This window comes from Oenanthe melanoleuca, chromosome 2 (genome assembly GCF_029582105.1).
Source record: "Oenanthe melanoleuca isolate GR-GAL-2019-014 chromosome 2, OMel1.0, whole genome shotgun sequence".
Classification (NCBI taxonomy): domain Eukaryota; kingdom Metazoa; phylum Chordata; class Aves; order Passeriformes; family Muscicapidae; genus Oenanthe; species Oenanthe melanoleuca.
In genome coordinates this window covers 80,082,021-80,342,348 of record NC_079335.1, presented here as the reverse complement: position 1 = coordinate 80,342,348, position 260,328 = coordinate 80,082,021, and the positions used below count along the sequence as shown (strand labels likewise).

Below are 260,328 nucleotides of genomic sequence, written 5' to 3'. Positions count from 1 at the left end.
GCTGATTTAAGACATGCAGCTTAACAAGATGTTTCCTCTCACTAGGTCTCTGGAAATGCTTGGACTTCTCTTGCCATCTGCAAAATGCTTTTCAAACATTGTTTACTTGATCTTAACCTTCTCCTGGGAGACCAGTGGGAAATTAGTGCATTCTTTTTCAAGGTATAGAAATTGAAACAAACATGGTTAAGCCTCATCATTTAGGAATTCATTCCCAGTGGATGCAATCTCTTCAGCAATTCTGTCTTCAGAAGTGATGGCTGAAGGGAGCAATTGGAGAGGACGAAATTTGTAGCAATTGAAGAATGGGGAAATTAGAAAGTTTCTAGATGAAGGGATCTTTAATGATGAACAGAGATTAACAAAGAAAAGTATGTGAATTGGAATCGTGCTGAGGAGTGGGAAGTCCTGTAAAATGTTTGATAGTTAAACTGAAATGCAAAGGCTTGGTGGGGCAGTGAGGGGTGAAGTGGTGCCTCAGGGGAGCCTGCGTGCTCTGAAGGAAATGAAGGCTGAGTTGCACAGCCTGCCTTGGGCTATGGCACCAACCCTCCCTTGTCTCTTGTCTTCCTGTCTTCTGCCTATGAAATGGACCTAATACTTAGGCAGATTTCCTCAGGTAGGAAAGCAGGAGGGCGTTATGACAGAAGTGAGAAATGCAGCTGCACCTCTTTGCCTCTGGTTAGCCAAACACTGACCCACCACCACCCACCATTGTCACTGCCAGGGTGGATATACCCAGTACACATTTTAGCACTGTCAATTTTCTTGTTTTGCCCTGGACAAAAACATTGGCAGGCAATAAAAAGACCTGCAGGTTGAAAAACCTTGATAGTGTATCTGTGGAACTCATGCTTACCCTGCCATGCAACATCATCAGAACAGCAGTGGTTTTCTTGTTGGCTGTTACTTGTTGCCCATAAGGCAACATCTAATAACTTGATTCGCAGTGCCTGGTCTATCCTGCGGCCACCTCAAAGCTTTAGCCTGAGAAGGTTGGTAAACTGGTCCATGATGTGCAATTAAAACTCCTGCAGATCAGGAACTTTGCCAGTGAGACAATGAATTTAGGCACTCAAATATATTTATCTGCCCTTTTAAATATCATCAGAACAGTGAGAACTTTTGATTTAAAAAAAAAAAAAAAAAAGGTAAAAAAGTAAAAAAGCAAATTTTTCGAAAATTATCCTGCATTTCATTCAGTGTGAATTAGTGAATATGTCAGACTTGAAAAGTATTGTTTTTCAGAAATGGCATTAATTGCAATAAATCTTCTTTCAAACTGTGTCATTAGGGACACAGCAGAAGCAAGACATTATATTAGGAATTATTCCTATTGCCTAACCCTGTGGACGCTCAACATGAAGATCCATTTTACTGCACTGTAGCCATTTGAAAAGGATGTTAAAGTGGAAAGTAAGATGATTTGAACCAACAAGAACATCCAACAAAATGAATTTGCATTGAAAAATGTTGTCTTGTCAAAGCTGAAATGATTTGTGGGTATACATTGGTTGTGATGAAATTCTTGATGGTCTCTGAAAACTACAGCATTACCTTCCTACTGCTGACCGGGGCACGAACAGAAACAAATTTTGGAATTTTTTAAGTCTTGCAATAGATGCCTCAACACAATTTTGTTCTGCTGCATAAAAATTGTTTTAAACCTAATGCAGCTTGATAACACATTTCCAAATGGTGGGAGGAAATTCATGTCTTGAGGCTGGCTACAAATTATACTCGTGTCTTCTTAAGAGCCCATTTATGTATCTATAAAGGTGCAGAATTGCTGTTGTATAAGTGAGACTTGGAACATGGGGAGCATAATCTCAAGCAGAGCTTGCATATACACCCACAGCATAAGTATTGGGCACTGTTTGCTTTTATAGATGTGGCTTTCTGTGCCGAGAGTCCTATAAAGATGACCGACATAGGTGTCATCAAGGAGCAGCTAATAAAATATGAACAGTTGAAATAAACAGACCCTGCACCAATCTTTGTATCATCATTTTATGTATCAAAATCCCTGTCCTTCTGCAAAGTCCATGAAACTAGCCAATTCCAGATACTGTTTATTGTATAGATATAATGCATATGTATATTTTTGGTGGGAATGCTGCCTTTCAGGCTCATGCTGTCTTTAGCATCCAGAAAAGTCTTTTAAACTTCCAAATTCCAGACCTCACCAAGGGGAAAAGTAGCTGACAGGAAAGCAGGTTGCATCACTTACAGGAGGCAATTACAGAGAACAGCTGGAAAAAGAAAAATGCAAAACAGTCACACTGAAGGAGACAAAATGGAAAGGCTGTGAAGCAGGGTCAAGAGGAAAGCACAGGACAAAAAAAAGGTGCCAGTGATTTCCAGTGCTCAGGAGAGAAGCCTGAGCTCTGCTCCTGTGTCTGATCTATTCACATATCTCAGCTGTGTAAGGCTGCTGGACAACAGTGTCTGCTGCTGGCATTTTTCTCTCTCTACTGCAAATTAGTTCAGGCAGCTGAGTGAGGAAAAGTTACAGGATTTTTATTTTTTTCCCCCAACTTGGTAATTTCAGTTTTGTGTCCGTTAATTTTCTGGTTTGCTCTTTGAATTGTTCTTATCATGAGACAAACATTGTGTCAGGGTAAAGCAAGTGCCTGGCTGGACCTGTGCTTGTTCCAGCTGTGACTTAGACCAGCTTAAGCTGTCATGGAAATACAACCAGGATGTTTCCTAAGCCCAAAGTGCAATCTGCCAGCTTGATTCAGTGGTAGTTACTTTAGAGCTATTGCTAACTCTACACTGGGAATCTCTTCAAGGTCAAAGCTTGGTATTTTGCAGAGACCACCAAACAGGCATCCCAGACATAATAGTAATTACCATGCCTAAGCTTACTTAAACTCGCAATTGATTTTGCAGAGGCCTCATCCCCTATTACATATGCCTTGAGCTATTCAATCTCTATTTTCAATATTCTTTTTATTTTGAAGGGAGGCAGTACCTCAGTCATTTGTCATATTGAAAACAAGAATTTTTGTATAGCGCTCTGGTGGCAGCGGTGCTGGGTTTAATAATTTGCATGTCTAGTTTTGGTCAGCACTTTGGGCACCTGGCTACGTGTGATGGTGATTCTGAGCTGATGTGCACAGCCCTGGTGCCAATCCAGGATTCCAGCAGAAGAGATGGGCAATGCCCTCAATAGCTGAGCCCAAGGCACTTTGACTTTTCCCCATCGGGGACTCTCCCTGGAGTGCTGGGAAGAGCTGGAGCTGGAGAAGGTGCTGGTGGTGGCATCATATGCCACTGTATCATTCCTGTGTGATGGGGCAGAACACTGACAGATCTGTGATGTCTGATGCATGCACAGATCTGGGAGGAGTACGACTGCTCAGCATGACTGTTCATAGCCATTCTTTGCAGAGTTTGGGAGACTTAAGGGACCTGGCAGGGCCTCTGATTCCAGGAAGGAGAAGATGGGGGAAGGTGGGGTGTGTGCATGTGTGTTTGTGTGTTACATATTACCTGAAGGCTGAACAAAAGGCAATCAATACACTTTTTTAGTTAGGTGATTTCTACATTTTCAGACAGTTTTTCTCTATGCACTGCTGGGTGGAGTAATATAAGAAAATCCTGAGTTATTCTCTGTAGTGGTGCTTTCTGCTGCTCTCCTTTCTATTTACCTCCATGAGGTTCTTTAGTCTCTAAAGTTAATGAGAGACAAAAGGAGCTTATCTTCCCAGCCTCAAGTGAAGGAAAGGGGGAGCTTATTTATTCCTCACTTTTGTTGGAGAGAGGGGAGAACTTCTTCCTATGTTAATTCTCTGAAGATAATTTGTTTGGTATCAAGCCACAAACTTGGTAAGGTGTCACTGACACTGTGGGACAACCTCCTGAATTTGTAACTACACAGCTTTATAATAGCATGGTGTGTAGGTGTGGGTTTTCTTGAAATCAATACTTGATTGACTGCAGCCAGGTTACACACAGAGCACACTTTATTTGGGCTCCCTTTTCAGAGACATGCACATGAAAATGTATGTGCTAATGTACAGGTAAGTTATCCTGCTCTGTAAGGGCTGTAAGACAGAGATTTGCTTGAATTGGATAAGTTATGAATGCTTATGAATTCCCAGGGGTATCCATTTCCTTTGGACTGGCACAGTTAAACTTACTGCATGTTCTCTGACTGACCATTTGCATCTGCCAGCAGACAGGGAAGAGAGTGCTTTGACACAGTAGTACTGCAGTGGGACTGAGATGAATGCTCACCTATGTGGGGGGCTGGTAGGAGAAGTGGTCAGGATGAAGTGACATGGATACGCACCAGAGTAAAGCATAAATTAACTGAACAATTGGTAGAAGTAATGGATATATCCTGCAGAGATGAAGGGTGAAAAATTACACAGGGCTGAGGGGTGGGATGCTATCACAAAGTGGCTCTGTTCCAATGACTGGTTTTCACACGCATTTTAGGCACACAGTTTGAACACAAAATGGCTCCCACCACTCCCCTTTTCTGTTTGTTACACTGTTTACTGACTGGTGTAAACATAAGTGGTTACAAAAAATGCAGTGCTAATCCTTTAGCAGCGCCCAGAAAAAAAAGCATTTCAGGTCCCTGCAAACCTTCCATCATAAAATCTTACAGCAAGTTCCCAAGAGCAATATGATAAAGCTCAGAACAGCTGGGCCTTTTTGCCATCTCACATTGCAGGTAGAAGGTTGAGATGCTGAGAGATGTTAAGTACCTGGTTTAAACTGCAGAGGCTTGAGCAGAACACAGAGCAGTAACTCCCAACTCCGACTTAGCTCAGCAAAATGAGAACCCTCCTTTGCTGACTTAATGGCTTGAAAGAGAAAACAAGAAAAGAAAGCTGCTTTGACCAAATTTTAATCTTAGTTTTAAATTAAAGTGAGTAGATAATGGGAACATAAAGAAACTATTAATGAGTGTGTGTATGAAGGGGAAGCAGCAAAAGAAGGTAGGTGGGAAGTAGGAAAAGGTGGTGGGATTAAACTGATGAGATGATTTTCTGCTAGCTGTGACAATTAACTACCCAACAAAAGCATAAAGGAAGCACATAATGATGTGACTGGAATAGATAACACATGGGCTATTTCTAATCCTGCTGCCCTAAGAAATGAGAGTAACAAAAACTCAGCAGTGCAGATTTACAGAATTGACAAGCTGGTGGGGACTTGTTGCCTCCCAAGGCATCTAATACCACTTGCTCCTTAGGGAATTCCACCAGACAGGTCTGGGTTGCAGCACCAGTCAGGGCATCGCTGCCTCACTGGTCTCTACACACTTTGTCACATGGCCAGGATGCACTCTCAGAAAAAGGCCCAGGCACTGACCTGGCTGGAGAAGTACTTCACCAGATTGAACTAATGAGAAGATCCAGACTGGCTAACCAACCATTAAGAGAAATGAGTAGGGTTTTTCCTGCCTTTGAGGAAGAATCCTTGCCTGTCGCTTTCAATTAGCCAAATTATAGCTGTCGTTGTGTTCTGCAGCTCATTAAATACCAGGAGTCTGCTTCAAATAGTATGGGCAAATCAAAGAGACAGTTTTGATAAGATTCCTTCTTCTAACCAGAAAAAATGACTTCTATAATGACACTTCACTGAACCAAGCCTTTGTTTCATCCAACCTCATTTTTCCCCTGCATTACACCTTTCTACTGATATCTAAGGACTTTAGTGGTGCTGTTTCCTGGGAAGAAAGAAAAAATAAAGTAAGATCAATAGATGGACAGGCCTGCTGACCTCTCTCTCTAGCAGCCAGGATGTTTGAGTACTGCATAGCAGCTATCATCAGGCTTTAGCTCAAATACAGTGTATCACAAAAACACCTTTCCACCTTTTCATATTTTGTCATATTTTTCTTGCTTTGCCGTTTCTCTAAAGGAAACACAAATTCACACCTACTTAGATTGTAAACAATTAACTGTAAAGCATATGTTTATGTACAAAAAGTACAGGAATCATCTGTAAATAAAAGACTTCTCTGTTTGAATTCTGTATTAAAGTCTTACTCCAGCCATAACAACTCTTAGTAATGGATAAATTTTCACTACTCTTCCTCTTCTTAAATATTTTATTACAGAAAGCCTTTGGGATCTTAATCAAGGGTGTGGATCCCATTGTACTCAGCACAAATCCAGAACAAAAAGACAGAGAGCTCACAAAATACAATAAGGCCAGATGGAGTGGACAATAAATGGGCAAATATATGGAACCAATGAAGTCACATTGATCTGTGTGCAATGCCCTGGTCTCAGCACCCTGGTGGTTTAGCCCTTTTCTTTTCTTTTATCAGCATCATAGAAAAGCAGGGTTCTTTAAGGTCACTAGTGAAACCAGTTAATAAAAGTCCCGAGCACGCCTTCAGTAAACTCCATTAAAGCAGGAAAAGTGGTGTCAGAGAAAACCTGGTGGTGTTCATTTCCTTAGCTGTTCAGAAAGTGGAGACAGTGCAGAGTCATAGGAAGATCACCTCAAGGGGCTGCCTATTTTGGTGGGGATGGTGTTACTCAGAGCATGGGCACAGAAAAAGGCAGAAAGAATGGAAAAAGGAGCCCAGAATCAAATTCAGGGAGGAATGTCAAGTGGGAGCAGTTGGAGACAAGGAAGATGGACACCATATGGCAATAATATTGCAGGGGATGGAAATAAAATGCTGTATTGTTTAGTAGAGGGCAAAGAGCACAGAGGAGAGAGGTCAGGTGGGGCAGACATTGGATAGAAGCTCAACCCTTCCAGTACATTTGAATCAAAAGCAAAGAAAGGCACATAAGAAGATGTGTGCAAGGACACTAATCACAGATGCTTCTACATTGCATAAGATCCTGGGAGCAATATAGCTATGTCTATGTGGGACGCTCTCGCCCCTGCATCTCTGTTATTAAATACAAACATACTGTTTACTCTCTTTTTCCCTTAGAAATACCAAAGCACCCTGGGGAAATACAGTTAAGCTTTTATAAAATCACCAGCAGGCTGCTTGGTAATTTTATTCCCATCTAAGTCCTGCTATGTGGTTAAAGCTGGGCCACGTGCTTCCTGTTAAAGCAGAACACTGTGTCCCACCTTGAAAGACACACCACATCCAAGTCTCCACAAACTAATAGGTCTGAAAGTGCAGTAAATCTGAGACCTACATGACAGTGGGCCACTTGTTTTATCAGTCTTGCAAATGTGCAAATAAGATACATACTTGTCAATAAAATACGTTTCAATTTGATTTTCTCCAGTCAAGAAAACTAAGACACACAGAAAAAAAAATGTATTTTTGGCGCCTGAATGTCTATCGGTTCATTTTCAAAATCTGCTTTTATTTATCCTCTGGTTTTCATTGATCTCTGGCTATACACATGCCAGCTGAGAGAACTTGCTACTAACAGACAGTTTTTCTTCCCTCTGCCAGAAGTGATCTGGTTTCCTCTATGAACCATGCTTGGGAGTCTTCAGTCAAGTTGAAATATATCTCAATTCAGTGGATTATAACCAAATTAAATACAGCTTTGCTCCAAAAGATTTATTCTTTTTTAGGGTCTTCAAAATGAATTTTCATTCCTTTTCTCTCTAAAACACACAGGTTTATGGACAGCATGTGTCATTGTCTGAAATCCAACACATTTTTTACTGCACCTTATTATGAATCCCTTCTCTCATCTTTCTCAGTTGAGCATCTCTCCGCCTGCCTGCTCTTTCCTTCGTCTCCTGTTACCAGATCCAAACCTTCTTCCATCACCCTGCTGGCATGATCATCTTCATGTGCCCAGATCTACACTCCCCAGCGTGGGACAGAACCACTCTGAAGATACCTGTGAGGCCCTTACTCCTACCAGTGTCCCAGAAACCCCACAGTGGTTTTCAGCTGGATTTTGTGGTCTCCTAGGCACCTATGTTTTGCTGCTGCTGCTGAATCCCTTTTCCTAGGATGCCTTCCCCAGCTTATTTCCTGCAGAGCCTCCCTGTGTACATTTGGGGATTTTTTTTCTGAGAGATATAATCTCAGAGGCAGCTCTCATTCATCCTGAGGAGCTGAAAATCAATTTTACAGCATAAGAATTAATTCAGTAGGAAATCCCAAGGAGCAACCAATTTAAGCGTTGTTTAATTAAGGAAAAGTTCTTCTCTTACCTTAGATTTGATGCATCCATATACCCTAAACACAGATTCAGGGGTTGAAATGCCTTGATAGGGCATAGACAGCATGCCAGATTTGCATTTTTAATACTGGCACTTTTCATGTGAAATAGTGGGAGCAGTGAGACTACTTTGTCACACTTCTCTATTTGCATAGCAATACTTCTGAGTTTTCACACAAGGACTTCTGAATTTCCCCTGTGACTAAGACATGCAAAACACAGGTACATGCCAGAGAGGCAGTGCATGTCAGGGATATATTTGTACCTGTGACCACTGAATTTGAGGGCTTTTCTCACTTGCAGTGAAGCCTCCTAGCCTATTTAAACTGCAAGGGTTACAGATTTGTGGTTCAAACAGCCCAACATATAAGACAAGAAGTGACTTGAACCTTGACTGAGCTTTGGTGAATCAGGAGTTGAAAATAATTAACTATGACCAAGTCTTTATCTCATTGGAGTCAGTATCTTGAACCCCAGAAGGGATAAGGACTTTGAGAGAAGTGATTCTGTTTGAAGCTCTGTTGCCATTATTGTCTGGTTGGTTAATATAATTTGTAGTATCGTCCAAATTTATTTCACTTGGTAATGGTAAAACAATGCATCTATAAATAATTAATGCTCAACATCTTATGTAAAAATACTTAACACTGAAAAAAATGGCATAAAATTTTACCTTTCCTGAAATTCAAATTCTTGTCGTTACAGAAATTCAACTTTAACATTGTGGTGAAGACCCAGCAAGGAAAGCAGTACAACCGTTAGGGAAACCTTCCTATGACACTGTTTCACTTTTAAGTGGGAAACATGTTCTACTCAGAACTAAACTGTCTGCTTCTGGTTATTTGACACCAGCAATCTAAATATCCTTTGATGGGGCCTAATGGGGCTTTTTGTATGCAAATTCCCACGTCTGGAGTAAGAAAGTGAAAGTGTTTATAGTACATGCAGCCAGGTGCATTGAGTATCCCATGTCTCTGGCACATGTTAGATCCCTAAGTCCTAGAACAGCCAGGTGTGGAAAGGGGTTCCTCACCTCTTGGATAGTGGGGCCAATGAGCAGGATACCCCAATCCTGGCCTCATGGTGAGCAGTGGAAGGGCTGCTGCTCACAAGGAGGAGTAGGAGGAGGAGGAGGACACAGGACCAGACGGCGGCTGTTTAGCTTGGCCGTCCTCAGCTCCCGCGGCAGCCAGTCTCGCTGCCAGCATCCATCGTTCCCACAGTAAGCCTGGTCTTAGGCTGGGATGCTTGTGTTCAGTTATGAATTTGGATGTAGCTGAAGTTTTCCTGAGGAGCCCGAGCCATAGCATGGGAAGCACATATTTCAGCTTTCAGCTGGGGCCAGAGTCAAACAGGATTTCTCTGGCAGGAGGAGGAAGGCAGTGGTTTTGCCTTGGGCTTGTCTCCTGACTGGATGGTGAGGACTGGTGGCAAGGGAAGGTAGGATCTTCACAGAAACCCTCAGGAATCTCCTTGTGGAAAGCCTTCAACTGCCTAAGACACTGGGCTTGAGCCAGGTACCATGGAAGTGAAAACTGTTACTTAACAGTTTCATAGCCTTCTTTATGTTCATTTGTAAAGCACTTTGTGAGAGGTGAGTTAACATTAACTCCCCTCCACATCAACCCCCCTCTGCTCTCTGTGGAGGGGAGTTAATGTTAACTCACAGACAGACATATCTAAAAGCACCTGGCAAATTAATGACAAAAATGTAAAGAGAAGCAGAGGCCTCTCTTTCACAGGCCATGTTTGGGCAAAAAAGAAAAAAAAAAAAAAGAAAAAAAAAAGAATATTAAGAACATGGAAGGTAACAAAAGCACATCTGTCTGTAAAATTGTTTTCATAGGATCACTGAGCTGTGACTGCAGCTGATGTTGTTTAAGTCTGTGAGCAGACACTGGCTTTGCCATGAGCTCTCCTGCCCTGAGGAGCCACATCAGAAAGTCATTTGGGCAGAAGGGAAGATGGCTTAGATGCTGAGAATCTGACTTCATTTCTTATTTCAGGGTGACATAAACCTTCAGAGGCCTGTATCAGCTAGATCACAACTTGTTAATAATTGGTAAGTCAACCCATCTCCATTTTGTCTAAAAGATGTAGAAGTCAAATTAATGCTCTGCTTTATTGTTCCTTGAAGAAAAACAGGAATATTTTGATCATTTTGATATTTGGAGTATCAAACTCACTATTTTTATTCAAAAAAATGAGTAGACTTTTGTTCTTGCTCAAAGCCATGTAACACACGGCATGTACCACACACACAGAGTAAAAAACTCTACAAAATAATGCAGCAGCCAAATGAATGCCAAGTAACATCAGCAATGGCTCTGAGGGAAATGCTTGTCAGAATCACTCCTAGAAAAAGAGTCTGTGTGGCTGCTCTGCTTTTTATTATCAGAGAAGAGTTTGATGGCAGTAGAGTGAACCACGGTTTTATTTGTTGAGCAGTTCCTCTGTGTACTGCCTTGTGTCATTAATTCACGAGAGGAGATTCCCACTGCTCAACCTGACTGCACCCTTGCAGCAGCAGAAGCACTCCTGGGGAACCGAAGGGATAACTTCGTTAGCTCAGCCAGCAGAGGGAACTGCTAATCAGCACTAATTGCTCACACAGGGCTAGCAGATATCCAACCAAGCTCAGTAAGTCAGGGCACTTCACACTGCCTGTGCGGTGTCAGACTGCAGATGACCCGGCAGATTCCAGCACTGCGATCTCCCTCTGAAACTCCTCCAGGCCTGCATTTCCCCTCACTTTGACCTTACGGCTTTCTTCCGGAAGGAGGGTGAGCTCTCAAGTGGTTTTGGCACAATGGCGTTTCTGTCTCTTTCTGGTCAATTGAGTGCTCAGAAAAATTTAAATCCTGCCTGAAAAACACAAGTTCTTTTTCCCTCCATGTCCTCTCATTCTCCCCTAGTTCTGCTCCTGTCCCAGATATTTTCTGCCAAGCAGCAGCTGCACAAGGCAAGGGTTAAATCAGGTAGCTCACATTTAGCCTCAACTTAGCAAAGCCAGAGGCAGGTTTGATCCACACTGACTGGCTTCACAACTAAGCTGTGATCTTGTACCACAGTGCCAGAGCCACAATGCCACAGCCAGTGCCTGGGCAGGTACCACTCCTCCAGAGTACCCCTTGTAATTCCTTGCAGCTTTCCACAGAGGAAACACATGCATAAGGTGCAAAACACTCTTTGCTTAATAAGAGTTACTTCAAATGCTCTGTGGTTATCAACAGCAAGTCAAATTATGGCTTGGTTGCATCCTCTTCCCTATCTCACCCCAGGGTAAGCCAGTGTGCTTATTATATTCCAATGTGAAGTATTTCCCAGTGATATCAATTTCCTTCCAAGAGGGCAAACAAAAGCAATCCCTTATGCCATTTGTTATAGCAGTCCAACTTGCATTAGTCAGCGTGCATCCTGGTGTTTTATTTCTCCAAACTAGATAAAATAAAAGGTGCTTACAATGCCTCCTCCCTGCCAACAGCTATAGCTCCCATTCCAGCAGGAGCAGCCCCGTCAGCACAGCTGCACAAGATAGAGTGGGAAATGAAAAATCCTCCATCAAACGTAAACACTCCAAAGGGGATCCACTGGATTGAGAACAAAGAAGGCACGCAGCAAAAACCTCATTAAGCAACTTCTGATGATCTTATATCTTGGAGGGCATCGAGCAGTGAGAGGAGCCAAAGCTCCCTCTTACACCCATCACCTGCGGGCCAACATCCTTCTCATGGCCAGCAAGCAGTCAGAGCACAGCCTGTGTCAGCCACACCTCTGTTGCAGAGGCCATTTAGAAACCCATATGGCACCTCCCTGACACCTCATTTCCTGCACCACAAACATCCTAAGGAAAGGCTGGGGTAGCTGAAGACCTGGCCTGCTGCATTCACATAAAATCAGCAGGGGAGTCTCTTTTGCAGGAATACAATGAATTAAAGTGTATGAAGTCCAGGACTCAAGTTACACTAATCATGGATTTAAAATTAGTGTAACACTAAACACCTGCTTCCTTCCAGCCTGAGAAAGATGCCTTAGAAGGCTGTTATGACTAATTTCTGCTTTTACAACCTTGAGACAAAGGTGCTTTTACCATGTGAAATTAATTGCTTAGATGCCCTCCCTGGGCTCTCACACAGAAATTGGATCTTCGAAAAAATGAGGGAGTGAAAAGACAACAGCTGTAAGATGAAACCCATGATGGAATAAAGGCAGCACCTTGCTGAATTAATTTTACTTTTCCCTGTAATACATCCCTGCTTGGCTTAGTAGTTATCCACCTTCTTAACCCTTCCTTTTCCATTGCAATTTATTTTTCAAAAACCTCAAAACTTTTTCCAGCCTGGATTTATTTTTTTTTCCCATGTTTCAAAAAAAAAAACCAAAAAAAAAAAAAAATAAAAACAAAAAAAAACCCCAAAAAAAAAAAAACCTAGTTGAGACACCAAAAAGCTGTACAAGCTCAGAACTGACAAACCTCACCCAGCCTACCCCCATCTTGCACTCGCCAAGCGAGTTTGTGTCTCTCTTTTCTGGGATACCTGTGTGGCACAGAGCCACCCTCCTCCTCCAGGTACCCTTTGTCCAAGCATAGCTGACATCAGCTAAGCAACAGCCCTGCCTGTGCATGCAGCTTGGGGGCACAAGCAAAGCCACCCATACAGCATTGCAGCTGGAGAAAAATTCTTTAGGGGACCACATGCTCCAAAAAGGGTTTCTGGAAATACCTTTGACTGCAGTCTGGTGATACGCTTCCCAGCCATCATGTGGCACATGTTCCTTCCCCTCCTACCTGGCCTGGCATGCAGGTTCCTCACCATCTATCTCATGGCCTTTTTGGAAGGGCATGGAAGGGAGATAAAACCATTCCTACTCACCGATGTGGAACTTGTGCACAGCCATAACACTTAGGAAATCAACTCCTGATGGGACTGGCTCACAGCTTGTAAATATTACTCACCCAGAGCAGTTATCCTAGAACAGGGATTTTCAACGTGTTCATGCACTGCCATTCTTATTTCTTGCAGCATCTTGTGCTTCCTGCATTTTCAATGCTATATTTCCAATTCCCCATGTGCTGTACCTGCACCTGAAGGAAGACTCATCCCAGACATCCAACTCTTTGGGCCACTTGGAGCAGCTGCAACTTTATAAAGGAAAATAATGATATGTAAGAAACAATATACTTTTCTCTTTGCTGGCTCAGTAAGCTCCTTAGTAAGGTGAGAACAGGGATCAGCCACTTAGTATTTTGAGTTTGACCAACTTGGCCTGAAAACAGCACCACTGTTGATGTCATAGAAGTCACTGGTTCTCTATGGGGCAGTACTTATAAATCAGAAACCACCTGACTGTCTTGCAAGCATTTTCCTATTTAAAAAACCCCCAAGACAATAATGAGATAATCATTAAAATCCTCCTCCTGAGTAGATTTTTCCCAAACTGAATAAAATCAGGTCTTTGGTTCCAGCTCTACACTAACTGTTAAATACCCCTTGCTCCCCCACTGCCACATTTTCAATGTTCTGTGAGCCCAAAAATAAGTCCTTGATAGAAAAGTCAGGCAGTCCAATGGCCATCAGTCCTGGGGGGAGTGGGGAATCACTCCCTTCCATCCCAGACACTGGGATGTCTACAGCTCCAAACAGCTGCAGTAGAAAGGTGGGAACAGGCCAGCAGGTTTGATTGGAGGAAGTGACAAATTCCAGAGCCAAGAGGGAAAGAGCCCTGAGCGACTTAGCTCAGGCAAAATAGTTAAAACACTTAATTTTTGTACTTGTTGATGCTATTTCAGTGCCTCTGTCTGTAACATCTGGTTGCCTTAGATACATGAGGTAACTACGGCAACTAGTTATTACAGGGAGAGGGATAAGAAATAGATCAACATTACTGAATTTGGCAGGCTCTAAAATAGCTTTTCTGTAAGGCAGAGGCAGGTGCAGAGGGTACAACAGCACTGTGGGACAATGAAAGACAAAGGTGGCCCCAGCAGGACAACACTCTGGCATTAGGCTGCTCAAGCATCTGGATGCATTCATTACCTCCTTGGATCTCCTTGCAGCAAGATTATTGGTCAGAGTACCAAAATACTTGGGATGCTCAAGGGGGTTGCCCAGTATTTATATTGGAGCTATCTTCACTTTAAGTCATTCCGTCCCCACCTACCTTCCCCAAACCTCTCTCCCTCAAAAACAAGGAAGGTGTTGGGAAGTACTAATTGTCCTCCATGGATTTCTAATTAAGGGGGAACATATGAGGTGAAAAGCTATAGTGACCAGAACCACTGTGAGCCTGAACACACATCCTAAATATCAACACTTTAATGGCACAACTGACACCATGCCTTGGTGATATAATGTACTGCAGTGCACAGAACAGATCATAAAATGATGCGCAGTTCTCCTAAATTGATAATTTCAGTGCTTTTCAGAATAATTAGTTAATCTGTTGGATGGTGAGCAGCTTTCAGGCTGCACTTTCGTCCCTGCAGAAAGTCACTAAAGTGCACTGAAACACCCCAGTGACCTCTTTGCTCCAGACAGTAGGGAGGAGGGGGTGTTCCCAGATTTGAAAGTGAACCGTCCAAGACTGCCAGAAAGACATGTTTGTGCCTGAAATGTCTGACTTTTTTTTTTTTTTCCCTTGGCTTGCAGGAAAAGCTGTGTTAATAAATCCTTAATAAAGGATTGCCTGAAAAGCTGGATCTATGTGCTGTCTCAATGCCCTTCACCAGGATTATTCCTGCACAGAAATTTTCCCTACATAGCTAGGACAAAGCCTTAATTTCATATTTGACTCAAAACTACAGACATTTACAGAAAGAAGCCAGCACCACTGTTTCATCTGATGCATTTCATTTAAAAATACCTCTAAGATGAGAGTGTTACAATAGCCAACCAGCCCTGGTTCTGCAAATGAAAAGCATCATTCACTAATCCTGGCAACACTATATTCCAGACCACAAAGGGCGCTGCCTTATAGTATTGTTTACATATGAAATCTGAGTGTCTAAACCAGAAAGTCCCCACCTTTTCACCTCAGCTGCCTGCTCAAGGGAAGTCTGCAAAGAATTTTGCTTCCCTTAGGATGGTTTCCTCATTAAAAAGGCTAGTTGGTAACTAACATAAGTTTGTATTTTTCCCAGCAGATTGCCCTCTTAGAACTCTTCGCTATCCATCTTCAGAGATGAGAACTGGTTAGATGAACAGAAATGAGATTCAGACTCAGTAAATGTAAAGTAATACACATGGGAGGAGTAGCAAGAGCATTTTCAAGTACTTTAAGGGCTCTAAACTAACTGCCTCAATTTCATAAAAGTGACCCAGGTGGCAACACATAGCTCAGTGAAAGTCATTACTTCACATGCAATCAAAAATGTTGACAAATATATGAGAAGGCTTAAAGAATGGGCTGCAAGTAAAAAAAAAAAAAAAAAGACAGAAAATGTTTTAAGACTGTTTCAAATGACTGAGCACAGGGCAGACTGTGGTATAACACTGTGTATTTATTATTAAAATATTTCAGAAAAAGTATCACAAGGATTGATAAAGAATAGGAAGTAAGTAACCTTTCCAATTAAAGAGTGATCTGAAGGAGTGAGACAATTCTTTAGGAAGCAGAAAACTAGGAGGGGGCCTGAGAGCAAGCATGGGGAATGAGAAATGATCAGGAGATATCAAGAGCTTCTCCTTTCCCTTCTCTGTAATAAAAAGAGGAGATACTCAGCAAATTAGAAGATGGGAAGGGCACAGTATCAAGAAGGAAACAGTTTTACACAGTCCATACATTTTAAAATGCTGTGGAAATTGCTGTGAAAGCACTCTAGGAGGTTACTGCCTGGATACCCTTTGCTATTTCATACCTGCACTGCAGACACTGGAAGGACCATGTGCTGGCTCTCTGGTCACCCCCCCATCACTGGCTGAAACCTTAGCCTGAAAGAAACCTCAGTGAAAGTGGCCACGTAGCAAGATGTATGAGGTCTGGCAGCTGGGAGCTGGGGCACACGCTCCACTCCACTTCATTATGGGACTGAAAGCCAGCAACAGAGAGGCAGTAACAAGAATGTGATGAAACAGAGCTACAGCTGCTGGCTCAGCAAATATAGGTCAGAGCTACAGAACCTTAATCTACGGAGGAAGCATGAATGTCAAAAACATAATCAGATTCAAGCAGGATTACAAGCTGTGTGGGTAACCAGAGCCCTAGGAGTTCACCTAAATTAACTGATAGAGAATTTATCTCTTTCTGTGTAGATGCAAATGGGACCAGGCAGCAAGACCTTCTGAAAACACAGTGACCTTGTCTGAAACTTTAGAAAAATTGCAAACTTTTTCACCCAGCAGGCAACATAGTTCCAGGATCTTTCAACAGTGGTGTCGCAAGCTCACCTCTGCAGCCTGCTATTCAGACACTGTTAGCTGGGGTGTGTTTGGAATGGGAGGGCGAGTAAAGGAATGGAGTGACACAGCTCGGCATAGAGGAGCCAGTCATTGATCTGGGGGTCATGATCTACCAGAATACTGCTGCATCACTGTATGTTAAACAGGGGTGTGTATATGCTAAACAGTGAGCATCACTGTGAGTTAAATAGAAAACAGAAAAGCAATCTAAAGTCAGACAGAAATTACTCCGAAGTCAAAAATAGCTTTTTACCTGTGGAGAAGTTCCCTTTTGACAAGTCAAACGTATCTTTAGAGCTTTATTCCCTGTAAAATTGTTCGAGGTGACTGCCTCACTGTCACCAAATTGCCTGTTAATGTTGCAGCCACTGAGGAACCTGCAGAGTACTGGCAAGGGGAGGTTTCCTGCTGTGGGCAGGAGGGGTAGAAGGGCTGCTAGCAAAGCAGGTGCTTGAGGGAGGAGCAAAAATGTCAGGTGAGGAAACATTATGACTTCTACTCAGAAAGTAAAATACAGGCTTCAATTTTGTGAGGCCTTTCCAAGAACAATTCTCTCCACGTGTACTATTATTTATGTGTGGGCCAGTCACACAAGAAGTGCTTCTAGGTGCAGGACCCCTAATAATCCCAATGGGAAAATCATATTTGGGCTGCTTGCAGAATCCAGGAGTCCTGTGTTGCACATAACATCTTTGTTACTTTGACAGCCTAAGGAGGGGATAAGCTGCTGTAATCAGACATCCCTTTTGGGAGGGAAAAGAGACCCTTCAAGTCTTGCTCTTTGCAAACATGCATCTTTCTTACTGTCAGTCTGAAAAGTGACACTGATTCTTTTCTCCTCAGCAGAACCATGATTACTTAATTTGTAGCCACTGGAGACTATGGCAAAAATTTTTTAGAAAAGAAGCCAAGATTTTCACAGCTGACTTGAAAACTAGAATGAGGACAGGCAGAAGAAGACCTAAGTCTACTGAAAATGGAGTGAAGAAGGCCTACCCATCCTAATGGGATGAGGGTTTAAGCCCTCTCAAGGAGCAGGGTGAAGTAAGGCTATACCCCCAAGATGAGGCTCTTCTTTATAATGCCATACAGAGTGGTTTGAACTCTACCCACCTTTGGTCATTCCCTGATATTTGGGAATTCATTAAGCTCTGCTTTAGTATACACAGGCAGAAGAGCAGCCTGGACTTTGTGTGATGGGACCTGTGTTTTATGGGACTGGATTATTGAGACTGGCTTGAACACGAAGAAACCAAGCAGACTCCTCCATGGCCACTAAGGTTATGAGACTTGCCAGCCTCCCATGAGACACCAAATGCTTCACCTCAGGTGAGTTAGGTAGTAGGAAAAGATGTTCAGCCAGAAAATGTTTCTGGCACTTTTGTCTTTAAATCTGTGTGCATGTAACATGGGGGAAAAAAGAGAAAAAATTATTTCAGAATTCATATTTTTTCTTTAGATTTATATACCATGTATTTCCTATATACTATTAATATTATTTCTCAGTATTGTAATACAACATTCACTCTTTAACCCACCATGCAATGCCTCTGCTTTGTCAAAAGCAAACCCAAATCTTTGTGTTGTTTCTGAATAAGTTTGAATCTGTTCACAAATATTCTGCTATTTTTTAACAGTATGTGATTGCTACTAGTGCAATGAAAGACTATCAGCATATTACTAGGCTGCCAATATTTGCCTTAAAAATAAAAATTTTTGTAGTAGCTGTGTTACATTTCTATGTTTGGGGGGTTGTTTTGTTTTTTTGTTTCTGGCTGCAATATATAGTCCTTGTTCATAAATTTACAATCTTATATTAATGTTTTCCTTTTTAGCATCTATATATGCTCTTCACATGTAAGTTAGATTTTAGGCATACATCATGTTTAACAGAAATGGAAATGGGATAAAAACCACACAAATTTATTCCATCTTGAAAACTCAAAGTGGCATCATTCAGATTCAAAAGTGCAGAGGTTATAGTAGTTATAAAAGGAATAATTTTCTTTGTGCTAAGTTTATTAAACGGAATGCAGTTCTTACTTCAAGAAAGCAGGTCTGGGTTAGACTCAGCAGGAAAAAAAATGTTTCCATATAGTAATTTTTAATAGACTAAATTTTAAGGGATCTTTTTCTCTACTAAGAAAGAGATTTTTTTTTCTTTCAGAATTTCTACTCTCAAAGGCAGCTCAGAAATGAGAAGACTTCTAGGAAATTATTTCAAATGGAGGCAACTCTTGTCCCAGTACAACAAGAGTCAGATAAGAAAGCTTTAATTCTAGTACAAAACAGTCTTTGACTTCAAAGGTTTAATTTCTAGCTGGCACAGGACCAATAAAACCAATCATTTCCTCTTTAGATTTTGTTTTCTACTAATTGAATGTCTGTTCTTGTAAAGCATGTTTGTGAGTGGCACACAGTGCTGGCTGCAGCCCAGCTCTCTGAGCTCCTGAGTTTATCCATTTGGTAAAATACATAATTATGTGCATTGTGTGCACAGAGCTCAAGGTCCCACTGACTTTGTCAGCTGATAAGATTGCATTTTAAGACCATCAGCATCTGTTCATAAGTTATTATTCCTCCCATTCAGATTTCAGTTATGTTACTTGTTGTGGCTGCTTATCCTCATTGGCTAAGGATTTCAAAGCAGCTTCAGGGATTTAGATACATTTTCCATTTTGAGTCCATATTTACATTTCCTTGAAGAACCCTGGTCACCTTATTTATAGGCTTTTGTTAAGCTCCGTGACAGCAGTCCCGTGGGCTTTGGGCACAACATTTATACAATTCCCTTAAGGATTGGTCAATGGGTGACACAGGCTAATATATGTATTTGAAGAGTACAGGAATAGTATATTCTCTTTCTATATAGTGTCCTGAAAATGATATAGACTTGAACCATGGCCGTGGTGACTTAATTGAGACAGCTGGAAGAATTATTTAGCCATAGAGGAAGTGACACACACGACTATGTTGCCACAGGATGCTGCAGTGTTTCCATCTTCAAAAGCAGTCTGGCCAGCAGGTCAAGGGAGGTGATTCTGTCCCTCTGCTCCACACTGTAAGACCCCTCCTGGAGTGGGGCATCCACCTCTGGGTCCCCAGCAGGAGGGAAAGACATTGACCTGTTGGAGCAAGTCCAGAGGAGGCCACCAAGATGATCAGAGGGCTGGAGCACCTTTCCTATGGGGAAAGGCTGAGAGAGTTGGGATTATTCAGCCTGGGGAAGATAAGGCTTCAGAGTGACCCAGTTGTGGCCTTCCAGTACCTAAGGGAGCCAAGAAAGATGGAGAGGGACTTTTTACAAGAGCGTGTACTGCCAGGACAAGGGAGAATGGATTTAAACAGAAAGTCAGGTTAGATATTAGGAAAAAATTCTTCACTATGAGGGTGGTGAGACACTAGAACGGGTTTCTTAGATAAATTGTGGATGCCCCATCTCTGGAAGTGTTCCAGGTCAGGTTGGATGAGCCTCTGACAACCTGGTCTAGTGGAAGGTGTCCCTGTCCATGGCAGGGGGGCTGAAACTAGGTGACCTTTAAGGGCCATGCCAACCCAAGCTGTTCTCTGGTTCTATGACTTTAACGGCAGATGATATGGTATTTATGTGCAGCCGTGTCTCCTTTCAGGCTGGCTCTTCAGGACCCCTCTGGCCCGGCGCCTCTGCAGTTTGATACAGCCCGCAGGCAAAGTGCAGCCCGGAGGGGAGGCCAGGACTGCTGAGGGCACCGAGGGCAGGGATGGCCTGCCAGGAGCTGAGGGTGTCGGCCGGGCTGCGCCGGCCGGACAGCAAGCAAGCTCTCCTTCCTGGCTGCTGGGAGAAGCCGTGCCCGGGGAAACAGCAGCCTCTGGAGCGAGGGGCAGGCTGCGAGCCGCGCCCTCCCCGCGGCCCCGCTCCGGCCGCCGCCGCCCGCTCCTGAGGGCTCGGCTGCCCTGCGGCGCCACCGCGCGGCCCGCGGGACACGGCGCGACCGGGCGGGCACACTCCCCAGGGAGAGACCCGGGAGCACCGCCCGGCACACTGCGCGGGGCCAGGCTGGCACACGGACACACACACACAGAGACAGAGAGAGACAGAGAGAGAGACAGAGAGAGAGAGACAGAGAGAGAGAGACAGAGAGAGACAGACAGACACACACAGACACAGAGAGAGACAGAGACACACACAGACAGACAGACAGACAGAGACACACACACACAGACACACACACACAGACACTGAGACACAGAGACAGAGAGAGAGACAGAGAGAGACAGAGACACAGACAGACAGACAGACAGACAGAGACACACACACACAGACACACACACACAGACACAGAGACAGAGACAGAGAGAGAGACAGAGAGAGACAGAGACACACACACACATACACACACACACAGACAGACAGACATACACACATACACATACACATAGACAGACACACACAGACACACACACACACACAGACACACACACAGACACACACACACATACACACACACACACACACAGATACACACACACAGACACACACACACAGACACACACACACACAGACACACACACAGACACACACACACACACACACACACACACACAGATACACACACACAGACACACACACACACAGACACACACACACAGACACACACATACAGACACACACAGACACACACACAGACACACACACAGACACACACACACACAGACAGATAGACACACACACACACACACACACACACAGACAGATACACAGACACACACACAGACACACACACACACACACACATACACACACACACAGACAGATACACACACACAGACACACATGCCCACAGCTGCCAAAGGTGTCACCCGGCAGCAAGAAGCGATCTGCCTTGTTTTTGCAGGCAGTGCTGTCAGGGTAAAAGCTCGGATCTGCTCTGATCTGGCACTGAAGTTATCACACACGTTACTCAGCTCCCTTCAGGTCTTTGTGCACGCTGGCGGTGTGGGACACACACCACACCGGGAATTCTAAGTTTCCATTTTGATCACACTGCTCAAACATGAGAATGAGTCACCCACCAAACTGAAACCACGACCTTTGTGTTTACACCGAAAAAGGAATGACAAGCTTAGGACGGGGAAAGAAAACTAGAGGGAAGGGAAAAAAACCCAAAAAAACCATAAAACACCCGAACCCAGGCATATCTTTGTTCTTTGAAACCCAGTCAGCTGATGTAATTCACATGCAAGTTAAAGAAGTCGTGGTAGTGATTTGGTTTGTTTAGTGTATCTGCATGAACTTCAAGGGAATCATATCAACAGCTCTGCAGGCCCTGCAGCAGGCTTGTTCTGGTCACAATAAAGCAGGGCACAGCTTTTTGTGTACACTCATCCTGCAAAGGAACCATATGAGATCTTTTACTTAGAGTCCATCTTTAATTTAGAGCAATCCTGTCCCTCAGCCATCCTCAGCAACACACAATTATCCTGTGAGGGAAGAAGACTCTGGCATGGAAGAGTTGTTACTGCCAAAGTAACCAAAAATATGAGGATTCAAAAGGAAACAAGATTTTTAAGACTTTTAAAAATTATTAATGGGACAGAATTCTTGAGTCTGTTTTTCTATCTCTTCCTATGTAAGAATAAAAAAAATACTAAACTGATTTCTAGTATTTTTCATCAACAAACCATCAGCTATAGCACTTCCTACACAGCAGACAGAAGTGTAGTGTGGTGAACCCAAATGGGACCTGTCAAAGAACATGACTTTGAAGAAAAGAGACTCAAAGGGTATCAATATTTAAATACAGTAGGCCAGCCTGACTGAGAAAACCCAAGCATCTAAGTGGATTTATTTTTAATGCTTCTGTCATACTTGGAGCATCACTTCAGACAAAGGGGACAAAATCTTGGCAATGACTGTTTTGTGTAAGTGAAGACAAATGAACTGGACAGGTTTTTAATGTATCCCTGAAGTGTGGTCCATCCAGCAGATAGGCTGGATCTATGGGGTGTGGATGAAAAGAACAGAGGTTGCAGGAAACATTTATGAGCAGCCTGCAGAGACAATCATTAGAACTACTGATACCATCTCATTCTCCAATACATTCAAAGAGTGTTCCCAGAAGAAAATTTGGCCATGCACTGTGGGCAGCTGCATTTTTAAGTGAAAACCCCTGCTAAATTATAATTTTTTATAGCATGAGCTCTACCATCTGTTGTCTAGCTCATTTCTGACCAGCTAAGCTTGCAAAAACTTTAACAAAGAATTGAAATGATGCAAAAGGCAAATGTCCCTGGCGAAATTGTTTTGTATTTCTCGCAGGGAGCAAGAACTTTTGTGCTTGAGTGGTGCCTACAACACTAAAAGGGAGATAAATGAATGTTAGAACTGAACAAAACCAGAGAGAATAAAGAAAGTAAGCTGCTTCCTAAGGATATGTAATTGAGAACTGTAATGGCAGGCCTGCATGCTAAAAAACACCTTCTAGATACTCATTTGAGGTGCTTCAAATAATTGAGACTTTGTATAAATAGCCTTCCATTATAATCCAGTGATGATCAGTAGGAACAGCCTATTGATGCAGTGGTCTCTGCATTTGAAATGATTTGTCCTCCTGCTGCTCTGGAAAATTTCAGTTCATTTTGTATTCACTGTTTTTTTTTTTGAGAGAGACACACATACACAGGCCTGATTTCATCTGATGGAAACCCTGGATGAGCTGCCAGCTGCTTCTTCCCCTGCAGGACAGAGGAGACTGAGGTCTCATTGGATAACACCTGATACTGGACACCAGGAATGACAAAGCCACCAGGATGCTGCTGGCCATGCTGTCATTTCCAGCAGCAGCAATTTGCTGTCTTCTCCCCACACCTCTACAGGGGCATGGGATGAGGGAACACATCTTTCAGCCTCTGCTCCTCACACCAGCTCTGGCCCTTGCCTCTCACCCTCCCCTTATAGGTGAGAAATTTGAAGGCCCATTCCCAGGCATGAGATAAAGTTTATTGACCTATAACCAGACAAAAGCACAACAGTGGGAAACTGTTAAGTTTTTCTATAACTTTAGAAACCAGCTAAGGAAATAGCTCTATTAGAAAAAAATCAACAGCTTCCAAGCTTTTGAGGGAAAACAGAAAAGAAGGAAGAGGAGGAGGGATTGTAAAAGATGTAAAAGATGTGATTTGAGGACATGAGCAAGAGGACAGATCAGCTGGGTGTCTTTGTGTCAAAATCAGAGGAGTCACCATTGAGGCAGTGCTTGTGGTAGATGTCTGCTATGGAAGACCTGATGTAGAAACAGATAAAATTTTCTCGAACAATTGAAGACTGCTGGTGGAAGCCTTGGCTGCACTGATAAGATTATTCTAAGGAGTGTGAAGAAGGTGAGTAGCATAGTAAAGCCCAGACTGTCATAAGAGCAGAGTTCATCTTGCTCAGGGAGCTGTCAGGAGGTATCCCAGATGTCTGCCTTGAAAGCCAAAGGTGTTCAGGAGCACTGGGAGACATTCAGACAGCATTCTCCATGCACAAGAGCAGTCCATCCACCTAAGCAGGCAGAGCAAGAAACCAGCCTGGTTAAACAGTGAGATACTGAAAGAACTCAGATACAAAAAAAAGGAACATGAGAGTGATGGAAAAAGGAAGAGGCTTCCAAAGCAGAATATAGAAATATCACTCAGGCATGCAAAAGTGCAGAGGGAAAGGTTAAAGCCCAGCTGTAGCCTGAGCTGGTAAAAGATGTCAAGAATAGCAATAAAGTACTGACATCCTGTATTGTGTGTTAGTAAGCAGGACAAGGAAAAGGTAGGTTGAGTGGGGTTTGCCAATTAATTACAAATGACAGAGGGAGACCTGAAGATTTTCCTTTATGCCTTCTTTGCCTAGACCTCCATGAAGAAGGTCACGCTTCCAAGTCTCTGTGGAACCAATGATGAAGCAAGTAACAAACTGCTGACAGTGGGAGAAGGCTGAGTTAGCTGAGGTATGTGTTGGCTTCTCCCAATTGCCTTTGTCTTCTTCATGCCCAGAAATAGCTTCCAGGAGAACCCACTCCATAATTTTTCAAGGTACTCAAGTGAGGTTGACTCATTTGTAGTTTCCCAAACCTCTTTTTTTTTTTCCTGTTTTTGTAGAGGACGTAATACTTGCCCTTTTCCAGGCAGCTGGGACTTCCCCCAAATTCCACGACCTGTCAAAGATGTTGCAGTGTGCCTCTGCAGTGATGTTGACAAACCCTCCCAGCAGCTTTGGATGCATTCTGACAAGTCCCATTGACTTGTACATATTCCACTTGTACAGGTAGTTCCATACACTCCTGAGCTCCTTTGCTCTCCTTGGAAACTTTTCCAACAGTTTCCTGTGAAGCTAGAATAGGAGTAATTTCATGTACGACCATCTGCATATATTCTCTAGAAATGTGAGACCACCAATAGTAACATGATGGAACAGACCTGTCAACTTTGATGCAAATAAAAGCTGCTGCAACGCCCAGGGACCGACCAAGTGGTGAGGCAGGCAAAGAAATGAACCAGAAGAGCTGTGGTAGACCCCAGCCAAAACAAAGAAACCATAAGCCAACTAGCCAGAAGAAGAAGAAATAAAAAAGCAGTGTTAAAACACGTCCGACTGGACGCTCTGGCCTCCTCACCTACCGCAACAGCGCTCCTTAATGTTATGCGGTCATTGCCTCATTCAAAAGCCAGAGAGAATTGGAATAAAGCATTTTTTCACAAAGTTCATGCTTATGAATGCTCACATTTTACAACACAAGAGATGTTTAACAATGTGACAAGTCAGCTGGAGGGCCTGAAGACTGGAGCAACGCTGCAGAGACAACACAATCATCTTGGAGGCCACAACCAACTTGGATGCCTGGCAGAAGGAAAAACCAAGAAACCACACTACCAAAGTGGGAGCAATGGAAACAGGGGTATATGCTGGGGTCTGCCAAGATGCTGCAGAAGTGAATTCTCCAGTCATGGTAGATTATTTTTACAGGGGTGCTGCTGCCTAATGTGCATGAAGGTATCTGATAAAATGAGAGCTCTATTAAACACATATAAATGTCAGTCTGTGTATTAAGCACAGAGACATCTTTCAGCAGAGTTCTGTTTTATGATAGACACAGGGGTGTAATTGCTCAGATACCATCAATATGATAAAAAGGAGGAAACCTGAATGGACAAGTAGCAATGACATTTTAGTGGTGCTACTCCCAGGTTCGCTGTAAGCCTTACAGAGTAACTTCCAGTCTCTGTGTGATCATGTAGCAAAGTACACATTAACATCCACTACTGTCTATATTGATCTTCAATGCCATATTCCATCGGGATAAGAAGGGCTGCTCCAATGTCCTTGTTTTCCCATGGCTATATGCAGAATTACTCCTGTCCTGCCAGGTCTGAAAGTGGCTGACTTTCAAGAACACCTAATACATTCACCAAGGATAATTCATATGACTCCTCAAACTAAAAGACTTGTAAAAATGCATGCTGCACAGGAGGAAACTTCAGGAATGAGTTGGAATCAGTGCCTAGTTCTCAGCAGTAAAGCTTACCACACCAGGTCTATGAGAATTCCTATCTGGCTCAGTGCAGGTGCAGAATATGCACTGCAGAACACACTGTGGAAGGTAGCACTTCTTGTTAAAACAATTCAACATACAAAAAATGTTACAAAAGTCTAACTAGGAATGTAATTATACTCACATTTTGCTCTTTTTTCTTTTTCCTTTAATGGCAGAGGCATATAATAATGCATTTTATTTTCCCTATTTATTAAAATAAAACCTTCACCTCTTCTCAAATAGATATTTCAGATTTTTATTATCATTAATTATGTGTATTACAATAGCAGCCAGAAGCCTCCAAATTAGTGCCCAATGCACAGATCCCTGTTGTACAAACAGATGCTAAAAACCACTCCCAGGTCCAAACTGATGACAAGTGAAATCATGAGGATAGAGAAGTCCCTTTGGGATCCTTGTCTAAGGAGTCAGGCAGAGACCCAGGGAACATGCAGCATGCTAATAGCTGTGATACTGTTTTTTCACTTTGGAACAGACTCTGGAGGAAGAAAAAGAACTGGGTCTGTTGGTGCATCATGTTTCCCATATGGGACTCATTTCTTCATGCTTGCTGACGATCCTAGTTTCAATCCTTGCTCAGTAGGAACCTGAATTTCAACAAGCAAAAAATGTGTTCTCATTGAGGACACATAATAAATTCCCACTGTCTCCCTTCAAACCAGGATTTTGAGCCTGCTCTCTGTTGGCAGTTACAAAACAAGGGAATAAAAAAACTGCAGAAAGAGAAGTACACAGACCTGGGTAATTTACCCAGAGATGAGTGCAAGAATTCAGTCCTGCCTGCCCTGTAAATGGGGCTGGTTGTATACTTTCCAGCAGGACTGATGTCTTGGAGAATGCTTTCCAGAAAAAAGCAACTGAAAAAATTAAGATGAAGTGGGAAAATATCTATACCACCTTGCCTGAAGGTGATGGTGGTTCTGCTTCCTTGTCCTAGGGGCCTAGGGGATACAGAACTATTCCAGAAGTGACTAGAAAGAGGTTTTAAAAGATCCAGCAGGAAAGACAAAAGAATACCACAGACAAGAGAGCCTCAGTTACACACCTTCAGAGAGGCAGAGGTAGCTTGGGCCGTCACTGAATGGGACACTCTACCTGCCTGTCTGAGTCTAGGCTAGCGTGATCTAGTTTTTCAAAGGCCACACAGAGGTGGAAGTGATACTGATTGTTCATTTGCCCTTTATGCCAGTCACTCAAGAGAGAGAGTCTTGCACAGTTTTACTGAACTTTACATCCCAGATAGATAAACAATGCAGAATTATTCTTGTGAGAGTGAAGATGGCTATGCCTATCCTTTTATTTAATGCAGAACCTCATCGTGACAGAGTGATCACCTTGTCAGCTTTATAGGTGCCCTTTCCCCACAGAGCAGTACTACTGCAAACAGCAGCTATGCAATGAATCCCTCAGCTTTAAAACCTTCCTGGGGAGAAGCTCACCCAACTAGAGACCTTTTCCACCAAGGAAGCCAAAACTATGCTAGGTAAGAGATCCCTTTGCTGTCTCACAGGAAACAGAGCACTTGCCCTCCTGAAGGCTCCAGCTGCAGATAGATTCCTGCAAAACTTACACCTGCAGAAGAATGTCAGAAAATTATCCCTTGTCAGTAAATCATTAAAAATGTTGTCTTTATCTCTTGGGAGTTCGTTGAGACTCTGTTCCCTTAATCTTTTTCTCCACAGTGCCTGCTGGAGAATGCTGCAGGATATTGGACATGAACCAAAGCCACCTGAATAGCCAAGATTCCTTTCTAAATACAACTATTATTATTCTTTAATGCCAAACCTTTGGTCCCATTGCTCATCAGATCTCAGTGTGAGAGTGGCTACACTCTGACTTCAGCTCACACAGACCAAGTTCTGGAGATAACTTCATGCTACCTAAGTAAATCTCTGCCTATTAATGAAAATAGCAAAGGAAATGACAAAATTATTCAGGCAGATAAAAAAATGAGTGTTTGAACCTGACCAAATTCTCTATCTTTGGAGATGTAATCTCCAAAATAATCCCTCCCTCTCTTGTAACTCAGGAAATAACCACAGCTGGTTGTCACAGACTCTTTCTCACCTGCTAGCAGCTCTTTGTCTTAAACTGTAGTGATGTTGCTCCTGCAGCAGTGTACCAGCCACACATCACTTTCATCTCCAGAGCTTTGAATTTCTCTGGAGAGCTGCAATAAGGCAGAGGTGAATCAGGGTCACTATAAATGCTCTTTGCTCAAGATTAATCTGGTATGCTTTTGAGGCATATCAGCTGTATTTTGCATGTTATCATTTGCTTGTGGCAGCATTACACACACCTATTTATACCCACAAGTCAATAAGGGGCAGCCCAGAACCTTGGCTCTGGTGCTGACTTGGGACTAGAGTGTCTGCTTCCTTGGGGGAAGATGGGAAGGGATGATGTGCCACCTGCCACATCACCACAGGGAGGCAAAGGTTGCAGCAGCACCATGGCTCCCTTCTACCTCCAAGACCCAGCAAAATGGGTACAGCTTAGTTGCAAAAAAGAAACCCTGAGGCAGAGCTCAGGGTCCCCCATGAGTCCAGTCCTTGGCCACACCGTGCCCTCTCCAGGAGCATCCTGCACTCCTGGCCAGCAGCACTCTCCTCCTCACAGAGTCCCCACGTCGATGGATCTCAACTCCCTTTTGCCACTTGCCAGGGAGAGGTGGCAGGGAATGGGGGGCAGGCAGGGATCCCATCTCCCAGTGGGGGAGAGGAGAAAGCCCTGCTGCTGCTTCTGCAACAGGGGCAGCGTGCCTGGCTTCACGCGTGCGCCTGTCCCCATCGGCCCCCTCCACCCCTCCACCCACAGCACCAACACCGACATGTGCACCATGAGGGTCCTTCCAGCTGTAAAATTTCCCGGGAGACACGGGCGCAGCAACAGTCTCCCAGTCTGTCGTGACACCCAGGATTTTGGCAGCACGGCAGCAGCCCCACACCCCATCGGGGGCTGCGTGCCGGCGCCCTGGCCCGCAGTGAGGACACCGTGTCCCCTCAGTTCAAGACCTTCTCCGAGAAGTGTCCCAGCTTCCCTTCCTCCTGCACGGGCTGGGAGGCTTGTCCACCGCAGGGTGAGCCCCGCTCCCGGGCCAGGGCTCCGCCAGGCCACCGCGGCCCGCCGCTGCCCGGGGCCGGGCGGGCGCCCTGCAGCTCCGCGCACTTCTCCTTGTAGTGCTGGGCGTTGCCGGCGAAAGTCTCGCAGCGGCTCAGGTTCTCCTCCTGCACGGGGCTGCCCACGTTCTCCTCGCTCAGCCCCGAGGCCGCTGCCCCCTCCTGAGAGTTCTGGCTAAGGTAGACAACAATGATGTCGCCCTTGAAATTCATTACTTGTCCACTTGAAATAAAGGTGGAGTTACTGTTTCCAGTCACATTTCCTAAGGAAGGAGGGGGAAGAAAAGAAGACACACATGATTAATATTTTCCGCTCACAAGGTGGACACTTAGTGCAGTTGAACCTAATCTGCTGTGGTGGCTTTGTTCTTGTTCCATTATTTTTTCCCCGTGACACGAGGATGCTCTTATAATCAATGCCTTCCACTGGACCTTTTCATTATTTCCACTTTTGTCTTCTCAGGACAAAGTCTGTCATATGCAAGCAGCCTGTCTGGAAGAGCTGGAAACATTTTTCCTCTGAGCAGTGATCTGGGAAGCCAGAGAGAGGGTGACAATCTCTTTTTCCCTGTGCTGCCTGATGCACAAAGCTATGTCAAATCTGCCTCTGCCTGCAGTTTGTGAGGAAATGCTAATTATTTCTGATTATGAGATTTATTTTTTCTCAGAGTCCCAGAAATCACACTGTTTACCAAAGAGGCAATAGACCCCCAATCAATCCTACCATTTTAGATAGCAGGCTTACTGAATAAATACTGAAAGACTTAACATCAGATCACACAGTGACACAGTGTCCAAACAACACAGAGCTTATACAATTATGTTATATAGTCCAGATCCTCCATGCAAATACACTCTGGCTCTCACCTAGCCCCTGCATGGATTTAGCTGGATATAGACTGACGCCATTGAAGAGACAGAGTCTATATTATAGCAACTTAACAGAGTTATGGTTTCAGTCAGTCTGCCTGAGGTTAGAGATTTTTCAGTATAAATGCAATCTTTCTGCTATTCAAGGACTAGGCTGACCTAAGTGACAGCAGGACTGGGCTCTGGGAATTAATAAACTTTTCTCAGAGAAGGAAGAAAATAACTTCCGAACATCAAACTAACAAGCTTGATAAAGTCTGAAAATGAAACAAACTGAAGAAACCAAGTAAACAAAATTTTTCAAGCCTGTGAAAGCCCTTACTAAGAAATGTTCTTCCTGCTGTGCTTCACTTCATCATTACTTGCAGACTGATCCGACTCTTTTTAGATATTTTCTGCCTTTCTTCATTACATTCCTCAACACTTGAGACATTCCCATTTCCCTTGCAGACAAACATGGCCCAGCCCAGAGAAATGCTGTTTTTCCAGTGGCCACGGGTGATGTTTGCACACCAGCACTGGGCACTGGTCTCCAGCTGTGTGGAGTCAGGATCTGTGCCGGCTCAGAGCTGAGTCTGGGCAGCACTCGAGCATCTCTCTAATAGGCCCCCCTTAAGCAACCTTATTTATTTCACCTAAACCACTGCATTGCTAGCTCTTTGCTTTCTTTCCAAGTGCTGTTGATTAACATGAGATGTCCATAAGGGTTTTCTCTGCAGGAGCTATTCCCAGCTGGTTTTTTCCCCTGTGTTTGATTCAGTTTGGCTGTTTGCCATGAACAAAACTCTTGGACATAATGGCAGTACAAAAATAACTGTTTGTCTCTAAACAGACTGCCTTGCAAAAGGTTCTGTGAATAAAGTTACCAGTGCTCAGCATGAGATCAAAAATCTAGAAATATATGTGAGAGAGCAGAGGGGAAAAAAAGGCAGTTTAACACATTTATAATGTTTAGCTGAATGTGGCTGGAAAACCTTCTGTGCTTTCTGAAGACACCACGCTGAAACAAAAGGATATTTAAGGCCTAAAAGCACAGAAAACGGACACAAGAGCTTCCTACGCTGGGCCAAGGAAAAGTGCTTCCAACCTAAAAAGTATAAGGGATACATTCAGAGTGAAGGCATTGTTCTCTGCAGTGTTTCAGCCTTTTTCATCTCTTTAGACTATCTGATATTAATAACAAAGACAGATTAACTTTTGTGGTAATTGTTCACCAGGAACTGGAAGAACACAGGCAAATAATTTTCTCTGAGACATTTAATGGCCTCTAGGTGGTGAGAACTGTTTGTCTCTGCCAAACCAGGCTGGCTTGGGATCTGGAAGTGAAAGGCTTTTGCAAAACCAGTCCCAATTATGACACAGCTAAGTTTTCCTGCACTGATGTGTTGCACTGTAGCCCTGCACAGGACTCAAGGTGGGCTTGAACTGACCCTTCATGTTCTGACTGCCTCCAGGCTTTGAAGAACTGCTTGAAATCCACCTCCAGTGGTGACCCCTGGAAGGGGCATCTGTCCAGAGGTCCACTTTGGTTCTCTAGGATTGTTTCACAGGAGGGACAGAGTTTACCAGTTCTGTTGTCATTTTGAGTGTTAGTGAACCAAGACCAAAACTTCATGGAATTTCCAATGGCTTTTTTCTTCCCATTTTCCATCCACCCTCTTTTGTACCATTCTGTTTTAGCAAAACTGTATGCAAAGCCTGGTGGCATCAGTTGCTTTGAGAAGCTCTACAGAAAGTTATTTTACACACACATTTCTTCCATCTGGGCATTTCACAAGGCCTAGTAAAATGACAGATGCTGATGCACCCACACGTGCAGCCCTGGCGTGGCTGGTGGGCTGCTTCAGTCAGGAACCTATGGCTAAACCCTGTCCCGGTCCTCATGCAACCAGGCACTGCCAGGGGGGCATGGCCATTCTGTGGGCAGGAAAATTACTCAGCCAGCAAACCAGGTTACCCACAGATCAGCTAACCCACGCTCTGATACTGCCCACAGCTCTGTCAGTATCTTCGTGCAGTCATGCGTAAAAACTGGCGAATTAGAAACACGGTATCTGTGCTCAGGATTCACCAGATGGCACTATAGCATGTACATACCCAAAGGCACAGACACAATTAAAATCCCATATAAAGAATGGTGCTGCAGTTCTAAGATGGCACTCGCTAGCACAGCACTTATATCCAAGCTCTCCTGTTTGCTCCACCGTTCCTCAATATTTTCTCTCTCTTTGTCATATTTAGAAAGAAAAGCAGTACCAAATATAACTTAACTTTCAGTTGTACCTCAAGAGTCCAACAATAACAAAAAAAGATAATCTGTGCTCTCTTTACTCCTGCTGCATTTTGTATAGACCAGACAGTGAAACTGAAACAGCAGAAAGTTTCTGCTCTTCAGAAGACGAATGCTACACACTTTTAGATTTCCATATGGAATGCATGCTGAGAGAGGAAGGGCCTTCAAGTGTGTTGTTTTGGGGCTTTGGCAGCCTGACAAGAATGCCTCCGTAAGAAATTTTAAGGCACGACTGGTTTCAAAGAAGGGCAACAGCTTACAACTGCTGTGGGTATTACAGTAATACTTGGATGTCCTGCTCAACCCTAAGGTCTCATTACACTTGGCAGTGCACTGATATAAATAAAAATAGAGCACCCAGCTTTATGAGATTATAATCTAAAATGACCAATAACATATGACAGGCAGATTGCAGACTTTTATGCTGAAAAAAAGTCTGAGGAAGGAAGGTTTCATCCAGAGAAGGTGCTTAACTTCCCTTCTGCTGGTTTTGCTTCAGTGATTTTTTTCCCGTTTTCATTTGACAATTTTCATATATTTACTCAATAAATTGGTAGACAATTAGTACACTAATCTGTGTTTCAGAGATGTTTAGGGGACAAATTATATGTGTATGGAGAAACAGTGTCTGTGTGAAACTATTTTATGTGAATGCTTATGTCCCAGAAAATAAAAACAGAGAGAAAGAGCTATAAGCAGAAAATTGCTGATAATCTCTTAGACCCAGTCACACAATCATCTTACAGCTTCAGCTGGAGTTTCACTGACCACTGTATAAATGTAACTGGACTTAAATCTAATGTCAAAAATATGTGTACACACTGATGAATGAAAAGTATCTGTCTGAGCATTATGCATCCTTCCTTAGCTCAGCCTCTAGGTTCCTATATTGTGTTCTTTCTAATTTTCTCCAATACACACACCTGCTAGCAGAACTGCCTAGCCTCTGCAGTGACAGCCAGAAGGTGGGCTCTGCATTGCTGGTTAGATCAGGGTGGGACAATGGTACCTTGCTGGGCTCATTCTTCTTGCAGAATTCAATAGAAAACAAATGGCCTTAAAATTTCAGTATTTTTTTCAGACTACCTTCAGGGCAATTAAGTGAAAAAGCATAATTTTCTCCTCCTAAGTCAGATCCTCTGAATACTACTGAGCTAGCAAAGGGAACAATCCTATACAACTGTGTATGGGTGAAGCCTAATGGGCTTACCAGATGCTGGAGGGAGGTCTGAAGTGCTGCTGCTTGTCCCTGAAGTGCTTCCGTGGGTCCCTGAAGTGCTTCTGTTTGTGTTCTGGTACTTCATGTTGGTACTATCTGAAGGTGAATCTTCCACACCAAGATCATTTGCTAGAGTGCTCTGACCAGCAGAGAGAAAATTCAAACCACAGGTGCACTGGGCACAGGAACCAGTTTCTGGGGAGGTGGAGGTGCTGTCAGCTGCAGCACAATAGGGTTTGCTACACTTTCGGGGAGATTCTTTGTACAAAATGCCACACCTCACACAGATCTTCTCTGAGTCACAGTTTGTTGCAAAATGATCTGTGTCTTTGTTGCATGTTTCCTTCAGGCAACTGTGGGCATGTTGGCAAGATTTCTGTAGAAGTTGTTCCGTGGCAATGTGTGCCCTGTCTGTGTTGGAGGGAGGGTGAAAGCCTTGAGAAACTGATACATCCTCTGTGCTCCCAATACCTGAAAAGTACTGGTTCAAGCTGTCATTCTCCCCTGCCTCCATTGGTTCTGAAAATGATGACACGGTTTTACTGGCAGTCTGACTTAGTAACGATAAATAATCAGTGTTATTGAGATCCTTATCCATGTATTCATCTTCCGTGGGAACTGGTGGGAATTGGTAATCGTCAGTCTCGGTCACCACAGAAAACTCTCCTGCCTTGCAGTGCTCTGTGCTGGGGCTCTCATTCCTGCAAGGAGTGTGACCAGAGGTGCAGCATGAGTTTCCAGGGACAGGAGAGCCCGAGGGGACCAGGAGACTTCTGTCTTCAGCAGTCTGGGGGACAGCAGCATTTGTGATGTTCACACTAACAAATGCATCTCTGGGGGGTTCCTGAAAGAAATTAAAAGTAAAAACGGATTTAACACATAGATCAACATGAAGTTATTTTTTAGACAAAGAAGCAAAAGGTAAGATCATGGTCCTTCCTCTGTGTGGAGCTGCTGAGGTTGAGCAGTGCTGCTATACTTGAATCTTGATGTGCAATTCTACTCTGCTGTGAAACTGTGACTGGTGATGCTGGGCTCAGCAGGTGTTCAGAATGAAATCTGGTGGTCTGGGAAGCAATAACATTTAATCTTGTGACTCAATTAGTCCTAGTTTTTTTCAAGGGCACTTAAGAAGAGTTAATAAACTAAAAGAGTTGCTGTATTCTGCTGTTCCTTATGGACCATTAGTAAGACCCACCTAAATGGTTATTAGGTTTTGGAAACACTCATGTGTCTGAAGGGTTATTGATCTGTGAAGGCCTTACTGAGGGCTGAATTTTTAATATAAGCAATGACTTATATTAAGTAAGAACCTGTGTTGATTCAGAAGTTCTGAGACAAGCTAGAAGAAAACACAATCAAGGTTGTATTAGCCTGAAAGGTTAGGACAACAAATGCAAAAGCCCATGACATCCTGTTGTCACAGTACTTGACAAAGTAAAGCTACATTTTTGGTAGCAGCTCCAAAAAAGGGTTGGGAAATACTTCAGGGGTTTTCTTCAGTTTGTACAAGTTGTGCTTTAAAGATGGGTCTTTAGGAACTGATACCTTTAATTTCTAGCATCTGTTCAGATCTTCCAGGATAGAAAAGAGAGTGTAAGTGCTGCCAGCCACTAATTGCTGTTGATTCACTCCTCTGTCCCAGAGGATCTGAGCAGCTGCCAAGACAGGAGGTTGCATGAAGACTTATGAGACAAAAGAGGAACTGCCTGCTCAGAAAGGTGGGGCTTTTTTGTGTGTTTGGTTTTTCTTTTAAGCAATGAAATTTGAGTCTTTCAACAGCTAAGCTCATCACAGCTCCTAGAAGGGGTGGTAGGACACCTGGGACACCTCAGTCCATATCCATGGTGTTGAGCAGGCTGTGCACATGAGCTTGAACCAGTGCCACCATCTGTTTAAAGCATGGGCTGGTGTTATTCCAGAGCAAAAGCTCTTATTTATTTCATATTGGAATGCACAAGCAGGATTTCTTCCTCCCTAGAATTAAGGAGTCAAAGCAGTTTCTTTAGCTGATGGCTCTGTGTTTAATGCCTTGCATGCCTGGCATTTTTTGCATGACCCAAATCCACATTTCCTCCCTGTGAGCACTCTGGTATGTAACAAGGGGCAACTCAGCTGAAGCTTTTCCTGCACTTAGGATTTAGAAAGGCTCTCTTAGGTGTTCCTAGGCAGCCTTAGCTGTTCAGCAACCAGTGGGTTCATGATTAACTTTCTCGTCATAACTATTAAATAATCACAAGACCTTTATCTCTGTTAAAACTGGCTGAAACCAGAGAGCAGGTTCAGAATCTATTTGTGAATGGTGAATTCACATGTCTCACATTTACAGAAAACCAAAAAAAAAAACTGAAAACTGAAAAAGCCAAAGCTGCGAGAATTTTTGAGGAACTCAGAAATTGTTTTCCAGCCAAAGATTACCATGGAGTCTGCTTCAGAAGGTGTATCAGGAATGCCATGAGGAAAACACAGAAAAAAAGAGAAAATGCTACCATATTTGACTTTACCTTTGTTCCTTTTATTTGGCTGCACACTTCATTAGCCCAATTCTGTAGATCTGCTGTAGGGAAAACAAAAGAGCAGCTGTAACATATAGCAGGCACTTAAGTTAACCACAGACCTAAACACCCACAGTCATTCACAACCCGCAATATCATATTAAATAAAACCAGCAAGCCTGTTTTTACTGCCTGTTCAAGTGTCCCAGCATCGGCCTAGCTGAGGATTCATTGTAACTGGAACAGGGATATATTTCTGTGGAACAAATGTTTCCAAGCTCCCAAAATAGACCACGGTTAAACTGTGTTCCACATCAAATGGGGTTTCTTTCCTGGTCATATGTCACACCAAGCTATGACTGGCCCAACAAGACCTGCTCACAGCAGAAATAGTCTATTTCAAGAGAAGTCACATGGATGGCCCAAAGGCCCTTCCCAGACAGGAGTGAGAAGCCTGGAGAGAAGAGGGTAAGCCACTGAAACCACAGGATGGCAGGCTCAAATATAGCATAGTCTACTTAATCAGGGTATACATAATGGGGAAATTAATTCCAGTTTCTTTGGAGTATCTCCCGAGGAAAAGCTTTCAGTACAACATGCTTTAGGGCAACAACTGACACAGTGAGTAATTCTCAGTTTGTGTTTATAAACTCAGGAGACTTTGCAGGGCTCCATCCCTTGTACATTTGAAGTTTACGACGGTTTTGCATGGCTGAAGATAGATCAGCTGTGCAGCCACTGCCAGTTCCCAGCAATGACTCTGTTGCTCTGATGTTGATTTACCACCAGTACCCACACCAAGCAGGAAGGACTTCTTCCCGAGCCTGCAATTCTCCCAGGCTTGGGTGAGCAGTATTCCCCATGTGAAGGCAAGGAGGGACTGTCATTGCAGAGCAGCAGGGCAATCAAAAAGTCAGAGAAATTGTATTCCCCCCTAACCTGCTCTGCACTGCAAGTATTTGGTTTGTGAGCAGAGTCACCATTTCCTCCAGTCCATCCCAAAAATTCCAGATTTAGCACAACCCATGTTTAGTGTGGCAGAGGCAGCCTATTTCTAAAACACAGGCTGAAATATACTTTACAAGACGTGAGTTCTGTCTTCCTTTCCACTGCTCCCAAAACTTGTCATAAATTTCTTGGACTTGGGAAAGGAAATGATAGAAAAAAATTAAAAATTAACAGAACAATAGAGGTATGCTTTTCACTAAAGAGACCCCGGGCTTAACAGAAAGTGGAGGAATGTGAAGGTATTTCCATCCTATTAATAATAAAGTCAGTATCTCGCTGTTATCCAGTATGCCTTTGGCTAGAATTTTTCTATTTTTCTGCTTTAACTATTCATTCTATTTCCTTCTACTATTTCTTCAATATCTCATCAGAACTTCAGCTTTCAGCTAAAAATATTGTCTCCATCATATTCTTAAACACACATCAGGCCTTTGTCTTGAAATCCATATTTAACCTGTCCAGATGCAGGTTTTTGGGAGAGAGGGAAAGTAAGGTGAAGAAGACAGGACTTCTATCTGTCCCTTTGGCCAAGGAGTCAGCTGTGGCAGGTGCTGCAGAGCAGCCAGGCTGCTGTGAAAGCCCCCAGCACCAGCCCTCCTCCCTCCAACCACAGTCATGTCTGCCTTGAGGATGGTCACTCCATGGGTCAAGTGCAGTGCACTGTAAATTACTGCCTGCCTAGAGGAAAGAAATTTTTAGACTGGCTTTGTGCTAGATAAAGCATATTCATATGGATAGACACAAGGACGGCAAAGAACTTTCAGTGTAATTCCTGAGCTTCTTAAATCTGTTGGCTACCCATGAAATCAGAGTGCACAGAGAGCCACAGCTGTTTCACTCATGAATACCATTAGCTATGATGTACCTGTCAGCTTTTTCCCCTTCTTCTTGTAGTACACGATAAAGACGACAATGCCAATTAGTGTCACGAAAAACAAAATGACAATCAACACGTATAAGATCCTGTTTGTTCCTGCAGGGTATAAAAAAGATAGTGCCATCAACACACAGCCTGCACTCAACAGTATGACAATCCTTGCTCATTTTACCTGCTTTTCTACAGGAGAGGGTTGTTTTTCCTTCCTATTTGATCTTTAGTTTCTATAATAAGAAAAATAACCCTTATCACTCATGCAGTTCTGTGATAAGCAGTCACACTTGGTACTTCATACCAAGACATGTCCATAAAACCAGAATCTTGGCGTTACAGAGCAATGTTGTCTGGTCAGGCTTCTTTTAATGTTCCCTTGCAAGCTGCCAGCAGGCCACGGGGCTGAGCATGTTCTCACTTAGGGACAGAAGACATGCATTTCATGGAGACTATAGATACAGGTGGAAAAATTTGTCCTTCATCTCAGGTTATTATGGATCACTGCATGCCAAGGAAGCAATCTCCTTGGTACTACACCCACACTGAAGAAGGAAATGGACAGTGGGCAAGAAGGGATATCTGGGAGGGATAAGGCTGAGACTGTATCATTGCTACAAAACAAGCAAAGAGAGGAGCTGCTAGTCTTTAAACACATAATGTGCATATGGAAAGCCCACAAAAACGAACAAGCTGAAAATGTGATGGAGTCATGGGTATAATATAGTTATAACAGCAATGCTGCTACGCAGTTTTAGTGGGAGGTGTCAAACCCAGCTTAATAGTGGACACAGGCCCTAGAGTCACCAGGTCTGAAACAATTTTTAAAGGTGGGATTTTCCAAGAGCACTGTCTTGGTCTCCCTAGAGTCACCCACAATGAGAATAGATTTAAGCCAGCCCAAACCTCTAGTAATCACATCCCTCCTCCTCCCCTCTGCTACTTTCCAACTGACAATCCATATGAGGACACAAACCATCTTCTGACAGCTCAGGCATCTTCCGTTCTTTACAAACTGCATCAGACTTGTCAGTCCCAGGCACACTTTCTTCCAATCCTAGAGCTGTACAGCTAAAAAAGAAAGACAAAGAGGCTAGGTTCTCTCAAGGAAGCTTGTTGTGCCTCCTACACTTATGCAGAGCAGTACTTTCTGTTGTAAAATGCTACATTTCTCCACCCCCAAGAACCTCAGATACTTTATTTTTGGCTCTGCAGTTCTGTTGTCACTGCTGTCTCTTGTTCTTCTATAAGGAGAATTCAAGCTTCAGCCTGATAATGCCTTCATCACTGCACAGCCAATACTGATGCTCCATGTGCCCTACAGGCAGCCTGGAACACCCCACTGTGAAATGTTTTTCCCAAGCTTCTCCCTGCCTTCTGGCTACTGTGGTCCATTTACAACACCCAGGGACTTACTTGGTCCAGGATTTACACTCGTCGGTGGATGAAAAGACCTTGGAGAAGTAGCCTCTGGGACATGGTATGCACGTTGTGTCCCTGTCTTGTTGCACTGTGTGTAGGAAGGAAAAATATCATAGATGAGTTCCTGTGGGTTGCTTCCAAGTGAGAGGAAGGTGACTATGCTCCCCATCCTCCTGCTCTCCTCTCCCCCCACAATGCCCCTAAAAGCTTTCATAAAGAGTGGGGTCTTAGGTGATATTAAGGCAGCAATGATAGTTCCATCAAGTAACCGAAAGTCTCACCTGAGCACTTCTCTACAGGATCAAAATGAGAATTGACCAGGAGCCATTTGTGTTATTTATGGTAAAATAACACACAGCTGTTACATCCTTCTCCTTCTATTTATTCCCTCATGATGATGCTGTGTCACAGACAGTGATGCTGACTGGTATTGTCACTTCTATGAAGCCACAGCAAACAAAATGCTGTATCAGGATTTGTTAGGCTAGGGAAAAACAGCAGCTGTTCCCCCGATACATTAAACATTTCTTCCTCCATTACTCTATTACTTGCTGTTTTTTGGGGCTTCATTATGCCTGGTGCAGCTGTTCCCAGCTCTGAACTTAACTATCTGTTTTCCACCCACAAAACACCTGCACCTTTTTAGACTTAAGAGTAAATTAAATGTCTGTAATTAAGCTTTGTACTACTGGCCATACAAAATAGAATAGTTGCTAAAACAGAATACATGAGCTACCTGAAAAGTTTTAATCACTTTAAATTTGTTTGTAACATTAAAAAATGGCAAAGCAAAGTCATTGCACAAAACCAGATTGTGAATCTGACCTAAGGAAAAACCTGCAAAAGAGTGCTTCTCTGAATAGGGGAGCAATGTGTGACCTAGTGACTCACAGTCAGTCACCTCAGCAAACATTAGAAATGTACTGGACACCTTGTAACTACTGCCATGTCCACGTGCTATCTTGCAGAAGTCACTTGATCCAAGACACTGTTTGAACTATGGAGGCAGAAGCCTTCAAAATGTGAATAGTCTAGGAGGATTATATGCAGCAGTAATGACAACTCAGACATGCAACCTCTGTTGACAGTTGTCTAAGAAACTGAAGGACCCTCTCTAATGTCACAACCCCCACGATGCTGGCCTCATCCAGTAGGCCTGAGCTGCACATTTCACTTTGTTCATGCCCTTTCTGTTTCTTACCAGGAGGCTTGACTCCGAGTCCGGGAGCACACATGGTGTTTCGCTGACAGCAGTCGCAGTCCTCGCTCCAGTGGTAGCCCATCGTACAAGCACACTGCCGCTGGAATGTGCTGTTCCCTGGGTTCACTTCTCTCAAGGCTTTCCCTAAAAAAGAAAGAAGATGAGAGCAAAATATCTCTCTGATAACAAGCCTCAAGTTTCTGAACCTCCTGTTCTACCTGTGTGCTTTGCTTGAATGGCAGATGGAAACCCATTCATGTTAGAGGAAATAGTGTCTTTCAGGAAGCAGGGGAGACCCTTGGTCAGCACGGGGCTCCTCACCCACTGCACTCCTAAACAATGCATTTCCTTGTGGCTTTTGCAGAAAGTAAACACAGCATTTGCAAGGGTGAGACAAACACATTAGGGGAAGTGAATGCAGAGCGTGCTGGGCAAAAGGACAACTTCTAAAATCAGCTCACAGGGGTGAATGGCCCCAGTGAAGATAATCACTATCAGCAGTACAGAGACTGCAGTCATGGTGCTCTGCATAGCACAGGATCTCTGCTGTCTAGGGACCTCCCTCTCTGCCAGGCTCTTCCACAAGATCAGCCTTCAGTGTTGGGCACCTGAACAAAGCAACTTCCCTACACCCACTTTTCCATCTTCATGCTCCACTAATTTGGATTAAAAGGTTCTGCAGTATGAACAGCTCACCTTGATCACATATTTTATGTAGTAAGCATTTATCTTCTTCATTCCAGACATCCATATACTCGTTTGGGCCACATGGCTGACAAATGCTATCAGAAGTAGCAGTGCATCTAGCAGACAAATACTTCCCTGTGATTGAGAAAAGGACAAGTAGGTCATCTGGAAGCTGCACACCAGCTGTCTAAGGAGGTTAGAGAAAAATAAGAGGTTGGGTGCTAATACTGCTGTGGACAATTTTTTCTTCCTGCACCTTTTTAGTCTGTCAATCTGGTCCCTATTTAGTGTGGCACTGAAACATCTGTGAAGTGGATGGCCTGGGAGCACAAGAATTGAGCTTCTTTCTGTCACCTGCAGTGGGTAAGTCCTATCCCAACAAAACAGCTGCTGAGGCCAGCAGGACCACTCCTGCCCTTGGAAGGCACTTGAGATCAGGCACCTGCAGGGCACGTGCCAATCCATCAGCAGTCACGAGAGCTGACTGCCTCGCCAGCAACTGGCAGAGCAGCTCCTAATGAGCCTCACAATCCAGTCAGTGCTCACATACCTGGCTCACCCTTCCTGCAGCACAGCAGCTCCTAATGAGCCTCTCAGCCTCTCAGCCCAGTCAGTGCTCACATACCTGGCTCACACTTCCTGCAGCACCGTCCAGAGTATTCATAGTGTTGTTCACTCTCACACGGCGGAGTGATTTGTAGTGACAGCTGGAGAAGGGAAGGAAAGAGAGGACATGAGAACCAAAATACCTGGAGAGCTTCAGACCTACCCAGTCCTAGTGCTGGCAGAGAGAAGAAAGACTTTCCATCTGTACAGCATTGTGGAAAGCCAAGCAATAAAACTTACCCAACATTTGTGACATCAAAGGTGCTTTGTAGACATGCTAAGAGTATGTACTTGATGCTGTACACACAGGGACTTTTAATAGAGCCAGGTGACAAATAAATAACCCATCTTGCAATTTGTCATGAACTTTTGGTCTGCTACATAACCTTTTCTTACAGTACCCTTCTATTTAAAATCTATGACTTTAAAACAATTGTAAAGACAAAAAAAAAAAAGGCATAGAGATACTTCTGTAGTCTCTTCCACAGAAATTAGCTCAGATCAAGATCTGGGAAACTGCCAGTTTTAATGTAGAGCATTAAGCAAACAAGAAAAGTGAATGATTTATAATCCTGAAAAAGAAGAAGTTCCCAGCTTCCCACTGGAATACAAAATGCTCCTGGCTTGTGCCATGAAATCTGGACTTAAATTTTGCAGCTTTTTATGCTCCCACTGTGTCCTGCAGAGATGGTCTCATGGAACCGAGGCAGCCATCCAGAAAGGCGATGCAATTAAGCCAACACCTTTTTGTGACTCAAAAAACCCAAAACAATACCAACACAAACTCACACGAACCACCTCTTTTCCCCCCACCCACCTGAAATGGGTACATGACAGGGCATCTGCAAAGTGGGCAGCAGAGTTGCCTCTGGCCCTCATGGGCCTTTGCATCCCCTCCAAGCTCTCAGCTGCCTGTATGTACTGGTCTCACCCAGAGCCCAGGCTTCAGGGCATGGCTTGTGCTGGGGATCCTGGCCAGCTAAGCATGGTGCCAGCCCTTCACTCATCCTGCTCTGGCAGCCCAGAGTCCTCAAGGCAAACTCAACACCTCACAACCAGACACTGATCTTGAAATTAGATAAGGTGATTCAAAACTGAGTCCATAGCAAGGAATTCTTCACTCTTGGATACAGCCCTGAAAACTGCATTTACTAGGACAAAGCTGCAATAAAGCTCCTGCTGCTGGTTAGAGGGAGCTTTTGCTGTCTAATAGCACATGACAACCCTGTGCCTGCTGGTGCTGGTTCCTATTCCTCTATGTAGCATTCTCCCCTTGTTTCTTCCAAATATTGACATCTTCTCTTTCCTCCTTTTCTAGTTTAAGCAATAGCAACTTCTTTAAAAATAAATCGTTTTCCCTAAGCACCTTGCCCTCTTGTAATGCTGGGAAGGGTTTTGTATATTAAAGATGACCAAAGAAGATTCTTTCCTTTTTCTAAAACACCACCTTTTGGCTTGGAATTTAAGCCATGGGTTGGTGCATAACTTGTGTTTATCAAAACTGTGCTAGCTGTGTCCGGAGCAGAAAAAGTAGAACAAGTCAGAGGTCTTGCTCTCGTATTTTTGCAGGATATAAACAACTTGCAGCCTTTTTTTTTTAATCATCACAACAATCCCAGGTCAAATTAAGAGTCTAGTCTTCTGCTGTCTCATTATTTCCTTGTCTTTTTCTTTGCATTCATTAGCAATACCTTTCCTGCGATTAGATAATGCGTTTTTGGAACAAACACTGCATTCCTTGTTTACATAGCATCTCCAAGGAGGGGCACAGGACAACAGCCAATGCTGGTGAGGGAAGAGGCAATCTAGGAAAAGGAAACCTGGGCCAGCCTGGCAGCAGAGCAGTGACACAGCTAAGTGACCCCTATACTTGAAAGAGCTCATTTTCTGTAACACGCTTCAGGCTAAAACACTGAAATAGCTGCAGAAGGTTGAGGTGATGATGTGGAACCAAGCCCAAAGAGTATCTTGAGCAATTGATTTTCTACCCAGCCATCCGCAAAGGTAACAATCGTGGTGACCCCAAAAGCAGGTCCAGTCATTTGCTTGTTGTTACAGAATGTCCTCTTCTTCCTCGTTTGCCTCTGTTTAATAGTTCCTCTTTAGACAAAAAGACTAAAAAAATTACTGAAGTGTCAAGTAAGGGCAAAGTCATCCTTTTTACGGAAGGATATGCAAATCTGCTAAGAAGCATTCAGCTAAAGGGCCTGGAGTAATTTCTGAGAATCACAACTCAGCCTGAGGAGAAGCATGAGGGCCCTGGAACCAAGGTGAAGAGAGTAGGCTAATTGCTCAGCCACCTTTTGGACATTGTTTTATACTTCTAGACTTTGGGACACGATGAGGACTGTTGTTATGGAATAGCTCACAGCTGCATTAACCTATGCTCTGTGTCAATAAGTAACCTCTTCTGTGTCCGTGTCCTTCCCCTTTTCACACAAGCCAAGGCATTCATAAAGCTGCAATACTCCCTCTTTTGATTTATGCCCAGTGGTGCAAAGGCTTTCAGCACCCATTGGCTAACCCCCATGTGAAGGTGAGGGATTCTAGCCTGGTATGGACTGGCTGGACCTGCCAAGCATGAAAGCTGGGGCAAAAATGGACAGGAAGGGAAACCAGAGCAACCTGGAGTTTTCTTATGGTGGGAGCCAAACTCAAGATTTTAGCTAACATAGCTCTGTTGATGTCAGGCTATCCTGTGTTAATCCCTCTGCCAGGCAGACGTGTCTGTCTCAAGCTGGACATTAACTTCCTTTGGAGGATGAGAAGTACTTGTGCTGCTGGCAGCGCAATGACCTGACGCTTCACCATCACCAGCACATTCCTGCCAATGTGCCCTTCAGAGACGGGGAAGTGCAATTCATTCAGATGAGGAACTTGCACCAGGAGGCCATCTGGCTTTACAGAGGTGACAGGAAACCAAACCAAGTCTCCCAAAGCTCAAGTTTGCTCCGTAACCCCTGGAACATCCTTCCTCTCCTCGGATGCTGGCCTGTGGGTCAGAGTGATTTGGACACCACCAAGCTCTTATCTAGAGAGAGAAAGTGCCAACTTCCTCTGAAGAGCTTAAATGAGATAAAACCCAGCCTGGTCATTCCTTTAATGGTCTCACTATTGATGAAGGTGCTCACTAAATCCCACCACCATGTCCAAATAAGTGCTTCAGAGAGCTCTAGGCATCCTAGGCAAATTTAATTTGTCACTTCAAAAGTGTGCAAAGCACCTAGATTTGCACCTGTTCCTAAAAAACAAGGAAGCTTTCCCATCTGATCAGTATTACTTCAGAACAAGTATATCTGACAGGGGAAGAAGCCAGAGGGGGGAAGACAAACCTCCTCCAGGCTTGGTAGATCCAGTTTGGTAAAGCACACCAACACCTGTTTACCTTTAAGCACATGATTAGCATGATGGACTTCTTTGGAAAAACAGGCAAGCTTACATCAAAGTTTGCAGAAAGGTTGTGTTTTGGTGTTGAGCTGCAGGCAGACTTTTCAGCTTTGGGTTTGGGTTTTTTCTTGCTTATTTGTTGAAAAGGACACTAAGCAAGAGTGTGCTTGTGCTTTTAGGGTTGGAGAACATTGATGACAGCACTACAAAGCACCACTGTGTTATTCACACCTTAAAAAAACATAGACACAGGTGCTTCTGAAGGGGAGAACAAGCAGCATTCAGACTCCTGTCCTCAGGCTTAAGCAAGTATTTATTCATTGTGCCCTTGAGCAATCAGAGAGCAGCAGAAGCTGTGTGTCATGGATGCTAAACTTACTCTTCTCACTCTTTACATTTCAGAAAAGATTGAGTTGCATGGGCCTCTTTCCTTTGAAAAAAAAATCTGGAAGAACAAGGTCGGGGGTTTCCACGGTCTTTTTCCCATGGCACTTTTGAACAAGAACCTGAGGCCTCAATGAGGATTGCTGATTAGTGATAATCTCAGTTTTTCAAAAATTGAGATGTAAAGAGACACGTCAAGGGATAATTGTCTTTTAAGATGACACCATCTTGATCAGTGTAGTTGTTTCTGGAGAGTATTCAAGTAATCTGTCATCATTTCACTGAGCAAAGCACATTTTTTCCTCCACTTATTATTACAGTATTGAAGTACCTATGGGAAAGAAAACTACAGTCTGTCCTGCCTTGGACACACCACTTCTTTATACTTTGGAGCCTGGGTTTATTCAAGCCACCTGCTTTTGAGGTCCTTGCTATAAAACTGAAAAAAATCTGTGGATTTGGGGCTTTATTAGCCCTTGTCACCAGGAGTGGCTTTGAGCAACGTTTCCTGAACTGAAGTAGCCCCTGCAAGCACAGCTAAAATGGCCTCTGCAGTTGTCTGCTGCTGCTTCTTCAAATATGAGCCACTGCCTCTCCCCTCACAGGTACCAACTGAGCCTTCCAGCCTGATGGCAGTATGGCTAACTAGACCCCAGACTTCTTCAGCCCATTGCCAGTTTCAGAGGCTTGCCTGAAAATCATTTAAAAGTAAAAATAGAATCTGGTTCTTGATGGGCGCTGCTCTGTGGCTGGCACTGCCAGGCACGCTGTTGAGGCACATAACAGTAACAACTCTGGAAAATTTTACAGTTGTGTGTGTACAAGGGAAAGAAGAGTCCTGTGTTAAAGACTTAATCATAATCACATTGATTGTAACAGTTCCTTCATGGACAGTCTTTACTGCTGATAAAAATTAAATCAAAGCAGCACCCAAGTCACAGTTTTGCAATTCCAGTTATTTGCTTGCAGGCCTGTAATTCATCACAAAAATCTTAGATTGTGAATGAAATGCTTTTGGTGATGTCAACTTTCCAGTGACCAGTAAACCACATCACAGAACTACCACTAACACGTGGTAAAATAGAGCCGGGAAATGGCAACAGCTTAAACTAAATATTATTTCACTTTTAAAAATAGATCCTTAAAACCCTGCTAGAATCTGAATGCCTGAAGAGGCCAGAAAGAGCAAGAGAGATAAAATCAATAATGAAGAGGTGAAAACTGTAACATGTGGCCAGGACTTGGGCAAATGGTGGCAAAAGTTCTGTCCTGCCTATTCCCCTTGTCCCTCTGTTCCAGCGTGTAGCCAAAAGCAAACACTTGAGCAACTGGTGCTGCTCCACCGGTGGGAAGGAGCATTCCTCAATCTCCAGCCCGCCAGAGCTATTTCTGGCCAGCAGCTACGCAAAGGAGAAGTGCTGCCCTGACGGCTCTCACGGCGGGGGGGGAGGCAGACAGGAACCTCAGGTATATCAGCTACAGCAGATGGGAGACGACGGAGGTGGGAGATGGCAGGGCTGAAACAGCGACTGACTGGAGCTGTGAATCAGCCAGCCCGCTTCTACGGGCTGAAGATTTGCCATCACGTGCACAACATTTGTCATTCAGAGACAAAGTCATCTCCACACCACAGCCAGAGGGGCACATTTAACATTTGCACTGCCTGGGCAGTCAGCAGTGCCTGCACATTGCCTGCACACTGCTGCTAAACCTCATGATTTAACATACGTGCCCCCACAGCCACAGCAATTCAAAGACTAACAGCTACTAGGTAGAATTCTCTGAAGATGAATCAGAGAATAAGAACCCAAAAGCTAACCAAACCAAAATATTTGACAAAAAGGCTTGACAGCAAGACCAACAGTCCATAACAAGCAGAAATAAAGACTGCTAATACCTAGGTGTGCTTGTGGTAAGGCCTGCAGAGGCAAATCTCTTCTAGATTAAACAGGTGTGAGAGCAGTGCTCCAAAGGAAAGTTTAGTAGCCTTACCACTCCAGGTATGGTCTCAATGACTCATCATGAGTAACCCTACACCTATTCATGCTTAATTAAAAAAATTTAAAAAAACCCAATAAAGCCACAATAATTTAGGGGGAGCATGCTCCTCTTGCATTTTAGCTCAGCAGATCATTTTCCTATGCTTCATCAGCTGAAGTTGAGTCTTAATGAAGAAGGATCCTGGCTGGATGCCAGGTTAGAAGTCCAATGGGGCCTTTCTATGCTTAAAATCTGTATATTTATGTACCCTTTTCTTCCAGCACACCCTCAGAGTCGAATGTAACATACTAATCTTTTATGATGTGAGATTCCACAATCCTAGCTGAGCTGCTGGGCAGAACAAGAAAGCTTGCAGAAGAGAGGAAGCTTGCTTTCACCACCTGATGCTCTGCTTTGGCTTCCCTCTCCTGAATTTCAGCATTGCCTGTGGAGCAAGTGCAGAATACTCTGCAGGCAGAAACGTGAGAGGCAGTGGTGGAGCTGCAGTCCTTGCTTGGGGTGATGGCTGTGTAGGGAGATGCATGTAACGTCCACAGATCACTCTGCTTTGGTGTGAGATAGAGGGAGGACTGTGTCTGCACTTTCTCCACTGTGAAGGAATTGCTGCCTTTAATGAAGGGCTGAGAATTGATCAATTCACTCTTTAGGTGTCATCATGAGGAACCAGCTCTGCCGGTGGCTGCGGCCAGTAATGTCTAAGGAAATATTCTTCCCTGAGTTGAAGAGGCTCTGGCTGCTTTCCATAAGCAGGCTGTTTTACAACATGTGGTATTGCAGGGGAGAGCTTTTCTTCCTGTGAGATCAAATTAAAGGAACCATCTCATCCTTGCTACCTAACAATGCAAAGTTACAGGAGACTATGTTGCTCATAAGGCAAAACTCTTCATTGTAGCAAAATAATACACTCAAAATAGATTTCCTTGTGTGCTACATAAGCAATTTTAGGACTTCATATGAACCTAGCTGCACATTTTTCCCTATCTCTATTTCTGCATTCCAGATTAATGGGTTGCCTAACAAAACTTCACAGTATTTTTATTTCCATGCAAGATTCTTTTCTTTTCCCTCCACTTTGACCACTGACTAAATATATTCTGCACCCATCTGCAGTCACAAATGTTGTTCTTTGTCATTCTTGAACAGACCCTATATACTTTTTTTTCTTTTGGAGTAGCCACAAAGTGGTGAGGGTGAATGACCTCACTTTTTTTCCCCCTCCTTGGCTAATTTGCTCTTGCAGGGTGGATTAAACCGGCCAGCTTGGCTCTTTTACCAAAACACAGTCTTTCCTGGTCACTTTTATCTAGATTTTAAGAGGGAAGGCAGCCAGAGGGTTCTGCAGAGGTCGAGAGGTGACCCTAGGCTGCAGCTCTGCCTGCCCACTGTGCTCCCATCCCCAGCCAGAGCCCCTGCTCCAGCCACTCCTTTGGGAATGCTACAGGGAGACAGCACAAACACATCTGGCCATGTGGTATGGGGAATGTGCCTCTGCTGTGTGGATGCTGCTGGGGTCCTGGGCAGAAGATCCAGAGGTGACCCTAGGCTGCAGCTCTGCCTGCCCACTGTGCTCCCATCCCCAGCCAGAGCCCCTGCTCCAGCCACTCCTTTGGGAATGCTAAAGGGAGACAGCACAAACACATCTGGCCATGTGGTATGGGGAATGTGCCTCTGCTGTGTGGATGCTGCTGGGGTCCTGGGCAGAAGATCCAGAGAACAGGGGTGAGGGTTGGATGCTGCAGCCTACGCCGTGGCATCCGGCCAGGGCAGCGTATCCACTCCCTTCCCGGGCCTGCGTGGGCAGACCTCCCCGGGACATTGGTGGGAAACAGATGGGGCACTATCCCAAGGTGATTAACGACTCTTTGGCTTCATTTGCAGACACCACATCCCGGGCACTGCACAAAAACCAAAGAAAGCCATGCCCAGAGAGCTCACACCCTGAGAAGGCAAACAAAAGAGGTAATCATCAGAAGCCCTGCTCAAACCAGCTTAGGGGCTACAGAGATATGAGACACAAACCAGGATGTCCTGGAGTGCCAGGGAGATGTCAGCATTGCCTCTCCTGTGCAGTGCCAAGCCCTCCAGAAGGCACCCCAGCACAACTATGATAGCACACTGCGGTGACACACAGGGACAAATCAGGAAACCTGCCTTCCCCAGTGCCAAAGCATCACACCAATCCTGCTCCCACAGGGCAGACACAACAGCAGGCTGCCCTGAGTGCCAGCACAGCCAGATTCCCACCTGCAGTCCACCTTGTGACTTCCAGCCACTGCTTCTTGTGGAGCTTTTCTTCTACTACATGAACTTTGGACCATTTTCAAAGAAGAGTAAGTCATAAAAAGGGGCAAGTTCTTGCAGGTAAGCTATTGTGTCGCACAGACCAAGGCCTACTCAAGTCCAGAGTGCAACCTGGTTAAACATCACTTAATTTTTATCTTGCATTTATAACACACAAATATTTGCCTTTGCATTTTCAGCAATAATGAACCATTCTCAGAGCAGCTGCTTCTCTGCGCAAGCAACACCAGCCAAGGCATCCTTAAAAACAGTGTGGCTGCAGCAGAAGCCAGTGCTGCCCTGCAAGTTGAGTTTCCATGGAAAGGAAGGGGATAGTCTATGCAAGGAGTAGAGCTGCAGCTGACATGATGAACCAGCTATCTCTGTTTCCCTCTTCCCTCCTGTGTAAGCTCAACCAGCTCCCGAAGCAAACATCTCCAAGTGTCCAGCAGCCTTTGCTCTGCTCTGCAGAGCAGCCCCTTGTGGCACAGGGCACAGGATGGAGGGAGATCTGAATTCTGTGGTCACAGCATGTGGTGGCAGGAACCCTCCTGGCTCTGGTCACCACAAAGACTTCCTGGAGACCTGGTCATACAGAGAGGAAGTGCGCAGGGAGAAGCAGGAGGACAGCCTTGCAGCAAGCATTGCCTTTTCCTCGATCTGTGCGTGTACCTATTACAGGAGAGTTTCACCACTTGAACTCCTAGGGACAGATGGACAAACATAACAAAGTGACTCAAGTACAATTCCTCTAAATAGTGTTAAGGTGTAAATGCTAGAGGGCACCACTTCGAGGTTTCCATGATTTTCTGTGTTGTAGTTACGTTCGCATCCCTTTTACCATCTGTACTGGTTCTTGCCCAGCTGTCAAGTTACATCCCACTTTTCTTAGCTTAAGGGTAATAGACAATAATGGGCAATAGAAACAGAAAAAGATCCTTAGGGATGCAATTAATCTCTCTGTTTGACCTGTTTCTTTGGGATTTTTTTCCTTCTGGCACAGCATGAAGAAAGTAGATTACAGCGGTCAGTACCCTCGAGATGTCTGATAAGCTTTCAATTTTACCAACTCGTGAAATGTGGCAAAGGTTTGTTTTGGTCCTTTTGGTGGGAAAGAAGAAATTACATCAGGCAGATGATGCTTAACATGAAAAGAGAAGTGGGACAGATTTCTTAAATTGTGGGTTCATGTAGTTTTGCATACATTATATTCTGTTGATATGAGGTGCTGTAAGATTTTTCACATGTTCTGGGGGAAACTGCAAAGCAATGAAAGGCTTGCCAGTGTTCCTCAAGGGAGGCACTGCTGCAAGGGATTTTTTACAAAAGAACTAATGGAATTACAGTAGCTTTGAAGCCCATGCTGTTAATGGTAGAATAAATCCAGGAGTTTACATATTGTATAAGTTTTGCTCTACTGAATGATTCCTTTGGCTCTGATAAGAGTAAGAATAATGGACCAGGAGAGCCCATGGTGTAACACAGTATAGTCACTGCTACACTCTTTTCCCCCCTCTCTCATCATATAGACTGTGCATTTTAGGAAGTTAGAGAAAAATCTGTATTTTTCTATATTGCAAAGAATTCCAAATGCTTGCAATGAGCAAACTTTATCTAAGAAGTAAATATTACAGAGCAGTGGAAGGACAAATGCCACAAAAGGGGAGATGAATCTGTGGTGCAACTGATTTATTGCACATTTGCAAATGAACATTCTTAGAGACTTTGACTCCCATTTGACAGTAACACTGATACTCTTTACTGGTGTTAAGCAAGGAAAGGGATGTGACTATTCTGTGCAAAGAAGCTGAGCAGATCATGCCCCAGAAAGCAAAATATCTCTGACAGGTGCCCAAAACAAATCACTTGGAAAGATCATCTTGTGGCTGAAGCACAAGATAAGCAGGGCTGCGCTCTGCTCCCAGAAGTTCTGTTCCACACTTGGTGTGTGACCTAGAGCAAGTCACGAATTCTCTGTTCCCATTTCCTCTTTGGTGAAAATGATGACAATGACCATGTCTATTCTCAGCAGAATTATGAGTGAGTATGCAATAACTCACATTTCCAAATGCTTCTCATTCTTTGCAGGAAATACATTGCAAATATGTCTGAGCACTATTCCACCCTATTAACCAGACTAAACTAACACAAATGCATCAGAAAAGCCCCAACCCTCCCACAGGTTCTCACATTTGTTCCATCAGAAAGCGTCACTCTTCTAAGAAACCACTGCTCAGATCAGTCAGACAAATGAGAAACTAGAAAGGCTGTTCCAGAGCAGCACATCTCTAAGCTTGCCTTTCACATCCTTGTAGGTCCTGCTCACCATTGAAGGCAGAATATTAAATTAACGAGCTCTTTAACAAATTATGTTTTATTCTTATTCTTACACTATGGCTTTCTGGGAGTTTCCTACAGTTTTGTGCTACTTGTCCAAAGCAATGGCGCTGCAAAGTTGCACCCTGCACAAAGACAGACTCAGAATTAAGCACTTGTTGGATGCAGTGGAAAGATTTTACACATCAGCCCAAAATAAATACAAGTTCCCTGTTCTGTGTCCTGTTAAAGGCTATGAATCAAGAGGTGAGAAATGATGAGGAGCTCTGGCTCCGACATCAGGGTATCTGAAAAGTGCTGGGAGCTGTACCGTGGAAATCTGAATTTCCAAGGTCTGGTCAAAAGCTGAGCCAGTTCCAGGTAATGAGGATACTCCAAAGGGAAAAACTGCACTAAATTCAAATGGCTCCAGAAGGAAGCAGGCATATAATGGCTAGTGACCTGAAGTAAATGCACGAAGCGTGCTGAGGTCTGCTCTTCCTGCTGCATTGATCAGTCCTGAGCACCAGGGCAGGAAAAAAGAGACACAGAGGATACAGAGGGATAGGATAAACCATCTAAAAGTGATGTAAAAGTCACTTTTGAAATTCGCAGGCTCACTCACATACATATGGAGGACACCTGGAAAGCAGCGATTTGAGAGAAGCCTGAGAGTGAGGGTGGACAAAACGAAACGTATGTTTAAGAAGGGGAAAAAAAGGCCTCTGTGGTTTTAGGCAACATATTTAGGACCAGGGATCCAAAGGAAAGACTCTCAGGACTGTGCGGTCAGACATTAAATTGTAAGCTGTAGACAGCAGAGGGTTTTCTGTTTTGGTTTGGGTTTTTTATCTTTTTTTTCTTGAAGCTGCACCTTGCTCTCAGGGAACCCAGCCATGGGCCGGTTACAGCTCCATGTTGAGGGAACCACTTTAAGTTATATAACTTATCAAGAATAATGAGACACAGAAAAATACCAGAAGTTCAGATGAAAGAAACACAAATGGCAGCAAAGCTGCCAAACATTGATTAATGGAGGAAATAAAATGTAAATAAAGGGTAGCATGGTATTTGTAAATCCTGCCAGTCTAGAAGGGTCTAAATAACCAGAAGGGAGAAGGAAAATTTTTAAGCTGTATAATTAGAAAAACCAAAGCAAGGTTCTGCCGACGTAAACTGCTGGAGGAAACGCAATGTACGCCATTCACAAGGCTGAGCAAGCGCTGGCTGTAGCAAATGGTCTTTCCGACGGCAGGGGAAGACCAGCCAGGATCCCAAGTGTACCACGATGACCAGCAGCCACCTGGCATCGCGCAGAGCTGCGACCAGAGCACGCTGTGTTTGCAAACAACCACAGAGCCAAAGCCCGTCAGAGGCAAGGGCTGCCCTTTGGGGCAGCTGACCTGGCACCGGGCTTGGGATCCTGGCTCTGCCATGAGCAGTACAACACCCTCCAAGCGAGCTATGCGGCCGCTCTGAGCATCAGCCTCCCACTCATGGACCTGGGGTCACGAAGCCGACCCACGTCCCGGGGCTGCCAACATTCGGGATGGTGGGATGGCCTGAGCGGGAGGGGACTCATCCCGGTGGGAAAGCTGGACCTGGGCTGCCAAAACCCCGCGTTCCACGCCGGAGGGACAAGTGTGCCCACGCTCTCTCGAATAAATCTGTTCGGTAGGGTGGAGTCTGCCTTATTTTTACTCTACATGCAAATTAAATCCCTCAACAACCTCACTGCAAATATTTTCTGGTTTCTCACACCCTGCCCTGGGCAGAAGCAGGCTGTTTTCCCCGCAGATCCCCTGGCTTCCTTTGCAACTTTGGGCTTGGACGAGTTTGATTTTTACAGAAGCGAGAGAAGCTTATGAGTTGCAGGGATAAAAACAAAACCAAAACCCAAGCAGGCGAAGCCGCTGTGCCGAGCCGCGGGATTCTCCGTCCCGCCGACTGCCCCGAGAGCGGGACGGGCAAATCAACCCTGCGGGAGGGATGCGGCACCCAGCTCCCCATGTGCCCAAGGCTCCCAGCCTTACCTGCTCGCCTGCGGCAGCGAGGCACAGCAGAAAGAGCCAGCAGCCTCCTGACGGGACGGGCATGTCTGGCTGTCCGTCTCTGCCGCCTCCTCCTCCTGCCGCCGAAGGGAAACTAGATCCTTCCAGCCAAGCCCCCGCGCCCCGGCAGCGCAGCGAGGCACATTTGAGCTGACTACTTCTCTTTCTTCCTTTCCTTCCTCTCAGCTACACGAGGGGAGAAGAGAGAAGAAGAAGAGGAGAAAGAAAAAAAAAAAAAAAAAAAAAGCGCCTGGCTGTAGTTCCCACAGCATTTCCTCAGCCTTGACATACAGGGCTTTCTTTTTTTTTTTTTTTTTTTTTTCCTCGCTTCTTGTCCCTCCCTTTCCTTTCTCCACCCCTTTTTACAAGAAGTTTAGTCACCAAGCCCACGTCCCTCCTCCGGCCGGTGGGGATTGCATTCCTGGCTGGTCCTTCTCGGCAGGGCCGTGCATCCACCTGCCCCCGCCTCTGCGCCCTCCCGTTCCAGCCCCCACACCTTCCCCCGCTGTCATCTCCTGGAATTGCCGCCTCTCCTCATGGCCGCGGGCATCGCCTGTCACTGCCAGAGGACATCTTGGGCCTCAGGCAGCCTCACACCTCGCCCCCTGCCCGCAGCTCTGAGGAAAGCTCCTGTCCCGTCCCTTCCCGGGCCACATCCCCTCTCGGTGCCCGGGCTCCATGTGGGTTCCAGCCCACAGCCCCGGCGTTCTGGCACCGTTCGAGGTGCCCCTCCCTTCCCCCTCCACGTACTTCAGCTGATGTCGGGAGCTGGCGGACGGGAGTGCTGCCAAGAGGGGAAGAAAAGCGGAAGATGTGCTTTGGGAGCTCTCCCAAAGCACTCCAGGCCGTGCTCGGGGCCGGTCCCTGCGAGCTGACTCGGAACGCTGCAGGGTGGCCTCCTGACCCCGAGCGAGGCTCCAGCGCCGGCCCCGGCAGCCGCCCTGCCCGGAGCCGGGGCTGCGGCTGGTGGCGGGCCCGGCACGGCCCGCGGTGTCCCTGCCTCACAGAGGGACGGGAACCCTCTCAGCTGCGGCCGGGCTATCGACACAGGCTGAGGAGCCAGCCCAGCTCACCCTGTGGACACAAAACCTGCCCTCCTGAGCTCACGTGCTGAGAAATAAGTTTGGGAGCACGTTTCTGGCTTAGCCAAAGAAGGAAGTTGTTCTTTCACTTATGTGTTTAGGTTTAACCCTTGACCGGGAAAAAACTGGAGTTTCTCTGTGTTTTCAAATAAATAAGTACATTCAAACACAAAAGATGAAGAGAATATGAAAAACTCAGCCTTCCTCTGTGGTGCTGTTGTCTGATTTCTGCTCAGAGGAATGATCCATTCAGCACAGAAACAGCTGCTGAGCTTTTTTCCTGTAGCTAGTGGAGGGCCTGCCTGCCCAGCAAAATGAAGCCGTGACCTTCACTTCACCCCTACATAGTTTCCAGGGGCCATAAAGCCTTTTTAATCTACCTAAAGTTGCTTGTCCCTCAATGTCCTCAGCAAGTGTTGGGCCCTGCCTGATGTGTGCTCAAGCAGGTCTTGCTGCCTGGTCTCTGACACCACGCAGCTGTTTGGGCACTGGTGGCTCCTAGGTGAGTTTGGTGGCTCAAAGCAACACTGCATGATGTGCCTGGCTTAGGGCCAGCAGCTGCTCCTGAGGTGACTGGGCAAGGATCATTCTGATGGGTGTGTGTGTGTGGCTGTGGCAAGCCATCGAGCAGTGCCAGAGCCCTGTCACCCTGCTTGAGGGGTCAGGGTCTCATCACATTGGGCTGGACAGGCTGCCAGTCCAGAACAGAACTGAGTTGGGAGTGAGGAGTAGGAGGGATGGGCACAGCACTCAGCTTGCCTGGTAGGGAACAAATGCAAAGCAGGGCTCTGCAAGGTCAGGGGTGACATGTGGGAAGGTGTGTGCCTGGCTGCTGGCAGCCGTGTTAGTCCTGGCTGGTCCTGGAGGGAGCCCACTGAGAGGGAGGGACAGCACCGGCGAGATCCTTCTGCCGGAGCCTTGTCCACCCATTGCTGAAAACATGCTGCTCTGTGCCAGCGGGATGTTTTAAAATGTTTGTGTTTATGGTACAAGGAAATGTTTCTTTTTAAACAGAACAGTCTGTTAAGTCTCTTCCCCTTTTCACATTTAGCACAACACCAAGGCTATAGGCTGTGTTTATTTACCAGCTGCTTGTTCTAACCACAGATTTGCAAGAGCAAACTCTCACGAGCAGTTAGATGTGTTATCAGCTTGCTCTGAAGGTGTCAAGTGAAGAGTTTGAAGGCATCGAGTAAAGCCAAGCCCTGCGCAGCTCAGAGGAGCTCCAGAGCAGTCAGTATTGCACATCATCTTGATTACTTTTGCATTCTCACCCCTGATCCTGTCTGAAATATTTCTTGTTTGGGTTGAAATTTCTCCTTTTCTACCACTATGTGAAAACAGCCTTTTTCTGAAAGCTCAGACATTTTCCTCTGAGTTAAATTTTATGTTTCTAAGCCAAAACCCACAGAAGCCACTACTGGGTGCTTTACAGTCTTAATTATGGATTGCAGTAGATTGTTAAAAACTAAAATGTGAATTCTATAAAATATGAACCAGGGAACATGTAGCACTGTCAATTCTCTCATACTTATCACATATATCATTCCATGTAGGACAAATAAAACCTAAACATTTATACCAAAACTGATTTGTCCACCTGTTCTAGAAATTTTTTTTTCTTTTTTTTTTCTCTTTTTCTTTTTTTTTTTTTCTCTTACGGAACATTATTTTGCTACCTTTTTTGCTATTTATTTTGCTACCTTTGCAAAGCACCTGTTTTGAATAAAACCAAAATGCTTGAATTGTTAAGGTTTCAAACTTAACAGTGACATTTGGGTGCCTCTTGTTTGTGTTCACCACTGTGGCACACAAGTATAAACTGGACCAGCCTTTGGGAAGCTCTTATGAAAGAGGTGGAAAACCCTGTGCAGCCTTAGAAGCATGACAGAATGAAAATAATACCTTGGATAATTCCAGGATCCCTTCTTTGGTGATGCCTGCCATGGAAAACAAACCGTGAGCCTGGCTGACCGCTTAGCAGAGCTGCGGTCAGTATGGATCTCTTCTTACTTCCTTCCTAGAGAGAGAAAAGTGGGTATTACCTGCTAAATGCTATTCTAAAAGAAGCACATCAGCGTAACACTGCAAGTTTTGTAGCTGTATGAAAATTAAACCCTTTCAGCATCAGTGTAAAAACTCCTCTTTTACATAAAAAAAGAGTTGCATAAGTGGCAACTCACTCCCAGCCAATGCCTGAATTTGTCTCCTCTCTTTCCAAAACTTTAAACCAAAAAGCAAAGGCCAAGAATGGTTTGATGGATATACCAGGGCATGCCCCTGAGCAGCACCTGTGCACTCAGGTTCACAGCCCCAGCTGTTCCTTCACTTTACCCATGCCACTGAACTCCCCTTACCTGTACATGGACACCAACACCTTGTGATGCCCCCTTTCCCCAGGAGGGAGAACCAGGAGGCTCTCTGTTAAATCCAGATCTTCAAAGTGATGTGATGGAAACTTGAGCAGAGAAGCAACACTGAAAGGCAGATGGTTGCACCCTGGGAAACTTTTCCACATGTGCAGGAAGGCTGTGAATGCATTCCCTTGCCTCACTCAGGCTGTCAAGGGATAGAGGATGAGATAAAGGGTTTTGATCGATCACAATCAATGGTTTCCTTTCAATATGTGTCACAAAGGTTATTTGAGGTTTCAGTCTGTGTTCTAAATACAGGCTTTGTAAATATGAGCATCTGCCTCTCAGCAGGTGAGCAAGAAAGGCAGTGCAGTGCAAAGTTAGAGCTCTAGGAAAATCCCTCTAAATCAGGGGGATGCCCTGTAGGGCAGATGAGTTGCAGTGCAGCTTCTGGAGTACCAGCAATCCATGCAGAGAGTCTGCCATGAGACCAGGGAGAAAGGCTGCCTTCAGCTGCCTCATCACCCACTGCAGGGAGGGAGCCCTACTGTATGACCCAGCATGTGGAGCTTTCTACACCGGGAGAAAAAACAGAAAAATATCTGCACATTTTAGCACAGGAGGCTCTAGTTTTATTTACTTGGTTATTTATTAACTTTAGCTATTAAAATAAATCGATTTTTAAGATTAAATCTATTATTTACAAAAAACCCCAACCCATACACAAAATCACGTCAACTTGAAACTGTTTTCTTCCTGTGAAAGGCAAGTTTCTATAGCATTCTTTTGCCCCGTCTCCTTGAAATTTTCAAACACACAAATATCTCCCATGACAGAGCAACTGTAATAAAGCTCCTTAGTCACACTGGTGTGGTTTACACAACACACCTTTTACAATCCCACAAAAATGTACCACTGCTAAATGCCTGTCCAAAAACCTCAAGTCCACAGCATTCAAAAGAAAAACGCTCTCAACCACCCACCGCTAGTACGTCAGATATTTGAAGTACGTGCAAGCAGACACTGAGCTGATAGGTTATCACCAGCCACTGTGACAACATACTCCAAGGAGGAAATACAAAGTCATGGGGAATTTTAAACTTTGATGTTTATAAGATACCTGTCGACTTGAGTCATGTATTCATCCTCGGGACAAGAGCAATACTGGCATGGCCTGGGGAGCTTGCTCTGCCCAGGATAGTCCTGAAGCCCTGGAAATGAGTCTTTAAGGCTGGCTAACACCTACCAGCAGGGGGACTGAGACCCCAACTCCTTTGCAACACCCCATTACCAGCTCCCCAGAGCCACCCTTCCATTTTATCTAACAGCACACTTAATGATCCCAAACTCCTTTGAAACTCACCTGATTGAGATGACTCATACTTAGATCAATTGACTACATTCATCTGTCAGCAAGGGATCAAACCTACATTGACTATTAAATATTGCCCCATCACCACTTCCCCTTCCCTTGCAGGGGAAGGTGGAAATGCCTGACAGAATGACCCACATGATCCTAAAAAGGCACACACTCTGCTACAGCTGCTGTCACTTCAGCAGGATTCCACTCTACTGCCTCCATCTCCCAAAGAGGCCTCTCAGGTGTTGTAGAATGGGAAAAAACTCTGTGAAAAGCGCAAGGAGCAGCAGCACAAGGTCACAGTCACAATAGTTTTGGGAAAGGTAATATTCAAATAGACAGCAACAGCCCTCTTTGCAAACAGCATTTAAATAGTAGAACAAACAGCCCTTTGCTTCTGTGGGATGGTGAAGTCAAGAGGGTGCAGACCAGTCTGACATGGGGTGACTGAGGGAGGCAGTGTCAATCAAGCACATGGAATCCCAGTGCTGGGAAAGGAACCAGACTGACCACTGCCATGGTGTTGGCCTTTGATATCAAGTGGTGAGTCACTGTTTCAAGTCACTGACTTTCTGCAGAATAACTGCTCATTCTCAGAAGTTTCTAGGAAAATGGAAATCTTCAGCCTAACAAAGTCTTTCACCAAACTGTGTGATGGATGTTCAAGCTCAGCACATAGTGCAGGTGCCTCCAAAGACAGAGGATGTTTACCACTGACTTGCCTGTTACTAACTCTGTAAGCAGAATCATGTTTTCCTACAGCTTACCTGTATGGATGAAAACTGGCCAGCATTAAAGTTAAGGAAACCTTAAAACAGCTTCTCTGGAAAAAGATGACTCATTCATAGTTACTCATCCAAATTAGTTAACACATGATATATCAGTGTACACCACTGACATCCAGGACCTGACAGCTTTATTCAAAAACCATGCTCCCCTGGGCCTTTGTTGACCAATTTCATAGTCTAAACCAAATTAGCTATGGATACTAATGTATTTACTAGAAACATTAGTCAAATGCACTTGGAAAACCAGTGAATCAGTTTCCATGAAATCTTGTTGCCTTCACTCCTGTTATTCACCAGCACTCACATTTGATGCAGGAACGTTTGTGATTCCGCCTTGGATCAGTGCCATGCCAATCAGTTTGCTGTATCAACATGCCAGTGACTTTTCTGCTCCATGAACCTGTGCTGGTACTTCATGGTTTACTTAAATATCATCATCAGTAAGTTCCATACAGGAAATTACTTAAAACATTTGTAATGCGTTATACCCACCTTCATAAATGCACTAAAATATAGAGCCACCGACTCCTGGAACAGAGAAGTGCCATTAGCAGTGTCACAACAGAGAGAGCAGAAATATCCCACAAATCTACTTTTCTGCAGAATCTTTTTGAATCATCTTATCATCCCTATGTAGCAATGAATTCCCACAATACATTAAAAAAACTCCTCCTTGTCCATCACAACAGATGTTTTTCATGGATAATTCTTAATCTTTCAATCCATCAGATTCTTCACCTTCTCTAGCTACAAATCCAAACACTGCTCTTAGTTCTTCTAACCAGAATATAATTTCAGGTACAGTAATAGCAGGATTGTTTTTCTTCTTGCTGCAGAAGGGGAGTAGGAAGAGACTGGCAGAAGACTGAACAGCTTTTCTTATGGAGCTCCCTTTATTCACCTTGCGTAGAAGATACAAAAAGAAAATTTGCCTAATTTAGAGTTCTAGAAAACAATCTCTTTCAGAACAAAATGTAGGCATAATACCAGTTAGCCTTATGCTTAATCTACAGAAAACATATATTGAGGCAGCCAGGTACCTTCAGCCCACTGATCGCTTTTGTTTAAGACAAGAGTCAGTATTTAAATAAAGATACTAAGATTCTGTCTGAATTTCACTAAGGGCAGCATGAGACCTTTGACATTTAAAGCTAAGAAGCTGAAGAAGTTCAGGCAATGCCAATAAAGCAAACATGTAGGTTTTTTACAGAATCCTTACTCAGCTACAGTCATAAGCAATTGAAGACAACCCTTGGGGGATGAACTGCTTTCTTTTAACAAAATGTTTTCTCCCAGAAGGTTCACTTATTTTGAACAGTAACAGGAAAGGGGGGAAAGGTTAATTTAAAATAGTCTTCTCACTAAATGGATCTCTGTTTTCCAGCCCTGAATCCTACAGTACCACAGTTCGGAGGAATGATCAGAAAAAAACCCAAATATCACCAAGCCCCCCCACAGAACAAGTTCTTGCAATTCTGAAAGTCTGTTCATATTTGAAAACGAATAAACACTTTCCAAAACTCCTTAGATCTTAAATTTAGGAGGCAAAACTCCTGAAGAACAACCTGCATTGGAAGTTTGCTGCCTACACAGTCATTTTTTCACCTCAGTAGTTACAGTGCTGGTCTTCTTGGGATCCTCACTCAAATTCCTACAACTGGTGTGAAGTAGAACCCTGAGTAGCTACTTTTCAAGGGGCTGGAGAGACTGGACCAATTACCTACCCTACGGGGGTAGAGATGCTGCATTTACACTAACAAACTAAAGACACTCCTCCAACTGTCTCCACAGTTAAATTGCAGTAACAGTCTTTTGGCTCGTGCGAATTTGCAAGTTTTCCAATTACTGGATGAAGTTCAGTGTAGGTGAGCAGCCACTCTCACAGGCAGCTGCCCTGCTTTAGAAAGCAGCAGCTTAACCATGGAGTTTTATTTCAGTCTCATGACTATAAAGCTGTCTCTAGCACTGCAACTGCTCAAGAAGGCAGAAAAAAGGAGAAAAAAAATTCAAAACAAAACTGTGGCACCGGAGACATAGAAGAAGAGGAGACCCTGCATGAAAATGGCAGTAAAGCCACAAGTCTAGAAGCCAAGCACACAGATAGGAAATTCAGCAAGTTCAGTCTACCACCTGCTATGTAGAAAGAGTTAAGGCTAAACAATTCTTTTGCATTAGACATCTCTCCTGTAACAGCTCTGTTGATGTGATTATCTTTTTCAGAGAAGAGCAGAAGTAACAAGACAAGGCAGGTATACAAAACCTTTTATTGACAACAGAACAATAGAGAGGAACGTCACCACTTCCCATTCCTCAGGAATGTATCTTCATTTCACAGTCAGTCTGCTAAAAACACGCTTTCATGGTAACGAGCAACACGAAGGTGTGGAGCTGTCTGTAGCCTCCAGAAAAATGTTCCATCAGTGCAGTGCAAGGGGACTGATGGTGTGCATGTGAGCAGCAGGTCCTGTCACAACACAAATGTGGCAGGAACAGCTATGCAGAGCCAACAGGCACAGACAAGAAGCAGTCAGAAGCCTCAAGTTATCTCCATTATCTCCATCTAAGGGTGATACCCAACCTATTATTCCATCCATATTCTGTTTCAGGAGGGAATACTTTATTCCCTTGCTCTTTTTGGTTTCCCTGTCCTCAAAGACATCCGTACTTCCAGCTGAATGACACTGTGTCAGAGAAAGCCTGAGCTTTTATATTTTGCTACCTCATACCAGTTCATGCATGCACTTGAGTTTACTTTCAGAAGCTTACATTGAAATAAAGAAGAGGGGGGGGAAGTGCTGTATAAGAAGAAAAGCATTTAGTTGTTAATGCTTCTTTGCTAACAAAAATATTTGGTAGTTGAATATAGTCCCTGTAATTTTCAAAAAGTAGGCAGTCTACTTAACAATTTAAAGAAACTGCACATCCAACTCAGTATAATCTCAAATTCTCCAAAATAAAATTTGAACTGAAATTCAATCTAAGCAACAAAATATCTTTAGTTTTCAGAGTCCACAGAACTGCACATTGAGTGCAAGATGAAAGCTGTCTGTCTCCTGCATAAGGTTTCCTCTGCCTGCAGAACTGTACTGGGGACCCAGTGGGGTAGCTTACACATTTATTAGCATTTATTCGCATTTATTCATTTATCATGTTTTTCCTTTACTTAATAGATGTGCCTGCAGATGTGTAGACTTGTAAAGTGCTTTAAAATAAATAAAAAAAAATAAACAAACCCCTACAAAAGAAAAAATCCCTCAAAAAAACCAGATAGATGTGAGAATTTTATCTGAAGGACTTTGTACAGCATTTACAATGTTAGCATAAAGCATGTGAAACATGAGCATTCCCTGCAGACTGATGCAGTGCAAGCAGTCTCATACATTAGATACTGCAATTCCTCTGGATTCAAGATGCACAGTACTTACAAAAACAACCCTAGAAGCACAGACAAATGCTGGTGGCTCTTCCTCTTCTTTTTAGAAACATAATTAAAAAATCTGCATTACTCTCTCATAATTTAAATACATAAGTAATCTCCACTTTTATTACTTCATGACAATGACTTCAAATTTACATTATTTTAAGTACCGTCAGAATAGCTCCATGTATAATACAGATATTTGCTGATATCCTGTCAGAAAATAAAAAAACCAAAACCTTCCACTATATAAAAAAAATTATGCTGGAAAGACAAGAACACAGAACAGGGACTTGGTACAGACTATGATTTCAGTTTTATATCAACCACAGTTAACCCAAAATTAACAGATACACAGCGATATTCAAAAGCAGTGCAAATATCTTTGGAGGTTAGAATAAAATTATACTACAAGAACATAAGACAGAAGAAATTAAAAGGCAAGTACTTCAAGTACAGGAACCAGTCTCTGTGAGGTCCACCTTAGTGTTAGCTGGGAGTTCCTTTTCCCATCTTACTTCTTCCTCTGGAACACATTAGCCAACATTGCACCTGATGTAGTCAGCTGGCCCATTTTGTTCAAAAACTTGGTCTTTGTATCTTCACTCACCAGACTTGCTGCAATTGACATGGAGCTAGGACAGAAAAATATTTAGTGGCATAAGACTACAAACTAAAAAGAACATTATGTTGTTACTTAAGCAACTAAATTGTCTTTTTGTTTCAGAGGTTTCAACAAAAAAGACCAGTCAGTCAAGAATCAAAAACCCATTACTACCTAGTCCATATATACACTGTTGAATTTATTATAATGTGCTCACAGTGCCTGTGAAAATGATAAAATATTTTTGCACACAGTAACTTTTAGTACCTTGGATGTAAACATATTACCCTTTGCTACCTATTGGGGAATTGCTGTAATGACAAATACCTCTGTGAAAGACTGTCTTTGCCTTCTCACCAGAAATGTCAATCCTTATGTTTACTTAGTGTAAGTTCAACAGAATTAGTTCAGACACAGACCTTTTTAACCCAAGAAACCTGCCTTCAACAGTGACATTAGCAGACATGTAGAGATGAGCAAAAGCAAGGTAAGTACAAAACAGTGACCTCCCTCCTTAATTTTCAACTTTTTATTTTCCAACTACTTCCACCTGAGCAGAATTAAAAATTGGTGAGGATTGTAAATCTAGTAACTCTCAATAAATCTTTATTTTTTTATTAATTACTTGATCAGCTTTCCTTTGATCTTCTTAAATTTCTTGCAAATCCCACCCTGAGTCCTACTGAGTCAGCCCCTCCTTGGGTAAGGAGTTTCTCTTTCTGGTTGTTGTGAATGTGGCTCCTGTTACATATGCTTGGATGTTCCTGCTTGAGACATACTAGATAGGACAATGGAGAGTTCACAGGTTTCCCACAAATTAGACCGGAAGGAGTAATCCAATCAATGCTGAAGCTAGGGATGCTAAGCTTTGAATAATATGTTAAGAAATTACCCCTATTACGTGAAATTATCAGATTTTAATTGTTTTTAATTAACAACATATCAGTGAACTCAACTTCAGATATATATAACTGTTTAGCACAGTAGGAATCATCTGCCCTGAGACAGAGCAAATGTACATAGCAGGAATATCAACAAATATTCCATACCTCCTACATTTGTAGTCAAAATGGCAAGTGTTTTTCAACATTGGACAAGGATAGTTTGAGAAAACATTATCAAATAAATTCTCCCTTGTAAACTCAGCGTGACACTGCATTCCAAAATTATAGCTAAGACCACAAAATCTGTCTTACTGGCAAAGGCCAGATTCCAGGAACTGACTTTGCAGTCTGAAAAGTTATAAACAGTTCTGTTAGACGCACTTGCATCAAGGAGATCAAACTGAAGCTAACTTTGAATTGTTTCAGCAGAACTTGAATGATTTCTTCAAAGGCAGAAGGGATGGACCCAGTATTTCTCCCATTACACAACACAAAAAAAGGTGCTTAGTGATAATAATTTCTGGTTCCTTTAAAAGAGAAGCTTCTCACTAAAGCTGTACTGTGGATTTGCAAATAGTTTAATTATAAACTTTTAAAGTAAAATATTTATTTCAGGCACAATCATGTAGCCAGACATCTTTGGCTTGATTAAACATCTCCAGCCAACTAATGAATCACATATTTCCAGCTGATAAAACTCAGCATGGAAATTACTGCTACAGTACTATGGATGCCTTACGCAATTTCCTTTGATTTCATGATAGAGCAAGGACATATAAATTATATAAGCAACAGTTTACACTCACTTATCAGCTAAGTTAAGGACAAGAAGCTATCTCACTCTATGAAGTACCCCAGAGTTACGTATAGGTATGAAAACTTATTTGGGAAGTACTGTACATTCCAAGCATTAGCAGCATTACAAAAATAAAACTTCTCACTTCAGAAAAGAAAGCCTAGAAACTGGTGACAAACCTGTAGTTTTAAACAAACTGTACTTTGATTAGCATAATGATCCTGAATAAGATTGAGGAAAACAAGGAGGCGTTCCATTGGTTCTTGGAATAGTTTGGGGGCAATCAGCCATCTGATGTCAAAAATTAAAAAGTAACAACTGCAGAGCCTGGAAGTTCATACTTTCTAATACTATGTTACTGTAAATAGAAAAATAATCCACAGCATCCTGCATACTTAGAAGTTTGAATATGCCTCCCAAGTACTTCCATTACTATGCAAACTGAATATTTAAACACAGCAAAATATATAAAAAAATATATACTTGTCACTGAAATTAGGAACTGAAATTAGCAAGCACTTAGCAAGAAAACAGAGATATTTATGTATATGAAAAGGTCATTTTTTCAGTGGTAAAATATTTCTTGTTAATTTTGTACAGTACAAGACTACAACCGTAGCCTGATGTTGAGTAAGAAAGGGGAAGGCTAATTAAAGAACAAAGGAACAGACTGCAAAGACTTATCCTTTTCATATCTTAGTTTTCAGCAGCTGCATTCCTAAAGAAAATACTCTAGATATTGTAGGAAGTTTTCATTTATCTCTTTCTGCAATGGCTTTAAAGGACTGACTGTGATTTCAAAGTATTTACTACTAGTAAAACCTGAACTATTTTACTTAGTACATGAGAGACTGACTCTTTTTCTACTGTTTTTCTTTTTTTTCTCTCTGTTTTTTCTGTTCAGTTCTTGTACACCTTTCTTGTTTTAGTCATTCCCAAACTACCAGTCGCTTCCAGGACTATGGGCGAGCTCTTTGAAGAAGCAAATTCTATCAGTTTGTTACAGACAAGGAAGCATGACATGAACAAGCTTCAGCAATTGTCTCAATTCTCATGACAAAGCCTTGGGACTGAGAACAGATTCTCTTTTCAGATACCTTCTCACACACTTGCTGGCAACACTGCTAAGGATTTATTAAGTTATATAATAATCCACAAGAATTTACCTGCAGGCATGCCATTCCAGGCAGTAAGCAGGCAACAGAGCACATACAACTCATCATAATGACACTGAATCTTCTAAATTTCCATGTCCAATGTGGGTCTGTTGGCTACTTTTGTTAACAGGAAGTGCACACATGATCTGTGTCTGCTGCCTCCCTCGAGAGCTGGGTTTACTCTGTGTTTGTGGAAAGGGTGTTTTACCAAAGTGCAACACAGGTGGCATTTTCCCAAAGTCAGCCTACTTCCTAACCAGCACACTCACACAAGGGTCAGTTTATAGCCTGCAGAAGCTGTTCTTGTGTGCACCAGTCATGTGCAAACCAGGACAGCAGCCTGAAGCAAACCATTCCCAGGACCAGAACAATTCCCTCAGCCTGCAAGTTGAGTGTTTGCTCCATACATTGCTCTAAGCACCTAGGCTGGGCACTCCCTGATTTCTCAGATTCAGGACAGAAATGTAAATACTGCTTTAAATGAATAAAAAATTAAGAACAAAGTACATAATTCCTATAAAAAAAACTGCCCTGTGTTTTACACTGCAGACAGAAATAACCACTGTACTAAAGTTTCTAAAATCTGTTTTCAAATAGAGCATACGTCAGTGCAGGATTTCAGGTCACAAACCTTGGACACCATTATGGAATATGCTCCATAGAACACCACTCTGGAGGCACATAGAAAAAGGGAAGTGGAAGTCTTACCCTTGCGGTTCTTGGACGGTCTTGTTTTCCACTTTCTGTTCACATTCTTTTATCATGGAACTCAAAATAACCTAAGACACATAAGGAAGAGAGATACATAACATTTGACATTTTTCCTTTTACGTTAACACTTCTCATGAAATCTACTCTGCAAATAATTCTGACATTAGCAGAACTGTTTAAAGGTTTCCCTGGTTTTTTTTTAAGTGCCTTTGAGTTCCAGTTATCTGATAATGCCTTGTGGTTAGAAACAACAAAAACGTTCAAAGTTACTTAAGGAAGAAAATGTTTTCCAGATAGTTACAGAAGTTCAGGACTCCTTCCTTTCCTCCCAGGCTTTTAAAAACAGAGCTAAAACAACATCTGTGACACTATATCTTCATCAACGTTATGCATGAAAGAAAAAGCAAGGAAAGAAAAAGTTGTGGTGGCATCCTAAGACGACATCTTAATAGAAGGAAGTGCTAAATTCAACTTGATATCATTCCACTGATGTCTTCCAGAGTTCCTATGACTCATGGCTTTTTTCGTTTATTTAAGCAATTACAGTGTTAAAGCTTTCTGCAGAGTATTTAAGACTTAAGACTCCTCCACACAGACATTTTTACATTTAACCAAAAATTAAGGAATGATTCCCAATAGCAGGTTTTAAAAAAAATTAATACAGTTAATTCATGGGACATGTTCACAACAGTACTGTTTTAACACATTAAGACAAAAGCGTTTTGAAACACTTAGGCAAAAAAATTAGAATGCAAAGTATGAAACTATAAATATATACATATAAACAGATATATATATATATACACTGCCAAAATGGAAACTTCCTCTGCCACAGCTGAAAAGAAAGCTAAATGCTTTTTTGAGACACTAAACTTAAAATTTCAAAGCTACAAGCAATTAAAATGAGTACTGTCTTACCAAACCTCAATATATATATAACAAATGAAGAAACCTAGTTTCAATCTCTAGAATACAGATCAGTCACTAATAGTTAATACCAACTGGTAGCTATTTTAAAATGTATTTGTATAAATTAAAATGCTGGTTTCTGTCAAGTCTGTCAAGATGTGGCCTGGTTTGCAGATCTGTGCCACTGTTCACTCTATTTCTCCAAAAGTACTACTTCGGCATTTGAAACATTTTAGGTAGCAGGTGTTACACACTCTTGAGTGTTTCAAAGAGCAGCATTCAAACAGGACTACAACTCTTCTGCTAAATTTGCTGTCCTCCATTTGCACAAAATGTTATACAAATACTTAACGCTCAAGTGTACAGAGGTACAAGAGAAATACATTCAGAATTCTAGTGAAAAAACAAGCTTTTTGTTCTCTGTCATAAAAGCCCTGAAATTTCTAAGCACAGCTACCATAATTTTTGTTACTTAGCATTTCTACCTGTACACTGGAGCTTTCCTACATTTTTGTACATCTGAATCCAGATGTTCCAAATATCAACAATATGAAGCCTTGATCAAAGGGGAGAATAATTAATCAGAACCCAGGATCATTTCAATAACAGGATGGATTTCCCATCAATTGCACAGCTCCTTCTGGGAAGGCTGTGTAATTTCTGGATGAAGTGGAGCAATTCTTGCCTCTTCCACAAATTAATTTTTAAATTTCTACGTTATGCCTTTGCACATACTTCTCAGACCTATGCCCTTGGGTTCTTTGTTTGGTCATAGCACTGATTATGAAATCACATCTCCTTGAAGAAAAATATTTTAGAGCACCAACTCTGTATTTAGAGACACTTATGAGACTAAACGTGCTGAAGTCTTATAAACAATACCGCAGTATACGGACTAAATATTTTTACCAAGTGCTGACTCACTGTCGTGAAACTCAAATCCACTTACTTTGAAAACCCATAGAAGGCAAGTGGAAAATGAGCAAGAAGGGACCTATCGAACTAGAGATGCTGGTAAAGTATCTGAATGTCTGCAAAAGGTGAAATGTTTCCTTTAAAGATGAAAAGGTCTGACCTAAATGCCCAATTTAAACCATTTATATGAAATAAAGGAAAACAAGTATGAGGTATGAGTGGTGAATGCTGCCAGACAGGACCACACAAGCCAATTCAACAATGTTAACCTTGCAAGATGAGCATAAACTCTGTACTGACGTTAATGCCATTAGAGCTAAGGCTCTGTGATTTAGGAAATGTGTATTTGTCAAGTGATATGCCATTGAATCATGAATAACACCATAATGGCCAAAATAATGAAAAAATGCTTAATTCTGTTTATGCAACTATCTAGTTATTTGAGACAGTAAATGGCATTCATTTCAGAAAACATGATTTTCAGATAGAAGGCTTCCAAAAGAGACACTAGAACTCACTGGGCCTCAGAAGCCTCCATCATGATGCCTACAAAAATTCTACTGAAGTGGGAAGCTGATCAAGCACTAGATATCCATTTCTACAGGAAAAAAAAGGGGATAAAAATTGTAAAGCCTGTAGTGAGTTTTCTAGCCCACTGGAGCACAAGCAAATATTTTTAATTTTATATTGCTCTCTGGCTAAAAAAACAAAGCACTTGGCATCACGCCTGAAGTCACTTAAGCACAGTAATGCAGAATGTGGTAATGGAGGATTAGAGCTGTCTTTACTTACTGATTTATTTTAAATCCTATTCCCTTCCTCAGTTCCTTCTCTGACTACAATATTCCAACTCAATCAAACTGAGTTCTAATTCAGAGTATCTTTTGAACTGACTATTTCCTTAAACCTTAGAAATTACATTAACTACAAAAATGAAGTAGCAGTATTCATATCAGTTATCCCATTGGTAAAAGAAAATGAAACTTTTGTCTTCTGCAGCTTTCAGATATATGCTTAAGACCTTCCAGTCCATCTTCCACCTCTCTCTGAACATAGAATGTCATTGCCACACCTCCAGTGCTGCCTGTGATAAGGAAGCACAATTCTGTTGCCTTTGAGTGATGCTCAGGTCACTACTGTTCTTTTATTCAGCCTTCTGAACTCAGATCCTTTCCTTTCAGGTTGAAAAGTTCCTCCAATAATAATATACAGAAAATAAAAGATTGATACTATGGCTTTTAGATGGAAATGTAACTGGAAGACGGAACTTTGTTACTGAATATAAGAACTCAGAAATCCTACAGAATACAGTCATCTCAATTCAGTCACTTTTGCAAACACAAGGAAAATAAATAATTTCTCACATACAAAGTAATTCATGTAAGTGCAGTATTAACCTTCAAAGACTAGAACTTCTCTACATTCTGATTAAATCTTTTCCTCCATCCCTTGAAATGTTCATCCTGTTAAGATTTTCTCCCACATGAAACAAAATGACATCTCTTTTATTTCTACTACTTACTTAACATCTCTTTGTTTCAATCTGTTAGTATTCATCCTCTTCAAGTACTTACCAAAAAAGTGCATTTGGCCAAGATTTTCAAGTTGATCAAGCTGGCTTCTTCTGCTAAACTTTTGGGTTTTTTTGCTGCTTTGTGTAAGCTCCTCCTACCAGAGACCTTGTTCACTGCCATGTTGTCCTGTCTGCTTCTTTTAATCTGGTCTTTGCAATTCACAGAATCACAGAGTGGTTGAGGTTGGAAGGGACCCCTGGAGGATCATCTGGTCCAACCCCCTGCTCAAGCAGGATCACCTGAAGCCAAATGCTGAGGAAGAGCATGTCCAGAGGTCCTCAGCTTAGAAATACATTTTACAAGATTTTACTGGTTTTTAAATCATGTGACCTATTCCTTATCAAAAAACCCTCAATGCCATGAGCATACCACTTAGGAGCAGTCTTCCCTAACTTCTGGTTTTAAACACCATCACATTTCAACTTCTGCCATGTACATTTCACACTCAGTAAACATAGCTGCTCACCTCATGCTCTGGAGAGAGATGTTCCATGTCGGTTCGTAAACACTTCAGTCCTGGTAGAAAGTGATTGACCATTAAATCCTCTGAAATAACTAAAACCCAGGTTGTTAAGGTATTGTAAGGACTGCCTTTTGAAATTATATTCTTTTTTGCTCTCTTCTCATAATGTTGTTTTATGGAACACAGGGGCAGCAGCAAAACTAAGAAAATGGAACAGCATTTGACACTTCATGACTAATAAAAAGGGAAAAAAGATCTTAAACATATTTAAGACCATGTATTTCATACCTCTATACAATTCTTTTAAGATTTTTTTCTTGATTTATTGGTTAAGATCAAGAGTGCTGTGCTTTGCACTTTTAGAAGGGTGCTGGTAACACAGCAGTGCTTAGGCTACTGCTGAGCAGTGCTGGCACAGCACTCAATATTCCCCTCCATCAGTAGGCTGGGGGAGAGCACACAGCCTGGACAGCTGACCCAAACTGACCAGAGGGATGTTCCATACCTATGATTCAGATATAAAAACTAAGAGAAAGTGGTGGTGGCAGGGCAGGAGACCATTTGTTACTGTGATACTTGTTTTTTGGAGCAACTGCTACACATGCTGAAGCCCTGCTTCTTGGGAAATAGATGGACATTGCTTGCTAATGGAAAGTAGAGAATAAATCTTGTGTTTTGCTTTGCTTCCATGCATAGCTTACGCTTTATTAAACTGCCTTTATTTTGACACATGAGTTTTTCATCCACTCGATTTTCTTCCCCACCCTCACCCACCCTGATGAGGAAGGGAATGAAAGAGGCTTGGTGGGCATCTGGTATTCAGCTAATCCATGATATTCACCATTTCTGAAAACCTCCCCCTTATGCTGAATAGACCATGTTTTACATGACAGATTCAAAGACAAACTTAGTTATTTCTCTAATATTAAATTTCTCTCACCACCAGAGAAATAACAGCCAACCCTCCCCTGAAAAAAGGATACAACAACAGGAAAGAGCACTGTAGGACTCAAAGAGGTGGGTAGCAATATCCAGTCTCTTCGAATCAACAGACTGCTGGTTGTTGACCAAGGCTAACTTGTGCAAGTGTGGAATAACAACTGGAAAAGTAAATACAAGAATAAGTATTTGAAACTGCTTTCCACAGACTTGTTTAGCATTAAACAGGTGCCATGCGGCCACTGCAGGCACCTGAAACTTCACACATCAGCATGGAATAAAAACTGCAAACAACTTCTTTTGATGGGATTGCCCTTGCACATTTAATGGATTGACTCAAACTTCAAATAAAAAATTGTGGTAGCACAAAATAACCTAAAATAACGAGGTACCTTGGACTACCTTTGAAATAATAACAGTTTACAGAAAAGAAAGAAAAACCCCATCCATGTAACCAGCATACCTATTAGCTTTCAGACAGAGAGGAAGACTGCATCTTCCCATGGATACAACTTACATTCGTCTCTAAATCTGGGCTCAGCGTTAGGTCCAACTCTTCCAAATGTTTTTATGATTTCTGTGTGTAAAGAATGTTGGTCTTGATACTGAGGGTCCTCCAGGAAAGATGCCAGCTGCATTTTTACTCTCTCCAGAAGCTTAAATATTCCAAAAGAAATAGAAAGAACACAAAAGAATGAAGATGCTAGAAATTGCTATGATCAGTTCAGAGTATGTTTACAATCTTTTGTATTTCGGATGACGCATTGTGGATTTTCTTCTAATTTACAGATTTTTTCCTACCAGGATGTTTCAAACTCTTCAATGCACCTCTATGTTTTAAAGATTTTAATGTTTTAAAGACTACTACCAGGGTTTTAATCTGATATATCTTTTAACAACAGACAAGTATTCCCATATAGCTGATCTTTCCTCCTGAGGTTTCCTTGAGTCTGATACTCCCTTTTTTTACCTGCTATTACAGTCGTCCCTCTTACTATTAATAACTACATAGTTTTCCTATTTAATTAGAAATTAGTATTTCAATCTCAATTAAATAATTTTTTTTTTTGCAGAGGACAGAGATGCAAAAGTAGTCACATAAAACCAATGGAACTAAAAAGATTTCTTCAACTAAAGGCTAGAAAACCAAAAATAAGATGAGATTGGTATTTAATTTGGATTCAAAGTTGAAAAAATAACATTTTATGATATATTTTGGAAGGTGCTATCACCTCAGTACTCTAAGGCTTATTATAATTAGTGCAATGGATACAGTAATTTCTGTGTGGTAACAAAACAATATTCTTCCCAACTGATTATAGGCATGCATTCCAAGCTACAAAATTCTAACTTTTTCATCTTCCAAGTACATGTGAGTCATCACTGACTTGACTCACATTACTCACATTTCCTCAAACACATTCTTTTAGAATATGTTGAAATTCCGGGAAGAATGCAAACTCTGCAAAACGCTGCAAGGACTTAGAGAAGAAATTCAATTGCACAGTTGTTATATGAAACAAAATCCAATTTTCTACTGCTTACAGCAGAATCCTGACTGTCTTCAGAATTCCTATCCATTACCATAGTATAATCATTTAAAAAACAAGGAGGAATTGCATCTCTACATTATCTTCAAGGAATACTTTACTAATGTCACGTCTTGCAGAGCCATTTTGGACACCAAGGGCTAAACCAGCAGATATGACTGGAACAATAAGAGTCTTGTGCTCTTCTAAAGTATTTGGGAGCCAAGCAGGACACCCTAAAGCATGTAAAATAGTACAATATACAACAGTACAATATGTGGATGTTTTTGGTCACCATTTTAAAATAGAACTATTTCAGCTGGAATAATGGAGTTAGATTTCACAACTGTACTGGACAAGCTTTTAAAAACATTTTGAACATGGGATTTCCCATCTTCAAGCACAGGCCTCCCCTCTACTTATCTGTCTCTGTTTGTTTATGCTTGTTTGAGATTTAGAAGGAAATGTTTTCACTAGTTATAAGGGTTGGTTTGTTTAGAGAAAAAAAAAAAAAAAAAAAAGGCCATTGCAAAACCGGAAAGCACTTTGGAAGAGAATATGACAAAGAAAGAAAGAAATAATTTATGAGTTGGAGTTGCCCTTCCTTTTATTCTGGATTTATCAAAAAAATCGTCCACTTCTTATGCTACAAAAACACAGGTGACAACAGGTGTCTTACCTCTCTCTGAGTAACAGTTTCCATGATGGTCCCAAAAGCAGGGATTGTAGCAATCCTTACTGAACTGCAATGGAAGAATAGTGTCTTTAAGATGTATTCAACACCAAGAACAAAATTACTTAAATAAAAATTAAATAATTAGTACTTTTAAGTTACATTAGTTTCTAGCAATGATGAAATTAAAAAAAAAAAAAAGCAGACCAGGAAAAAGCAGACCAGGATTAACTCAAGGTCTCAGTCTGAAACTCACAATTCAGGATCACTGGACAAGGTAACAAGGGCCGGAGCAACCCGCTTGTCAACTAATGCTTCACTCATGCCTCGAAGAGTCAGCTGTAAACCAGTCAACATGCAATAAAAAACGCTTTGGTAAACTTGAAGAACTGGGTTAGCTGTGACTGAGGATGGGCAGGCAGACTCTTGGGGTTGTTCTTGGTTTAGTCACCCACACAAGACATTAAAGCCACTAAGACTCTATTCATGCTGGAGCATCTGTTAGTAACAAGTTGTTAGTGAGATTAGCAAAGCATCCCTCCTTAGCTTGAAAGAAATACCACATCAGAATGTCCAGGAAATGAAGTGCCATGGCTACCTATCAGAAATGAGATGCAGCCAAAAGCACTTTGCATTTCACTAATGCAGATGATACTTAATTTTGCAGTGGCAAAGCTGATAGCATTACAGAATAGTAGTATCCAGCTTTCTGCTAAAAATGATGTAAGCAAATTTGAAAACTGAGAACATGATTAAATATAGGAAAAAAATGAAATTACATGGATTTAAGTTTTCTATTTAAAGTTTACTCAGCATTTTTATACAGTTTCATTCCAGATGTTGCAGTACACCCTTTCATTTAGAAATAAATGATTTAAAGGTTACTTTCCTTTAACAATAATTCAATTCTTGTTCAGCTAGATTAAGAGACATAACTGATGGTTACTTCTTTCTAAGTATTAAGAGGGATGCTAGGTATATAAGACAGTCAGGGAACTTACATTTCAGGGTCACTGGAGAGAGTAATGAGAGCAGGAACAACTCTCTGAGCTACCAGAGTTTCATGTACCCCCTTCACCAACAGCTGAATGGTCGGAGCAGGGGGGTATCACAGGTGATGCACGGAAAGAGTGAGCACAGTATCATGGGAAGAAGAACGGCACAACCAAGAGAGAGAAAGAAAAAACACAAAAAGCAAACCAAAATTAGAAGCTAAGCAAATACTGCTACACTAGAGCTTCATAAATGCAAAGGCGTGAAGAAAGCTAAAGTGGTCTGGCAATCAGCACAAACATAAATTCAACAATACAATGTTTTCTTTATTTTCAGATATTTTAAAACTTGAACTCAAACATTTAACAAATAATTGCATGTTTTATTTCAGATACTATTTCAATTATAAATAAAGTTATGTATAATTAAGTCTTAAAGTGAAGTCAATTTGAATTTGACAATTTCATGTAAATGCTGTTCCTAACTCTACATAACAGTATTTATCATAATAAGTGGCAGTCACGTGCAACACAGAAGTCCTGACTAGGCCAAATGTGTGTAGATTTCTCCACACCGAGTGATACCTCTCAGAGCTTTAACAATGAGACAAACAGCACCTTCCCAGATGCCAAAATGTTTTCCTGAAAGTCATTCAGGACTCCTTGATATTTAACAACCATTCAAACAGGATGCATGCTGGTCTGTGCAGGTAGACAATGGAGAATCCTTGAACTATCCATGAAATGTATTTCCTCAAGTCTTTTTGCAAACTAAGGAAGAGATATATTGCAGTGCATCCCAAACATTAAAAGCTTGAAATCACAGTAAAATTCACGACCCATGAACACAACAAAGTTGTTTGAATCCAGATGTTCCTAGGTGATTTTTTTACATTACCTATGTAGTTATACACAAGCATTTGCTGCATATGTTGCAAATGCCCTTTACACACTTTCTTCATATGAAAACCTACTAATTTTCAAACCAAGTTGCAAACTTTTTTCCTATTCAACAAAACAGTAGGTTTTGTCTTCATTAATAAAAAGAGAAAAGATTAGATACTTCCATTTTGGGTCTCATGTAAGAAAGTTTGTATGTATTTGCTGGTTTTAGGAGATAAATATAAAAACCAGTAAGTTTATATGAGAATTATGAAATGTCTTTTTAATCTTTAACTATATTCTGATTATTCACATTGCATAATGAACACAAATTCTAAGCTTTTCCTCTGGGAAAAGTAGTAGCTGTCAGTATAGCAGTACCAAAACCAGCCAGTATTTACATCCTCTAACTAGGGAAGATTTTACATTCTGCTACTTGTTAGAGCATTCCTGCTTTACCAACTCTGAATTTGAACCAAAGTAAGTTGTGAAAGACTGGAAGGAACTTGACTTTTCAAAAGCTTCTATACAAAGCAGTCATTCCTATTAAGCAACATTTGTGTGTGTGTGTGTGTACATGCATGAGCACACAGTCATGGAACAGAGCGTGGCCTCACAGACAATAACTGATGAAGCAAAAACAAGGGAAAGCTGTGTAAGAATATAAGATACTATTGCTGCAAAACAAAGCACCTGGAGGGGCAAAGTTGCAACATCCTATACTTATTATTCAGAAAGTATTAGAATGTCAGTTCAACTACAACATTTTAATATTTATACATTTCACAATTATTTACACTGGCAACAACTCCAAGTGCCAATCTGTTGAGTTCATGGGCTACTCTTCAAACAGCTGTTAAGGACATAGCTCATGGTTTGCTTATGATGGTTTTACTCTCATATACAGCTTTACTAATTTTCACATTTATTAAAATAGAGAATTCTTATAATTTTCAATCTTGAACAAACAGGGACTTGAGTTCTCTTTACCAACCTTCATTTAGAGAAAAGCCTAGCAGTTATACAGTGCTTTGAAAAAAACCCCAAATGCTTGGGATTTGTATAAGTAGTAAATAATTTAGAATGATCTCAGCTTCATTCCTGTCTGGTCTGCCACTTTTCTAAGTATGGTAAAGCATGGTGAACAGATGGATTCCATCACACAGAAAATACAACATGCTTTATAATACAAGTGTCATTCTGAAGATGTGTCCCTAGCCCTGAACCCAAACAGACCAGCAAAGCTTATGTATAACTCAACTACGTGCTTCATATTCAAATCAGAGCAATCAAATCTGTTTGCATCAACATTCAAATGGAAAGCTGCTGACTAAAGACATTAATACAGAAGCAACAGGAACAGCTGGATGGGCAAAGCCATGGAGCAGCATGTAAGGTTAGAGTGAGAGACAATATAAATTGTTATCATTTTTTGATTCTTCTAAATTATTACTTGTACATACTGCAGCTTAAAAATGATAGCACAAAGCTTCCTGCCCCAAAGGAGTGAAGGAGTGCAAAGGCCCCACATCATTTCTGTGTCCTTCCAACCCTTAACAGACTGTAAAGGTTTGGTAAAGCAGCTGGGCCTGCAGCCTCTGTGCTCTTATATCCTGCAGGTCATATACTCTTCATCAATCTTCCAGTAGTGAAACCAACTATTACTATCTTTTTGCACAGGTGACTTCCCAAATTTACATAATACCATGTATAAATATAATACCAATATGCTACCATTTTCAAGTAGAAAAGCATTTAAAGGAAAGCTGCGTAAGCTTTGGTAAAAATTGAAATATGCTAATAAATAAGATATGAAATAGCATGCATAGACTGCCTAAAAATAATCAACATGCAGCTGAATTTGAAAAGAAACTGCAGCCAAGACAACAGCCTGTTGTAACTGAGGTCTTCCACATGTTTGGCTAATGTTTATTAGGGAAAAAAAGCTTATTATTAAAAATAGAATATTAAAAAATGCTTTTGTGAGAGGGAAAACATGCAAATAGATTTTAAGGGTGTCCAAAAATTACCATTTCCTTTTTAAAAGGAGGGGCAAAAAAACCCCAACCCAAACCAGAAAAAAAGGACATGGTTGGATGTTTTCAACTGAAGTCTCTGGATGGAGCTTGTTGTGGTTGTTTACTGCTCTCTCTGCTCTGACTTGCAGAGTGTCACTAAAGAAACCTGATGGATATGTTAAGTGCTCTTTTTTTCTGAGGCAGACTTGAGGTTTGCATTTGCAAACGGATACAAGATGTCAGGTTCAGATAGAGGTCCCCTCCAGAGCTATCCAAACGAGACAAATATGGAAGAAATGCACAAAAAAGAGAGAAGGATAAAATAATGGTGATTAGAAATATGTTTCTAACAGGCAAAGGACAAAAGGTTCTCTCTTTGTTCAGCCAATGCAGTATGTCCTAGAGTTTTTGAATATGCCTTTTAAAATGAACATTTGATGAAACAAAAGCATGATGTGAAAAAAACCAGCAAATTTACTAGGTATACTTCAGTCTTTATTCTTATGAAAATTTATAGATGTTAAGGGGAAAATGAAGTTGTCATTATGAGGCAAGTAAAGTAACTGTATATTCTTTTTAAATTCCTTTAATTTTCATAAAAAATACAAAATTGGTTACATGTGTCTTCACCACCATATCTGGCACAAAGAAAACTAGTTTGAATTACAATGCAAGTGCATTGTATGAGAATACACAAGACCTACTGAAAATGGTAAGTTGTATAGTAGACTACTGATGATGTGTTGAATAGCAAAAGCAGAAGTTAGAACTCAGAGATGCTTGCTTATAACCTATAGAAAGATGTGCTGTTGAACAGAGAACAGATACAGAAACAATTGAACAACGACCTCCTGCTCCATCACACAGTACACAGCTTATTTAAGTTGTTTGTAATTATTAAGAATGTAGCAACATTGTCTGATTGATCCCCGTTTTAAAAAATGAACTCTAGTTTTAAAAAAGTGAATGGCAGTTTGGATAACACTTACCTCAAACATTCTAGCAGCTGTACATCGAACAAGAGCAGAAGTATGGACAACTCCATACCACAAAACAGTTAACAGTAGCTCATGATAAGCTGGGTTTGCACTAGGAAAAAACAGTTGGGCAACTGATCAAACAAAAATGCTCTCAAGCCCTGGATATGTTCTTTACCTAAAAAATGCAGTCTTAAGAATTCCTTGTTCAACAAATCTAAAACTCCAGTGTTTATTCTTTCTGAAGGATACAAAATACTTATCTCATTCTGAAAGAATCACAACATGTTGCAGTCTAGAAAATATATTCCTTTTTAAAGTTAATTAACCCCAAGCTCAACTTTAAGAACGTAATTTTCAATGAATTATTATACTGAATGCAAATACATATCTAGAACAAATGACAATAGTATGGTCAACACAAAATTAATTTCCATTGTATTTGCAATGAGTAATTTTTGTGGAAATTTTTTGTTTGGCTTTTGGTGTTTCTCTTTTACACTTCAGATTATTTTATTTTACTGCTACATTTTTAAGCTAGAAATTACAGTTACACCAGGGACAAGAAGCAAGTATACCCTTTATCCGCCCAAAGCATTACAGTTATTTAAAATTACAAATAGATTAGCAGCTTTTAGTATAAACTTCTAATTAGTCAACCCCCAGATATAGTCTTTACCCTAGTTCCACAAAGGAAGCTTTCAGGCTATCAAGAGGAGCATGGGACAGTGAAAGCATGGTCATTACATCTTCTAGGAATCCAACTAACAACTTGCGGTCTTCTTCCTGAAAGAAGGGAAGAGGGGAATACAGTGATGAATGTGCTGGAAGGACTGCTGAGGTTGTGATGGCAACCTGCAGCTGCAGAGGAGACAAACTATGAAAAAGAACAAATGAGATGAAGCACTTAACAAATTTCTTAGGAACTTCAAAAATGTGGTTAGAGAACAAGAGCCTTTCAAAGCAAACACATGAAGAGATTGTGTTTCATCAACTAAGCACATACTCATACATAAATTCTTTTATTAAAGAAATTTTTAAGAACAGTACTTAAGCACATTTATGACTCCTGAAAGTTTGTAAGTCATAATCCACTAAAAATTTGTAAGATTATGAAGAACCCTTTTTCCTGACAGATATGTATATACTAGAACTTGACTTCTTGCTGCAGGGGGATTAGGTAATATTTATAGTGTTTTTGCTTTAGTACTAGGTAAGATTAAAATTTTAAGATTTCAACTAGGCTTCAAATGGCAGTTTACTTGTTTCAGTAAGTTTTGCACCATGATGTTTGCGAAGTTCAGAATTAAATGGCCAAGAACCCATTCCAGGAATAACATTAACAGAGTTTTGATAGAGGGATATGGTAACTCATCGTGGCATCACCACCTCACTAGAAAACTTTGTTTGTAAATGTATATACAGCTTACCATTCATCTACCTATCTTCAATGCACAAGGACAGTAAGGTTTCAACAAACATGCTAACGTTTAGATACATTTTAAAAGTAAGTTTCACACACTATTATACATTAAACAAAGAAACAGAAACCCAAACCTACCTGAATATAACATGTAAGGACTCCTGTTGCATAGATGGGAACTGTGGCTTTTGTTAGCACTCCATTACCTGCTGTGGAATCTAACACAGTGAAGAATTGAGGTTTATACATACACAGGAGTAGAGAACATATGTATTATATATAGTAGACTTACATGGTGTATTTAAGTGTTATAGATTTAAACACCTTTTTAAATATACATGAAGAATTTATAAGCATGTATATGCATACATACACAAACGTGCTTAAATAATACTCAAGGGCTATTTGGATTTGAGATTTATTTTTTTTTTACTTTACACATAGTCTACAACTTGAGTGTTCAATTCAGATTAAGACTAGATTTTTTAACATTTCACCAAGATAACAAATTTGAGAACTGCAGCCTGAAACTGTTATTTGAACAAAAGATTGAAAATCTTTTTCCTGTTGCAGTTAAGATCACTTTATTTCAATAAAAAGCTACTTACCTATGTTTTCCTCAGACAGTCTTAAGATTTCCTGGAACTGTGGTTTTACCTATGCAAAGGATGATGAATTCCGTGTAAGAAAACCTGCTACCAGTGTCAATTAACTTATAAAAATAAAAAGAATTGCAAAACAACATAAAAAAAAAAAACCCCAAAACAACAACAATCCCTCTCTGGAGGCAGCATGTACTGCAATACAGAGTTTAATCTTTAGGTAATCCGCTCATGTTTGACAATTTCCCTTGAAGTATTCTTAAATTATATTCAGAAGTTATTTTATTGAGAAAAATTATATAATTCCTTAATAAAAATGTTTAGATACCACCTAGAGAAAATATTTCATGCTGGGAAGGCATCAACTTTAAATTTTTTAATCAAGTCAAGCTGGAGTAGTTATATACACTACAAAGAGTGAAGAGTATGATGCTCTGAAGAAATAAAGTTGTTAAATAACCAGAATTAGGACAATCTCTCCCACTCTGTCATTCACAAATGAAATATGAAGAATATAGGTAAAAAAACCAATTTGTCCCTGGCTGGGCAAGATGAGAACACCATTCCAAAATAACCAAACCCAGAAAGGACACAAACAGAGCTCTAAAATTAGCAGGTTTAAATGTAGTTATGGAATAGCATCAGTGAGACATGACAATATAAACGTTCACAAGGTGAGGCTGTTCTGACATACCGTAAATAGAGAGAATATATGTTATCAAGGTATTCTTTATGTAGAACATTTAAGGTAATATCTTACCTTAGTGTTTGTAAAAATTTTCCCAAATGTCCTACAAAGTCTCCAGAAAAATCTAGAGAACTCATGGACACAGGCAGTTGATGCTACATTGATCTTGCCAACTATTTCTATAAGCTGTGGTAGCCTAAAAATCAGGAAACAAAATGATATTAAACACTACTCTGATTTTTTGCTTTTGTGCATTTACATTTATTATAGATTTACTATCTATATTTATAAATAAATGCAAATACAGAACACTAGTGGTTCTAATAATTTAGCTACATGTTCTGGTCAATTCCTGACCCATGAAGAAAGCAAGGGTTTAAGTGCCAGAAAAGTCTGACCCACATTTTCAAACATCTGTTACTATCACGAGATAGTCAGAATACAACAATCTTTACTTCACAAGAGAATTAACCATACTGATGCACAAAAAAAAGAAACAAGGTTTCAGTACAAATAGTTACCTGCATGTTCTGCTAGACTTGGTATTTTCTGAATAAAATCAAAGGCAATTCAGTATGAAAATTAAAATGCCTGAAATAAATTAAAAATATGTCCCTCTTTGGTAATTCTCAAATGCAATCATTCTTAGCATTCTTATATTCCGTAACTGTCAAACGTGACCATGCTGAAGAACTATCAACTGACACATTCTGAAATTAGGTATCCTAAGACACAAATGAACTCACAGCTGATTGACTACCCATAGCAGAGTCTCCCAGCCTGTGGTGCCCTCGTGTTCTAGCTGATGGTCGTACAGCTGCAACAACATCGCCAGCTGTTCTCGGCTTCCAATGATGACGGCGACGTCCTGAAGAGGCGACATGGGTCGAGGAAACCTAGTGACTGTAACAGCAGAGAACAAGCAACCATGAACAAAAGAAGATGAAAATACCAAGGAGGTGATGTCAGAAGCAACAGCTAAGAAACTGTGAAACTCATTAAGTGCCTTCTCTACAAGGTTATCAATTTGCTTTTTAAAAATCAGTGAGTTAAAATAATCTCTGAAGATATTATGTAACACTCAGTTAAAAAAAGAAAATAAAGAGAGAGAACATTATGATTGCCAGAACAGCTTGACCAAGATCAAACCCTGCCTGACTGACCTAGTGACCTTCTATGATGAAATGACTACATCTGTGAACAGGAAAGAGCTATAGATGTCACCTGTCTGGACTGCTGTAAGGCTTCTGACAGTCTCCCGAAACATCCTCTCTAAACTGGAGAAATACAAATTTATGGATTGGCTTTTTGGTGAACGAGATGTGCACATCTGGAGGACAGTGATCAATGCCTCAATGTCCAGATGGACATCAGTGACTAGCTGTGCCTCTCAAGGGTCCATACTGGGACCAGTAGTGTTCACTATCTTCACTAATACACAGAAAAAGGGATGGAGTGCCCCTTTGCCAAGTCTGCAGATGGTGCCAAGCTAAGGGACAGGCTGCCATCCAGAGGGACCTGGACAAGCTTGAGAAATGGGTCCATGGGAATCTCATGTGACTCAACAAGGCCAAGTGCAAGGTACTGCACCTGGGTCAGGGCAACACCCTGTACCAATACAGGCTGTGGGGTATGAAGTCATTGAGACTTGGGGGTTCTGGTGAATGATAAAACTGGACATGACCCAGCAATATTTGCTCGCATTCTGGAAAACCAACACCATCCTGGGCTGTGTACAAAATAGCGTGGCCAGCAGGATGAGGAAGGTGATTCTACCCCTCTGCTTCTCTCTCATGACACCACACCTGGAGTGCTGCATCCAGCTCTGGGGTCCCCAGCACAGGAAAGACATGGACACGTTGGAGCAAATCCCAAGGAGGGCTACGAAAATGCAAACAAAACACAGAGCACCTTTCCTATGCAGAAAGGTTGAAAAAGCTGTGCTTGTTCAGCCTGGAGAAGACTAGGCTAAAATCTGAAATTTTGGAATTCCTTACTTAAGTAGTAACCACTCCCTGAAAAAGTGCTCATCTTCAAATTATTCAAGTCAGCTAAATGAGCCTTACCATGGCATGTTTAACATTTCAGACAGTAATGTACCACTCGTTGCTTTCCAAATTCTCCTTTGTTGCCCTTTCTTTGCATCTTAACACACGACACTATTATCAGCGCGTGACATCTTCAAAAAGTATTTGCAACAGTACAAAAATACCCCACGGGCTAAGACTGCTGATATAACAGCAACTTCACCATGAGGCCATTCAGTCACAGAATGGTTTGGGTTGGAAAGCACCTTAAAGATCACTTAGTTCCAACCTTACTACCATGGGCAGGGATACCTTCCACTGCTCAAAGCTCCACCCAGCCTGAACACTGCCAGGGATGGGACAATCTTCTAGGATATTACATAGATACATAACAGATGGTGATGCTGCTGCATTATGCTGTGTTTTTCCCACTCCATAAATTTGTAAGAATTAACTGAAACTGAGGCCAGCCTTTCTGAGCTATTATTGGCTATTAATGGAAATTAGTTCTTTAGAAACATTTAGGAAGTACAATTAAAAATTGCTTTGCTTTCTAAAAGCTTCTTAGAAGAAGTAGAAAAAAATAGATGAATTTTTTTTTATGATATCTCAAGCATAGTAAGGGGTGCAAAAAAGAAGAATTACTTAAGAATTTTCTACGGAAGACCAATATGAAAAAATCCACGAATCAGAAATTAATAATTTACCTTCTATTTGTGGTACTTCTCCCTGAAGTTTAGCTTTGCTTGTAAAGGGTGCATTCTGTAGCACCAGTGCAAACAGCGAAGGAATCAATGACTGCAGGGCAGACAGATACATGTGCAGCTTATGTTCATCCAAGCCATGTTCTCCTTCCTGAAACAAACAGTACATTAACTTGGAATTTTTCAGTTTGGATGATCTGTTCCTTAGGTATGTATTCCCTGGAAAGGCATCAACACATCTGTGATGAGCTTCTACCCAGACACACTAATTATAAAGCAATTTAACCTAAGCATAAGTATATTTTGTCACTTTTAAGTCACCACTACTCTAAAGATACAGGCAATACAGCCCTTGGCATTTAGCAGTTCATGCTGACGAACAGACTAATATTTTGAAAAAACATTTTTCAGCACATTTTGGAACTACGGATTCTTTGCCACAGAGACCAAGGCATCTAAACTGAATAAACAAGTCACCCGTACTCTGAAAGCAATCATCTTCTTTCAGTGTGTTAGATACATAGGAGACACCCAATTTTTATAGAAATTTGAAATATCTATCAAATGAAATGTGCAAACTGGATCATAACTGGAAATGACCTAACTTAACCATTCAAATCAACTTTTCTGCTTGTTTAATAAAAACTGCCGTTTACTAAACTCTACACAATTTAAACATGGGACAAATGCTATTAGGCTATAAAACAAAACAGTAATAAAGAAGATTATGTTTAGTTTGGGGTAAGTTTGGTGTTTTTTCTTGTTTTTTTTTTTTTTTCTTCTTCCAAAGTGCAAGTATAGAATACAAAGAAAATTCTCCAATGCAGAAACAGCTGAGTACATACCCTGAGCAATTTTTCAATTTTATTAAGCAGTGTAGGTATAAGATGGAACTGTAAATTTCCCAGTTCTGTTGTCCAGGCAGCGTAAGCAGGTAAAAATACCTGATGTGTTGCACTAACCACACGTTCTGAAGGGTCTCCTAAAGCTGAAAGCAGCAGTTCAAAACCCTGGTAAAGGACAGTAAAGAATGCAATTATTTCCCAAAAATTTATATACACATTTTATCACTCTGCCTTCAAAAACTCAAAGAGAAAAGTTCTTTATTTTCACTTATCTGAAACATTATTGAACAGTATTAAGCTGAACTCCAGGTAGGCTTTGTTGCAGCAAATAAATCTGTGTTAGTAAGTGATGATATCAAGCTGGCTAATAATATCAGGTGGGCAGTGAAGTGGTATGTTCTTAAAGGCAAATTATGAACTATTAGCAGCTTTTGTATAAGATTTAATGCTACTTGTAGTTTTTCTGTTTTGTCTTGGTGATACAGTAAAATGAACATTCATATAAATAATCAATTTTAAAAATATCTGGAAAGAATTAATAAAAAAGCAGGAATTTAAATAACCCCCACTTATTATAGAGCTCCCTTATTTTTTCATGAAATATCTACAGAAAGCATTTTATACGTACAGAACCCAAACCAAATGATACCTGTTGATATTTATCTGGATCATCAATATAGCCCATAATGATGCCAAGGCTTTTGATCACAGCTTCTCGTACCAGATCTGCCTTATCTTCCATTAGCATCTGTTGCAGCATGGAAAGTACTAATGAACTACGAATTTCTTTCTGTTTGTAAATGAGAAACATATTTGTTAAATCCAGTGAAACAAGAAATATCAGTTTGCATCAACTATTATAAAAACTTTCCACTTCTTTCAGTGCTCACAAACAAAATCCCTTCCTCCAACCATAAATTCCTTTATGAATATTACATGTTCAATTTTCACAACAGAGGATGAATGAATAAAAAATGTTAGTAGCTTCATTAGAGAGACTTTTGTCCTACAAAGCTCAGAACTAAGGTCCTTTCATTCATATGGAACCAAAAGTAACTAACAGCAGTAAAACTACTATAGACCTAGACTTAAAACTAATCACTGCATTGCTAAATCGGAGAAATTTGGTTTTAATTCAGGTTCCCTTCCCCCTGCCCTTTCTCTGAGGCTTCAGATTCTACTTTACCACTGACATAATTTCACTGCTTCTTGTAACTGGCAGCACTCTTGATGCAACATTCCAGTGTCTGAAGAATGCTACAGATGGGTGCCAATTCTTTTTCCATAGACTTGTTTCCTTAATTGGTCCTAATTATCTTTTCTTTACAACATTTTTACTGAAATGAGTATTCATATTGTTTTTAGAAACATTTTATAGCTAGATTAACCTGTATTTCTTCATAACAAACTATCTCCTCCTTAAAGTGACTTAATGAATCTCATGCATGATATAAAGTAGAATGTGACTGTCTATGCATAACATACATATTTGGTAATGTTTAAAATGATAAAGGATGCTTACATTATGCATCAGATTTTTACCTGGCTTTCCCCAGCAGGTATTTGGAGTCTATTAATACTTACTGGAAGGTAAGGTGCTAGAGCTCCACAGGATTCTGCTACCAGTAGCCGTCGCTCTGGGTATTTGTGGTTGATCTGGTAAAGAGAAACAGATGGACTATTTGCTTTAGTGTAACCAGCATTCAAAATGGAAGTTGCATCTGGGTACTAAGCAGCCTCAAATTCTTGCACTGAGGCATAAAGGTGAGGAAGCTGTCCTACAAGACAGAGCTTATAGTAGGAAAAGTCAGAGAAGCACATATGTATATGAGAAGCATGTACATATACACAACAAAAAGGAAAGCATGGGCTGCTGTACTCTAAAGAATGTGCATAACTCCTGAACTGGCATGACATGAAATACTTTGTCTTATGAAGCCTTTCAGGAGCACTGCTCCTCCAAGAGCTACACAAGTGCCCTCTAGTGCTCTGAGCCGAGCAGTGCAGCAGAGCTGCCCAGGCCCTGCTGAGCAATCCGTCAAAAGAAGACACTTGTAGAAGCCTAAACACATTTGCATGCTATTAAAATCCTGCTCTCAAGTCCAGCATAAATCTAAAAAAAATTCATATTACCAAGAACCTCTTGATCCTGTGATATTCCCCTTTCTACTCAAAAGTTTCTTGAAAATTCTGCCTTACCAATTTAGTATTTAATATTGACACTTTAGAATCAAATCTGCTTTCTGGTGTAGCCAGATTTAGCAGCCTGTGTGATGGTTGTAAAATGAAATAATTAAGTGTTTCAATATACTTTGTGAATAAGAAAAGTCTATGGTAAAATGCTGAGACTAAAATACGAATTTTTTATGCTGTTAGATAAAATAGGATTTGCACCATTTGGTGCAACTGTTTCTTGCTATGCAGTGGATAGCCTTTGTGAGGCAGCCACCTCACTGTGAAAACAGACCAAAGTACTCACTGCTGTCTTTGTCTCTATCTTGAAAGACTAGCCTTCAGTAGACTGAGGTCCCTAAAAATTCATGCCAAATTCTGGCATAAGGAGGACCTTTGAAGAAATTGGACATACATCAGTCTGTGGGCCCTGATGGGGATGTACCCATGAGTGCTCAGGGATCTGGCTGATGTCATTCCAAGAACACTCTTGACATTTAACAAAATGTTGTGGCAATGGGGGATATTCCTGAGGACTAGAAGGAAACAAATGTCACTGCTACCCTCAGAAAGGCAAAACAGACTAAAAAACAGGCCAGTCTGCCTCAGACCAGCTCCTGGGAAGGTGTTGGAGCAATCAGCCTTGCAAAGTGTTTCCAAACATCCAAAGGACAAGAAGGTGGCTGGAAATAGCCAGCACATAACTACATAGAAAAAACAACACAACCAACCTGACAACTTTCTGAGACAACTGGCTCAGCATACTCAACAATGATGCCTGACTCTGTTCTGGTATGAAATTACCAAGAAATCTCTCAAGAATTAAGTGTGGAAAAGATGATTTCAAAGAGACTTCAATGAACAAATTGTAAGCTTCAAGACTAAACTGAAGTCTCAAACATGGATGAATATTCTTTGAGTATGTCTATCATTATTTTGCGTTCATTCATCAGTAGAGCACCTGTAATAATTTTTGGAAGTATGGAGATTTCATAGATGAAAAATATTATTAATAAAGTAAGAGGCTGTTTTAAAACCTACTAGGCTGTGAAGGTGGTGAGGCACTGGAACAAGTTGCTCAGAGAAGCTGCGAATGCCCCATCCTAGAAAGTATTCAAGGCCAGGCTGGATGGGGCTTCAAGCTAGATGGTCTTTAAGGTCCCTTCCAACTCTAACTTTTTTATTATTCTGTAAAAATCTTTGACTTATGTGCCATCTTTTCAAATGCAAATTCTTCACTGGCAAGAGAGACACATCATCTTCTGGAACTCTGCCTACCATGAGGGCAACAGCAATGACTAATTTCACGTGGTTTAGGTGGTCTGCTATGGCAATATAAATATTACCCCTGATATTGCAAAGACATACTAGAGGAAAAGAGACTCAATTTCTGTCAAGTTTGTGTTCAAGGAAGATGAGTAGCCACTGGGAATGAAATGCAACTACAAGGTTTATTACGATTTATTTTCCTTTTGTCTTTAGTTAGCAGCATTCCGATAACTGGTCCCTAGTTTTGAGCGACCTTTTCAGCATTCACAGAGCCTTCAACTAAACAGTTACCGAATTTTACCGGCAAAAGAGCAGGTATAGAGTTTACAAAGACTAGCCTGATAACTCTGAGCTCCACAAGGGATCAATGAAAAGGATGAATTTGCTGAAGACCCAGTCCTTTCATCTGTAAACAGATGTTGGTTGGAGACCAAGAGCATGAATCCGTTTCATGATTTACACATATAGTGCAAAAAGTAGAAAAACAAGTCTATAATAGAGTTCCTTCTACAAACTCAAGACTTATGACAGTAAGATTCAGCTGGTATTACACTGGAAAAAATAATGACCTGGTTCCAGTACTGCAAAGTCTGGCAAACTGCATTAAGTAGGTACACAGTGACATATGACTTGGCAGTCTGATATGCTGTACTTGTACAGTTGGACTCACTTCTCTTTTGCATCAGCAATTACCAAGAAGTGGATGAGGAAAATGTGCTCTGCCTAAGGTAACAGATTTTTTCAAGTACAGCTTACATTTCATAAGGACTACGAAAAGAAAATGTTGCTTGCAAAATTAGGCAAAAATACAGAATTCTTTGTATGGCTCCTTTCAAACTACTACTGCCACAAGACCTTCACTTAATCAACAGATACACCAGTCATTCACAACAAGCACAAACACTGCATATAATTTGTACTTCTACTGTCAGAAAGCATTAAGGCTGTTAAAGCTTAGACTTTATTGTGAAACACAGATTACTGTGTTATGCAAGGAAGAGTAGAAAACTACCAGACCAGAAAGACTCTGCCATCAAAGCAGGCATTCCCACTCCGTCATGGCTTAGTTATTCATTGTCCTTTCAAGCGATGATGAGCTCCCTTTCCTTCACTATGGTAGGAAAATACAACACATTTTCACCTGAACTCATGTTGCCCTGCTTCTATGCCTCAGATGAGACAGTAAAAACATTTCAGTTTGGTTGTTCAGTTATTTCTATTCATTTGGAGTGTCTGAGAAAAAGACCACTGTGATTCTACAAGTGACATGCAGACTTCAGTCTCATCTTACAGGTGCCCATCTATGAGACTTGCCTATGAGTACTTTGGTCTTTGATTTTCTGTTTAAGAATTTAAACTAGCCAAAGTGTGGACACTGCTCCAGGGACTTAATACAATATTTAAAAAAAATCAGCAAATAAAATCTTTGAATGAAAATGGATTTCCAACAGGCTGGAAGGTACAGTAAAAATTATAAAGATACCTAGCTAGCAATATGTTACACAACACTGATGAGGAACATGTGCTTATCTACACTTCAATAGAACGGCTTATTCAGGTACAAGCACGTAACTACAATCTCCAGATAATCTTTAATAAGCTTTCTGCTTCTGAGATGTTTTTAATATTAGATAAAAATATGTATGATAAGAACAAAGAACATCCCGGTATTTTTGAAAATCAAACCCAAAACCTCCCCCTTGAATAAATAAAACTCAAATTTAAGAAATTTTGACTCATTTTGGATCATAAAGCAAACAATAATCAGTTACCTGCTCCCAACACTGTGGTAAAAGTTCAGCTTCTACACGTGTTGGTCCAACATGCCGAGCAAATGCCACACACCCAGTCAGTATCATCTGTCTGAAAATATTAATTTAAAGCTTTAATCTGTTTATAAGGTTTTATAATATATAATATATATTCTTTAAGTTAGGAAAAGCACATGCTGATAGGCAATAGGTAGTTGTCTGCTGTCAAGATTTTTCACCATCCATATTGACTTAAAGACTAAATATTAAATTGAAAGCCACGAATATCCGTGGTCATTGCAGGGTGGGGATTTGCTTACATGATCTTCAAATGTCCCTTCCAACCCAAACTATTCTATTATTTTTAACTTGTTTTATATTCAAAATGTCTTTTCCAAAATCTTACAGATCCTCAACTCCATAATCCAGTCTGAAAATCTCTGATTTGGGTATTTCTGATTTTCCAAAGTCTGAGACTGGGAGTCTCTGACTAAAGTTCTCATTTAATTCTTAGTCCTGAATATTATCATACCACCAATATTTTTCTGAAAAAAAATTATTTTCTTCAGAAACATTTGTGAGATTTAATGAAATATGTTTAGAGGAAGCAGCTTATTTCTTTTATGATATAGTTTTGCAACATTCTAACATGCAAGATACAGTCATCTCTCACAAAATACTGGACTTCACTCTTGCTACAAATCTTCTAAAGCCCACTAAAAATGAAAACAAGTAATCAACCAGTAGTATCTATGACCACCTGTCATTTGTATTCATATTCTTATATTTTTTACCTTTCATTAAAGTATGCAAGAAATTGCCAGTGTTCCATCTATTTCATAGGCACAGAGCAATATCTAAAATTTCAGTAAGATTGTACTAAACTGTAATTTGTGATATTTTATTTCATGAGTGTCTATCTTGCTAAGATGCTTTAACTTCTAATTCCCTGAAGATAGGATTGGAATAATACCAACTTTGCCTACAATTCACCAATTCTATTTACCTTTAGTGCCTACATGACCTCTTAAATATCCAGTTTCAAATGATAATGTGTGGACCTAGACACAATTTTATCACCCCCTCAGTAAGATCAGGACTACTCAGAGTTCATTATTTTTACTCTGTGAAACGTAAGCCAAAATTAATTTGTTACCATTCTAGTGTCATGTCTAGACTCCTAAATATTTTCTGTACCAATAATACCCCCTTAAGGTTGAAAGGCAGAGATTCTGCTGGTTATCTTTTAACCTCTTAGAGAACATACTCCACCAAAAAAAAAGACTCACTCACTTTAAGAAGTTTTTAGGAGAAATATCCTGTCAATTTATCTCAGCATTCTTTAAGCCAACAAAACAAGCAAACTCTTTTGTTTTGTGTTGTGTGTGTGTTTGGGTTTTTTACCTCTCTATCACATTCAGAGAATTATGCCTTTGATCAAGGTAAAAACTAGGGAGAAAAAAAAAAAAGGAGGTTATGTGAACACGTTTGTTCCTTTGCAGAAGAGAATTTTATAGGCATTTTTAAAAGTTAAATGGTATGTTAATGAAAAAAGCCAGGAGGATAAAAGTGGCACCTTTAAAAGCTATTATTTCTATGTGTGCAAATGTATATTATGCATATGCATGTTTTGTCCTAGAGTTTATGGCAGACTATTTTTCCCAGGTTTTTCATGAAAACAAGTTATTTTATACATAAATCTTGAATTCACAACAAAAATTGAACAAATTCAAGGAAGTTTTTTTTTCTTTCTTAACTGCTGGAAAAGACCCACCTAATGCACCTATAGGGGGATATGAAAAGTCTACTTGGTAGGCCACCAATCCTGTAACAAATTAATAACGAGACTCCAAGTGACATCTGACTTCCTTCCCCTTCAAGCAGAAATTATTTTAGCTTCTCAATCCACATGGGGCATTCAAAACATTTTAGAAGCAGATTTCGAATGACTCTGAAGTACAACCAGGACTTCATGTTTTTGTAACTCCAATCTTCATGGTGCCACTGCACTACAAAATGTTTTTGTTTCTTTAAGCATTTTTTTTGTCTTCAAAGCCATGGCATTCAATTATACCTAATCTCTAAATTTTACCATGGGAACGGTTTAGAAAAATGCCTGAACACTTCAGTTTTGGAGAGTCTCCAAAAGAAAAGCTTTCCACCTATTGCATAAAGCCTATTTGGTCTGAAGACAGCCTAGAGCAACAATAGATACAGATGCTTTCCAAAACATCTTCAATTAAAATAATGGAAGAGCTACAGATCAAACATGAAAAAGTAATTCCATAGTTAAGAGAAGGAAACATACCAGCTTGGGTACTGTCTTTCAACCTTAAGGATATTCTCATCAAGACCAGTACAAAATCAGATTTCCTGAGCACTAGGGAAGAATTAATTTTATAGAACCAAAGATGTAATTTGTTTCAGATGCTTAACCAAAATGAAACAAAGTTCTTAACACTTGTCACACCTAGATCACTGTTACATTCTTCTGAATTTTTATTGCGAACATAGTAATGAGCCATAACTAGAAAGAGTACTATTTTCCCCAAAGAAATGTGGTGGTTATCTGAACAAACATGCAGAACACTAAGACAGATCTAAAAAAAAAAAAAAAGCTGTTGTGATTTCTACATCAACCAGTGCTAAGAATTATGATGTTAAAGATCATTTTAACAGAAGAGTTTAAGTTCATCTTTAAACAGAAAAAGGAACTGAAATGTTACACTGTAACTTACATTTCACTAACTAGGAACTACAGGTCATGAAAATGGAAAGTCCTGAACTTGGCATAAATTTGTCAACACTGTATAAGCAAAATACCAACGTAAATGAAACTTGTTTAATACCACCCAATAATATCCAATTTCTATTAGTTCTGCTGTTTAGAGAGAGAAAAAAGTTCCTGCTTGTCCCATACCACACAAGGGCAAACACACCTTTGCTCATCATCTGGTCGTTTGATCAAATTGAACAGTATGTGCAGAAGCTGATCTCTCTCTTTGGGTTCAGGATGGAGGCAGGCTGTACACAGTATGAGTGGGATCAACTCCTAAAAAGTTGTGGGAAGGGGAAAACCAAACAAAGTAAAATTGCTTTGGGCATACATTCATTCATAGCAAAAGAAACTAAGAAGATAAATCTAACATCACATAACATCAAAACAGTTAGAAAATATACTTTGGAGTTATGATATCTTATTAAGTGACCTGAGGAAAGTGAAGGTCTAGAAAAATTAGAATTAATTTCCTGCTAGGAAAAATCAGGGGAGAACCAGCATGTAAAATGAAAAGCGCTGAAAAAATGACAATTAACATATGCAGGTCACCTGCAACCAGAATTAGAGGACAATCATGGTTTCCATTGTTTTCACTACCTACTGAACTGAAGTTCCACAGACAACTATGGAATAAAGCTCCTACAAAAAAATGCCACAGAGTTAAAGATTAAAATTTCCAATTAAGCATCCACACAGTTTTGTGCACAAGTTTGAAAAAATAAACATTGAGAAACATACATTAGTAAAGGTGACTGCAGACAGATTTTGTGTTGACTGACAATTATCAGATTTTTGTAAAGGTTCTATGTTGGGTTTTTTTTTTCCATACAAAAGCAATCTCTGAAGCTGGATTTTCTTTTTAGAGCAACTAAAATCCCTTAAAGGAACAAATTACAAAGAAAATACTGTGTAAAACACAGAGAGAAAATGTAATGATCTTCATAGTAAAGACCTCTTCCTTTCTAATATGCCTACAAAGCTCATGGTATTCATTCCCAGAAGAAATAAATGTTTCTAAAACATTGTCTGGAAGTCCCTTCCCTTGACCTTGTTGATGTGAGCTTTTACTCCAACTGAATTTGGAAGCCAGACAGTTTTTAGGTGATTTAGTATCTTTGGGACAGAAAGATCATACTGGGAGGTCAGTAAAAAAGAACAAGAAGAATCTCAGTGTCTGGAAAAAAACATGGGCAAGTAATCTGGAGATTACTTTGCACACCTGCAGTGTACTTTGGAGCTATTTTCAGCAGAAAGACTTTTTGTGAATTATTAAGTTGTGACAAATAAGAAAGTGACAGTAGGAAACACATCTTATGTTAGTAGGAGAGATTATACAAAAGCTGGAAAAATCTGTGGTTGTTTAGAATGACTTTGCAGGGAGGTGCAAAATTCTTCTTGCAGATATTTAGAGACCTAATCAGGATGTTCTTGTGGACCGGTGGAAGCACCACTGACAACATCCTCCCTGCTCAATCTGTATCTTGCTAAACAGCAGGAGCTATATTTATATTAAACACAGAACAAGACTCCATGTTAGAGCAGTGTCTAAGCTAGTCAACTCCTGAAGAGGTTGGGGTTTTTTTTTGTTTTGTTGTTTGTTTTTTATTTTCATTTTACAAGAATTCTAATTGGTGTTCTATTTTCCATCTCCAAAGATGACCAAGACACAACCTAAACTGTATTTTAACATTCTGTGATTCTGGAAGATAGACTGGCAATATTTAACTCAATTATGATACAGATTAGGGAATTTATGACAGAGGAGACAACATGGAAATATCCTACCTATCACTTAAATAAATCTAAAAGGAGAGAAGGAGAAATGAAAAATAATTTCAACATTTCCATTTCTTAAATACTTTTAAGAGTAACAGGGGGTTGTCTTTAAACAAGTGTAGCAGAACACAAAATAACATGAACTGAAGACCTGCATTAAAGAAATTACAAATTAAATTGCATGAAGAACTAAATAACTTTCTTCAGCTGAGAGCTTCTTTCCCTCTAGAATCTGCATATTAGATCTTATTTTTTTTGTTACTTTAGATTTTTGCCCATTTAAAGTGCTGACAAAACAGGGTATTTAACCTAATTAACCTTTTTTTTTGTACTGCATAGAATTTTCTCTTCTGCAAACACTGCTTTAATTCAAAAAGACTTGAAAGAATATTACTAAAGTAATGTCTGCCTCAATACCACTCTAAACACCATTACCTATACATTAAACTAAAATACTTTTAATAGGAAATCTGATTGTAATTTGCAGATACAGGACAAAATTACTACCATAAAGAATAAAGCTAATTAAAAATCTTAAAGCTAAATAAATATGTGCTACTTCAGTGAAATCTACCTTTCTGAAACCTACCCTAAATTCACATTATTCAACTGCTCTTGCAAGTATTCTTAAATATTCCTATGAAAAGCTTTACAAATATACTCCATGAAATGGGACATTTATGGTTTTTTTTTTTATCTATTGAAAGCAACACATTGATTTCACTTTCTTAGTTTGAGTACCTACTCAAAAACTTCAACTGCTTACTCAGAACTACTGCTAGATTTTAAAACAGTACCACAAGGTGGGGCTTTTTAAAGCTTCTTATGGAATTTAAGGAAGTTAACATTGTCTTTTTTCAGCTGAATCTGCATGAAAGAAAAACACCTGAGATTATTCACCTGGAAACTACTGCCTTGTGTCTGAAAGGCTAATGAGTAACCTAAAAGAATTGACATGGGGCAGATACAAGGCTGGTTTTTTACCTTTCAGAAAGCTGGTTATTACAGCTGGTGGAATTAGCTGTATTTTCTTGTCCATTGGTCACATTCTCTCATGCATACTATGGGAGAAGAGAGTGTTCTCTGCATCGCTGCATCAGGGCTTCTACAGTTCCTTCTATTAAGGGGAGTGGAGAAACAGTGAGAAGTTTTGAACAGTGTTTCCTGTGTTCCCTATAGCCCTCTGCGACAGGAAGGTAAAACTGGAAGAAAAGGGGACTGGGACCAGAAGAACAAAACTGCTCTACAGAGGGACAAAACAGGCCAAGTGAAGTATCCCAAAGACTTATAAGGGCCAGATTCTTCTCAGGACATTCAGGAGCACTAAGAACAAAAACAACCTACAAGTAGGTTCAAGCTCATTTCTTCCTGCTGCTAAGGGTCATGCCTTTGATGTAGGTTTGTTTTACAAATCTCAGATTTTTCATTCTTGAAACCAGCAGAGAAGCTATAAAAAGTAGTAATTTTCCACTAAGATATGGTAAGATTAGTATTTGTTTAGATTGAAGAGGAAAGTTCACAAGATGGTTATGGAGACTCTATATAATTATTAATAATCAAGGAGTGGACTTCCAGTGCTATTTGAAACACTCTGCATTCCTTGGGAAGGAATACCACTTGTGCTGACAGTCATAAAGCAAGAACTTAACTTTCAAAAAAACCCAACAACTCTCCCTCTATTTAATTTGGGATCCTTCCTAAACATCCTGTTCATCCTCAAGTCCTTCTTTTATCTTTTGCCTCTGAGTTCAGAGCATGAGTTTTGAGAGCTCGTGCCAGTGTAAGTCAACAGGAGTGACTAGTGACTCTCATGACCACAGCAAGAAGAGTGACTTCCAGAGCTTTGATACTGTTTTCCCATTAGATTCCAAGCAGTCTGACATTGTAACATTGTCCACACTTGCAGCTTGATGCAAAAAAACATTATGTGTCATAGGTCCCACCTCTACTACTGAAAAGCCAAGTCCAAATCTGAGGCAGTTTATACTTGTGAGCTACCCAGATGCAGAACAGAGAGAAAGAAGTTATTTTGGTTTTACTGCGAGAAAAGCTCATACAGGTGACCCACAGACAATGCTCTGAGGCTACCTAATACATTGCACAGGACAACTCAAACAGCCCATCTTCCCTCTGCTCTACTTCTGTGTAACTCTCCATGTAGGTCTCTCCAGAGAAAAGCTCACATTTTTCTCACCATAGTATCTCTGGACAACTTTATAACAACAACTTGTTCCATTATCTTTGAAAGGGACTTACTATTTGAGTTAAGTTATCAATAAAGGCAACATTTACATGGACATAGGGAGGAGCTTTATCTTCATTATGGTCAAAAGAACATAGCTTTTTAATAGTAATTAGCACCACCTAAACTATATGCAAGACAGTTCCTCCTACATATTAAAAGTAGTACAACAAAATATTAAACTTTGTGTTATTTTAAAGGGCATCATACAGTGAGCATCTTAGAAGGTAGCAAGGAATTTTCTTTCAGTGTTGTTTCCATCATTATAACAATGTTTTGCTAGACATTCCAACAGGTCTTCTGTATCTTAGTTGCTTTCACTAATTACTGTCTTCTTGTTGGAGTGTTCATAAGCAAAATAATTATCTCAAAGAATAAATTTAACTAGTGTTAAGTGTCAAGACTGATTACTTCAGTAGGTTCAAGTAATAGTTTTATTACTCTGAATATTAATGTACTGCAGGTGACAGTATATAACCCAGGATGACATGATCAATTTTGTTAATGTGTGCCTTTTAAGCTTCTTTAATAGTCAATGCTTATAGTGTGAACCAATGCTATGTTAAAATTATTCTGTAACTTAGCATCTGACAACAAGTAAATAAAATAAAATAATCTTATTGTCTGCAACTGAAACAGCTGCAGATACCAACACACCACTGATAGGGACTGTCTTGAGCAAGAAAGTACTTGAAGTTCTAAATTCATCCTTTTAATTTTAAAATTAAAAAAGAAAATTAATCATAGGATTAATGCATGACTCAAAACTTTGTGCTACTAATCTTACTAATATTCTAAAACCACAGCTCTAATTACTTCTCATGGGGTGAGACTATTCCAGGATCCAAAATAAGCCCCTTGGAGATCCCAAAGGGATGCTTTTACATAAAAATCAATGGTAGGCTAGGGGTGTGAAAAAACTTCATACTTCTTTGTCTATATCTGTTTATTTGAAAACACACATACAAAAGGGTGTGATGCAATAAAAGCTGGCAATTCAATCCATAAATGTAAAATTCAACTCCATGCATCCATAAACTATGGAAGCTTTATAGATAAAGTGTTGAAAGACACCAGCTTTCAGACTAGAGATGGAAAGGACACTCTATGAGACTGAGCTCTTTTACTCTAAGGAGACTGCACTAGGCCCCCATAATGAGGAGAAGAGAACTAAAAGACTTAAAAAATGGTTCTCTCTCATGTTTCTGGAGCACACCCTCACCCCCTGAACAAAACAGCGCTGCAAACCAAAACCAACAGAGCATATGTACCAGAAAAGGACCAGCAAACAGGCAGTGGTCAACACAACCCCCTTTTTTTAGAAACATTATCTATAGAAGTCTACTGCAAAGTTTTACAGAGTAACAAAGTATTGTAATTGTTCATTTAGATTTCTTTATTCTCCCCTACAATGTGAAATTTAAGCAGTCATCTAGAAGATATTGACAGCTGACAATTTTCATGCCCAGCAGCTCAGATTTATGTACCTTTATTCATACCCAACTAGACTGAAATCTACTTGACTCAAACCCTGGAAACAGACAATTAAGTATACTGCCAAGATCTGACTCCGTTTTCTTTTACATTTCTTTAGCAAAGCTAATATTTTATGGCTTATAAAGCATAAGAGTGAGATGAAAATTTCTAGTAAGATACTCTACTGTGTTTTAAGAGACACGCCAGAGAATTAAAGCGCCTTGGTGATATTGATGTGCAGCGACCGCACATCGATGTGATTACTTTCAATCTACAGTGGAGATCTAGTGGAGTTGAGAATGACATCAATTCAGAGCCTGAAGATTTAACATGATCTTTGCTTCAACTTTACAAACTAATAAAAGCAAAACTCTATTCCTAACGTTGAACTCTCTATAAATAAGAGTTTCTCAGTATAACTATTAGTGGTGCATATACAGTAGACCACTACTATCAGGATTTTGATAAGTTTGCATAACACAAAAGAAAGTTAAAGACTAACACAAGAATAATGGGTGAGATCAAAGATGTAAATAATTAAATAAAAGTGTTGATTAAGAACAAGAGTAATAAGATGTTAAGCAAAAAGTTTGCTCTGGGCCAAACTCCACCGAAGGACTATATACTGCAGAGTATGGAAGTTGTAAATACAAACAAGGTTACTGTTGCTTCCTGACAAAAAACCATTGTTTTTTACATGTAAGAAAGCATGAGAAAAGCATCAGTTATTATAAAAATTTTAAAAGATTGCTTCTCTCTAATCACATTTTAGCTAAAGGAATTTTTCTGTGGTACATCTCTTAAGAAATAGAAGGTGGCTGATTTTACTTTTGCGATTTTTTGATAGTCAGTTGTGCTTCAAGTGGTAAAATGACAATTGAAAAGGCAGATTCTAATGTAGATCAATTTTTATGAACCCAAGCTGCTCTTCTGCAAGAAGTAGTATGACAGACTGCATCCCAAACAATGGCCTTTTTTTTTTTTTAAGAATTGGTTTTCAGCATTTTGTTACTGGTCATTCCACTTACTGTTACTTGGATTGCAACATCTCCTTTATTTGTGAGTGCATTCATATACAAATCTAAATATTGACATACATGTTTTCAGGGAGTTAAGATAACCTAGATGCTTGAGATGAAAACAAAATTAAATTGATATGTTGTTACATGACTTTTGATAACTATGAATTGCTTTGAGGCAATTTTCCTGTATGATGCATTATTGATTTTACACAGTTGAACTACTTTTTTTAGAAAAAACTAAAATTATCCCCTCTGCCATCCTACTCAATACTGTGTCTTTTCTTCTTTGTTAGCTTCCACTGGAACATAAAACTACAGATATTGAAGAACAATTAAAGCTGCATCAACACACAAAAATAAATAATTTCAGAAATGTCAACTGTAATATTTGCCAGAACACTTAATACTGGATCAGGCAGGCTGCTGCTGACCTTAAAATGCTTAAAAGCATAGTAAAAATGGTTCCTGAATCTCTGCTGAAGGGCAACAACTGAGAGACTGTCAACCTCTGCAGACTCAGTTTCTCAGAAATGAAGACTCATAGCATGTAATTTTCAGCTTAAGATTTTGCAACCAATTTCAACATGACAGATACTTGAAGAATGAAGACATTTCAGAAGTCATCAAAAAACCATATTTAACTCTCATCTTAACACATTAATAGTGTAAGGTCTTAAATACTACCATTCTTGTTGCTGCAGAACAGACTGGTGATCACACTGCATTGTGATCTGAACCTGTTACACATCCTTCTCAAATTTGTGATCTTTAGGTATATTTTCATACCACTCCTCTGTGCAAAAATCACATTATAAGGTTGTTTTTGGACAGGACTCAAAGTTATACCTTGTTGAAGACAGCCTAGTTCTTAGGTTAGCTTTTCATAATTTGATTTAGATAAATACTGACAGATAGTCCAACTTTTCCTTCAAGTTACATGACTACATCAGAAAGAACATTAAAATAGTTATAGCAAAAGGTGTCAGGTAACTAAAAGAAGGTACTTGTAAAGCAAGTTTTAATTCTTGAAACATTAAGCATCCCATGTAATCAAATTACTCAATTGTCATGTCTGGCTTTTTCAGTTAAACTGAAACAGATAATTTAAGGCAAAATTACATATAACCAAATGTAACTTTCACTGTAAAACAACCTAAGTAAGAAACAGACTAAAAGGTCACAAAAATACTCAATACATTACACAGATTATACTAAAAGCTGTGAAAAGAAGCCAAAATACCACATCCTGCCAAGCAGAAGGAAGGAAAGGAATAAATAAGAAATCAGAAATTAAGCACTGATCCAAGAACATTCACAGAATTATTGTGAAAGACAGAAGCATTTCCAGAGCATCCACTTAACACCCCCACCCCCTCAAAAATATAAATCCCTTTATGAATTTTCAAAACACAGCACATATCTCAAGTTCACTGTGTCAGCTGTTTATAATTACTTGTATGATATAAAATTTTATATAACAGGATCAGTACAAATTTCTTGAGGAATTTTCAAAGCCTTAAAATGAATTTATGCAAAACACACAACTAAGTCTACCATACTGTAGGTCCCGTCAACAAGGACTAAAACTTGCTTAATGACATATGCTACTCGAAAACCTTTTTTCAGTGTCAACTGTAAGGACACTGAATTTTTGTTTGATAGGTCTTCTGGTTTTGGGGTTTTTTTTACATATTTGGTAATGCGCAATATTTACGCAAAGCAAAACAAAACCAGTCACGTTTTTTCCTTCCTTTTGTAAGCTATATAACAGAAATGATTATGCAAACCATCACCTTCCATTACATTCAAAATAAACTTTGCATGTTCATAATTTTTAGTTATTCTCATTTTAAAGTTAAGGCAAACATATAAGCAAGATTGCTCATTTCCTTATGAAGGGATATTTTTGATGAACCCTTAGTAGGCTGATGTGTGGAGCTTCCAAGAAAAGGCATTAAAATAATTTGTTTGTTGTAAATTATTTTTGTAAAAGTATATAGTGCTGCAAAAGAACCTGAACATTATTTCTTATTTAAATTGATACACCAAATCAAACAATGTTTGAACTCATAGCCCCTGTTCTTTACAATGCACATTGATATGGTCTTCCCTAACAAAATAATTTGTGCTACCACAAACAGATGGACCTACAGTAACAATCTTGCTGAATGCTAATGGGTGCCTTAAGCAGAGGAAGAAATATTAAGATACCATGCAGGTTTACTGAACTCACCTGACAGAGGTGTAAAACCATTTTCTAGGAGCAGAGATGCATGCACAAAAGTAAGAACATGATTGCAAGTAATAGACTTCCATGAAATTAGACACAACATCTTCAACATGAACAACAAGGTATCGTGATAAAAATAAACTGTAAAATTTCAGAGTTCCTCACCTCTCGCTTTGCAAGCAGCACGTTAGGAACAATATGAGGCAAGCAGCGTCCCAACATTAACATGACACTTTTCTCGCTGTCTGCAATCCGAGATACCTAGAAAACCAAGTTGCTGGGTTGCTTTTTTTAGAAGCACAGGAACAGAAGAAAACCCATTTGAAAGGAATAATAAAAACTGCAGCAGGCTGATCACTTACCAGAAAAGTATTTACTTTACTCCCACACATTAAGCAGGAAGTTTTTGATGTGTCAGTAATTTCAAAAGCATGAATCCACTAGTAGGGACTCAAAAGTTCCCAGTAATTACACCTCTATCACTAGGTTTCACATTTAGCATAAAATCTGAAAGCATATTTTTATTTCTTAACTTTCATGCACATAGATTAATTTCTCCATCTATGTCTTGGTTCAAAGCAAGTATTGCTTGTTTAACTATTGCTGCCATGCAAAATTGAAGGATCTTTTGGTTCATGTCAACTGGAAATATACCTCTGATCCCAAACGGCTGTCTGCTGACATCCGACAGAAAGACAGTAGTGCTTGATGGAAAGCTGGTGACAATTTCCTGAAATATCATCAAAAAGGGAGAGGGGGAAGAATGCATCAATCAGAAAGGTGATAAAACAAGTCCCTTAACTCTGGCTTAATCAGGTAAAATGACACCTAGAAGGCACGTTTAAGTGATTCATACAACAGAAGTTTTAAAATTATCTTTGAATTTTAGGGTGTTGAGATGTTGCAAGAAAAAAACCTGAGTGCCCTAATTAAGAAGTTACTTTTAGTTCCAAAAAATACAACATCTTTCAAACCGCTGCACAGACAAAAATAGGACTAAAGCATGAAGAAAAGGAAGCTTAGGCAACACAAGAGGAAGCATACAATTATGCAAACGGGGTGGGGCTGGCACAGAAATCACACAAAACAGTATTTTTGCCTAATGCTCTGATTCTACAAATTGCATAAAAGCATTTGAGTAGTCAGTCAAGTTATGATATTCAGGCTTAAACAGAGTTTGCTCAACTTTGGGATCTAACTTTGGATTCAAATGCTGCCAGAACCTCAAAATCAATCTTAAACTGCTGTCTAAACTGCATCTGCACAAGCACTGCCTCATGGCCACATCCAGCACCAGCCTACGAGCTACTCAAAGCCTTAAGCATCCATATCAAACCCTGATAAAAGCTTCAAAACAGCCGTGTCTGAAGAGGGCAATGTAGTAGAAGTGTTCTTAGAAACAATTACAGACCACTACATTAAACACTACATTCCCAGGAATGACAACTTCTTCTGCCTTATCTGTGAGCTGTATTTAGATGCTGATCTAACACTGCCTCATCCACTACGTTTAAAGAAGAAAAACAACATTTGTCTTCCAAAACACGCAGAGAAAGCATCTCACCCATTACCATCATCTGCTATTTGAGTCCTCTAATAGACACTAAGAGGAGGCAACTCCTATTTCTGTGGAAACTGGTAACACCTTTGAACCCTCAAAAATACATACAAGCACACAAAATCCAACACACAATTATGTGCAGGGACATACATTTTATCTAATAGATTTAAATACAGTATTTCTTATAGTACATCACCATTATTCACCCTTTTCTAAGTGAAAAAGCCCATTAAGAATCAAAGCTGCTACTTGTAATTACTTAAACTAGTTCAAGAGGATATCAATAAATACACCAATTTTCCTCTTTTCACTATTTAGAAAACTATGATAAACAAGAATTTTTATTACTTAAAATCAACTTTTTTTCTTAATGGTATGGATTTTTAACATACATTCTAAATTTTAATGAAAGAAGCTTGTTTTAATTCTGTTCAGCTTGGTTTTGTACAAGGCTCACTTTAAAAAAGTTACTAAACTACTTAAATGCTAGCTAGTTGTAAAGGATCTGTTTCACAATATGTTAGTCCTTATGGTGTAAAACTGACAGATTCTTGACTCTCTTGACAGATTTACAGGCTCTACTCAAGACTGTAGAGCTTTTTTACTCTGGGAGAACATGGGCAAGCACTGCAAAGCAGCAGCTTAACATTAACACAGAGGCAAGGCCATGGCCAGCCCTTTGCCCAGGATGCCCTTCAACTTGGCATTCATACTGAAGAAAATCAGATCCTTTCCCACTTGGAATCCTAATTAAAATCCTACATTAGGGCAAAGTTCCATTCCCACTTTGCAGAGAATAAAAAGTAAGCATGACAATATGTCATTGAATTTCCCTTTGGGTTAAATAACAGCAAGCTCTGGGGCAGCGTGGATCCTCTTACAATTGCTGGCTATACTTGGAGTCTAGAAAGCTTCTCCTTAATGAGGTCTAACAAAATCCTTGATGGCTGTGCTGGACAAAACCAATCAAAGACCAAGGCTTCTTGTACACAAGTCAGTGGCAAGTCTCTTCAAGGGCCAACAGGTGCCAGTAGTGAAGATGTCCAAATACAAGAAAGTACAATGAATAAAAAGCCCAAGCACTACTATTCTATTCTGTATAACTCTACGACTAAAGATTCAATTCACTCAAAAAAGCCAGGACTGCTCTACACAGAAAACACCTTGTATTTGGTGCAAATTACCACACACCTTGAATCAGTTGAATAAACACATGTGGTACAGTCTATTTAAACTGCAGCTAGTGCTTTGCACTGCAGTCTGTTAACTGAGGCATTTTTCCAATGATGGCCATGTCCTCATTTGCCAGAATGCACTCACAGCTGCTCTGAGTGCAGTCACACAAAGCAGGCTCACTTCCTCTTCTCTCTTCCCATCTGGGCAAGATTTATGCCAAGAAAACACTCTATAGATACAGTAGTAATGATCTTGCCTTTCAGGATAGAGTCTTAGTTTTTAACCCTTCTTAGTACATTCTGAATAAATTATAGCGATTGTCTTCTACAAATAACCCTGGATAGAAATCAATAAATACCCAGCATTTTTATTGTACTGCATCTCCTGCAGATCTCAAAACATTTCACAAATAATCTATTTTCTTAGTGAAAAAAAATTACTGCATTTTTATCAACTCCAGGAAGAAAATTTAATACTAGATACTGGTCTAAAAAACCCTGTATCAAATAAGCTTTCCTTTGACCCTTTGCTGACACATTAAGCCCAAAGCAGAGTACAAAAATAGCTACATATTACACATGCATTACTTATATCTGCAGTGAAACGCATTTGAGGGGGCTTGTGAATTTAACTCAATTCACAGCTTCACTGAACTACTTTTCAAATAAATCTATGTGCAGTTATAGTTAAAATAGCTGTGAGCAGCAGAACAAATGCTGTTCTTCTAGACTGTACTGTCATAAATTCCACTGGAAATACACAGTTCATTCCTCACTCAGTGATTTAATCCTATTTTGCTATACCAAACTGTCAATCTAATATTCATGCACTTAATGCCACCCAGCACTCACCATTAGTCTGAGCAAAAAGAAACTTGCAACAAACCAATGAAAGTAGGCAGACAAGTATAACAACAGCTCTAAGTTTTGATTACAGTATAGTCTAGGTTTTCAGCTAGGATTTGAAAGAAACGTAAAAAGAAAAAAATCTGTAAAGCTTCAACTGAACCACTGACCATCTTCCAGAAAAACCTAAGCTGTTCTACTTCCCTGTTAAATACTAGTATAATTAAATAAGAGAGAAGAAATTTTTGTGAGACTCCAAAGTATTATATTCAGAAGTCAGAAATCTTTCCTCCTGTCCAATTCTAAAAGCTATCATGGAAAAAGTAGCCCTGATCCTAGACGTTAGTTCAAGTACAGAAAATCCAGAAAAAGCAGGATTGTTAGGGTTTGCAAGAGAAGATAATTACTAGCAGGGTTAGCAACTCCTTTTTTTCCGGGTGTTCTTTTTCCCCCCTCCACTACAAGCAAGCTTGCATTTATTTTTCCATCTGCACACAATGTCACTCAGATTTGTACTTGGTATTTTCAGATGGAAAGATAATTCCAGAAAGAAGTTACAGTATCAACACCAGCAAAAGCTCACTAAGGGACAAAAGACAAAGCAGGATGGCTTCCTGCTTCCCTAGGAACAGCAAGAGTAAAATCAAAAGGTGAACTACTTGCATATCTTTGTCCACAGAGGTAACAATCCCAAGTTGTACATACCCTCATTATGTTTGTGGTCCGTGTTACTCCTGATGACCACAGTGGTTTATCTATCACTTAATGAACAAGACACTTCTCTTCACTATAAAAACACTTCTACAGGTTGAAAGGGCTTTCTCAAGAACACTTATAAGCACAAACTCAGTCTCCAAGTAATAACACAACACAAATACCCTATTTTAGTTAAAAGAATCATAGCTACCCAGTGAAGACTTGCTGCAAAATCAAAATTCAAAAAAGCAGTATGCCATAAGATACCCATCCAAAAATTACAAAATAAGTAAATGGAAAATAGTACTGCTCTCTAGGAGAGTTAGACACATCTACACAGAAACAGTAAAAAATTTTCCCAACAACTCTTCAAGCAGAAGAGAACTATGGAATTAAAACTTAAAAGAGAACAGAACTCTCTTGTCTTCCTGTTCACTATTCTGATTTTACCTATTTTTTGTTGCAACAAACAGGGCTGGTTTTAGAAACGTAAAAAGTGAAAAGAATTTCTGAAATGTAATACTAACACTGTAGGTTTATCATATGTACTCATCCTAAAGAGATTAAGAACAATAAAAAAATATCAGCAATGTACCCTAGAGGTATATTAAGTCTTTAATTTGCCCTCAAAACACAAGTTGTCTATTCATTTGGCAGAATTTCACTGTTAGAAAAATATCTACTCATTCTACAAGAATAATAACAGCATGCAACTTACAACTTATCACTAACCTATTAGGTTTATCAAAGTGGACTGCAGCTTTAGATGATGGAGTACATGAGGACAGTTTCTCTGTCTCTTTAGAGGGCACAGAATTTAGCAGATCATCTTTAGAAGTCCTTGAATCCACTTCAGCTGATAAAGCAAGGCTTGTTTCCTCGATGTTTCCATGTTTATTGTCATTCTCAGAGCTCTTGATATCCAAGTACCGTCCATTGTCCTCTGAGACTGTGAGAGGCACTTGTTTTAAAGGATGGGGAGCTACACCATAAACTGATGACACAGCAAAGTTTTCATTCTTGAGAATGTCTATTTCACTGAAAAAGCAAATTATGAAATACTTTTGTAGCTCTCATTCAAATGCTGTTCAAAGCATACCACTGTAGTATGAAATAAAGACAACATACTGAAAAGCTCAACATATTCGAGGTATACTTCAATTCATGTACATTTAAGAAATCTTGTAACAGAAATAACTTTCATCACACAAGCTGTTCAAATAAGCACTAGTTTCATTGAGCACTTTAGAAAATAATTAGTAGCACGAAAAATGCTGCACTCTGAGTGAATCAATGAAACCAGCGAGTAACAACAGTTTTATCTCCTCCTGATGAAATCTGAGCACTGAGACACAAATTGTCACAAGACAAAACTCTATCTAGGATGCAAACCAGAAAACACTACAGTGGTGAATCAATACGTACTATCCTATCTGACTTTGAAACGGTAAGTAGACAAGTCAATAAAGCCACTTAAAATTTATGCACTTTCCCACACGTTGCATTAGTACACCTCTTAAGAGGAATATCTGCTGGCTTACAGAATGGTATGCTTTGACCAAACTTTTAAGTATCTTTTTTTTGCTGTTGTTAAAGATATCACCATGCCTACTTGTCTTGCTCTTCAGAAAGAAAAACTGTGTTGACATCAGATATTAAAACAAGCATCTTTCTGACAGTGTTTGCAAGCCATACACACTGAGGAGCGATATAAAGCTAATTGAAGAAAGAACCTATGTAAAACAGATCAGAAGCGATTGCTTTCAAAGAAATAAAGAAGCTACGTTGAAAGAACAAAACTGGTTACAAAACTAAATCATATAGGTAATAAAAGGGAAAGAGTCAGTTTGAAGTCTCTTTCTTTTTCTAAATCAAATACTCCATATTGAAAAGGAAAGACTGCCCTGCCCTGTAGAATTCCCAGTCAATTCCTATATCTATGTTATGGTTTCATATATGTGTTAGAAAAACATTGAAAAAGTATCCAACATTTATCAAGAGTCAAGTAGGTTAATTAGTACATACCTTTCAAGTCTTTGGATTTGTTCCATCAAAGACCATTTCTCATTGTTTAATACACTAATTTGATCTTCTAATTTTTGCACTATTAAACATTGCTAAACACAAGACAGAAACAGAAGAGTTCAGTACAATAGAGTTAAGTAGCACATCAAACAACTGTAATGTTTCTTCTGAACAGTCTTACTTCTATTGACTGTGGTGTTGTTTCAAACACAGGGACGGTCCCAAGTATAGGAGTATCAGCCTCTAACTCATCATCATCTACACCAACTGATGCATCCACCAGATCTCTTGCAGAAACATGATGGTTTCCAAAGTCACGGTAGAGTTGTAACAGGTCAGGAGGTTTTGGAATGTTCAATCCTACATCATCCCAAAGTTCAAAATCCTTCAAAAGAATAAAAGAAACTAAAGCATACAATATACTTCCTTTTATTTTCATTTATCTTCCTCATTTGACCACAGGTGATGCAATAGCAAAATAATTACACTGAGACCACACTGGAGTAAATCAGATAGAAGCTGAACTCAGCAAAAAACAATAGAGGAAGAATTCACTTTATGAACTGAAGAAGTTTCATTGTAAAGGCAGCTCTATGTAACATACTAGAGCGTACCTTCCAAACCACATAGGTTGCTTTTTTTTTGGCTAAGACATGAGCACTTTTCAGAATCAGAAATAACATTGCTCAAATTCTAGCAGAAGCCAATGCAGTCAATACAAGGCAGAAATATTGCTTTTTTTCCTATTTCATTCACATGTGCAGGTGTAATTTCCCTGAGGCACAGTACCACAGTCACAGACAGTCACAGTATCACAGAATCATTTAGGCTGGAAAAGACCTCTGAGATCACTGAATCCAACCTTTGGCCGATCATCACCATGTAAGCAAAACCAGAGCACTAAGTGCCATGTCCAGTCATTTCTTGAACACCTCCAGGGACAGTGACTCCACCACCTCTCAGGGAAGTCCATTCCACTGTTTGACATTTCCATGAAGAAATTCCTCCTGATGTCCAGTATAACTCAAACAGCTCTGTAGAAGGTTTACAGTGAGGTGCAAACGACAGAAGGGCCTCCTGTCTCAAACCATCACCTTATGTTCTTCCTTTTCTCATTTACATCTTATCATCCTATTAGTACAAGAATATTCCATGTCTGTATATACAAGTAAGTTTATGCACTGTTACACAGGAGTTGTGATGGTCTCTTTAAAGACATTAAATTTAAGTATTGGTTTAAACTTTTGCCTATTGTTCCCAGTCTTCCCTGTATTTTTCCATAGTCTAGTCACATACATTTATTTGAAGAAAGATTACTTTCTCAAAGAATTACACAAATAACGTAGAAAAAAAATGTGCCTACAATACATTAAGTGCAGTATGTTTATATTTACCTTTTAGAATTAAGAATTTTGGTTTTTTCTGCTAATTGTCTCACAAAACATTCTCAGTTGAGAACACAAATAGGATAAACTATTCATCTTTTCTTTTTTGGGGGCTGTATTCTCACATGTATTTTGGATGTTAAGTGCAAATATTCAGTCAAGGTGGATGATTCAAAAATTCCATTTAACAACATATTTGCTTTAGAGATTAGGATATGAAATACAGGAAAAGTATAAGAAGACCAGTTACAGATAAAACTGGATGAAATTCTGTATTTAATTCTTCTGGTAATATTCCAGGTTTGTGATGAATACATATTGGGTGTTGATGTTACTGGGTATTTTGTCTACCCAGAAACAGTCAGAATATAATTAGAACCTTCCAAACATTCTTCCCAAGATATTCTTCCCATCAAATGTAAGCCAACAGAGATACAAAACAGATCATCTTAAGAGGAATGCATCAAAGCATGGCTAGGCTGGGAAAGATCTAGGATAACACCTTATTGCCAAGAGCTTCTTCAATGCTGTACTCAATGCCACAGGTGATTAAGTACACTCACACACACACACAGAAGACAGCCAATGAGTAAACTGCATACCCTGCACAACTCAACTGAGTAGGATCTAAGGAAATGATTATTTTTGAGATCCAGATCCTTGAGTTTAACTGAATGTGTGTCACACCAGAATACAAGGAAACATCTAACACACACTATTTCACTTCTTGTTTTGCTTCCTTTAAAGGATGCAAGTACTCTGTCTCTTTCCTACAAATTTTGGGAAACTACTGCTGAAACTGCTGTGTTTTCAAACCATGGGTTATATATGAAAATGCTAACTAACATATTTAACTTCTAGATTACTCAAATATATGAAGCAAACTGCATGCACAGGAAAAATCACTTAAGTTCACTTGAGTGTATGACAAGATCAGAATATGGAAAGTGGGTGTGTAAAAAACCCCCAACAAACCCACAAGCAAACTTTACCTGATCATGATTTTCATCTGAAAATGTTATTGATGTAAGCTTGTAACTATTCTTCAATAAATATTCATTAACTAGGAAGTTTAGAGCTCTTTTCTCAAGAGGTCTGATTGGCTCCTGGAAAAAAAAAAAAAGAGAAAATACACTAGGTCTTTGGTTTATCTCCCTTCCAACTATGGAAGTATATTCATACTAAAATCTATGCAAAGTTCATTTATCATCAGCCACCTACCTGAATTTCAGGACTTGATTTATAATTTTTTCGTTCCTGCAAAGGAACTTCATTTTCTGGGGAAGAAAAAAGAAGTAACTAAATTTTACTCTCTCACGGAGGATGAGCTCAGCTACTTCTACATTGTTTAAAGTAGAGACTTAAGAAAAGGTTTATGTACACCACCTGCAGCCTGAGTCAGGTTGGCTCGAAGGGCCTGTATGGTCTCCTTGGCTTTCCGTAGTTCAAACTCCAGGACTGGACAGGGATTTGGATTAAACACACACAGGCATCCAACCAAGGCAAGGGAAACAAAAATAAAATATAAAAAGCAAGGATGGGTGTGAAAAAAAAGATACTGTTTGTATTAAACATAAAGCATGCAATCTTTATGGAACTTATGAACACATGCAGCAGAGTTGGTCTGAAAGCAAACTGGTGAACATTTTCCATAGTTTCACTGGCCTTCGGTTATCTAAGTCAAAATTTCAAGCTGTCTGACAAGGACTCGCTGTAAGGTTTTGGGAAAAATATTTGGCAGCTGATGCTGTCAAATGTTTTGGTTTTTTGGGGGCAAGAGGAGTATGTGGGCAATAAAAACACAGATCTAAAAGAAGGAAGTATGTCGTGGCAGCAGAGGAAACTGTCTCCATGTAGCAAACCTTAAACCATGAAGTGAATATACAGCCCCATTGAAACCACAGACTTTTTTTTGGAAAATAAAATCATACACCAAAATTTTAGTACTTTAAATGGGAGATCTTGAAATGTACTTAATCTTACTAAAAGTAATAATGTAATTTTGAATTTCTATTTAAAAACAGTGGAGTTTTAGAAATGTCCTACAGTCAATCAGGATTTTGAATCCAGTTCACTGAATTCAAACAAAGAGAGATGCAAACACCCCAAAAATGCAGCTCTTTTGCAGTACTTATAAAAAAGCTTGAAAGAAAAAAAGTTTTTGCACCACTTTCTTGAAAGTTTACATCAATTTTCAAAGACCTAGAGTCACCTTTAAATTCAAAAATACTTAATTCTTGCTCTTCACTCTCTCTCTTACTTCACCTTTCCTGTCCCTTAGTCACTGTTATTTGCTTCTCATGTTCCAGTGTTTCCTCCAAAAAGGGCCAGTGGTGATTTGTGTGCACTGGGATTTCATGTGTTTTGATGCTGATATGGTCATATGTATATGGTGGCTTCAAATTTTAACCTCCTGGACCTTTGCAAAACATATAGCAAATGTTCTTTTAATAGCCATTTACAGGTAGGACACCTAAGGAAACATATTTAAGAGATTACCAGATAAATACATGCATTTCACTAGTTCTCAGATTAATCTAATCACACTGAAATACAGGTACCAGAAGGAAAGTCTCTTAACTAAAAGAGATGAGCACAGAACACCTACCATGCTGAAGTGTTAGATGATCTATTTAGAATCGTTTCAAACTTTATTCCCATACAAAACAAAAAATGTTGTATTGACTTTTAACAGGAAAATTTCAATGAGATTTTTACTGCTTCGAAACAATTTAACATGTTAATTTGAAATGTTTACACACAACACAATGCACAGCAGAAACACTGCATTGGCCCTTGCAGGTAAAAAATGTTATAGAAGGCTGCAAATAAAATTGGTTCCTCTTTTGAGCATCTGTTACTAAGACTCTTGCTAGATAGCACTCATGGAAAAAAGATTCACTCAGTTTGCAGTTCTGCATAAAAACTGAAGGAGTTACTACAGTACACCACATTTGCTACATGAAAGTAACTTGTTTGATGCACAGAATTTTACTGCAGCAATACAAAAGCGCAACTGAGGATACAATGAATAAAATATGTAAAATCTCTCTAGTATTCAGCAATGCTGATCTGCAAATACTTCTGTGCAACAAAGTTAGAAAACACTCTGGTGGTAAAGTAAGTACCTAATTTTAGCACTTCCTTGCATTTGAGTTACTTATTCACAGTTGTAAGATACTAATTTGTAACTTTTTGAAAATTTTAAAGAACTCAAATTAAGTAATTTTTCTTATGGAAATGACTATGTGTTAACATTTTACTCTTGTAAAATATTTTCAATGACCAGAACAGTTGCAGATCAGGAGTGCCCTACACTAGAATGATATAAATAATAAAAGAAGTCAAAGAACAATGCAAACTATAAAAACTTAGGAATCCAATTAAGGGAAATAGGAATAAGACATGTCTGAAGGCGTAGAAAGCCAAATAACTCATGTCAGACAAACCCATGTCAGACGGCAAGAATTGAATTTCAGCGAACTGTGATGATGCTGAAAATTCTTCGAAATCATTAGGACTTTACCCATTCAACTTTCAAAATAGATTACTCTGCTGCATGTTTCTGTTACATAGTAGAAGATTCTAAACATAGTATATTTGATAAGGTGTCACTTGGTAGCATGTCACAACAGCCACATAATTCTACCACAACACAGCATTGTTACAGTTGCAACTCATCAAATCTTACTAATGGCACCACGGTAGTAATTGCCATCATACAAACCTCGATGCTTTCAAGACAGTCACAAATGTAGCTTTTATTTGAAGAAGTTTGTAGGTGTTTATGCAATCATACATGTAAATAGCTATAACATTAACTTCAGTCAAATGTTAAACTGTGATTAAAAGCTCTGTTATACTGAAACGTGATTTTCTGCCAAACATATCATGATTAATTCAACATGTCTGCCAATGAAATCAACACCAGTAATCCCCATTTGTTGATTCTATAACATACTCTTAAATAAAAAGGCAAACTTTTAACCTCTTTATTTGTAAATGGTTCATAACCATTATGAACTATTAACTTGTAATAAAAATGACCTGATGCCTCTCCCCCTCTCCTGTTACAAAGCTGAAGCTACACCTTCAGAAGCACTGACAAAGCCAAGTTAAACTTTAACTTCATGCTTGACTGGAATGATAACATGTAGAACTCCCAGCACTTGGTGAAGGGGCTGACACTCCTTAAGAATAATGCACAAAAGTTTTGCTGCAGACAGCTTAAGAAAGGAAAGAATCAGATACTCCTCTACAAGAGGAAAACAAAGAACAGAAATTTAGGTTGGGTAATCCTCCCACAAGGAAAGGGAGAATTTCAGAACAATTTAGTTTGCCTTAGAGGAGAAAACTATCCAAACTTCAATGGCTCTTTGGCTGCTTCTTAACTAAAAATTTCTAATCACTATGGCTACCATCCTGAAAAAAATTACAAAGCCTGACTTAAAATGGGTGAATCTTTCAAGTAAGCAACTATGCATTGGACCAAGGTTCTCAGATCAGCCTTTTTTAAATATTTCAGTTTTCATGCAGCTAATCTAATACACCTGAAAAGAGAAGTGCATATGAGGAATGAGTAGCTTGTCTGCTGAGATTTGAAATTTCAAAATTAAGCTTTCTCAAGGGTCGTTATTCTATTGACTCACATTTGTTAATGACTTCGTAAGTTATTGGATCACAGACTGAGAAGTTACCTACAAAAAACCACCTGCAATTTGGAATTGAACTAGTTGAGATCTATATGAACAGCAGTCCTGCTGAGCCAAGGCCAAAACAGTTGAGGAACTCCTAAAATCATCCAGTACTTGTGTTGTGTAAGTATTATATAATACTATATGCTGTATAGTATTTCCAATTATACTAGAATTTTATATTCTATATTTAGAGTACCTTGTCAGAATTTTGCACAGTTCTCCTCTGAGGTATCAAGGGCCCCTGTGCTTACCCAGCTTTCCTCACTTTCATACTATTACAAGTTGTTCCTTAATTGCCATTTTGAGTCCTTCCTCCTTGCCAAATAACTGTAGAATTCCAGATGTCCTAAATCATGCCCTCTAAAACACATATGACATCCCATTACATTTGATGAATCTGTACATACATTTTGAATCAATTAGAAGAAATTAAAATTTTCTGACAACAGCTAGCAATGAAGCCACTGTCCCAAACATACTTCAGGACCTGAGGTTTCCCAACTCCCACTTTCCTAATGGAAGTATTAAGAAAAAAAGTGGCCTTGAAATGTGAAACACTTCAGAATGTAAACACAAATAGCCTTGAATCAGAAAGCCATACTTCAGCACAAGGGATGACTACCAAAATTAAGACCAGCAGGAGGGTTCATGAGCAAGTAACAGAGAAACTTGCCACTCTAATAGTGGGAAGCCAACACTTGACTCAGCAGCCTCATTAATGCTTTGAAGTTAATGAGGCAGGACCACCTACAGAGAAGACCTGAACTACAGCAGACTTATCTTCAGGTTCAACCCCTAGAGACCTTCAACCTGGAAGAAAATTTAAGAGGCTTACAACTCCTTCACAGGGCTTAAGATAGGCAATGGGAAGACAAAATCAGATCTGCTTTCAGGATGAACAAAGTGCACACACAATGTTAGCAAGTGATTGTTGTACTATAGATGCCTTTTGTGTTCTGTTTTTTAGTTTTGTTTGCTTTTCTTTTAAAGATTTTCCTCTGATTGTGGTGTACACAATTTAATAGTGCTTATTAAAAAAACACAAAAAAAGGGCTCTGTAAAAAGCAGAAACTGTGAATCTAAGTCTAGATAAACAAAATTCTCAAAAATAAACAAGTTTTTTTTTAACTTCTCTCTTCCTTTCAAATCTTATTCTGCTAATCAGAGACTCACAGCCCAGCTAGAAGTCAATGCAAATACAGGGAAAATCTGAGAACACATATGACTGAAATGGAGTTTGATTATAAGAATTAATTTTATCATCTCTGAAAACACAGCATGTGTTTTTTTAAATTATCAGATTCTCAGAACAGTTGATATCAAAGGCAGGTTAGCAATAATAAACATTTTGAATTATGCAAAGACCATGGCAAGTTTAAGATGTGGCAGAAGATTCAGTTCCTTAGACTGAATGTCAGGCAACCAATTTAAAGCATATTCTGTGGGTATTCAAGTTAGGTGAACCCTTATTACACAGGAAGGGAGCAAGTTTTCCATTCTCTAGCTGCTTTATGGAAATTATGAGTATTTGGAGGAGGTTTATTACCCCTAACAAACCCTTCAATACTGAGTTTATCCTAGCAGCAATTATTCCAAGCACTTAATACATGACTTTGGATTCAAAACTTACCAGTCTCAGAGAACAAGTTGTTTCCATCTACTAAATTGCAAGCTGTAAGGATGCATTTTGGTTTTTCTCATCTCTTAGTGGATTACAAATGTATTATCCAAATTGCTACATAACTCTAATTTTCATTAAGATCAGGTAGATAAAGAAGAAAATTTATGTTTTCTAAGTTGCAGTTAGTTTTGTCTTACTTTCCACATCCTGACTGGCTTCTGTGACTTGCATCTTTTCAGCCAAGCTGATGATAATATTACAGCAGGGACTCACTTATCTTCCTTCTATCAGATTTCCCAAGCGAAAACCTCACAGCAGCTCTTCAAAACATATCTGCTTCTAGGCCAAATTTTGATTCTAATGCCAGATAGAATGAAGTGGGCTAATAGTTTTAAAATACTGAAATAAATTTCAAACAAAAGTTGATGCAATTATTTTCAGGAATTTTTTGACTGTTAAAACAAAAAAAATATGCATACCACTACTCAAAATGGGCAAATGGAATGTGGTGGCTTGGGATGGTAATACATGCACACATTTTTTGATTTGGGGTTCTTTGACATTGCCAAGATAGAAAGGTATTTGTAAAGGGGGTATGTTATAACCTGAGTTTTAAAGTCCTTCTGACTTGGAACGAGTTTACCAGTTTCATTTAGTGACTAACGTGCATTTATTTCCTATCTTTCATTTGATATGATAGGGAACTGATATGGAAATCATGGGTTCTGTTCAAACAGTAAAAAACAAAGATAGCAGCATGAGAAATGCATTTAGAAAGAGAAACTATTAAAACCTCATCTTCAAAACTATCAAAAGAAAAATATGATTATTAGATCATGGCCTCAAGTTTTCAGAACAGATTACAATTTTAATCTCCTAAGCATCAAAGCTCTTAACTGAAAAGAAAGAATATTAGAAGAAATAAGCAAGATGGAATTCCAGTTAGGTTTCAAAGTGCAGCTAAGATCAACTTCAAAAGCAGAAGTTATAAGCCAGAATTTATTTAAAGAAGGAACTGGATTTGCAAAGTTTTTGAAACCTCTGTTGACATTATTTTTTACTGTGCAAAATAAACACTTATCAGTTTTCGAAACTGCTCAGGAAGATGGCTTTAAACAGGATTGAGGCAAAATATTTTAAGCAATTATGCCTGAACCAGAATTTTAAGTAGAAACAAAATATTTTTGAAAAATTCCAGTCTTTAAACAGAAATAATATTCATTTTTTCAAGTTCTTATGCTACTTTTAAGTTTTTTTTGAAAAACATCTCTAAAGAAACACAGAACTGTAAATATCCTGACATAAAATTTCCTCATCAGTTACATATGACAACAGTCAATCACTATAGAGTAATTCTCAAAAACATTGATCAATTATTGATCAATTTAACCTAATACTTAATTTCAGGCTATATGAATTTCATACTGGAAGAAATCAATATTTTTTTACTAATGTTTTGTCAGAAGATTATTGGTTCTACTGGATGTCAATTCTAACTGGTCTATATTTTCTATAAGCATCGCTAACCCAATTATAAAGACAGCTCCAAGCAAAAATCAAACTAGCTCTCTCAGTAACACTATTATGAAGAAATACTGATGAGAATCAGGAAAAATCAACTAAGATAATGAAAATAAATAAAATATTGGGATTTTGCTTGTTTCTTCCTTGCATTCCAGGACACAATTCACAAATGCTTGGGCTCCTTTAACACAATTTGTTTAGAAGATTAGTTTTCTATTTACAACTACTGCCTCCTTGAAAAGGACTGTATACTGAAAAAGAGAGTAGCTAGATAGTAATAAGAATCCAGAAGTTTCCATATAAATTTAAGAACAGTAAGTTCCTATAGTTCTAGACCACAACACCAAAATACCTGGATTTGCTTTGTGTTTGTGAATCTAATCCAGTCCTTTAACTCAGTAACACTGGCTGGGTAAGAAAAATGAGATTTTCCCCACCATTTCAGACTGACCCAGGGATGAAATTTCAGAATGAAGATCCTCTATAGAACTATGTTTCATCAGCTTTTTCATTTCTTGGTGGTTCCAAGTAGAGACAATAGGTGGAAGAGAGACATGGCAGCTTGCATCACCTCAGGTTTCATGAAGCTTAACCATGTGAGCAGAAGTCACAGCATGGACAACTTCCATCAGCTCAGGATGTTGAACAGCACTAACTGACAAGAAGTAAACAGAGCTCTGTAGCCATTTCTAGGGAGCTTTTATGGGTTTCTCTGTGGAAGCTGTGAATAATTTATATGTGAACTTGGACAAAAACTGGACAGAAAAACATGGCTCACATGCAAAAGCGGTTAGTAAAACATTTTCAAATATAAGAGAAGGTTCTGCCTTTGATGATGTAATAGATCCTGAAATTAAAAGTGCCAAAGGCTCAGAACCAAAGGCAAAAAAAGACACTTCTTTAAACCAATCTTATACAGTCAAAGAATCAAATTGGAGAGAAAAGCACTACAATTAAGATTTGCAGCAAAGATTTATGGAATTGAATAAATCCCAAATTTGCTCTGGTTTGGAAGTGCTTATTTGATCTTGAGGAGCGCTACACTTAAGAGACGACTTGCAACAGATCTTTGCGTCAGAAAACCCATGTTGTAGTCACAGACCACTGTGTAGAGTAATTCAGTGTGTGCTTCAGCTTAGCAATACCAGTCGGTAGGCAATATCAGGATACAGTTCTACTGTCAAAGGCTGGGCACAATTTTCAAGTATACTGCATTTTTCTGCACTGGTGAAATCTGGAATCACATGCAAGTACACCTGCCTGAATATTTACAATAATTATAACAGAAGTGTCTAAAGCATGATGCTGTCAACCAACTAGTTAAACTACCTCAGTGAAATCTGGTCATCTTCAGAAATGTTCATTTAAATATACTTATGCTAGAAACAATAAGTTAAACAGTAAAATTAACATTCTGTGATTCCTAAAACATATAGAACACTTACCTGCTACTCTTTCATCCGTTTCTCTATTGCCATCATCAGAGTATCTTGCAAAATCTAAAGAATCAAGAGTACTGATGCTTCCAGCACGATCTTAAGGGGTAGGAAAAAAAAAAAAAAAAAAAAAGATGATATCAGAAAGAATCCTGAAGAGCTACCTGTCTTTTATCAAGAAAGTCACAGGAAAAAGTCAAAACGGCATCTGATTTTAGACTCAAGTTTTACTGCATTTTCTGAAGGTCTGTAAGTAAAGAGTACATCAGTAAACTTGAACCAAAAATGCAGCACTACAGCAAGTTCACTGAACAGACTGTAAGAGATTTTTGCTGCCCCAAAAGGTGGCATTTCTAGTCTGTCCACAGCAGATGAGGAGCAGTGCATTGCAGCACTTCCCATTTTCCACAAGGACCAGGGACTTTGGCTTGGACATACAGGTAAGAATGTAAAAGATCCCAAACTGCTGTCTGACAAATTTCAAGCAGTTCCCATTTAACAGAAACTTGTAGCTGCCTCAAATACTCTACTTCCTTTTCCCATTCTTAGTATTTTAAGACAGGTCAACATGACCAAATACTTTTTTATGTATCTCCTGATCTCGCTTTTGACTTCAGTACATGCCCACTTAATTAACATTTCTTAAGGAACGCAGTATCTAACAAAAGCAAAGGAAGCACAGTTCATGCTATTGCAGATACAATATTCACACTCTACAATTAAATTCTTTATTTAAAAAAGAAAAAAAAAAAACCCAAGAAATTCAGTAACCAGCATAAAGTTTGGATCTGATCTTGACATTTTTCATTTCATGGGAATGGCAAAGAAAAAACCATCAACCAAAATGCAATTCTGGTAATTCAAATCTGAAGCACATATTCACCTTGTTATTATAAAAAACCACAAATTACTAGGTAACTGAACTCAAATTGAACAGGTTCCTAGCACAATTGAACATGCAGAAATTATATTCAGTACCTTAGTATCTTTCCTCTCCTTTTGAAATTAATTTCCATGTAGCACTCCAGAAATAATTTTAATTACATTAGAACTGTTGTCACATTAACAAAGAACAAATTCCACAGTGCTGCCAAGAAACCTCTTATCTGTCAGTGGAAATAGAAGCAATTTCATCACTTGTCAGTCAAACTCTGTCATGACTAACATCATTAAGTATTTAACCTCTCCTCCCATTCTGCATTATGTAAAAAAAGAAAATCAAAACAAAAAAAAAATCTATTAATTACTCCCTTTGTATATTTGTGCCCAAGGTGTACTGAAAGGTCTCGCTACATATGGACCAGCATTCCACTGAAATAAGAACACCTGAATTAAGACTGATTTAATAATTTCCTTTAAAAATACAGAGATACTAAAGTTACCAACTCTAGCTGAATTCCACATCAAGACTTGCCTGAAAACCTTGTCTGTCCTATGGACATAAAGTATATGACAGTATACTTTATATGTATACTATATATATATGTATATATATATATGACAGTTTATCTCTACCAAACAGTTTTTTCCTGTTACAATACTTTCTTATCCAAACAATGAAGCAGGCTGTTGGTCCTCAGTGAGTCTTTACTTAGTCACTGGTGTTACACCTCATTGCTCATATGCAGGTTCCAGTCTTATCCTCTGCAATTTATTCAGATATTAGTCGGATTTAGTAATTTTCTGTAGGCTGTTCTATATAGCTTAACAACACAGTAAAAACTCTTCTTTTTACAGCATCTTTAGAAAATAGACTGTTGTAAAAATAAACCAGAGGGAATCACATTTGAAGAGATTAAGTTCAAAAGTAAACACAAATTCATGCACAGTGTGAGTCTTTAGAATTGACTTTTCAAAACACCCAGCACCTTAATGAGTAGATATTGCTCCAACTTATTTCATTGGAAGCTACAAGATCGTTTTTTGAAATCAAATTCAAGACAACATTCAAATGGAAATCTTAATGAAATCTGATGTTGAAGCGAAGTAACCAAGTCTCACATACAACATTGCTATAGCAAATGCAGAAACAAAACTGCTCCCTCCTGCAGTCTTGCCATGTTCACAGACCAATTTTCTAATTGATCTGTCAACAGAAGCAAAGTAACATCAGAGGAAAAACACTCACATTTTCAGCTAAAGTCAACCTCATCACAATTACTGAAGCATCCAAAGCCATAAGCAACACAACCTCTTCTTCATACAACTAGTGGTGTACTTCAGAGGCCAAGGTTCTCCCTTGAAAACTGATAAAACAAACCCAGGCATGAAATACAAACTTGTTTGCCAAAGCCAAAAACTTCTCGAAAAAACCCCAGACCCAGGTGCCTATAAAAAAGCAGGGGGCAATCGCAATCCTTGTCAGAATTTAGACAACAGAAGCTGCTTTAGACCATATCAGCAGCTGTGAATACAACAACTCACAATATCAATCAGTTCTACAACCCTAATGGTCCTACAGGAACAAGCAACACCAAGGGGGTTTACGATTTCAACACCCAGAAACTGCCTTAAGCACCACTCCTGCATGCACAGCAGCAATTTACAGGGTTGGAACTTGTACATTCAGCATTTAGACTTTGCTTTATCATTACAGCATTCATAATAAAAGCAAGCATCTGACTTCCTTTTCATACAGGCCAACACTGTGAAGATGCACAAAGAGCTAGATTCAGACTGATGAAACCAGCAGAGATCTGCTAAGGAACACCAGCCTCATGGCCTGATTCCTGCTACCATTATTTCCCTCTGCCAGTAATGCTGATCTTCCTTCCCATTGTAGAAGTCCACGCTCATCAGCACAGCCCCTAATCCAAGATTCTCAGCAGAGTCAGGGCATGCAGGCACTGCTGGGCAGGGCGCTGCTGAACAGTGCCCACACTGAAAAGCAGCAGCCTGTGCCATCACCTCACCTGCCTAAAATGTCACTCTGGGAAACTGTGTCTGTGTCTGCAGTCATCAGCAGAGATTTAACTCCTAAAACTAATGCCATTGTCTAGAAAATCATGGAATAACATCTTCTAACCTCATATTTTACACGTCCATAAAGGATGTACCTGCTCCGCAAGGGAACAAGAGGGTGTAAAAGGCACCTCCCTGCTGGCAGCACAACAGCCTCATTTGTTAGGAAAATGGGCAGGGCTGTTTGAAGGAAAGGAATCAAAGGGAAGGGCTGTGCTCAGTCACACAGCTCTCCTGAGGAATGTGAAATATCATCGTTTGTCTGAAGTACAAATAGTTGTACTCCAGGACACTGAGTGGAAGCATTTCAACTACAGCATTCAGAAAAGGGAACTATTTTTTGAACTGAAAGAGGAAAAAAAAAATTAGAAGAAAACATATACTCAATTTTTAAAATAAAAATTTTAATTTCAAGTGATTTGACAAAGAAAATCAAAGTAACTTCTTGTGGAGAAACCACTAAAAAGGAGAAGTACATTTTGGCTGAAATCTGCTTCTTTCCCAGAAAGAAACTCAATCTGCCACAGCAGCAGGAACCCATTTTGTTGTCTTGGTACGTGCATTCTTATCAACAGTCTCCTTTGCATAGATCTTTAGTTTCCTTCTCTGAATTAAAACACTTAATAATTAGTAATTCCTTTCTGCTGAAAGCTTTCCTAGTGAATGCTAGCAAAACAATTGCTGTCAGCTTCATGTTTCAGAAATGGTAAAAGCAAAGTAAGAAGAACAATTTTGACAAGCAGGTATACACAACTGCAGAACATGGATCACTTCAATATGGAACAAGGAAGTGCCACAGTACATAGAGGAACAGTGAAATAGGCTTAAGGTTTTCATAATTCATACTAGAGAAGTGCCAGGAGACATTCTTCTCTCTTACCTTTACCATGGTAAAGGATAAGCAAAATCAGAATGCCAAGATTCATAAACCCAAAGATAAGAAGATTTTGAATCCATTTGTTAAAAAATGAAATGCATTTAATTTCATTTGTGAAGTTACAAATCAGGTTCAACATCACATTTTGCTTATTAACTTATATATCTTTAAACATATTGCTACATTCCAGAGGAAAGGAATTTTAATTCTTTTCGTACTCCCAGAACTGGAACCAGATGACATGCAGATTTCTACTGACAGCTTCTGTTCTCATGGCATAGATTCAGCTCTCCCTGAAAGTTGAACATAACCACCAAAGCAAGAAAATGTAAGGAAATCTCAGTGTGATACATCCCCCTCCACTGACATACATAATATAAAGAAGTTATGTTTCATTCACTCTGATGATAAAGAGAGATTATTTTTTCCAGTTTACCTAAAGGACACCAAGAAGGATCATATTAGCCATATTTTCATGTTAGCCATATTGTCACAGTACACACATTAAGCAGAAATAAGTTGCAGTCTTCTACTAAATCTCATTAAATACTCTTTGCATGTGCATGACACTGTAAATCAGCTAAAAGCATAGACAAATTAAGTGGCATTACTTATAGAAAAGCTCAAGAAAAAATATTTTTAAATTAATGTTTTAGAAGCTATTTGAAGTTACTTTGCAAACATCCAAATTGATTTTAAAAAATACTAGTTTATAAAGCAGCCCAGCTGTCACATTTTCTCTAAGATCACATGAAATATCATCATGTACTAACAATTAATCAAATAGAACATATGAAGATCCAGAAATCCACAATTTTTCCTTGAAATCAGAGAAGAAACTATACTATGCTTGTACATGACAGATTCACTTAGCTAAATAAATGTTCACTTGTACTGAAAAATATCTGTAAACCGAAACCAGACTATTGCCATATTTTAAACTGCTGAGTGAAACTGCTGGCTAACCACATTTTATACTGATAGAAGAAATAACTGGCTACTGAAAGTTGGATTTTGATTAGCATACAAAAGGAACTAAAAATCCTTCCTAGTCAGGATCAGAGCATTTGTATTGAATTGTATGGTTATATGGAGGATGAAATAGCTGTAGGTCGATAGTTCACACGTATGACAGGGAGATACAACCTTTTTGGGTATTTTTTTAGATAGTAAAGGTCTGGACAACTTATAACTATAATGCTATTTCAGGGCCATCAGGTGGACTCCAACATCCACCCTCACACCTCCTACTTGGAGAAGAAAAAACTAACATGACTTTGCATTGAAAAAATCCCCCAAACCAAGCAAAAGAACCCTCTTTGAAAACATTCTACCCAATTGCTTAAGACAATTGTTTTTGTCACTTACTGTAGTATTATCAAACAGGAACACACAACATACGACAGGCTTGGGAAAAATTGTTCATGCTATGGGATACTACAAAGATTTATATCAAGAACTCTGAATATTCATCCAAGAACAGCTGTGCTTCCAGAACCATGGAATTTTTATTTCATTTAGTCTTTTTCTTCTACTTTAGGCAAAGTTAAAATGTTTCAGCATTAGTGTTAGAATTATCCTACAAGCAACTTAATCCACCAGTAGTAATTTTATTTGATAATAATACACTCTCTTCACTAAATTAAATTTTCACTACATAGGCTTTCACTAGGGACAAACATTAAACAAGGCCTGCCAGTTCAGTGTCAGGTACAATCCTACTTAGAAGCCATCTCAGGTTAATGCCTTCTAGCTTATCCTGAATAAAACCAAACGTTGAAAGTTACATAAGTGAATGACTGAGGCTATCAAAAATTATTCCTTAGCATCATCATCTTAATGGCTACTTCTAGGTTAGAAAAAATCCAGTATGACTCCAGAATACAATTCTCTGCAGCAATAGAAGTAAGTTGCACTTCATTCTTGAACTGGCACTGAAAAACTCTTTTGTAGAACAAAATTATTAAAATAGAGAATTGCTAAGGTTTGATTTTACTATGAATTAAAAATCAAAACAAAACAGGATAATTAGACCAACAAATATGCTACACCTTTCCACACAGCAGAAAATTAGACTCCAAAAATCATGAACTATCATACAAAGGAAGTTTTTGGGGATTATAAATGTCAGAAAAGCATGCAATTACAGTTCTATGTGGAAAAAAAAACAACCCAGCTTACTCTGAGATACTCCTTCAGATCTCTGAAAAGTGAGAAACTTACAAAAGCCCCCTAATGCAATGTTTCTGACCAACGAGCTATGGATTCTTATTAAAACAAGCTTTAAAATAACCATATAGTTCTATGCAACTAGAGAAAACACAAGTTTTTCCTGATGAGCTGTGCTATTTCTATGAGTTAAGTTGTCCCTCCTCCCAATATACACATAAACCCCTTCTTGCATCAAGGTACCTCTGATGGAAAGTTCTCCATCTAAAAGAAAACAATGTCATGAAGATAGCAAAGCTGAAACTTTGGGTGTCTGCAAATTGAAGGTTGGAAAAAAATGTCATAGACATCTGCAAAGACAACAGTACCCATATTTTATGGGGTATAGCTTATCTTTACTTTTAGGACACTCAACCTAATTTTTATATGCAAAGATACAGACAAACTAGCAAGTACTTTGATAACAGATCGCAACTGAGAAGCTTCTATAAAAATTACTCAGGTCTGACAATTTTTTCCTTTCTTCTCTGTGCTACAGATACAATAAGAGAACTAATGAAATTTTGACCTAAGGAAATGCAGATGTAAAATATACATTTTAGGTCTATTTCTGCTGGCAGTTAAAAAGTCTGCAAGTGAGGTATTTTATTCCAGACCTAGAGTAAACTAGCCAGTAGGGTCATGCAGCAGATGGCCTGCTCTTTTCTAGAGCTACTGGACTGAAATAGTATGTCCTTGAATAACTTGTATTTTCAGCTATCCTGCACAATATCACAGGCACAAAATAGCAGAAGCCAAGAAAACAAGGGATGAAGGCTAATTGGGAAAAAGAATAAATTTCCTCTTTGTACATGCTGAAGCCCCATATTAGTACTGAACCACACACATGCATATGTGAATAAGCCAAATTGTGAGAGAGAGAGCATGTGATAGAAGATGTGGGATAATGTAAAAACCTGAAGAGTTTTAATTAAGTCCTTTCTACATTAAATTGATCAGGCATCATTAACTCTTTAATAAGTGATCATCAATTCACAGTTTGTATTTGTGACTACCTTATAAAGCAACTGAAATAGATATGTTGTGCAATACATAAGAATAAACTAATTAAACTAATTTTCTATAAATAAAACTGCAAATTTATTTTAACTGTACCATATTTCATAAGACATCTCTGGAGCAATATTACTTTGAAAAGTTTTGAAAGTCTGCTGCATTTAAAATTTTTTCTATGTTTCAACTTGTTCCAAGCTTACTGATGCTGAGTTTTCAGAAAAGCAAACTTGATCCATTGCAGCAGACGTGATCTAGCACACAACCTTTACAGTAGAGACAGACTTATGTAACGATTTTTTAAACCAACCTGAACTAGTAGAGTACATTTTACCAGATCAACACATTCCACATTGCTATGGTAACTCAGGAATGGAACAAAAAGCCTTAAATTAATTCATTGCATCAGGGACTAAACTGTAAGCACCTGACCTACCAACCTTGCCTTGCAACCTTGCAACTCAAATGCCTCTTTTGCCCTCTCCCAGATGTTCTTAAACAATGAGACCTGCAGAAATTTCCAAGTTGATCTGTTCTAAAGCTATGAGAATAAAACTGACTTCCAAGTTAGAATAATCTGCTTACCAATTACGTAGAACACACATTGAGTGCTAGTCCATGATGGGCAATCCAAACCAGATTGAAAACGGATGATCAATACCCTTACCTACTTCATATTAATAGCAAGTTATAAAGATTCATAGGAAGCATGAGAGTAAACTCCTAAAGATGGTTAGAGAAAACTAGCCTATATTTGCTGGCTAAGAACAGAAAAAAAAAAGCCAAACAAACCAACAAAATCACACCAACCAACCACAACAAAAACCCAAACCACCAGATACGTAAAACAAATATTTTGCAGATACATTGCAATAAAAAAGTTTTACTCTCACTCTCATGACAGGCACACTGTAGAAGCTCATCAGAAAGATGAAATTATAAATAGAAAATAGATAAGACTGTGTACTCTAGCACAGAAATAACACGCTCACAGAACTAGGTTATGATACAGATGCACCTGGGCTGATCTCCTGGAGAGCTATACCAAAACCAGGCTGCTTTTGGAGAGAGGCTTACTGCATAGACACTCTCAGGCAGCATCCAAATTAGTTGAGTGAAAGAATTAAGCCAGCTCTGCACAAAGCCATTTGGATGCTGCTGCAGTGAACATCGAGGTCCAGAGGGACGTGACCTTAGGGAAAGCATCAAACCCAGCCCGACCCCCTACAGATGTGCAAGGAGTAGCTGAAGCTGCAGGGCTCTTGAGCAAGCAGACCTTCCCAAAATAGGATAGCTAAGGGCCAAGCATGGCATGGAGCTTCTTCCAGCTCATGACCCCAGCTTTTAGCAGAAATCAGAAAGCATCACCAGCTCACCAACATCAAATTAACTCCATATGCTTGATGATGCAGGACTGAATTGTCCAAAATGTATCCATTAACTTGCACCACAAGGTTTTTTCCATTTGTTGCAGTAACCCAGCTTTCTGTTAAAGGCTAACATCAAGCAAAATTGCATCAATTTAGTCCTTAAGTGGTTGCCCTTGCTGAAGGACTACTTAAAGTGTATGGATAATATCTGTCTTTATTCTCAAGTACTGTATTGCCTCAGTTTTTTTCATATTTAAATTTCAATAAGTTCTCATTTGCCCACTTTCTACTATCTCTTAGGACAGTAGTAAATTTTCCAGCTAAAACTTATGTCGATGAGGTTTCCAGAGCATTAATAAAAATAACTAGCAACTGGAGACCAAAGCATTCCTCCTACAAGAAAAGGCTGAGAGAGATGAAGCTGTTCAACCTGGAGAGAAGGGTAAGGGGAAGTGTCATGATGTATATAAATAATTGAAGGGAGGGCACAAAGAGGACAGAGCCAGGCTGTTCTCAGTGGTGACCTGTGACAGACCACAGGCAGTGGGCACAAACTGAAACACAGGAGGTTCCTTTGGTACATCAGGAAACACTTCTACTGTAAGGGTGACCGAGCACTGGCACCAATTACCCAGAGGGGTGATAAGAGTCTCTGTCCCTGGAGATATTTAAAAGATCATCTGGTCAAGATCCTAGGAAACCATCTGTAGCTCATAGCAGTTCTGCTTGAGCAGGAGGTTGGACCAGATGATCATCAGAAGTCCCTTCCCATTTCAGCCATGCTGTGATTCTAAGATTATTTTGCTATGGTTTCTCTTACTCCAAAAGTTTTTTTTTTGTTTTTTTGTTTTTTTTTTTCAAATGACAAAACAGCTCATAGCTTTCTCTCTCCTCTAACATCAAACAAGATTAAAAAGTACTTGTTATATAAACACAAAATTCTTATTCTGTGACTTTTTACGTAACAGTATTTCCTTCAATTCAACAACAAAGTAATCAGCTGCATCACTATCATGCAAAATTATATTGCAGGAAGGGAGGAAGAAAATAGCCTCTACCCTACAGTGCACTGGAATAAAGAGTTAACTATTTCTCAAAAGCTTTTTCAACTTGGTTGTCTTAAAAAATTACAGTTTTTTAAACTATTTGTCCAACACACTCAGTATATTTAGTGGAATGTCTTGGGCATTCACATCATAAATAGATATATAAGGCCTACAACCTTTACTGAATTACTCAATGTTTTAGCCTATGCTAGAGGAGATTTCAGCTGAGTTTCTCAAATCTGCAACTTTACAATACACTAGAACACCAAATACAAGTAACATCATGAAGGCAAGGAGTTAACAGTTTGAACCCAGCAGTATAATGTTTCAGGACTTAGCTTTTCCTTTAAAAAGAGACTTCTCATGATTTATTTTAAAGAGCTCCACAGATATAAGTTACCTAACTCAGTTTTTGTAAAAAAATCTTAACTTAGTTGGGAAGTGTAAGAACATCCTGAAAAATATTTTTCCCATATTTTCATTAATTCAGTGTTTACAGAACATAGAAGTCCAATATTTACAAATTTTCAATTAGCAGAGATGGACTGCACACAGATCAGCTTCCAACATAGCTGATATCAATATCTCCTTGATACTAACTTGCTTGCAAATACTAGACAAACCTTTTTATCAGGTAATGAAACTCATGTAAAATTTTCATCAAACATTCTTTCAGCTGGACAGAGTTTATGAGTCACATCTTCAGTTAAGAAAAATGTAATTCTCAGAGGGCAAAAAAAGCTACAGGAAATTTGATATAACTTACACAGAATTGAAATCACATGTGGGAGAACTTAGAAAAGTTGCTAATGGTTGGTTCTGAAATGCAAAGCTCTAGCTCAACATTCTAATTTCCTTCTTTCCACCTACCCAAAACCCAAAAAAACTCTCTTCTTTCCCTAACAGCAAAACCATCAGAAGGATGGTGTGCTGCTTCAGCACAAATCCAGGTTGTTTTGCTGAAGCTTTTAGCCACAGGATGATTAAACTCACACATAACTGAACTAGCTACAGTGCCTATATAGAGAGGTTCACTTCTGCTTTACCCAGCATCAAAAAGTAACAGGAACTCTGGCACAGGAACAACAGAAGTCAGGACAAGAGCAATTAAATTCCCCACCTCATTGCTCTGAGGATCCTAAAAGAACCTACAACATGCACTAAGTTATGACATGGGAAAATACAACGTAGTCATCCTAGTCACTTGCTATTCAGTGGATCACTTGATATTTACCTGCCTAGTAACAGAGGCTTCTACTCTGTCCTCCTTTGTCCATAGCTGTCAACTTATCATGCTGCCTTATCTCGTTACTGCTTTGTGTAGTTACATACTTATGGGGACTAACCTGTCTCCTCAATAATCTACCATTACATCCCAAATCAGCCCAACACAGACAACAGCCAAAGCTTAGACTCATCCATCAGGAAGAGCTTCCAGTAGACCCAGTTGTAGTCATTTGACAAGCCCAACAGTTGCGAAAGCCTTAAGGAGCTTGTAAGCTATGAAGTGCATGTTAGTGAAAACCTGTCAGAAACAGCAGTGTCAGTAAAATGGAGTGAGTTTAAAGCAGTCACAACAGGAAAAGTTCACCTCTGGCTTCTCTATCAGTAAAGCCAACATCAGAGCACCACGAAGCCTCTCAGGTTTCCTCCAGGCATCGCTCTTTTCTGGCAGGTTTGAATCAAACTCTGCTTCCTTTTCTTTCAGCGTTACGTACAAACCTCAACTCTTTCAAACGCTTTCTGTACTTCATCAAAAGAGACAACAATCAGTCTTTCCCATCTGCTGATTACCAGAACCTTTGATTACCTATTTATCTGCACCTTTCCATCCCATCCTTTGTCAGGGGAGTACGTATTCCAAATCAGGTAGTAAAACCACTCAAAAGTTGCCAGTCTACCTCCTGTTATCTGCAGACAGCCAACAGGACTGGATATTTTTGCTTGCTTTCATAAAGTAACAAGCCAAAAATTTGCACTGACGACACCAAAACACCCAACAAGTAGTCACTAGAACAAAAATTATTTGCTATCTTCTCAATTTCCTGTCTTATTTAAACTGCTGTTTAAACTGAGGTATAATGAACTGTTTGGAAGTAGCCCTGTTCTGCTGTATGTTCATTCAGAATAAAAATCTGTTGAAACATCAGTCATAGCAAAGCCCCAAACAAAATTACAGTATTTGCGATTCAAGACTGAGAAAAGCTGTTACCAAGACATCCCCCTCTCACAAAAGCAGCAATCTGTATATACCTGGCTTTTCCCAGTAGAATCCATTGGCATTTCAAAGGCTACAAGCCTTTGTATCCTATGCAAAAGGAGCAGTGCATTACAATATTCCACACCACTCTCCCCAAAAAAATCTCAAAGGAAAATCAAACACCACAAGTCGTAAACAAAGCCAGGAGCTTACTATGAAGAAGCAGCAATACTTTATATCTTTGTGCTCACAGATTAGTTTAATATAATTGAAATCAAACCCCCAGAAAGTTATAAACAATTTTATTATGGCAATAACTAGAAAAAAAAATATTTCCTGAAAGCTACAAATGTAACATAACTGCTCAACCCTTTATGATTTTCATTAAAGCTATTTCAAATTCTGGGAATGTTGTACTTTTGTAGGGGTAAAGAAAAAAATAAATGGCAAATTTTAAGACTAACGTTAGTCCTACCAGTATAAGATGCATTCCCTCAGGAAAGGACATTCATCAAACATAGCAACCAAAGGTCATCATATCAATCACATTAAAAAGAAGGTTTCTTCACCCACTATGCACAAGCTTGAATTACGGTCATGCATCTAAATAAACACATTTGTGGTCCAAGAACACAGATGAGACATTTGAGCCACAGTTTTATTTACAAATTTTGAGTGTCTCAACTTGTGCTGTACCTACTTAAGGAAAAATGATAGGGACAAAAATTTATATTTAATACATAGGTGCTGACTAAAGCCTTGCAAAAGACCTGTAATACAGTAAGAAGGAGGCACTTCCAAACCATACTGCTCACATGAGGAGCATTAGAAAAGTGGTATCAAAATGCTGTAGCAGACATGAAGCTACTGCTATTGAAACCAATGGAAGAAGCCCTTAGAAGTTTGGGAACATCTAGCTGAGATACAGGAGATGAAGGATGACTCTACACTATTGCTGGGCACCTAAAGAAATAATGTTACCTCCTTCACAGCCTAAATTTCTTCAAACTAGAAAAGAAAAGTTGCTGGACACAAGATAAATTTCCACATTTTTCATTACAATATATCTTAATCTCAGTTTGTAGATGTGATGTTGCTGCTGCTGGAAAAAGGAAGGGTGTTTTTGCAAAGAAGTAAGAAATCCCAGTCATCTGACTGTCATTTGTTGTTGCAACCAAGCGTTCTGAAGCATGGTTCAAAGACAAAACAGCTTCTCAGTCACTTGCTGACCACATGATACTGGTTGTTTAAATCCGATGACACTTCAGCAAAAACTTTTTGTAACAGTCTTTGAAGACAAAGAGGAGAAATAAAACCACACCAAAATAAATTCCAGCATGCACTCAGAGTTTAGACTGGCACTTCTCAAGAGTCCTTTTAGGCAATGAACACTTGCACTGAAATTCTCCCATTCTGTACAGCACGTAAAGTATGAAAGCTTTCTATTGCTCAGTGGAAATCCTCAGGCAGCATTCCAAACATACTTCACATTCAATAAGAATTGCCAGTCATACTTTTTCTGCATCCACTCCAATTACAAAACACCTCAGAATAAAGCCAGAGCAATTAATCTAACTTGGAGGCTAGGAGGAACAGGTACAAAGCTAGCACTGAGAAGAAATTTTGACTTCAGAAATCAGTAGAAATAATTTTTTAAATGATGTTATGAATCTTTTTTCACTGAAGCATAAAATTCACATGACCTTGAAATGGCAATCATGCCAACCTACATGACTTTCTCCAACAAGAGTTTCTATTAAGAAAATACCTTTGGGCATGTTGAAGCAAGAGAAGGTACATGCACAACCCTCTCATAAAGCAGGTACAACAGACTGGATCTCTCAACAAAACTGGACATTTTGACTAACTTAAGAAATTGTTCAGACTTATTCTTGGATCTGAACTATAGCTCAGTCACCTACCTAAATGAAGAAATACCATATGCTTAAGAAAAAAGCAAGGGAACTCTTCCAAAGACCATCATTTTCAGCCCATCAGAGTCTTCTGCAATCTAATTTTTAGTATTTGGAAAATGACCTAACTATGGAGCCATGAGACTATCAGCTTTTGTTCAATTAGAATCAGTCTGAACAGCACTGTCACAATTGCTAGCTCGATGCTAGACTCCAGACTGCAAAGAAGTCTAAATGGCACTAAGTTTAAAAAGCTACTTGAGGTATATAAAAATGTTTTTCCATTGTTCTGCATCTGTCATCTTTCAATGTCACTTTAAGTGAAGTGCCTTTTGAATAACTGTTGAAACAAAAACAACCTTTGAAATCCACTCCCTAACCTATTGTAGACATCAGATTTCAAGACACACCTTTAGCATAAAGCCTAATGTGATATTTAATTTTAGCACTTCAGTATTATTAAACTTGTCCAAACTAAGTATTAGTCTTCCTTTCTCTCTCCCTCCACTGCTCCAGCCTCCTCCCTCCTTTTTTTAATAGGGACATCCCACAGGCATCTATCAATTAGCAAGTCAGCAAAATAATAATTAATATGTTCTTACATAAGTGTACATTGGCCTAAGACTGCAAGAGGTAATTTTTTTTGCGTGCATAACAACACAGCTACATAGGCTGCTGTTTTTTCTTATTCTGGAGTATGCACAGTATCAATAACTGGAAAAAGTGTATTATGTTAACAAAAAAAAAAAGAGAATATTTAATCAATCAAATTAATTGACTGGAATCCCCAAGCAAGCAACTTGGGGATGAAAGAGAAATTTATATCAGTTCAAAGCCCTGAAGCATAAGTTTTTCCAACATTCACTAATCATATCATGAAGAAGACAACACTGAAGATCTCAGCTAGACAAAGAGAAGTATGAAATGCTAATTATTCATAAACAAGACAAGCAGAACATAAACAACACAGCAGGAATTTTTCTAAAAGCCATAGATTTTTTGAAAGATCTTGAAATGCACTAACAATCTGAAGTTCAGATATCTGTATTATCCCAGCTATCCAGATGCTACTAGTTATTTCCATATCTAAAGTGTAGCTTCATGTCTATGCAACATCAGAAACTCTTAAACGAAAATACAGGACTATTCACAAAATGCCTTTAGGTATCTTGGTAAACACATATTTAAGTCTTTCACCTGTCTGCTACCCACAATCCCTTTCAATACCATCCCACAAGTACATGAAGCCCTCAAAAGTCAGGTGGCTGGTCAGCTTCTCTTTCCCAAAGCCACTTCCACAGGCAACCTCCTTTGGAGAGCTTTTCCTGTCTTGACAGCAACACTGACAAGACACACAAGTGATTTTATTCTAAGCCATGTGTGCTACTTTTAAAACTCACAAGCTTTTAAGGCCAGCTAAGTGACAACTGTCCCAATACCTGCACTCCTTCTGCACCCTGAACTTATACCAACCCAGTGTATTTACTGTTCCCCACCTCTTTGGCTAGCCAAAGATTGCAGCCACCTGGTAAACATGGTAGCGTTAATTATAGGAAGCATTGTATTAGTTGTGCAAGACCTGTGAAACTCAGACCTATCGTGAGGTGCACCAGCAAAAATAACATCCTAGCTCCTTATACTCCATTTCTGACAGTTTTTAGACTACAAGCGCGGCACTTAAGGCTTAACAGCACACTCTTCCTCCTAGCCCCGTACGACTTATCTCTTGGCAGTGAACACTAAAGACGCTGCTGAAAATAATTCCTTCCACATCTGGCAAACGCCCGTGACATTGACAGAGATATCAAAGCCTGATCAAACTACGCCTGTGGGACCAGGGTAACAGCGATTCTGGCAGCCCACCTCCTCAGCTCCCACAGCCCCCCAAGACCCGGGCAGGTTAGAGACAGCAAGGAAGGACAGGAACGAGGAGCGATGCCAAACACCTTTCCTGCCACCCAGCGACACCGAGAGCCATCCCCGCCCCGCTCCCGGAGCCCCCGGCCCCGAGCCAGGGTCACTTACTGAGCTGCCCGGCCCCGGGCTCCCTGCCGCCGGCCCCCCCGAGCCCGCTGCTGCCGCCCAGGCTGCCCAGGGCCCCGCCGGCGGGCGGCGTGCCGCTCTGCCGCTCGAAGTTGCCCGGGTTGGAGAAGAAATCGCGGAGCCGGGGCAGCTCCCGGCCGCTCTCCAGCAGCTCCGTGTGCAGCTCCAGCGCCGTCAGCAGGAACTGGTCCCGCAGCAGCTGCGCCGCTATCGCGTCCATCGGCACCCTCGGCAGTTCCCCGGCCCCAGCGGCGGCATCGCCCGGCGCCGCCGCTCGCAGACCGGGCAGCTCCTCGGGGCTGCCCGCCGCCGGCTCCGGCTGCTGCTGCGGGTACGCCGGCCCGCCCGGCTCGGTGCTGCTGCTGCTACCGCCGCCGGCCCGGGGCTCCTCGGCCTCGTCCTCCTCCGAGTCGCTGAGGAAGGGGTTCACACTGCCGCCCCCGCCGGCCGCCGCCGCCGCCATCTTACAGCCCGGCGCGGCGCGACCGCTGCCAGGGCGCTACCGCAGCGAAGCCTGCGCCGAGACGCCGCCGCAGACACGGCTCCTGGCGGGGCCGGGGCCCGAGCCGCTGCCAGGCCCCTGCGACGCTGCTGCTGATGTTAAGGATGCTGCTGTTGCTGCGGGCGCTGCCGCCACCTGCGGCCACAGCGACTCCCCGCCGCCGCCTCCTCGGCGGCCTCCCACCCGCCCCGCTGCCGCTTCCGGATCCCCGCTCGCGCGAGAGCTCCCGCGGCCAACCGCGAGCGGCGCCCCGGCAAGCGGCCCCGCCCCCTCCGGGCCTCGCGCCCGCCCTCCCGCGCAGGGCGGGGCCCGGGGTGGGGAGAGCCGCGGGGGGCGTGACCGCACTCAATGGGCGTGGCTTGGGGCACCTCAAAGGCGGGGCGCGCCAAGGGGCGGGGCTTAGTGACGCAACGCGTGGGCGGGGCCGGGCGTGGACGGAAGCGGAAGTGGCCGTGGGTCGCGGCGGGGGAAGAGGAGTGAGTTGTGGCGCGTGGGCGCCGAGCGCTTCCCGCGGGCAGGGGGCGGCCGATCCTGAGGCTGCGGCCCCGGGGAGGGGGGTGGGCACGGGCTGCGCCTCCCCGCTTCCGCCAAGATCCGTCCGCTCCGCAGCCTCCACGGCGGTCGCCCAGCCCGTGATGCCTGAGGGCGCTGCTGGGACGGGAGGAATAGGGGCTCGGCTTGGCCTCAGAGGGTTGCGTTGACCGGGTCAGGGTAGGGCTTCCCAGGGAAAGCAGCGCCCTACGAGGGCCCCAGATGGACATTGGACTGCCAAAGGAGTGGTGGAGTCACTGTCCCTGGAGGTGTTTAAGGAAAGTGCCTTGGTCTAGGTGATTTGGAGGTGTTTGGTCATGGGTTGGACTCGATGTCATCGTCTGAGAGGCCTTTTCGAGCCAAGGTGGTTCTGTAACTCTGTGTTCCCAGCGGGCTTGTGAGCCGTCTCCCAGCATCAGGTGTTGCTGCAATTAGGGAGGGCACAAGTGCAGGTGAATACTAAGTTGATGGTCTGCGGAAGAAGGGTCAGGCAAGACAGGAGCACTACAGCCATGTTGTAAGATTATGCTGAGAGAAAATTAGAAGGGCCAAAACCCATTTAGAACTTAATCTGACTACTGGTGTAAAAGACAACAAAATGTATTTGCAGATACATTAGCAGCAAAAGGAGAGCTAAAGAAAGTGTTCATCCTGTATGGAATGCAAGGGGAAACAGTGGTAAAGGATGGGGGAAAGGCTGTGGTACAAAATGTCTTCTTTTTCTCACTCTTTAATGACAAAGCTAGCTACCCTCATGATGTACAGCCCCTGAGCCAGATAAAGGGAGCAGGGGGTAGAATGACATTCCTGTTGTGCCAGAGGGAGAGAAGGTTCTGCAGAGGGATCTGGACAAGTTCTGTTAGGCAGAGCTGCAAACTGTCTGGAAGCTGGCCCAGTAGAAAAGGACCTGGGAGTGCTGATTGACTGTTGCCTGAAGATGATGCAGCAATGTGCTCAGGTGGCCAAGATGGCCAGTGACATTGTGGCCTGTAGCAGCAATAGTGTGGCCAGCAGGAGCAGGGCAGGGATTGCCCCCTGTACTGGGCACTGCTGAGGCTGCACCTTAAATCCTGTGTCCAGTTCTGGGCCCCTCACTACAAGGACATGGAGTGGCTGGAGCAAGTCCAGAGAAGGCAGTGGAGCTGGTGAAGGGTCTGGAGCACAAGTCTGATGAGGAGCAGCTGAGGGACCTCAGGTTGTTTAGCCTGGAGAAAAGGAAGTTTATTGGGGACTTTCCTGTTCTCTAAAACCACCTGAAAGGAGGCTGTAGCAAGGTGGAAGTTGGCCTCTTCTCCCAGATAACAAGTGATAGGAGTGAAAGAAATGATCTCAAGTTGTGCCATTCATTTTTTTTCCTAATATATATAAGATTGGATATTAGTAAAAATTTATTCACTGGAAGGGTGGTCAGGCATTGGGACAGGCTGCCCAGGAACATGGTGGGATCACCATCCGTAGAAATATACAAAAGACCTGTGAATGTGGCACTTGGAAATGTGTTTCCGCACTGGACTTTGCATTGCTGGGTCAGTGGTTGGAGTCAATGACCTTCAAGGTCTTTTTCAACCTTAACAGTTCTGAGTCCATGAAGTTATGCATCTGAAAGTGTGAAGTTATCACTGTTAAAAGGATAATGCAAAGTGGTTACTTTGTGTGTTACCTGGCAAAAAGCTTGAAGCTGGAGTGTAGCAGCAGGTGGTGTGTGCTACTGAAGGAAGTTCAGCTCGCTGGAAGCTATGCAAAACAGGGCCAGCATTGGTTTCTGTTTCATTTCTTTGAAAATGTTGTTCCATTCCCATCGATGGAAGCTCTGTGTAAAGCTGATCCACCAGGACCTGCTTATTGGGGTTGAACTCTTGGTAATAGAATACTGTGAATGTTTAGCAGTGACATGGAGATCTAAAAGCACTCTTGAGTACTCACTCCAAAGTCTTCCATTCACATGGTGGTGTGCTGTAATAGACTCTGCTTTCCAGTTTGGCATTTGCTAACTTTCCTGTAGTTTTTATATTCTATTTAGTGTTCTCTCCTACAATAAACTTTGTATTTTATTACTGCTGTATTGTTTTATGTTGTTGATACACAAAAAAGAGTCGAAGTGGCAGAGCATGAACTGGTTGTAGCATGAAGTAAAATAGCAGTGTGTTGAAAATGCTTTAAAATTCCAGTGGGATCACAATAAAAATAGGGACAAAAACATTTTACTGTTGTTGCTCCGACGGAATTGAGAACCTTTAAAGAAACTTTCTGCATTCTCCTTTCCTTTCTGGAGAGTTAGAGCGTGTTCGGAGTGAAATTTGTAGAAAGCTGGGTCTGGTGCTTTGCTTTGGGAAGGAAGGAAATCCCTGCCGGGGTCCTGCAGCAGCCTCTGGTGGCGATCCGCGGGGTTTGCAGCGCTTGGGAAGGGGCCCCGAGCACTCGCGTCTGCCTTTCTCTTCAGAAACTCGTTTCTGCCCACTTCTCTGTGCTGTGCCAGGAAGGACAAACTTCTTTCACTCTTCCGCGCCAAAAATCAATGTAAAAGCATTCCACTGTCTCAGTGCTTTGGAAGAGGTTTGTTTGGATTTGTAAAACTACATTAAATATTTGCAGATGTCAGTCAACTGCTCCAAAATAATTTATGAATGGCTGGGAAAAAGCTAACTTTGCTGAAATGTGTATTCCAGGACTGATGAATGTAGGTAGAAAAATATACTTGTAACAATATGCTTAAACAGCTTCTTATGTGCCAAAGGGGTATTATTTTGAGAAACCAGAGAGGAAAACCTGGTAGTGTAGTGCCTCAAAGGATGTGTGAGACAGAAAAAGCTGCATAAATTCTGGAAATGGAGCATTATATAGGTCTACTTGAGGCAGACAGCTGCATATTAATTATTCAGTAGTGATTCTGAGAGAGGCAGATTGTTCATCAAGCTGCTTTGTCTGTTACTGGAATTGCTGTTTCCTTCAAACTTTTAAATGATTTGAGTTCTGTGTCTGAAGAACAACATATCTAAATACATCTTGGAAAGCTAAGAGTCCAAAATACATGAGCTTGTGCAAAAAAAATTGGAAGGGTTTTTTCTGGAGGAGGTGGTGTAAACAACTTTTCTCAGCCTATGCTTTTTTTTTTTTCATGAACTTCTAAATTTGTAGTCCTTGAAATGAAAAATGAGTAGAAAAAACGCAGACTTTGCTTTTACAGAGTTGATTTTGGTTCAAGTGTTACATCTTAAGTTAATGCCTGTGAGTTTAATGAACTGAAACAAATGACGAGTTTCAGGTTCCCTCTGTTTTTTGGTGGGGTCATGGGTGCATAAAGTGTTTTGTCTTTCTGCACTGCTCTGGTGCAAGACCAGCCATTCTCACAGCCAGTGAACACACAGTTTAACTCAAGCTTTAAGAGGGTTTCTGTTTCCACAGATAAGATTAATTTCGTTCAAAGAAGTTCATTCTATTAGGTACATACTGGGGCTTTTTTCTGTGCTGAACACTTGAACTATATGAATTAATGTGTTCTAGTGGGTCCTACAAGTAATTTGGGTGACTTTTGTTCATCTGATTTGGATCCCAATTAGGGCACAGGGAGCAAAATTATTAATAGAGAACTATCTGAAGCAAATCTGATTTCTACTTGAAAATAATGTTGATCTGTGAGTTCTACCAACTCTTTCTTAAGTTTTCTTCTAAAACTGAGCTGCCTGAAAGAATCTTTGTCTATATATGATTATTGAAGCCTAACATTTGCCTCTTTTTAAAAGAAACTTGAAGGTAATTATGGTTTTTATGTTTGCTTTTATTTTTGTTTGCTTAAAAATGAATTTCAGTGCTTTGTTAACTCTAAGCTCTAAAATATTTTGATATTTTGCAGGAGCCAAATAATGCAAATTGAGACTCATAATGTTGGTAGCTTGTGCTAAAAGATTGCTGCGTTGTCTCTGAAATTGTATCTGTCCGTTCCAGTTTCAAGGGAATGTTTTTTAATGAGAACAGCCTGTATAAGTAGTTAATGCTTACTTGTGTGTTGCATTCAGATGTCACTTTTCCTGGAGAAACTTACTTTATAAAGGGTTTGTTAAATTGGGATTTTAAGGAAAGGTAGTACAGCAGTGTGAAAGGGCACTTAGACATATTTTCAGCATCACCAAAAATGTGATAATGACTTAATGACCCATGAAATCAGGTGAAGACACAAATTAAACAAAACAACCCCCAAAAATTACCCTGAATTCAAGTTTGGCTGTGTTTTTCTACCTCCAAAACTGCTGTTTTGAAGTGTTACAGCAAACAACGGGTATTTGGAAGCTGACCATCAAAAAAAGACACCAAACACACTAAGAGCCTAAGGAGTCTTTTAGAAAATTGGTTCAGGCTTTATTGTGTGTATATTTATATTTTTGTGAGAATTAATATGTAAGGAAAAATTTATGTTACAGTTGAGTGAGCTAATAAAAATTCTGAATCAAAGACATGACTTTATATGACACTGCAGACACTTGAGTATTGAATTACTTGGGCCTTGTTCACCATAGCCTGGAAGATGGAGCACATTGTGTGGACTGTAGACTGTCCAGAAAGGTATTGCAGGGGCTCTGAGATGGGTGTCTTACCCTGCCTCACTGTGGCAGGGTGGAGATAGTGTACTTTTTTTCTTCCTCACGTTATTCCTCTTCAATTTAGTATTTGCACAGTTTTGAACAAAAAAAATCAGCATTTTTTCCCTTATGACCTGCTGACTATCACTAATGTGGGATTCAGGCTTTAAAGAATGAAGGACTATGAAGACATGATCTGAACATGGTCATTTAGGTCTTTTTTTAGGAGGAGATGGCATCCTGTCCTGCTGCCTACAGAGGTTAGTGTTGGAAATTAAGGGAACTAAACTACAGCGAGTCATCTTTATTCTTCCTGCTGGTTGTTTTTTTTTTTTTTTCCTTTATTATTTTCAATTGAATTCATTCTGTAAAATGCTTAACTATCCATTTGTACACCTGGCTGTGCCAGCCCAAGGAAGTGATTTGGCTGGGAGTAAGTGGGCAGGAGCAGAGGAGGGCAGGACAGCTCTCTGCAGCTGTACTGGCTTGGTCTTTCTTGCAGTATTTGTAACTGTAAAAGCCTCTTATTCTGCTAACTGCTGGCCCCATGGCAGCTGTTTTTGTATAAAATACTTAATAAAATATATTTGCCTTGCTGGTCACAAGTATTTTGGAAATTATGCTTTTAGTTACAAGCAAGCTTCTATAGGTAGCAGGGTACAAGTGAATAACAGATACACAGATCATCTTAAATATGAGAACTGGAGAGTTGTTACCCATCTGTATTCTCCAGGTTTGTGAGTTTCTCCCTGGCAGTTTTTGCATTCTCTTTTGAGCTCTTTTTTTTTTCTCTACAGTGAATCTATTGCTGTTGTTCATTTGCCAAAAGAGTTGGAGTATTGGGGAGGTTTCATTTTAAATCAGCAGTTCCCCATATTGCAAAGAAGCTGAATACTGGTTGTTTTCTGTCTCCATTAATAATTAGAGTGAGTCAGCAACTGAAAAATAAAGGTGTCTTATACAAATAAAAAGTGGCTTGGCTTTGTAATAAAAACCAGTATGCTCACAGGGCTTCAGCAGAGGGTGTTTGCAAGCCGATACGTTGTAAATGCTAATGAATCTTATCTACTTGGTTAGTCGAGGCTGATGTAGGAGCACAGAAAACTGTGTTCTAAAGTGAATGTCAGTATTTCAGACTGCAGTAATTGATAAGTTCAGTGAGTTTTGAGTCCTATGGGAGCTTAGGGAAATGCTTCCTTTGAACAGCGTGCTGGTGGAAGAGTTAAAGAGAAGGTGATTCCTTTGCACGAGGATTTCTTACTGGATCTCAAAGTATCCTTGCACAAATACTGCGTATGCTCACATTACGCCGTGATGCTCGTTTAAAGGGGGTATAATGCAACCTTTTTAGCATTTTTCTACGCTTCACTACTTGCCTCTTGCAGTTCTTAAGAAACTGGAGGGGTGGGACTCGCCAGGTTTCTGTGCTGATCACGGTGCAGGACCCTGGAGAGCGCCCGGCGGTGGGCGGGATTTTACGCTTGTAGAATCTGCATTTTTTACGTCTAGAATATGCATTTTACATGCGTAAAATATAGACTGTGCTAGCCGGTTGAATAGTATTCAACTACACATTATAGTCAGCTTGCTTGCATAACTAAGTAGTACTTTTGAACTCAAAGTTCTGAAGTCTATTTTTTTTTTTTTTCTTTTTAAGAAAAAAACCCCCAACTTTTGAAAAGTTTTGGGAAACTATAAATTGATTATTTGACTTATTTATGCCTTTTATGAAAGTATTACTGTATGTTTGGGAGGTTGTGTCTTTTTTTTTTCTTCAAACTGAAGCTGTTGGTAAATTTGCATTCAGTGGCTTTTGCATGAGAGTCAACAGCTGTGCTTGTTACTATATGACATAATTCGTGGTTTTTTTGTAATAGTTGCTCTCAATAAGAGAATGTGACTTAATAGAAGAAAAACAACTGCCAACTTTTTTAAACCTTCCGTATTCATGCTAGTTTCTGTAGAACATATGTTAAGCTTGTTTTGAATTTTTTTGTTAAAGGGTACTTCTTTCCCTCTGTATGTATATATAATACATTTGCAAACTAGTTTTGCAAGAGTGCAGCTGAAAAAGCTGTTTTGTTGGGTTTTTTTCCCATCCTCATCCCTGTGTGGTCTACATTAATATTTGTTGCATTACTTTAAAGTATGATCCTTACCCCTTTTGTTGTTAAGGGGCAGAACTGTCATGCTTGTATTGGTATTTCTGCTTTATTGTGTACTTTTATTGCAAATGTCTTTAAAAATACCTCAGGGGGCCTTCAGCCTTGGTTTGTGAGGGAGGGAAGGCTCCAATAAGACAGAAGACTGGTGTGGCAAGCTGCTTTCCATGTGCTTGGTTTCTCTTAAGTGCCCCTTGACCCTGACCTGTGAAAACTGGTAGGATGTGTTTTATTAGACACTCTCAGGCTGATTTTTTTTCCCCCAAAACTGTCCCATAAAACTTTTAGGATGAAGAATCTGTCTATAAAATCTGCAAGCAGCTTAAAAAAAAGCAGTGACAGGAAAAAAAACAAACCTCTTTTTTTTTTTTGGTTTTTTTTTTTTGTTCTTTTTTTTTGTTTTTTTTTTTTGTTTTATTCAAGAATGCAGAAGTCTAAGGGCATCTGCTACTTTTGGTGGTATGAAAAAAAGTTAAACAATCCATATTGAGATGAAAAACAGAAAATATATATATATACAGTGTAACAGTGGTGTGTGGTAGAGTGTTGCTGAATGACTTAGAAATTAAGAAATATGCAAGAGATTTGCAGCTACCTCCTGAGACCAGGCATAGGTCCTCCAAATGCTGTTACCCAGTGAAATAATTCACAGCAAGATCACTCAGGGTTTCTTGTTGTTTGGTTTGTTTTTTCTGAGTTCTGAATTTTTGGCTGCATGCATCCTGAGTGGATGTAATGCTAAATTTCTCCTCCATGTTTTGCCTTCACTTGGCTAACAAGTGGTACTGAAGGGTGGTGCTCTTGTTTTGTCTTTCATGCATCCAAACAGTAATTGTTTCTTAATGAGGTGCTCTTGTTCTTATCACTGCTAAGCCATGTTGTTCTCAGGTATGGGTTTCTTTCCTGGGAAACTTGTGGATACAGTTTAAGGATAATTCAGAGAAAATGACATGGGCTTACACTGAGGTGACTGGTTTGCAGTATGTTCAAGTATTGGAACACTTGATGTTTCTTTGATACTTTGCAGGCCATAGTCAAATTTCTCCCTGAAAAATTCTGGCAAAAAAAAACTTTTCTAGGCAGGCAGGGTAATTTTGATTATCAAGTGATGTTAAAAAGAAAATTAAGGATTCTTTGAGCTCTTTGCCTCAGGTTTGGATGTGCTTTACTGAACCACATTTAAAATTTAAAACAGTTGTCATTTGTTATTATAATCCCTAAAATGCTCAGTGAAGATGTTGAACATTAAATAATTTTAAACAGATGGTTTGCATTACAAAAGCCACTTCAGTGCCAGAGCAAGTGGAAACACTGTAGTCGCAGTTTCATTGTCTGGCAGAATATGTTGTGCTTCAATAGAGAAAGAAAATGCAAATTTGGGAAAGAGGAAAAGGGAATTTATCATTTTCCTGCTTCATACCTGATGAAGTCAAGAAGAGGATTTGGGGTTTCCTATGTTTAAGTAGTGGGTGAAGATATGAGAGTTATTCAGAAGTGGTTGGTATGTCTCTGACAGCCTTGTGCAGTCAATAGGTGTGGGCTGTGACAGCAGGAATGACTTGAGTGCATTTCCTGACTAGTGTAGCTCTTTAAAAATCTAAATTAGTAAAAGAATGGGATAGGAACTGCTAACACCATCTTAGATGTTGTAGAGCTGCCATATCATGCAAAATACTGTCAGACCACCCAAACTTCTATTTGCTGCTGTGCCCTAAGGAAAAGGATCATTTTTTATGTGTGGACAAATTGTACAGTCACAGGTTTGACAGTTAAATTACAAAATACACAACACTGTTTAGTTAAAAAATATTAGTCAGCCAGAAGCACAGCAGACATTCTTGTCTATTTCTTTTTTCCATAAAAGATACTTACCAAGGCCATTGATGCTTATTGAAAATGCATTTCCAATGGATTTTCTACATCTTAATCAACAGACTTGACAGTATTAGTGAAGCATGGTCCCTCTAAAAGAAATTACTAATGTACCTTGAGGACCTTGTTTGACACTTCATTGTCCTTAAGAAAATATTCCTGCCGATGGGGCATATTCCACGCAGTATTTTGTGCATGTTTTATTGCATATTTGGAGAAAGAAAAATATAAAAGGGAAATGTTACATTTTGTATTAAGAACTGTATTGTGTTGCAGTACAAGTAAGATTTTCTCTGCCTTATAAATAATGCTGAGAGAGAACTTCAGAGGCAATTCAACTTAGATGTAGATTACTTGGGGAAAATGAATACTGCATTTAATTATATCAGCTTTCCTGTTAATTTTGGAGATTCTTGATCCAGCCTGGTGCTATGGATGTAGTTTCTATGGCATCAAAAAGAGGGTTTGAAGAAAACCAGTGAACAAATTACAAACTAACTTGAAAAGAGGGAAAAGTTCATGTGAAGAAGGTTTGGGCTTGGGTGGCTCATTGTAGCTCTCTTGGTTTCCTGTCACCATCACAGTCTGGGTGTTTTAGTCTTTGCACTGATGTGGCTGCTGGTGAGGAAGTTGTGGCTAATAGCAGGATTTTTGGTTGTTTTGATAAGTGTGAGTACAAAGAAAGAAAGGGTCTCTTCATACTGGTTGCCACCAGCTGGGAGCTTAACTTTCTCCCTGAGAATTCAGACTGAGGGGAGAGAACCACCAAAAAACCCTTCTCTAATCTGCATGTATCACTTTATTATGGAAAAGTAATTAATTGCAGTCAGAAGCTCCTTGCTGCTTTTCTTTCTTTAATCTCCTAGACTTTAGGAAAAGTGTCTGCTTGTTCTTCCGTGCTGTCTCGGATTGATCCTGCATCTTCTCACTCTCTTCTCTGCTCGTGTACAACATCAACAAAGCGAGAAGCTCTGAAGTCTCCTGGAGCCTCCTGCACCACCTTGGCACTGCTCATTTTCTACTTGCTCCCTTCATGTGAACAACTTGCATTTAACATACAGCGAGTAGCTTAGTGGATCTTTAGCACTTTCCTGTTAAGGATCTGAAAAGGGTCTTTATTTTACGAATCCACACCACCTTGTGATTTTTGACTCCAAACTGAGCAAAAATGTTTCATTGGAGTAGTTTAAGATCTGATAGACTGGGAGTTGAACAGATCATTATTGGCTCTGTATAGTTTAGGAGATGGTGATAGAAGGGGGAAAATGTAGAAAGAAATGAATTAATTGGAGTCTGATATATATAGCTTACTATAGAGGAGGTGATTTGGCTTTCTGAACTATATTAGGATTCCAGGATTCTGTTGTAACAAATTATACGTTTGGGTGGGCAGTAAGAAATGATACGTGGCAAATAGGTTGCAACATGCTTCTCTTACCTGCAAGACTCAGTGTCTTTCCTCTTGGTGGGATAGGCAATGGCTTAACAGAGCAGAGTAATGCAGTCAGAATTTGAGCAAAGCCTTTGTTTTGCCCTGTGAAAGTAACGACTGTGGAAGGTACTGCACCAAGGGATTGCCTGAGAAGATCTCACAGAACACAAAAATATTGAGATATCCTTGGCTCAAGTTTTCTTGGCAGAAAGATATAAGATGTATTTTTCAAGTGGCAGTTTGTTTATACATATTTTGGATGGCCAGGCACCTGAGGGCAGAGATGTTTTGGCACTAGTTGTAAATACTTAGATATGGCTCCTCATCCTCAAAACTGTGTATGCTTAATACATTTCTATTTTTCTTCTCTTGACAGGCTGTGCCTTTTGGTTTTTCTTACAAGCTAGTGCTTAATCCAGTTTTTCCTTTTGTCCTGGTTATTTTTGCCTTGTGAGGAAGAAATTGTTATTGGAATTGTTAAGCTTGTTGTTCCCACACCTTTACAGCTGTCTTGAACAGTCAAGCACCAGGCTCTATAGAGAAATTTGCATTCAGCTGAGTGCAATTAGGTGCTTTCCAGAGCCTCTGTACCTGTGGGGAAGCATTTGTAAGCTCAAGGACAGAATATTTTTCACAACATTGTGTTACAGTGATGACACACAAAGCTCTGCATTCAAGCAGCAGTGTAAGCTGAGGTAGAGGCAGAAGAAGTGGCTGTGAGAGATGTGGTAGGAGCAGGTGCTTTGGGAGCTGCCTGTCTGGAAACCATGGGATGGTGTTGAGCAGTAGGATGTATTGGCCCCCAGAAAAGTGGTTTAATGTAATGTAGTCAAACTGTGGTTGAAAAACAAAATATCCTTATCTTTTTTTTCTTTTCTCACTAATTCTATAGATACTATAGTCTAAGCATTAAATTTGAACTGTGTTGATTTCTTTTCTCTGTGAGCAAAGAATGAGGCCTAGGGAGTTTAAAGCAAAGAGAATTAGCTAATGCAGAAAACTGATTAGGTTACTAATACTTCAATTAGAAGAACACAGAATATGTTAAGCTGTAGAATTGTAGCACTGGGAGCATGCAACAAGTATCTGATAGAAGTCACTGCTTTGTTTAGTAGGGTGTTTAGTCTCATCAGTTTAAGGCATGAGTAGTTCATATTCTGTTATCAAGCACAACTGCATCAAAAGGAAAAGCCCTGTGGAAAAATAAAATTGATTTAATAAAATGAGCTCTGACACTGAACTTAGTAGTATTTCTGTGATTGTGATTTCATATATTTAAATTGATGCAGAAACTTTTAATACTTAAAAAAATAAACAAACTTGTATTTACAGATATTCCAAATGTCTTGGAATCTCACTTGTAGACATAAAAGCTTGTAAGTTCCCAATTAACAAAAAGTTTTTGTTTGTTTAAGTGTGACTACTCTTTGAAATATTGTTTTTTGTTATCTCAATTTTTTTAATGTAGTTTTCTCTCCAAATATCTCAAATGAGAAATTGCTATAGTCATGTTTCAGATTAGAGTTGGAGTTGTTGCATCTATATTTCAGTAAGGAAAATGGGTGGAATTGGAAGTTGTATTTCAGTTGCATGCAAATCTGAATTTTCCCTGGGTTAGTAATACTGTGTATTATCTTTCAAATTTTTTAGTATCTATCTTTTTTTCCTCTGGTTTTCCTGATCCTTTAAGTTTTTTTGTTTTAAAAAACTTCTTTTAGAGTTTTGATCAGAATTAAAGTTATGTGGTAGTGAAGTCTTTTATACTTATTTGGTAGGAGTGGTAGATTTACCATATGTTGGCTGCCTATGTCTGTTCAGCTACTGGAATTCTGAAAGTAACATGGTAAACTTAATATATATATTGTCATTTAGAAGCACTACCTAGATTCTTAAACTGTTTTCTTTTAGAGAGAGGTGTGTATTTACATAGGTAGTCTGAACCTTCCAGATTGTTAAGACATCTGTTTCTTAATTGGTGAATAGAGGTGATGTTTGGCTAAGGTGGATAATTAGCTAATATTTAAATAACTAAGCATCTTGGACAGCACTAATAGTCCTTTGTCAGAACTGAGCCTCATTCAGGCTCAGGTCCCACACTTACCTCAGCCAACATTCATATTTACCTCCAGGAGGTATCACACGAACTCCACAACATGCTTGGCAAACACAGGTAGTTTACAGTGTACCTGTTGTTAAGCAAATTTGTATATCTAACCTGACATCAGAGGATGACAGGGAAGAAAAAAAAAATCAAAAAGGGAATATAATAATTCCTGAAACATAATTCTTTAGCTATTGTGCTTTTGCCACTTGTTTTACAAGAGGAATAGCATTCTGTGCTCAGCACAGCATCTTTGTTTTTTTAAAAGAAGTTTTCAATTTCTAGGCAGAGTATAATAAGGCCAGATTTTATGCCAAACTTGGAGAAAAAAAAAAAAGCTGGTTTTGATGGATTTTTATTATAGGATGGTTTTCTCTTAGCTGTCTGGCTTGCATTTGCCTCAACAGACTTCAACTCAGTTGTGCAACCAGCCAGTAGAGGGTAGTATGTTCACAGAGACATTGCATTGTCTGAATCTTCTGTCACAGATGTAGTTCACAAAACAAACTGGCTTGATTCAGTGGTCTTTTGAAGCCATCTAATAAACCCCTAAACACCAGAGATGAGTTGCTGAGACATAGTGGTTATATGAAAGTCTGAATTAGTCATGCAGCGACTCTGACCAGGACTTATGGAAAAAAAAAGCGTGTTGGAAGCAGGAACTGATTATGGATTCTAGAGATGCCTGTGATTATTGCTTCCATTCCATAACAAATGAAATAAGTATTGATTCTGATAAGTCTCATCTACCTAACTCTATTTTCTCACTCTCTCTCAGTGCTGTACTTTGCCTTTGCCAGCCGGCTGCTGCCATGGGTATACCAGTCTTCATCCTTGCGGGGCTCCTTGTGCACTGTGTGTTCCTGGTCTCCATTTTTGACATCTACTTCAGCTCTCCCCTCGTCCATGGAATGACTCCTCAGCAGACTCCACTGCCACCTCCGGCGAAGCGTCTGGTGCTCTTTGTTGCTGATGGTCTGCGGGCAGACTCTCTGTATGAGCTGGACAGCAGCGGCACGCCCCGGGCACCTTACCTGCGGTGAGTGCAAAACTGCTGAGCTGCAAGAGTGTGCTTCTGCATGCAGCTCTACACAGTGTTGAGAAGAGAACAAGAACAACAGTTGTGGTGGCTTGAGTATTGTCTTCCTTCTGCCTTGGAAGTAATGAGTTAACAGAGTTACGCTGTGCAGAAATGCCTGAGTTTGGGTTGGTGTCCCTTGTCAGGAAAGCTGTTAAAACTAGGACAGTGTAAATTGGGTCCATATTGTCCCCTGAACTCTACAGATAGTCAGTAACTGAGAGGGGAGTGAACTTTCTCCATTCACATCAGCATGGTATCAATTCTGAAGCGTGGCAGTCGCTAATTTAAACTGCTTCCTGGATGCTCAGTTTAAGAGTAGTAGTACATTAACATGCTTGTCTTCTAATTCTAAGCTAGTGACTAAACTTCTAAAGGAGTGATTAAAAAAGATGTCCTGAATGGATCTAACAGCAGGCTGCCACTTCCTCTTCATTCCACCCCTCCTGCATGCATGACCCAGCTGCTTCTCTTGTGCTCTTTACAATGTATGTCTAATTGCTTAAAGGAATTATTTCGTTTAAGGCTGTGAAAAAGTAATCCTGCTAAAAAAGTGTTAAAACTCATATCCTTATATGCTTAGAACTAATTTTCATTAACTTTCTCTCTCTCCTTATATCAAGATAATTATTTAAGCATAAGCCAATTAATTTCCTAGACTGAAAAAAGGCTGTATTAAACAAGACTACTTTTCTATGATGATAGAATTGGCATGGCTTGACTATCAGAGCAAACCCAGATAATCAGTCATCTGAAGCTCTTAGGGCTTTTGCAGTCCACTGCTGCAAAAGTAGTACAGAAATGTGAGGAGTCCTTGCTACAGTGCTTGCCAGCCTGGATGGGCTTACTTGTACCTGCTTCTGTTGCTGTTACTGTTTTTATAAGGTGCTGTCTGCCACTGGCAGGTGTGTGCCACATCAGTGTGAGTTTGCTATGTCTTCACTCTTACTCCAGAGCACTTCATTTTCTTAGCAGTGAAACTTGTTGGTCTTTGGCCCTACCAACCAAAACCTCAAGGTGTGAATGCTGTAATGGCCCCATCACTAGGAGCAGTGGTGATTAGCGGCCAGGAGAAAGTTATAATGTGTATATTTTAGACTAAGTGATTTGAGTTTTTAGGTTTCAGCTACTCAGCATTATCATGCCTATCTAGAGAAAAGTTAAACCATGCCTTAGCTTGTTTACTGCTGGAAAATTGATACTTTTGCATTCTCTGCTTTACCTTGCTTGTGGAGTTAGGAGCTTTCTATTTCAAAATCTGTAGAAGTAAAGCATTGTCACTGGTGCTGCAAGTACATGGGTGAATGCAGGGGAAGAACTGCCTTGTAATAAACAAAGATGCTGGTAGGTAGCTGCGTGCAAGAAAATGTCAGTAGAGGTGCAAAGTGCCATCTGCATTTCTCTCTCATTCTGCATAGGAGCACATATGTGTGTGAGCATGTATATGTGACAGATGATGAAAAGAAAAAAACATGCAGCATGCTGTGCCTTTTGAAATGTGGAGGATCAGACAGCCTAGAGTGTGTTTTCAGATCTATTACACGAGCTGCCACAATTTTGAAGCAACAGGTTCAGTGTTTTGTCCCTGAACCTTTGAGCTACACAACTTCTATAAATTAACTTTGTGACAAGATCATGTGTTAGTTTCTGAAAGTGTTTCCTTTTTTATTCTGCCAAGTTATTGCTGTCTGAACATTCCTTTTTCAATAATATTAACTCAAAGTAAATGCGATTTAATATAAAGATTACTTTTTAACATGTTCATTCCTAAGTTACAAGTGTTCAGTCCCTTACCCACTTTATAGTGTGGAGAGCTAGGCTGAAAGGAAGGAATCCTCCCCAGTGACTTGCAGCTGTACTGGTTACCACGGAGTGGGAACACCTGTGTCTGGCCCATCAGTTTGGGGATATAAAGGAGTGGGGTAGCTGCTCACAGTTACAGGCACTTGCAGTTGGAGCTTGGGACCAGAGTCTGCTGGAGTAAGAGCAGAAGGCTGCTGGCTGTGCTGTGAGGAGGTAGGGGACACATGCTGGTGTAAGGGACAGGTGAGGTGAGAAGATGTTGTGTGAGGGACAGACAGGAAAGGAACAGCTTGGGGTTAGCCAGCCATGCAGAATGGAGGAAGGAGTCAGAGCTGTGTGGAACTGCCTGTAAGACAAGGAATCAGTGCTGTGTGAAGTGGCCAATAAGAGAAAGAGTCTGTTATCAGAGAGGGGTCTATGAAGGAAGGAATCAGAGTTACAAGAGAGAAAGGTCTGTAAAAGAAGGCATGTAGACATGTTTGTGAATAAAGAACTGGTGGGAATGTCAGTTAAAGGGCTGGTGGTGATACCAGCCCTGTCTGTCTTGACTTAACTGTGACATTATAGTAGAGGGCAGTATAACAGCCAGATTATTAGTCTTATCCAGGTGGAGTAGCTTGGAAGCTGCTGCATTGTTAATGAGGGAAGATTGTCTTTAAATGGGCAAGAGCCATTCTTGTAGCAATGTGCTATTAAAAGAAGCAAAATTTTAGTGGGTATGTGGAATTAAAAATAAATATCCATTAGGCTTGAAGCAGATTGTTGGATAATACATGTATGCCAATTACCTAGTCTTCCACAATATTCTTGAAGAATCTGGTTTTCAGCAGTGTTCTCATAGCTGTGGGGGCCAGTAAGTGATCTGAATTGCTGCAGCGGTGATTTCAGGGAAGATGGTTTTTTCCTTGCCTGTCATGTTTCAGCCATATTACTGTATCATAGTAATACTTACCACTGTTATTATGGGTAGCTAATCTTTCTACTGTGATTAATTTTTTTTCAGTGATTCTTCTGAGTAAAAGGCATTGAAGTAATTCAAAGTATCTAAATGAATTTTGAAAAGATAAATGACAAATTTATATGTCCTTTTTTCTGCCTGGTATGTGTTACTGTTGACTTTGTATCTTGAAGTCATCCTATTGTTGACAAACAAAGGTAAAGAATTACTTTCCAATTCAACAGAAATCAAATTCTAATTAAATCAGTTTTCTACCTGTTTTTCTGGTCTGAGGAGAGCTGCATGTGTTTTATTTTTGTTTTAAATCTTTAATGAATTTTACTGCAAAAAAAAAAAAAAATTTTACTGCAAAAATAAGAAACCGCTTTGACTAATACATAAATCCTTTTTTCTAATCACTTTTTTCAGCACAACTTGCATTATCTCCTAGCTGAGAGTAGGAATAAGGTATTAGAGTGCTATGTCTCTATATACTTTTATATTCCTCATGTAGTATTTGGGCTATTTCAAGTAGTTCTGTGAGCTTTCAAGTAAGTCTGAGGATGTGAGGTCTAAGGGGAGTTTAAAAAAAAACTCTAACAAACAAACAGTGAATGCTGCAAGCTTAGAGTGGAGCCTGAAATTTCAGCGTGTTTAAAGGCATGAACTTAGAATTTATTTGGACTAAAACATATATCATGAACAACAAAATTTTAATTTCCTGGCAACTTGACTGTTAAAAACTACTTTGAATTTGTTCAGTAGATTCTGCTGTATAAATCAGTGTAAGATATGTCCTGTTGTGTTTTGTTTTCTTTCTTCCCTTGCTCTGACAGTGAGCAGTGAATCTTTGTTCTTCCAGAAGATGGAGACAAGAAAACAGCATATGGTAACATTCACCTCTTGCTTCCTGACAGGCTTCAGCTGTTCAGATCTTCAGCAGATGAGAATAGTTTATGAGACTGTTTCTTATGCTTCGGCTTTGTCCTCTGCTTTCTTTGCTTTTTATCTGTTGTAACTATTTACTGTATATGCATAAACCTTAGACACTTGATGTGTTGCTGTGTATGTGGTGAGAATGTGTTCTTCTTCGCTTCAGTGTAATTGCAAAAGATACTATGTTTACTTAAATTTTCTTCCTGTTGCCAAGATTATTTGCACCTTAGGTTTATGTGGGGTTGGAATTCTCTTGGTGTTTTTTCCAAGATTCAGCACAGATAAAGGCAGACATGGTCACAAGAGCTAATTATAATTGAGTGTATTTAAAGAGTAAGGTAAGATTGAACTAGACACTTTCAGGCTAAATGGAAAGAACAAAAGAGTAACACCAGGCAGAAACAATCTGTTGAGGGGAAAAAAAAGCTAGAGAGGAAAGCAGCAGAAAAAATAGTACGTTAATTTAAAGTGTATTAGAACACCAGCTGAAGTCATCTGTTTGCAGTGCTGATGGACCACAATAGTAATGTTCTCTGTGTGGTGCTGTAATATAGAACTACTTGCAGGTTAATGTTCTGCTTGTTTTACTGCACAGCATGTGGTAGGAAAAATCTGTTTTAGTCTGGGTTTGGGGCTTTTTTTTTGCATTTCCTGCCTCACATCTACCTGTCACTCTTTTTATCTGCAATTTGTTGTACTTGACAAGTCGTGAATGTTAACTGCCTTGAATCCTTTTCTCAGGAGTATTCTAGAGAATAATGGCAGCTGGGGAATCTCTCACACCAGGGTCCCAACAGAATCCAGGCCAGGGCATGTTGCACTTATTGCTGGATTTTATGAAGATGTCAGTGCAGTTGCTAAAGGTAGGCTGGTCCTAAAGCTGTACTCCAAAGTACAGTTGTTTCAGTGATGTGGTAGGTTTCTGGATGATTATTGATAAATGCCATTGTAGTTTGTATGCCAAGATGATATGGAAAATAGTCATTTTGGATGGATTTCCCACTCCAAATATTGATAGCTAAGAAAAGAGCTTACATAAATTAATATTTTTAATATGGTTGAATTTAGCAGCCTGAACCTAAAAGCAGAACTATCTAAAGGCTTCACCTCTTCACGTGACAGAATTTTCAATTATCATTTGGGATGCACTGGGATGTGGCTAAGTAGATGTTGCAAACAACAAATGAACTGCAGTGTCTCAGCTGAACCATTGCTAGCTTGAGTTGGATAATCAGGAGCAAAATAAAGTACAAGCCCCAGGCCCATGTTTTGACCAGAGCTGTTACTGAGTGTTTGGGGCTTGCTTATGCTGAACAACCCTTTGCATTACTGACTTGGTCTTTTGTGTGCTACTCTGCCTTCCCCCAGGCTTCTAGGCCTGAACACTAGTCATGTGTGCTGATTTTTGAACAAGGGAGGTGATAGGAATTACTTGGTCTTGTCTGTGTTCCTAATGAAAAGGTTCTTCCTTCTGCTAATCACTGCAAATGCAGGATTGGCAGGGATACCTAGTTAAGAGCTTCTCCATATTTCTGTCAAGTGCCTTTTCATGGAAACAGAAAATCTTAAAAGTTTTATTGTAAGGAGCAGCAACATGACTTCTGGAAATACATAAGTGTGTGTCTTATTGCATGAAATGCCGAAAACGGGGTTCAGGCAATAGGAGATTCAGAGTTCAGGAAAATATTAGCTGTTTAGAAGGTAAACCAGCTGTTTGAAACCCTGCATAATGAGATTGGCCTAGGTTTTCAGCTCACTCCTTAATGAAAGGGGGAGTAATTATAATAGATAGTTAAATGGAGTTAAAATCAAGATGCATAAATTGGAGTTCATTGTGAAATAATATAAGGGGAACCTACAAAAAAAAACCCCAACATTTTGCATGGAGTAGCAATTTTTTCAGTCAATGAGATCTGGCAATGCCATTTAAATGCAGGTGTGTTTGTTTAACAGGATGGAAGGAGAATCCAGTGGAATTTGACTCTGTTTTCAATGAAAGTAAATATACCTGGAGCTGGGGAAGCCCAGATATTTTGCCAATGTTTGCAAAAGGTAAGTCTTAATTTTATTAATCTATAACACATAGTTATCAGTAATATATAGCCACTTAGCATTTTTTGAGTGAGAGAAAAAGGTGAAAAAAGTATTTTCAGTTTGTGTATTTCTGAATACTTGATTTCTAGTTTGTTAAATGGAGATGGGGTGGAGGAAAAGAAGCAAGCTTTTGATGAAGCTATCACTATTTATTACTCATTCATTTAAATAGGCTAGTTCTGTCAGCATACTAAAGGAACACACCTTTAGTTATAAGGACATAGTTTTGGGTTTTTTTCTTTGGTGAGGTTTAAAATGCTTGTTTTGCAAGCCTGCAGCTGTGATTTTTCTTCAAGCCTGCAGCTCCCAGTGAGCTGGGAGATAGAACTGCAGCCATGCATATTCAGTGTCAGAGCTGAAGAAGTAGCTTATTATGGGTTATCCTGCTTCCACTCAGAACATTAATATGGAAAGGGAAGAACTGTATGCAAGCAAGAACTTCCTGGTACTATTCCTGAGGCTGAGCTCTTTTGCCTGTGGAGTGCAGTGTGTTAAAGTCTTGTCAGCCCAGTGCAGTTGGTGTTTGAGCATGCAGAGATTGCTGAGCAACACTCCAAATGTTTAAAGGTTCTCCAAGTTTAGTATTGTTGTTTTCTTAGAAGAATGAGTGCATATACACCCTTTCATATAATATCTGAATAAACAGACTCAAGTGAAAAGGGGGCAAGCTAAGGGCATTTGCTGCTCTTCTCTTCTGGGTATTGGTATTGACAAATAAGAAAAATGGGATAGGCAGGATAGGAGGGGAATGTAATATTGGTTTAGAGCAAATATACATCATATTTCTCATGATGATTCTTGAACTTTTTCTGAACTCGTCTCTTCCCCCTCACATCCTGGCATTCTCCCCCACAGCCCTCTCTTCTGCTCTTTGCTTAAGCCTCATGAATTTATGATGAGCTGTAAAAATATCTCCTGATAAGTTCCCATGACCTCAGATTACAGCTTGTATTTGGAAATAGTGTGATGGTGGCTGGGGAGAGGGGAAAGGTAGTTGCCCTTGCACAGATTATTTGTGTTTTTGGGGATATGTTCTTGGGAAAATATTTGGGGAATTCAACTGTTTCCCAGAGCTCTGTCCTTCTATTAGTTTTGTTTGAGTAAGATGATAAGCAGAGGACTTGTGAGCAGCTTTGATGTTATCTGAAGAGATGTGCAAGGACAATACTCTCTATATGGATTCTTCTGACTGGTATCAACAATGCAGTTTCCTTTTGCAGAGGGGAGGAAAATCTCCCCAAATTGGCAAAATTTAAGTGTAGTCATATATCTGAGAAGTAGATTATGTGTCAGAAGATGAATCATAATTCCTCATGATAGATTAATTTATTTAAGAAGACCATAGTTCCCTTTCTTTCAAAGAGGCGAAGTGTTCTAGTACGGAAGGGAAAGGAATTAAATGTTTGTTCTTTATCTTCACTTTTACAGAAAAGCAAAGGAGGAGATAGAGAGAAATTAAGCTATGTGCCCCTTTCTTTTCAAGCTGCAAATTAGTGAGGCCACAGGACTCTTGTTGTGTATATTCTATCATGCTAATATGTTCCAAATTTTGCTGTTTCACCACTTGCATTGGATGATGCATAAAGGCTATATGACACCTGCTACTTTTTTGGAAGGATGGAAAAATCCTTTGTTTAGTCTCATTTTCTATTTTCTCTAGGCACTTTTCTTTTAATAAACTATATGTTTCAAGAAAATGGTTGAGAATTCTATAAGGAAGTAAAAAAAATGTTCACAGATTTTTTAAAAATATCAAATTAGACACACATGAAATCTAAATTTGGCAGTTTTAATGACTGATTAGTATTTCAGTCTGAGAATATCTGAAGTATCTTGAGGAGGATTAAAGGGCATTTGTTTCTAATAGTTAAACTCGCTTAAGATAAATAAATTCACTGGACTGATTTTAACCTTATTTTCTATGATGTTTTTAGATGATACCCTTGAAATTACATAAAATGAAAATGGTTTGAAAGTGCCCATTTTATTTCCAGAGTGTTCCTTGAAACTTGGAGTTTCTCTTATAAACTTGCCAGGATTTGAGGCTTGACCTGAAAAATCCAGACCTATACTGTTCTCTCAGTGGTCTGGGTTGGACTATATTGCAGAGTATTAAATGTCATGCTGAAAAAGCAGCTGAGACTGTTGCTTCTCCGAGGGGAACTAGATACTGGTTTGTTGCACCCAGATTGCCCTTTGTTTCATAGGTTCCCCTTCTTTTTTTTGCAAGCTTCCAGAAAGGCTACTGTTTTAATTTGTGTATGAAGAAGATTATCAAGATCACGGGAAAAACTGGGACAAACAAATGTCAAGATTATTCTGGACAGACAGACAGACCTCTCCGTCTTCTGTTTTAGTTCCTTATTGTTAATGCAGGATTTCACATCTCTCACATGGCTGTATTTGATGACAGCTCTCTGATGGCCACACTCTGTCCTCCTCAGTGTATATCTGCCTTTGTGCATTCATTCTTTTTTGACCTCTTTTGTGCCTGCAAAATTTGCTGGCAATTTCTCTTGCTTGTCTGGACTCTGACCCACGACATGCTCGTCAGAGACACAACCTGCCCCACTAGCAGAGTGAGATATTCACTTTCTGTGGGATATAAATCTTATTGTAGCAGTATTGTAACTTCGTCCCTGATCCTAATATTTGAATATTGATGCTGAGTGTGAGATACAGTGGCAGAGAGCAAAAGCAATAGGTGATATCTTGTAATATCCAGTTATTTCCCATAGTGTAATGGCATCATCAAACCCAGCAGAGCTCTGTACTTCTAAAAGATGTTTTCATCCCTGGCTTTCTTCTACTTCTCTATCCCATCTTTAAGTCTGGGAATGAGGAAGCAAAATTTAAGTATTGGCATACTGTTGCCTCCCCCCTCAAACAACAGAACTAAATTAATATTTCCTAACTTTTTGCATAGTAGCATTTCTTTAAAAAAAAAAAAGAAGTAGTTATTTTATAAGCTATGCAAGCACTTTGAGAGCTTTCCTGGTATGGCTTCATGGTGCCACCATGTCTTTTTATAGCAGTACAGGATTGGGTGGATTGTTTGGTTTTGCTTTGGTAGAAAGTAGAAATGGATAAGTGGTAGATGTGTTCCTTTGTTTGTCTGCAAACTCTGTGCTGTCATTTGGCTTCTTTGGTGTAGGACTTCTCAGGTTTGCTGTGACACTGTGAAAAAACACTACAGCATTCTATCCTCTTAGACTATCAGTCATACTGGCAGTGATGGACAGAACTTATTTCTTCTTTTGAACTCATTTATCCACCAATTGAAACTCCTGCATTCACTTTCAATGCCTGACAGTATTTTCTTCCTTTTCTTTTAGACTGAGAGCTGCAGTGAGGGTTCTGTGTAATAAGTAGGAGTAACATCTCCAGGGGCACAGGGGAGAGCTGCACCAGAAAATCTGTGCCAGCTTTCATCTTCCTGGCCTGAAATACCTGCATCCCTCTGTGTGGGTTTTCACATAATCTTAGCTAAGCAGCTGCCTTATCCTGGCATGTTAGTTCATTCACAAGCCTGGAAGCTTACACAACTGTGTTATATAATTGTGACATCCAGCAGATCAGATGTATTCTCTCTGGTCATCAGCTGATTGAAGAACATTTTCCCCTCTGGGAGTTTACATAGTCACAGTGTAAATGGCACCCCTGAGCTGTAAGAGCTCTGCCATTGACTGAATTATTTAATTAAATTTTACCTAGCTTCAAGTCTTTTCAGGACTTTTGAAGTTTAATTTCTTGCCAGTCTTTGTCCTCCCACTGCTCCCTTCCTTCTCAGCTTTGCTCCCTTGAATAGAGAATGGAGTTGCCATGTCCAGATGATGTTTGCACATCAGTGGCCCTTGTGTTGTACTCTGTGACTGAACATAGTCCAGTAGTTCTTGCTTTTCTGATTTGGATGCTTGTTTTAAAGGTGCACACTTTGAATATTGTCTCCCCGAAGTTGTCCACTGGGCTTTAGTATCTAGAATTGAAATGCAGTAACCCTCCTGATGCCTTTGTTATATGTGATATATGATGTTTTCCTGTGGAACAGACTTCCTGTCTTGAATGATTCAGCTGAACTACCAGAAGCTGAGCATATTTTTCTTAAACATCCTGCCCCTAAAACACATGTTCAAATGAGACTATGAATATGGATCTTTCTTGGTTAGAAGTTTCTCAGTGAAATTCTTTGTTTCAAAACCAAATTCTGTTTAATTTGCTTAAACTGGGGTTTGGTTTTCTCCTGTCTGCTTTTCCATATTTTATTTCCTTGCCTAAGCATACTGGATAACATTATTCCTCATTCCTCTGAGGTGCTGCTAAGCTAATGAGGTAAAATTTTATCCAGGCTTCCAAAAAGGATTAATTATGGGAAAGTTTAAAATAAAGAGAAAATTTCTTTGGCTTCTTTCAGGATCATCCTTCTTGATGGGTTTCTTCTCCTGTGCATGGAAGTATTTTTGATTATGAGAAAAGCAAAAAACTTTGTATCTTGCCATCTATATTGTTTTTCAGGTGCTACTGGAGATCATGTTTATACATTTTGCTATGCAGCAGAAAGTGAAGACTTTGGAGCAGAAGATGCAGCCAAGCTTGACATATGGGTTTTTGATCATGTTAAGGTAAACAGAAAATCTTTTATCCTACCTGTTTATAAAAAGCACAGTTCCATGTTAACTTTACCATGGAACATGTTAACATTTAATCATAGAACTAGAAAGTAAGAAAGTTTTGAAAGACCTATCACTTGGGGTCATAAGTAAAAATTTATGTAATCAACTTTCATGGCAAGTGTAATAGATGCTTAAAGGAAGTATTTGTCATTCAATGCTAGTGAAAAAACTAACACTAATAAAAGTACCCTGTAAATACATTCTTGACTTTGTTTTGTTTGCCCATAATGTGAAACCCATCTTGGAGTACTATAGACCATTTAAGATCTTGAATACAATAAATTAAGGATTTTATAACTGGTATTTCAGCATGGTAGAAATGGTAAGTCTTTGTTATGAAAGCAAAACAAGCTATATTCTGGACTTATTTTTAGTCAAGCTTGTACTCTTACTGTAATTGTTCACTGTGTCTCTTCCTGGTAGATGTAGCTGGCTTCTAATTTTCTGCCATGGTTCACACTATGCTGTGGCTGCCAGAGCAGTCACAGTTTTGAGGGCCAAGATGTGAGGCAGGAGCAGCTTAAGCCCTGGAGCTGTAGAATTTGTTGATGTGATGCTCTGCTCAGCTTGGACCAGTGCTGGTTCATGACTGTTTTCTGTGACACTCTCGCCATGTTAATAGTCCAGGGCACGTGATTTCTGATTATTCATTGATTCCTGTATTTGTTGTTCTATTCTACCTCACTTGTTCTGGATTAAAAAATGCTGGTAGAGGGCATTGGTGTATAAATATCTGTAGTACTGAAGCAGTTAAGTGAGATACTTTCTGGATCTCATAACAGTGCTGATGGAGTTTCAGATTTAAAACTTTATTTCACAAGGTCTCTGGGCTATATGCATTAGTATAGCATAAATCAAATGAAAAAATAAAACAATAAGCCAAGTCATTATCTATATAGGAAGTGAAAGGTGGTTCTGCTTTAAACAGTGATATAGGGTGGAAAAGTTCATTATAGTTTGCTAATTTTCAAAGGAAATAATTTTCTGAGTTTGCAGGTGAAAACATGTTTTTTTTCCTAAGTGCTATCATCTTCCTGAATGTGCACTTGTGTCATGTTGTGTGTTGTAATGCATATGAATAATACAAATCAAATTAGACTGTCAGTTACACTTGAATAGCTGTTGTCATAAAGTTGCACCCTGCTGTCATTTGGAGCTGCACAAGTATGTGAGGGTGGTACTACCTTTCTTTTACTTCAGAACACCTAATGGCATTTATCCTTTCAAGCTATAATGATATGTTTAAAATATATGTCATTACTGATTACTTTTTTCCTTGGAGCCAGCACTATTATTTTTAAGACTTATTTTGCCCATCTAAATTCCATACTGTGAATGGATAGGACTTGATTGACTGGCATAAGCCACACATTCCATTAATCATCTCTTCAACTACTCATCAACAATTGCTTCAGGAGTGTGAAACTTGAGACTTACTGAAACCAAGGTCACTCTGCTATTACAGCTCAAACAACTTTCAGCTGTGCTAGTGAGATTATATGGAAATAGCAATGACAGTATGCTGGAATCTAAATTCTGCTTTGCCTACTTTTTTTTTTCCCCTCCTTTGTGTTTTATGTCAAGTATTTAACAATATATTGCTTAACTCATATATTGGCCAACGTAGTCCCTGGATTTCTGCCTCTTTAGGAAGCAAAAAACACCAAATGTACTTCCTCTCTACTTTGCAGTCCACAGGTCCTAAGCATTGTGAGGGCCACTTGTGCCCTCCTGTGCTCCAAAAAACCCTGGGGATAAAATGAAGAATGGCTGACTCATGTTTGGGCTGCTAGTGCTGGCACTCTGAAATTGCTTCTTCTTTTTAAAAATGCTAACAGTAACTTACCATCAGGAGCTAGTAAACTCTAACTACTTTTTGTTTGTATCTATGCTTAAGTCATGAAGAGAAGTGTATGACACTTGGTAGTTCTTGTCATGGATCATCATGATGCAAAGTGGTAACCTTTTTTGGGATAATAAATATACCACTGACTAGACTGTGTGGGTTTTTTTACCTGTAGCAGTGTGAAAATTCAGCAGTATTAATGTGTAGTAATAACTTGGGTTAGAGTTTGATTTGGAGTTCCAGATGGGCATGGAGTTGATGAACTGTGGTTTTTTTCCTGGGTTTTGGGTTGTTTGGAGGTTCTTTTGGTGTGTTTGAGTATTTTTTAAGAAGCCAGAAAAATAACGAAGGGATGGAGTTGAGTCACTGTGATATGGCTCAATGATTCTCAGTTAAATAACCTTTATCTAAATCATGGTTTGAGTCTGTGCTAAGAAACTAAGGAGCAAAATGCTGGGAGTCTAGAGTAACTAATGGGAAAAATGGTCTTGTGGATGCATTTCTTATTTTTGAAAATGTTTAGTGGAAATTAGTTTTGGACAACTCAGGTTTTGTTTTTTTTAGGATAAAAAGTTTAAAATTCCTAGAACTCGGTCTTGAAGATGAGTTCCAGTAATAGCCTAACCACAATTTATTATGCTCAAGATATTCAGTTAATGCCTTCTCACTGAAAGGGACGTGTAGATACAGATGGCCAAAAATTGTGGGGCTTTTTTCTGTATTCTTTTGTCATTTTGAACACAGTATTCCATTCTTCTTTTGTCCCCCTTCTGTGGGAGAAAGGCCACCCAGGCCTTCAGACTGTCCCTTCTGTGCAGGCTGTTGGATGGGGTCCAGAACTGAATTATGTTTAACTTTGAAGCTCTGCAGACAGTGCAGAGTGACTGGATGTTGATTTGTGCCAGTGGATTTCAATACAGATAGCTCTGCTCTAATTAGCAGTACAATGGTCTTATGATTTATTTCAAATGTGTTAGTGTCTTGTGCATGATTGTGCTCAGTGGATCTAAACCTGTCATATATATTTGTCCTGCCCCTGTACTTTTTTTTCACATCTGAAAACTGGCATAACTATTTAAACTCTCCTATCAGCACAAATCAATGTGCATGGCTTTAAGCAGCAAATTAAATTAAGTTGTCCTAGATTAAGGAGCTTTGTGAAAGGAAAAAATTGTTTGGTCTCTCTGGCACATGCAGTCAGCAGCAGTTTATCAGCTCTACTAAAGAATCATGCTTCCGTGGAAGACACTGTTTGAGGGAACACAAGGTCCCCAATTACTTAGATGTTTAACGTTTTAAAGTTCATATTTTGTTCAGACATCTGTAAATCATTTGTTAGCCCTTATAAGTAGTCTTTATTTCTTCTTTGTTTTCTCCCATCTGAGGAGGGAGATGATTAGATCAAGACTTTGCATAGTTATGACTATTAGTAGCTACTAGGAGTTACTACTGCCTGTGGTAATTTAATTAGTTTTGCATTGAAGTGAAGTTCACAGCTTGCTGCAGATGTTTGAAAGGGGAACTTTGTGCTCATCTCATCAAGCTGCATATCAGTTGTATCCAGGGCATTATTTTGTTATTTGACAGAAAAGCAAACAAAAGTTGCCAGAGCCATTTAAAAAGAAGGATGAAAGGAAGCTGTAGTTGTCTTGAGTCCAATGCTCTTCATGAAGGAATTTCAGTTAGAGCAACATGCTCAGGCCTTGCCCAGTCAAGTTTTGAGCATCTCCAAGGACAAGCCTTTTAAGCAGCTGTTCCTATATCTAGCTATAGTTACAGCTTACCAAATAATTTTTAAGTCTCTTTGTCTTACTGGAATTTTCCACATTACAGATTGTGAGTTTCCCCTGTCTCATCTCTGAGGCCCTCTGATCAGTCTGGCTTAATCAGAGGACTGAGATTCTTTTCACCCTCAAGGTAGATGCTTGTATATAGCAATGGGACCTCTCCTCAGCTGCTTTTTCATGAGACTGGAAAACTGAGTGTTCTCAGCCTCTTAGTTGCTGTCTCTGAAACTTCTTGGTAAGATTCAGCTTACATTTATAGTAGAGACAATATTACTGAATAGAAGAAATAAAAGGGAAGAAAGAATAAAAAAGAGTGAGACAGGAAGATAGGTAAAATAGAGTGATGGGTTGTAATCTACTGTTGGCTAGAGGTAGGACTCAAGTGAGCACTGAGTACCAAAAAGAAGAGGCCTTTAGCAGGCTATAAGGAGATAAAAGAATACTTCTGAACAAACAGTTCAGTGACATCCAGAGCAAGGTGAAGTGATTTTTGCCCTTAGTGTGTTAGATGCCTTCTTGCCAGCTCATCACCTTTATCAGCCATCACTCCTCGTGGTGAGCTTCTTGCTCTTTTTTGGGATTTTTTTTCAGTAAACCTTTTTTTCAAGTTTCATGGGAGAAAGTTTATAGTTTGTGCTGGGAAAAGATGTCACATCTTGCACTCATCTTCCTTTTGTTGTCTTGTTTGTAAATGGCCAGAATTTGGGTGAACTATTCTGGCTGCTCTGGCTTACGAGGTGGCTGGGACTGGGAGAGTGGGATGCTTTTGGTGCATCATGGGGACTTGTCTGGTGGGAGAGGACAAGCTCAGGCCCTGCATTCCTCTGAATGGTTTCTGTGATGGAAAAACACATGCCTTCTAATATTGGTCTACATTTTAGGATTTAATTTTGGGATTTTTCCTGTTTGTCTGTTTTGATATGCTTTGTTTTGATTTCCTTTTGTTTAATTTTAATTAAGGAAACAGTTATATTGTATCCTGCAAATTACTGGTGTGCTCTGGAAAGCTTCTTTAGTCTGTGGTCAAATATGTGCAGGTGGACAGATCACTGTGGGAAATGAAAATCTCCTGAAAAACAATTATATTGCTATTTAATGTAATCAGATTTTGTTCTTGTATCTTTATTTAAAATACCTATGGACTTTGGTCATGATTTTGTTTGGACAAGAGCTGAAGCTGAGAGCATGCAAATATTAGTCCATGCAGCTTTTGTGTACTCAGGGAGTTAGAAAAGTGGAATTGCATACTGCTCTGGTTTCCTGGCATAGCTCACTGTGATAACCTTGCTGCCACTTTGGTCTCCCTGTGGGTACAGTGGCTTTTGTTTATACAAGGTGAACTTTCGATTTTAAGAGCTCCAGCACTATCACAGCTGCCTTTGGTGGCAGAAATGTTTTCCTGCCTCTACCAGCATTTTCCCTGGACTTCTGCATGAAGTTCAAAGACACTCTCATTTATATTAGAGTACTGAAAGGTTCTCTACGTGCTTTTTGGACTAAGACCCTACCCAACTTTGTTTCCTTGGGCAGTGCTGTTACTAAGGTGCTGATGCTGGAATAGCTGTCTGCCTGCATTTTGCATTGCTGTAACATGGCTGGTCTAACACAGAATAGCTATGTCAAGACTCATTCATTCCAAGGGGAAGATCCTCCCCTGGCATCTGCCTCGGGGATGCTTAAGTAGGACATGTTCAAGGCAGATGTATGTTCTGTAGTCCATGTGTTTGCAAAGCATGTCATGTTTTGTTCTGTCTTTATTTAGTTTCTGCAAACAAGTTGTAGCTTGGTATCTCAGTCCTGCAGAACTTGCAAGAATATTTGAGAACTTTGTTTCCAATTTAAATTCAGTAAATCAATAGAACTATAGAGCCCTAAGTGGCACTTAGGAGTGGTACATCAATTTGTTTATACAGGAGGCAAAGAAGGGATGATATATTTTAGCCTATGGAAACTCAAGAAATCCTCATACAAAACCAAAAACAAATCAACAAATAAACTTCCCCCCCACAAAAAAAAGCCCCCCAAACAGCAAAAGAGCACTTCAGCATAAATCTTGTCTTAGATAAGCTGAAAATTGGACAGACAATAGTGATAGTAGCTGTCCTTCAAGCTGTAAATTGGGAAGTCATTATTTTTCATCTTTTTCAGCTCTAATAACTACTAGTATTTTGACATGGGAACAGTAGTGTTTTAGTTTTAATAAGATGTTTATCTTCTATTTTACTCGGATTAATGTATTAATGGCTTATTCCATACAGAGCTTCTTTAATTCTTCCAGAAGCAATCAAACATTGTTCTCTGCACTGAATGAAGAGAAGGTGGTTCTGTTCCTGCATTTGCTAGGCATAGACACCAATGGACATGCTCATCGGCCAAACTCAAGGTAATTGACATGTTACACATCTTTCTTACTAGTTTTAAATGCACATAGTAACTTTTTAGGGGGTCGTATATGTCACCATGATCACTTACATTCTGACCTTTTGGGGTTATTTTAAGGTCCCATCTGTAGAAATGACAGTTTTTTGCTCTATACAATGTGTCAGGTTATACTCCTGTGCTGTCTGATTTCTAGCAATTGTTTTTGTTATAGCCAACACATAATCTGAAAGATGTGTAGGAAATACAGTTTTAAACATAAAGTGGATACAGATTTCAGCTGCCCCACTGCTCAAGTGGTATTGTTGAGTTTATAGACAACAGTAAGGTCAGCAATAATGGCTGCAGATTTGGCATTATGTTTTGGCTTTCCTTATAACACCTGAACAAAGAGAAGAGCTTAGATTAGCAGTTAGCATCAATTCATCTTGAAGTATGTTCTTTGAGAACTTTTCATTTCTTCACATCCTGCTTCACAGGATTTTATGTCTTTCCCTTGATCCCTGCATACTTTTAAAATTCTCTGATTTCCTACATCATTCTGAAGTTCATACTTGCTGTTTAATGCTAATTTATTATTATTTTTTTGAAGACAGAATTTTAAAAGTGACTTTAGCAACATATTGGAAACTAATTGTCTGAAAAAGTTAATCATAGTCACTTTTTTCTGAAAATATACACATTTTTTAATGTAGCCTCTATTCCAGGAAGCTAGGGTCTGTCCTGATCTATGAATCATCTTGAAACACTGCCTGGTGAGATCTTTCTTTGCTATTTCATTACCAGATTAAAGTAATTTTGGCAATTTACCATTTAAGGTGTTTGAGTTTTCCAGAATTCCTTAGTTTTGGCATTCTGCTTAACTTGCCTGGCAACTGTGAGTAGTAAAATTATAGTCTTAAGGACAGGTGAGGTTTGAAACTGTTGTATCAGTAATCTTCAAACTGTGCTGCAACAATTTAATATCTCACTAAGACTCAGAGGAGGAGAGATTTTACCTCTAGGAAGCCTTTTGTTAGCTTGGTGTTCATTTGAGGTTAAACCTGTCTGTTTAGGACAGGGCTTTTCTACCATGGATATGCTTTATACCAAGTGTGAGAGCCACCTTGAATGTAACATCTTTTTCCTATTTTTCAAGGGAATACCAGGAGAATATTAAACAAGTTGATGAAGGTGTGAAAGAAATTGCTTCATTGATTGACAATTTCTATGGAAATGATGGAAAGACTGCATTTATTTTAACTTCTGATCATGGAATGACAGATTGGGGTGAGTCTTTTTAAATATTGAGTCAGCTGAGTTTATGGGCACCTGGTGTAAGATTAGAGAACTCTGTGTCATGAGGAGCTTTGGAATCCCTGCTTTGATTTGGTATCCTAGGTGTTGTTTGTGTATGAAAATTCATGCCATTTGCTGTGACAGCATTCCATGTCTGGACAGAAAAAAAGACATTAATTAAAGCTTAGCTTCCTTGGTGACTGCTAGTAGGAATAGAAAGATGGCTGTAGGAAACCACCTCAAGCAGGAGTAAATGGTGTTATTTGGCTCCCAGCAGCAAATTTGGTCTTGTTCCAGCCCCTCTGGGACATGCAATTCTCACTTCAATGCTCTAAAATGCCTGGAAAAGGTCAGAAATCTGTCCAGGAGCTGGTGAAAAACTGAAAACAGGGAGAGGTTTTGTGAGGGGTGCGGAATTTTTTTGCTTATTTTGGCCTTTTAAGCACAGCAGAAAGGATGGGACTGCTGTGTGGCCTTGCTAGAGGAGATGGTGCTGGAGAAAGGTGGAGGAGATTGAGGCAAGGACAAACCATGCTAATACCCACAGAGGAGACTGTGAAGGGTATGGCTACAGTGGCCAAATGCTTTGAGGACAGATGAGAAAAGTTTAGTGGTAAGCTCATTTAGATATTTTCCTCTAGTTCTCTCTTATTTCAAGAATCTTGAGAACACTCCTGTCCTTGTGTGCGATCAGTGAATGTGATAAGTCTCTGTGTGTGAAATCCTCAAGTTTTTCAGTTGAAGGAATGCAGATTTTTTGTCATCAGGGATAAAAAAAAATTGTATATTTATTCAATCAGTCTAATTACCTTTCAAAATAGTTCCTTTGCAAAATAGTCAGTTTTGATTATTATTTACTGTTGAGCTGACTGCCACTTCCAATACAATTTTTATTCTGCTATTTTTTTGTATGTTTCAAGAAATTATTTCATAATTTTTTATGAGGGGTATATATAAATTTATCTACATAATCATAGGGATCTCAGGAGGTCCAACCACCTGCTCAAGGCAGGATTAGCTTTGGAATCACACACAGATGCTAGGGCTTTATTCAGCAGGGCCCTTAAAGCCTCAGAGGGATGGAGCCTATGCAACCCTTTTGGGCAGCCTGCTTTGCTGCTTGCCTGCCCACATGGAGGGGGAAAGGTTTTCTTTACCTGCAATCTGAACTTCCTTTGTTTCAAACTTTACCTGTTCTGTCATGCCCCCACCATGCACCACAGTGACACTGTTTCCATCCTCTCTCAAATCCTCTCACTGTGGGGTACAGGCAGGATGTCTGTTGTGTTCTCCCCAAAGCTCTTTCTTCTCCAGGCTGAACAAGTCCCAGTCTCAGCTGCTTCTCACAGGGCAGGTGTTCCTTACTGAGACCATTCCAGCTGGTGGGTGTCTTTCCAGTACCAGAGGAGCCCAAAACTGGACCCAGTGTCTAGAGGTTGTCTTGCAGGTACTGAATAGAGGAGAACAATCCCTTCCCTGTACCATGCTCCTTTTAACACTGCCTGGGGTGCTGTTGGCCTTCCTTGCTGCCAGAGTGAGCTGCAGGGGTGTTCTCATTATGTACTGGATCCTTTGAAGGGGGTGTAAAAGGTGTTAGGAGTAAGTTCTTCAGGCTTTGAGAACCACTGGTCTGTCATAGTTTTCTGTCTTGAAGGAAAAGCTTGATCTTGTGCCAGAAGCATTAATAACTTTCAATTTGACTTTAGTGAATCCAAGAGCAAACCCAGAGGCTCTGCTCAGGCCCACTGTGAGCTGTCTGAAGGATATTTCAGGAGCTTAAGTTGGTAGGAGCTGGTTGGTAGTATCAGCCCCTGCTGCAGCCTTTCAGTGGTTATTGGCAAAATGGGATGTGCACCAGTTTTAAAACAAATTAAACATTGTAAGGACAGGGGGACCTATTAGGGAAAAGTCTATGATCTGAATTAGACATGATCAAGACATTGTAGCTGCTGACAAAAGCCAGTGAAGTCACTTGCTTTCTCAGTCTGATTCCATGATTTTGCTTTAAATTGATAACAGATGGCGTTGCTGATCACCCATGTGGGGCATTCCATACCCACCCTCACCTTGGCCTCTTGTTCCTGCTACCAGCCTGGCACAGGTACCTATGTGGTGTGCTGGACTATGGAAGAGACAAATAAACAATAGCACCTTTTTTTCCCCCTTTCCCTGGAAAAAGTCTATTTGGAGAGTGCTGGGTATGGAACCTGGAACTGACCCAGCTGAAAGGAATTATTTTTCTTCCTCTCTTGTTATTCAGATCAGGCTGAAACCTGGTTCTTTGTAACAGGGAGGGAATGGGTACAGATGCCTTTCTCAGCTGTATCTGTCTTAAAGTATTCAAAGGCAGAATCTCAGTGAAATGCTGATGGAGCTGCTGGCTTGGCTGAAATGTAAGCTCACAAAAATATCACTTTCCTTCTATTGCAGTAATAAGAGTATAACTGATACAAAAAATAATCCCAGGTCCTTGGAAGATACAGGAATTGCTGTCTCCAAGCTCTTTGTCCAAGTTATTCAAAGAAGAGCAGTTGTTGCTGTTTTTTTGAGCTCAGAGAGTGCCCACCAAGGAAGATCAGAAATCGGATTCCCAGACTAGTGTGTTCTTAAGCTTTGGGCTGTTTCAAGTAAGCAAAATTGGCACTTCAGCTGTGCCACAGTGATTGTTTTAAGGACAGAATTGGGTGTGAAATTCAGAATAGCCTTGAGGTTGCACAACAGTCTTCTTTCTCTGTCTTTATTAAAATACATATTTATAGACAGGGAAGAGCATGTGTCTATGCAAATATAAGGAAAATGTGTGATCTTATAGACGATGCAGTGACCCACATAGGGTTTCTGTAACAACCCAGCCTCAAAGGGAAGAATTTTATCTCACTGCTCTGGTACCTCACCCACTGAGTTCAGTGACCAGTGTTTCTTTCAAGCTTGTGTGGCTCCTGCTTTAGTACAGCTGCTGCTGAGATGTCATAGTTTTCAACCTTCCTGCTTTTGGTGGCTGATATGTTAATATGGAGGGAATCAATTTCCCCAGGGAAGATGTTTTGTCAGTTTTTAAGGAATGTGCTACTAGACTTTAAAACCTTAAGAATTAACTTTTGTCACTGTTGGAAGGATGAGACTTGCAATGCATATTGTTTCTTGGTTTTGAAGTGGAAGTCTAATTCTTATTCAGAGATCAGTTCTATATGGTTTGCTTTTTTCACGTATGCCTAATATTACTGAAATCAGGCATTCCTGGTTTCCCCAAGATGCTCAGAATAAGTAGATGTACATGTCTTGAGCTGGTAAGTCCTCTATATGTTGAGGCATTAAAAATACTATAGCTTTAGTTTCTGCATGTTAAATTTTGGGGGGGATTTAATATACAAAGTTCTATCTGTATAGTCTTGATTTCCCAACTTGAAACTTGAATTTAGCCTTTATTATTAGTGACATAAATAAGCTATGAAGCTGGAATAGGTTGTCTGTAACAGGCAATGTTAGTATGTCTATAGCAAGAGCTTAGTATATGTGTGCCTATTTTTATTGCATGTACATTTAGTTTGTTTTTTACAGCACATGTCTTAAAGTTTCTATTTTTTTTGTTTGGTGTGTCTTAGGATCCCATGGAGCTGGTCATCCCTCAGAAACTTTAACACCACTGATTGTTTGGGGTGCTGGGGTGAATTATCCACAGAAAGTTACATCCCAGTTCTTTGAAGACGATTTTTTGAAAGGTAGGTGAAATATAGAACTCAAGTGAAAGATTCTGGCAGGAACGGAGATGTTTTTAAACATTACACCTGTTGATCTTCACTAACTTCTGTTCCATTTCAGTAAGTATGATTTGCTTTGTGTGATGTATAAAGAAGAGGTGGCAGGGTATGCCTAAGGAAGCTACTGCAAAATTGGGTAGATGACATTAAACAGTTTTCTAATCATAGAATTGGAAACTTTGTTGACAGGAGGCTATTCATGCTCCTAAAACTTAGTTCGAAAGTATACTGAATTTTTAGGAAGTTGAATGCTATTTGTACAGAAACATGATAAGTTGACAAGTTGAAAGACTTTTCTAAGACCTTTCTAATTTCACAGCACAACTCTGTGGACTTTTCAGGGGCTGACTTGTCACATTTGCATTCTTGTTGCTGTTGTGCAAATGTAAACAGCTTTTTCTCAATGAAACTGTGGTTCTTTACTGTTATTTTTCCCTTTTGTAGTTTATTTAAGAGTAAGCTTTTTAAAAAAGAAGGAATTTTTATTTCATATATATAATGTAATAAACACTGTCTTAGTGAAATATCAGTGGGGTTGGAGAATCTTGAACACACAATTCAATTGTTCAAGCTGTTCTGTTCCTCTTTCATGTGCTCATTCTTGTAGCCTGCTCTGTTTAGATGCCTTGAGTTTTGGGTTGTTGCTCATGATCAATCAGGTAACGACTTTCTATTTTATTGGATTGTTTGTCAAGGTACATTAGAGAAAACAGGCAAAAATTACTTCAGCCCTGACGTTTTAACTCCACCCTGCTCTCAGGAAGGTATTTGGTAACAGATTAGGTCATTTCAGAAATAATGCAAACATTTCACTCTTTGTGCCTACTGCTGCTATAAAACTATGGCATCTGTGATAAAATTGAAAATGAGCTGTAAAAAAAAAGTAGAAAACAGAACGAAAGAACTGATTTTTTTTGGTGTCTGCGATGGCTGATCTGCTGACTTTTAAGGACATTTGATGTCTAAGGGTTAATCCATAATAGCTGAGTTTTACATCTGTCAGTTTCCTTGATTCTCAGCAGCTTTAGTACAAACCTCAGCATTTGACTTCAAATCATTATGAAAATGATGTGATATTTCAAAAAAGATAAGCATTGAGCTGACTCCCAGGTGCACAGTAGGGAAAGCTGTATGGCTGTCTTCTGTTAGGCAATGTGTATTTACTTATAGGACATTTGTCTGCACCCTGCTGTGCCTGCTTCATTTTTTTTCTTTTGTAAAAACCTAGCAAACCGAATAACCACACCAAAAAAAATAACCACACCAAAGCAAACATCAGAACTCCTCAGTTCATTTTTTACTATCATTTTGTATTTATCAAGCACATTGTTGCTTTGTTTAGACATTAACCTTACAGATACTTAATTGCCGATGATGATCTCTACTGGAGATTTGAGATGCTTTGAGTATCTTTGGAGTTTCAATTTCTATTTGAGTAATAAGTATCTTAAGAAGTACATCAGAGCTTCTAGTAGGTTACGCAGCTTAGAATTAAAGAGAAAATTGTTGAAACAACTTGGCACTTGCACTGGTCAATACAGTTCAGCTACTCCATTGTTACAATCCCAGATATTTTCACAATATTAAGATATTTAAAAAAAAAAGCTGTTTAAAAGAATTGTCTTGAAATGTTCTTTGAATTTGTCTTTCCTGCTCCATACAGCTGCAGCTGTGACTGTGTGCAGTGGAGGAGGGTGTTTTCAAGATTGCAGTATCACTGATGTACGCAGGTGTCAGGCTTACAGTTCTTGTTTGTTCAAGTTCTTTCATCTATTGACAGTCCTTTCTAGTGTTTCTGAGTTAAGTGTTTATGGAAATAGTGACAGAAGGTTTCTGATGTTGACCAACTTCTTATGCTCTCTTCAGTGCAAGCAGGCTGTAGGCAGCTCAGTGAATTGTCTTTCTTCTCGTTATTGCCATGGAGGGTTTGTACCCCCAAAGGCGGTGCCAACAGGCAGGACTTTGCCTGTCCAGTTTGTCACAGAGATGAATGTGCTCCTTGGATAGCCAGAAGGGCACAGAGTCTGCTCTGGGTTGACAATCTTGTCCTCATCAGTTTGATCACCTGTGCTCTGCCTTCCCTCAGGCCTGGTCATGCAATCCTCTTGGAAAGATTTGTTATGGCAGCCTTGCATCCTCTGGGTGACATGTGGTATTACCCATTTGGCCACTGGTTTGAGCCTTCTTCAGAAAGAAAGACAACACAGAACTGCTCTCTAGCTCCTCATGGGCTGATGGTTGGCCCTGAGGCACAAGCCCAGAGGAGTTTGTGAATGAATGCACAGCATCCTGCAGCAGTAGGATGTGGGGTGCTCGATGACATTATACACAAGCCTGGTTTGTAGGGGGCTCAGTCTGCTTTGCCACAGCTCAGTGTACCCTCCATTAATTTGGCTTCTATGAGATTTTATGTAAGATTTTCTTTGGTTCATGTCTCATCCTCAGCCTCTTTTTGAACTGGCACTTTCCTGCTGTTTTGTTGGACTGTTTGCATCTGACAGCCCAGCAGGCTGCAGTAAAAGCAGACCAGGATAAAGGCAAAAAAAAAACTATATAAAGTGTGTGGAAAACTGCTGAGCACGGTTCAGGGAAACCTAGACAGTGAGCTGGAATCATAAACCAGTGTGAGCAGCACATACAACCAAGATGCCTTACTCCTGGGAGCACAGCCTGGACTGGCCAGTCTGCAGGTGTGCCCCAGTCCTTAGGATTTCCTGGGCTCAGTGTCCTGTGGCTCCTGGTCCAAAGCACATGTCTTCAATTCTGCATTTTGGCATATCTGAGTAAGGCACATGAAGATGAATAAACTTCTGGCAAAAAGAGATGTTTTCTCTAGCAGAGATATAGTTTCTTTCTACCTTAGGCACAATTTGTGTGTGCATAGACAGCTTTCCAATGTTTTTCTTTGAAAGGAAAACAGGCAATTCATTTATATAGTAGAAATATGGATAAGAGTATGTTTCTAGAAGTATAAGTCCATTTCCTTTTCTGGGAAGCAAAAGGAAGCAAACTTACTCCTTTTGGTGTGAGTTTAACAGAATTGATGATTAATTCTGCTAATACTTGCCCTGTGTTGCCATGGGAACTCTCTGTAGCTGTCTCACCACTGTAAAAGTACAAGTCTGCTCTTCAGTGTGCTTGTGGGACCAAATAACAGTGGACCTGTACTCAAACCCCCAAAGGTAGCAGTGGTATGAACTAATTGCTGGAAATAAGTTTGGTGTATGCAATACTGCAGATGTATGAAAGAAAAAACCAGAAACAAACCTTGCTAAACTCTGTATTTAAGTAACTCTCCACCCCCAAAGAAAGCAGACAATTTTCTCTTTATTTCCTTAGAGGCTAGTGTAGACCAGGAAAATATCATTTTCAGTCAGGTTTTTGTATGGTGTGCCAAAGCTTTAGGATCTAATGTTTGTACCAGTGCATTTAGGACCATGGGTTAGCCTTTTTTACAAACTATTGAAGAGATTCTATAAATCTCCTAAATCTGAGTTTGATTCTTTTAGTTGGCACAAGAGGTAATACATCACTGTGCTGAAAAAAATAAAAGCCTTAGCCTTTCTTCTACTGATCTAGGTCACAATTGCAGGCAGCAATTTATTCTGCTGGATAAAAGAAAATGTGAACTGAAATGAATGTATTTTGTTGTTTCTGCCTGAATTCCATCTGTAACCCTTCTTGAGCTAGCATCTTAATGTAAAATCATAATTTTCTTTAGTACCAACGCTTCACAGAAAATGGCAACAAGATATTAAATGTCAACTGAACTTGAAATGTCCTTTCAAATCTGTGTAGATTAGCTGTTCAGGTGCTCTCTTGTTTTTTTGCAGAATGGAAACTGGAGAACTTGAAGAGGCTTGATGTCAATCAGGTATCAAACATACCTAATATAATAGTTCATAAATTTTTACCTTAAATTGTGAGTTTTATGTGATTTAAAGTAATTTACTTAATTTGAATGAATGATTGTACCAATGTGTCATTTCCCTAGAAACAGGAACCAAAATAATATAATGAGGATAAGTTTAAATTGCTAGTTGATACATGACAGCTGCACACAGCTTCTCCTGAAGATGCATTATTGCACCATTTATCAGCTGTAGGAAGAGTGCAGTACAATATACCAGGTCCTCCAAGCTGCTGTCACTAAATGAAAACCATTTCTTGCTTTAGTGGTCAACTTAAACTGTGGGGTTTTTTCATCTGTGATTGTGGCCCAAATATTTTGCATTGTAGACAATAAGTGCTGTAAAGGAAGAAAAGAAGGTAACCAACTTACCCTTGGATCCTAAATCAGTCAAGCTTTTTTAAACTGTGGTGCTTCATTCTCCTGCAAAATCTGATATATGAGTAACAGACTCCAAACCTACTCAAACAAGGGTAATAATCTTATGTTAGAAGGTTCAAACTGGGAATGCTCTGGAACAGCTTCTTTCAGCAAAGCTCTGGTACAAAACTAGAACCAAGTTTTCCTCTCAAGGTTGGTTGGAGTTATGGCATTGTTGTTTTGAGACTATATAGAATAGTCTTGAGTAGTAATTTGTCCTGGATAATGGAGTTCCCAAAGACAGAGCTTTTGTCCTGTAGTACATGTGGGACTATGGGTAAAAATAGCAAATGAGATTTCTAATTATCATTACACTCCGAGTGTATTGTTCTCTACAAATAATGGTTTGGAGTCTGCCCAGTAGATCTGAGGCTGGAGCAGTGTGTCTGTGTTTTCAGTGTGGTTTCTTCAGATTTATGCTGGAAAAACAAAGAATTTTGGTGTGTAGTTTTATATTAAAGGAAAATATAACCCTTGTAAGAGGCAGTGTTTATTATCACAAGTAGAAGGAAATGGCAACTTATTTTATGAGATGCCTTGGTGTAGATTGAAGGACCTTTCTGAGGGCTGACTGGACATTAAAAAATTGCAGAAACTCCCTCTGAAGGAGAGAAGGTGAGTAATCCCCACTGTGGAAGCATGGGATAAAAATTGTGAAGAGCAGTTTATCCAGTATACTGCTTAAAACCGTAAATATGAAATTAGTTCTTTGGTCATATAAACAGTCATAAAGAATGGTATGCCTTTGCGTAAAGGAGGTGCTGAATTCCTGCAAATAAATACTGGAGTGGTTATATTTGTTTTTTAAATGAAATGTATTTTTTTAAGCTTTATCAGCAGTGGAGCTTCACATTTGGATCTAATTGTGCCATGACTACTGGAAACTAAAAATCAAAAAAACTATAGGGGAAGTTGTATGTAAAGCATGGCAGTATTACATCATTATCTTTTGCAAATGCAGATAGGTTAAAATTAAGCTGAATTTATTAGCTGTAGAGGCTGAAACTATGCTAAAATGGGAATGCTTCTGTTTGCACAGGCTGATATAGCACCACTGATGGCTTCCCTTATCGGTGTGCCTTTCCCCCTGAACTCTGTGGTAAGAAGTACAAATGTTTTTCCATGTTATAAAAATCTGTTCACCATAAAGGAAGAGCTGTTGGGGGCAAGACTTGAGGTGTGTGAGGAGAAGGATTACAGATTTGTAAAAGTGCGACAGGGTGTGAAGACTGCTTGTAGTTTTAATTTTGTGTGTGTCTTTAGAGAAAAAACTGAAATATTTTTATGTGTTGTGTAGGGCTTCTAATTGGAAGGGCAGCTGGTCCTTTTGTAATCTGCAGCTTTATACTCCTGGGCTATATAAAAGTTTTTTGTTACTTTGTTTTTAGGGATGGTAAAAATGCAATATGGTTTGAATAACACGTGATTTTGATCATGAAAGCTAAGCCTGTAAACAAGCCAGTTCCTGCAATTTATTGTTCAATTATTTCTTGATTAAACTAGTGTACTTTCTTCAGATGTTATCTTGTGCCTCTAATTTAGTGAACAGTGAGATGGCTTTTTCTTTTAATTCCTCTCATGTTATTACATAGTCCAAAAGTTGCCTCATAAATATCTAATTGACAATTAGCATTTCATTAATGTGCTGTCTTGCTGCTAGTTTCACATATAAAATGCCTATTTACAGCATATTTTTTAACATATTTCTTCTGGAGACTCTACCCCAGGGATTGTCCCCCTGTCCTGCACTCATTGCTGGTTGTGTGAGGAAAGCTGCTCAGCACAGGGTGGCATGGCAACTGCTCCTTTTCCTACCACAAGTACTGGAATGAGTCAGCCCCAGGTGAAGCTTTAGGTGGAAGACTTTGAGGGGGATCAGAAATGGCTTTTGATTAGAGGTTGAGTTTATATTATTTTATAGTATACAGTTTAGTAACAGCTTTTGTTATTTGTTTTTTGCTTTCCTGTAGAAGCAGAGATATTACAAACAATCCCTGTGATGTTGCAAATCTGTGAGAGAAGAATATTTTCAAAGAAGTTACATGAGTTATTTCAGCAGTAATTTCAAGTATTCTCATTGCTTATTTGCCTAGCAATTCAGTTAAGATAAATTCCTGTTATGTAATTTAATTTTTTTTTTTTGCTTATTATTTGTATTTTTCTTCCTCAGGGAACTCTGCCTCTGGAGTATCTGAACAGTAGTGCTCTTTTCAAAGCAGAGAGCATGTTTACCAACGCTGTTCAGATTCTTGAGCAATTTAAGGTACTAAACATATGGTAAAAAAGGCCAACTTATTTGAATAATAGTTGTTGCTATGTGTAAAATAATTGTATGACTTATCCTATACATAGTGTATTAAATTGAAAGGATTAAAACTGAATGCACATTCATGTGATTGAATAGCTGTGAGACTTACCTGAAGAAGTTTGAAAGACTTAATAAACAGGTTTGGTTAGTTTTTTGTAAGGAGAATGAATAACTTTTTTCTTGCTTCTTTACAAAAATGGTGATGTTTATTGGTGTTAATGTAAACCCACTTGCAGTATGTAGGTAGAATCTGAATGCTGGTACCAAGGAAGGGAAATAATGCCTTTGCAAAGGGGACTGGGAGACAAGGCCTTAAATCAGGGTCAGTACACAAACAAATCAGAAAGGTAATAGGCTCCTGTGCATTAAAAAAATTAAATTAGTGGTCTAATTAACTTTTAGCTAATGCTGTTATATCTGTTGTTTTGCTTTGCAAGTGTTCATCTGTGGCTTCTCTGTCTTGATTAATTTAATATTGGATATTACGTTATGAGAGCACATGAGTGGTCCAAACAAAGGTTCTGTTTCACTAAGCAGTGGAGTGAGAAACTGTCCAAAATTCCAGTTTTGGCAAGGCATAGAAATGCTCTGAGGGAAACCATCCTCCACAGATAGAAGCTGAGACACAAAAGAATTGTTATCCTGTCTGGAAATTCATATCACGATAGTGAAACAATGAACTAGCATGAGATGACCTGCACGAGATTAGCACCTTCAGCATCTTCTGTCCCTTTGTGAATGCCAGGTTCACAAAGGTGTGGTTACCAGGGTGGTAGTGTCAGCAGCAGAACTACTTTCAAAAATATGATAGAGAACTGGCATGTAATAGGGAGAGTGAATGGTGGGGTTGGAAGTCAAGTTGGAAGCATGCTGATATCACCTCTGAATTTGGCAAACCTCTGCTTTAAGAATTAAGGATGACTCAGACATTTTCCACTTAAATAGGCATCTTGGAGATTTAAAAAACTAAATAGTTCTGCTTCTTCTTTCCTTTGAGCTTACTTTTCTGTTTTCTATAGTTCTATTGCTAGGTTATTGTTGTTGTTGTTGGCTTCTTTTTAGCATTGCATTGGAATGATCCTGTCTGAATTTCCTTTCTGTTTCTCTGCTGAAGCAGGAGTGCACTGGCTTAGACATGCCAAGTGGATTTTTACTTTTCCTGTGGTGGGCTGACCTGACCACAGTTTATGCTCCCTGAAGATGATGTTGCCTTGGATGGATAGGATGAAATGTGTGGGCTGCTATGTCCAGCTATCAGCTTTTACAAGTAGTGTGCTGAGGAAGTTCCTGACTGTACATTATGCCAACAGTCAGACTTGATTCAGGCAGCTGCAGGTGTTTGGGAGGACCTTGGACAAAGTGGCTCTGATGGCATCCAAACCTTCTATTTTTGTCCATGTGCTGGTTAGTTGTTTTAGAGCATTGCTTTGGCAGTGTTTGTTGCAGTGTACTGGTGCCTGTCTGGTATAAATGGTGCTGGTTTCACTGAGGAATTTGTCACTGAAGCCTGATAACACTTCTAGCCATATCTTCCTTTTATCCTGCAAACTGTAGAAGTCCTTCTGACAAGAGTAGTGGCTGGGGCATGGTTTATTTTATTTGCTTTAGAGCAGGTCTGAGTTTCCAGCAAGTCAGAGGAGTTGTGCATTCTGGAGTATAACACCCAGAGTCATGGACAGCATATTGATAATGTGATTAAATCTGTTTTCCAAAGTCTTAGAGATCTTCTGTGATTTTTTTTGGAGTTTATTTTCTGATACAATTTTTAGTCTTGTTGCAACTTGCATGTAATGATTTAATGCTCTTTTATGCAGGTTAAGATGAGTCAGAAAAAGGAAACTACGTTATCATTCCTGTTCACACCATTCAAGTAAGTGCCTGTTAAAACTATGTATATTTTACCAGATTGTTTGTCTTATCATTTACTTTGGTATTTCAATGAGCTGCAGCAACACAATTAGTCTCTCAAGTCTTTTTTTTTGATGGCAGTGTTTATCTGATTGTGAAACTGCACTAGAACTCTATGCAATTAACTGTTCCTTCTCACCAGAACTTTAAGATAGATTTATTTTTTAAAATTTATTCTTTACATTTAATTTTCCATTAAGGGTTATTTGTCCAAGCTTTTTTTGACAGTATAGCTATATAGATTGCTCAGTAATTTTCACTTTTTTGTTTTTCTTTTTTTTTGGCTATATTTTTTTCAGCATTTGTTGGGAGATAAAAGTACCTATAGGGTCAGGAAGTGCAATCTGTTAATTTATATATATAAAAGTTGAATTTAGAATTGTTTATTCTGTGATTTAAATTCTAATAAGGAATAAATAAAATGCATTGCATTCAAAAAAAAAAACCTTACAGTATTTATCATTTGTGTTGCCTAGTCTTTGTGTTTCCAGGGTTGTGAAAGAGTCTTGGTAGTGATTTGTGTATCTGGGAACTCTGTTCTAGTGTATGGAACAGTTACTGCTCCCCTCACCCTTCTGTCTTATCTAATTAAAGCTACTGTCTCCTTTTCCCTTCTTTGTCAAGGTTTTTAAAAGCTTTGCCATGGGTGCACGTGATAGTCTTCAGTTCTGCTCACAGTTTGTGGAGTGCTCCAAAAATGCCTTGTCACCAAGAGCAGCTGTTTTCCTTTGGGAAATAGAACTGATGTTAATTAAGAGCTTTAAATCATAGCAGCAGCAAGAAGTACTTGAGTTGCTTCCTGAGAAGTATGTTTATTGTTAAAGATGATTGCTGTCTATCTGAACAGACAATTGCTGTGTTATATTGTACCTCTAGCTCCCACAAAGGGAAAGGTTCAGGACAGTTTGTGAGACAAAAGTCAAGTTAATCTTGGGCATGTAATGGATCCTTTATAACAAATTCTGAATAAGAATGATAACTACATCAAAGAATTTGCTGGTCTGTATGAAATAAAATACCTATATGGAAAAGGTGACCAGTCCTCTTTGATAAATGACTATTAGTTTCATTTCACAACTCTTTCACTTTTACCTTTCCTTGAGAAATAAGACTGATTCTATAAAACAAGATGTGCTTTTCTTAATGCTGTATTTATCTTTCAAGGAACTGAGTATTACTGATTGCTTTATGGATTGCTGTCTTTGCTGTTTTATATGTTGGATTGTTTTAAGTGGAAATGCCAGAGACATCACTTTAAAAATGCAACTAAAACTTGCTATAAACATGTTGTTACTTTGGTATGGCTCGCTGCAAAAACAAGTTTATTTTCTTTAGATACACTTCAGTTTTTTCTGAATCGAAATTTGGATTAGTAGTTGCTCCAGGAGAGGTGTTCATTTGAGACAAAATAATTCCTTGGATATGTGAATGTCAATGATGGAGTGATGCACTTTGCTTACCAGAGACAAGTAATAACTATTTCACAATGTTTGATAGTAAATGCAACAGTGGTTAGCATGATTCAGTGGCAAGGTACACTTGATTATTTACACTGTAGAGGAAGGGTCAGAAAAAGCTGTCGTGGAGACCTTCCTTGAGTTGTGAGATTCAGAAAAAGCCCCTTATGTTCTACCCTCCTTCTCAGAGGGAGTTTAGGTGCAGCTGGGTCCAGACTTAGTCCTAGACTTGGTCAGTGGTTTGTGTCTAAAGGATTATGCATGTGCAAACAAAACTTTGTGTTAGCTAAGATTCTAAGTTTGGCATGCTGTTAATCCCTTGCCAAGGGTCTGTTGTGGCAAGGGATCTGTCAGCCTTGAGCAGCCAGTGGGGCTGAGGGAGGAAAGGAATCCACCACCACAGTGAATTACCTTACAGGAATGTTGTGGGGATGAAGACTTTGGTGCTTCAAGAAGATGCTATTTATTCATTGTAGGAAGCCTCATACCATGAGAAAAAGACTCATACCATGGATGTTCACACACTAATGTAAATACCCACAACGTGCTGGGGGTAGTTTGGCCAGATTCTGATTAGTCTTCACAGCTCTCCTTGACTTTCAAAACTTGGCTCATGTCTGGGAAGCCACCACAGGGTCTTGTCCAACCTCCTACTAATAGCTGGGATGAAGTGGTTGAACAGTAACTTATTTTTGAACAGATGAGTAACTTCCTAGTGCTCCAAGTGCAGGAACCAAAGGAAGACTGAAGGCAGTTTTAGGCATGACCTGTCTCTATAGATCCATCCCCTCTTTCATATGCAGATGACTGGATGTGTGTGCAGTGAAAACAAGCCTGAACTTCAGCTGCAGTTGCATGATCTGATGCATTAGTATAAGGCAAACCACATCTGTCTTTCACACAAATTATGCTTGAATCTGAATGAGATAGAGAGGGAAAGGCATGCATCCTCTTCTGCTGTCTTTGCTGAGATGCTTTTTTGGCGGTAGGTAAAAGGGTGGAGAAGGCTATGGTTACTTTTTCAGAAGTTAAAAATGCAAAGGTGAGGATACCTACCTCTTGTCCAGAGCAAGAGAAGTCCTTGTGTGCTGTGCTGTGTTTCAGAGTAATTGGTAATTGTATGGAGGTTGTGTTTCTGCATAGCTGTGTGCAATTGGGATTTGTTTCATGTCAGGTTTGACCTCTGATCTGTATTAACCTATGGTTGGCCTTATCTGCTGCTGCAGCTGAGCACAGTTCTGTTTCTGCATTACTGTTCTTTCATTCAGACACAAATAACTTCTTCCACCTCTGTTCATTTTCAATTGTACAAAGGAGTTATATTCTTTTTTTTAATCCTGATGCATGAAATATGTAACTCGAAGCTCAGAAAGTATGTGCTCCAGTGTATAATGCTTTTTTTTCTTCATAGTTTATTGGAGGTTAGTGAAGTGTAATTTGTGTCTGAAGTGCTTTGGGATCATGAAATTATGTAGAATATTTTAAGTATTTTGTTTGTGACTATTACAGATTTTATGTTATTTCAGCAACTTGGTGACCTGAAAATGAACAAAGATATCTCTAAAAACTGAATTTCTTAAATTATTTAAAGATGTAGTTGGATCAAGTCGGTGTAATAGAAATGTAGATATGAGCTCCAGAAGAAATCTGAGTCTAGAATTTCAGATTGAGATATTCGGGTTCCAGAGGTGCAATTACTGATGACTGTGTAGTTTTCAAAGTAGGGGAGAGGGGAGGATATATTCACAAGCAATGTGTTCTGTAGAAATTGCAACTTAACAGAAACTTAATCTGAACTTATTTTTCAGTCAGAAATAGCATTAAAAGGTTTGTTTTTAATCTTCTGAGGGAAAAATCCCGTTTTCTAGTTTGATTTTCAGGTGTTTTATTACTGACTGGGAAGAAAACTGTTAATGACCTTTAGCTGCAATGACTCAAAAACTAGTGTGTGAGTTATATGTGGAATATACTGCACCTAAAGCATTAAGCTAGCACACACATATATATGGATAAAGTAAGCCTATTTTTAAAGTGTTGGCAACAGAGGAAGAAATTTGAATTGATATAAAGCTTCTGATTTCCGCAGGGAGTCTCTTCCCTAGGAGAAGTGTGGCTGGCACAGTGGACAGGAAATGAAGGAGGCCAGTAGATATGTGCCCTTTCCTGCTTGGATCTAAATTGCATCTCTATCTGAAATCCATCTGTCAGGTGTATAATGATGAGGAGGATGCAGCTGATCATTGTGTTATGTGATAGAAACTTCAGTAGTGTCTACTTGACCGGGCTTGAGGCGTTAGAGTTTGGATAGCTCTATCTATTAATAAGGATGTGTCTGGTTGCCAGTAATGCCACTTCTCCTTTATCAAAGTGCCTTCATCAAGGAACAAATCTGGGTAAAAGTATATCTTGAGGCTACTTGTGAAGCTGTTGAGAATATATCAGAAACTCAGCTCCAAGTGGTTGATTCTGCCAGGCAAGGTGCGGTATCCCTTGCTGATATTGATTACTTAGCTGCAGTTCCAGTTGGATATATGAAAAGTTTATTATCTGAAATTTGTGTCCTTCCCACTTCCTTTTTTTCCCTACCCTTTTTCCCAACTAAAAAAGCCATGTTTTCAGAAACCATTTGCTTAGCAAAATCAGAGATTTTTCTCAGAATTCTGAGAAGAAAAGCACAATGCTTTGACCTTTATGTGTAAGAAAAGGAGGTGCCAAGGTACCAGATGCTTTGAAAGAAGTGAGAGGACAAATCTGAAGACTGCTGACAGAGGAAAACTCATGTCCAAGATAGTTCACTATCTTAGCTTTCTGACCATTTGATGTACCTTAGGGCAACTGCCAAGCTGGCGCAGCTCAAAGACAACTGTGCCAAGGGGCCAGATGCTACAATTGCAAAATCATTCTCAAAGTTGACATCTCTGGCCTGTGGAAGCAATCCTGCAAGAAGTGTCAGAAGGGACACTGTGGTGTGGTGAGTAAATGGTGCATCAGTGTTGCCCTAAAATCTGCATAACCAATTAGTGCCATTTCATTGTCCCAACAGGTACAAGAGATGTAAGATAATAAATTACACAAAAGCACAGGAGTCCTTTTGCACAGTCCTGGTGTGTGAGGTGCTTTCAGGGATGGCTGTGCTTCCAGCTGTTCAGGTTCTGGTGCCTCACAGTAAAATGGCAGGAGCAGAAAACAGAAAAAAATCCAAGGGATGAACAACTGAAGTATAATCAGTACTTGCTTACCACTAGCTGTGCTTTTTTATTGAATGTCTTAAGTTTTTACCAGTAATGGTTGGTGTGTTTTAACTGGAAATAGGAACTTGACTTTAAATAAAATATTTGCGCTATCATCTCATATATGAAAAATCCCATACCACCTTATGCTGCATTTTTAAATTAACCTAATTGTCTGAATACTACATATTAATCATAACAAGTAATTATTTTTGTGTGCATAATCAAGTTATAACTTGCATATTTATATAGACAGTCACTGCATTTTTAATGTGCAGTGTACAGCTATTAAATAAAAATGTACTTCTCACCATATGATAACGTAACACAATTCCTTTGCTCTATCCTCTACTATGAGTTGAGAACCTCCCTTAGACATTTGTATGGATTTGGTGCAAAGAAGTATCAATCATGTAGAGACTGAGTCTTAACACATAATTGCACATTATGTATTTTGTCAGTAATAGAAAAGAAAATAGAGTATAGAGTATCTTTGAAGATTACAGAAACTAATTCAAAAAACTGCCATGTGCACAAATACCTCTCTTTTCTTCCTTTCTCTGGTGACTGGAGATACAGTACTACATTGTTCCCTCTGCCTGATGGCCTTTCAAAACTTAAATAATAGATATTCCCATAAAATTGACATTTGGATCAAAGTGAAGCAAGTGATTTCTTTTCCACCATTGAGCAAGGCAGGGTTCCTTAAGATGTCAGTACATGTTTTGAAACAGACTGTTCTTGTTTTGTTTAAATAAATTACATTTATTGAAATAACTGGTAATATGTAAGATATTTGTAATGCATGTGATAACGCTTGCAAGAGCAAACATTAAGTAAGCATTGAATGCCAAGAGGAAAGGGTGAAAATATTGCATTAGAGAAGGATAGTCTAATAGTGATTATTCTCCCTGCACGTTTGTTGGAATACTTTGTGTCTTCAGAGGACCTTTTATTTAGCAGAAGCACTGATTGATCTATAAAGAGATTTCAGCCCCTTCATCCTGTGGTCAAGAATGAAAGACCAGCAGCTTCTGTCAGTTCCAAGTGAACCCTGGAAAGGCAGCTAGCCCTTTCCTTTCTCCACCTTGTCTCCATTGTGTTATCAGCTGTTAATTTAAGCATAAGACTGCTGCTGGGACTGCTGGTACAAGCTGCCAGTGTGGACACCTTTAGCCTGCTGGTGTCAGGAGGCAGACTGGCAGTCCTCTTCCCTCCACCCTTGGCTTTAAGAACATGTGTGTATATATATCAAAAAACAGAACTGCAGTGCTGGAGAGACCAAGTGCTCAGATGAAAATAATGCTTTGTACTATTTCTTTACAAAAAAGCCCTCCTGATTAAATAGTAAAGGTATTATCTCTTTAGGGAGAAATCAATGCCTGTTCTTTGGCAAAAATGCTTCTCTCTCACTTCATGGGCCATGTCTGAAGAATGCTGCTGCTCAGGGGAGGATGCAATCCTCTTAGAAGGCAGGCATCCTGCTGCTCCTGAGTTTCAGCAGTGCGCTCAGAGCTTTTCGTTTGTGCATGAAAAGCTGACTGGCAGCGGCTTCCGCACAGGAGGACTGGATGTAATTGGATTTGCCATCAAGTAGCAAGTAGGTAAGGTCTTTAGAAGGAGCTAAAAGCCTGGTGTAGAGGATAAAATATCACAAGATTAATGTATATTTCTCTGTTTCCTCGTATCATAAATCCTTTTGGCCTTTTCATGAAACTTGTGAGGCTTTGTGCAGTGCGAGTGAGGGAGGATTTACAGCAGGTGGTAGGAGGGGATGGACAGCGAATGAATGCTCTGCTCTGGGGCTTGAGGGAAGGGACAGAGTACAGGGCTCTTTCTGGATCTCAGTAAGGAAGACCCAATAACAAATAGCTAATAAGATGGCTGTTTTAATAATATAAAATGAATGGAAGAATACAGATAGCAAGTAAATCGTATGTCCCTTCAGAGGCTGGGCACCCTGTGTTCGTGGACCTTTGGATCAGTTTTCTGTCGGTGCCACACAGATGCTGGGTAGGGAGACATTCCCTTGTTTGGTCAATCAAGCTGTTGTATGATTTTTCTCTCAAGAAATCAACTCTGAAGATAATTTCTGCTGTCAGACAGAAAGGAGGTTCACATGAGAACTCCTTGCAGCTCTCAGATACATGAGGACAGGCAGGCAGTGTAATCCCTGTTACAGAGTGGGAATTGCCTGCAGACTCCTCTGTTCCTACAGGCTGGCTGGGTCTGTCCCGTGGCCAAGGTATATGGGCACCACAGGTCTGGGTCTGCTGAGGGTATGTGGATCATTGACTCCTTGATGTACAATGGTCTCCTGGTCTGGATCAGTGTGGGTGGTCTCTCAGACACGTTTTGGTGGCCACAGGGCCCTGCTGGTAAGTACTGGCACAGCACAAACTTCTGCTCTGGATGCAGCTGCTTGAAAAATGGTCTCTAGGGTTTAGGATGGGCATTAGGATTGTGGAGCAGAAGAGTAGCTGAGGTATAAGACTACATAGCCACAACACTGGAGATACCTAGATCAAGCTCATTATCATAAATCATACTTAAGTCATTGACATAAATGATCATCTATCTTGCAGAGGTGAGGACTCCCAGCATTGGCAGGGTGTTGTTATGTAGAGTCAGCACATGTTCCTCTCCTGTAGAACTAAAATAGAGGAGACTTTAAAAATGGTGCCTTTCTTTTCCTTCAAGGATCTTCCACTTTTTCTGAAAAGCAGTTTCCCTTTCCAAGAATGTGGCATCATATCCTGCTATGGCTTTCTGGACAAACCCTCTGCCCCTGGAAGATCCCTGCATCCCGCTTCTCAGTTCTCCTTAAGGGGGCCAGAGGGACAGTTTTGGAGTGTGGCCTCCTCCCTTCTGGCCTCTGGTTCTCTGAAGCTCTTGCCATGGTAGTTTACATGCAAAATATGCTGTGTGCAGCCCAGTTACCTTAATTGCTTCTCTGTTCAGTGAATTGGCAGCTGGCAGTTTAGTTGTCAGCTCCTTTTTCTCTCATCTTTGTCATCTAAAGGATTTACATAAATATCCTAAGGCACTATGCTGTTGAATATGCTACATCAGGGATTCTGATTTGTGAATATTAAAGGCTATTTTAATTCCTGAGACTCGACAGTCCAGGGTTAGGGCATTAGCAGTCAGACCATTTCCTGCGGGTTCACTCATGTCCCGCTGTCCTTCTCTGCGTGTTTGTGAATCTGATGAATACAAAAGCATAGATGTACTGATGGGCTTCTGCAATGTGTCAGTAAATATACTTTTTGCTACCTTTGGTCTGTGGAAGTGTGTGTCCTCCTTTCATTTCATTATGCTTTAAAGAACAGAAACCTCAGAACTTAAAAACAGGAACTCGACTTTCTTAATCCTTTTCTTTCTTTTGGAGGGCAAGCAGTGCTTTTTAATACTCCTTAAAAGAAAAAGGATAGCTGAGTTGCAAAGATTAACTTAACTTACTACACCCGTACAACTAGACACTGTCTCACTGAAAAATTAACACCATGGTCAGAAAATCCAGAAATACAAAACACCCACTAAAAATTTTGATCCTCCAAGACTCAAAGTCCTGGCAGTGGAACATCAGGAGTAAAGAGATTAGATTAAGGTGGGAAAGGGAATATTGTGGGTTCTGGGCTTTATGAAGCTGTAATAAACCCTTATATGTAGGGTCATGTAGAGCACATTTTTTTAAAAAGAGGATAACTTCAATATACTGTAACTATGGCTATAATTTTTTAATCTTTAATCAACATGCATCATCTAATTATGAAAATGAAGCTTTTTAGGACTTGCCTCTTTTAGCAGTTTACCTGAAAATATGTGAGTAAACAAGTAAAATTAAGGTCGTTTAAACAGATTAAGGATCACTGAGTTACCCACCAAATTGTTTAATCTTTGAAGCTTTACTCTTTGATCAAAACTAAAATGTGTGCAAATGATTGTCTCTTTATCTTATAGTATGTGCTTTCAGTCTGTCTTTGGCAGATACTGTAAAACAGTTCTTTCTTTTGAAAAGGCCCATCTAAAGAACAACTAGAGTTAAATGCATTTTGAAAATGGGAAAAAAATTGGCTCCTAGCCATTAAAATTCGTGTAAATAGGTAATTTGGTGAGATTCATATAACTGTAATAGCTTTCTTTTTCCTGATCATTGCCCTGGTAACATCATGTACTCTGAATTGCACAGCAAATTCAACAGAAAGGAAATATCATGGTTCCAGACTTTGATTTTTGAAATACTTATTTGGTTAATTTTTTCACATTTTGTTGAATGAACTTAAGTTTTTGCATCACTTGCCATTCATTGTCTTTGTGATTGTTCTCTGCTGTTCATGAAGCCAGGAAGGTTTTCTCTTATACGTTTTGTTCTGTGCACAGTACTTTAAAAAGTAAACAGGAAACAAGAAACAGGAGAATGATAAAGTTAAATTAACAATTCTGGGTTCATTTAACAGTTCTGGGTTTGTTTGTGACTGCACTGTCATCAATATTAAGTCTCTGCAGTCATGGGTTGCTAACTGGAGTGAATTTGTTGTAGAACAGAAATAAATGTGCCATTGTGTTTCTGCCACATTAATAGTGTAGAATGCAGAAAGATCTGTCTCTCTTACTCTCCAATTACCCACCTGATGCTTTCTCAGGTGCCCTCCTGTTGTGCACTGGGAATGCTTCAGGGCAGCCATACTCAGCTGATTCTGTTGCTGGCAGTTTTCTCCCATGGGGAGAGAGCAGAGAGGCCCTGGCATCTGCCCCAGCAGTGTCTGGATGGCAGAAGCCTCAGATCCTCTGCAGGGTGGATGGTGCCCATAAAGATGGGCAGCTTTATCCTGGGTGATTTATTTCAGATTGCAAGTTACTCAGGTACCAGGGATCCTGTTTCTGGAGAAGAGGACAAGAACCTGTAGTTACTTAGCATTTTGGCAGAAGAGGCTGCTGGAGTTGTTTGGACAGTGTCAGTCTGATGCTGCTAACAATTCTGGAGTTAGAAATTTCGTAGCAAAGTGTCTAAGAGGATCTGCTTTATGTGGTGTTCAAAAGAAGGTCACCTATAAAAAATCCTATCATGCTTTATTTAAATGGCCTTGCTCCATCATGGGGTTGTCCCAGGGCCCAAGGGATGTGTGTCCATGTCCTCTAGCTTTTTAGTTTTGCATCAACAGAAGGAGCTGGTGCTTTCCTCCCCATCTCCCAAATAGCAAATATGAAAAAATCAGAAGCCTGCTCAACAGCTGCTTCTGATTTGCTGCTGGATAAGGGTCATGGAAGTGTGATCTGTCTTTTTCAAATCTTGCCACTCTCAAAGAATTGTGGGATGTATGGTATTTTCTTTTTTCTGATGGGGAGAGTGATAAGGCAGTGATAGAAGGGTGTGGATATGAGCTGACATATGCATGGCGTGAATGTGTATAGTGAAGCAGCTGAATGAGTTTGTTTTCATCTGACAATGAGTTAGGTAAAGATTTCAGTCTCTTTGTACATTTTATCCACAGGTCTGTGGTGCTTCCTTGACTTTATTATTAAATCTGCAGCATTTTAAGTGTTTAACTAATACAGACATGAAGGGGTTACTTTTTATAGTAGAATTCTGGAAAATTTACTGTGCAATAAAATTACCATAAATCTTCACCCAAATAACCAGGCATAATAAAATTAACAAACTAGCAGTGGTGAATACAGATGTATTTGCAAGGCATCTCCTTCTCTTCTGAGACTTTATTTCATGGTTTGTCTGCAGCATGCTACCTATGCCGTTGGGGATGGTAATTTCTGTAGTGTGATGATAAACAAGACTCATTGGCCAAAGAGAGATCCTTTTGACATTGCTATGGTGAATGTACTTCATCACAGTCTTGTTGTGAACTGCTGTCAAATAGCTTAGCTTATATGAAGCATGAATGATGTGCTGTAAAGATTAATTTTATCAGGTATACCTATGACAAGGGTAACTAACATCTCAGAAGGGAGAGTTTACAAGCACTTGCATGATTAGCCCAATCATCTTGTTTCATAATTATGTTTATTCATGGATGAAGCTGTGATTTCTGTCTGGAACCAAGAAGTTAATATCTGATCTCCATAATGAAAAATAAAATTACTCTTCTAGAACCACGACCATTCTCTGTGAAGAATGTAATCTTAAGTCTTTAGAACCCTGATGGTTTTGTGAATGCATGTGTGTTTACAATCTACGTGATCATGGAGTTCTTGTCTTTTTCTTTTGAGTTAAACCTCTGAGTACTGTCCTTTTCAGTACATGTGTTTTGTAATACTTTTAAGAAAAGGAGAACAGAGCTGACTCCACTGGTTGAATTCTCTTTGTGTGTGCCTCTTAATAGGACAGGTATTTTTGTGTTATGGAAAAAGACCTCAGATTTTACTAGGCAAGGCTATTCATCTTGAATTTGTTAGAGCTGGAATTTGATGGATAGCTGGCAAGAGCATATACACATGCACCCTAGTTTACCTTCTAGAGTTGAGAATATTTCTTATAATGATCAGTAAATGTACTTAATTACTATTAATATTAATTTCATGGATGTGTATATTAAGTGGCCTTGAGAATACATTGACGTTTGCAAGTGCCTCTGTGATGCTGTATGGTAAAACAGGGGAAAACTCTGATCAGTTTATTATTTCCTAACAGTGTCTTCTTTAAAATCAAGTGGTGCTATGAACAGTTCAAGCTTTAACTTCTCAGATTTAAATTTTCCATATGGTTTTAGTTTTTGGTAAGTCTTGTAGATTTTATAGAACCACCATTTCTCAAGTCCGTGGATTTTTTCATAGGCAGTTTCCCACTTCTGTTCATGGCTCATCTTTGCCTCTTTATGCTTTCTGCTACATCTAGATTTCTTTTAAATCTCTCATATGCTTTGTCAGCTTCAAGAAGTGAATCAGTGTCCTCAATGGATGATAAACTGCTTATGGTGGCCTTCGCCCATTCTTTAATTGAGGGATTATCAGCATATTTGGTAACCTTTTTAGATGGGTATATAATAGAAAAATTCTTTAATCACTTCTTTGCTTTTTGTTTAATACAGAGAGGAAAAAGTATCTTAAGATATTTAACATTCCTTGCATTTGCATAGTAATATATGACTAGTCCTTAGTTTCTGGTGTAATTAATAAATTTTACAAAAACAAGTGTTAGACAATTGTAAATTCAACCTCTTGAAAATTATATATATGGAAGTAGGAGAACATGTGTTATGGTGTTAGCTGAAAATTAACAATGCACCTGCCAATGGCAAACCAATTTGACAAAATAATTGCTTTCAGTGTTTGACTTGTTCAAAATTTTGCTGTTTGAAAACCCCGTTTATTCTGTTATACCATCCATGTACAGAGATCCTAGATGCTGTCCTCTAAGAAGGAATAGGTGAAGACTATTGTTCATTAATAATATAATGATTCAGTGAGAATAAAAAGATAATTAGTGGGTTATAGCTAAATTACTTAGGATATGAAGGAAAATATAATTCTGGCTTGGGAGAAGTTTGCATTGAATATGACAGGATAGAATTCATGGGAAAAAGTATGTGTAAAACAATAAAAATGAGACAGGGAACATAGGAATATCTTGAATGTGTTTAAGTCCTAAATAAAGCTTCTGAATATTTATTTCAGATTTTTAAAAACCCTTACCTAAAAGCTAAGTTATCTTTTTTTTTTTTCCTCCTATTAATCTCCACATGTGTTGAAACTCTCACCTTGAGTGGCTGTTTTGCTCCCTTTTCCCTACCAAACAAGTTAGCAAAATCTGAGGGCCACAGATTTCCTTAAGGCAGTGCTTGGGTCTGATTTGCCTCCTTTAAGAACTGTTTCTAATTCTCCTCAGCCTGTGGAGATGTAAGGTTGGCTTCCAGAGGGGCATGTTATGAAGGTGCAGAAACAACCAACATTCACTTCGCTATTTTTCAAGTCTGGTTTCTAAAATCCTCTGTTTTCCCCTCAAAGTTAAGGTGATTAAACTCTTACCATGACCTTGTGATCATATTTTTCTCCCTTTTCCCTTTTCCATGGGACCTCTTTCTTGCTACTTGTTTATAGATACCATCCTTCACTTCTTTTCTCAATTGAAAAGAGACAAACATTTTCTTAACACAGTTAGTTACTCTTCTCAAAACTAAGATTAATTGCTGTTCCAATTATTCAGTGTTTTGCAAGATTCCTGCATGATACTGCTGTGCTCTGAACTTAATGAAATAGCATCAAACTATATCAGGATGTTACTACTAATAAAAATTCAGGTTGTTCAGGCACAGAATACTTGCAGTATATTTCGTGGCTCAAAGGATGGTGTGTAGGTATTGCTGATTTATCAACTGCTGTATCAGGCTATGGACTGGGCTGTAGACAAAAGTGATTCATAGATGTTTGGGAGCTGCAGGAATGAGCATTTCCATGCAGCAGCTGCATAAAATCAAGACCTGCCCCTGTGGTTCAGCTGAGTGACCACACAGGCAACTGCTGCTGATTTACATGGTGAGAGTGACCTGCTTTGGGACTGCCTGAAACATGAGGTTGGTGGGTCCTGTATGAGGCATGTGAAGGAGCAGGAAGGAGGGAGGCAGGCAGGCATGCCACTGGGCCACCTTGTGCTGTGGATGCTGGGAGCTGTGCCACTGCCCTGTTGTGGAAGGTGTGAAGGAAACCTGCTGTGAGCATTCCCGGCTTGTCAACTGATGGTTTGTCTGTGGTGCCTAGAGCAACAGGGACTGTGTCGTGGCTTATAATTTATCCGGAGTAAGTCTGGGATTCTCAGGGTGCTGGCCCTAAACATGGGAGGAAAATGGTAGAGGAGAAACAGCTCCTTCTCCCTTCATTTGGTGGAGTTTGGTTGACTGGCTTGATTGTCCTTGTTACTACTTTCTGTAAGGGAAGAATGGTAGCAATTGTTTAGGGTGATGGTCAAATTGGTTAAATTGCAAGAGATTTTGATCACTGACCTCAGTGTAGCCAGGTAACTATGTTATCCCCTGCTCTGGGGATTCAGCTAATAGCTTCTTGAATAACAGGATACATGGTCATACTTTTCACAGAGAAGATTTGTTAGGCATCATCTGCTGTTCATGTGGAAAGCGAGCAAATCATTCAGTGTTCTCTTATAAACTGCTTACAGCCATATTCAAATCAATTAAATTGCTTAATTTTTCTATGTGCTATGCTTCTTGTCTAGAGCAATGGTCAATAATAATGCACAAGGGAGATAATTTTCAGCAGTATTAGATGGGATCAGCTACATAAAAGAAATGTCTATTAATGCAGAGATTTTGAGAAGTTAAAAAGCAGCTGTGTTGACACGAGAAGATGAATGCAGAGGCATAGATTAGTCTCAATTATCTAATTGCTCCTAATGAAGTTCAGAACATTTTGGTTTCATTACAGAGTAATTCTTTTAATTGCAAAGTTAATTTTTTATGCTCGTGTAAAGGAGAAATGTTAATATCTCTTTATATTGTTGTACAGACCACTTTCTGCTTCTGAACAGATCAACTTCTTAAAAAAAGTAAGACTATATATTCAGCAGGAGAAGTACGATGAAGCGGTAAGTCTATTTTTGCTATATGTAAAAATTTTGTTTACTTTAAATTGAAGCTAACTAAGAGAACTTTTTTCCTTCCTTATGATGCATATCTCATTAACTCAAAACCCCACTGTAAGTCTTCAAAAATTTTTATTTTGATACCAATTCTAATAAATAATACTGACTTGCTGTATTTTTTGTCATACTTGTTAAACTGTTTGTTCCTATTTCATAGTATTATGACACACAGTGTGTTTTTATTTTCCACACTAGAGAAGGGTAAATTGAGAAAGAAACTACAGAAAGTAGTTTTCCAGGTTTGCACCACTTAGACTGCCAGTTGCATGAAAAAAAGTGTGATAACTTGCTCCATCAAAGATCCTGCTTTACCTGATCTGTTTTTTTTAACCTGAACCAGCAGTTTTTTGTTTTACTTTCAGATATCAGTATGTCAGACTGGGAGCCATACATGGATTTATGCTTCCCAGCTCCAGTATTACTTTCCTAAGCATCTGCTAACACTCACTGTGTTACAGAGTACTTGATGGGTGCAGTTTACCAATGCTTGTATTCTGATGTTCACAGAAAGCATTTGTAGAGCTAAATTATACCAAGAAGCCTTTAATTTCAACAGGTTTAGTTTGGTCATGAAAATATTTTGTACATGAAAGTATTGAATATGTAAGATGATATTTAACCTGCCAGATGCATGGAAGAATTCCATTATGTGTTAGGGTTCAGTTATTTTATCCTAATATAATTCTTAGGGTAATAAATTACAAATTTATGCACAGGACAGCTAAATCTATTTCATGCCTTTTTACTTGCTTGGTTGTAAATTAGAAATAGTTCAGGTTAAATAAATGGATCTGTTTTGCTGTGGGAGAAGATTTTCTTTTTGGTTTCCTAATACTTCTACTTAGCTGTCATGTTTATTGATAGGAGATATTTTATACATTTCAAAAGCAGAACCTGTGGTTTTGTGTTGTTGCTTATATGTAAATTTTACTCCTTGTTCATTTGAGTGCTCCAGGTGTTTAAGTTCACTCTTGATTACTCACACATCAGCCTGTGCCCTGGTTATCCTCAGCATCCTGTATTGCAATGCAGAAAGGTTCTTCCATTCCCAGAACCTGGGGTGTGGATGATTCTTTGCCTGAACTTTGCAACTCTTTGCAGTGCAAATATGCACTCCTAATTGTATAGAGTAGGTGACTTTTGGGGTGAGTTTGCCCACTGGCAGACTTGTGATCTCTTCAGTATATGCTGTACCTTTTTCTGTGTTTTTTGTTTTTGAATCCCAACTGGATACCTGCACATATAAAAAAGCTTCATTGTGTATGTTCAGCTCCTTACTGTACTTTTCCAAATCACTCCAATGAGCTTCCCATCTTTGGGTAAATCATAGGGGTCAGCACACCCAAATGACACAGTGGGAAAACCCTCAGTCTTTATCATGGTGTGTCACCAGTGGAGGCCTTGAGTGAAGGGACCTGTGATTAGACTGGGTACAGCTCTTCTTGTTTCCAAACAATTTCCATCCTGAGAGCTGCAAGCAACTGCTTTGTAAATGCGTCTGGGACTCCAGATTAGCCTCTGAATTCACTGCTGCTGCCTGCAGTATCAGGTATCACTGAAGTGGAGGACAGCAAAACCCAGGCAGGGAATCCTTCAGGCTGTGGAGAGTGACCATGTTTCAGCTGCATCCATAATCCTCCTCCTGTGTACATGTGCCTTCAGAAGCACATGATTATTTTTGAAGGGATTAACTTACACTGGATTGTGTACAGCCAAATGCTTGTGAGAAAACCAAATGGTATGCTTGGTAGTAGGTGGTTCCAAGTGTGCTGTCTGTGAGGCTTTCACCTCCTAACCACTTGCCATGGCCAGGGAGGATGGTGGAGGAGAGCCAGGTGATGGTTGACTTTATATCCAGCAGGAGTCCCAAGCAGTGTGTGCTCCAGCAGCTGGTGCTGGCCAAAAGACACTACCTGAGCATGGAGAGGACACATATGCCAGGAGTGGTGGAGCTGCTTGAGGTCGAGCTCCAGTTGCTGTCATGTAGGTTGATTTGTTGAATGGAGAGCTCACACTCTTCTAAAACATTACCTAAACTTTTTGTCTGTCTCCAGGTATCCCTGTGCAAAACCCTGATTAACCTTGCTTTGGAAGGCTTGTCTTATTACCATACGTATGATAGATTATTCCTGGGTCTAAGTATTGCAGTGAGTTTTGTGGGCTGGACAACTTATGTGATTTTGGTCATTATCAAGTCCCATACCAATTTGACCAAGACTGTCCCAGCTAATAAAAAGGTAGGTTGGAAGCATTCAATTATTTTTTTCTATCAGTTTGCAGTATTATATGTATGCTAAGTGACTCTGTGCAGGATAAATTGAATACCTTACACTTCTTTTGGCTTAATGTGGAAACTGGCAAGCTGTTGAGTTTTCCAGCTGCTGTAATCCTGTGAAGTGTTGCTGGTAAGTCCATTGATTAGGATCAGTATTCTTAAAATGTGTAAGTCTGAGTGTGCAATACTGTGCTTCCTCAGTTTTTCTTCCTACAGCTGTCCATTTGAGATGCTAATGCAAATGTGAGAAAGCACAGTGATTTAAAACTATTAAAAGATCTGTCTTTAACCTGGTTCAGTTTTCCCAGGTTTAATTAACCAGGTTTCATTTTCAGTATTAACAGCGTTCTGTTGTAATAATATTTATTTAGAAGAATACAGATTTCAGGCTTCCATCTTCATTGATGTTCTTCGCTGTAAGGCAAAAAAAAAAAATCCCCAGCATGTAAATTATTTTATTCCTGCCTTCTTTGGCAATCTTACATCTGTTCTCAGAAACTGTCAAGTCCAATCATGGCATTTTAAAAATATGTAGCCTGTTTTGATAGTAGGTGAGCTGTGGTTTCACAGAACAGTGTACTTTCTTGCTCTTTGTGGTTTGCAAGTATGCAGCAGAAGACATCAAAGATGAAGGAAGCTCTTTTTGGCAAGATTATTATGGTTTGATTTTTCACAAAGTGTAAAAGCCTGAGAATTTATTTTCAGTCATACATCAGGAAAAGATAGACCTAGGTGAATAGGCAAAAAGCTGTTATTTCACTAGAGAAGGGTTAAAGCATTTGAGGGGATGGGAAATTCTCCTGAACATCAAGAATTTATCTCAGAATAAAAGGAATTGTTTCATTTTGTATTGTAGGTGAGAATGAGCACTCACTTAGCATCTTTACTGCCTTCAATGCATTACTCTGAGAAAATTCCTATCATGCTATATTGAAGTTTTTACTGCTGGCTGAAATGAGATAGTCTTGACCTTTAGTGAAAATGCTCAAACAAAATTAAAATGGAAAATATTCATAAGTGCTGTACTGCATGATTTAGGTTTTCTTTCATCAAATAACTGAGAGGAAATAATCCAGGATGCATGTTATGTTAGATACAAACAAAATAATTGCAATTAGTAGGCTGAGTATCAGGCATATTAATAACTACATGAAGGAAAAATTTGCATTCTTAGTTGACATAGATTTTGATTTGGTATATTGGTTTTACTTGTTGAAGGCAGATTTTATGCTAGTGACACTGGCAGAAAAAAAGACTTCTTAGTTCTTTGTCTATAGAATTTATCTTTCTTCAGTTTTCACAAGAGACCCTTTACTGTAGAAACTTTTTTTTTTAGTGCTCCTAAATACTTAGAGAATCACAATGTGAGGCTCATGCTTCGTATATGGAAGTTATTTGGTTTATAGCTTATGTTGGAGCAACTTAAAGAAATTGCTGAGAGAGTAATCTACCATTGACAAATAGTGTCCTGCAAAGCACACTCTTATAAAATCGAGAAGCCTCTGAGTAATGAACCTGCATATACTGTATATATCATCTTTGAAGTTTTTGGCTTCTTATGCTGCATATGAAAAAAAACAGGTATCTTTTGGTGTAGAATGTTGTTTTGGCTAGCAAGAAATATAACCTTTTAATTTATTTTAAACATTCCCAGAAATGCAAATCTGGTTTCCATTTTCAATGCATGACTGACTATATTTGACTCTATAATATTTATGTTTCTATATGGAATAAAATGTTGATTGTGTGTTTACTCATTCAGTGATAAATTATATTGTGTGCATATCATATATATGCGTATTCATTCTGTCTATATGTCAGCAAATGTAAAATTTTGAAACTAATAAAGCAAAATTGCCCTAGGTCAGCTTTCTATATGACATATCTTTTCTTAGTCTAATGGCATATTTTAGCAAAAATTCTATTTTAAAAATCATTTAGAACTTGCATTTGCTGTCAGTTTAGATCAAGGCAGTTGTACATCAGTTACAGGGAGGGAGAGCCAGAAAATATGTTAATCCATCTAGGTGAACTGCTAGGTGATTGTCTCTTCTTCTCAGCATATTTAACACAGTTGTATCTGCCTACCTAACTCTTTCAAAAGACTAGCATTTGTGCAGAATAAAACACTGCCTTTGTCATTACCTTCACTAAAGCTGCCTTTATTATGTCAAGTTGTAATACGTACAGATAAAATTGTTTGTTTAAAACTTGTACATAATCTTCCCTTACCTGTAATTCTTCTCGTATCTCAATGTCTCTGAGTAAGGAAAAATAGTTCAGTGACCAGATAAAAGGCAGATGCAGAGTGACTGTTTAATGCTTCTCTTTGCACAAAACTGAGATTTCTGCTATCTGATGGTTGAGGACTGACCTGAGATAACCCATTTTAAAATTTTCCTTCTCTCTTTGATGTTTCTTCTTAAGAGTGCTCTCAGTCTGAGAATGTGTTTCTTTGAGGACATAATGTTCTAATGTTATATCTATTTTTTCCTAAGAAAAGCCCAAAGCAGTACCTGTAGGCTAAGATGAAACACAATAAAAGTTGTGGCTATGCTACCTTTTAGTGCTGTGCCACACTAGTCCTCTGTTGTATTTTGAAACTGTGGCTTCTTTGAGGAAGACAGTTTCTCCTGTGGAAGGTTGGTCACAAGCCTCCTTTTGTAGCTCTTCCTAGATCCTGAACAGTTGTGGGGGGTTTTTTGGTAGGAAATTTATTAATATTTTAATTGAATTAGTTCTCTTACAAATGTCTCAGGCAGGAGAAGGAAATATGCTGATGGAATTTTCATTAAATGCTTTGCCTGTAAGGCTATGAACTTGAACTCAATAGGTTATATTCCAAGTCTCTTTCTAGAATCTAAATTTGAGTTCTTTATCCCAAATGCCTTAGCATCTCTGGCTTCAGATGTATTCCAAGTATCCATTGAATATAAATAACATTGCATATATTGGGCCTCCAGAGTGTGCAAGTAAGTCTTTCCCATGCAGGTTTTACTGCAGGACTTTATGAATAGACATATTTAGAATTAGCTCTTCAAATCCTACTGTTTTGTTTTTTTTTTTTGGTTAAATCTGGCTGACAACTTTGTCTTGAGTTGTGTAGAGACACATGGCAGTTTGTGTGGCTGTGTTAAAATAGCATTTGTTTTGCTGTGTAACTAACAAATGGAAAGTAGAGTGTAGTTTAAATCATTTTATCACTGTTACAATAATGTTTGTCCAAATGTTTGTGTTTCAGAAATCTACCATTCTTTTCTATGGTTTTGTCTCTGCTGGAATGATCATAGCTTTTTTCCTGTTGATTCAAAAATGTCCTTGGACTTATTACATATACTGTCTCTTGCCAGTGCCAGTATGGTATGCAGTTGTGAAAGAGTAAGTAAAGAATGCAATTTATTACTGCTGTTTTATAAGACCAAGTCTGGACTTTCTTTTTGTAGGGAATTAATTTTTTCCATAAATTTTGGAGAACAAGTTAGGTACAATTCTATTAGACTTCCATAAGTGTTTCCTGAGACATTCCAAAGGACTCTGGTTTATATTTCAGTTGACATAATAAGTAGTGTCCAAACTGACTGATCCAGCTGCCAATTCTAGAATATATCTTTTCTATTAGCAAAAATAAATTAAACTATTTCCATGAAAACTTTTTTTTGGTACCCTTGCAACTGTTGCAAAAGAGTGCTAAGTCTTTGCAAATACCTGTAGCAGCTAACTTAATTTGCAAAATGATCCTGCAAAGTGTCAGGTCTGTGCAACAGCTGCTTTTGGAGAACACGTGCTAGTCGTGGTGAGGAATGTGCTCCCATATTGAAACATATTTGTCTTGTTTGAGTCTCCTTTTACTCCAGGCCCAAAAATACTTGTTATCTTCTGATTCCTTTTACTTTCCTGATCTACTGGTAATTTGTAGATACCAACTCAGTATTATTCAGAGAAAATGAGACCAACTGCAGTTAGATAATGAGCTGTCTCATAAAGCACAGGAAGAGCTAACAAGGAAGGTTTTTCTCTCTCTAAAGCTTCCGAATGTTTCATCAGTTATGACAGACATTAAGCACAACATAACCAAAAATGTTCACTCAGAGTCAATTTGGGTAGTGAATAATCTGAAGCTTGTCCAAACACTGGAGAAGATGTGCCAAATATGTGAGGAGAAAAACTGGAGCATTTGATTGTAGATTTTCTATCAAGTAAAACTGGGCAGAAGGATCAACTGGCCATCAACCATGGGTCTAGGCAGGATAAGGAATACCTTTAACTTTTTTTGTGCTCTGACCCCATCCTTGCCCTGTAAAAGTAAAATTCGATGTTATACTTCTTTTTTAAAAATAAACGTTATCTTGTTCTATCATTTTGAACAGAATTCCTGTCATTCAAGACATTGCCACAAATGTTTTGTCACTTCATATTGGTCAATCTGTAGGATTCCTCTTGGTTTGTATACTGGGAATTGAAATACTAGTAAGTATTTTATCCTTATATATCAACACAGTATCTCATTTCTTGTATTCTACCACTTTGAGGAATTAATGTGTTTGATTTTCAGTCCTCTCTTGGCTTGTTTGTTTTTTTATTTTTAAACTAGGTCTTCAGCTTTTTCTACCGCTCTGCACTTACTGTTGGCCTTCTTGTCTTTGCTGGCTGGCCAGTGATGACACAGCTGTGGATTCAAGCTAAGGTATTGTATTGCTTTGGTGAGCAGCTGGATTGCATGATGGGAATGCTTTGGAATGCTGCTTTAAGTTCTTACTCAGTTATGCTTTTTTTCTGATCTCTGTAATAAGCTGCATGTAGCAAAGCAAGGGAATTTAATATGATCTGGATGGATCTGTTATACAGCATAAGTAATAAGAATGATTAAGAGTTTTGGGGTAGCTATGGGCTAGCTATCGTTTTTCTGTTGCTGATGACTAAAAAATGCTTGACTCAATCATATGAAATGCACATCATTTAGCCAACTTGCGGTGACTATGGTGTTGGCAGGTACAATTGGTGAAGGTGTCACCGTTTAATGTGATCATTTATTAGAAAAAAAATTGTATATAATAGGCAGTTGTCAGCTCATTATTGGCTGCAATCAGTTGGGGCACACTGTTCCTCAGAGGTAGCATTCTATATTGTTTTTCCTTGGAAAAAACTTTCATGAAGTGGCACAGTATTTAATTTGAGACATTTCTTCTCATTATTGGTTCCAACATCTCTTATTTCAGAGGATATCTGAAACTTAGGGGTCTGGGATAGAGAAAAGGAGTCAAATTGCTAAGTCTTGCTCTCCATGAACTGTCAAGATAGAGGCTTGTATTTGTTAATTTACAATTTTTTGTTCTAGTTGTGTAATCAAGTAACTTGTCTTAAAGCTGGATATGCACAGATGGTGTTTTGTAATGTGGAATTTCCTTTCAGGAATATGAATTTGGCTTGAGCTTGAAAACTTTAAATTATACAGCTTTTAATGTTTTTAGTTAAATAAAACTCCTGGGATAGGGGGTTTTTTTTTCCTCCTAGCAAAGAGTTTCAAGAACTGCTTAGATGATTATGGTGGCTAAATCAAATGGCACCTAGATGCAAAGACTGGATAATGTTACCATATTCTCAGAATATTCTCTCTCAATGCTGATTAACAGCTGCAACCTTCTGAGGATATTAATTTTATGCTTGCCGTCTATAAAGTCAGTTGTCAGATTTCTGTGTGAAGGCCACGCTTTGAGAAAATGTTTATAAGTGTAAACTTAGCTTTAATTATCACTGTCTTTGGGATTTTATGTATTTTATATAGATGAAATTCTTTTCTGTATGAAATTGAAGTACTGTAATACCAATGACCCCATGTTCTTTTTTTTTTTTTTAAGTTTATTTTACTCCTTGGTAATGCAGGGTCTTTGCTCATAGGAGATGCTGGTAGCTGTTAGTAGCTCACTGAAGTATTCTTTATCATCAGACAATTGTCTGTCCACATGACCGTCTTCTTCTTCTAGGCAAAAGCATTGATCTGGACTTTCCTGTGTGTGTTCCTGGCAATATTTCCATTAATGCCTGTTGTAGGAAGAGAGCCAAACATTCCTCTGGTGTAAGAATCTCATCTTGTTCTTTAAATTTTTTATTCTGTCTTTGATTCAAAATTTAGTCTCCCTTCTGGTATGTGTGAGGAATTGCATTACTGAAAGTTGGCTGACACAGGAGTTGAAATTCAGAATTTAAATAACATGATTATAGAGACCTCAGTTATTCACTTATGAGAATGGGCTTTTAATTCTTTTGCCACATCCATTTGGTCTTTGTGTTATTCTGTAACTTCTTGTCAAGGGAAACATTTCTTACAGTACAAAAATTGGCACATTTTACAGGAAAATAAAGGGGAGCTTTAAAGAGAAGCTTCAGTGGGGTGCAAATATGGTAGACAGCACTATCATACATGAATAAGCATTTACTCAAAACCAATATACTTTTGACAGAACCTTTCAGAATTTGTCCATCCAATTTTGAATAATATGTCTTTGAATAGCACTGTGTTCCTAATGAGATATTCAGGGAAATAAACTGGATAGGCAGAGCTCTCTTCTTCCTCTGTGTTTCCTGTGTCTCTTCTTTTTCCATCTCTCTATCCTGAGTCTCTTTTTCTGATATTGCTTGTCTGATTTTCTACAGTTGTTGATTTGCATTGTTGTTCTAGTTGTACCCCACTCTTTGGTCACAGGAGCGTTCTCTCATACCTGGATGCAATCCAGGTGGTTGGCCTGAAGGGTTAGGCTTGTGTTCTTTTTGTAGTTACTGCAGAAAGAGTGAATTTACCCTAGGGTGCAATGGCTCCTGCTGGCTTGTAGAAGATACTGTGCCTCAACAGAGCCAGGATTCCTGATCCTCAGTGAAATATGGGCCTTGAGCAGTAATATGTGATTACAGGTAGAATTATGAGCCCAGATATTTCCAGGATTATTGACATTCTCACTCAATATTTTCCGCTGTGTTTTAAATCTGTCTGTTGAAAACCCTTCGTATTCTCGATCCTTGGGCACATAAGAAATATTCAGCACAAATTTCCTTTGACTGTGTTACAGCCTCTCAGCTGTATATACACATGTATGTATTTCTGCTCTTCCAAACTGAGGTTTTTCTATTCTTTAGAATATATGTGCACAGCTTAGAAATCAAAATAGAATTAAATTACCTACAAATCTTCCTCTCTGACATTTGTTTATATTCACCTTGCCCATCTTTGGGCTATGTTCACCTTATACATATTTCTGTTTATTCTTCTGATGAAACATTGTACCTTTGAAACATTGTGTTTGTCTGAAAGTTTTCAAGGGAGTTTTGAAGTTGGAAAGGTTTGAAGCAGCAGTTAGAAATGTGTATATATGACACTTCAGGATGTTGCAGATAACTTGATGCTGAGGGAGAAGATACAAGAGGGAGAAATCAGAAAGCCAGTGAGAAATAGGTGTTTCTGTTCTTGAGCAGTGGTACTATCTGTCAAGTCGGGGCTTTTCAGTACATTAATAAAATTTGTATGCTAGAAACAGGGAGCTCCTGACTCAGCTCAGTCATAAAAAGGAAACATGGGGGTGAAAGCAGGGTTTGATGATCCAGGAGGAACCTGGAGACACTGAATATTCAGGATAGATTAGGAAAGCCAATGTGTTCCTGGGGTTGAATCTGGTCTGGGATGTCAAGTGCAACAAGACAGCATACAGTAGCAAAATAAATATTTGATGATGCTTTCTGGAATTTTATTCTTCTTTTGTTTATTTTTTGCAGAATAGCAGCTGGTTTGCTGACCCTCTTGATATCTTCCTTCTCATTGGTATCTCTTCGTAAAAGTGAAAATAAGTACAGAGATAATGAAGATCTGAAAGTATATTTTTATCAGGTCAGTTGTTACTTTTCAGTAATTCTGAATGTTAGAGGGTTTTTATGTGCAAATTTTTACTTACTTTCTAAGGACATGTTTCTAGCAAGGCTGCAATTTTCAAGAAAGAAAAGATTGTTCCTGAGAGTTTTCCTTGGCTATCTCAAGAGGACCATGTGCACATATTAAAACATCATCATGCTGTGTTTCCAAAAGCCCATCCTGTGCATAAATATATTGATTGATATATAGATTTTAATGCTCTGCTTGGAGAGTTTGAAAATTTGTTCTGCCTTTAGTCTGTGTATATCACTTCCAGTGACCTTTGCAGTAGTTGCTTGTGCAGACTAAGGACAAGCTTGCTGGTTCAGGGGCCTGAACTACTTCTAGTTTCTGGCTGTAGAAGAACAATGTGAGACTGATACTGAGCTGGTTTTCTGTTGGTTAAGTCTTCTTTCAGGTGAATTATAGCTTTGTGAAATAGGTAGGGTTTTTTCATGCTTGGAGCTAATTAAGTTCTAGCAAGCTTTAGGATTCTAATAATACCTTGCATGTCTGCTGTCCTCTTTATTTTTTTTTTTTTCCTGCTCAACCTATTACAAGATAATGGTTTTATTTCAGGACCAGCTTTATCTGTTATGATTTAGTGTGTGCTGGAATTTCTTGCTGAGCAAAGCAATGCACTCATATCAGCCATTTAGGTATGGAGCTCAAATTGATTGAAAGGAGGAAGGGAAAGAGTAATGAATGCTTAAAATGGCTTTACCTGAGCATGAATGCATGTGGTGGTGATGTCTCTTAATTTTTTCAGCCTACATGTGGAAGAGATGTCAGTTCCTTTCCTAAGCATTTAGTACATAAATTTCCAGTATACACTCAGCAATGGATTTCTTGCTGGAATGCCTGAAAAAAGCTTACACTGGGTGAGGAAGTGAAGGAGCAGCCCAGTAGGTGACTGGCCAACCTCAACTCACCACACAACTGCTGCAGCATGTCATGATGATAAAGAAATTGGGCTATAGTAATAAATCAATGCCAGATTATTCTTGAGTAAACACAGAGAATCAGGAAATTTGCTCATGGAGGGATAATTAGATGAAAATGTTCTGCCTGCTTATTCCAGAAGTAACATCTTCATTTTCCTCCCAACTTTCTAGAAGGTCATAAAATTCCTTAATCAGAAGATATTTTTCAATAGTGACATATAATTACTAGTCTTTATTAGGTTTTTGTTTCAGTACCTTAATTGGGAATGGAAGATGTACGGTCCACCATTCACATTTTGAGTAAGAAAAGGATTGGGAGATGAGATTTTTTTTCAGATGTAGAGGGATGAAAGGACATTACAGAGGCATTATATGTTTCTAAATAAATATCTTGTTTTGAGGTTAGGTTATATTTAGTTGCTTTGGAATTATACAAAAGGAAAATACTTGTCAGAGTACTGGTATTTATAGACAATGGATTTCCCTAATTTTACTTTTATATTTTCTTTTGAGTTGGACTTTTCAGTGGGAACAGGAAGCAGTACTCTTCAAAAATGCTCATTTTGAAATCCTGAGTTTTGATTCATAACTCCCAGACAGTTTTAAAGATGAGAAGAGTCTGCTAGTCAGGGGTAAATACCTATTTTGCAGTGACAAATAGTGATTAGGCCACTGACATTCAAATAGATAAGCACATTCCATCAGGTTCCTACACTGCATCTGACAAGGGATTTCTTAAAAGTAGGTTTTGCAAGTCCCCCACTTATGGTGGTGTCTGGAGGCAGTCATCAAAGGTTGTGCTTTGCTCTGATACCATTGTTACTTAATGTTTGGGGTGATTGAGTTAAGCCTAAGCTAACCTAAACAATTCTTTGGTTCTGTGATCTCTGAGAAGTCATTAAGGCTTCAGTAATGATGAAAACAGGAGTTATTCATAATGCATCTATTAGACTGCTGCAGTGCTTGCTGTATAACTTAATTTTGCTGGAGAGAGCACCAGTTTCTCTTTCCCATCCATTTCATAGATAATGTCTGGTTTCTGCCACACTGCTGAAAACATGCTGTTTTCATTGGCTGTTAATGTTGGACCAAGTTATTATTTCCAGGATGCTTGGACTTCATGTGTGTCCAAGGTGGTCAGTTTCCTCCTCTAGATTAGAATTCTAGAATAATTTTGGTTGGAAAAGACCTGTAAGATCAAGTCCAGCCATTAACCTAACACGCCAAGACCATGTTCCTAAGTGCACCATCTACATGTGGCTCTAAAATAGAAGAAGTGAACAGTAGCAATCCATGTCATTCTTTTGGAGCCAGGAGACAGGAAGGGTGTTTTCAACTAGCCTTGTGCCCAGCTGGTAATGCTGGTTCTCCTGCCATTCTCCCTATGGGTCCTTATGATGATCTATGCTTAGGAGAGGTTCCAGCCAGAGCTGCTGGCAGTGTTGGGACTGCAGGTGTCACCCTTGGTTTCTTCTTTGTAGCTGTGACCTGCAGGTATGTGTATCTGAGACCTGCTTGTAAGATGTTCAAGAGTTATCTCTGAACATCAGAGAGAGTTGTGAAGGATGGAGGGAGACAAATTCTTAGTTGGAGACCTCTGCTGGCATCTCCAAGTTTCTTCTGCTCAGTTCTGCAGTCTGAGAGGTGTTGGTGGAAGCCAAGAGCAGTTTGAGTATTACTTAAAATGTGAACACAGATTCTCAAAAGCACACACTGAGCCCTTCCCTGGTCACTGGCATTGATTTGGCAGCAGTCCATTGTGCTTACTAATGTTCTCAGGCCATCACAAGTCTTCCAAGGCACAGGATATATTATGGAAGATGACAAAGTCAGTGCAAGGTGACTTCACCATGTCTAGGGGATATCAGAAGAATTACCAGAGGTCATGATACTAAAAAGAACTCTATAAGATATATCAACGTGGCCTGAATGGAGCAAAAGTGTCCAAAATAAACATCAGATGTCTAGAAGGTCCAATTCCCTGAGTTTTTGGATACCTAATGTTTTGACCTCGTTTATTAATGTCACAGAGAAATTCAAGGTACATGTTCTTGTGGCATGAAATTACATAGAAGCAGCAGATACTGAGCACCTGTGAAACTTGTCAAAAAAGAATGCTGATGCTAAATGTATCCTCTGGGCTGATCCCAGTAGGTATCACTGCAGTCTAGCAGGGAAATAGCAGCTATTCATAAGGTACAAAGTGATGGTTGTGAACAGTGTAGTTGCTATGCACTAAAAAGCCACAACTGCAATTACATCTTGTAATGCAGTTTTAAAGCACATGTTTGCAAAGTACTGTGCATGCTTGATTTGCCTTTTAGTGGAACTGCAGAGTTGTGAATAAATAGCAGTAATTGAAAACTTGGCTCAAGCCTTTTCTTGGATAATTGTCACCTTTCAAAAATAACTGACTCATGGGTAATTTTCAAAAGGTATTTTGCATGTACTTGATGACTGAATGGTGTCTCTTGAATTAGTCAAAGAAAAAACCTCTCCAGCTTCTCTGCTTCTGCAAGCCAGAGGGCTTTGCTGGAGGTGTGCCAGTCAATTCAGTTGGGGGACAAAAAACCCAGCAACTTCTTTCCATCTCTTAAAAGCCACCTCCAATTTCTTCTGCTACTGCTTCACTTCTTACAGGAGCCTTCTCCTTCTCCCTGTTCCTGGTTCTGCAGCAAAGCTAAAGACTCTGCTTGTTCTTTGTAGCTGCTCTTTGAGGTCCAGTGTCCCTTAAACGACTGGGGGCATGTGTTTGCTGTGGTTTGCAGGAGTGTTTAAATAGTTACTCTTGACAAAGGGGATATCATATCAAATCAGTGGTCCAGGTGTGTATGCCATGAAAATAGCACCAATAAATAATAAGACTGCTAATAAAAAGTAATCTAGGCAGAAGTTTTAAAAAGCTGGTAATTGTAAGTTGTAAAAAGTTAAAATCTTGACACTGTCTTTTATTCCCTGTTCTTATGGTGATTCAAATGAGGCATTTATGCAACTCTGAAGTGTATTTTCATATTTAGGATGGGATGGCGGAGATCTATGCATTAATTTTGTTTCATTGCCCGATTTCTTCTTTCTAGATGTTCAGTGTTGCACTTTCAACATATGTTGTGGGCAGTACCCATAACAGTCTTAAGATCAAGCAGGGATTACCTGTAATGAATCAAATTATTAGCTGGATGACGCTAGGTAAGAAAATCTTCTCTCTCAAACTTTTATGCTGGCAAATTGTGATGTCTGGGTTGGGTGGGGGATGATGTCACATTTTCATTAGCATCTTATTTTCCTTTATCTGACTACTGATAGTTTTTCTGTATGTTTACTTTCCTAAGTGAGTTTTTTTGAGAAATATGTTAGTCTTCTAAAATATTATTCCTTTGTAAGTTTGTGATAAAATGCAAATGCCTTTGATTTGCAAATAGTTTTATCTTTTATTTTGATTGTTCTGAATATTTTGAAGAGCACTTTTAGGGATACAGAGGCATAAATTCCTTTTTTGTTTCACTTGGAGCTGGATATGGGCGATCTGAGATGTTCTGCCATCAATCCAGTTGAGCATAGGGAAATGACCAAAGGTTGTTGCTATAATTCAATGTGAACTTGAAGCTGCTGCAGATGGCAGTGACCTTTGGGGTGTGGAAGTGATTTTGGGAGCTGCCTTGAAAAATAGCTGTGAAATGATGATACAGTATGTTTGATATGTTACTATCTAATTATTAAAGAAAAAAGCAATTTGCAAGCATATGAGTTTTTCACCACTCAAAAAACTTAGTGTGATTAAACAGAGCAAATGGAATTGCTGCTGCAGTTCTGGAATGCAGTGAAGCAATACCTTTTATATTTCAGCTCCAAAATAATTTCTGTAGGGCTCCATTGGAAATTGTTAAGCATTGTTTATCCTGAGTGATCTGAAATTTGGGATTTGTTTTATAGCTAAACATATCCCATGTAAAGTTTGATAGCAGCTTTCTGCTCCAAGTCAAGATCAGGAATTTAATCATAGCTGAATGAAAGAACTGTGGCCCACGTTACCTACTTACTGGTTGTCTTGTACATTCCTATACTGGTGACATTGTTTTAACTTAAGCAGATCTTGTCAGTTTTAGCAATCCACCTTCTGTTTGAGCAAATGGATTCAAGATTAAGTTCAGTGGTTGTGATCAGTGTGTGTGAGCAATGCTTTCTTAGTAATGTATTTTTCTTCAGAGCATTTTCCTTTCCATCATGCTCCCCTAACTCTTTGTAGCCTGCTAAGCTAAATGGGGATCTCTGTGTGGATGAGTTTCTTGCAGTTGTAAAGTCAATGAAATCGATGAACTCCTGCTTGGCTTACTGGAGCAGGAATTGAGTGTAAAGGTTATATTTCTCTCCTGTGTAAGGATGAAAGAGAAACATTTTTCATGTAAGAGATGATTCAGGCAGTCAAAGAGGTTTAGAGTTATGAGGAAAAAGTATATTAGAAATTCTCTTTGTTGTGGCTGATGATAAAAATAAAGCTAACAGTGAAGTAAACTGTAGGTACTCAAAATGTCTACTTGCTGCCACAGTAGTACTGAATATTTTAGCAAAGTCTTGCAGACTGGAAGTAACCATTCTAAGTGAATATGATATACAAGATAGGAGCTCTGTGTACTTGCTGAAATTGCTTTCCAGAAATAAGCAGGTAAAACACTAAGGCATCCAACATGTCCTCAGTACTCTTGGAGAGAAATGCCTTTACCATAGCCACAACTAGCCCCTGCCTTGTTGCCAGTGAGTACCACAAATACTCTATTGTAGCTTTTCCAAGGTTAGTGGGATTACAGGTGGTCCAACTCCTTTTTAACTTTTTGCTTAGTTGTGGAAGAATGGCACTGTTGCTGGACTCTCATTTTGCATATCTGTGTATTTATAGAACTAGAAACACTCAGTTATCAGTGTTCATAATAATACTGATTTATTATTATGTCAGAATAACAATAACACTTCTGAAGTTTTCTAGGGATTTTTTTTTTGCTTCTCAGCTGTTTATCCAGATTAATATGGAGCCTGGTTTTTTGGTGGTTTTTGTGTTGGTTTTTTTTTTTTGTTTTTTTGGTTTTTTTTTTGGTTTTTTTTTTGTTTTGTTTTTGTGTTTGTTTGTTTGTTTTTTGGGGGGGGGAAAGACTGATATTTGAGGAACCAGGCAAATGATTAGTGATGGCTGGATTCCTGGCCTGTGTCCAAGTGGCTTTAGCTGTAACACTGTATGGTTCATACAGTATACTTAACTGCAAACGTAGAGGCAAAACCAGGAGGTGTAACATTAATTTCAACTGCTTCCTATGTTTTTCAGAATCATCTTAATATTAGAAGATATTTCTAAATGAATGCATATTATGTCTTAAAATTTGAATCTGTGGAAATCTATCATAGCAACTTGCCAAATTTTGAAGAATTTGGTGCCACAACTGTGTACAGAGGTTATATACAGAGGTTTGTGGAGGTCAGCCAGAAACCTACATATCTTTTTGATTAATATCTGATGTAACACATCAGAGATGGAAGGGAGAGACTAATTATCACCTACTAGCCACTCATTTGTTCTCATCTATGATTGCAGTCAGAGTGATACACATCTGATATGGTCGGTGTCATTCACAGGGGCCAGTTGCCATGCTGAATTTATTTCCAACTGTTCTGATTTTCAGTGAGGTCTCTGGAGTTCCTCCTTGAATTGGGCCTTCTTGGAACCCCTTGAAGTCATTTGTTCTGTAGTTGTAGTAGTGGCCAAGGCTGAAAGCCAGGAGATAAAATATACTGACCCACAGGACTTAGGAACCTCTTCTCCTCTCTTTCATTGATATGTTTGCTATAAATCCTAATGTATACCATGATGACAATCACAAGCGAGTACTTTCCATTTCTTATAGTTTAGTGTTCCTTAGAGTGGTTATTAATTTTGACTTACTGTTGATGTAACCTTTTAATGATTCAGTAATGTGAAGTTACTGTACTGCAATGAAGAATCATGTGAATGTTGTCAGTACACTTTTTTATAAACATGCAGTTTTCATATTTTAAAGAAAATCAGGTTTAAAGATTAAGTCATAATAATGCTTTTCCTTCTCCCTTTCCCTTTTTCAAGCATTGGCCATCTTTCCTGTTTTTCTTCCTCTTTACTCACTTTGGCAGTAGGCCAGTTACTAATTACAGAGGATAGAAGGCCAGGTTGGATGGGACTCTGAGCAACCTGATCCTAGTGGAAAGTGTCCCTGCCCATGGCAGGGGGGCTGGAACTAGCTGATATTAAGGGTCCCTTCCAACCCAAGCCTTTCAGTGATTCTAATCCAGTGGAGCAGTGGCTTTGTCACTGCAGCCTTTGAGCTGGCAGAGGTCCTCAGGGCTGTGGTAAGTGGTTTTCAGAGTAGTATTAAACAGTCAGGTTTGGTTGGGTTTTAGGGTAGTGCTTCTGCATCATCTTAAACATCAGTTCATGAGAAATTATAAAGGCTGTGGCCTAGAGAAAGGGAACTGAAATTACTTTTGATGAATGTGAAGCATTCCAAGCATTGGATTTTCTTTAGCAAAAGGAACTTCTGAAACTAGAGGGTCATATGTGATCTGTATTGTATTTCTGTGCATAAAATGTCAACATTTGAGGAAAGTTATCTTTGTTACTGAGGATGAAATGTTTTGCATGTTGTGACTGATGGATCTCTTTTCATTATTGCAGTTTTTTCCCCAGTGTTGCTGCTACTGAGCCCCACGTTTCTCTTTGAGAGACTTTTCAGCATATTGCTCTCCCTGATGTCCACCTACCTGCTCCTCAGCACAGGGTACTTCATTCTTACTCTATTTTTGTTGGTTTTACATATGAAAATACAGGGCTCTATGTGAAAATGCTTCTTCTCATGCATGTTGCTGTTAAAGGTATATCATGTGCTTCCAGCATTTATCTCCTTGTTAATTTACTAAATAAAATTTCAGGGGAACTTTCATGTTCTTCCTTGTATTATAAACACAGTTTGTTGACATTCCTTTCAACTAGACAAGGCAGTGGCTGGAAGGGTGTGTGTTCAAACAATCTTGCACCAAAATAAGAAAGTCTGTTTTAGTTTATGCCTTTTTTTGTTTTGACATGTGCTTTTCTGCCCTTAAACAAAAGGAAATAGCTTCTCTTCCAGCTGCTCAGCACTGGTGTCTAGTTATGGCTTAAATGATGTGTGCCAGGAAACAGGTTGTCCTAAAATGAGGGAAAATTTTATTCTGAGAGATTTTTGTGGAAGTAGTTGGTTTTTTTTCAAAGGGATGTTGTTTCCCATAAAGACTAGACCTTGCTTCTTTTTGGATAAAAGTCAATTTCTCTGGTGTTTTAAATGAGGAAAACACTGCCAGCCAACCCTTTCTTTTTTCTCAGACTTGGTAGCTCTTAAGAGCATAATTAATGGGGAGTATAGGAACTGTTCTTTCCGCCTCCCCTCCCACTTATCCTCTGGATTTAATTACACTGGAAAATTAAGTGGAATAAAACATCTTGCAGCAGACATTTTGCAATAGCTGCCTCCTATGGATACTCTTATTTTAGTTGAAGCATCTCCTTTTTTTTTCCCCCAGTCTTCTGGCTCCCCTTCCTCCCACTTCTCTGTTAAGATTTTGATCCTAATGTTACTCCTGGCTGCACACACATTCTTGCACTCAACCTTCTTAGCCTGTGCTGGCTACTGGATAAAGCGTGAATGTTGTTATCTCTGAGCCTGGCAATCTCCCTCTTTGTATTTTGGCCCTGTAGCAGAGCACATAAATGCTGAAGCTCTCTGCTGTCTTCGTACAACATCCAAATAGATGAAAAAGATTTGGAACTATTCTTAAAAAAGAAAAAAAAATCCAAGGCACTGGTGCCAAAAGTATCCAGTGTTTCTCTCCTCAGTGCCCTCTTCTACCATGTCCTGATAACCCAGCACATTGCCTGGGTAATTGCAGTGACTCTTTAGGGGAGTTAAGTGGAAATACTGAAGCCAGCTGAAGAGCATGGTTGCATACAACCACTTGTCATGGAGTCTGTTAAACGCATTTAATCTGAAGGCAACTGTAGACCATTAAAAGGGTTGTAGTGTTTCTGTTACTGACAGCAAACTGTCGTCTTCATCTTTAGCTGCCTGCTCTTCTGATGATTAAAGTGGAAATGTCTATTTAAAATATTTTCTTCCAGTTTGAAACTGCTTTGTAGCCCAACAGAAACAATACCAAGATTGACTGCAATGATTTCCTTATTTTTTGACAAAGAGGTGTTTGTTTAAGAAGGAAAAAATAAATAGGGAAACATTTACAATTTTGTCAGTATCAGTATTTTAATTTTATCCTGAAAGAAGAAAGCTGGGAGGTACCATGAAATGCAACTGGAGAAACTAAATATTGTCCAAATTTCAGTCTACACCCTTATGTTATCTGGGGATATTAATCTCTCACATAAATGTACTCATACTTCGAAATTTGAGTGCAGTAGGAGCCACAAGTACTCCTCAGAGTTTGGGGGTGTAGCTAGAACAGCTTAGTGGCCATGGTTGGAGTGTGACTTGATGCTGCTATTGTGCAGGATCGGAATGCAGTGAAGAAAAGAACAAGTGAAATGTGATACTCTTTTTATCATACAGATGTCTCTTTCCTTAGAACCAAACTGAGATCACCATAATAAGTTTGTGTGATTGGGTCCTAAAGAGACACAATCTCTAGCTGCTGTTTAAGTTGAACTGTAACTCTTCAGTTCCAAGTCCCTGACATTGCAAAATATTCTATTTTGTGAAAATTCATGTCAAGTATGGGTTTTTTCCTGTTTCATTTAACTCTATTCCAGTTTTGTTAAAATTTAAAAAGGCACTCATCCAGCAGTGTGGCATCCATTGAATAAAAAAATGTAAAACATGACAAAGCTGAAGCAAATTCTGTTTCTCCTACTTTTGCCATTTAACTACTTTATGGCTTTAAAATTCAACCAACTGTGGGTATTCAGAAATGAATAGGGAAGAACAGGGACAATGCCACTAGGTCTTGATATATCCTTTGTGTGAAGAAAAAAGAAAAGAAACATGTCAGCATTTGATGTTAATTAGTTGTCAGGGACTTATGATTATTGCATTGCTTTTCAGATATGAAGCTCTCTTTCCACTGGCACTGTTTGGTTTGATGTTTGTGTGGATAAATATGGAACAAGAAGCACTGCAGCACTATGGTCTTTCACTGAAACCAAAGGTAACAGCTCTTAATAGATATATCAATTTAATTAACAGCTTTTGTTGTTGTTGTTGAGGATATAATAAATATTCTGAGTGGTTTTCAGAGAGCAAAATTACAATTAGTGTGATGCCACGATTGCAGCTGAAGGTGTTTAGCATCTGTGGGATGTATTTTCTCTTCCACTCTAGAACCCATTCTGTCCTTTGCATCTTGTTACAAGGCATCTGTGATGCTTCCCTCTGCTGTTATTCTGGTGTTCTCTTCATTGTAAAATAAAATTCTATTTAAGTAGTATTAAACAGTGAGGGACACTTAACAAATCAAATGCAAATGAAAACACAGGTTGGCTATAATTATGTTTTAAGTTGTCAACATGTCAACATTCACTTGAAACTTTTGGTTTCAGATGAAAGGAATGATAATGCTTACCCCTGCTTTGTGTTTTTACATTAGAAAATATCATCCCTAGAATGCCTGTTAATATATGCTGCAAAGTAAATCTTGTATTTGAGAATGCAGCTCAATTCTCTGATGATGAGAGATTATTTTAAATTAAAATGTTATCAGTCTTGAGTGTCTATTGCTTGATTTTTTTTTTTTTTTCCTTTTTCCCATTGTAAAGCAGTTCACTGACCTCTTAAATTCCATGAAGATAATTTCTCTTCAAGTCAAGTGATATTGTGCTTAGGACTGAGTAAAGGAGATGGAGAGTACTTTACTATTTTCACTCACAGAATTAGTCAAATGAGGGTAATTGCAGTCTTTTATTTCTGAGGATCTTTATCCTTATGCTCATGTGAGCAGTGGAAGTGTATGTGTGTAGGAGGAATATTTCTGCTGAAAAAAGATGATTATAAGTCTGAGGCACAGAAGTTCATTTTTAGTGTTGATAACAGCGGAAGCTTCACTGTTCATTTGATCATCTCACTTGTACAGTCTTTCTGGCAGATTCATTAATTCATTAAAGTATAATGAAAACATGGGGAGGGTTGCAGTCCTTAGTATTATACTCTAATAACAGGTGATAAGGAAATAGGTTTCTTTCGCATTCATTTCAGTAAAAATGTGGTGGCTCTGTCCAAGTTCATTTGTTCATATTTGGTGTTGATTCCTTCTGCTGTCTTTCCAGCTTGCTGTTTTCAACTTCACCTGTGCTATGGATATAACTCAGTTTCGACAGCTCCACCTGGATGATGTCCGGAGGTCCTTCTTCTTTGTATCCTTTGGCTGGTTGCTGCACTTCAGGACAAAAAAAGGCTTTGTTTCAAAAGGACCTTCAGTCAAAATTTGTAGCCTGGTAGTCACTGAGAACAGAAGCTGGTAAAGATGGTTTGACTTATATCGCTCAAAAGGCAATGGTCTCGTAGGCAGAGTAGTTAAAAATGCATTGCTTTAGAATCTGGCTCCTTGCCTACTTATGACCATTGCAGGTGAGGTACATTTGGAGTTCTGTTTTCAGTTTGGTTTTGTTTGATTGCATTTTGGCTGGAGGGAACTTGCTCACCCTCAAAAATCTGTTGAAATAGGTGATATTAAAGTTATTCTCATTTTCAGAGCATGGTACTATGTTAGGAAGCAGGTGTTAGGTACCAGGCAGATGAAATAGGAAGGAAAGTTCCTGCAGGCTCATAGTGAAACATGTTCCCAGAATCTGGCCTAGAATTTTTTATATCTCAAGTGATTTCTGCTGTTATAAATTATATGGTCTATAGGAGGGAAGAGCTGCTTGTTCACTAACACAGCAGTTAGCTTGCATTCCTGTAACTGATCCTGAAGCTGATTTGGGTTTTTTTAAAATACTATACATTGATAACATTGTCATTTTTCTTTTTTATTGTGGGATTGCCATTAAGTGAGAGCTGTTTGGTTGCAAGGATGGTGGATGGGCAAATGGAAGAGCAAGTGAGCCAGTCTAGGACATAGAGGGGGTTTAGTGCAGGTGAGTTACTGTAGCTAGGGAGGAAGTTGTCTCAATATTGGTTCCTGCAGGAACAGACTTTATAGCTTGTCAGACAAGCAGATCTGAGAGGGTGGGTCACAGTCACAGAGTCCGTGCTTTTGGATTTTGGGACTGTGTTGTTGGACATTGGAACCTGTAGCAGAGAAAGTGTAACAGATATGAATTTAAGAAGGCAGATTAATGCTAAGAAAGAAGGCAAAACAATTTTCTAGGTGTTTGATGCTTGTCTTTGCTTTAGTATACATAAGAGCTGAAACCCCTTGTAATAAATTCAACAATTTCATTTGCTCTTTTAACAAAAATATGCTAACTTTAGTAAAGCTACTGCTGTCAGTTGCTAAATACTAGTAAAAGAAAAAAAACAACTAATCCAACTGTATTTTTTAACAGTACTTCTTTAACACTGGAATGTAGCTGTGCTGGTTTTGGCTGGAGTTAATTTTCTTCATAGTAGCTAGTGTGAAGATATGTTTTGCATTTGTGATGACAACAATGTTGATAATACAGTGTCAAGGCCTTTTCTGCTCCTCACACTGCCCCACAAGTGAGCACTACTTTAATGTAAAACACTTGAATGTGTTTTGCTCAGCTCCTGAAAAAATAACCAATTTGTAGATCTCCTTTGCCTGCTCGAAACATGTTGTGACTTTTTAAAATTTAAATGCTGTTTAATGTTTAGAAATAGTAGTATTAGAGGAGAAACCTTTTCTATTAGAACAGTCATACTGCAGCTATGACCCTGTGAGCTGTGTGTCTTTAGGTTTTCCCAAGGCTCCTGTATATAGCCCAGTAGCTGGCATCTGCTGAGAAATCACAGAGCCTGGTCTTAGAGGAAAAGGTTCAGATTGCCTATGCTTACATTTTGATTAGACCTATGTTTTACTGGTATTTTCTTTTTAACTTGGTATTTTCTGGTTTTATTGCAGACCTGCTCTTATAAATCTCAACTGGCAGAGCTGTGCTAGGCTGTTAGACTGCTGTGTTACTAAACTTGAAATTATGTGAGCCTCTTGGGAAGCTTGATTTCTACAGTTATGCTGACCTAATCCTTCCAAAATATTGCATGCAGAATCCCAATGATTCTACTGAACAGTTGGTAACAAATTGTTTATGGAGAGACTTAAATGATCCACTGCAGGAGCTATAACAGGAGCAAAAGGACCAGAGGGACCTCTGGCAACAGCAGGCCATCCTCACTGACTTATGACACTCTGCCTTATGCAAAATAAGTTAAAAACCATTCTTCAGCTGAAGCCTTGTGAGCTATAATGGGCTCCAATGAGCTCATGAGCAAGAAAAATACCTTTCATGGGCTCATGTAGCAGCAAGTGTTGTATATAGATGAAAAAGGTAGGGTTTATCAAAAAACTTCTAGCTGTACAGATGCTACTGAAGCCATCCTCCCTCAAGTGAGGAAAAAATGAGAGTCCCATATTGCCATGCATAGACTCAGCATAATCTTTGGACTAAAAAATCTATAGTAAGGAGAGCATAGGAACCTCTAGCCTATTTTTAATAGTCATGGTCAGTTCCTCAATAAAAGAACCTCTTCCATGGTCAGTTTCTCAATAAAGCCATCTCTTTTGGTGTGCAGGACACATGCATGTGTCATTACTTTCTACAAAATCATGTGTTTGAGTTTGTGGTCCAGGGATGTTCCTGTCTTGCTGGGCAGGGACCCAAAAAGCCAGCTGCAGCTTTCTTAAAGGTTCCTCAAGACAGGCTCTAAAACCTTACCTAGGCAATCTGTGTGCTTTAAAATTGATACAGTTGTGTGTGAAATCTAGAGAAGAGCTAAAAAATACTTTGGTTTTCTTAATGCACTGGGAACCTGCAACAGTGAATCAACTTCTTGTGGTTTCATGATAGATTTTGAAAGTCAATTGAAATGAAGAAGGAGAAATGCTGGTTTTATTTTATTGCAGCCATTTCTGTAGTGTATTTTCCTTAAATACATCTAGGTTTTCTTCATAGTGACAGCCTTTTTTGGCACTGGGAACATAGCTTCTATTAACAGGTAAATCTTGTTAATTTATTTGAAGCACAGAGTACAAAAATTTCTTCCTGCAGTTGATGTACTAAATGTAAATTTATTTAGCAAAATCAGAGCAGCAGAATCAAAGCAGTAATCAGTGGAAGGATAACAATTTATTTTGTTTCTGCTCTCTGCAACATCTTCCCTAAGAGCCTGAGCTTGTTGGTTGTGAGGTTGTCTCAATTCCATTAGATGTTATTGACATAATGAGCAGGGAGAGCTTGGTTGCCCACCAACAGCATGGCACCTTGAAAAACACAGAGAAAAACTGTAGAGAAAGAAAGGTGAGGTTGGCAGGCCCTGCTGATTTAATATTTCATCAAGAGAAGATAAAATTGGAAGCCTTGTTTAAAAATGTATATACAGCCCAGTGTATTACAGGGTAATTAAGGGCTTGGTTTTTTTAATCAAAAACACCATTTCCAAGATATGTAATGTCTTTGTCATGTTTCTCTAGTTTTGATCCTGCTTCTGTCTATTGTTTCTTGACTGTGTTCAGTCCCTTCATGATGGGAGGCTTACTTTTACTGAAGGTTAGTAATCTTACCTTGGTGTAATTTTCTCAAAGAACTGTGGAATAAATAACATATCACATATGTGGTTGCTAGTTTGCAGTTCACAAAACCATATATATGTATTTGAGCTTCATTAGGTTTCTTAAACATGTGTGAAGCTTTCAGTCTTTTTAGTGTTTCTAGAGAGATCATTCTCTTTTCTGAAAGAGAAGCTGCAGTGCATTGAAGTATAATTGAACAGCATTAGGCCAGTTTATTGTATTAAAATGGAAATTTCAAATGTTGAAAATACTTAAATAATTTTTGAAGTTATAAGCTTTTCCTGTAGTGTGATATCAACAGAAACATTGAGGATGTATATAATTAGCTATATGTATATTACATTAAATAGCGACATTGAATGTTCAGTATACTGATTAGTTTGTCATTTTACAATGGCTATTATTTTTGATATTTTTTAATAGTCTGTCAGAGATTGGATTGCACTTCTGGTTTGCAGGAGAGGTGTAATAGTGCCTTTCTAGTACTGAGTAAAGGATCTGCCAGAGGGGTGAAGTGGAACACAGTATTACTAAAATAAGCAGTATTTCCTAGCACTGTTTTCTGCTGCTTCTGTCCCAGAGAAAGCAGACTGAAGTTACAGATACACTGCATGTTGTCCTGCAGGACACAGATCAATAGTGCAAACATTCTGGATGCCAGTAGACAAGTTTTATACACTGCTAACAAAAGGATTGCAAATCAGCTTTGGAAAGAGCAAAAGGCAACATTCATGTTTTCTAGTCTGTTTATTTATTAGTTTACTGAGCCATTTACATTTGCATGACTTGGCTCTGGAGGGGCAGTGTGACCCTTGTCTTATTGAATGCCTTCTGTATTTAGACTTTCTTATGGTTGTTTTGAGATTTGTCCTTTCACAATTGGAGCTCTGCAGCCTGTCATGTGAGATGCTGGATCTGAATAGTTCTGTCTTCTAGCCTTGCTGAAGTATTTATCACTAGTGGTACAATGGATAAATGAAGTGAGAATGTTTTAATTATTATTTTCAAAATTACCTCGTGGCTTATTTCACTGCAGTTCAGCTATGACCATGGAAGGGGGTTTATATTAATTAACTGAAAATGTTCCTGCAAAATTATTTTCTACCATGTCTAGCCAATATTTTATTTTGTAACATACCCATTCTGTGATAATTTCAAAACAGGAAAATGTTTCCACAATCTGCCCATGTTATTTTTGTAAATATGACTATAAGCCAAAATGTATCTTGTGTTTTGAACAGGTTGCAATCCCATTTGTTCTGGTATCATGTGCTTTTGAAGCTGTTCAAGTCACAACACAGCTGTCTTCTAAGAGGTACATTACATACTGTATTTCTGCATTAGTAAGGGTTTCAAATCTATTTTGCAAGAATTCAGAATTTTCAAATCTCCATATAAACTTTTTTAAAAAATCAATTAGATCTCATTGTTGCTTTTATTTGTTATTAGGGCTTGGGGTTTTGTTCAGTGATTTCTGCAAGCTCAGGGCTATTTTCCTTAGAGATAAATGAGTATAAATTTAACTGTTGGCCTTGTCTGAAACAATCAGATATTTAATATTCTTCATTGGCAAAACACAGAAGGACCTTTTTCCTCCTTAATGTTAAAAATGAGCCGGATTTAAAGTCTGATGTTTTTTACTTTATACCACATCTCTGCATACAACATAGTATTTTTTTTATATAGCCCATTTTAAATAACGAATTTATAGCTTTGTAGCACTGACCTCACCACAAACAGCATAAAAAAAAAGCACTGAATGTCCTTGCATTTCAGTTCAGTGCTTCCCAGATGTGTTCAGCATTATATATTTTTTGCAGTTGGAGCAGATGGCTGCCAGTCCTTTCCATATCTCTAAGGACTTTTCAGAGATGAAAGTATGGGTGCCCAGCCTCACAGAGTGCTGTATCCAGACTTAAAATATCTCATGTTTTTCCTGTCTCAAGACTTTTATGTTGCTAGCCCTGCTCAACCCATTCAGCAGACCTGGTGCACATGACTGAATCCTCACCTCATGGTGTGATATTATGGATGGTGCTGAGATGGAGGAGCTCCCTGTCAGCCATGTGATTTTTGTCACCGTGGGATGTTGTGTGGGGTTGTCCAGAAGTCCTGCTGTGTGTGTCAGAAAACTTCAGGGATTTTTCTCCTGTGCATTTTCCAGCTGAGTGTGAGGAAGCTGCCCTTGCTTGCTGTGTTGCCCAATGCTTTTCTGTTTGCTTTCATCCTGCCTGCCCCTGCCTGTTTCTCCTTGTTCAACACTACCTGCTACCAAAAGAGAGGTGGGGCAGCCCAAAATCTGACTCTGTTGGAGTGGCAGCACAGCACTCCCCTCCCCTTCTATCTGCTCTGCCTCAGCTGTGTGTGCACTGTGCCTACATCATCCTTGGACCCTGAGGAAGGGTGTTCCTCCTCATCCCTAAGGCTTGTACAAGAGTAGGGCTGCATTGAGGACCTAGGATTGCTCAGATGACCAGCTAGTGGTTTCCATTTCTAGGGCTCAAGCATCATAAAGGTCAGCAGTTCCCAGTTTGTGAATGCTTGCCTTGGCAGCACTGGTGATATTGCACACTCTTATGGAATGTGTGTCTGAGTGTGTGAGAGGGGAAATGATGCATTTATGCCTGCATAAATCAGGGGACACAAATATTTCTGTGCCACTTTATGAGGCTGTGGCTGTAACTGTGTCTGCTGTTTGTGCCAGCTTCATGTAGCTGTGCTCAGGTAACAAATGCAGTGATGCTGCCCCAGCATCCACCTGGGAACAAAGCAGGAACTGCATGGCGCACCCAGGATCCCTGGAGAGGCTGTGCTCTGATTGGCAGCACATCCTGAAGCCTCTGCTCACTTCTTGCCGCTTTTGCTGCCCCTGCTAGATAAATTAAGCCATCACTGGGAACAATCTTGTCTTTGCAGTGTATAATCATGCCCTGAAATTAGTCTTGTCCTTCTGTTGTGAAAGGCTTCCTGCAGTTCAGAAGGGCAGAAAGTGGGTTTTTGTGATTTGGACAAATTGCCCCTAAACTCCCTGTTTACAGATTAAAGGCCTTTTTTTTTTTTTTTTTTTTTTTTTTTTTTTCTTCTTTTTTCTTCTTCCAGTGGGGAATATTCTGTCCCAATATGTTCTTGGAGTCTGTCTCTGGAAAAACAGCCCTCTGAGTGCTTCTTAGAGCACTATGATTGCAACATTCTATCCTAGCCATAGGTTAGCAGAGAGAAACCTTTCCCTATGTTGGTTTCCGTGTGTCTTTTCCCTGTTGTCCTGTTTCCCTGTGAGATACAGTTGGTTTGTTGCATCCTGATTTACTAATGAAGCAAAACTGATGTAGGCAATATCAGTGAGTTCCTCATTTGGAGGCATTGGTATGGGTATCTCACCAGTACATGCTCTTGCAATGCTGCAGCAGGACATTTTCCAAAAAAACATTTGTAGTTTTATGATGGGAGTACTGATAAATTAGCTGTATTCTAGTTAAAGACTTTTGTTAATGGGTCAGCTGTTTGCAACATTACTTCAGTGTCATTAACTTAGAAACCAGTTTTAACCAGTTATAGCAATTGCTTTCATGTAATTTAGGATTTACATAGTTTGAGGAAAAGAAGATTAGGTTAATGGGGGGGAAAAAATAGCTCTGCCTCCTCCCTTCTGGTTCCTTTTAGTAGCCTAAGCCTAATTTCCAGAAGTAAACTGCTACCTGTAAAGAGAGGCCCACAGTTTGGAGCCTGCCACCAGAATGCTAGGTGTTCCCAGAGCAGGTTATGGGCATCCTGAAACTTGGAAGGGGGCAAGCACCTCCTTCAGCAGCCTCTGACCCAGCAGAATCAGAGGTGTCTGTCAGGGTGGGACTGATCAGCTCAGGTACCTGCCAAACAGCTTTGCTCACTTTTGAGTCCATCATGAAGCTCCTAAATTATCTGGATTTTATTTGGTCCAACCAGCACACAGCTCTCTGCATCGGGAATGGGCAGGTGCTCTGTTCATAAGATTCTTTTGCTCTCTAAAAAATTACTAATGTTAGGTTTCTCCATTGCAAAATTGAAACTCTATTAATGTGAAAGTATAAATGCCAGATGTCATGTATTTTCATTGTTTTCTAGAAGATTGAAATGTACCTGAGTGTTTGAAAGGTAAATGCAAGAAGACTTATCTTACTTTAATTTCTTTCTGTGAGTTTTAATAAGCTCTTTTAATAGCTGTGGCCCTAAAGGAAGGTCGATGATCTGACTTTGCTGGGTTTTTTTCTTTGCAGCCTTTTCCTCATTGTTCTTGTGATTTCAGACATTATGGCTTTGGTAAGTTGTTGCACATTCTCTTCAAATAAGATCAAGAAGCAGAGTGTTCTCCTAATTCCATCAAGAGAGATCTGAATTTGTTTTAGACTTCAAAGTTTTTCTAACTAGGGCAGAGAATTGGATTGAAATTCTAGCATAACTTAGAGATAAAGCTCTTCCAATCACTGCTTTTCAAATTTCATGTAATTAATGCTTCTGAAGAAGCAATGTTCTTACAATAATAAGAGACAAAAATGAAGTAATAAGTTAACATTTGGAGTTCCTCATGTGCTTTATGAGCAAATTCCTTGAAAAAATTAAACAAGAATATCAGTTTTAGCTGTGTGCAGGGTTTAGTTAATTGTTCAGGAATTCTGAACCTTTTACCCATACCAGCTTCTCTTGAAAAAGAGAGGAAAAGGAGAAATGCTTTACCCACCAGTTATTAGAGTTGGAGCTCAGCAATATACAAAAAGACACTTTGTGCCTTTTGTAATAAGCTGTTAGGAAATGCTATCTTCAGAAAGCCTGTATCCACAAACCAAGCTAGCCAAAACAACCCAAAGCTGAACAATCCCCCAACACAATTTTTGCAGATTAAAAGTATGTTTTTGTTGCCCACTCCAGCTGTCTTCAAATCAGCAAGCAGTGACACTGGTAAATAGAAACCTTTTCAAATCAGCAGGTAGAGCTGGTGTTGTTACTTTATACATGCTGGTTTTGTTTTGTCCTTTGGAGTAAACATTCTTGATCTTATTTCCTAGTATAGTGTGATCTGTAAATATCAATTGATAGGGAAAGCAGCAAGTAAAAACTATATAATTGTTCATTTGTCTATAGAGTGAGAAAGGAGAAGGTATGGTTGTGTCAAATTTCAAATAAGTGTATGTGACTAATCTGCTTTTGGGTAACTTCCACAGGAAAAGCAATAATATACCAATAAACCACATTCATAGCATTTCACTAATAAAATCAGTTTAATTAAACCAAAAGAAGACTACAGGTATTCATGGGTGCGTAGCAAGTCCCAGTATATCCAGGTCTTATATCTCATGTGTTCTCCTATTTTGGTTTAAGTATTTTTAAACAATTAGCAGGTATGTACTTGGTGTACAAAGAAAAAAAGATTACCAAAGAGGTTTGTAGGAGATATGTGGAGCTTTGTCAAAAAAGAGAAAGTAGGAACTAAATCAAGAAAAGAGAAAGTAGCAGGACCAAAAGAGACCACCTTTATAGTCTTAAATCAATGAGGCCACCAACTAGAATTAGGAGAATTCACTAATAGATAGGTACTGTCTTTTCACAACATTATTCCCACTTTACAGGTGGAGAACTGCCAGAGTTGCCCAAAGACATTTGTGTTGAAATTCCATAAAAGCTTTTAGGCTCTATGCATTATTTGGCATGTTGTTATTTCAAACAATAAGGTGGCTTAGCTTTTCGTATTGAAAAAGTCCTGGTATTTCTCTGTTTTTTGCAAGCCAAGCTGGACAGAGCTTAGTCCATCTCTTGATGTTTTTGTTTGATACCATGTTAAATCTGTTTCTGGTTCCTAGATTATTCTTGTCTATGGTTCAAATAGTCATTCCTGGAAAGGTCTTGTACTTATTCTGTGTGAAGAATTAGACATTTAGAATAAGCAGCCTGAAGAATTTGGGGTTTTACTTTTGGTTTCAAATTGTGCGGTGTTAATGTACTAATCAAAGTTCTTTTATTTCCTAGCATTTTTTCTTTTTGGTTAAAGATTATGGTAGCTGGCTGGATATTGGCACAAGGTACAGTACCTTTTTGCTTCTGTTGCATTTTTAAAGCTTTATGGGTTCATACTGTTGTTTATCTACTCATAACTCTTATAATTTTTTCCAATTATTCTGCTTAATGAAATGCTTCAGGGATGTTCCACATACTTTAAACACATGTGCACACATATGTATACATATCCCAAGCTGAAACTTGTGTCTTAAAATCTGTGCCAGGGCAACACAGAGTAAGTAATAAGTCCAGCATGGCAAGAAATACAGTTAGTAAGATTTGTTTGAAGAGTATTTACACAAAAAGTATTTTAATTAATGTTTACCTTTTAATTAGTTGTAATCACTGTTAAAATAACAATTTATTGAAGTTGTTAATTATCTTGTATCCAGTTAAGTCTCAATATACAGTTCACTGTGAATTAGTGAACCCTATGTAAATAGGTTGGTGGCTACCAAGGCCCATGCACTTTTCCTCCCTCTAGTTGGGGAAGAGTTTAGCATTTAAACATAGCAATCCAAGCTAAAATGAGAGAATTTGTTTTGCATCATGAGTCATATTAATGTCAAATACAAGGAATACATATTTCAAATTTACCCTCCCTGAGTTGTGGAAATAGATAAAATGCTGTAATAAGCTTAGTAGGGAATGTGTTCTTACTAATCCAGCCAATCTGGTCACTTGACACTGTTATTTAAACAGAAGCTGAATAGTGACCCATTGTTAATATTCTGTTTAGTCTACATATGCTCTGTGCTTTGCTTTTGTGAGCCCTGACATTCCCAGCAGTCTGTGGACACACGTGTTCTGCCTGCTCTCTGTGGAGGTTCCAATTCCTGCTCATTATTACCTTTTGAAAGTTCCTGGTGGGCAGAGGTACACTCAGATCAAATAGTGAAAATGTCACTTTAGCATCACACTTTCTTGCTATGGTCAGTTGATGATAAGTCAGAGGGCTTTATCCTTTGGTTTGAATTCCTCTGCAGATTAATAAGGATATTAAAGCCCTCAGAAAATTTCTGTTCTGTTGGGCAAGATTTTTTTAATTGGGAGTTAGTGAAAATATAAATTGTCACAAGTACCCAGAAACTTCCTCTCTGATACATGGTCTTCATAGCCAGAGCTTTACATCAGTAATGCACTGCTGGATCTGTTTCAGCTGGAAGGTTGCCTTATTCTGAAGAGTTTAGGAGAGCTCGTAATGCAGTAATTCTGCCTTTCCATGTGTGTGTTTTGATCACTGAAGAAAGCACTGAAAAAGACATTTTGAAAGAGTAATTTGTCATTAATTTTTAACATGGAAATGCATAATGTTCATGCAGCTTCTATCATTACTTTACTTTTGAGTGCTTGACTCTACCACCTATGTTATTTTATTGTAGTCTCTTTATATATGTTTTATATGTAGGTATGTGTATGCACATAAGAAAAATAATTAGGTTGCATGAGAAAGAAAGTAAAGCCATAGGTGTGGAGGGAGCTAAGTAGTCCTTTTATCTAGCATGAGCATTATTTTGGCACAACAACTTTCTCTTCTGAGGAGATTTCTTATGTGTAATCCTCAGGCTTGGCAAAATTAGCAGGCAACAGCAGATTTTTTTTTTTTGTTTGTTTGTTCCTGAAATGGAAGATGAGCTTCAAGGGGTTTTGGGTGATTCCCAAAACCAGTGGGAGTGAAATACTAACCTAGCTCTTCCCTGTCCTCCTGTTGCATGTGCAGTGACAGCTCTGTGGCAGTCTCATTGCAGTGTTGTCTGTTGGTGCTTTGACAGCCAAGTCTGAAAATACCCTCAGTTGACATTTTCCATGTTGCCAAAACTTACCTGAGAATTGTAGCAATCTAAGGGACAGCTGCTGTCATATTTTTCTTTTTTTCTTGTCACACTGATAGGAAGTGCATATGTCTGTGTCAGCAAAAATATCTGTGTTTGTGTTATATAACTGGTTACCACATCAGTAAAATGAGAGGAAATGCTGGAAAACTAGCACCTGCTGGAGATTCATTCCTCTAAAGTCTTTCAGAGTCCAGTGGTGTGTATGCCACATTTGTAAAGCTTCTCCTTAATCCTGTTTAGTGGTGATGGGCTTTCCATGGATTTTCTATTTACCACCATTGAAAAGTTCTGTATGTTCTCTCTCTTATTAAGAATACGCAAGTTGAGTAGGAGACTCATTAGGCAATATTTGGTTTTTCCAATAGCCAAGTTTCATGTAGATGAGCTGGCTTTAAATCCTTTGCAATAAAAAGACCTTCACTGCTTTTTCACCTTGATGTTTTCTTTCTTAGTGGATCTCATTGTTTGGAAGTAAAGTTTGTTTACTGAACTGACACTTTCTATTTTTAAAAATTTCACCCCTAACTCCTGTCTTTTACATCCTATTCTACTATGCCTTAACCATATGACATGATATTTTACCATGCCTCACATTTGCCTTTAACAATATAATGTCTGTATTTTCCCAGTGAAATTCACCATGTCACCTAAGTGTTGTCTTTGAATGGAAACAGATTTCTACCTCTTCCACTCTTCCAGTTTGTTAATGAAATGCTGAGCAACAACAGATCCAACATACAGTCCTGTATTACCACGTTCAGCAAACTATCAACGCACCACTGGTTCCCTCCTCTCAGTAAATTATCAATTACCATAAATATTTATGGCTTCTTAGAAAGTTTCAAAGCCCCTTTTCTTAATGACCATGCCAAAATCAATGTAAGCTTGTCTTCAGAGAGTGCTTTTCATTGTTTTGATATAATAAGGGGATAATAATCTTGCAGGGAATGCAGAACTCAAACAGCAGCTTACGCAAACTTTTAAGGTCTGCTAACCTTGTCCTCTACCTATATACCTTGAGATAACCTGAATTGCATCATATGCCCTAGAAGAACACACCATTACATTTCTTAAAAATAGTAATGTAATTTTCCTAGTGTTTTTGATGTATCAGTGTGTGGTACATGATCATGAGAACTTTTTTCTGACAGATCCTTTTATTTTTGAATAACAGCCAAATGGAATAGCTATAGCTTTTCAGCTTGTCACTAAAATAATCTCTCTTAAAAGGTGTGTTTGTCTATCTCTATCTGTAGATTTCCAGAGAGAGAGAGAGAAATAGCTTTTAAAGCCTACTATATCTTTATAGTATATGCACTTTGTAAATAGTTGTATAACCTGATGCTAAAGATAAACCTTAAAGGTTCTTTATATGGCTATTATACAGCTATATACTGACACATGCTGTAATATTCCTTCTCCTTATAGCTGCTGGAAGATAAAGATATGATCTTAACTGTTCTTCTGGAGTTTTAAAGGTCAGGGGCCATAAATAAAGCACAAAAATGGTTTTTTTAGGTTTTAGAAATAACAGAATCGATTTCAGAGTTGGGGTGCTGGGGCTTCTAGGTAAAACTGTTAAAACAAAAGTTTTGTGATTTGTTTTTAGTGAAACTGAGGAGAGAGGTGTGGCATCCTGGCTAGAAAAGCAGGTCACTTAAAATTCAGAATATAAATCTGGGGTCTCAGTGCTTGGGAACAGTTCAAAGAGCATGTCCTGTAGAAATAATGTCTCCAGACTCTTTTGGAGAGTGCTTGTCCAAGTCCTTGCACAAGTTGTTTTTGTTTTACTTATTTTGTTTCTAGTTTTTTTAATTGCTATGGTGACTTATTCCATCTTCTTGTGTTTCCAGCTTCTAATCAGGTCTGTCGTCTTAGGAATTAGCCTGTCTTGGAAGAAAGCCAAGTTTTGGGGCCAGATTGATTCCCACCACTTACCACCCTCATTTTTTTTACTATCTTATATTCTTCTTGTCTTTGATTCATCTTTTTTTTCTCACCAACATACACTTTCACAAAGCCAGAGGTGGTAGTACCTTATATGTTCTCCTTATGGTTTCTTGCCACTGAAACTGGTGTGTTGCTCCCACCACCACCAGCTTTGCCTGTTGACATTGATCCATGCATGGAGCACTCACCTTTCCATTGAACGGTGCTGTCTTACTGTAGGTCATCCATGAATCCCCCACACCTACTGCCTCTGCCATCTCATCCTTTATAAGTATTGCCCCACTGTGCCCCGTTATGCTATTCTCTTGTACCTGTTTAATGGATCTTCTTCCACCACATGGATCTAATTTGCCTGGAGCCTAGAGTCTCACTCCTCCTTCTCATTAGCTCAGGTTTGGTTTGTGATGCAGAAAGCTTGTTTTGAGAGCTTGTTTTACCTCCTTCACTGTAACTACAGATCCATTCAAGGGTGCAGGTTCTGAATTGTATAGGTATCAAGATTTGACACTCCTGTTGTGGCATATACCTGTAAGAGTCTTGTTTCCTTGTTTAAATACAGCATTACCCCACCCTAAGAAGTAATTTACCAAGTAGAGCTGACCACAGGCAGTGCAGTACCAGTTGCTGAGAGCCCCAGAGCAGCTAGCTGTTTATAATTACATGATAAGTAGATTGGAATTGTTTTTATTGTGCTCTGTGGCATTATATATATATATATATATATATGTGTGTCAATGTCTGATACTTTATTAAAGGAGCATAACTATGCAGATTTTTGCAATATGGCAAGGGAGGAGTGTGTGTAATACTCTTCGTTACAGATGTATGGAGGATCCAGGCCCTCAATTGATGGGTGTCTAAGCAGAGTTTGAAGACACCTTTTTGCTTTGAGAAAGCCCCTCCCTATGCCACATCAAATCAGTGTCTGAAGGAGCTCCTTTTGGGGGGTGCACAGGAACTGAGATGCCTCTCTGGGGACCATGCATGGTCTGTGATGTTTTGAGGTATCTGTGGGAATAAAGGCAGGGTCTTCATTTGGCCTGTGATTTTCAGATTTCTCATTCGAACTTTCTTTGAAAGTTACAAAGAAAGTGGTGTTTGCTGCTTACATGAAATACTAGAATTCTGGTGCCAGATGAGAAAGAAAGCTGAGGTGTTACCAGTAAGGCAGGAGACACTAAGTTTCCAGTTATTGACCAGAGTGGCTGTTCCCTTAAGAGCCATCAACCTTATCTACCTGTGGTGAATGTACAGTCCCCAAGGGCACATTTCACCATGAAGATAACTGTAGCAAGAGCTTGAGTTTCATCTGCCAATGTGTCCTTTCCCATGGACAACCGAAGCCAACTTTGTAACACACCCAGGTGGTCTTTCATGGGCAGCTCTTGAGGGAGTTTAACTTTGTTGTTGTAAATGACCTGTGAGCTATGAAGCCCAAAGTACATGAGCAGGTGACAGTAGGCTTTGTGCCTGACTTAATGCTCTCCCTGTGTCCCTTCTTACACCTTCCCCACAGAAACAGGACAGGAGCTTGGCCTTTGTAGATGTGCTGCTCTGCTGCTCATTGAGGTCTGAGCCTTTTTATGATGGTGGATTTTTCTAATTGATTTCCTAAAACTGTGTGTTTTAAGCTAGGTATTTGTGAGATGTTTTAGTCAGACTCAGCTGAAACAGCAAAATCTTACAGCATGCATCCAGTCTGTTTTCATGTTCTCCATGATTGGTCCTTTGGTCGCTGGCACCCCAGCTGTGGAAGAACCTTTTGGATTACTTTTATTCTCACATAGGTTAGCAGCCCAGCTTTGTTGAGAGCTGGTGCTTCTCCACTTCACAGGGCTAAATTGTGCTAGGCTAGCGCCAGAGTTGTCACAGTCCCAGGGTTGTGAGGATTGATAGCGTCGGCATTATGAGCTTTACTGCTCTTCTGTGGCTAAACTCTCAAACTGAATGAGTCCTCTGGCAGAAATTCCAGGTCATTAAGCCAGCAAGCATTCCTTGCAATCCCTTTTTGTGACTAAATTCAGGCTTCATCTGAAGTTCGTTTGTTTGTCCTAAAGAGCCATCTACTTTGGAATAATAGGTATGGATGCATCAGGAGGTATGGGTACCTCTGATGTCAGAATACTAGTTTCTTCACTAGTCCCAGGAAAAATCAAAGCCACATTGGATGCATAATGGACACGGGTGCAGTGGTGTTTCATCTGCAGCTCTGACCTGAAATGTCACTGGTTTTTGAAAAAGTCTGGTTTCTGAATGACTAGTGGTTTACATTAACAGTACCCGATTCAAATCTTACAGAATCACACAATGGTTGAGGTGGGAAGGGACCACTGGAGGTCACCTAGTCCAGCCTCCCTGGTCAAGCAGGGTCCCCCAGAACACATTACTCAGGCTTGTGCCCAGATGGCTTTTCTCCAGGGAAGGAGACTCCACAGCCTGTTCCAGTGCTCAGTCACCTGCACAGTAAAGAAGTTTTTCCTCGTGTTGAGGTGGAACTGCCCATGTTCCAGTTTGTGCCCATTGCCTCTTGTTCTGTTGCTTGGCACCACCAAGAAGAGCCATCCATCCTCTTGACACCCTCCCTTCAGATACTGGTAGACATTGAAGAGGTCCCTTCTCACTTGTTTTTAAAGTCTGAACAGGAGCAGGTCTCTCAGCCTTCCCTCTTAAGAGAGATGCTCCAGTCTCTTAGTCCCTTGATCTTCTTCTTAGCCCTCATCTGGACCTGCTCCAGGAGCTCCCTGTCTCTCTTGTACTGAGGATCACTGGACACAGCACCCCAAATGTGACCTCATCTGCAGAGGGACAGGGTCACCTCCCTTGACCTGCTGGCTCTTCCTAATGCACTCCAGGATACCTCCTTGGTCACAAGGACACACTGCTGGCTCATGGACAGCTTGTTGTCTATCAGAACCACAGGTCCTTCTCCACAGAGCTGCTCTACAGCAGGTCAGCCCCAGCCTGTCCTGGTCGTTGGGGTTGTTCTTCCACCAGTGCAGGACCCTGCATTTGCCTTTGTTGAATCTCAGGCAGTTCTTCTTTGCCCATCTCTCCAACCTGTCAAGGTCCCTCTGGAGGGGCTGCACAGCCCTCTGGGCTATCAGCCACTCCTCCCAGCTTTCTGCCATCAGGGAACTTGCTGAGGAGGCATCTGCACATGTGGATGTCGTGTTTGAATGAATGGTTTGTAATCCAGTTCTCTCATATGAAGGGAAAGTCTGCCTTCCTCCAGACGTTATCCCTGATCTCCTGGGTCAGGTATTCTTGAGAGCTAGCCTTGGCAGTGAAGACTGAAACAAAGAATGCATTCAGTATCTCAGCCTTTTCTGCAGCCTCTGTTGTAAGGGTCCCTGCTTCATTCAGTAGCAGGCCCACATTTTCTATAGTTTTCCTTGTGTTATTGATGTCTTTGAAGAAGCCCTTCTCGTTATGCCTGACATCCTTAGCCAGATTTAATCCCAAATGGGCCTTGAACCCATTGAACACAGAAAGCTGCATGTCCTGGATTGAATCTTAGTCTGACCCTAAATAGCCTGTCTGTAACACCAGTGAATCTCAGGTAACAGAATTTGAGCAAGTGGAGAACAAGCTCCTGCCTGTTAGCCTTTTAATCATTGGTGGCTTCAGAGCATCCTAACCCAGAAGCTGCATTTTCTTATTGTGTTTATTATCCACAAGTTATCTCTTCTCTTTAATCTCTTTGCATGTGCTACCACAACAGAGAATTATATAGATTTTAGCAATGTTTAGTGAAAAAGTAATGGGGTTTTGGTTTTGTTATGTTTTTTTTTTTTTTCTCCTTAAGGCTATTTGTCACTAGAATAGTGTTTTTTCTTTAGAAAATTTGACTTCATCTGACATAAATATCTGAGTTGTCTTATTTCCAAGGAATGTCTACTTAATGGCAAGTTCTCTCTAGATTCTGTGTTATAGTTGACAGCAAATTAAAGTTTTGCAATTGTTTCACTCACGTATACTGAATTATCCATTTGAATTAAAAGTACACCTGGTACTCTTATTCACTTGATGTGCACTCAGTTGTGTTTTCTGTTGTCCCCACCATTTTATTTTGTCAGAGACTTGGGTTTTTACATGTCTGCTGTAATACTTGTCTTTTAAGAGCAGTGTATATAAAATTACATCCTAGGTGAAAATTAGGCCTGCTTAAAATGAAAAAAAAAAAAATATTCAGAGGGTTGTTTATGTCAGGTTTTGTTTTTTTTTTCTTTACTCTGTGAATTTGTATTTTTCTCTCACTTTTTTTATCTGTTTCTTCCTTGCAGCATCAGCCACTATGTGCTGGTGATGTCACTGACCATATTTATGATGGTGATGAATGGACTGGCCCAGCTGTTAACTACACAGAGACTTGGACTTTCCAGAAGGACTAAGCACCATTCCACATGATAAAGCATCCTCAGGTTTCCTCTGAACCAACCTCCAACTCTGGAATGTAAATAAGGGTTAATGGACTAGAGTGCCAAAATCCCATCCAGCCATCAGAGTGCTGTGCTGATACAGATTAAATGCTGTCACATGACTGAAACTTGCATTTGAGGGTTGCCATTAAGACACCAATGGGAATATGGGAATAAAAAAGCCTCTCTTTATTTGTCAAGTGTACATATTTCTTGCAAATGAAAACAGCAACAAAATTCTTTTTAATATACATAGGCAACTGTCTTTTAGGTTGGGTTTTTTGGGGAGGTGGGTTTTTTATTTTTTTGTTGTTATAACTTGGCTGCCAGCTGTGTATTCACACACACACTCATTAGGAGCCTGCAAAGTTCTAGCTTCATTTCATGCCTCACCTAAACACCTCCCAGACTAAGGCATGAATGAAATCAGTCTGGGCAGATCACTGGTTTGTGTGTAACTGATGTGGCCCATACAGAGGAATATATCTGCAAGGGCTGTGTCAGCATGCCTGTGAGAATATCATGAGGCAGGTTAAGGCTGGTGTGCTGTGAGGCTGTTGCTGTAAGACATCTTTCAGCTCATCCTGCTGTGAATTGCTGCTGCTGACTGTGCTCTCCTGCTGCTTCCTGAGCTTGGGCAGGCTGAGCAGTATGACACTCAGGTAGCTGATCCAAATGAAAAGGAACCTGTTTAAATAGCAGTCAAATTCCCTGGGCCAGCTCATGACAGGGTGGTCAGGAAGGTTAGGGCTGATTGTTTCCATAGCAGCCCAGAGTTAGATCAGCATAAAGAGGTCATGAAAGTGCAGCTGGAGTTGCTGGTTTGCAGAAAGTGATGCCATGTGGAGGCGCTTTTTTTTTTTTTTGTTTCCTTGTCTTTCTTTCCACTTGTGTTCTGCCCCTGATTACAAGTATCAGTAATGCCTGCACAATGAATCTAATGCAGATTCCCTGTGTAATGATTACGAGTGAGATTCGAGGAAAAGAAAAAATGTTGCTCATTCTGGCCCATTCTGTGATGGCATCACTAAAATTTGTGCTATGTAATATCCCTGTGTCACACTCCCAACTAGCAGCCAGGCCTTTCTGTCTGGGAGCTGATACATATGGTGCATGATGCTGGCAGCCAAGGTTAGACATGCATCATGAGGGCTTCTCCAATGCTCTTTCCACCCATCTGGCATTTGGCCACGGTCACATGTCTGTTAGACGCTGAAATCTAGTCATCCCTCTGCAGGAAGTTTGGCTGGGAAAAACCGGTCACAAACTTCCATCTGCTTGTTGGGTACTAGAAAAAAATGGCATCATGGGCCTGCAGTCATCCATGCAGCTTCAGAGTGCCTCGTGAGAGTGTCTGAGCACTGCTAAGGGAGTAATTTTTTCCACTAGGTGGTGGTCCAGTGGTCTTACTGGGCATCTTGCCTCACAGCTGGCCTCAGTCACAGAAGATATTTTGCATTTGCTACAGGCTGTACCTGCAGATTGCATGCCTAGAGGTGCCTGGTGCTGGTGGTTGTTACCCTATAGCCAAGGCAAGGAGCAACCACAAGCAGCTGGAAAGTTGCCACTATGGCAGAGTCTGTGTGTAGGCATGGGACTGTGCCACACTTGTTCCAGGATCCAGTGTGTGTCAGCTATGGAGAGCTATCCTCACCTCAGCCTCACTCTACAACTATCTACAGCATCATTGTGGTTGCTTACTGTGTCCTCAGCTTTCTGTGACCTAGCTGATGTCTTGAGGCCTGTCCACAGTGCTGTCCCTTCAGTACACAAAACCCTAAGCCATTGACCACCCCAGTCTCCATTGCTGGAGTGACTGCTTTGCAGAACTAGTGTTTGTAGAACAAATTCACTCAGGGGAGCAGCTGAACAGCTGGCATTGATGTGATCTGAAGAAATTGACTGAAAAATTGGGAATGTGGGACTCACAGGGCTGCCACCCTTAAGTCACACCTTCTGCAAGCTCATCAAAATTGCTTGTTATCTATGACAAGAACAAGTGGATGTACCTACTTATTGGGAGGTACATACTGCTGGCACTGCAGGGTCCTTAGGAGAATGCAGAAGAGCTCAAGCCTGATGCCTTTTTTTTTACCACAGGGGGCTGGTAATAAAGCAGCATCTCAGCCCATTGCATCTGGTGCTGCTCGTCTGTGGTAGTAGAAATGATCTATATACTCTGGTATGCAGGCAAGTGTGAATGAACATGCTAAGTACAACCTGCATCAATTACTCTTGCTGCTTATGGTTTCCATAGCACCTTTTTCTACAAAGTGAGTTTTGTTTCTTACATCCTTCTTGAAAGAGAAGAAGGGGGATAATGAGCACAGGGGAATATTTGCAATACGTGTTGTTTTTCCCCAGTGCTGTTCTGCAGGGGTTTGTTCTTGTTTGCCACTTGCTCTGGTTGGGCCATGGTGGTAGCAACCTCAGCTGTCCTTTCCCTTTCTCCTTCCTTGCATCTCTGTGCCATTTGTGAATTCAGTTTCTATCAGAGGCCATGGGAGTGCTGGAGAGCAGCTGTCATGGAGAAGCAGGATTGGCTGTGCTATTCTCACATCTCCCGAGGGGAGGCTCTTGCTGGAGTCTTGGCCTGCACTTCTGGGTTGACTCCAGAATGGAGAGGTGTCAAAAATTCTTCCACTCAGCTACTTTACACAGCCCCATGGGGTGTGTGACAAACTCTACTCTTCCCTCCCACAGATGTGTGTTCTCCAGAAACAAATGGCATCAGCAGTAAAACGTCCTCCCCAACCTTGGCAGCTAAGGTTGGGAGTAAGATTTTGTGTTTGGATGGGTTTAAGCATTCTTTTGTTCTACTTGTGGGTCTTCAAGCATCGTTATCCCCCTGCATTGGGTCCCCACAGGATTCAGTCCACAGAAGGGGGGTTCTGATCCAGCAGAGGCTTCCAGCACACATGAAGGCAGAATGACCCCAAGCCCTTCTGCCTGCCTTCTTTCACCTGCAGCAGAGCTGCACACTCTGACTCTGGAGCAGGTGAGGCTCCAGAGAGTGAAAACCTTAGGCTGGAAAAAGCAGGTAGATTGACATTGTTATTTATGCCAAGGGTGGAACAGTTTTTTTATTTTTTTTTTAATTAAAAATCTGTGTAAAGCTTCTATCTTCTTGATTTCAGATCCATGGATCCCTGAAGAGCTAATCATAAACCTAGAGTGCCCATCAGGTGGTGTAAAGCAAGAGAAACTGTACTGAAGAGCAGCTGATACAAAGGTCTTGTAATCTTCAGCACTAGTAATTGTTCTCTGCTTTTTTATCAAGGCTGTGCACAGCGGCCTTTTGATATCTGCCCAGGGAGTGAGCTATTTCTTCAGAAAAGATGAAGCTTAGATTGTATCAAGACCTCTTATGACTCAAACCAAATAACTTCCCCTTCTCCCTCACAGAGTAAATCAGATTTTACAAGCTTTGGCAATTTCAATGCAGGCTGTGCCTGTTAGTTCTAAGTCTGGTACAGTCTCCACATTCTTGAATGAGAGCAAAGATATGAATGAACATTTATGGTCTCAACCAAACCTTAAACTGCAGTGTTTGGTTTGGAGAAGCAACAATGCAAATGTTTTTTCAGCTCTTATCACCCCAGCTAATCTGTAAGGATCTGATGCTCATTACTTCTCCAGATTGTTTGTGTGAATCCTGCAGTCCCTCTTCCTGTGGCCTTGGAGTGGTGGGGGTACTTCTCCCTGATGTCTTTGGCAAAAAGGCTGAGAGCATGGACAGTGTCATGCTTCTGCATCTGGTAGATGTGGGGTTCTGTGAGCAGGAGCCAGCTGAAGAAAATATTTTTGTGAGCTGTAGTTGTGGTGGGGGGGGAGAACTTCTGTCTTGCATCTGCTCTGGGGTGTGCTGTGTGTCACTGTGGTGGGACATTACCAGATGCCTGTTTCTCCATCATCACATGGCTTCATCCAGCCTGAAGGTGAAAAACCATCTTCTCCTGTGTATTGTTGTTGGACAGCTGCTTTGTGAGCTTCTGTGACTGGGGAAGGTCTGGGAACCTGCCTTGCAGAGCTGCCAGGTGTGTGGTACAGCCCCAGATCAGTCCTGGCTATCCATCCATGAGATAGGGTTCCTGGTGAGCTAGAACTGACCATCACAGCAGCTGGTGGTCAGCAAGTTATTTGCAGTTCTCTCTGGTCTTTCTTGATTAGTTATGTTCATACGGATGTGTAGTGTTGAAACCAGTTCATCTGCTTACAGAGGCTCTGTATTCAGCTGCTTCCTGCAAGAGCTCCCTCTTCACCCCAGGGCAGGGTGCAGTATTTTAACATTTGAGGACTCAAAAGAGGAAGAAGAAGGCTGAAAGCATGCCACTCTCCCTCTTCCCATGACCTTTGAAATCAAGCTTGTTGATATTTTAATTATTTGTTTATTTATTGACTTATGCTTGGCATAACTTTCTAACTTTGAAGGTATAAATATAATAATATAAACTGGATGACAACACAACTTGTTTTGTTTGCATTTCGTTTTCCATGTGAGTTGTAACAGTAAGTGCCTCTAGTGTTACCTAAAGGGAGGTTGACTCTAAGGTTTACCTTTTGCTCAGGTCAGTACTGCTGACAAACCTGTTAATGGCTGGATATCAACCAGTGCTTTCTCTGTGATGGGGAGAAAAAGCACCAGACCAAGTTCCCTCCAGCCATCTATGACTGCAGTGGGATACAGCCAGGAATGTAGCTCACTTGTGCTCTGAATTTCCTGCCATCTGCACCCTCCTTCTCGGGGTGTCCCCTCTGCTGCAGGGAGGTCCTTCCTGACCTGAATTGTCCTGTGACCCAGTGTACAGCCACCAAGCCCTGCACACCCAAAGCTGGGGCCAGTGGCTGAGCAAGGGCCAGGGTAGCGTAGAGTCAGGCCTGGGGGATTTAAATTTAAACCACTGCAAAAGCAATCACACCTGGATTTTTGCCTGGAAGTGAGAAGGGAGGAGAAATATGAGAAAGCCATGTGTCACTACCCCAGCTCTTCACTGTTACCACTGCCTCCTCTTCCTTCTCGAGGGGTTTGCAGCTCCAGCAGTACCTGCCCAAGCCTGACCCCAAGCTTCAGCAACCACAAGCTGATCCAAAGGGCACATGTCCAGTAACAAACATTGTACAATTGAAACGCTGGCATTTAGGGCTGGGGAAACCTCTGCCCAAGACCTAGACTCCTCTAATTAAACTTAGCTTATCGCTCATGTGGAAGTGCTGAAGGACAAGGCATTCTCAGTGCAGTTCTCATATTGACTTTCTGTGGAGTAACCTTTATATATCTCAATAAATGTGGCCTTTTAGTGATGGACATCATTATTCTGCCTTCTTGGCATGTGAGGCAGGGCAAGACAAAAAGCTGCAGAGTAATTTCAACAGAGGCTGAAATTTGGTGGTGTGAGTCCCGGTGAGCACACAAGCAGAGACCAACTCTGAAAATGCTGTGATTTTATTTTTGTATCAATTTCCATATTAAGTTAAGAGACACTAGAACTTACTGTACAAAGCACTGCTATCCAGAACTATATTTAGCTGCTCAGATATTTGTGTCTCCATATCACCAGATCTCCAGAAGTGAGTGGATATTTTCCATCAAGGGCTTGTTATATCTGACCTACTGTGAAAGGAAAATATCTGTTTCACCACCATGCATTTTTTCATATAAGTGGTATCTTTTTTCTCTGTTTCTTCTAACCTACTTTAACACATTATATTTCCTTTAAAATGCTACAAACTTACTTGCTTTAATGTAACTTGGTAATTAACTGGTAGTTATAGCTGAAGGAAGAAATTAATATGCGTGTCATTTTTAAAGAATTACATAGTGCAGGAAAACCTCTTAGTATTTGGGATGATGGCCAAATCTCCATCCAGGACCTGAACAGAACACAAGCCTTCTGAAATTTGTCTGAGGCTCCTTGTTTCCTGGGACATTATTTCCCCACCAATCCCAAAACAGCCATGCAGTGAAACCTGCCTAAGGTTTCTTTTTCCCAAGCATGAGGGTTTCCCTTGAGGGTCTCTCCTGCTTTTGCTTCTCCAGTGATCTGTGTCCTGTTGGCCCAGGACCTGGCCTGCCAGCCTGACTCTGCAGGAGAATCCTGGGTGCATTTTGCAGTCAGTGCCGAAACCCAGGGACGAGTTTTGTCCTGTTCGGTGGGTCATGGTGGCAGCCAGTCTATCATGGGAGAGTCCATTTGTTTACTTTGCTGCTTCTTTGTTTGTTTAGGAGTTGGGTGGCTTTTTAAATTTATACTTAAAGCTTGAGGTTTAGTATTTTTCAAGTAATGATTGTGAGACCAGCTGTCGGCATTAATTTGCTTTAATATGACTCAATCTGAGCAGTGTTCAAGCTTCCTCTTAGAAAATGTAGCTGATTGCAGGGATTTTTTTTTTTTCAGGCAGTTTGCTTGACAGAGAATAAATTTTTGCAGAAAGTTTCTCTACAGAGCAAGGGAACAGACTCTGTCATTTTCCCTTTCTGCTGCTCATTTCTTGCAAAAGTACCTGACATCTGGGGAAAAGCAGCCTTTTCATTAGTGGGTGCATGAAAGGCCCACGGGCAGGAGCACAGAATAACTGGCTCTGCAATTTATAGACTAATTGTGTTTTAAGGCTCTATTTCAGTGAGGCACCATTGCTGCCTATCATTCCAATAAATATATTGGAACTGAATGGCAGTAACTATATTTTCTCTCCTTGTGGCAATTTTCATTCTTTGTGAAAAATCACAGGCAGCTGTGAGGTTTCTGAATTCAAAGCAACAGAGCACAGGTAAGTGGAGGTGACATTCCCCTGTAGTTCACAGCAATTAACCTCAGGAGGGAAAGAAAAATTAAAATGGTCACTGGTGTTTGGGAGAATTACCTTGTGATGCATTGCAAATACTCCTGTAGGGAGTGATTTAACTTAATCTGTGCCAAAGTTATGCAAATATGCTTATGATACGTTTGACAGCTTGATCCCTTTCTCACTCTGGGAGTGGAGGAGGAAGATGGATCGGTGTACACGCTTCTAGAGGCAAAATGTGTGATACTTGTCAGGTTAGAGCTAACTGGCATTATTTATTTGCTTACTTTGCAAGTCTGTGAATGTGCCTCACCATTAAGAAGACGAACACGGTAATGATTCTGTTTAATTAAGGGAGAAGTAACTTTCTTGCCAGTTCTAAGTGTCGCCTGATCTATCTGAGGTGTCACAGGACTGGAGAACTGCAAAGGGCTGAGGAAGCATTATTTGTGCTCAGTGCGTGGAGCTTTATGAAAGCAATTTACATATTTGCACACTGAAGCATAACTACCAGAACATAAGCAGGGTGATAAATGATTAACTATAAAAGATTGGCAGCTTGGGCAAAAATCCAGCAGAGCACTTAAGCATGTGCTTAACTTCAAACAACCTGGCCTTGCTCACAGTGTCAAGGCCTCTCTTAAGTTTGCCAATCTGCTCCTGCATTTTAGTTAAATGTATGCTTAAGTGACCAGGAGGACCAGAGTCTGGCTAAGCGAGCTTATAAACAGGAAAAGCTTTCTGCAGAATGCTTTTAAATTGGGGTGGCAGCTGTAAGCAGGACTGTAAACAGATCAGAGCTCAGCACAGATGGAGCATCCTGTTGATGAAGTGGGAATTCTCAGTTGCCTAGCACTTCCCAGACACAGGGCAAAACCAGAGGTATTGCAGCAAAAGACTAATCTAGTGTGCCCATTTCAGCACAATGTTTTGTGCATTTTGTTCTGGTTTGTTTTTAATTTTTGGGTACATAAACATGCTAAATATTTTATTGCTGTTCCATGAAAATCCCACTCTGCTTTGGCCAAATGTTGCTTTCACTGAATGGTTTAATTGAAAATGGGATTTGGCAAAAAAAAACCAAAAAAAACCCAACCAAACAAACCCCAGAAAACAAAGCCCCCAGCCTCCTAACAGTATTTTAATTTTCCAGTAATTTGAAACTCTTCTCCAACATTCATATTGCACCCACCAAGAATCCTGTTAGTAGCTTTGCTTCATCACAAGCCACTTTCTTTCATATATTTGGAAGCTCCTGAAGGTGGAGGTTGAAGAAGCTGCTCTGAAGCACAAGCATTAAGCAAAAGTTGAAGGCCCAGGTGAGGGTTTTTCTGATGGAGCTGGTTTTGGTGTCCATGTGACAACTCAGGAATGTTTCCATGCACCTGGATGAAACTGACCAAACGAGAACTACCAATGAATTCCACTGCTTTCTTCTTTCTTTCTTTTTATGTCACCACAGAGTGATACATGCTGCTATTGCATGTTCTTTCCATTTTGGGAAGCTTTTTGGCTCCATAATTAATTTTTTACAAAATTTATCTCTGCTGATATAATCTCTCTTAAACCATGTCTGAAATTCTTGGTGGTTGGGTGAAGCTTAATTAAAGTGTGTCAGTGTGATGTTGTCTTTCATTCAGGAGACAAGAAGGAAGATGATTATCTCCTTTTTTGGAATAAATGTGAATGGATTCAGTGCCCAAAACATAGGCTCTGGATAATTAAGAAGAAACAAAAAAAGGTGAAAATATTTTTCCAGGGCTCAAATTAAGCTCTAAGCAATAAGATTCTGTTACTGGAGTGTGCTGCTAACCTGAATAGCCAGGAAACAAGCAGGAAAAATAGGATCTAGGACATCCTGGAGACAGAAAAAAGAGGTGGAAATACAAATTGGAGAGAATGGCTGAAAATTCTCATAACGAATATGAGTGCAGGTGAGAAAATGATAAATTATCTCTGCTTTGATTCAAACTGTCTTCAAGGCTTTTGTATTTTTTTTTCTTTTCAAAATCAATAGGTTTGCATAAAATTACCTGAATCCCTCAGCAATTTCTCCTCCTAATGGACCTAACTTGAAAGATGCTGAACAATGATCAAACAGCATGAGACAGACCTACAGTGAAAGCACTCATATTTTTGTAGTTGGGGGGGAAGGGGGGGTGCTGGAGCTTTCTCCATATGTATTTAAAGCATCAAAATGAATTTTATGCTTCTGTAAGGCATGGACTTGGATATAAGCGAACAAGTGTCAAAATCTGCAGGAATTTCCTACAGCCCATGGAAGCCAATGGATTGAAAGGTCCATTAGCAGATAGATCAACAAAGTGCACTCTCAGGAGCATAAGTTAAAGGCTGGTCATTACAAATTCAAGTTTACATTTTTTGTAAGCCTACTATCCTTCCTTTTTTACAGCTGGGTTTAATATGCTGGATCTGTATGGAAGTTGTGGCTTTCCAGAATGTTATTGCAGGTGCTACATTGCTGCAGCTTTTCCAGGTAATGGTTCAGGTGACCACTGATTGTCTTCTCATGTGCAACCCCACCCACTCCCTCCAGCCAAATCCTCCAGTTCTCTTGGTTTCAGATTTGAAATCCCAGTCTTTACTCAAAAGTCTTTGTGCACTGGTCAACCCATGAATGTGGGCAGGAGCAACACCTGGTCAGAACTGAAGAGGGGAAAAACCACATTAATTTTCACAACACAACCAATCCTCCTGGTTCCTTGGGAAGAAGGTATATCAAGGTGGGTTTTATCACTGGCAAATTAACTTGAGAATTGGTGAGGGATGTGGAAGAGGAGTGGACAACTCTTCCATTACCATTATTGAGTGGTTGGCTTTGCTTCTATTACTAAAGGGAACTACATATATATATATGTATATACGTATATAGTGGGAGGATTTTTTGTCCTTTTCCTCTGGACTCAGACAATTAAGAAATCGGTAAATCACATAAATTCATACCAGGAGAGGCAAGTGTACTGTTTTCTGGTTTAAACCAGTCCTTTTGTGTTTTGTCTTGCCTGAAAAATCCTTCCTGTTTCTCAAATGCAGGATAAGTAGGCAATATATGTCAGAAAATATGTGATAATAAATGTTTAACTGCAGTTTTCCATTCCACATGCTGAAAGTAATAAAAGGGGGAGGGGGGGTGGAAATAGGCATGTTAATGATGTCCTATCATTATCATATTTTTTTAAGCTAGCATGGGAGGAGGATGCGTAATTACCTGGACAGAGACTGAGTATATTGACTTCAGCTATTCCTCAGCTGGAGCTGTTTTTCAGTGTGTGAGCACAAAAAGCTTTAAGGAATAATGCATAAAAATGCTATTATCCTTGGAAAAAGCAATATTCAGCTGTCTTGGCCATTATGTAGGTGAAAACACAATGGGTACCAGGACTGCTGAGTACATTTGCATGAGATTAGTTAAATCATCTAAGCAGAATGTCCTCCCTGTCTGTTTCACCCCATGTTCAGGTGCTGGGGAGCCTGGGAGCAAAAGTAGAAAGAAGATGCAACACTGCATGAGCACTTCCATTATTTTTTTCTGATCAAAGGGAAGGCACAAAAGGTGGGAAGGGACTGGCTAGTCATGGGAAATGTCAGTGGGGAAGTTAGGCACCTCTGAGTTCTGTCACAGCATGCAACTTTGCTGTAACTTGATAAAGCCACGTCTGGGACTACTTTTTTGAGCTTGATTAAATTTTTAACAAAATGACATGACATCAAAATTCCCTTTTCAATCCACAGCATTCAGTAGAAGGGTCAGTTCTCCTGTGAAATGAGAATTGTTTGAGAAGATGACCCATTCACACTTTACCCCTTCTCTGAAAGGTTAATAGCCTACCTGGACATGAGGGGCAATTTCCTTTGTACTTACAGCAGGAATCTGATCTCCGTTGGGGTTTCTGGGAATCTCAGTGATGCAAATAGCCCCCTCCAGCATCAACTTGAGTGCCGTTTGCCAAGTTGTGACCGCCTGGTGCTGATAAGGTACAATGTCACTTGCTGGAGCCAAGACAGACCCTTGCCTGTCTGGCACAGCACCGCTGATGGATGGGGCTCTTTCTCTGCGCTGCATTTGTGTGCTTCCAAAGCCTTTGCAGGCAATTTAGAGAATATGTCCTCAGGATGTTGTGCTTTGGAAAACAGGCATTGGGATTGGAGCATGTTAGCTCAGCTGCGGTTTTACTGGAAGTATGGGACATAAAATAACACAAAGGTTTTATTCGGCCATAGAGATGACTAAATAGAAGTACTTTACCACTTAGGGAGTGTTACATTCTTGTCGTGTCTCAGCGTTTTCAGATACAACAGATGAAACAAATTAAATTATGCAAGCACTAAAAGAATGCATTGTTAGCCCCATCTTTAACTTGCCCGCAAATAAATAAACACAAATAACTTATCTTGAAGATAATGTGGGTGGAATTTTTGCCTTATGCTGATCCATGGAACATATATCCATGTGTGTGCATCTCTAGCTGACCCATACACTGTTCCTGCTGCACGTGTTGCCTGCTGGGTTTCACAGTGTAGGAGAAACCACATGACTGCACATCCCCTATTTGTATTCCAGTTGTGTACAGCTTTGGCAATTTGTTTATGCAGTTGAATGTAGGCAATTATCAATAACAGAACCCGCAATAAGTCCCAATTAATGTTGCCTCAGGAATCTTCCTTTATGTTGTGCTGGTTTCTGTAGATTTAAACACTCAGCATTAATGATGCATTACTGTTGTTTTCGCTTGTGTTTTTGGGGACTTTTGGGGGCTTATTTGGTTTTATTCTTTTTTTTCTAAATGCAATGCTGTGTTTGCAGTATATAATCTCCCATTTATTTTGTTCTCTTTGCTCAGCAGGGACACTTTTTCCACTGACTCTTTATAAGACTTGTTCATGAGTACGAAAGCCATTTATCTTTATTAGTTGTGTATTTTGCTCATCACCTCTCTTGCATTTATGAATTAAATATTTATTGATTTTTTTCACAAAGAAGGATGCCCCATTGCTCAGTAAGAACAATTACCAGCAGCTATGCAGAGAGAACTGTAAGCAAAGCAAACCTTCATTACTTCTACATGCACTTCCATGTCAGAAGTGACAGAAACTGAATCTGTCTTGTAATGGAGATACTTGTAGGGCTATTTTCTTTCCAGGAATCTGTATAATGGGCTGTGAAAGAAGAGATTGCGTCTATTTGTTTTTTTCTATTTTTTGCTTTGTGATACACAAGCAAAAGTGAAGGAATTTTTTCTTCTCTTCCCCGCTTTTTGCTTGTGATCTCGTCAAACTGGTAGGTATTCATTCTGATATCATATGAAACCTATACAATTAAAACTGAAAGTGATTAGCTTGCTCTCAGTTTTTCATTAATTAATTTTAAGGCTCAAAGGATCAGTGTGGTCAGCAACCAGATATTGCTGCATGAAGCCTACAGCCCTGACTGGATCTTGCTGCAGGAGGGTGTGCAAGCCTGTGCTGGAAATGGTGTGTTCGTGTAGCATACAGGATAAATCCCCATCACCTCTGAAACAGGGAGATTGTTTTCAACCTAGATAATGTGCCCTCCAACTGCAGCCAAGGAATTTGATGCTGAGTCTCTGTCAAAGAAAGCAGTCACAGAAAATTACTTTTAAATTGTTTCCTCTCCCCAGCAATTGTATTGTTTGCAGTTATGTCCCATGAGCACAAGACCTTGTGGACCCTGGGAAGACTGTGCCTGTGCTCCCATCCCCTGGCTGCCTGGCCGTGTCCCTCAAGTGTCCAGGTAGGGGCCATCCAGACAAATAGAATTGCTGACCCACTGGCCAGTTGTGCCCAGCCTTGGCCATGTGCTTTTCCCTGGGATCTCTTATTCTCCCAGACTGCTCTGTATCATCAGTCATGTGGAAGTTCAATTATTTTTGAGACTTAGACCTCTGAGATTCCTTCGAATTCAGCTGAAATTGGCTGAGAGAGAGAGAGAGGCAGAGAGGGATGAAGTCTTTTCTCTGGCCTCTCAATGACCATCCTTCTCTCCCCTCTCTTATTGGAGCCCTTGGCAACTGGAAATTAAACACAACTTATTGCCCTCTGGCAGAAATCATCTAGGTGGATCACCCGTTTTTTTGGCACATGCACTTTATGATCCAAATTGGCCAAAACTAACCCTGTCCCACTGTTCACTATGGAATTCCTTGAAGTTGGAAGGGTGCTATGAAGACCTGAGCTTTGGCTTTTTTTTCCTCAGGCTTGATGGTGTTCAGGAAAGAAAGGAAGCTTCTGTGGGGTTGCTGGACTGGGTCTGTGTCTGGATCTTCATCAGGGAGTTATTTGAACAGATATAGTGGCTTTTTTTCAACTTATTTTTTTTCAGCTGGGCTGGCACCCCTGGGATCACTATAAGGGCAGACAAGGAAATGTGGGTGAAGGCCCTTTTGCCCAGCATCCTTCACTGAGGGATGCATTTTAACACTAGTAGAGCTAGCAAGCTTGAATGACTCCCATAAAAACACTTTTTCTTTTGCCAGTGCTTCGAGATTTGCTTCTCATTTTGAAGAATTAGAAACACAGGGAGGAAAAAGCCTTTCCTCAGCAGCACTGTTGACACAGCCACAGTTTTCATTATCTGCACTTTTCTTCCGTGGCAGCAATAATGTCACCTCCCTTGTCACCTCGGGGCTCTCCTGACACATCAGTCAAATGCCCAGAGCAAGATTGCCACAAAATGGCTTTTGACAGGAAGGGCAGCTAGCGCCCTGCAGCTGCGGCTGGCTGAGGACAGCAGAGGGGCCAGCGCTGAGGCGGTGTCAGACAGACACGGGGCCTTGCTCAGACACCGGCCTTGCTCAGGCACGGGGCCTTGCTCAGGCACAGGCCTTGCTCAGACACGGGGCCTTGCTCAGGCACCGGCCTTGCTCAGGCACGGGGCCTTGCTCAGGCACGGGCCTTGCTCAGGCACGGGCCTTGCTCAGACACGGGCCTTGCTCAGACACGGGGCCTTGCTCAGACACGGGGCCTTGCTCAGACACGGGCCTTGCTCAGACACCGGCCTTGCTCAGACACGGGGCCTTGCTCAGGCACGGGCCTTGCTCAGGCACGGGCCTTGCTCAGGCACGGGCCTTGCTCAGACACGGGCCTTGCTCAGGCACCGGCCTTGCTCAGACACGGGGCCTTGCTCAGACACGGGCCTTGCTCAGACACGGGGCCTTGCTCAGGCACCGGGCCTTGCTCAGACACGGGGCCTTGCTCAGGCACGGGGCCTTGCTCAGGCACCGGCCTTGCTCAGGCACGGGGCCTTGCTCAGGCACGGGCCTTGCTCAGACATGGGCCTTGCTCAGGCACCGGCCTTGCTCAGACACGGGGCCTTGCTCAGACACGGGCCTTGCTCAGACACGGGGCCTTGCTCAGACACTGGCCTTGCTCAGACACGGGGCCTTGCTCAGACACGGGGCCTTGCTCAGACACGGGGCCTTGCTCAGGCACCGGCCTTGCTCAGACACGGGGCCTTGCTCAGGCACGGGGCCTTGCTCAGACACGGGGCCTTGCACAGGCACCGGCCTTGCTCAGGCACGGGGCCTTGCTCAGGCACCGGCCTTGCTCAGGCACGGGGCCTTGCTCGGGCACAGGCCTTGCTCAGACACGGGGCCTTGCTCAGACACGGGGCCTTGCTCAGACACGGGCCTTGCTCAGACACGGGGCCTTGCTCAGACACGGGGCCTTGCTCAGACACGGGGCCTTGCTCAGGCACAGGCCTTGCTCAGGCACAGGCCTTGCTCAGACACAGGCCTTGCTCAGACACGGGGCCTTGCTCAGACACGGGGCCTTGCTCAGACACAGGGCCTTGCTCAGGCACCGGCCTTGTGCTGGCCCCTCAAAACACTCCTTCGTCTGCTTTTCTTGCAGGACTTCTCCCCTTTCGCTCCCTGGGGCTGCAGCCCTGTGTTTGCTGTTCTGAAACACCTCTGTAGTGATCAGCTGAAAGGCAGCAGAACTGAAGGTGATTTTCTGTGTCTTGGCTGAAGCGTGTTAACGCTTTCTTGCCAGACACAAGCCATCCAAAGCTAGGCTCTGATTAGTCATCCTCCTACAATTTAAGTTCTACTGATATTCATCTTCATTTTATTGTTTCTGCAGTAAATCCCTTCTTTGTAAGATGCTTTTCTCTGGCTAAGGACATGTGACCCTTAATGGAAGTGACCAAGCCACTGGGATAAATACTCCTGAGGGACAGTGCCAGGAGATCCAGCTGGAAGAATTGCTGCTCTTGATGTTAAAAACTCTGGCTTGTATGATAAGGTGAACAATCCTCACTGAAATACACACTGCCCCATCTCTCTGTCCTCTCCCTGGTGTTTCTAGGGTGAGGTGTTGCAATGGGAAGACCCCATCCCTTGGGTACCAGGGTGCTGGGATGCCCTCAGGGATGCAGATGGACGAGGTTAGCTCCATGTGCTTTGTTGCTACACTTTCCCCCCTGGGCTAAAGCAGGTTCCAGTGGGGCACTTTGGTCTCAGTAGGCCTGTGCCCACCGGGGAGAGCCCAGGGCTCTGCAGCAGCTTGGTTGGAAATGGCCCAGTTCTGCCTGACAGTGAGTGATACATTCTCCAGTGGCATCAATCCAGGAGCAGCTTCTCCCGTGTCAGGTTTGTGATGAAAGATACTCTCCTCTGCCACCTCCCTCTCCTCCTCCCCAGGACTGACTCTTTGAAAACTCTAGCTGCCTTTCAAAAGCTGGCTGTTAAAATGCTGGCTGCTAAAAAAGATAACAGCATGCCTGTCCATGAAAGCCAACCATGCTGGGTGAGCTCATGGGAAAATCTGATCTAACCTGCCTGTCTGAGCAGTATTTATAAGCACTGCTACCCAAGGATTAGGCAGCCCAGCTGCACTGATGCAGTCAGTAAAAGCAGCTGTTTATATTTCAAACTTTCTGATGCAGCAGGGTTTTATAAGAAAGTCACAAAGTCCACACTTTCTCTTTTTTTTTAACCTTTTTTTTCCTCTTTTCTGGCAAAGCCTCCAGAGGAACAAGTGTTACTTCAAAACACTACTGCCCCCATTTATTTAAATATTTCAGGATTTTACTGTCATGTCCCCACCCCCCATCCCAAACCTCAGCAAATAACAAGTTTTATTTTTGACACTGTAAAGGAAACCAGGATGCATTCAACAAAGCCTTGCAGGATGCAAATTCCTAGAGCTGCACCTACTGTGGGCATGTGGAGCTGATTTTCACCAGCTGATGAACTTTAACTGTCAGTGCCCTGCTGACTGTAGGACTGGTTTTTTAATCAGGTCTGGCCAAAACAGAGCTGGTTTGTCCCTCTCAAGTTGTTAGCACTGGAACAGCTACCCCTGGGCTATGGGTTTCAGCTCACTTTTTTTAGCCAGAGGGACTGGAGAATGATGGGAAGCAGCTGGGGAATAAGGGTTTTCCTGTTGAGCCCAAGAGGTGGGATTGTTGGGGTCTTTCTGCTTATTCTCTTCCTGATGGTTCCAGTGCTCCTCCTCCTGCTTTGGGCTCCTTCAGGTGTCCTGAGCTCCGTCTGTATGGGGGTTTGGTATGTGGCTTTTATCTCAATGCAGAGAGGCTTCCAGCCTGCTCATGGGTCTGTGTTGCATAACTTTTGTGCCCAGGGTCCTTCCCAACCCCTTCTTAACATCAGAGGAGCTCCCATACCCAGCTGCTCTTGAAGGAGCCTTCCTCTTCTCTGGGAAGGTTTGTGATACGCTGGGAATGTTTTGGGTTTTTTTCAGTTGTTGTTTATTGTTAAAGCATACTAATCCTCTGATTCCACCCCAGAAGGATTGGAAACCCTGTGTTCTATGTTTCTCAACAGTCAGCATTTTCACTAGATGAGATTGAACGATGAAGGATGTTTACTTAGGCCTGAGGGTGTGTGATACGAGAATAAAGTTAATAAAATAAAAGAATTATTAATATTGCACTTAGCTTTAACTATTTATTTTTTCTGGCTATTCACTCAACCAGCTAGCTTTTTGGAGTAGCAGCAGTATCTGCTGCTACTGGGGCCGAGATATTATGTTACCTCTTCCTCCGATTTTAAAGGTGGCTTAAAAGAAACTATTCTGGTTGTCGTATTCCTTCACAGAAAAACTTTCTCTTCCTCCTGTCTGCTTGTCTCTGGGTGCCTGAGACTTACCCCTGGGACCTGGCTCTGTAAAGACTTGTATCGCTTCTGTGTTCCCCCACCCCCGCTTCAGGTTACTGAATTTACATTTCTATTGTACAAGTAATTACCTCATTCCTGGCTCCGGGCTGTTTGCCTTTGCTTAGGAAAACACTTGTGCTGTGACTCTAACATTTCTCATGCTATATCATTTATAACAGTGCAAAAGCCTTTGAGGATTTATAATTGATAGCTCACCACAAGCTTTGCATATAGCCCAAATGTATAAACATGACCAAAGGGTAATCTGAGGACGTGCTTCCCAACATGGTGGATGCTTGGCTCCCGGTTTATTAGGTTTTTTGGGGCTCCTAGCCCAACGAGCTGCAGAAGAGATGCTGCAATTCCCATAGCCGATGAAGGGCAAATCCCATACCTGTTGCTCTCCCCCTTTTGGCAGCACGTTACTGCTTTTGCAGCCATTTTTCCACATCAGTATCTGTGGCAGATGCAAGCCCGAAGGATCGAGGGACCTCCAGCTCCTGGCTGGTGGCCTTGAGGAGAGGTTCAGGGCTCATTGACAATGGCGTTTTGCCACCAAGGGGAGAGCATGGGCTCTTCTGAGCAGCAAGGAGCTTGAGTGCTTGCCAGCCCTGTTTCTCCATGAGCTTTATACATAGATGGGTGTGAGGATGCACATCTGGCATGTACCTCCCTCTCTTCCACACCCCCAAAGCTGTCTGCAGCACTTGCCTAATAGCCCCATAGACGGATAAAGAAAATCTGATGTAGAGCCTTGCCCTTCCCCATAAGGCCTGCCTTTTCAGAGTTCATGTTATGATCTTTAGAAATGTAGCTGGAAAAAGCACTTTTAACTGAAAGGCAAGGCCAAAGAGGAAATGTTTTGCTGAAAGGTGATTTCTATCTAAAAATGTATCTCTTCTTTGCTTAGTTTCTATATTTAAATTTTTATCAGAGAAAACACTACTTTCGTAGGAAGGTTTCTGTGCAGAAATGTTACTGGTTCAGTGCAGGAGTCAGTCTCAACAGAGGGTAACTGTTTGTTGAGCCATGTTTGAAAAAACAAGTCTCCAGTTAATTTTCTTTTTCCTGAAAAAATACCCTGTCACTTTTGAGTGTCTGGCAAATTTCAGGCTTGTGGTTTCATAGAACAAAGCTTTGCTGGGGCTAACTTCAGGCTTTATATTGGAAAAGAAAGCTGTGACCTTCTGCTTTTTTTCTACTGCATCTTTAGAATGGATGTAAATCCATGAACTTCATTGTCAAGATGGGTCTGAAGGACTCATTTGTTATATCCCTATACATAGATACATTTGTTTGCTCTTCTCAAGTAGGGATGATACTCTGAATTTGCAGCCAAGGCTTGATTCATAGGTAATAAAGCAGCTCAGAAATTCTTGATCTCTGTCAGGAAGCCAACTAAATAGTAAAGTTAATAATCTCTGCCAGGGCCCTAGGCATAGGTTGTCACCTAACAGTTGGGATTTGTGGACCTTTAAGAGCAAACATCTACAATACAGTTCATCAATCTGTAACACTGTGGTGCAATTTAGTGGCACTTTAGAAGTGGGGTGGGGAGGGAAGTCAATCAAAATATCTTTTCCTTACTTGAAAAAAAGAACACTGAGAGTGAACTCTTTTATCAGCCTTGAGGTTTTAAGTTGACTACGTTAAAACAGCAAAGCAGTAGGTTTTTTTATAACAATTATGAGCTAATACTTTACTTTGTGAGGGTAATCCTCTTTTAATGTTTCTAATTTATAATTAAGCTAATTTCCATTAGAAATTATACCACTCTCCTGCCCCATAATCTACCAATGCAATTACAGTGAGAAAGGCTGAAAATGAACTATCTCCTTATGACTGAACAGATATGTGCATACCTCCATCATAGAGACAGGCCCTTCAGCAATGGGCAACCCCTTTCTCTGCCAATCCAAATTAAGAGGATTCAAGAGCTGTGAGAAGTCACAGACTCTTTGTGAGATGAGGTCAAGGTGTCGGATGGGCTGCAAAAATGGGCCTGAGGGTAGTGGTGGCCATGGTGCTCTGCAGTGGGGATTAAGCCTGGGCAGGTGGGTGACAACCCAAGAAGGGTTTTGCTGCTCATTCACTTGGGTCCAGAGCAGACACCCTGGATGCTTGGGGTGGCTAAAGGGCTCCCTGCTACACAGCACCTTGGGCTGGAGAGGGGCAGCCAGAGCAGCAGGGCTGAGAGTCCTGACCAGGGACATCCCAGTGGGCACCCAACTGGAGGGATGCTGAGGGAGGGGGGATTGCAGCACAAGGCCAACTTCTGGCTGCTGCTGCCAAACCCTGCATTGGCACTGGGGAGAACTCTGATTTGGAAGGATGCAGAAATAAAGTACAAATTCTCTTTCCCTTAAATCAAAAATGTCCAGACAAGCCAGCCTAAAATCAGGTCTAAGTTCAGAAGAAATATGAAAATTGGGAAATGCATTCAACACTTTCCGTGTTTCTTCATTCCTGGTATTAAGAAAAGAAATGGAACTCACAGGTTTTTTGGTAGTGTGATCTGGGGGGGAATATTTCCCAGAAAAACTGTCAGGAGGGATCTGAAAGAAGGTTTTGATTTTAGTTTTTTCTCTGCTTATCTTAGCAAAAGGTCTGCAGTTAAGGATGCTATGTAGTTTGTAATCTTGTGTAATCTTCTAATCTTTTTTTTTTTTTTTTTTGTCCTGTTTTTTTGTTTGCCATGGTGTTTGACTGGTTGTTTTGTGTTTGGTTTTTGGTTTTTTTTCCCCAGGGAAAACAATTTTAATAAACAGGCAAATTTATTACAATACTTGGAGTCTACAAACCATCACTGTCTTATAATACCTCATCTTGATAGAAAAATGAAAACACAAAGGCTTTTGGAGCTGGACTTGACTCCTCTGCACTATTTTCTCTCTTTTCCTCTCCCTCTCTTCCCTTCCAGAACCACTGATGCATCTCTAATAGAAAAAATGCAAAGTGTGCAAGTTGTCTTGGCACTGTGGCTCAACATCTTGTCATGTTACACTATTATGTTGACTCTTCTGCACAGGGAGAGTGCATGAAAAAATCCCAGAAGCACTGTTCTGGTTCAGGCAACCACAACTCCGTTTTTTATTGGCTCTGGGAAAAGAGATTCTACAGAGACGGACATCTCGGAGCTAATCAGCTGGTTTGACTTAAAGGGAGTTGTGTGGAGGAAAGCCAGTGGCATATTGCAGACCTAACTGTGCTCAGACTCAGTTATTCTTTCTTTTGTTTACTTCTAAGCAGAAAGGAAAAAGAAGGATGTGCAGAATTTTGCTTCCAGAAACTGGGTGTATTGAGTTGTTCATAATTATCTTATAAAATAGGAGGGGATGAAACAAGGAAACTTGACCCAATTATTTTCAAGGCTTCTGAGGGATGAATTTAATTATTTTGGTATTTTGTGGTTTTGCCCACTGAAGTATGAAGTCCTTTAGCTACATGCGCCTGTCCAAGTGTTTTTAGTTTAGATTATTTATAGAGCTCCACTCTTGTGGTAGATGTGCCTTTCACAATCCATAGTTCAACACATTGCTCTGAACTAATATCAGTGATGAACCCACTCTTTACACAAAGGGAACCAGGATAAAGTACAGGCATTAGTTGAACTTGGAGCAGGGTTATTCATTTAAAGAAGAATGTTTGTTTCAGTATATGTTTTATTATCATGTTTAATCTATTTGGCCAAGTCTTGAAGATCCTCAGCACAATGATTCAGAACCATTAAGCCCTGTCCCAGATGAGGCAGTCAATGCTCTGCTGCTTACAGCTCCCACCTGCCTCATACCCACATACATCCTGTAACAATGCCCTAGCACAGTCCAAGGAATGGGACCCAGCTTAACAGAAGCAAGGAGTCCTGGGCCAAAGCAGATAAAAAGGCCCAGCAAGGAAGCAAAACCGTTGGTCCCTCATTTTTTCTTGATTACAGAATAGTTCAAAACAAACCTAAGGGTAACTTGACTGGAGCAGCAGCTTCCTAACTTCTCATTGGCTGAGGTTTTTGTAGCTGAGCTTTATGAATACAAGGATGTTCTCTGTGTTTGTCTTAACAAGAGCAGCAGCAAATCACCAGCCTGTTAATTTTCTGGTTTGTTCATATGATGTGTGCCTGCTGAAAATGCTACCTTAGGTTAAAATAAAACTCAGTAGGAAAGCCATGTGACTGTGAAGGGAGAGAAAGGGCATGCTGAGCAATGCAGTAGCATATTAAAAAACACCTGTTAGGCTTGATTGCAGAATTTAAATGCAATATCTTCTTCAGCAGGTTTGGAAAAGCATTCAGGCTCATTCTATAGCATCTTTTTGTGTAAGAGATCTGTGGTTTGACTATTGCAATGGAGGGATGCCTTAAGGGGCTTTACAGAAGTCACATGGACATGAGCAGCTGTCTGGTCACACTCTGTTAGAGCAGGAGCCTGGGATGATCCTCTCTGGGGTCATTCCCTGCTCTGCTCTCAAACATTGCTTCAGCAGTTCTGATACTACCACAGTGATTAGATTCCCTTAGAGGTTTATATGGTCACAATTGTTCCAAGCCTTGATGTTCACACACTTGTTTCACTAACAAATTTTGTACATGATCAGTCAGCCTTCTATCTGTAAGCCACACAGAAAAGGCCTCTGAAGCTCTCCTTGTCTCTGTAAAGAGGAGGCATTTGGGTTCAGGCATGTTAATGCTATTTCAGGGGACATCTTTGGGCTTCCCAGACTTTATTGAGCCTCAGAAGTAAATCCTTCCTCTCAGTTGCACCAGGAAGTCCAGGAAAGCTCTGGATCATGGCTCAGCACCCCATGCTGCACCCCTGGAGATCTGCTGTACCAGGGGGCATGGTCTGGATGCAGCCAGACCTGTGAAACTGCTGAGCATATGCTGACCCTGGGTATGGGGGGGATCTTGCTGTGCTGGTGGTGGGAGGGTGCCAAGGGAAGAACTCATCTGTGTCTGCAGGGCTGGCTGGCTTGGGCTCCCTGCTACACAAAAGTGAGGCATCTTCTCCTGGAGCTGAATCAGGAACCAATGTTTGTTGTGTTACTGTGTCAGGACAGCTCCCAAAGTTTGAGCTGAGTTCATAGAGGCAACTTCAACCTGCAGTCTTGTTGGTTTGCAACTAAAATAAGCAAACCCTGTATAGCTTAACGTTGCCTGCTGAAAATTTATTCCTCATTATCACAGAATGATAGAATGGTTTGGGTTGGAGGGGACCTTAAATATAATCTACTCCCAACTCCTTGCCATAGGCAGGGACAAAGCTCTGTCCAGCCTGGCCTTGACTGCCTCCAGGGATGGGACATCCACATGCCTATGTTTTAGTATTGATGTCAGTGTGTGTATATGACCATGCACTGCCTTGTACTGCTTGTTTAGCAGTACCTGAAGCAGGAGAGTCTTATCTCTGTATGTTGCCTATAATACAGAGAGCTGGGGTAGATGGTCAGGCTGTTTGCTCCTTTCAGTGAGGAAAAGCCCGTATCCTTAGCTGAGGTCACTGTGGCTCTGCTAGGATGACATCAAGACATCGGCCTAGAAGTAGATGGTGCTTCTGCTGGGCAGACAGGATCCTTGGCCCAGGGACATTCATAATGCACATCTGTCCTGCTCTCTCTTTGTAAAAGGGAAATTTTCCACATACCAGATCTGCTGGCTATTCCTCTGAAATACAGAATACTTGATTTATTTACTAAATATAATTTAGTAAATATAATATTTTATTTAATGTTTTCTCCCTTTAGAGATGGCCATAAAATGCAGATTTGGGATGTTGAGGTGATGCCGTGGTTGGTCTGCAGTATGACAGTGGATTATAACCTTGTGTCAGCAAAGCATTTTTGGACTCTACAAGGAGAGCACCCTAGACTCATAATTCAGAGGATTTAGGGCCAGAAGGAACTATTAGATCATCCAGTCTGACCTATATATATATATATGACCTGTATAATGCAGGTCATAGCATTTTTCTGAGTAATTTCTGCTTCAGCCCTGTAACTTCTGTTTGAGTTACAGTGCACCTTATAAGGGAACATGTACTTTCAATTAAATGAAGCCAGAAATTAAGATTTTTAAAAAATATTATTATTCAGTGGTAGTTTGATCTAGCAGCTAATTACTCTCAATGCTTAGTAATTATTAAAATTAATTGTATCTTCTTAGCCAAGTTTCCAGCCATTAGATCTTGTTACGTTTTTGTCTCATAAAGAGCCATTTAGTATGAGAAATATCTTTTTACGGTAAAAATTTCACTATGAATTACAAAATCCTAAAGTTCAGGATTTTGATCATTTCAGCTGGACATAATGCAAAGAAGACAACCTCTGTGATCTTTAGATGGATGACTTTTTTTTTTTTTTTTTACTGTACATTTTATATGCCTGCAGAATGGTTTTGGTATTTGTGAAAATTAACAAAGCAAATCCCTTTTAATGCATTACAAACAGCGCTCAAAGCTTGTTTTTTAGTCAGACAGAGGAATTGTCTCCTGCCTTGGAAAAAACCTCAGCTGAAATAAAAATTTATATTGGAGCAATGCAAAGCATTTCATCAGACTTCAGACACAATTGAACTTAGCCTTGGGCCAGAGGCTGAGTTCATGAACCACAGCTCATGCTGGCAAAAATTCAGCTGTGAGAAATGCTGCTTCTCCTTCTCCCACAACTTGCACCTTTTACCACCTCCTTAGAGCCACACACAGAGGGAGGACATGGAGGGAGAGAAAAGCAGGGGGAAGCAGCTTTCATCTCCTGTCACCACTCATTTTTGCTGGGGGAGGATTTGGTTGCCCTTCTCTGCTTTTTCCTCAGTAGGAGGGCATGCAGGATGGCATGTGAGTGTCTGAGACATCCATGATTCAGAGTGCCTTGTATTGTCCTTGAAGGAGTTTCTCGGTTGTTGGGTACTAAACCTGCCCAGAGGAAAAATAAATAAGGGAAAAAACCTCCCATCTCATCTGATAATGTTTGGAGGAGTGGAGTACTTTTATTAGAGGCAGGCATCTCCACTAGAAGCTCTCTGCTGGTAAAGAGTTCCTGATGCAGGGGCAGTTTATGAGAATCCCCTTAACAAAATACATAATGACTGCAAAATTGTTATTGCAACAGAAAACTTCAGCTTCTAAATCATAAAAGGGAGCTTCTTCCTTTGGCTATGATGAAAATGTTCAGTGTGGGCCAGAGTTTAAGAAAATCTCTGTTGAGGTGATTGGTATATCTGGTTAGTCACTACAGTGAGAGATCAACTGTAAGGAAAAGATGCATGATTAGGAAGTCTGGGATTTTTTATTTTTTAATACAGAAATAAAACTTGGAAGTAATAAAAGTTGCCCACAGATGCCATAATATCTGACAGTTATGCAATAGATGCTACATTAACTACTTCAACCATAGAATGTTAAGGGGTTTGAATGAACCTTAAAGATCATCTGTTCCCACCCCCCGTGCCATAGGCAGAGATACCTCCCACTAAACCAGGTTGCTTATCCAGCCTGGTTTTGAACACTGCCAGGGTTGAGGTGCCCACAGCCTTCTTGGCTCACCTGTTCCAGTGTTTCACCACCCTCATAGTAAAGACTTTCTTCCAATATCCAATCTAAATTTCCCCTCCTTCAATTTGTGCCCATTACTCCTCGTCCTATCACTACAGTTCCTGATGAAGGGTCTCTCCCTGGCTTCCCTGTAGGCCCCCTTCAGATACTCAAAAGTTGCTATGAGATCTCCATGCAACCTTCTCTTCTCCAGGCTGAACAGCCCCAGCTTTCTCAGCCTGTCTTTAGAGAAAAGGTGCTCCAGTCCTTTCATCAGTTTTGTGTTTCTCCTCTGGACTTGCTCTAACAGTTTTGTGTCCTTTTCATGCTGGGGACCCCAGAGCTGGACACAACACTCTAGGTGGAGTCTCACAGAAGAAGAGGGGGAGAATCACCTCCTTTGACCTGCTGACCATGCCCCTTTTTAAGAATGGAGGTTATATTTCCTTTCCTCCAGCCATCAGGGACTTTACCTGACTGCCACAATTTTTCAAAAATGACAGGTTGTGGCTTAGTGACTTCATTTCTCAGGTCTCTCAGGACCTGCAGAGGAATCTCATCAGGTCCCGTGGACTTATGTACACTCATGTTTAGGTTTCCTCCACTAGATGGTTACAGATATTCTTCCCAGCTTTCTATTTTGGTATTTTATTTTCCAATTTTTTTCACCTGTGCCTGTACTGAAGAAACATGCTCTGATGGATTGGTGGGTGATGCAGTAAGAAAGTGATCAGGAGTGTAGCCACATCAAGGGTTTCCAACAGCAAGAGAGACACCACTCTGTCTTCAGTCTTCCATGTCCTACTATTCCAGTGCCATGGGGCCAAGGGGTAGCAAGAAATCTGTTAAAAGGATTCCCTTTACTCAGCACTTGTCAGTCCTAGAGTAGAGAAGTCCTTGATGGCTCTTTTGGAAGTTGCCATCATTCTCTTAGCTGGAGCTTTGTTAACAGGCTAGTCCCCATATGTGGCTCTTTTTTCTAGTTCTAGCTTAGTCTCTGCTGACTGGTATACAGCCCTTCTGAAAGAAATCTGGAAGAATTTGGAGAGAAAAGAAGGTGCATACAGGTGATATTGGAATTCATAGATGTGATGCAAGGTACAGAGGAAAGTTAACAGGAAGTTTGGTTGTAAAACTTGTGCCAGTGAAGAGACACTGTAAAGGAGATATGCCTTTCTTATTGGCTTTTTGCTCCTGCCCTCTTCTTTGTTATGACACAAAAGATGATGTAGCTGGAGATTAGGGTGCTGATGTGGCTGAAAATAAATATTAGAACCAGCAAAGTGCTACACTGCTGGTTGCAAGTTGAGAATAATCTGTGCAGAACTTGCTACAAAGGTGCAAAATACCTGACATCAGGTATCCCTCCAACCATGTTTCTTTTCCTGGTGACTGCCCACAGGAAAGCAAGCCAAGGTATTGCATCCATAAATGTTTTGATAAACCAGACTGATCCCTTGCCAAGCCAACTGATTTTGTTTGATTTGATGTCCACATTTCTTTTAGAGCCAATTTCTATTGTATGTCCAATGATACTGCAGTGCTACTGTCCGTTTTGGTGGCTCTTCCCTGCTTTGATGACATGTTGGCAGCTGATTGATGGCCTCAAACTGCTGTTAAAAGGCCCAGTGGTGGCAGTGCTTGCAGTAGTGTAGAAGATGATTTGATGGTGCTACCGTGGAGTGCTGGACTGTAAGGCCAGTGATCTCATTGGTATGGCTCACCTGTAGTCACTACTCTGATCTGAATGCTTCTACTCCCTTATCCCACTTGTAACAATTTCTTAGCAGTGAAGAGGCCTGAGTAGCACTTGCAGAAGGGTGTTTTATGTGGATATTTGTTTTCTGTAAGTATATAAAGAGATATCCATCTAGATGTGTAATAAACACCCCATAAAGCAGCTTGACTCTACATGGAGATTTGCAGCTGTGTTTACGTAGCCTGACATTGCAATATCCATACATCATCCCTTCCTCAAGGAAGTCTTGCTTCTCTTTTATCTCTTCTTGCCTTTTAAAAGCTCTGAGAATTTACTTTGCTCTCACATGACCAAAGCTTACCATGACCTCACTGCATCTGCTTCTTAGCAGATATTGTAGAAACAAGACAGCATAAAAGTATTGTGCTAACTTGGAAGAGGTTGACTTGAACTTGAGCACCACTGGAGGGAATGTGACATGAATTAATGAACATCTAGGTCAGATTTAGACCTAGTTATTCTCATGCCAGTAGACTGTGAATCTCGTGGTCTCCTTAGCTGGAAATGTGCTCATATAAGACAATTCATGTGCTCTTACACAAACCTCTCCAAAGATGCTAACAAATTAACAAAGGGGTTGCTCCTTTTGTGCTTTGCTGGTGTCACTTGTTAAGAAATGAGTTCTGCAGAAATCCGTGGAAAGCAATACCTCATCTCTACAAGCAGCTTGGCACTGCAGGCACTGAGCTCGGATTTTTCAATGGAATCCCCACCTTCTGATTTGATTTGTTGATTTGCTGGGGTTTCCTGAACTTGCTCCACAAGCTTGCCTAGGCAGAGCTGCCTTTTTTGCTCAGTCCCATTCTCTTGCATGATGCCTAAGCAGGAATTAATTAATTCCTTTGTTATAAGTCCTGCAGGACAAATGGAGCCTGTCATCATCCATGTTCCTAGGAATAACCAATGTCATTAAAGTACATAAGCTTGTATGTATGCTCAAACTCACACAGAAACATAAACACACACTTCCCTAATACTAGAAATTTCCTGTAGGTGGTAGGAAACTCCACAATTTACATTTACTGCTCATTATTGCAAGTTACATTGTGGTGGCAGTAGGCAGAAGTGCCATCTGGCATCTTCTACACATGGTGACTGAAACTGTGGAGTTGCCTCCACAGGGTGTTGTGGAAGGTCATGCCTCCTCTCCTTCTCTCCTCCTGCCTGTTTTCCTGGCTGAGGATGGGTGGCAGGAGCCCCAGCAGAGGCTGCTGCACTGTAGCCCTAGTTGTTCCTCCTGGCAGCTGGTCTCAGTGTGATGGCAGTTGTCTGGATATGTCAATGTGTGGCTCCTGGGGAGGGCAATGTGAGCCACAGATGAGGCTAAAGCTCTGCCTGGTTTGGGCAGATCTAAGTGGAGAATGTGAGCAGACTCTCTACTGCTCTTCCCAGTCATGACCTCCTGAGCTGTAAAACCCCAGGTCATTCACAACCTGTGGCTCCTTGGGCTGAATGATAAAAAAGCAATTGAGCTTGGTGTGCCTGATTTTTCTACCCTTTGTATTGCACATGC

The 260,328-nt window shown here is 40.0% G+C and overlaps 3 protein-coding genes across 7 annotated transcripts; 1 reads left to right on the top strand and 2 right to left on the bottom strand.

Moving 5' to 3' along the window:
- Positions 1–26,315: 26,315 nt before the first annotated feature.
- TNFRSF11A (TNF receptor superfamily member 11a) lies at positions 26,316–55,241 on the bottom strand. Of its 2 annotated transcripts, XM_056484801.1 has the most exons (11): positions 55,052–55,241; positions 54,284–54,487; positions 41,902–41,983; positions 41,286–41,411; positions 40,590–40,733; positions 39,383–39,476; positions 38,943–39,037; positions 37,964–38,071; positions 36,100–36,152; positions 33,587–34,439; positions 26,316–29,476 (listed from the first exon to the last, which is right to left on the bottom strand). In XM_056484801.1, the coding sequence occupies exons 2-11, from the start codon at positions 54,344–54,346 to the stop codon at positions 29,097–29,099; spliced, it is 1,998 nt and encodes a 665-aa protein (XP_056340776.1). In that variant the 5' UTR covers positions 54,347–54,487; positions 55,052–55,241; the 3' UTR covers positions 26,316–29,096. The 2 variants fall into 2 exon arrangements, with proteins under 2 accessions (XP_056340776.1, XP_056340777.1); XM_056484802.1 differs by lacking the exon at positions 55,052–55,241 and having other exon boundaries at positions 36,100–36,149; positions 54,284–54,623.
- A 6,889-nt stretch (positions 55,242–62,130) lies between these two features.
- Positions 62,131–135,488, bottom strand: RELCH (RAB11 binding and LisH domain, coiled-coil and HEAT repeat containing). 4 transcript variants are annotated; one of them, XM_056483967.1, is made up of 29 exons: positions 134,913–135,488; positions 119,308–119,397; positions 111,407–111,478; positions 111,242–111,297; positions 111,013–111,126; positions 108,817–109,020; positions 108,636–108,727; positions 107,343–107,648; positions 102,987–103,062; positions 102,498–102,593; positions 93,747–93,859; positions 90,829–90,919; positions 87,200–87,271; positions 86,265–86,405; positions 85,616–85,780; positions 84,774–84,921; positions 82,786–82,942; positions 82,112–82,235; positions 81,358–81,406; positions 80,888–80,967; positions 80,006–80,112; positions 79,339–79,438; positions 75,459–75,541; positions 74,464–74,527; positions 72,773–72,911; positions 72,300–72,416; positions 71,320–71,408; positions 67,453–67,523; positions 62,131–63,938 (listed from the first exon to the last, which is right to left on the bottom strand). In XM_056483967.1, exons 1-29 carry the CDS (start codon positions 135,391–135,393, stop codon positions 63,818–63,820), a joined length of 3,618 nt encoding a protein of 1,205 aa, XP_056339942.1. In that variant the 5' UTR covers positions 135,394–135,488; the 3' UTR covers positions 62,131–63,817. The 4 variants fall into 4 exon arrangements, with proteins under 4 accessions (XP_056339942.1, XP_056339943.1, XP_056339945.1 ...); XM_056483968.1 differs by lacking the exon at positions 75,459–75,541 and adding an exon at positions 74,714–74,796; XM_056483969.1 differs by lacking the exons at positions 62,131–63,938; positions 67,453–67,523; positions 71,320–71,408; positions 75,459–75,541 and having other exon boundaries at positions 72,325–72,416.
- Positions 135,489–135,839: 351 nt separating this feature from the next.
- On the top strand, positions 135,840–232,785 carry PIGN (phosphatidylinositol glycan anchor biosynthesis class N). Its single transcript, XM_056484351.1, has 29 exons — positions 135,840–135,908; positions 148,883–149,143; positions 153,600–153,721; positions 154,812–154,910; positions 159,465–159,571; positions 165,514–165,638; positions 166,773–166,903; positions 170,515–170,631; positions 174,504–174,544; positions 176,040–176,099; positions 177,171–177,263; positions 179,123–179,178; positions 193,378–193,456; positions 195,568–195,750; positions 199,030–199,166; positions 200,156–200,255; positions 200,380–200,472; positions 201,770–201,861; positions 203,550–203,661; positions 207,704–207,812; positions 211,318–211,420; positions 213,728–213,830; positions 214,945–215,031; positions 217,737–217,792; positions 218,268–218,343; positions 219,608–219,681; positions 222,617–222,659; positions 224,361–224,413; positions 232,459–232,785. The coding sequence occupies exons 2-29, from the start codon at positions 148,917–148,919 to the stop codon at positions 232,580–232,582; spliced, it is 2,802 nt and encodes a 933-aa protein (XP_056340326.1). The 5' UTR covers positions 135,840–135,908; positions 148,883–148,916; the 3' UTR covers positions 232,583–232,785.
- The last annotated feature ends 27,543 nt before the right edge of the window (positions 232,786–260,328 follow it).

Coding starts and splice junctions, on each gene's coding strand:
- TNFRSF11A (XM_056484801.1), bottom strand. CDS start 54,346: ATGCCCGTCCCGTCAGGAGGCTGCTGGCTCTTTCTGCTGTGCCTCGCT. Junction 39,477..40,589: donor ACTCGGAGTCAAGCCTCCTG/GTAAGAAACAGA, acceptor TCCTACACACAG/TGCAACAAGACAGGGACACA. Junction 36,153..37,963: donor GAAGGGGAAAAAGCTGACAG/GTACATCATAGC, acceptor TTTTCCCTACAG/CAGATCTACAGAATTGGGCT.
- RELCH (XM_056483967.1), bottom strand. CDS start 135,393: ATGGCGGCGGCGGCGGCCGGCGGGGGCGGCAGTGTGAACCCCTTCCTC. Junction 119,398..134,912: donor GCCCGGGGCCGGGCAGCTCA/GTAAGTGACCCT, acceptor CTACCCCTTAAG/ATCGTGCTGGAAGCATCAGT. Junction 72,417..72,772: donor GCCCAGATTTAGAGACGAAT/GTAAGTTGTATC, acceptor TTACTTTTCCAG/TTGTTATTCCACACTTGCAC.
- PIGN (XM_056484351.1), top strand. CDS start 148,917: ATGGGTATACCAGTCTTCATCCTTGCGGGGCTCCTTGTGCACTGTGTG. Junction 200,473..201,769: donor AGCTGTGGATTCAAGCTAAG/GTATTGTATTGC, acceptor TTCTTCTTCTAG/GCAAAAGCATTGATCTGGAC. Junction 215,032..217,736: donor TCCGGAGGTCCTTCTTCTTT/GTATCCTTTGGC, acceptor AAATACATCTAG/GTTTTCTTCATAGTGACAGC.